The 267500-nt window shown below is 40.4% G+C and overlaps 9 protein-coding genes, 1 long non-coding RNA gene and 5 other non-coding genes across 45 annotated transcripts in view; 14 read left to right on the forward strand and 1 right to left on the reverse strand.

Annotated features, from left to right (window-relative positions):
* Positions 1 to 3785: 3785 nt before the first annotated feature.
* On the reverse strand, positions 3786 to 34042 carry cep350 (centrosomal protein 350). 3 transcript variants are annotated; one of them, XM_051376096.1, is made up of 38 exons: positions 33668 to 34042; positions 31246 to 31334; positions 30996 to 31039; positions 30715 to 30823; positions 30464 to 30629; positions 28629 to 29290; positions 28354 to 28467; positions 27693 to 27821; positions 26043 to 26159; positions 23958 to 24700; positions 23739 to 23857; positions 22052 to 23088; positions 21632 to 21773; positions 21194 to 21357; positions 20432 to 20609; positions 18467 to 18657; positions 18090 to 18253; positions 17545 to 17655; positions 17231 to 17371; positions 16923 to 17044; positions 16645 to 16752; positions 16325 to 16536; positions 15925 to 16139; positions 15361 to 15639; positions 15077 to 15226; positions 14723 to 14883; positions 13071 to 13193; positions 11173 to 11417; positions 10817 to 11010; positions 10313 to 10454; positions 9590 to 9750; positions 9335 to 9468; positions 9168 to 9229; positions 7147 to 9053; positions 6118 to 6648; positions 4516 to 4662; positions 4063 to 4185; positions 3786 to 3983 (listed from the first exon to the last, which is right to left on the reverse strand). In XM_051376096.1, the coding sequence occupies exons 2-38, from the start codon at positions 31319 to 31321 to the stop codon at positions 3816 to 3818; spliced, it is 9591 nt and encodes a 3196-aa protein (XP_051232056.1). In that variant the 5' UTR covers positions 31322 to 31334; positions 33668 to 34042; the 3' UTR covers positions 3786 to 3815. The 3 variants fall into 3 exon arrangements, with proteins under 3 accessions (XP_051232056.1, XP_051232057.1, XP_051232058.1); XM_051376097.1 differs by lacking the exon at positions 33668 to 34042 and adding an exon at positions 32608 to 32746; XM_051376098.1 differs by lacking the exon at positions 13071 to 13193.
* Positions 34043 to 35632: 1590 nt separating this feature from the next.
* On the forward strand, positions 35633 to 136971 carry LOC127350277 (voltage-dependent R-type calcium channel subunit alpha-1E). 6 transcript variants are annotated; one of them, XM_051376724.1, is made up of 48 exons: positions 35633 to 35729; positions 47740 to 48302; positions 72894 to 73159; positions 81883 to 81989; positions 82204 to 82343; positions 97474 to 97577; positions 98337 to 98495; positions 99785 to 99975; positions 102791 to 102894; positions 104228 to 104343; positions 104598 to 104651; positions 107438 to 107533; positions 107750 to 107959; positions 108081 to 108193; positions 108427 to 108539; positions 109223 to 109354; positions 109977 to 110046; positions 110213 to 110330; positions 111035 to 111102; positions 111313 to 111404; positions 114239 to 115147; positions 115912 to 116156; positions 116764 to 116875; positions 117160 to 117289; positions 117832 to 117891; positions 119016 to 119122; positions 119346 to 119357; positions 119560 to 119656; positions 121780 to 121940; positions 122431 to 122568; positions 123490 to 123691; positions 123985 to 124149; positions 124910 to 125020; positions 125107 to 125187; positions 126033 to 126218; positions 126417 to 126508; positions 127191 to 127353; positions 127633 to 127760; positions 128206 to 128302; positions 130582 to 130687; positions 130831 to 130938; positions 131116 to 131216; positions 132214 to 132320; positions 132499 to 132667; positions 132998 to 133126; positions 133409 to 133556; positions 133809 to 133993; positions 134178 to 136971. In XM_051376724.1, exons 2-48 carry the CDS (start codon positions 47773 to 47775, stop codon positions 134730 to 134732), a joined length of 7587 nt encoding a protein of 2528 aa, XP_051232684.1. In that variant the 5' UTR covers positions 35633 to 35729; positions 47740 to 47772; the 3' UTR covers positions 134733 to 136971. The 6 variants fall into 6 exon arrangements, with proteins under 6 accessions (XP_051232684.1, XP_051232686.1, XP_051232683.1 ...); XM_051376726.1 differs by having other exon boundaries at positions 132574 to 132667; XM_051376723.1 differs by lacking the exon at positions 128206 to 128302 and adding an exon at positions 129087 to 129183.
* Positions 136972 to 137766: 795 nt separating this feature from the next.
* On the forward strand, positions 137767 to 168592 carry si:dkey-21p1.3 (collagen alpha-2(I) chain). Of its 8 annotated transcripts, none has more exons than XM_051377533.1 (67): positions 137767 to 137968; positions 139023 to 139167; positions 140666 to 140830; positions 141399 to 141594; positions 143764 to 143865; positions 145616 to 146884; positions 147587 to 147640; positions 150408 to 150527; positions 150855 to 150893; positions 151094 to 151147; positions 151532 to 151585; positions 152263 to 152370; positions 152502 to 152555; positions 152727 to 152780; positions 152870 to 152914; positions 153150 to 153203; positions 153310 to 153354; positions 153434 to 153487; positions 153573 to 153617; positions 153713 to 153766; positions 153842 to 153886; positions 154301 to 154354; positions 154480 to 154524; positions 154806 to 154859; positions 154960 to 155067; positions 155167 to 155220; positions 155322 to 155375; positions 156253 to 156297; positions 156384 to 156437; positions 156725 to 156769; positions 156973 to 157026; positions 157247 to 157300; positions 157400 to 157453; positions 157675 to 157728; positions 157941 to 157994; positions 158172 to 158216; positions 158356 to 158400; positions 159292 to 159399; positions 160358 to 160411; positions 160605 to 160658; positions 160840 to 160893; positions 161045 to 161152; positions 161319 to 161372; positions 161495 to 161602; positions 161881 to 161931; positions 162560 to 162613; positions 162741 to 162794; positions 162919 to 162972; positions 163133 to 163240; positions 163340 to 163393; positions 163551 to 163604; positions 163721 to 163774; positions 163869 to 163922; positions 164048 to 164101; positions 164694 to 164747; positions 164841 to 164894; positions 165236 to 165289; positions 165381 to 165434; positions 165514 to 165567; positions 165651 to 165668; positions 165905 to 165967; positions 166123 to 166275; positions 166414 to 166549; positions 166662 to 166768; positions 167162 to 167242; positions 167344 to 167553; positions 167766 to 168592. In XM_051377533.1, exons 1-67 carry the CDS (start codon positions 137800 to 137802, stop codon positions 167916 to 167918), a joined length of 6120 nt encoding a protein of 2039 aa, XP_051233493.1. In that variant the 5' UTR covers positions 137767 to 137799; the 3' UTR covers positions 167919 to 168592. The 8 variants fall into 8 exon arrangements, with proteins under 8 accessions (XP_051233493.1, XP_051233496.1, XP_051233494.1 ...); XM_051377536.1 differs by having other exon boundaries at positions 145616 to 146497; XM_051377534.1 differs by having other exon boundaries at positions 139026 to 139167.
* A 3088-nt stretch (positions 168593 to 171680) lies between these two features.
* On the forward strand, positions 171681 to 179617 carry soat1 (sterol O-acyltransferase 1). Of its 2 annotated transcripts, none has more exons than XM_051377916.1 (16): positions 171681 to 171844; positions 172300 to 172451; positions 173616 to 173674; positions 174564 to 174712; positions 174814 to 174873; positions 175015 to 175122; positions 175304 to 175589; positions 175777 to 175855; positions 175974 to 176058; positions 176158 to 176203; positions 176298 to 176427; positions 176551 to 176648; positions 176746 to 176844; positions 177052 to 177187; positions 177386 to 177531; positions 177634 to 179617. In XM_051377916.1, the coding sequence occupies exons 2-16, from the start codon at positions 172301 to 172303 to the stop codon at positions 177709 to 177711; spliced, it is 1710 nt and encodes a 569-aa protein (XP_051233876.1). In that variant the 5' UTR covers positions 171681 to 171844; position 172300; the 3' UTR covers positions 177712 to 179617. The 2 variants fall into 2 exon arrangements, with proteins under 2 accessions (XP_051233876.1, XP_051233877.1); XM_051377917.1 differs by having other exon boundaries at positions 171683 to 171822.
* Positions 179618 to 180114: 497 nt separating this feature from the next.
* On the forward strand, positions 180115 to 205464 carry abl2 (c-abl oncogene 2, non-receptor tyrosine kinase). 4 transcript variants are annotated; one of them, XM_051377912.1, is made up of 11 exons: positions 180115 to 180881; positions 192446 to 192610; positions 195429 to 195724; positions 195856 to 196128; positions 196603 to 196687; positions 196829 to 197006; positions 197140 to 197324; positions 197428 to 197580; positions 197752 to 197841; positions 198112 to 198294; positions 200329 to 205464. In XM_051377912.1, exons 1-11 carry the CDS (start codon positions 180665 to 180667, stop codon positions 202140 to 202142), a joined length of 3639 nt encoding a protein of 1212 aa, XP_051233872.1. In that variant the 5' UTR covers positions 180115 to 180664; the 3' UTR covers positions 202143 to 205464. The 4 variants fall into 4 exon arrangements, with proteins under 4 accessions (XP_051233872.1, XP_051233873.1, XP_051233874.1 ...); XM_051377913.1 differs by having other exon boundaries at positions 192449 to 192610; XM_051377914.1 differs by lacking the exon at positions 180115 to 180881 and adding an exon at positions 191927 to 192138.
* Positions 205465 to 207182: 1718 nt separating this feature from the next.
* On the forward strand, positions 207183 to 239027 carry osbpl9 (oxysterol binding protein-like 9). Of its 6 annotated transcripts, XM_051377918.1 has the most exons (24): positions 207183 to 207333; positions 209465 to 209515; positions 213022 to 213100; positions 220578 to 220654; positions 224596 to 224691; positions 225234 to 225281; positions 226505 to 226534; positions 226632 to 226682; positions 227257 to 227295; positions 231558 to 231651; positions 232555 to 232659; positions 233705 to 233864; positions 234107 to 234219; positions 234451 to 234569; positions 234767 to 234852; positions 234968 to 235148; positions 235627 to 235711; positions 235920 to 236030; positions 236131 to 236194; positions 236285 to 236425; positions 236556 to 236634; positions 236777 to 236868; positions 236959 to 237094; positions 237398 to 239027. In XM_051377918.1, exons 1-24 carry the CDS (start codon positions 207223 to 207225, stop codon positions 237470 to 237472), a joined length of 2223 nt encoding a protein of 740 aa, XP_051233878.1. In that variant the 5' UTR covers positions 207183 to 207222; the 3' UTR covers positions 237473 to 239027. The 6 variants fall into 6 exon arrangements, with proteins under 6 accessions (XP_051233878.1, XP_051233880.1, XP_051233879.1 ...); XM_051377920.1 differs by lacking the exon at positions 227257 to 227295; XM_051377919.1 differs by lacking the exon at positions 226505 to 226534.
* Positions 239028 to 241735: 2708 nt separating this feature from the next.
* Positions 241736 to 245156, forward strand: LOC127350880 (uncharacterized). Of its 2 annotated transcripts, none has more exons than XR_007880665.1 (9): positions 241736 to 242267; positions 242673 to 242720; positions 242910 to 242956; positions 243381 to 243421; positions 243609 to 243881; positions 244063 to 244105; positions 244471 to 244525; positions 244698 to 244727; positions 245006 to 245156. It is a non-coding gene; the product is annotated as an uncharacterized LOC127350880 (long non-coding RNA). The 2 variants fall into 2 exon arrangements; XR_007880664.1 differs by having other exon boundaries at positions 241751 to 242267; positions 244058 to 244105.
* Positions 241965 to 242047, forward strand: LOC127350973 (small nucleolar RNA SNORD74). Its single transcript, XR_007880680.1, has one exon. It is a non-coding gene; the product is annotated as a small nucleolar RNA SNORD74 (small nucleolar RNA).
* LOC127350976 (small nucleolar RNA SNORD75) lies at positions 242775 to 242842 on the forward strand. Its single transcript, XR_007880683.1, has one exon. It is a non-coding gene; the product is annotated as a small nucleolar RNA SNORD75 (small nucleolar RNA).
* LOC127350970 (small nucleolar RNA SNORD79) lies at positions 243461 to 243542 on the forward strand. Its single transcript, XR_007880677.1, has one exon. It is a non-coding gene; the product is annotated as a small nucleolar RNA SNORD79 (small nucleolar RNA).
* Positions 243697 to 243779, forward strand: LOC127350974 (small nucleolar RNA snR60/Z15/Z230/Z193/J17). The gene has a single exon (XR_007880681.1). It is a non-coding gene; the product is annotated as a small nucleolar RNA snR60/Z15/Z230/Z193/J17 (small nucleolar RNA).
* On the forward strand, positions 244848 to 244921 carry LOC127350972 (small nucleolar RNA SNORD47). Its single transcript, XR_007880679.1, has one exon. It is a non-coding gene; the product is annotated as a small nucleolar RNA SNORD47 (small nucleolar RNA).
* Positions 245157 to 245482: 326 nt separating the features above from the next.
* tor3a (torsin family 3, member A) lies at positions 245483 to 250606 on the forward strand. The gene is made up of 6 exons (XM_051377926.1): positions 245483 to 245918; positions 246113 to 246235; positions 247149 to 247414; positions 248082 to 248257; positions 249130 to 249254; positions 249349 to 250606. Exons 1-6 carry the CDS (start codon positions 245753 to 245755, stop codon positions 249594 to 249596), a joined length of 1104 nt encoding a protein of 367 aa, XP_051233886.1. The 5' UTR covers positions 245483 to 245752; the 3' UTR covers positions 249597 to 250606.
* A 1019-nt stretch (positions 250607 to 251625) lies between these two features.
* calr (calreticulin) lies at positions 251626 to 257394 on the forward strand. The gene is made up of 9 exons (XM_051377924.1): positions 251626 to 251897; positions 252464 to 252565; positions 253514 to 253717; positions 253871 to 253965; positions 254194 to 254403; positions 254507 to 254620; positions 255350 to 255493; positions 255792 to 255884; positions 255996 to 257394. Exons 1-9 carry the CDS (start codon positions 251804 to 251806, stop codon positions 256218 to 256220), a joined length of 1281 nt encoding a protein of 426 aa, XP_051233884.1. The 5' UTR covers positions 251626 to 251803; the 3' UTR covers positions 256221 to 257394.
* Positions 257395 to 258658: 1264 nt separating this feature from the next.
* Positions 258659 to 267500, forward strand: part of eps15 (epidermal growth factor receptor pathway substrate 15) — a 25678-nt gene continuing 16836 nt past the window's right edge. For 5 of the 7 annotated variants that reach the window (XM_051376194.1, XM_051376196.1, XM_051376197.1 and 2 more), the window contains exons 1-12: positions 258660 to 258727; positions 261761 to 261805; positions 262541 to 262630; positions 262709 to 262756; positions 262850 to 262945; positions 263150 to 263211; positions 263617 to 263743; positions 264029 to 264088; positions 264525 to 264755; positions 265004 to 265149; positions 265702 to 265858; positions 267122 to 267204. In XM_051376194.1, coding sequence (XP_051232154.1) covers positions 258674 to 258727; positions 261761 to 261805; positions 262541 to 262630; positions 262709 to 262756; positions 262850 to 262945; positions 263150 to 263211; positions 263617 to 263743; positions 264029 to 264088; positions 264525 to 264755; positions 265004 to 265149; positions 265702 to 265858; positions 267122 to 267204 — 1199 coding nt within the window. In that variant the 5' untranslated portion in view covers positions 258660 to 258673. Of the gene's footprint in view, positions 258728 to 261760; positions 261806 to 262540; positions 262631 to 262708; positions 262757 to 262849; positions 262946 to 263149; positions 263212 to 263616; positions 263744 to 264028; positions 264089 to 264524; positions 264756 to 265003; positions 265150 to 265701; positions 265859 to 267121; positions 267205 to 267500 lie in introns of all 7 variants that reach the window. The other 2 variants (XM_051376200.1, XM_051376195.1) reach the window with 2 other exon arrangements.

Raw genomic sequence — 267500 nt, forward strand, 5'->3', positions numbered from 1 at the left:
AGATGATGAGTTCAAATTCCTCCAGCACATCACCCACCTGACACATACAGAGGTATTCCTGTGTATTAAACCCCCCACAAATTCCACGTTATTTATCATTTTGAACATAGTATTTTGTTATGTGTAAAAGCATTTTAAGGTTTATTAATAATTACCAGCCATAAAAATCCAACCATGTGCAGTATGTGTGTATTCAGTGTCCTCAGTAGTTGCCTACAACCCTGCAGTCAGTCAGTTTAAGAGTAATAACCTTCAATCCTACTGCATTTTAAAATTGTATCCTACCGTTTTCTTTTTACAAACATTTGTATACATCAAGTACAGTGCTGTTAATGTGAGCTGACACACTGTTAAACTCTCACACAACCACATCCAAACACAGAATCCTAGATTTATAAACCTGCCTTCAGTCACAAACCTAAACATCAGAGATTTGTTGAGCGTGCTGCAACAACATTGTCAGGTAGCTTCTGCAGACCTAAACCAAGAACACACTCACAGTCAGCATTCCTTTACAAACAATGAAAGCTTTATTTACAATTTCATTTAGTTAACAAATATATAGTATGCACATATTTGCAAAGTAAACCGTGTTTATTTTACAACAATCATTCAGGTTACAGTAACAGTGGGTCAGATTGGCTAGACAGTATATTTACACCCATAAAAGAATTGTACAAGTCCTCGAGTGCACTCGGCGCGCACCCACAGCACATTATTATAAATATTCATAAACATTTGAAAAGATGGAACGGGAAATCTAGTCTGACTGGGTTCATTTGATAATCAAATCTTCTGTGCCAATTCAGTAATTCAGATCAACTCCACCCTTCACCAAACAGCTCCGAGCTTCCTGAAGGTTCATTTACTCCACAGACGACAGCCGAAGTCGAAGCCGTTTGGTCCACACATATAAAACAATGCTTAAGACCAAGTACTGCATAGTTACAGAGGGGAACTTCCTCCCACATACAATCAATTCAAGAGACAATCCTTAAGAGTTCGCAATAAAGCCTTGCAGAAAGTGTTTTTAAGGTTACTAATCGTGTCACCATTACAGTTACATATGCCTACAGTCCAGACATACAAGTCATACAGCATTAGAGAGGGTGGTGTCAAATATATTTGGTCTTTTTCTACATTATATAATTTACAGTTTGAACATACATACACCTTTAGCAACTCCTAAAACAATGAAGGTAGAAAAAAAAAAGACCAAGTACTCAGTTTAAGGTCACTTTAGCTCCAAACAGTTAACAAGCTCTGTCACACGTGTCACAATGACTTTGTACACTGTTTTTCAGATCAAAGCAGCGCTGACAGTGAGGACCAAAGTAAGCCCTTGGATACAGTCCTACGTGCTCAGTCACATCAGCACTATGACTGCCACTGTGTCTGTGGGAGTGTGTGTGGAGTGTCCACAAACTGGTTCCTGATACAGTTTATCAATAAAATGACTCAACTGTGTCTATATGCATGGATGCAAGGGTGACGTGGACAAGAAGCAGGTGACATTTTAAACTCACTCAACAATTATTACCAACATTTTCTCAGGCGGAGGCACAGGAAAGTGTGAAGGTTTATAAAAAAAAAAAAAAACTTTTTCAACTATACTTAGATACAGAAAGATTGATAAGGCAGAAACTGAAGTACCGCCAAACCAGTAAGAAGGAAGAGCAGTCATTTAAGGGTCATTTACAAAATGGTAGTATACAGCAGTTGAAAGAGACATTCAAAGAAAATAGGTCCAAAGGATGTTGAGACATCAACAAAGTGAAAGACAACTCAACATAAAGAGGCACTTGAACTGAATGTTGAGAAAGACCTCTGTTGTCTAAACACATCACCAAGCTACATTCTGATGGCTGGTTTGAACTTGCTGATTGCTGTAAAGCCAAATGTTTCACAGGAGCAAGTGGAGCATATAACCATGCTGCTACAAGACTATATGGTTGTTTTTTGTTTTCCTTTTGGGGCAAATGTTCAGCGAGCAACCTTTACCAGGGAAACTGATAAAGACACAAGACAACCACAGGCGTTTTCTCAGGTCATTGAAAGTAAACAAACTGTAGGGTAAGTAAGGCTCGAATCCAGCATTTCAGTACTGTCCTATGATGTGATTTAAGTCAGGCCTACTGCTAGTCTTCTGTGTCCCACTTGTATACTATATACTCTATAGTCTCTGTTTTTAGTATGTAGTGTATTAACACTCAAATTACCTAATGAAATAATAATTTTTTTTAAAATGCTAGCATGGATACTAAAAGTACTTGCATTTTAAACATGGTGTTGTTTGTTTGTCCTCCAAAGCTAACAAAGTTAAATGGGATGCAAAAACCTCAGTTACAGCACAGAAAAAAGTAATAAACTGCAAATTGTTGGAGAAACATTTTCTCTCCTTGTTGTGTGAGAAGTTTTCAAACAAAATATTAACATATAGTACAAAAGTGGGTCACAGTGATTGTGTTAACCAGCTGGACAGTTGTGGCCACAATCAAAGTCACTTTTAATTAACTAGCAACACTAAAACATTTAAATATAAAAGCCCCCCCCCCATGTTCTTTTTCTTGTTTCAATAGCATTCTTTAAAATTCCTACATAATATATTGCCATGTTCAAATTAATTCTGGTGCTTTTTACAATTTCATTAGATGTTAAAAATCTGTTCTCTTTATGTTGACAAGATCATTTACAATTCAAAATGTTCCTTACTCCTCGAATCCATTTTCACACAATAAATAATATAATTATGGAGGCAAAATGTTTCATAAAATATCTGATCTCAGCAACAGTGCAGTCTTACTATATTTGATCAGTGACAAATGTAAATTGTTTTAGCTCTCCTCCAGCACATTGGATTTGAAATCCAACAATAATTATAGAGTTGAAGTGTGCTTCAGGGTGTTCATATCCATATTGAGCGAACATTAATGGATTTTTCCCCCTAAACATAAGTCCCCCAATTTTAAGATAACGCAGCAAGAAGAAAATGATCAAATAATTGAGCGTGTCTTGTGCTTTCTAAAGACCAAAGTGCAGGCAAAAGGTCCTGGAAACGAGTAAGAAGTGAAGGTGGCCGCACTGTCGGCTGTTTCTGTGGGTCAGACTTCAACTAGGTTTTAATTTAAGGCAGGCTTACAGACCCCTACAATATAAGGGGTGATCACCCTCAAATTAAAGCTAAAAGTTTAACCACATAGTCATTGTTTAATTTCAATGTGCTGGATTACAAAAGCCAACACAATGATGTGTCACTGTCAAATCACTTATGGACAACACTGTGTATTCTTTATCTGCTACTCTATTACAATTTGTGAATCCATATATATTTACTTTGAGATTCAGTACAAAATATAACAACCTGCTTTTGTTCCAGGTGGATTTTATATTACCGTCCCGTGTGGAACAATCAACTTAGCAGCATTAATGGACTTTAAATGCACAGTCCATCCTATCAAAACATCTACTCATTCTCCAACTGGCATTTACAAAAGGACCAGTCCAGGAGGTGAGAACTGAGACTAGATGGTGTTACCGTTTAAGAAGGCTGGATTGATGAAGAGGCGTTGTGTGTGTAGAACAAATTATATAACCACTATAGTTAGCTGACGCAAATTCAGCAAATGAATGTCACAGAAATAAGTAGGAGTTGTTAAACTGAGAGGTAATGCTGGGACCGAAGGCATCTGAGGGTTGCTGTTGGCACATCAGCTGGTGGAAGACTGAGCGGCGGTAGGTTGGCTGGAGTTCACTGGGGTGAGGAAAGGCTAGGATTGAGCTAGAGGTTGTACTTTAAAATCTAAGCAGGAAAGCTGTCAGGAGAGGGTGTCTCTTTTGGCCCTCTTATCATAGATTAGTGTCAGTACGTTTGCTGTGTCCTTCAGTAAAGCATCAAAGATGCTGTCTGCCAGCTGCATCTTGACAAACAGCTCATCCTCGTCATAGTTGACCCACTGGGCCTCCTCCTCATGGAGTTCCTGAACCTGAGAGATAAACAGGGTCAAACTGATGTCCTTTAAAATCAAGTACAAAACCCCCCCAAACATTTAATTTGTGGCCTACCAGTATGTGATCCACTCTGTCCCGCTTCTTTCTGCCAAATTTGAGCATCTTCTGCCAGTCAGTCTTCTGGCTCTGATCTTTTGTCAGACCGTACAGTTTCAGTACTTCTCCGGTGATGTATTCCTGGTGCACAGTGTAAAAAAAACATGTCATCAAATGGGTAAAAAGCATGGCACTATATTTGAATTTGTGTAACTGTATAAAAAAACTTTATGACTGCACTCCATAAAAATTGCTGATAACCAAGTTTAATTAACAAAGTTACATTGTAAAGTTTGTTTATTCTAACTGCTATAACTGCTGAAGGTCCAACTATATACTAAAACCCTGGCTGTCTCTAGGGTAAAGCAGTTAGAATTTTAAAATATAAATATAGTAGCAATCCGCCAACAGTAAGGGTAAGGTTGGTGTGTTTCAGACATTAATGTAGCATTTCTTTCTGTAGTACTGTACCTGGATTTTGGTGATGTCTCCTGGTGTCTTTACTCTATGAAAGAAGGAGGACTTAACTCGATGTGGTTTGACCCACTGAGGCTGATCGGTGTTGGGGTCCTCAGCATAGATCTCCTGAAGCATCTCCCATGTCAGGTCATACACAGCCTAGGGAATGACAGAGTAATAAGATACTTAAATATGTAATATTAAATAAAACTGAGCTCAAAGCTGCAGTAGATGAGTCTCTCAGGCTGAGTAATCCCACGTTAGATGAACATAAATGAGTAAGATAAGCGAAGCAACTGACCAACTGAGGGAATATCTGGAGCAAGAGCTTGAAGTCTGAACTGAAATAGCTGTGTGTAGTCTTTAAAATGTTGAGAGGAATCTGCTGAATGATGGAAATTCACCTTGCATTTAACCTCAGTGAACACACCCTGAGTAAGTGCCGTCTTCAAGACAACAGCTGCTGTTTGCTTAGTACAACTGAAACAGGACAGCTGTGTGCTGCATGACTGGTAGGGGGATGAAAAGTAGAGTTGGGTATCAAACTGTACTTTCAAGGGTACCGACTGAATTACGTTGGTATCACCAAGCACAGATTTGCGTTAAATCAAATGGTGCCAAATTTCAGTACCTGAGAGTGCATCTGGGTGAAAGAGTAAGGGAGAGTAAATAGATAGATAGATAGATAGATAGATAGATAGATAGAGAGAGAGAGAGAGAGAGAGAGAGAGAGAGAGAGAGAGAGAGAGCCTACAGCTGGTTCAAGTCACAGTGAGTCAGGACAGACTGTGAAATGCAAAATGCAAAATGCAAAGCTGGCCCAGGTACACATCTAACCTGAGGACACACCTGGTCAAACCTGAAATATATCTAAAAGCTGAAGAGTATAACGTTAGCAGCCACACAGCACCGAAGTTGAACCCTACACGTACGATGAAACTTTAAGTCAGACATCAACGTTTGTGCTTGAGATAACGGGGCATTTATGACTGTCTTGGTTGACAGACAGACCAGAGTCAGTGCCTCCCTCTCCTCTCACACAGTGTGCAGGCAGGAGTGAGTGAGTTACTATGGTTACGGGGACACTCTGCGTCTGTGTCGTTCTAAAACTTTCTCATGATTTCCAGTAAGAGGTTAATATTAGGTTAGTATGCCAGTTTAAAATCACAAATGTAATTGGAAAGGTACCCTGGTTAGATTTGCTCTTCAGGTTATGATGGTTGGAGGTGTGTTGATCAACTCGACATGATTATTGTGATTATTATGTAGGGTTGTGTGATATTTTTTAGTAAGTCCGAAACCTTAATGTGAAACCAACAGTACGCAAGTTGCACGTTTTCCTGGGAAATATTACAGCACGCAAGCACTGCAACAGCAACAGCAACAGGAGTTTGGACTTATTTTTTACCACTTTAAATACTTTTTTGTACAGAAAAAGGTACCGTTGGGTACCGTTACTGGTTCCAGTGTGAATGGTACCCGACCCTAATGAAAAGGATGCTTGTCTTCCTTCTTTTCGATTTTACAGATTGGGGTTTTAAAGTTCTTGCATTCAGTTTCTGTACGGCTATCTTTATTATACAGACTAGATGTTTTGAAAGTTGTCACATTCACCTTTCTGTAGCTGCAGATGGAGAGGGCCTCCTGGTCCTGGCTGCTGGCCTCTTTACCCAGATACTCTTGGGAAGGTTTGGGGTTTGGCAGTTGTGCAAGGGTCAGTGCTCCCTCCTTCCCCAGGCCACAGCTCTCCCAGATCTCCTGAGTGGCAGCATGGACCATCTTTTCCACCTCTATGGCTGAGTGGGGCACCACCATGGCAGGCTGCTCAGGGAGTTTGGGGGGCAAGGGCAGGGGCAACTCAGGTCTAGGTGGAGTCTTCACCTGCTGTTCCCCACCTGGTGATGAGACTAGCCCCCCCAGGGCAGCTCCAGCTGATGAGCCAGACCTGCCCAACCTCGCCTCTTCCTCTTCTTCTCTCTGTTTCTGTTTGAGTCTCTGCTGTTCTCTACGGGAGCTGAGGCCAAAGTCCTCATCAAACCAGTCCTCATCGTCACCAAGCTCATCTAGCAGTTCACGGCTCAGTTCCAGCTCTGCTAGTCGCTTGGCGAGCTCCTCTTGACCGCTGGCCCCCAACACTGGACTCTCCTGTAGTGAAAGAAATACAGGCAGAAGTTAATTTCATGCTGACTTCCAGTTTTAGATTAGAACATTCCATAAACGCGTCTATCCAGAAAAACAACAGAACAAGTCTGATTATAAACCATGGATTTACATTGATACATGGATTTAGTATTTTTCTTTCCGATGTTTTAGACACCAGAGGTTTTCAGTACAGAGAAGAAAATTCCAAAGTCAACATAAAGTTGGACTTTGGTTGAACACACACCAACAACAAAGGTTCTCCAGGTCAAATCAACAAGTACTGTTTGTCAGTAACTTTATGTCACATCTGATTTCCCAACAATGAAAATTCCACAGTTCAATCATGTACAGCACATTTTGTTGTTTTTGTTCACTTATAGTGATAAATCTACTCATGTCTTTGATATAAAATACATAGATATAAAATATAGTTATCTTTAGCTTGACTTTAGCTTTGATTTTTATTAACAGGTTACTAAAGAATCAGAAATACACACTCACCGGTCGGTTACACAGCTCTGGAGAAGACAGCTCCTCTTTTTCTGCAGGCAGGAAGAAGGGGAGACCATCTTTTTGATCCACTGAAGAGAACCACTCTTCATTTTCACCAAACAGGTCTCCATTCATCTGGTTGGCAGCTTCTATCTTCTGCTCTTTAGCCTTTTTAATTTCAGAAAACTGCTTCACAGTGTCTTTCATAAAGTTGTTTAGGAGCTTGTCTGCAAATGTGTCCAGTATGTCTTTGTCTTTCTGCTCTCCCTTATCGTCCCCGATATCTGTGAGATCTGCAGGAGTAAACTGGTGTTGTGAGTCCATGTCTTCTCTCTCTTCAATGGTAGTTATCTCCTTCTGACTCTGCTTCCCCAGGCAGATCTTGTCTATGTCGGAGATGAGGAGGGTGGTTGGTGCATCTTCAAAATCCAAAATGATGTCTCTAGAGTTGCCATTAGAGATGGGATGCTTGGATTCGTTGTAATTATGTGAATTGAGATTAGATTCAGCCTTGTGAACAGACTCATCTGTAACCTTTTTATCTCCAGACCCATATACCTTATGAGTTGTTTGTTCATTTTCACTCTTCAGATTTCCTTCTTTTTGGGATCTGTCCTCATCTGTTTTACGTTTATCCCCACCTTTATCTGACAGATCATCAAAGAATGAGTCCTCATCCTCTGTGGTGTCAGTGTAGATCTCAAACTTGTCTGGCAGGTGTGTGATCTTGTCTGGGGGAGCAAAGATACCGTGGCTATCATCACATTCAAAGTACACCACCCCATCGTAAGTGCCGTTGTTGCTCCCCTCAGACTTATCCAACTCTACACCAGCCCAGAAACCATTGGCAAAGCTGGTAGGACCTTTGAATCTCAGAGTGCCGGGCTGAACGCCACCAACAAGAACCCGATCTCCAATGTTAAAAGTTGACATTTCATCTATGACAGGAGAGAGCGGGGTCTGCATAGGAGAGATGGGTGGTGAGTGGCTGGAAATAGCAATGTCCTTGCTGTCATGTTTAGAGTCTTCTGTTTGGTTATGAAGATCTAGCAGTCGCTCAGATTGGTGGCTAGCTCCACTAATCCCTGAATGGTGACTCAGTTCTTCATCTATTTCTTCCTCTACCTCCTCATCTTGGCTGTCATAGAGAGGGGGAGAGGAGTCCTTACTCAAGCCCTTGATCTCAGTAGGTGAAACTGAGATTTGAGAGGCAGGCTTGGAACTATGATGCTCCTCCCTGGGTGAAGAATATACTGATGACTCGAAGTCATCATTATAACCCTCCACTATGGGAGAAGATACCTCCACATCCTTTATGGGTGCCTCCTTCTTAGAAGAGAAGGCAACCGAGTCAGGGGAGTAGGAATGGTCACTAAATGAGGAGATGTAGCTTGGATGTGGTGAGGGTTTGAGGTCCACTGCAAGTGAAAGTAACCCATTAGAGGCATTCGATTTTACAGCTTCCTCTGCTTCAGATGTTTCCCTGGTCTTTATTTGTTTATCTTGTTCCAGGCTTACAGATGGAGAATGTCGATGTTCTTCACTCATGGAAGAGGAAACATGTTTAGATGTAGGCAGCTTCTCCTGGGAGTCAAGTCTGTCTTCTTTTTCTAATTTGAGAAGATATTGAGAATGTTGATCCTCAGATTTGGAGCTTACTTCGACCTCCAGCTCTTCCTGAACGTAAGATCTTTGATAAGACTCAATGTTCTCATCCCCAGACTCAATAATCTGTGCCTGGTCTTCCTTAGAGGAAGGTCGTATAAGCCCCTCTGTGAACAGGTGGCTCCTCAGTCCTGAAGTCTGACACTCTGGGCTGCCATACACTGGGGTTGGAGTGACTGTTGGTGGGTCTTCATCAGACAATTCTTCAGGCACTGAGGTAGATCTACTATGATCAGGTTGAGGAAGGGCATCTGTCATAATAGGAAAGGGTTACATTATTATTGGAACATCTATGTCAAAACACATTTTTTAAAATAAATACAGCAAGAAATGTATGTAATGGTTATGATGAGTACATAACTCACTGTGGTCTAATGAAGTATCAGTTCGCATCCTTTCAGAGCCAGAGATTTTGCTGGTTTCAGACCTGAAAAAGAGGGATTTGATTTTAATTAAACACTAATCTTTTCTAACTTATATTACAGTAGATATGTTGGCACAAGAGTGTCATGTTTACAGGCATTTTTGATACCTGTGAGTAGGTAGTTTAATACTGGACTGCTCCGCAACTGAGGTGGAATCTTTGATCACGGACTTTGTATCAGGTGTTGAATCTGGCCCCTTGTTCAGTTCTGCCTTAGTTTTCTCAATGAAGTTATCATAGCTCTGACAGGAAAACAGGTGAATAACAGTTAAGATATGAAGAAATCTGCTTTAACGGTACATGGATAAACACACACACACAGACACACGCAGACACACACACACACACAGCACACACACTTACCTCCAGCTGCTTCAGTAGACTGGCCTCTTGTGCCTTCAGGCGCTCCTTGTGCCTCTTCTTCTGCTCTTTCTTCAGCTGGTAGGCCATAAACTTTCGTTTTCTGAGTTCTTCCTTCAGGGCCTTGATACGGCTCTCTATGTCACTCTGGTCTGAAATGGGTTCTGAAGGCAAATTTAGATGATAAACCACAGTTAGAATGTGAAACCAGTGCCAGACCTCTGATTAGCAAAGAGTAATCCAACTTTGTGCCCACTTGAACTCAAACCCAATTCTTTGGAGATTAGTGTACATTTTCTTTACCAAGAATGTGTTAAAGTGTTATATTTTGTGCATGTTGCTTTGGATTGTATGCAATGAACAAACGGCATTAGAAAGATTAAAAGGTTTAAACAGTGGCCTCAAACTGAATAAAACACATTCAGCTACAATACTAAGCCAGCAAAACTGTCTTTGCTTATGTGATAACTAAGTGCAATGCAAAGTGTTCTCTCCTCCTATCACACAGCTAAGCAGGTTAGGTATCAGGGAAGTGCTTGCATAATGTATTCCTGGCAGCATCACATTATGCCTGACTACACAGTGCCAGCAATATAGCTGCATTATGTCCACTATCTCTGCCTTCCCCTTTCTATCTTCTCTGAGAACTATCAAGAACTATTACACTATACACTCCAAAAATGTTAAATATTCAGTGTCTGTGTGTTGACTCATTGGGTAACTCACCAGTCTGCGTAGCCATTGGGGAGTCAGTTGGCTGAGCGTGGGCCAGGTTGGCGGTCCGGGAGGAAGAGCGAAGCTGCATCTTGGTTTTGCTGCTTCCGTCTGAAGGAGAGGCAGCAGGGCTGTGGCTGCCTTTAAATGGAGACTGGAGAGAGTGAACAGAAGGAGGAGGAGGGGAAGAGAAAGGAATATTACTTGAGGATATAACAACACAGTCATCATAGGACTCATAGAGGTATATCTGTATTAATATTTTACATGTACAGTAAACTAACAATGGTGTAGTTACCCCCTTTCACGTCCCGCACAATATAAAGTTTAATTACAAATAACCCAACAGCTTCAAAAGAGAATTTTTTTGAATGAAGTTGAAGTTGACTGAAACCTGTTCATGACAGCAAACTTCAGGTCAGTTTTCGACCAGCACTATCTATGCTCAAAATTAACTAAAGAGATGGGACTAAATGCTAAAATACAACAAGGAAAGAAAACCACATTTAAGCGTACTTGTCTGCTAGGTGACTGGGAAGCTGAAGAGAAGTCCTGGGTGTAATTTGCGGGGCTACTCTGGACGGAGGTCAAAGGTGTTTCAGGGATTGATGCAGGTTGTACTGAGGATGGGCTTCCTGGTTGCTGGGACCCCAGTCCCTCTGTGTGTATACTGGACTCGGGTGTTGCCGAGTCGCCCTCACTCACATACTCTGAAAACATGTAAAACAGATTAAAATGAAGTCATCGTAATTTTCATCCACATTGATTGACCTTATTCCCAAACCGTAATATATTTCCTACATTCCACTATTCTTTTATTTTGCTTTTGACTTTAAACTTGGCAAAAACCACCAAGGATCCTGTTGCTTCACCTTTTTCACTGTCAGTTCTTGGCTCTGAGCTCAGATGGTGACTGGGGCTGATGTCAGAGATCTCCTTTTTCTGACTCTCTGCCACGTCCTTGTCCTGAGGTGTTTGTCTATCCCATACAGCCAGGGCCTCCTTTTCCATCCTACGGACCTCTGCTTCCTCTTGGTCCAGCCGCTGTTTCCACTGCAGCAGCTCCTCGGCATGGTGACGTCTTTGCATTAGCTGCTGCTCCCGCTTTGTCAGGAACCTGGGGAAGGGGGTGTTAAGAATGAAGAGAGAAGAGAATAAAGAGAGATCAGGAAGCAGTGGAAAGAGGAGAGATTGAAAAGGGAGATTGGAGAAGATGGGGACAAGAAAGGTAAGGGAATGAGGGAAGATACAGGAAGAAGATGATTGGAGAAAGAAAAGAAGTAGGAGAAAGACATTTAGCATCAGGAATGACATAGCAGAAGCAAGTAGACCCGCATCACCTGGACATCCAGTTATCACTGCAAACTCACCTCAAACCTCTGTCCAACACTCAGAGAAGCAAACATACACACATACGTACCCAGTACATGCTTTACTTATTTCTTTCCCTGGAATAATCATCCAAATAAAGAAGTGTACAAGCACCCATCGAATAAACAAACATAAAGTGATGACATGTCAGTCAGGAGAAAAGAGGAGCAGGAAAATAACAGTGAAGATGTCAGATTCATGCATCAGACTGAAACCCAGGGGTTGAACACTGATTGGGTGCAGTCACACACACACCTCAATTACCCGTACACCCCTGACCAATGAGGCTAACGAGACATAAACACAAGGCTTCTGTTGTCTTGCAAAGCCAACACAATTTTTAATTCTAAAATCTAACCTACACTGGGCCTCTTATATATACATATCTCTGCAGATGCTTATAAAGTCAGGTATAGCTGTTGTGTAATGTGGTCTCCCACAGCTTTGGGTGCCATTACAGTGCAGTATTATTTAGCCTTGATCTAATTTAGAGGCCTTTCTCTTGACCTAATGTATACTGATGACAGGCAAGATACCGAAGACCCAGGCTGGGGGGTTCTTTTAGTGCCTTCCCAAACCCTATTATAAGCCAATGGCCATCTGTACTTATTATCCCATCCTATGCAACAGTTACCTAATAAAGAGGGCTAGTTAAGATTTACTGGTCTCATTAAAGAGATAGACCACTCGATCTCCGGTCTGTTCTCTGCAAAAGTATTTTACTTCCATGTCATAGTGCGGTTTAATCTCAAAACATTTTGTATCGATGACTCGGCAGGAGCTGACCAGCCAGAAGCAACAATATTAGAGACACTGAAGAAAGATGCACTGTGTCGTTCATTCAGGAGGCAAGAAAGAACAAAAGGAAAAGTCACAAATCAAACACCTCCGAAATCACAGCACTGAGTCTGAGATTCCGATTCCCAACAAGGAAGGTGCCTATTAAAATAAACATAACCTTTAACTTTCACAAAAATGAATTTATCACATCTCTCATATTCTCAATGTAAGCACTTTTGTGTTTAAAATTCGTCCACAACCAGTGTGCTTTAATGCACACACTAGTAGCAATATATTCAGTGGTATTAAAATGTAATTATATTAAAAGTGAAGTTGTCAATAGGTTAGCTTATTTCAATGAGGCAGCTTTCCTTGGGCACTCCCTGAGCTTTCAATCAAACTCCTCCCCCCACATATTCCATCCTGGAAATTCAAAATAGACAAAAAAATCGAGAACCCAAACACATTCAATCACTCATCATTCACCATCCCACCCCTACAAGGGCCCAGTGCCAGTGGATGAACACAAGCATGTTCCATGGGGTGGGGTGGGGTGGGGTGGGGTGAGGCAGGGCTAGGTGGAGGTGCTGGGGAAGAGGTAGAGAGCACTGTACAGTACCTGACCAACTGGTTGTAGATAAAGAGCTGGAATTTAGGGTGGAGGTTGGGAAGACAGACACTGAGGGAGGCCCAGTGGTGGGCCGTGAACACAGAGAAGAAGTAGTGGACAGGAGAACAGTGTCTACAACACACAAGCACGCAACAAAGTCAAAAGAGTCACACAAACATGGGTATGGAAACACACACACACACACACACACACACACACACACACACACACACACACACACAACACAGACACAGACACAGACACAGACACAGACACAGACACACACAATGTAAGAGGGGGGAACACATTAAAACACAGAGGGAAACGACACGTAGAGAGAAAGGGAGAGAGAAGAGAGATATGAGCAAATGTGGTTTTATTGCACCCAATGTGTCAGTCTGTCAGGTGTTTTGTTAGAAAATGGATACTTTTAAAAATGTTTTGGAAAAACATGAACATTTAAACGAGCGTGAGGGGGGGCTGGTTGGGAGTATGATCAATGCAAAACCTGTGTATGAAGGGGGTTAATTTATAGATTTAAGATTCAATAGTTCTTAAAAGAGATTACAAACAGTTACAGCCTTAGATGAAGCTATAACACATTTGTTAGTGTGTTAGCATGTGAAGCTGAATATGTAGTATTAATTTGCTTTGGCTATGATTAAAAGCAGGACAGCAGTGACAGCCGAGAGAAGGGAAGAGACAACTGATAGTCATGGCAAGCAAGCAAGCCAATAAATGTATGATCAGACACAAATATGTAAACAACAGATTTTGAACTACATAATGCATTAAAATTAATATGAACACAAACAATTCACAACTGGGCTGCTTGTATAAATTTAAACAAATCTAGAACTACTGTATAAGTTGTTGAAAGGCTACCATAGAAGATTGGCCTGTGATTTATAACCAAGTTATAAATCCTAAAACCCAGAACAATTAACCCACTTGTTGGAGCTACCCGGTCATGTGAGGCTCTACAATCATCTGACCACAGCTCTTAGCCAAGTCTAAAACCTTGGGGGACCTACAGTTACTCCAAGCACATGTAGTTAGTAGCCAACACACAAGGAAGTGGGTGTACTATAAATGATAGAATACACAACCTACAGTTTGTCTTATGTAGAAAATAATTATGCCTCTGTAATTGAAAGTTGCAGTATTAAAATTACATAGTGTTACAAATATTTACAGTATTTACAGTTTAATATTGTCTGATGTTCTCTTACTACGGATTCTCCTACAATGTTTTGTTATAGTTTGTACAAAAATGAAGTTAAGAGGGATACTGTTGCAGAGGATACTTGTCTAGTTTAGAGGAAGAATAACATGGAGCATGCTTATCTTCACATCCACATCCACACACACTCACACATCCACAGTATTTTAGACAGCAAAAGAAAGATGGCAAGCACTGATTAGTTTTAATTAGGTTAGTTGCTAGTTCAGGTAAAGACCAGAAGTATTGAATTATAACATCTCTGACTTTTATACGCTGTCAAAGTCTGTATCAACACATTAAGGACTCAGATTGTGATAAGGGGCCAAAATGCAGCAAAAAATGAGTAAGAAAAAATTTTTAAAAAAATAACTGAAAACCTGATCAGGGAGCGGAAAGAACCAGATAAATACATAAAAAATTAAATGAAAGTCTTTACTTCTCGTCCATGTGAGAGCGCATCTTCTTGAGCTTCTGCATGATGCTGCTAGTCTCACTTCCAGAGATGGAGAGTGAGGGGGAGGGGCTGCGGATATCCTCAGCATGTCTCATGTTGGAGGAGGCTGCCTCAGACATAGGGGTTTCTGACACAGGAGTCTCCTTGAGGATGGGTGAATGGACATGCACACAGGCCAATTATTAGTATAGCCAATAAATGTTATACAGTTATAAGTATATTTCTTTGATACTGTTAAGATTCTACTTCTGTAGAACAAATAGTACCGAAATGAAACTGCTTAAAACTATCTGTTCCTATGTATAGGGTGTGATTAGTGACTGTTGCACTACTTACAGGTGGTGCTTCACCCCCAGCACTCTTGAGACGCTCCTTTAGTCTCAGCGTTGAGTTTCTCATCCGCTCTATCTCCTCCTGCTGCTTCAGCAACAGCTGCCTTTCCTTCCTGGCTGCTTTGTTGGCCTCTTGAAGTCGCTTGATCTCAGCCTGGAAACAGTGAGGGAGAAAGTTGGTAAGTTAATAATAATAATAATAATAATAATAATAATAATAATTAGGATTACAGTATAGCCCAAAGGTTAATTGTTACTTCATGTCATTATGTTTCCACCGACATGTACCTGCTCCTGCTGTAGTTTCAACAGAAGCCCCCTCTGCTTCTTCCTAATAGGTGGCATTTTGTCATCCTCTCCCTTGTCCCTCAGCCGCTTCTTCTGGTGCTCTAGCCAGGCCAGCTCAGTTCTTGTCTTCTCTTTGAGAGCTTTCTGGCGAAGACGCAGCAAAGAGCTCTGATGCTGCAGTCTTACCTCTTCATCTTTCATGTACTGACGCACCATGTCCATAGTGAACTGGGAAAAGCTGTCCTGTCCACCAGAAAAGGCCATGTTTGCATCCTGAGACTGCAGGAGAACAAAGGTGAAACAATTGAGTTAGACTGGGGTGACAGTAAAGATCCACAGGAAGGGCGAGTTAAAAAAGGAAAGGAGATTGAAAGGGGATCAAAGGAAAACAAGAAACAAGTAAAGAGGGACACAAACCACATGCCGGAACATGGAACATCCAGGCAAAAAAATCAAGTAGTCACACTTTTTAGGGAACAAATCACAGCATCAGTGGTCCCACCCTCCTTCCATTATCAACCACTAACTCATAAGGCTATGTGTTGGCAAACACTGCCTTCTCACCTTTAAGATATTGTGTGCCCCTGAAACCAATGTTGTGTTGTAATTGGATCCATCGTCCTCTGATTCCTCGTGGTGGCGGGATTTCTTCTCCTTAGTTCCACGACGGTGCGCTTCAGATGGCAGCAGAGAGCGGAAGGAGCGCTCTTCTATCTCATCCTCTGTCATGGACTCATCAAATTTAAGAGAGTACTCTGTTGCCACTGAAGTACTGTCCCCTAGAGGGACAAAAATAAGAGAAACTCAGTGTACACTGCAAATCTTTAACTGTATCCACTTTATTGTGTAGACCTGTATGTACACACAGTTTTGGGTGAGTACAGATTAAATGATGGCAATAAGGTTTCCACATTTTCCCTAACAGTTGTGGTGACACAAAAACTAAGCGCTTGCCATACAATACCTTTCTCATCCACTACAGAGGGGAAGCTGTCACTGCAGAGGGAGTCATTTGCTGCTGTAAGAACTTCGTCTTCGATGGAGCTGCTGACTGCTTCCTTCTCCGTCCTCTGTCCTCCCTTGCTCCATTTCCCCTCAACTGCTTCTTTTTTCGTCCGTTCTCTGAGGTCCGAGGAGACATGCGACGGGCTGTGGTGGCTATTAGAGTCTACTCCACTGAGGAAGTGGACGAAGGACAGATATAATGTCTCTTTAGAATTCTCTTTTCCCCAAATGTAATGGAAAACAGTGAAAGTAGTGCTACATTAGAGCTATGACTGGTACCTGAGGTTGGGTCTTCTGAAAGATAGAGAGTCAGAGTGACTAAGGCTGTTCAGCGAAGACAGGGGTTCCTCTTTCCTGATCCTTCTGCTTGACAACTCACTCTGGAAGCTGTAAGAGATCATGCAGAAGAGGCATAAACAGTTAGAGCAGTGGAGAATGCTGATACATACACACACATATACATCTCTACAAAGAAACCTTCCAAATCTCCAAGTGGGGTTTAGAGATTTGTAAATTTATTCACAATGAAATGCAGTATGCAAGTGTTTTTAGTTTACCTGTCAGAGTCTATTTTTTCCTGTTGCTGCTGTTCTTCCCGCTTGTCCAACATGGAGGAATCGGTGGCAACGGGGGGGACAACCAAAGCTCCTGCTATTTGTGACCGAGCCAGTTCTGTCATCTGACAGACAAGAACACAATACACAGATGAAATGATTGATTTGATGTTTCTTACACTGGATGTTACGCTTTCCTCCTCTGCATTTATTGTTATATCTTTACTGAAACTCAACAGTCAATCAGCTTTTGTTACAAAATGAACACACGGGACGTTTTCCAGGCAGAGTTAAAGGCAGTGATTACTAACCTCCATGATGTGTCGGGCAGTGTCGGCTGTGTACCGTGCTGCCTCAGCCTGTTGACTCATCATCTTTGTAGTTGCTTCCTGGAGCCCCTCCAAAGTCTCTTTTTGAGTTCCAGCCAAGCTTTCCTGCAGTTCAATATGAGCCTGGAAAAATCAAGCATTGACATCATAAGCTCAGAAAAATAAAAGTACTCATACCTTGGAATTCAAAAGGCGGGGAAGCAAACACTAAATCTATCATCTACAAACGAACATATATAGCATTGGTGAGAGTAAACTGATGAACTGTGTGTGTATGTGTGCATGTGTCGTTTTACCCTGGCCACTCTCTGCCTGTTTTCCTCCAGCTGTAGCTGTGTCTCCAGGGCTTCCCTTTCAGCCTTGATCTTCAGCTCGTAGAGGTCACGCTCATGGCGCTGCTGCTTGACCTGCAGGGTCAAAGATCAGAGAGCAGGTCAATACAGTGTATCAATACAGACATTAGTGAGGTAGTAAGTCACTGAAATTTATGGAGGCCAAAAAGCTCTTAAAGTATTTATCATGTAAATGCTATGCAGCATCAATAATAATTTGGGAAATACTTAACAATGCGTAATTCACATTTGTAAGGAACATTATGTCAAGTGCAGATGTTCACCATATTTATACATAAAAGCACACAGAGTATGTGCTGTCTGACAATTATCAAAATATTAAGCTATGTGCAAAATGTGAATTCATCACTTTGTGGCATCAGAATATGGCATAATACATAATACAACTCCTGCTATGAAAGCATGTTAGACAGAGCTAGACACAGAGCCCCTTCATAGTCCTTATCTACACATTTTTGTTGCTCGCAGCGACAAAAATCGTTCTTCACCTTGAGCATCTGGGCCAATGATGCGCTCTCTTGCTGAGCCATAGACACACCCATCAGCCTCTCCACATCCCCCAGCTGTCGGACTGACTCTTCAATGGACTCCAAGTACTGGAGCTCTGCTGCCATGCGCTGCTGCAAGACAGCAGGGGAATACTGTAGCTCACCTGGGAGAAAGGGCGAGAGAGAGAGGGATTAATAAACGGGGCTGTTGGTGAAATGTGGACCCCTTGAGAATAACAAGATTCACACGTAAAGAGTACAAAAGTACACAGTAAAGTTTACAACTTTTAAACATAGTTACATCTGTTCTGTCGTTATCTTTGCAGTTGTGACTTATGCTTCATGTTGTTTATTATATTAAAATTAGATTTATTTACCTGTGGCCTTGGTGTCTGCTCTACCGTTGCGAGCTATGGTGCCTGTGCTTGGGTTAATTGTTGCAAGAGAGCCACTTCTCAAAGGCTCACTGAGAGAATCTGCTCCTGGAGGAGAACCAGGGTCTGGAGAGCCAGAAGGAGAGGCCTGTTTGGTCCTGACTGCTGAAGACTTCCTACTGTCAATTCCCAAACTAGAAACATATTTAGAAAGAGAAAGAAAGAAGAAAGAAAAGTTAAGTAATTAAACATCTCCTCTAAAGTGCATACATTTGTAGCATTCAGGTTGCCTTGGTGCATAGGTATCCCTTTTTAATATGTTAAACCATATATTAAGACATTTAGTATAACACATTTCTTTAATTGTTTTTTTTTATTAAATTCTATATTAGACTTTTAAATTGTACACAGGAAAGTGGCATGTTACAAAGTTTTACAGAGTGGGTTGACTATTCTGAAAAGAGGAGTAGGTTGACCAAATGATAAAAAAAAAAGAGGGGGCCCCTGCTCCTGCAAACCCTAAAACTAACTGAAGCAGCATAACCTGGCTGTGAGAGGCCCAGACTATGAATGGCTTTATTGTGCTGCTCAGAGATGATCAGAGGCCAAGGGCAAAGTCTAAAGAGATCAGGATACACTCTACATTCCCATTAAGGATAGTAGACATTGGCACCTTTTTTATCCCATGACAACGATCAGACTCAATAAATATATCATAATACAACAATATGACCATGATCTTGCTTAGTCGGTTGTAATATGAACAGAAACAGATATGAATGCAGTTTGCCAAAAGACTACAGAGACCTCTATGCACTGTCTATAAAAGAAACTGTTTTTGAGACAGTGTGTCACAGAAACAAAGTCACCACAACCTACTTTGTAAAAGGGGCTAAGGAGGACACAATCCAGTCTGCATGTTTTACCTTTATCATGCAAGACACACAGGCTCCACAGAGTGGCAGGAATCTGCTACCTGGGCTTTAGAGTACCATTAGAAGGCTCATATGTCACTACTGGGCACTGAGATTAAAAGAAAAAAGAACTCTCTCCTTTCCTTTGGCAGCAGGCCAAAGCTGTGGTGAAACTGGCTGACCCAACCAACCACCCTGCAGGCCCCCAAAACAAAACAACCAGTGTTTTCTGTCTTGGGTTGAACTGCAGCTGCCTCCTGTTGCTGGGCACTACACGGCTGCTTAAACCCTTAGGCCTTCAACAGAACAGCAAGCCACAAGACTGTTTAGACTGGCAGCCTGAACTAGGGTTCTCTAAGTGTAGGTTAGTAATTGGTCATGCCCAGATAAATTAACCTTTGGGTAATTATAGTATATACCAAGTGGAGGTTTCTGAGTGGTTGTAACTGTAACAACTGAAACAACCCACTGCTGAAAAGATCCCATTCATCCCAGAGCACATAGATATTTAAATTCCATTTTAGTTTAGTTTGGAAATACTTATGGAAGGAAATGGTGTGGCCTCATGGGCTAATTTCAATATTACTTTAATTATAGTTAATTACTTTATCTGTATACAGTCACAACAAAAGTTCCAATTTATAAATCAAATAAGCACCGGGAAATAAAGAAATACAATCTGTGACCCTAAAACAAACATACTATATAACTACTATATCTATATACAGCATAAGAAAATATCTCTATGTAAGCCAACAGCACCACCACTTACACAAAGCACTGTTGAACTTAAGGTTACTGAAAACCAGGAAGGAAGGAAATACCAGAGACAACTGGATTTATGGGTAACTTAAACTTGTGGGAACACCATGCACCATTGATCCAACTCTCTGATAACACTGCAGTATCTTCAATTTGATATCTGAGAGATGCTGAAAACAATCACAGTGAAACCTTACAGGTGGAAAGTTTTTTTTTTTTTTTTACTTTTACCGCACTTCACTAAACCAATACAAATAAAGTGCCCCTTTAAAGCTTTCAGAACAATTATTACCTTTGGTGACAAATTTCTCCTGAAGTGTCATTAGAGTGGACACTTGTGGCCTGGCTGTGGGCAGAGCTTTTGTCTGAGCCCCTTTTCCTGGAGTCAGATGATAATGCCACTGAGGGAGGTGAGCAGGAGCTCCTCTGTTCTTCCACCAGAGTGGCATCACTCTGGTCTGATGCTGTGCCTGTAGAGAAATTGAGTAGTTCAATTATATCTTGCCATTCAATAACAATGGAGTGTTAACATTACACGTTGTAGGCGAGCATGAGAAACACTGTTCACAGACTACTAGTGAACTTTGTGCTGTTTGTTAGCTAGCCAGTGCAGCTAACTTGTATCTGCTTGTTGGTGAGTTAGTTCAACTAATCGTTCACTGGGATGAAAACTGCGGCATATCCTCCTCTCCTATTGTGCCATACTGTTTGTTAATAATGTTCCTTAGACATTTATAGTTTATATATAGTCCCATACTATACAGATTCAGTTTTATTTCATCATTTTAGTCCAGTTATCCAGGCTGAGTAAAGTGCACAGAGTAAAAACAGTTTTGCCAACTGCTCCCAGGTCTTGGAACAGCTTCCTCTTTTGAAGTGAGTAAGTGATTTGTACCATAATGTATAATGTTGAAATTAAATTTATAAAATTGGTATCCAATAGAGTTCAGGAACCAGTATCGAAGTCAAGGAGGAAAGATACCCAGCCCATACCATATGGAAAACAAAGAATATCTTGAAAGTTCAGGAAATTATGTAAAATTTTAGTTCTCACCTCTTTTTCTGGCAGAGTGCTTGGGTGAGGAGCCAGATGGTGAACCAGAGGAAAGATGCGGTGAGTGAATAGATGAGTGAAAGGATGAATGGTGTGAATTGACACCTCCTATGCTTTTCTCATAAGGAGACCTCCTCATGAGCTCCTCAAAATGATTGTTCACGCTGACAAACGGGAGAAAAAAAGAAACATATCATCAAATCACTTTTAAATAAAATTTTTAATTTGACTACACAAAAAAATCAAAAGCAGGAAACCTTATGTCTTATGAACGTGGACTAAACAGCAGGGTTAATCTATCTGGAAGTTTTTATATCAGTTACTCCTCATTCTAAGCCTGCAAACAGAGGGGAGTTGCCATCTGAAAGCTGAAGCTGTGTGACATGGATGCCATCCAGTGGTCACTTTAAAAACTAATGTTCACTTTATTTCTCTTACCTGCGTGAATTGGAAGCTCTCTTTAACTGCCCACTGGCTCCGCTGCTATGGGATGAAACAAAGTCATCTTCATAGACTGCTGCGTCTACGGGCCCACTTTCAGAGTGCAAAGAATGGGCAGGGGGAGAGTTCCTCTCACTCACTGTAGGATAAGTTGGGAGATAGAACAGACAGAGGATGACTATTTAGGAACTTGCCGTAGACTGTCTCTACGTTGTATGTGTTTGTAGTTTAACCACTACAGTTTAAAATGACAAACATTCTGTGCATGGTTTCATTTTTCAGTTTACACATAGATAAGCTACAAAGTAACAACAGCATTTCTTTTTTTTGCTGTATTAACCACAAATACAAAAATTTGTGTTCAAAACCTGACTGACATATTTTCCTTAGTGGAAAGGTAGACAAATGTGAACTAACCTCTAACATGGCCATGAAGGTTCTTAGTGAAAATGTTGATAACACTTAGAGGGCTTCCTCTGTTCAGCTCCTCCCATGCTGCTTTGCTGCCATCATGCTGTGCAAAGGGTGAGCTGAGGGCCGAGCACCTCACTGCCTCCCTCTGGAACTCTGACAAACGGTGGTAATCCCTTCTCTGACCAGCACAGTAGTCCACTGCCTCCAGGCAGTCTGCTGCTCTAGTTACACGATTGCTGGAGGGGTGAGGAGGGCTTGTCTCATCCTCAGAAAAACTTCCTTCACTCAGAAGAGGACCCTCACTGATGGAACCGGCACTTGAGTCATGGAGATCTGTCTGATTCTTATCCTCTGTTAATCCAAATCCTCTCCTTTGTGCCATTTTATCCATTCTCTCTACCTTTTCCAAGCCATTGACTAGCTTCCTCCTTTCATGTGTGTAACTGTTAAGAATAGTGCCTGTTAGATCAGCAGGGGGTGTTTGTGGATCAGTCAAACTGGTGTGTGTACCCTTCGTTTCTTTCTGTCCCCTGAGGGCATGCAGATTGCCTGCTCCTGGAAGAGATGTGCCATTGTATGAACTATGACCTGTGCTAGTCAAAATCCTATGGACCCTCTGGAATGCCATGTCATTATTTTCTGTGGCAGCCATTTCTGCCCAGCGTCCATCATCAGGATTTGCTTGAGAGGGTCTAGGTGCCAAAATAGTATCCACGTCCATTGAAGTTGCTGTACCATAGTTGATCCCCTCCCCAGCAAGCTTCCGTGCCTCACTTTCTATGCGGTTGGAGAGGGATGCGGCTGTGGCCTTGAGGGCCTCAATGCGGGACATCTTGGACCTGTTGGTAGGTACTGTGACTGACCGCTGGGTGTGCTGGACGTCACAAGCTGCCACTGCAGTTTCCAGCCTGAGAAGCCGAGAGAGGAGATGGTCACCAAAAGGGGCTAGTGCACTGCTGCTGGGACCAGTCATAGGTCGAACAGCTGGGCTCAGATGGTCAGGCTGAAGCAAAGAGGCAACTCCAGCATCCAAATCATTCCTGCAATAGGGAGAGCAAATAAAGCATGGATAAGTTAAAAGGAGAGGGAAAAAGATGTATACAGCTTGCTTTGACACAATGATCAAACTACATGTAGGTAGGTGTATTCATCATGCATGCTACTTAAGAAAGTAACAACTTTCATTTTGAATACAGCAAATAACCGCAGACAAGATGCAAAACCACATTTATGTATTGCAACATAATGTTTTTTACAGCTACAGTTTTTGAATGAATGCATTCACCAGAATAACACTGAAAACACAGAGAAAGATTATTAATTAAGATTATGATTATTTTTATTATTATTATTATATGTTTCACAAATAAAATCATGATACACACACATTTATTTCCAGTCAATTATCTGAGATGTTCTTTCATGTATCTAAACTAGGATCAGTGACTGTAAAAGTATTTTTCTTTAATCGTGTACTAAAACGCAGAGCAATAAGGCTTCTGGGGCATAAAAACCAACCATCTGGGAACAAACAGTCTCTCTGTTTTGTGCAGTCAGGTGATTCGCTAGAATTTATCACCCAGGAGAAACCAGATTATGTGTGCTGAGTTGTTAGTTGTTTATCTATGTCAATAAATCTGAGTATATGGGGTTTGTTATTCTGGCAGTTTATGTGTGTGCATGTGTGTACCTGGATAATGAAGGAGGTGGCTGGTCATTCAAAGATCTATCACTGCTTGAGGGGCTCTGTGGTGCTTCTAGTCTTTTGTTTTCTTTGTCCGACTCTCCTGAGGGCTGGTACATCGGTCTCTGTGGCAGAACACATGTTAACACACACGTTAGAAATGTATCATTTCTACAGCTTTGACATACAAATAAGATAACTATGTTTCGTGCAAATGTACAATACCATTTGACTGGAAGGAGCAGCAGGTTGCATCTGTGTGGCCTCGTCGCCCAGTTGGGCCTCCTCCAGTAGCAGTTTATTGTAGGTCTCCTGTAGTCGCTTTTGCACAGGGGCCACAGGTGCCTCACTGGGAAGGGCCACTGTCTTAGCCACTACTTTTTGCTTCCTGTAGAGCTCCTGCAATCTCTGGTTTCTTCTCTCTGCCTCTTCCCTCAGTGCCCTCTTCTCTTCTGCTTGACGCCTCTTTCTCTCTTCTTGTTGCTTGGAAATGTACTGGCGAACAGTATCGGCATCATAGTGACGCTTTTTGTGCCCTGTGTCAGCTATGTTAGCAGTCTCTGGTCGGCGTGTACTGGGGCTGGCACTACGGCACCCTCTTGAGGAGCTACCCATTGCAAACGTAGTTCCCCAAGCAGAGACTGGAGTCCTTGTTTGCGACCCTGATCCCCCTCTACCTCTCCTACCACTCCTCCCACCCCGGGACCTTTGACGAACCCTCTCCTCCTTCTCAGCTGCTTTGCACTCCAGCTGAAGGTCATCAAGTATCCCTTGGATGTCTGCTGACAACAGGTCCGCGCTTATACCCACTGGGGCCCTTTCACGATCTGCAGGTGAAGGGGTAGATGTATTTGTAGAAAGGCTTTTGGAGTGCCCTCGGAATCCACTATGAGGCCTTTCTGTGCTGTTAGGTTGAGACCGTGGTTTTGATTCTGAGCGCGGGTCTGAACTGGAACGGCGATGGGAAGCTGGTGGACAGAAAGTTAAAATGTTAAGTTGATAACTGGTAATCAACTTATTAATGGAAAAAAACGTACACACAAACTAACATAGGGTATGCTGCTAAATAGCTCCGATGCTTAGATAAGAGTTTTAGGTAGAAGCTAAGAATAAAGATAAAATTTCAAATTCGGTTTCATTATTTATACAGTCATTGGTATAACCGTGTGACTAGTCTTTAAATTCTTAACTAGTAGTACTCTTAAAAAAAAACTGCTTTCCTGTTTCGATCAGAACTTGGAATAAACAGGTTTTTCACAGCTCAAAATGCCTGGATGCTCCACCAACAAATGACTACACCAGTTTTAAAATAACTTCAAAGCTAAAGCATTAGATCCAGACCAAATACACATACTAAATGAGGCTTGTGGGGCAGGCTTGCCATGGCAACTCTAATCTGGGCTAAATTGAAAATTCCCATCTAGACTTACAGTATCTAATCCAGACAGTGTTTTTTTCAGAGCATGGCTGCAGTGAGCCTCACTGCACTTCCCTGCCCCACTCTGCCATTCCCCAGTGTATGTACTGACTGCACTGGGGCAACATCTGGAAATCAGGCCATGTCTAATTGTGAATCCAACCAGAACAGCCAGTCAATCTCTATTCCTTACGGTCAGTGGTACCCAGCACAGATGCAGCTAGCACAGACAGAGGTGGATGCAGATAGTGTGTGGTTATGAGAAAGTGTGAGACAGAGTGAGAGACTGCTGCTGTACACACACAGTCTGTGTGTGTACAGCAGCAGTCACAGACTCTTTATTTATTGATATTCTTTGGCTGGCTCTGTTGTCAGTCTTGCTGTTTAACTGTGGGTCCCAGAAATGCAAAACTTCTACCATAAATATCTATCATCCCATAACACGAATAATCTCAGTCACAGGTAATAGCAGCGAGTGAAGAAATCTATGTTTAATTGAAAGTTCAATCGCAACATTGGAAAATAGATTTAAAAAATGAGGACTCAGAGAAAGGGGAGGAGGTGGGTAGAAAGTCAAGAATAAACCCTAATTCATCCATTGGTGATTAAGCAGAGAAGACACTGACAGCTGAGCTTAACTGATACATTCTGAGTGCCTCTTTAAAGTCTAGTAGACGGCTAATCACCTCTTCTGTCTATGTCCTTTACACTTTCTTTTAACCGCTCGACACATTGGTTAATGACAGTATGTCTAGAGTTGCAAGAGGACCATTGGAGAAACAGAGATGACTGAATTATAGGCTGTTTGTATTATAAATGGGGTCACAGAGTTATATAAGACAGGGGTGTAGTTGCATGTATAGAAGAGTTTACAGTAGGTCTCTGGGTCCCACCTGTTCTGCTCAGTCCATCAGCTGTCTGGGGCCTGTCCTCCCTGGGCAGCTTGGGAACTGGACCCAGTACCATCTTTACCAGCTTTTGGCCCTCTCGCCACGATGCAGGACTTATCACTGCAGAGAAAGAAAAGTGCAGAGATGCAAAGAAAATTAACACCTCAGATGCTGCCAGAGAAAAGCATTGTAATTCAATATAGCTCATATTGACCTCATGGAACAGAACTGAATGTGTTAGCATTTATATGTAGACATGCCACCACTGGAGCAGACTCACATAAATACAAAGATAGATTAGAGAACAGAAGTGAAGAAAAACAATTGTTTGAGGACCAGCAAATTAAAAACAGTCACTAATTAATTTTTTTTTTCCTCACAGCTTTCTGCCACCAGCCCAGTACAACGTGTGTAGAACAATTTCATTTGTGGTGCTCAGAGCATGGGGAGATAACATTTCAAAAACAGCAATGCCTCTTTACTTGGAATAACCTCTAACATATTTTTCACTATGACTGCCTTCTGCCGAAGAGCAGTTCCTGGTAATGAAGTTGTACATCCACTACCCAAGCAGCTGTTTGTACTGGGTGGATGAGCCAACTGAACCTGGCCACAGATTTCAGAGGGCTATTTATAGTACTGTGCCAGCATGAAACAGAGACCAGCCAGACTTGAGAGACAACACAAACTTACACACCAGGTACAGAGTGAATGGGGAAATACATCACAGTCAACTTTCAGGGTATCCAGAGTTCATCTTTTTTGCCCTGTACTGTATATAACTGTTTTGGCATAATAGTGACTCATTCATTGGTATGATATGTCAAAGAGACATCATTATTTAATATCTAACAAGTGCCTGTTCTTGAGTCCAGGTCTACATATACACAGAGATGAAGATAGCTAGCAATTATGTTTATACATGTGCAATTTGGAAGCATCTTTGTGCGTGAGGAAGGGGAGAGTTTTCTCAGCTGTCAGATTTCTGGTATGCCCAGGTTACAGCAGCATGTGGTTATTATTCTTTTATGTAGGTGTTTATATGCTCCATGTCACACATACTTGACATTTCTTTGGGGATTTAAGTCTTAACACAGCCTCAGAAGCCGGCAATATCTCTGGGTCATGTACTACTGGAACACACACAGGTCCGTTATGGAAAAACTAAGAGGAAAAATACACCCAATACTGTAGTCTGAACACTGGTTTCAGCAGTTTGTTTGAAGCATTTCTGAGATTAACTAATTTGGACTCAAATGAAAAAAATCATATTTGGATCATTCTGTTTTGTCATGTTTAGGTTATATGTCAACACTTGAAAGACTAAGAAATGATAGCAGCCAAATAATTATTGAACTGACATCAGTGAGAGCATGTGTGCAGGATAACAAAATGTGCACAGAAATAAACAAGGGAATGAACATAGATCGGAAATACAGCTGACTTAAAAAGGCACAGACACTAAAGTGACAAAGCCAGTTGAGAAAAACCTTCTAGGCACACACATAGTTCAACATTTGAGGCTCTTGGTGTGCACTGACCCTTCAGAAAATCCTGCCAGGCTGTTCCATATGCTTAGCTTTTCTACTGTCACTAATTAAAAATAGATCAGAGGGTGGGTTGGCTCTCTCACATAAAAGAGGATTATTATACCTGGTTTTGCATTTAGGTCAGAGGAAGGAGCAGCTCTGTGGACCTTCCTGACTGGTTTGGTAGGCCTCCTCTCTTTGGACCTGTCTGGTCTCTGTTCCCTCTGCTGCTGATGCCTGGATCTGGTGCTCTCTGTACACAGAAGAAACATGCAGAGAATAAGCCACAATGCAACACATAATAATAAAAAAATAGTAAAGGTTAGAAACCAAAGACATCTTTGCTTATGCAACACTTAATTTGGAAAAGAAAAAAACAATATTGGTTTGTGATTCTGACAGATCCATACAACTGTGTTTCCCAATATAGAATTTATTTAAGCAGCCCATTAAAATTGATTTTCTCAAATCCAACAGTAAACTGTCTTCCTGGCAGATGATGGTCAGAATGTCGTTCATTCATGTGCAATTAGTTCTTCAGAGAGCGCTCTATGCCATAGGGTCTTAAAACCTGGACCAAAGCCAAGAAACATACAAGGGCCCAAGCATGTCAGAGATCACCAATAACCACCATTTACCACAAAAAAACTGGGTTAAGAATCACAACTACAAGCCCAGGTCAAAACAGTAATTTTAAAAACATCTGTGACATCCTGATCATAAAACAAAATGTCAGAAATAAGGAATGTTAGCAATGAGAGGAAATGTTTGTGTCTAATGCTTACCAGCAAACTGTCTTGACAGGTCTCTGTATATTTCTCTGCTGAGGTTATGAAACTCATCCTCCTTCCAAACTTTCCCATCAGGAGTCTGGATCTTTGTCTCAGCACTGTTGAAACCTAAAAAGAAAGGGATTGAAGATGGAAACTGTAGCAACCCGTTTTCTATTTTATGGCTAAAATATGTATTTGAGGAACAAGCCATCACTTCACATATCATTATGTTTTTATTTAACTAAAGAGAAAGTTGAAGTTTGGGATACATCCTACACTGATGGTACCTTTGTATATAGGTGCAGGTGGTGCAGCTGCTACTTTCCGTATTTTGGCTTTGGGCATGTTGCTGGTACCAGCATTGTTACTCCCCACAGCTTCCATAATGGGCTGTTCCAGATAACCCAGCAGCTTCTCCCTCTCTGCAGCCTCCTCCAGATGTTGCCTCTGCCTCCGAATACGTTCTTTAAGCTTCTCCAGCTTATCATCAGGCTGATGTCGCCTTAGGTTCTCCAGCCGCTGGGAAGCTGAGCCAGGGCTGGTGGAGGGAGTGCTCTCCCCTCGGCGTATAGAGCCTGGGGCTGGAGCTAAACACGGGCTTGACTCTTGGCTATCCATGCCAAATTGTGCTTTGGGAGTGCTTTCCTCTTCAGCCCCCTCCCTTGCTCGGACTCGTCCACCTGTGAGATGTGACTGGTTTCCAGAAGTCCTCAGGGTGACCAGGGCTGGCTGGTCATTGAGGTAGCGGACCTCAGTGCTTTCCAGAGCCGAGGAGTGTGTGCTGTCCAGGTCCCTGTCTGTTTGTTTGTCCCTGGTGTCTCTCTGGTAGACCAGTTGGCTGAGAAGAGGGTCTGAAGGAGGCGTAGAGGATGGGCATGCAGACCCTGGCACTGACTGCAGACTGTAGGCCTCTAGCTGAGAGGAGGGATGTGGTGGAGGGGTGGCCTCTCTGGAGACAAACCAGATTACATGGGATCAGGAAGGGGATTTAGGATGATTTACTCTTAATTTACCACTCACTGAGTGTACGGAAGAGCACATTTGTGAACTTTTAAATGTGGTACTGCCCTCACTGACTACAGAATAAGATTACTGGTGGCTCTCTAAGTATAATAACATCAGAAGGTAATTGGAATATCATGTATTATTGTCTATATTTGCCAAAACATAAACAAAAAACTTCTGAACAAATACATTGTTATTGTAAAAACATCACTAAAAACAACAACATACAGCCACTTTATTAATTAAATTTCTAATATTCATATTGTTAGTCATAAAACATTAGAAATGTATATAATTTACTGTAAATGTGCAACATATTCATGTCTGAAATCCAGTAATTCTGTTACATTCAGTGACAACACTAGAAACAAATCTTAAGGTTCTCAGTCTCACTGCAAACACTGGAGCCTTGAGCTACTGAAGTATCTGTGAGCTATTGAGCTACAAGCTGTTCAGAGGAGATGTCAAGAACATATGGTCTCTGAATAGAAATCTTGACGAGAGCATTGGGGTCTATCTATTATTTAGGTTAAAGAGATCCCTCTGATGTATCAAGTTAAAACAATGAGGTGTTGCAATAATTACCATGAAAATATCTTGGCCTTGATGGGGGGGAAAAGCATTATTTTATTCTGTTGTCACTCTACAGAATTCACAACACTATTTAGAAGGAAGGGGTTGCTCCTGCTATCACACACACAGAGTTTAACAGAATGGAGGAAAAAAAGACACCCGAGAAAGTTGCCGATAAAGCTCTGAGGGTAAAAACAGCTGTGCGACAGCTGACGTAAAACAAAAGTTCAGATTGGGTCAATAAAGTCCAATATAGCAGAGACAGATCAGTTCAAAAATGATGACTTGATCAGCGCCGATACCGATCATTGAGCTCGGATCGGGACATCCCATGAATTTATAATTATAACATTGTTTTGGTATGCATATAAAATAACAGCTAAGGGTATAGTTTTAGGTAGATTTTTGTATAAGATTTGGAAAAACAGAATATTACTAAGTAATACAGATATCCAGTCCTGAGTATGACCAATAATACTGCAATGTACCTAGTGAAAGGTGTTTGAGGATGTTTCATGAATGTGTATTAGTGCAGTATTTATACCTGTAGGAGGCCAGCGGTTCCCTGAACTCAACGCTGTTGTTTCTGCGGACATTGCTGTCCTGGGTGGTATTTCTCAGGGGGCTGCGTGAGCTGCTCTTTTCTGGACTCTGCTGACTACGCCCCCTGTGCTTTGATGACCCTCCACTGTCATCAGCTTGTTGTCCATCTGTGATTGAGAGAGCAGTGTTAAAATGGTTGTTGTGTAAGTGCAGAATTTAACTAATGTAGGTTTACGTTTTGAAATAACTCACCCCTGCAACGGACCGTCCTGGAGGACTTCTTCTTGGGGGGGTCCATGACAGATTCCAGGAGAACCCCTGTCCCTGGAGCTGCCTCTAGACGGTTTTCTATATGCCGTAACTACAGAGACAGGATACATGTCAGTCTCCTTAGGTTTTTTTTTGTCTCAGTCTAAGTTTTGTGAAGATGAAAGGGAGTAATCTTCATCATCATTAGATTATAGCACACTGAATTTCATTACTTTTACAAAACAAATTTAATTCTATCCAAGAACTATTCCAGGTGTACTCACAGCAGCTTTGGACTGAGCCAAACTTTTCCATGCAGTTGTCAGCTCTGACAGAGAAAATAAAACTCATTATAACATATGATACAGAAACTCTTGCTATGTAGACAATCCATAATAACATGAAGCAAAGGGCTGCAAGTTGAAATCGACCCTGGGCTGCTGTGGTAAGGACTCAGCCTACATAGGAAGCAAATTCTACCAGGTAAGTTACCAAGCACCCCTTTTGTTGTTGGTGGGTTTTTTTTTAACACACCTGTGCCAATATTGTGATCTGTGAGCTGCTGAGCAGAGCTTTTAAGAGACACCTCCGTTCTCCTGCTGCTCCTCATCTCTCCCGTTCACCTGCAGCCAAGATTAGACACAAGCAAATAATGAAAACTCAATACTGAGCAAAGTTAAAAGTGACATAAATGAGATCAACAAAGAAACTTAATTAAAAGTATTCACTCTTTTAATCTACTGTATACCATATACACAATCTGGAGAAAAGTGCAGTAACAGCTCAGCAAACTGGCAGCTAAAATGCCAACCAAAAATGTTAACTGAAACCAAAACAAGGAACAACATACTGGGGGAAAATGTATACTATGACAGTTTGTTGACAACAGACTGTCACCATGCCATTTAAAACAGGTTCTACAACAGCACATTCCTCAAGAGATTTCCATGAGGGAAGATAAGCAGAACTGAAGTTTGTCACATGTGAGCCATGTGATGTTTACCTCAAACACCTGTAATGCTAGAGAGCATGTGGCTGGTCCAACCTACTGTAGGTACAACTCTCTCTGAGACAGTAGCAGCCACTTTGATAAGTTTATTCTACCATGGATCTAAGAGCAAGTCTAGCTTAGTTATTTTGTTCATGATGGGTGTTTTGCACCCCTTGAGTCATAAGAAGTTCTTCAGATGTCATGCCTTTTACTCATAACAATCACGTGACACCACCCTGAGGCAATCACATCAGGCTGAGAGAGCAAACAGGAAGAAAACTGAGTTAATCTTTGCTTCTACATCAACAGAATTTCTTAGTAACCGTCCTCGCCATTAACATATAGTCATACACTGATGACCGTGCAGCCAGACAGTGTGAATTAAATTTTGTTTACAAGAGCAGGCTACAGACAGTTGTCTGTGTCTTTCCCGTTATTTGAATCAGGATGGGACTGAATCCAAAACTTATGGTAGGAGAGCGAAGAGTGGCTAATCTGATATTCTGTTCAACTGTATGTAAAGTTGGCAAATGTATACTTGGAACTAACTTTTTTGGGTTGTCACCATGACTGTCAAGATGAGCTGGCGTCAATTACTAGTTGGGACTTGAACTGAAAAGTGCACACGCCAGCATTTACAAAACGCACTTCTCTGTACGAACAAAGCTAACTTAATGCTCGTATTTAACATTAGTAACAAACAATCGATATATAGTAAGTTTGTAAGATAGTAAGTTGGTGTCAGCTGATTCCTTCAAATGAACAACCCAAGAGTCTACAAACGCAGGCTTGGTCCAAGATAGTACTGTTTACTGGTCCTGTATTGCTGTCAGAGATGAATACACCCAACACATGTAGTTATAACTCACTAAGTTCATTAACGAAAGTATATTAAAATTACATACTCGCAGGATTGAAAGTGAGCCCATCCGCGACCTTTTAGGACCATTAAAAACAATGTGAGGCGAGTCTTAAGTGATATAAACAAACTTCTCCCGATGGAGTTGTGGGTGATTTCCGTGAAGGCGAAAACCCGTGTAAAATCCAAGATGGCGCATAATTTCTTCTTCGCCCACCGACTGCAGCGTTGCTCGGCTGTAGTCGCTCGGTGCTGTCACCTATGGCTGGATCTTTACACTACAAAAACACTCATGTAAAGCCCTAAGACTGTTGCTATATAGCTTCCGACCGCTAGTCACTACTGTGCACAAGGTTGCGCAGCAGGACCTCCGAGCCGCCGGGAGAGGAAGAAGTCATTTGCCATCTTTGACTTTAACTTTAATCTCCCCAACTCCACCGTAGTAAGTGGTGTTTGATGGGCTTTACATCCACCTGACATCCAGTTTTTGTCTCCGGATATTTTACTGGGAAGATTACCTTCCATTCTGTGATTTAATTTTTTCTTTACATTATTTTGTAAAACATCAAGAACCTGAAATAGGTTGATATCCCGTAACGTTACACGGGCTGTTAAAAAGCTAGCTGTCGTTGGTGTTATTAAATATAATCAATCATAACAATACCAAATAAAACAGCAAGCAATGGCCACATAACTGCCCAGGTCACAGTCGAGAAATTACCGGCACATCACCGGTGTCACGTCCACGACCGGAGCACCCCGTCCGGGAATTAAACCCCCGGGCAATCGGACAACACAACCCTGATCCACTTTCAACAGAGAGTTAACAACCGGAGTGATAATGTTTCTTTAAACGAACTCAGATATTGTTAAAACGACCACAACTTTTACACAACAGTGTTTAGTTTCCCAGTAGTTTCACACTAAAAGCACCATGTCCGTAATTAACTCATTCTAACATCGGACTTCAAAAGCACTTATTTTGAAAAGTCTTCGGTCCAGGTAATAGTCGGGGCCGCCAGTTCCCGAGAGTTAATGTTGACGCTAGCTGACCGGAAAGTCATGAATTAACTTAAAACACGTCTTCTGAGAGACTGAACATATACCTTCTGGGGAAACGATCCGATGGGTCTAGATGTCCACATACATGCCGACGTCCCCGTGATAAGAAAATCCAAACTTCTCCGGACTTCTTCAGTTTCGCTCCGCTGTCTGTTTGCTAACGTTAGCCAGCTAACTGTTAGCAAACCAATGTTAGCTAACAGTTGTGCCAACTAAGCTAGCAACTTTTTCCAGCGACATGCGCCCATTGTTGTTGTTGTTGTTGTTGTTGTCTCAGCGTTTGTCCCGGTAACAAAGTATCCAGGTCGGCGGTGAGATTCTTGGAAAGAAACGTCGCTACCCGCCTCTACGGTTGCCTTTCCCGGGTTACTATGTTGATGTTTCTCTACGGTGAAACTCGGGTATCCAAGACGGGTGGGTAACGGAGATACCCGAAATATCGCGAGAGTTGGACACGTCAAACGCTGGGAAAGCCCCACCCCCCCACCGCGAAACACACACACACACACACACACACACACACACACACACACACACACACACACACACACACAACGAACGATAATAAAAAAAGAATAAATAATTATAATAATAAATAATTTTATGCCAATCAAAAGGAAATTGTACCTTTCGTTTGTTGTGTGGTTATATTGATGTGCAAGTGTATATTGACCATCAGTAACCTGCATAAACTTATAATTGATCATTCCATTTTAAAATATACAGTTATACCTTTTATTTGATTTAGTTGTTATCGGACATGTATTGCATTGTCTGAGGGACTTACTATATTGAATTTACTGTAAAAAGTACTGTACAGCAGTGTCCCACTTTCAGATGTTTTCTATGATGCGCATTTGCCAAGTTTAACTGAGCCAGTCCTACATCACTTATTGGCATATTTGCTTTAGGGGTACATAAGTTTTACATAAGGTTGATGTAAAGTAGCCATTTTTATGTCTCAATAGTTTTTCTGTTATGGAGGAATGTAATAGAGACAGACGGTGATAAACAGTCAAATAATTAGGCAAATTACACAACAAATTAAGAAGTAAGAAAAAATAAATAAATAACAATACCCTATATATTGATAGAGTAAAACAAAATAATTCATAAAATAAAATTTGAATGTACTACATAGTTTTGTAAGTTTAAGTGGTCTCGCATTGTCTGAAGTAAGCATATATCGTAGAGTTCATTTTTTTTTAAACATTAAAGTAGAGATTAAATGAAAAATCATTGATTAGTCCGAGCCATAGACTGTAAATACAGGCAGTCTACATAAAGTACTTTACTTTATCAGTACAATTTATATGCATTTACTGCCACCCAGCGGCGTAAATGTGTATCACACACAGACACACACACTCATGGATGCATACAGCCAAACTGTGCTGCATCGCATCACCTTGAACACTCCACTCATTCAAAAAATAAAAATCCCCCTAGCACACAGACCTCTAGTCCAGTCCATTTGAGTCCCTTTTTATCTCAACATATTGCCTCTTTTTCTTCTTTTTCACTGCCCTGATTTTATTATTGTGGGTCGAGTTAGGATTCTCATTTATTGGTCCCTATGGCAACAAATGGAGTGCACGTTGTAAAAAAAAATGGGCGAAGTAGTTTGATGATAGGATGTGTGCTCACTGTTAACAGGTGAGTCATAAATATATAAACTGTGGTGGAGCCAGAATCCAGAGATCCATGTTTCCAGATTATCTCTGCTTGTTTGACCATGCAGAAGGCAACAAGTCGGTTACCTGTACACTGTGCTGTTTGTGAACACCCTGTAGCGCTTTACTCATGTGGAACTAAACTCACATGAAATCTCATTAAGATTTCAAATATGTCACATAAGAGCGACTCTAGTTGAATTTTTGGGTCCTGTCAGTAAAAGGTGTTGTAACTCGCAACTGCTCCAATTCCCCCGATTCTCCCTGGCTAATAACCTGGCACAGCTCTCTCTCTCTCTCTCTCTCTCTCTCTCTCTCTCTCTGTGTGTGTGCTGGCAGGGGGATAGTACGTCGGACGTGGTCGTATCTGCTGCCACATTTTCCATTTTCTGTGGAAAGGTGAACGAAATGGAAAGGAGTTCTCCCTTTGTAGGTAAGCGATCCTGCGCATTTAATATCTTCTAACAGGTGTTAGTTTAAAAACACTGCATTGACTGAACTGAACTGTTCGCCTATCCGACAACTAAAGATTTTTTGGCAGAGGTTATGTATGTGTGCCACCCAGAGGGAACAGGGTGCAGAGATTCATAACGGGGAGTCTTCCTTCAGTCTTGATCAGAGAGATAGAGACAGGGTTGTGGAGCTTTTATGTGACTTGAAATATATTTTAAAAAGAAACATGTTTTTGATCCTACAATTCGACAGCAATTATTTTTTTCTGTTTTTGAATGTTACTTTGTGCCCTTAAGACAACCCTCCTCTGTGTCTAACAGACTGTGGAGGGCAGGTGGATGTTTGTTTGTATTTTCCAAATGTTAGATCCAGACAGGAAGCTGTTTTTAACTTCACTCACCATGGCTTGTTGTATGTTTATTAATTAGCCCAAAAACAGGATCAAATTAGCAATGTGCAAAGACTGTGACAGAGCACTAATCTCTCCTCACTTTGGTTTTTACCAGTGCAACAGGGTAAGACAGAAGCCATTAGAAGAAGACTCAAATCTTCATATTCAGAGGGTTGCTCCTTTAGAGTGACAGAGCAGGTGTCAGTATAAGGGCCACATGGAGGCAGACTTGAATTAGGTTATGCTAATTAACAAGTGGGCCTAGACCAGATAATGATAAAATTGGTGTAGGGAAAGAAATCTCCCCAGTTCAATCTCCGAGACAGCGATCATTACCTCAAGGAGGGGGGGATTAATTAAAGATGAGAAAATTGAGACTACATTTGCTGCAGTGAATAGAAAGGAAGTGTGTGTCTGACAAGTTGTTGATTTGGTTTTAGATACTGAAATGCCACGATTCGGTTGTTTCATCCATCTGTAATCTTGGCTGTATGTCCTTGTATGTCTGTGACCTGGGACTTTATTAAATGTTATGTGCATTATCTTCTTGAAAAATGGTTAAAATTGTTAAGGCCTGTAGTGATGCATTTAGATAAACAGATCCATCAGAAGTAGCATAACAGCCGGTTTTCTCAAGTCATGGGAGTTTGACAATAAAGGAAGAGGCAGTTTGAATAATCAGTGTTTGTGTTATAGATGACAGGCTGCTGGAGGCAAACACTGTGTTGCCAGTCGACTTCATCACTTCACATCTCTCTTTTTCCTGAAGTGGAACCTTAAATGTGCAGACATGCAGTCTCCTATACCCACTTACCGTACAGGGCTTCAGTAGGTGATCAGCTCTGTGCTAGAATTGATCAAATTACCTTTTTTGAAAGAGGGCAAATTGACCGTAGCCTGGATCAATCCTGCTTCTCTGAAGTGTCTTGTTAATTATTTCATCACATTAACATTTGTCACTTACCACCCCCAATCTAGTTTGGCTATATTTTCCTGTTATTGCCTTTTGTTAATCTTGTCTTGTCAAGTGCTCTGATTGTGTCGATTGAATAACACCACTCTCCTTGGAATGGGTGCAAATGGGTTTTCATGGTGTATAAATTAGTGCCTCTATTCAGCATAAAACTGAACCTGCCTGTACCTTTTGAACTGAAACAAGCTGCGTGTTCCTTGGACCATCTACAATACATATAAATAATGAATAATTGTGATTCATCGCTTGCAAAGATGATTAATCATATATTTTCCAGCCTCAAGATGCAGACTAAATTTATGTTTAGTCGCCACATACTGTTAGTCAGTCTGAAACTGAAATAAATATGCAGGTAAAAAATGTTCACAATCAAATGCATTGAAAAGTGAAATAATAACACTAGAGCTGAGGGCCCTCTAAAATGTGTAGTCACTGGTTGAAGTGCAACTACTACTGAATGATAACAATTCATAGAAGACAAAAGCAGTGAAAAATTAACTGTTAGAAATGAGACACATACTCCTTTTATTAACCTGTGATATAGCCTCTGCTTACAGTCTGCCAGGCTGATGGTGACTGTAAACTAGTTGGTTTCAGATACTTGTTTATTTTCACTCATAACCCGGTGTGGTGTAGCTACCATGAGTATCTTAACAATGGCATGTTTCTAATAGATATGACCAAATCTGGGTCAGACAGTATTAGAAAATGCATTTATTTCATGTATCGGAATAAAATATATATATATTTATTTTTTTGCTATTCAATTGCTGCTGCTGTCTAGATGAAGTGAGCAGACCTTGCTCTAAGGTCTCGTTCAATGCTACTTTAACAGAATACATGACAGAAGCTGGATCAAACGTTCCAAATCTCTGGTAGTTTTTCTTCTTCAACCACTCGTACATTTTGCTGCATTTTTTGCTTCAGTTTGTTCTATGTCGTTTCAGTACAAACTGTTTCAGACAATGAAGCAGTTTACGAATCAAGATTTCATTGCAGGGATTTAATGTCATCACACTGCACAATAGTGTAGCAGCTGATTGAGCTTGACATTGGGTCTGAGCAAATAATGCAACAAATACTTATATACAGCTGTTTTTCACAGTTAGAAACAACTGATTAACATATATATACTAAAATATTTATTTGATCTCAGAGAAGGGAAAATCAATGTTCATTCATTCATGTTTTGTACAGGCTGGGTCCATTTTGTTTCACTTCAACCATGTGGATAAATTTGGCAAGGATTTAAATGTCAGTGGACTTACTGGTATGGGCTCTTTGTGGAAAACTTCCTAATATATATGAGGATGGAATGCTGTAATGTAATTGTACAGACATTATGGACTGAAAGGTTGTTTTTTTTTTACGATTTTATGCTGTGACAATTCCTTTCAACAGAATTCAGTTACTTCTGTGGTAGGATCCCTTTAAATGTAATCATTTGATATTTATATAAATATGTTATTCAGTTTATCCTGCACAGAAGCAAGACTGAAAGACATGAAAGCAACAAAAATCATCAAAATGTAGAGTGAAGCATGGTTTTGATCTCTCCCACATTTTAGAGCTAACTCAGAACAGAAGCAGTTATTCTTTACTTTGGATAGTAACAAACTACTAATTTAAGTCGCAATGCCAGCTACAAGCTGTAAAATAAATCACTAATGGTACAGGCAGCCATCTTGTTCAACTCATTATGCGGTTCAATGGCCCTGCATTATTGTATTGCTGCCATAGTTTATATACCAGATCATTTTACAAGACTAGGGGACTGGGTTTTCTCGTAGTCACAAAGATGTTGATATAAAAGCCTCCTTCTTCACCAAACATCTTTATTTTATGAGACATTCACATATGGGACATCAGAGTGTACAGTACATTTTCACCTCAATGCTTCCTGAAAGCACTGGAGACTTCTTTGAAAAATAGTCCACTATTTTAACACAGAGTTCAGGAACTGAAAAACAAACAAAAACGAATGACTGATGCTTTTTTGATAGCAGTGGTTTTGCCCTGCTCTGTACTGGTTACTAGATATTTCGGTAGGTATTAGTTCTACACATTTTCAAATATGTTTAGGTATCCGATTGAAATGTTAAAACTTGATATATCTCAGCACAGGGCTTGGGAAATGCAACATATAGCGGTTCCTTACTTACAGCCTGTTTCCCATGAGCCTACTTCACCTTCCAATGATTGGACCATAACAGTGTGGTGGTCCTATTAGTAGTGTTGATCATTACTGATGTGGTGTGTCAGTGTTGTTATGTAATGATCTTTCTCAGAAGGTCATCACAGCAGTAGGATCCCTTTGAGAAGTATCTTTTTATCGTCTGAAGGCTACATGTCATGGTATACCTGGCTGCAGTGATAGACAAAAAATGTCTTTATAAATTATTCAAGAAAATTAGCACAATGAAGAAAAATTAAGAGTCAGTGATAGTTTTTCTGATAAAGTGGGCGTGTCTTGCAAACTCATTAATACAATGAATTCAAAATTATACCATTTTGTTTGATAATGTTACTTATTAGGTTTAGTTGAGCTCGCACATGTGTTCTACAAAGCAAAATGTAAGCGATAACAACAAAAATGTCACTGTCAAATATCTGTTCCCAGGCTTTTAACTAACTTCATTTAGTGTATGGCATGATACTTTCATAATGATAATATGAAACTTTAATAAACACTGCAGGAAATTGGGTTGTACAGAAAAACGTACAAGTAATGAAGGGATAAAGCAAAGAATCATAGCAGAAAAATAAGATTAAAGTACCAGTGTGTAGGATTAAGTGGAATCTAGTGATGAAATTGCAGATTGAAACCAACTGAACACCACTCACGTCTGTATTTGACGAACATGAAATGAGAACAGTTTGTGAAGTGTGCAGGAGAAAGTACAGAGGCCTGGAAACTACAGCCAGTGTTTGGTCTGTCTGTTATGGGCTGCTGTAGAGACATGGCTAAAAACTGTTCATTCTAAGGTAATGAAAACTCAACAGTTCCTATATTGAGATGATTATACATTAATGAAAACATACCTATGAATATTATATTTCATTCCTGCCAACAGATCCTCCAAAATGTTACACACTGGACCTTTAAATGAAATAGATGTATGAAATTAATAAGTCCAGCACCACACTTTATTAAAGTATTAGGTAGAGATATATTAATGAAAAAACTGGAAAGGTATGTACCATATATAGAGGATGTGCAAAATAATATGACACAATATGAAAATAGAATGTAAATAATGATAAATGGAAAATTATATGAAAACGTGTATATAGCATAAATCCATACAGAACACGTATGCTTTACAGTTTACAGAAAATAAACTAAATGAGAAGAAGAAAGGAACAAAAGGGAATTGACAGGAAACATACCACGTGTGTTTATTTGCATTAACACGCTTACAGAAGGTGTTTTCTGCAAAGAAAATGTGTAGAAGAAACTGTCAATGTCATTGAATACATTAAATCTTTTACACATATGGGGGAGATGAAGTAGCCTAATATAGAGACAACAATAAAAGTGATGTTGCTGTGGGTGGATAGACTGTGCTGATAAGGCGCAGTGGAAAAGTTTTACTAGTTCAGTTAATATCATTTTATCCTTCATTAGTTATCATTGTCTTGGTGGGGGGTGCCCCCTTGCAAATGCTTAAGTTTTGCATATGAAGTAGAGTTGCTAGATGTGATTGTATTTGATACAGGATAATTCAAATAAGTATAACACAGGTTAACATTGTGCTAATTCTTTGTTGCCTGTAATTGTTTGTGTTAGTGGCATGGCTCTAATGATAGCAATGTCAGGCTGTCAGTTGGTCCAACACTTTGGTCCAGACTGAAATAACAATTGTTGGAAGAATTTCAATGTTGTACAGATATACCTCATTCAGTCATGGTTCTCAAACTATGTATCATAATGACTTTGGTGATCCCACGTAGGATTAACTGTAATAACTTTACTAACTGAACACTGCTCGTGTCTGTATTTGATAACCTGGGAAGGAGAAGGGGCTGTGAAGTGTGTAGGAGAAACTAGCATCAAAACTCGTGAAATATGTGAAAGTCCCTATCTACAGCCAGTGTTTGGTTTGTCTATTCTGGGCTACTGTAGAAACATGGTATTTCAACATGGTGGACTACATATAAGGTAACCTGTGGCATCTGTAGATAAAAATGGCTCATTCTAAGGCAACAAAAATGATTCCTATATTCAGATGATTACACACTAATAAAAACGTACCTATAAATATTATATTCATTTCTGCCAACATAGTGCCATCATCAGGTCAACATTTATAATATATATATATATATATATATATATATATATAATACTTTTTTATAAGCAAATACCTTCAAAATTTAACTCAAAGCACCACTGTGCTAGTATATCCCACTTTTCACTCTAGTCTTTTTAGTCTGGTGTGTTGAAATCATAGATGTATTATAGAACTAGATACAGCGCTGCAGACCAGCCTGTTTTGCCCAGCAGCCATTGCAGAGCTCTGCAGCCCAAAAAGCCTTTGCCCCAATAGACAACCATACTAAAAGAGACATTTGTAAAACTGTTGACAGGACACCTAGAAACACGAAAAGGCCAATTATGACTCTCTCTATTATGAATTCTTGACCCATGGAGTTAAAACCCTCCTCAAGCCGAAGAAAGAAAAATGTAAAGTTTATGGGCGGAGTGGGAACCCATGGACAATGCCAGTGGGAGAAACACTACTGCACATATTCATTAGGCTGCATACTCAGAAAGTCAACCTAGACACTATGAAAATGTTATGCTGATGTGCCAGGTGAGCAATTACCATTAGATACTTATATAAACTATGGTAGAGATGTCATCAGTGTTTTCTTGTCTCTTTGTTTCCTGAACCTTGATGCTACATCCAGAAATGTTTAATATACATTTTGCCTATCACACTGTATACATTTACATATTTGTTGCTCCCATTTGGTCATTGAAATGCACCACAGTGTGTAATAGAAAGTTGTAAATTTAATATGTAGATGCTGGCACTGCCTAATGCACTCTGTATAATACAGAACAGTAATATGCAGCTGCTGTACTTCGAGAGAGTCACTGCTCAAACTTAGACACTAGCTGAGCGAGAGAAAATTAGACTTCTCATTGAGAGGATACTTACACATTCATACACGTCTCAGTGCTACTACAGTATTTAAGAGTCAGTGTTCCTTACTCTTCAATGAACTATCTATTCAGCTCGGTTGATCTTTGTTCCTCTGTTTGTACAAGGCAAACAAAGGTGCAAGATAACCCACAGCATACAGTGTGACCAATAATCATTGAATACTATGACTTTAACTCACTTGAGTCAAATGTGTGTACAGAATATTGTTCTGTGCCCTTTGTTCCCACTGTATTGAATTGGATAACTCCTAAAGGTGTTTGTCTTACATTGAAATTCAAAATGAATTACACTAGATGGATACACTGGATAGGTTTTTTATGCAGTCGAAGAAAACCTTTCTTTGTAATAACCGTTTTAACCTGCCATCTCATTGCCATATTCTTCAGTTTTGCCTGATTAAGAAGCATATTTAGAAAAACTTAAATATTATGAAACATTATTGGTAACTAGAAAAAAGAACACTACTTGATCTTTTCATCAGGCCAGATATTTGGGACTGAAGGTAATTGAATTCATCAGATTTATGGCAAGAAGTGTATTTCCTTGGTTCCCCCTTTAGACCCTCTAAGCTGCTGAGGGTTATTTTCAGCTGGCTCAAATTTTACGCCTGATTTCCTTTCAAACACATCGCCCATTAGAGTAGGTTCAGGTGACATAACACTTCCTGACACATGTTTGGCCATTCACCAGGTTGACATCCAGGTTGGGGGGGGATGTGTAATCAGGCAGTTGTGTGGGCCGTTGGGGGCAGCAGGTGTGAGAAGGTTCCTCGCCTGTCTGAGCCTCTGTTTCACTCCTCATTAGAAGCCTTGCAGACACCTGGCTGTCCAACAAAGAGTCCAAAAACAACATGGCCCCTCTAATATTGTGATTCAGATTTAATCAAAGACTCACATTCTTTTGTCGGCTTTTATCTGACCTAAGTAACTGGAAAGTCACCACACAGCTCTGAGTAACACATTAGATGTTTGTGAACATTTTCAGATAATGGCAGTATGAAAGCTCAGTGACCGAGGCTAATCAACAACCAACCTCTTAAAAGCTAATTAGGAGAATTACATCAAACCACAGTCAACTTTCTTGGCAGTGTACGGTTTTGATCATCGTGTTCAGCAACCACCGTGGAGTGCAGGGGACACAGCTGAGCCTTGATGTTTTAGTCTGTGCATTGAGTGTGGGTGTTTTTTAGAGCTCTGTGGTGAAGGTTTGTCTGTGGACTGGTGGTATGGGTCTGGTTGTACTAATGGTTCTGATAATGGTTGCATAAGAAAGTAGAATAAAACAAAAAGGTTTTATAAAATGTCATCTTTGGCTAATCGAGCAATACTTCCTCCTCATTCCTTGTTATGAAACATTTCTTTCAATTTGTTACTTTCTCGCAACAATATTAAAGGAACAGTTGGACGTTTGGGTGAATGTGCTTTCTTTCTGAGAGCTAAATAAGAAAATGGACACCACTCTCATGTCTGTAGGATAAATATGAAGCTACCACCAGCAGCCAGTTAGCATAGCTTAGCATAAAGACTGAAAACAGGGGGAAACAGATAAGCAAAAGCCTGTCCAAAGGTAAAAAAAATCCATCCTACCAGGACCTCTAAAGCTCACTAAACACAAAACAGATACTTTAGGGATACTGTTAGGTAAATCTTGTTACCTTTGGAAAGCCAGGCTAGTTTCCAGTTTATATGCTAAGTTAAGCTAACTGGTTGCTGGATGTATATATATATATATATATATGATAATATTCAAGGGAGAGACATGAGATATTGGTTTGAATTAGTCGTTGTGTGTGTGACTCAAACAGAACATAGACAAAATACATCACACAAGGGATTGTTGTATTTGTATCTCTATATTTTTATCTCACTGTATCAGTCTCACTAGCAGATGGTAGATGACCATAAACAAGTCAGCTAAGTGCCTTAGTACTGAATACTGGCTATATATGTGTATATATATACAGTCTAAATGGCACCGTAGATGAACCAAGTGCACTCGTTGCTGATAAGAACTGGATTGATTTAGAGAGAAGCCTCGTGCTTGTGGCAATATACAGTTAATGTTTATTGTCAAACACTTTCGTGCCGACATCAGTGTCTGTGTTCATTTTAGTAGCTTTCATCTTCTCATAGAGGCCTATTTGTCATTCAACCCTTTGCTAAATTTGTCTAAAAAAAATTACTTCTGCTACCTTTCAAGTCTGGCAAATAGGTTTTGGTGTTTAAATAGGCTATTTATACCAGCCTATCTTATTTCTGTTGATCATGAATATGACATCTTTCTGAGTCAATTTTAGGCCTGTTTATGTGGCTGGTGTTTTTCTGGCAGTGTCATACATAGATACAACTGTCTGTACTTAAATACCCCTATATATCAGCTAATTGTGTTGGCATTCCTGTTCAGCCAGAACATAATTTGCAAAATGGATTCAGTAAGCACTGGATCAATGAAGGCTGCCTTGCCATTTCTATAATAGAGTTCCCGCTGCCAGGAACCACACAATGGACAAATGTATGGACAAATACATATATATTTATATATATTCTGATTGGGTTCTCTATGGACCTAATTTTGGAGCATGCGGTAAAGCTGGGGAGAGAAGGAAAAGGACAGGACTGGTGTTTTCCAGGTGTCTTCTGTCTCTCTTTGAAGCCTGGTTTATATTCATTAAGCAGCTACAATTAAAGCCACTTTACCTATATAGTCCCATAGCCTTCTGGTTTGTCATTATATAGCATTAACCCCCCAGAGAGCAGGACACTTAAGGTGTCAGAGGTAATGGGCATGGTCAATCAGGAACTATAGGAACATCACTGATTGTTTGCCTTAAAAATAAAACCTGTAAAATTGCTTCAAGAATTGATTTATAATTCATTGATTTCTTGCTGCATAGTAAGCCATTCCATTTAGTAAGGACCCTGAGTGCAGTAATAAAACATTAAATTAAAAACAACCACCACTGTCTGACTGTCTCATTGTTTGCCTCTAATTATTATGCCTATTATAAATGAGATTAGCTCAGAAAATAGTTGGGAAAGCAATGAAGTATGATATTTCCTTGATTATCAAGTACATACTTCATTGCTTTCCCAACTATTTTCTGAGCTAATTGCATCTCTGGAAATGGTGGCTTTTCCAGTTTTTTATATTAATTATAATGTGTGACTGCATTTTGAGACAATCACAAATTTGCAAATGAAACAAATTATTTAAATATTAGTAAATTAATTAGTAAATTAGGTTTTTTCTTCTTCTTCTGCTCACTTTTTATTTATTTTATTTCGACCACTTGGGGGCAGCACAACAACCTGTAGACATAACACTTGCCTTATAAAGTTGTTGAGGTCAGTATTCTTGCTAATAGTGCCTTACTTTCACATACGGCATTAGTATTCATTTGGTGTCTTTGGCTACCTGACAAACGTAAGTCCAATATTCACTTTACTTTAAGCTCCTGAGGGAAATATGTGGCTCTTTAGCTAGTTTCTAAATGCTCCACTGTGTTCACCAGCTAGATGCTAACTCTGTTAGTCTGCTGTTTGTTGCTGAGTTGCTAGCATACAGTAGGTTTATCTGCAGTTTTTAAAACAAGACTGTGATAAGAGGTCAAACAACAGCAAAGTTGTGGGCTGTAAAAGTAGCTGTGTTAAAAGAGAGTCTATAAAGTGAGAGCTGGTAAAGCAGACTTCAAATGAACAACACTTAAACCAGCACTGTTGCCACATGGCCCACATCTATTAGCTCTAATGAGCCGAGCCAGGAAAGCCTCAGGAAAAGTTTGAAATTGCTGTATTTTTTATTTTTTTACCACATTTGTTTTATCTTAACACTTTCTGCCACATGAATTTAATAAATCAAATTGTGATGGTTTATTTATGTTCTTGTAAACAGACCAAAGGAAAAAAAAAAACCCTCCCAAAGCAACTTTTGTTCTGCCCTCTCTCACCCTAAGGCTTCTAGTTATTCCTATCCTCCTCACTCACAAGATATGAGCAAATCAAGCTCACGTATTTCAGTTTGTTCAAAAAGGTTCGATGTGGAGGTAGTGGAGACCTCTTGAAATCAAGGAGGTGCAGCTTTCTTGTGCAAGTGATATTATCAGCATCATCAACTCAAGAGGGTTTTTGATCATTAGTACCTCATTTATAGCAGTGCGGCCACTTATTGACAGCAGTCTTATTAATGGCTCTCAGGGTGCTTAAGCAGTCTGATGGATTTTAAGCCCAAGACAGTTGAATAGCTTTCATCATTTCATCTTATCTGTTCTATACAACTGCACAACATCCTCTTTTTTACGGCTCAGTATCTTCACCGCCCGAGTTATTTGCCGTAGTACCATTTCTCTCTGAGGGACTGTAAAACCAGAAACCTGTCATTCGGCTAACTAAAATGATGAGGGCTCCATAAAGCTGGAGCAGGAGCAATGCAGAGGCTTTTTGCAGCACGTTAGGCAATAAGACATATTGTGTGCGTTTTGCTTAGCATGTACCCGAAATCAGACCATTCCTCAATTTTCCTACCAGATAAAGGAGAAGGTGGGTTGATAAAATGACTCCCTCTTTTTCTTCCCTCTTCCTAATTGCACCATTAAGCACAGCACTGGTAGTATTATACGATTATTTGTTTTGAGGGCTGCGTTGCAGCTTATCTAATTGGTTCTGATACTCTGAGGTAATATTTTGAACTAACTGAAGACAGTGAGAACTATTGGGCCATTGGCAAATTGCCTCGGGGGGTTAGCTGAACAAATTCATACTTACACAGAAGCTGGATCTCTTCAGGCTTTTTGACTGAAGTAGCTATAATCCAACACCCAAGCACAAACTGGCTAATGCCTGCACCTGTGAGTGTGAATGATGTTGCCCCATCAAGTCTGCACTTGTGTGTAACGCAAAGCTTACCATCTGTGTCTGTATCTGTGAATATCACAAAAATATCTGTATTTGTATCTGTATATATACGAGTAGTGAGTGTTAGAAATGACCTACTACTGCATTTTCTGTGTTCAGTTGTTTTCTACTGTCATTTACACCCCTTACTGGGAATCCATATTAAGAGCGGCATGTTAGCGGCATCTAAGTGCTATTGAAGCGTTTGGTCCATTCAGTCCACACCAGCCCCGACCTCTGTTGGGCCGTCTCTGTCCTCAGAACCAGCTGTCCTGTCAGCTGCAGCTCTGGAGGAGCCGACCAGACGGTCTTCACCAGGCTGACTGACAGCAGAAATCTACTGGACAAAAATAGTGTTTGTGTGAAGAAAACAGCAATGGTTTTATTTACTGATTCACTGATTTCATTCTATAATGAAACCAGGAAGCTTATAACAACACTGGTTATGAATTATTATAGAGACTGTTCACAGCATATAAACAGCAGGGGATTTGTCTGACCAGCTGTCTTAATATTATGTGTCACCCTTTCTTTTTCTTCTCTACTCTCTTTCCTTACTGCAGCACTATGCTGAGATCCTGGGCAGCCTTCCCACCATGCTGGAACTGGGCTCCTGTTCGGTCAGCTCTCAGTCTCTGACAGGGGACGACAATGCTTTGGGGATACCTAGAGCCCCAACAGGGCCGGAGTGTCCAGTGGTTGGTCTGGGCATGGGGACGATGTGTGGTAGCAGCACCCCCAGACACCACATCCTTCCCTCGTCTCCAGCGGACTGTGAGAACTGGCAGAAGCATCGCACAGGACTGGCTGCAGGGTCAAGCCTGTTTTCTGAGTCCCACTCCCTCCTGCAGCCCCAAAGTATGTCAACCAGCTATGACACCCTCTACCTCCCACACATGTCTGGCCATGCTCCCCCTGTGCATCCAAACCGTCTCGGCTTGTCTCTCGATGTGGCCTCGACTTTTGAAGTTGGAGGGGGAATGCTGGGGGTGGATGGAGATCTGGCGGTTAGTCCCAATGTGATCAAGAGACGACGGGGCGGCCTGATCGAACAGAGGGACATTGTCAAAGCCCACCAGGCTCATAAGATTCAAAGCACACCACAGGCACGACGCAAGGAGTGGGAGTGAGTATGATGCTAATATAAATACAGAACCCTGGCTCTCTCTTTGTTCTACCTGCTAAATTATCCTGAACTTTATCCTAAATATTGTCTGTTTCACCAAAGTTTCCTTCAGGGCTGTTTTTATGTAATCAGGTGCTTTGAAAAGTATAGAGTCTAGATAGTATAGATATCTACTTCAGATCTCACAGCATAAAGAAACAGACAAAAGCAACACAGCTGCACACAATAATGTCTTGGCCATATGTAAATATGGTAACAGCGTTTGCTTTTTATTAAAATAGTACCGAACAAACATCACTTTGTTGTACATTCATAGAGATGTGTTAGAATCTCAGCGTATAATTCATTCCTGTTGCGCTGTTTCAGTTGTTTTATTTAACTTTAATTTTAACATACCCAGCATGTTAGTGCTATAAATAAATCTATTGTACTTTTTGTTGAAAACTCCATTCCCTTTCCCCTGTGGCACATAAAGTTTCTATTCATCACTTCCTGTAAGCAGAGATGTGAGTGTACCTGGGACTAGTGGTGGGCGGTATGACCAAAATCTTTTATCACAGTTTTTGTTAAGATTCTAGCGGTTTTACGGTATATCATGTTGTCACAATGCCATCATGTAATATATATGAAGGCTTTGATTACTATAAAGCTTTTCTTGGCACCACAAAATGATAGCAATTTTTATGGCAACAACATTGCTTCCTTTTACAAAAATAAAATATTAAAATAGTTATATCAACACCATAAACTCAGATAAAATACCCAACATTTTCAAGTATTCAAATAGATATTTCTTGTTCTATGACTTGTTGTTGTTTCAGTGATGCACTAGTATGGCAGTATATGAAAAATTCGGTTCAGCCGGTTTATCACTAAGCACTAATAGGAACCAACTTTTATTCTGACAAACTGAGCAAATCTATGGGGAAGCAACTAAAGTTGATAAAATGTTCAGCTTCGTTGCAGCCAGACTGTAACACTTAATTTGTGTAATCCAGTGATAGTATTCATCCAGCTGTCAGGTAGGGCTGGGTGATACTGACAAAATCTCTTATCACAGTAACTTTATGTTGATGTAGTACATTTTCTATACAGTCAATTGAGAATATAGAAAAAGTCTCACCAAGAAATTCAAATTTTGTGTTCACACCTGCCTTCACATTTCTCTCTTTAGGGTAGAATTAGACAAACATTTTCACACTTTTTTTCATTAGTAGTGTCAAACAAACATACGGTATGTGTTGACAGTAGTTACACATGAATATTTAATTAAGGGGTTTGTATATGTTCACAGTGCTGTTTAGTGTGTATGATTGCAGGTTTAAATGAATAGTTTCACATTTTGCGAAATACCCTTATTCACTTTCTGACTGAGAGTAAGATTAGATGAAGAGACCATTCTGCTAAATTTGCATTAACATTGGAAATGAGGAAACTGCTTGTATGGCCCTGTTAAACAGTAACATAATCCACCTAACAGCATCTTTAAACATCACTAACATATCTTGTTTTTAAAATCTGTTTTTCTGTTTTATGAGACTTCTTTAACATATAATTTAATTCTTTATTGGATTTTTACATTACAAAATACCAGCAGATACAAATGCGATTCACATTGGTTATATGCATCCAAATTACTATATACTGTCCGCTCTAGACATTATGTTATTTCCCTTCCCTCCCGCAAACCCACCTTCAGTGCGTCAGCTATCCCTTTGATATCTTTGTCTAATCTAATTGCGTCCATTGTATCCAACTCTGCATGTAGAACTGCTTATATTGTTTACATTCAAACATACTTATTTTCATACTTATGATAAAAAATATCACACCAGGAAAACAAAACAAAATATATATTACAAAGCGGAGAAACTGGGTGGGGGTAGAGGTAAGGGTTGAAGGGGAATGGGGTGTGGGTTGGATTAGGGAGGGATTATAGGACTATTTCTTGGCTGCGAGCCATTGAAAGGCAGCCAGCAGAGATTCAAGGAAATGTACACACCCAGCCAGGACATAGCCGGGTACATAAAGCCCCATAAAACAGCAAATAATTTTTTGTATGGATTAAACAAACATGATATAATGTATTAATTAGTGAACTAAAGACGTGCTGGTGGGTAGATTTCGTTCGCTGTTTCCCCTGCTCCCTGTTGTCTTGCTAAGCTAAGCTAACCAGCTGCTGGCTGTAGCTTCATATTTACTGGTAAGAACATTAGAGTGGTATCAGTCTTTTCATCACAACTATTCACCAGAAATACAAATTCCCCAGCAAAATAACAATTTCACAAAAACTAATCATTTAAATATGACACAAATCTTTGCTTTACGTGTTGCATCCTGCTGTGGAATGGAGAAATGGCGTCTCACACTAAGTGATCACTATAAAAGTCTTATTGCAGCACTATAAACTAATGATCATTCAGTCATTATCAGCATATTGTGTTTTGTTTTTTTTAATTTTTGGGGCTTTTTATTGCCTTTATGATAGAGACAGCTGAAGATAGACAGGAAAGGGGGGCAGAGAGAGGGGATGACACGCAGCAAAGGGCTGCAGGTCGGATTCAAACCCTGGGCCGCTGCAGCAAGGACTGAGCCTCAGTACATGGGTCGCCAGCTCTACCCACTGAGCTAACCGGGCGCCCAGCATATTGTGTTTTTGTGTGTATTGTGTGTGTGTGTGTGTGTGTGTGTGTGTGTTTATTGTATGCTCATTCACATGCTCATGCCACGTGCATGCATGTATGTGAATGTGCCTGTGTGGGTATGTATTTACTGGTTTCCTGCCCCGTGGCGCTGTGGAAGTTCTAGCTGATTATAGTGGTGATGCCCCCCCTCTGTCTCCCTGCTGAAGCTGGGGCTTCACCTCTAGTGGCGTTGGCACCCTCTGTGCCCCCCACCCTCTTTCCTCACCACAGGTACAGGATGCCACATCCCATGCTGAGCTATGTCTATAGCTAAAGAGACAGAGGGGAGCGTCACAGCGGAGAGAAAGTGGTTGGGGGGGTGCGAGGTGGAGAGGAGATGGATGACGTACAATGAATGTACTTGAAGAGATGAGGAGGGAAGGGATAAAATGTGAATTAGAAATAATAGGAGTAATTTTAGGTATGAGAACTCCTGCCTTAATTTGCATTTGATATTTAAGTCCATGTGACAGTAGTATTGATGTGGTTGAATACCAGATCACCAGGCCTGTAGAGATGCTCAGTCATGGACCAGATAACTATTCTCTGCCCTGCCTAGTATAATTATTACCATACTACATGACAGATCTCCACTTCTGTTGCTGAGAGGACAATGACCAGAGTGAGTCAGGATGCGTTACAACCATGAACATCCACCTCTCAGGACCACTTAGCAGCAAACCCACAGCCATCTGACGGGAGGATGGAAAATATGATGTTGCACCTGAGCCGAAGTGTGCACCTGGTTTTTTTATTCAAAGGAAACGTATGTGATTTCAGTAAAAAAAAAAAAAGAAAGTTTATGTGAGTTTTTGCTGCTGCTATCAACAGAGCTCATCATAATATAATTCAGTCCATCACTCAGTTCATACCTTGGTACAGTTTAGTCAGTAGCAGGATATCTGCTGCTAAAAGCTGCTTGCTGGATTGCCATGACATTTTGGATGGAAATTCGTAGTCAGTGAACTATTTCTATTAGTCCAAATTTCCCAGAAGATCATAAGAAAATGCTTTCTCCCAAGAGAACCTTCCCTTTGGCCTGTTTGTTAGTGTTTTACACAAGATAACAACTGGCTAATGTTCTATGAAATTTGCTGCAGATTTTCATATTATAGATATATCTACACTAACTTACTGATTGATCGCCGCCACCTTGGCTGAGTGTACTCATACTCCCCAGAGGAAGAACCCATTTGAGTCGGGTGTTGCCATGACCTGGTCTGAGGTCAGCCTGCACATTTTTAGCCCCCCCTGATGGATGGCTGTAAGTATAACAAAACCATCTGTGTACTGTTCCTTCTGAACCCTTTGTATTGTGGATGGTAATGAGCAATGAATGCAACTTCAATAAGCCACTGACTTTGTCTTTAGTCTTTTTTTATGTGCTTGCAACGGGGATCTTCTGAAACATTCACGTCACAGACAGAGCTCCACTTGAAAGGCATGTTGAAACAGCAAACGCTGCTTTGTAAATGAAGCAATTAAAGCCTCCAATTCTGGTATCTTGTTCTGCTTTTAGCAGCTTTGTGTCTGTACGTACGTACGTACGTACGTACGTATGTGTGTGTGTGTGTGTGTGTGTGTGTGTGTGTGTGTGTGTTTGTGTATGTGTGAGAGAGAGAGAGGGAGAGAGAGAGAGAATATGCGTGTATGGCACATGGCAATCTGGATAAAGACATCCATTCGGAAGTGCTAGATTAAATAATGGTACTTAGAGTTGGCGTTAACGTGGCCCTAATGACAGTAATCAGGCTGAATCAATCAGGCATTTCAACGGTATCAGGAATCGACATGGGTCACAAATAGAGGAGAGCTCCAAACATGTTTTGGTCTCTATTTGTCCTTGGTGCTGTGTGTGTTTTTGTGTGTGTGTTTCCATTTCTGAGGGAGAGAGAATGCGATGCCAAAATGCCATAATTTTTAGAGTTGTGGCGATGCATCAACTGGAAATGTTTTTGTTATTGACATTTCACAAACATGTAGCCCGACTAACAGAATTTGCCAGTAGAATTTAAAATAAAGTTCTGCAGATTTAATTATTTTAAACGATTTTTCTGTACAACACAAAACTGGTCCGCCTGGTTGTGATGTATCAGCAGCTCCATTTCCAGAAGGTCTCACTGAAGTAAAGAGAAAATCAGTGAAAGGAGAATTGCTCTGGGAGTAAGTTCCAAGGCAGAGATTCAAGGCAGTTAGAGTAGTTAAAGTAATGGCAGCATATGCTAAATCCATGAGTCATTAAACTGAACTTGGAAATTGAGCCAGTTTGCCACTTTGAACACCTTAGGATGACTTTTAATGGATTCTGTGTGTGTGTGTGTGTGTGTGTGTGTGTGTGTGTGTGTGTGTGTGTGTGTGTGTGTGTGTGTGTGTGTGTGTGTGTGTGTGTGTGTGTGTGTGTATGTGTGTGCTGGGTGTAGACCTACTGTGTAATCTTGAATTAGTTCCTTGATTTGTTTTGATTTCCATTGTTCTGGGTCCAGTGTCACACCAGTATGTGTGTGTTTGTCATCTTCTGAGGTTGAAAGGGCTGAGCAGTGATGATACACTAGCGGCGCTCCACTGTCTCTTCTATTGGACAGTAATTACTAAAGCATCATCATGGTATTGTAAAAAGAGGTTTCCAAAAAGAGTGAATGACACTTCCCTTCACGGACACAAAGGTAAACATATACTTAACAGATGATTACAGATGATTAAAGACATATTGATTGCTTAGCTTTGCCAACTTCTTACCAAGTTCTTGATGTGAGGTGGAACCAGGTGCAGGAGCATCAATAAAACATTTTAAATATAGATCCCCAAAGAAACCACTACAACTGCAAACCTCTGATTTCTACCAGATAAAGCAGGAAGTAACAGCAATAAATAGCAACAAAGAGTAAAGTATTTCGGAAACTTAACCTGCCTTTGAAAAACGACCCATTTAATCAGCCTTGCTCTCAAACATAGTTGGAGTTTGGCCCATATCCTCTAACACCACCCAACTAAACTCCTGTTTCCAGGATAATAGAAATGCTCGCTTGCACTTCAGCTGATAAACTTTGTCTTTACCCACTCACATTTTCTCGGCAGTGCCCAATTGGTACTGCACATGTGCAGCTCTCAGCAGAGATCAGAAGGAAGTGAAATGGCTGACTGTATCTTCTTCCATCATCAGCTCTAGAAATAACAATGTGAGCAAGTGAATTTCTAGAGTTACTAGCCCGACGTAGCATTTTACTTGCCCTGAGGAACCAGGCAATCCTTACTGTAGACTCCTCATTTTAGTTTTAAACATTCATACTTTCACAAACTGATTACTTTTAACACCCATTACAGGAATTTAAAATGTTTTCATGGCCTGACATACTGTCCACGCTGACTGACAACACAAATATTTAAATCTGCTCACTGAAGACATATAGGGGGATGTCAAGTCAACAATTCATGTAATACTTCACAGGTGATGTATTCTGTAAATGCTACAGGCCTCAGTGGTTACAGATGAAAGATGGAGACACCAGCACATCCTCACTGCTGTAGCTTCTCTATGTTTGTGTGTGTGTGTGGGTGTATACCTCTGTGTGTGCATTGTGTTATCAGCGGTTATCTGTAAAGGGTTGTGTGTCCCATCCGTGTTGGTTCTATTCTCGGCAGGGGTGTTTACAGACTTGGACACACTGTGTGTGATCTTCATTTCTTCTGATCACAACCTGATTGCAGCACACTGTCTGTGCAGCTGACCATCCATAAAGTGTCCATTGCTCACAGCTGCAGTTGGAAAATTGCCTGTTTACAGTAGCGTCAGGGTTTTCATTCTTTACACACCAAGCACAAGCCTCATTATTTATCCACCAGTACAAAATACAAGGAGATTCTTAGATTTTTTGGTTCAGTGTTCTTGTTTTAGTTGAAGTCTGCTTGAGGCACCACATCAAGCAAGGCCACAACTAAATGGTTTTGCTGTTAGCCATACTAGTGCCATAGCTTTGTGAATAGCAATGTTGGTCCACCACTTTACTCCAGATTGAAGTATCTTAACAACTATTGAATGGATTGGCATGAAATGATTTATATGGGTATTCATGGTGCCCAGAAGATGAATCCTATAGACTTTGGTGATCCCCTAACTTTTCCCTCAGCTCCACCATGAAGTTGTCATTTAGTGGTTTTGAGTGAAATGTCTTGTTTTTGGCATTAGATGTTTTAATTTTAATACTTTAGGTTATGACAAATACTAAGTACTAAATGTAAATGCCCCACTGTGTCTTAAGTACAGCCTCACAGACTGTTAGACTCTTCATCTCATGAAAACACTTGGGTCATTTTGTTGTAAACTGGGTAAGACATTTGCTAATATGAGCATACACATTGATTTGGCTAAATGTATGTACTGTGTTAATTTGCATTATTATCATAGTGAGTTTGTAAATGATTGAAGATGATTAATCATTTACAAACATGATGATTAAAGATGCATTTAAACCATGTTGATAATCCTCAGAATACACAGTTTGCAGCACTTTTCTGTCTGTATTTGCTTTTTCTTTGTTTTATTTTGTTGAAGCAATTTCTTTAATCATTACATACTCAACTGTTGTTGAAAGGCTGTCACTTTGAGTCTTCTTCCTCAGGCAGAGTAGTTATTTTCAAAATAACATTCAAAGAAAAAATGTCTGCACAATTCAATCCATGCAATTTGTTGCTTTCATATCTGTCTATCTTTGATATAACTCTAGTGTTTTGTGAAGCTGCTCTACGGAGTGGAGAACTGGTGATCTTGTAAAGAAGAAGTGACACCACCTCTGGTTTCAATCTGTCTGCTTCTCTCAGTGTTTGTCTGCCCACAAAGCATTAGCTTTGCACTCTGCTGCCCTCAGAGGGCCTCACACATCGGTTTATTCTCAACCTGTTGAGCTGCGAGTCAGACGGATATTCAGGAGAGAGGACAGGGAATTACAAAGCCCGTCACTTAGTCAGCCGGCAAGTCTGCCAGCAGCTCATTCACACATTTTTTATTCACATTTGTCTCTGGAAAACTGAGGGAGTGTGTGATTAATGTTTCAAACAGAGACATAATTGGACAGCAAGGCATGCAATCTAAATGTCATGTGAACCTGTTTGCTCATTCATACCAATTTCGCAAGATTTGCTTAAGGGGCTCGACTGCACTCTTAGGTTATTCTTCATTGTTCTCTGAGCTACAGTTACTCACTTAAACTCAATTTGAGGTCATTGGGCGATTTCTTAAAAGGTCACCACAGGCAGCTTTGCTTCTTCCACCAATGTTTTACTACTGAAGGTTTGACACTTTATTAGGCCTGACCCTTTCTAATTTCATCAGTACACAATTGAGAGAAAATCTGTCTCTCCCTGTATCGGTCTCCTTCTCCTTCATTATTGTCTCCCTGTCAGTGTCAGACAGACACCCAGTGCAGTGTAAATGTCAAAGCTGTTTGTCATAAGTGAATTATTAATGATGACACGCTGAAAAGCCATTTTCCGAGCCACAAAACCATGTGTCTGTCAAACAATATGCAGAATGGAGAGGGCAGCGTTATTGAGAAAGAATGGGTGTCAAGGGGAATGTGTAGAAATGTTTGTTTACTGCCACACTCTAGAATAATGTTTTCATGTAATTCAAGCTAGCATATTTGTTTTATGACAAGGATGTATTTGTTTGTACTGTGTTTAGAGCGGAGACCTTCTCATTAAGTGATAAAATGGTATACTGCTGCATTCATTCTCACACTCACCCTCCCTGTTTTGTATCTCTCTCTCTCTCTTTCTCTCTCTCTCTCTCTCTCTCTCTCTCTCTCTCTCTCTCTCTCTCTCTCTCTCTCTCTCTCTCGATGGCAAAATGTTGCAGACTGACACTGCTGATGACCATCACAGAGATGGAGAGAGATTATGAGTTACCAAGATGTGAGATCTGTCAGTAGATGATGGTGTCCGTGTTTGATTAAATGTTGCTCTGGGGTGTAAAATGAAGACAGTGAATGGATGGGAAAGAGTTACTTACTGCAGAAAGGAGTGGACAGACAGATACAGAGGGACTGTTGTGAACTTTTTCCTGAATTTTGTGTTTGTGTGTGAGTGAGTGACCTCATATTGCTCTTTCATTTCTTTCATTTGTATAAAGTCCCTGATTAATACAATTAATATTTTATTGCTCTAATTACTGCAGTCATTGTTCTCTTTGGTTTTGATGATTAAAGGCACTTCAAAGATTGATTAAATTAGTTTGTGTTTAAAACTTGCTTTTGGGATTTATATTATATTATTGTATATGTCCCTGATTCGATTCTGGCTAGGGACCTTTGTTGCTTGCCATTCCTCCCTCTTTCTGTCCCCATGTACCTGTCAATCTCTATTATCACTATCAGCAAAGAGAAATATAATTTATTTTTTTTAAAATGATGAGTCTACAGCCACATTTTTAAGTGCAGTTCTTTTAGGCTTCACTTACAGCAGTGGTCACCCAATATGGATTTTTCACTGGCCGATGCCGACATTTAGAGAGCAAGGCAGTATATGACTAACTTGAAACTGGAATGTAGGGGCATCAAGCAGATTGCAACCAACTGAATACCACTCGCCCTGGAGAAGAACCTACAGTGGCTGCCTTATTTAGAGCTGTGTGTTTGAGGTTAAGCAGGTATGATGTTTACCATATTCCCCATTTTGGTTTTGCGTGTTAGCATGCTAACATTTGCTAATTAGCACAAAAAACTAACTAAGTATAGCTGAGGCTGATAGGAATGGCATTCGTTTCATAGGTCTTTACCACAAATGTTAACCTCATGGTGGTTCTAGAGTCGTTCTAGAGTCAGTGGATCACCAAAGTGTAAATGATTCATCCTCTGGAAATCATGAATGTGGCAAGAATGTAATGATAATCCTCTATTCTATAATATATATTTCAGAACGAAAGTGGACCAACGAACCAATATTGCCATTTTGTGATGTGAGTTCCGTGCTCAACACCCGCACGTGGCCTATATTTTTACTCTGCATCTGCATGCCCCCATTCCCTGCTCCCCGTTCTTCAGTATTACAGCCTGAAATGTTACTACCATGCATCTCTGGGCTCATGCTCTGCTTCCCTGACACCAGCTACGTCTCCTGGGGAGCTCTCTATGAAATATGGCCTCTAGTCCTCCCATTCAACACCACATGACTGCAGCATGCTGTCTCATTTACTATTGCACATTCACATTCACATGTGCACGCACCAAACACTCACACACATTGTGCAACTGTGAGTCCCAATGCATATGGTCTGCAGGCACTTGCATAGATCAACATTTATTATCTGTTTAATAATTAAAGACCATAGATGTGCTGATAACTCCATTCGTACAAGCAATATCTTGTATCAATGTTTCAGGCTCTGTGCATAATGAAATTTTATGTCATTTTATATCTACTTTTAATTAAGTGAGTGCACTCAGAGAAGTGTAGCTGTCTTAACTGTAATTCTGGAAACTAAAACAGGAAGCTGCTGAGGAGCGCTAGATCCAAGTTACTCAGAATTTGTGAAGATTTGATTAAGAAACCCACCATTTATGGACCTTGAAGCATCTTTCTGTCAAAACAAAACAAAATTCATGTTAGATTATTATTTTAAAGTCACTAGAAACCCAAATCCTCAATGGCCTTCTAACTATGTAATTCAGTGTTGTATGTACATAATAGTAATTATCTAAACACTAAATGGAGAGACTATTGGGTTGGAATTGGGCGCGGTTTTGCTCGGGTTATGAAAATTACACAAACCAATAAAGAAATCCATGTAAGTGGTCCCACCAAAATGTGTGCATCAAAACCTCTCTGCTCCGGCTCAATCCGCCTCTGAGTCTGACCCGACTCCAGTATTGCCAACTTGGTGAATGTTTAGCTAGGTTAGGCGTCTTTTCAGACCCACCTTAGTGACTATATTTCCAAAAATTGACTAGCAACAAATGTATAAAAAAAACCAAACATATTATATTGTAATTCCCATGCATGCTGCCAACAGTGCCAGGGTCTGTCCCTCTTCCTTTCCATGCTCAAAAGCAATTGCTTTGTTAACTGATCACGAAACAGACATTCAAACTCGGACAGAAACAAAATAAAGTCACCATCTTGCTTAGTTTCCCCACTGTTCCAACAATCTCCAACTCTGGCTTGGTCAAAATAAATCTTTAAATCCCTGAGTTACATGTGAAAATATATTTGCTCTACATTTGTTTTCCTCGCTGCCTCTCCCTGCCTTCTGGCCTTGTGATGCTACAGCTCACTGAACAGTTGCTGGTCTACAGGTGCCTCAATCCACAGCAAGTAGCAGCTCTAGTTTCCTGTCAGAAACGCTGTCTGACTGCAAAGTAAAGCGGTGAAAGTATACTCTTAAATTGATGTTGATTTTTCTTTTTCAGGTGGCTAAAATATGTTTTGCTGCTGCCCCATCTACAGCAGGATTACTGAGGGAGATTTTCTAATAGTTATCAACATTTATTTTCACTCTGATTTTTTGTGGATGCTTAACCAGACACTCTCATTCATGCATTTGGAGTATTTCAAGCCACATTTCCAGAGGCTTTAACTTGATTTACATGCTCTCTGTCTCTCTTATTTGCTGAGCAGCTGGTTTGCTGTGCAGGTTCAGCTAGAAAAAGCAGCACTTTGTGTTGACCTCCCACACTCTCCTTTGATATGAAACCATTTAACACAGGAAGCAATGTGACCCGTCCACCTGTTCCATCAGTGTGTACGCATGCAACAGACAAATAAAACGCTCTTGTATAATGATGTTTGGCTAGAGAAGTTACCCCTTTAACCCCCCTTATTATCAAAATAGAAACAGGCTATCAGCTAACATGAGGAAGGAAGTGAGTTGAAGGCTCCAGGTGGCAAAATATCAAGTTATAAATAAGAAAACCAATAGAATCATCTATTTGAAAGGCAGGATTTAGTTGAAATATATATCTACTGAAATGTCATAACAATCATGCGAATTTTTTTAACACAAAGCTTTAATACTTACTGTACTGTAATAGGTGTATGCATGGGAAGGCGGTGTGCTTATGCTGAACGTAGCTTGTATGCACACAACACATGTATGTCACGTGCTTGTTTGGACATTAAAGTCCTGACACGCTGAAGAGGATGAATGTGCGCCCCGTCATAGACCTTGAATTCAGTCGTGTATTCAAAGCTTCAGATTTAAATATCAAAGATGATTGTGCTGTGCTCTGAGAGTTCAATGCTGTTAGCTTATTGGAGCAAATAATACCTTTGTAGTGCAACAGGATTTCTTTCAGCCACTGATGCTTTCAAGCCAAATGGGCTTAGCAGGGAACCTTAGCTATATCTAAATTACCTTTTTTTTGGTCACTATTTCAGTGATGGGTTGTTTAGTATGTGGCCAGCATTGAGATCCAACATCAGCTGTTGTTTTGAGACCAATATGCAGGGAAACAAGCCAGAGACACGTCTGAAGTGTGTGTGTGAGGTATTCATCACATCCATTTCCACCCAAAACCAGAGGGAGCCTAAATGTTGCAGCTGCGTGACTTATTTTGCTCCAGGAGGGAGTCGTTCTGACAAATGGGAAGAAGGATGCTGGGTAAGCAAACTGAGCCATCATCAATATCCAACATAGCAGCAAACTGCGACTTCAGTGGCATGTCTGTGACCCCTAGTGGAGCTGCTGAGAACTGCCCGCTGCACAGACTCAGGCCCATGCATGCATTCATAAGACAAACGGATGGTGTTTAGCCTGTGAAGTAATCATTTGTTTATATCATGATGTCATTTGAAAATAATGGGTAAATATGCTGAATGAGGCATCAGAATCCAACTGGAGGGATTCACAGGAGAAGATGAATAATTAAAATAGATTTTCTTGAGAATTATTCATGCAGAGGAACAATGAGAAAAATAAAGTGAGACCTCACATATTGAAAGTTTTAATGCCCTTTTTAGGTTTAATTTGGCACACCGGCACCTCCTCGGCATGCTGAAACACTGATAAAGAGAAGCACTGCAAACACACAGAGAACTGATGAATCATTCTTCCCTCTTATTCATCTAAAGCCAAAGTTTGATTTGATCTTCTCTGTGTTAATGTGTGTGTTCAGCACACCAGAGGACATTGATAATCCACAGTCTTAGTGATTCACTGCAGCTTCAGTCGAGCTTGTCTGCACAGTATGTTTTCCAGATCAGAGCAGCTGCCACTTACGAAGCCATTAAGCAATGATGTGGGGGAATACTGTCATGTGGAGTGAAAAATCAAGCATACCCAATCTGCAGCTGCTGGGACAGTCTTAGTAATAACCTTGGATTGAGTGTTTGAGAGATGATTTTATTATTGTTGAGAGTTTTGGGACCATTTTTCCAATGTCTGAGAAAGATATAAACACAATCACTGAGTTACCTGATGTTCATTCAGGTCTTTGGTTGGATCAGAGGTGTGAGGGGGTCAGGATGGAGATTTTGACTCTCTCCCTTCCTTTCATGCACACCATCCACTGCTTTTACTTTTCCTGGTTCCCCACCGTCCAGCAGCCTACCAGCATTCCGCTCATGACTATCAGGCCCTTTCACACCTTTCTGGTAAATTTACAGCCGCACGTTGACAATATTGATCTGTCAGGCTGCCAGTTTGATTATTAACACTCTTATCATTCACTCTAATTTTGAGCCAGATAGATATATGGACTAATGGATGGTTTAATTTAAAAAGTAAATGGCTGCAGTGCCAAGCAGTCACTGATAAATCCTTTTTCATGGATTTATTTATTTTTTATTAGCCTTCCTGCTTCCCTTTCATTATATATTATGATGGATTTACATCATCAGGATTTAATGTTTTTTTTGATTATGTTTTTGAATGTGAATGTGAAGAACATGTTTGGACTAAGAAAGCCTCTAAACCCCTGCACATTAATGCTGTGTAATAGAAACATTCCCTGAAACACCTAAATATGTTTTAAATTTGACAATTCAGAGAAAATGCTTGCATTGCCTGAAGGTGGCTGAAAAAGTAAATTCCTTTCACTTGGGTCATGAAAACCAAATATATATTCTTGTCTAATGTTGTTGATTGATGATCAGGCCTTCTACCTAAACACAGACACGTGCTAAGCTAATATAGGTATACAATAGAACTGTTAGATATTCCCATGTTCTTTAACTCTCAATATTTGTGAAATCAGTGACAATGGAAGGAATTATATCTTTGAAATTTTATGAATAGAACATTGTAATTAAATTTCTGGCCCATTAAATGCTGTAGTACCTCTAGTTGTCACTAGGTGGAGATAAATGCTCAGCAGTCGTATTTCCCACAGCTCATACCTTTTTTTCAAAGGTGGTGCAGGATCAGATTTTGGATGCATGAATTTAATTTTAATGTTAGTACACATATATTAGTGTTAGACTGATATATTAAGCTAATATTGGCCTTTTGTTGAATGTAGGTATCATCCACAGATACACAGCCCGATAAACTTGACATCCAATTTTCTTTGCACAACTGATTCTCCCATTAACTGTTTATGACTGATTATGTCTCTCATTAATTTATTTAAAGACATAATGTTTCCCATTACTAGCTGAGTTTTCTGTATAATTAGTGTGATGTATCACTTAGCCTCAAGAAACAGGTGATAAAAGATACAATCCAAATGTAAACTTAAGTATACATTAAGCAAAGTATTGCCCCAATAATATTTCAAATCTCAGCCTTAATTTACAGTGTTTTTACTACAAAGACCTTAGACAACATCTAAGGTAAAGTTGTTAATGTATTCTGATGCCATAGAAGGTTTGTTTTCATCAGTAATATCTGTAAACACTGTAGTAAAACATGCCTATATTATCAGTTAAGATTACACTTATTTTTCATCTTAAAGTCAAACTCTTTAGTTATATTTGGGCATAAAAGTTCAGTGGAACTTAATTATATGTGTGAGTATAGTTGTAATTTAAATTATGAAATATCAAAGATTGGGTTTTTATAAGCTGTAATTGCTCTTGCTGATAATTTCCACCCCAGAGTTATTATTAGGGCATCGCTACGCTCATTTTAAGATGGACAACATGATGCCAAAGACTGCATTGCAGTGTTTTTATCTGCTGCTCAACTTACTTGGGCCTCAAAATCCGTATAATGAATGAATTTCTCAGAATTATTTGGTCAGTGTTTCGGCCAAATCCTCTTTCAAGTCAATAAGTTTACCACAGCAGAGTCAGTACATGAAGAGAGGAAGAAGACACAGCAACTAATTTGGCAAAACCCCCTAAAACACTCCTCTATATCTTACTAAATTAGGTCAGTTAACTTAATCGAGCATCACAGACAGCTGTATAAATGTCAGCATTTATGTTGGTTTTGTTATCTGGTTGATGATTGCAGCGCACCATTCACTGCCCAACTGTTGCTTTGACCACTTTAAATATGTCGGAAACCAGGTTAACAACATGCTTGTGGACGGGGTCATTTGTCTTGAGACAACAACCATAACTCAGGTCCCCGTGGGGAATGGTGATTTATATAGGTTATTCCATGAAATCTAGGGTTACGGCGACAGATTCACGGGGCTGAGAATAGGGGGCATGTCAGTTCAGTTGCTAGGAAACAAGTAGGAGGAAGACAACAGTGTAAGGCAGAAATCTGGGTTGGGTAGAGAGGGGGGGGTAAGACAGCTGGAGAGATAGAAGAGGGTGAGAGAGAGTAAGACAGAGAGAGAGTGAGAGAGACAGGCAGAGGAATCGTGCCGCAGGGTAAATGTGTTTCATCATATTTCCTTCGGGCACCGATCAAGGCCAGGAAAGAAAGCAACAGTGCTGCTATTTCCAAGATGTGTTATTACAGAGAGATGACTATTGATTCTGCCAAACCCACTTGTAATTATTCCTGTTTCTATGATCAAAAACACTTTCCCAATGTAAAGCCCCAGCTCATCATTAACACACACCCAGACACATGCAAAAACCACACACTCACACACATGCACAAAAGTCCTCTCATGTTCCAACCATTACCATCTCAATGAAGCTAAATATAGTCCAATCCCCAGGCCCCTTCATCTCGCCACATCAATAGGTCTGGCTTTGTCGTCTGTCTGTCCTTCTGTGTTTGCCTTGAGCTTTTCTGTGTCATGTTGAATTCTGGGGTCTGGCCGATGGCACACTGACCCAGCACGGTGGTTATTTTTGGGGAACTTAATGTGTGTTTTTGGAGATTTGAGCATCACCTGATATACAAGCTAATTAATGAGACCACGACACTAGACACATACTGACACTATGTTAAGTATGTGTTGTTATAGGTGAATAATGTCCAAAATAATACATTTTGAAAATGAAAGTGTGTATCTATATAATATTCTGTTTTTACATTTGCCAACATGGTTTTATTTTCACTCATATTAGTTTGTTTGTCAGCATGCATCAGCTGTGAGGACAGACTGTAGGAACAGATTGTTTTTGTGCTGATTCAGTTCTACATTTTCCACCAGTCCATAATTATTGTGCTTTATGCCATATCTATGAAATAATGTGCAAAAGCAGACTTGTTTTCAGCTGAGCCTGATGGTAGTTCAAGAAATCAAATTAGATTTTATTTAAAATTGAACCATATCTATAAAGTGAGGTGGACAGCAGCTCAACATTTGCCAATGTTTTCACACCTTTTTATTTATGGTGCATTTTGTGGCCCGGGAACAAACACACACCGCCCTGTAAATACATTTTCAGAGATTCCTTACATCTAACTACTGTAACACTGTCTGCCCCTCCGATTATTGCAAAGGCATTTTAGGGAACATTATGCAAATAACAGGAGGAAATATAAGAGACGATAATTTCTCATTCTGTTGGTTTTTGTGTGTTAAAATCTCTGCCACTGAAGAGCAGGTGCAAATTTACACAGGTGTAAGGGAAGGTTGTGGTGGGGAAGAAAAAAATTTAATCAACCAGTATTCTTCGGGGACGTGCACTGAGACAGGGAGAGACAGAGCAGCAGCTCATAATAAATTAACACAGCATCTGACTGTGTTAGAACACCAAACAAAGAGCAAACAGGGAGTTATGGCTCTGTGGTCATTTATCCTCGACATGAAGTTGAATTTGATGTTCATTGAGCTGCTGCCTCACTATAGCGACGGTGAATGTACTCTGAGGACGTATAAGATGTATTTTCCGAAGCTCAAAACCTAGTGAATGTCAGCTTGAAATTTTACTTAAAAAAAAAAAAAAAAAAAACAACCCTTTTTGTTTAGTGATTGGTTTGGTAAAATAGATTATAAGTGAAAGTTTTTCTTCCCCACCACAACCTTCCTTGCCGATACACCTGCTGGATTTGTGTAAAAGTGCAGTTTGAAAATCCAGCAGAATGCGTGCGCTGTCATCCTGTCCAGTTATTTGTGCAATCCTCCTCAAAATGTATGACAGATATGACCGATTACTCACTGCTTTAGATAATGGACTGGTTGCACAGCAGATATTTTAAATTGCCAAAGCTGGAAAAATATAGGTGGACTTATAATAACAGTAACCATGGGTCAGTACCATGAAGTCTCCCAGTAACAGTTAACCAGCAAACACAAATAGCAGGACCTCCCTTAAGTGGAATGCACCTATCATTAATATACCTGTGGGTTACCTGCTATGACATGTCAAAATGTCTGCTGTCCAACCAGTCCATAGTCAAACTGAGCTTCCAGTCTGGTGTCTGAAATGAGACACCCTTTGTGTTAAGGTTGTCCTGTTATGTTCATCGTGAATGACAAACGACTGTGAAAGTTGGGATTAATCCAAAATGAAAGTTAATTGAATCTTTGGCACTTTGAAAACTTGCTCAAATAAATGTCTCTGTGACCGAAATAATACACGTCGCTTCAATGATAAGTGTGCAGATGTTTTAACATCCAGCACCTTCTTGTCTTGTGGTAATGTGCAACAGTTTTGGGAGGTTTTGCACTTTGAAAACTGCCACGTTTTTAAATTTTCAGCCATGCCGAAAACATAGATGTGTTAATTGCCTATTCGACACCATTTATAGTGTTGTATCCTCTTCAGTGCATGCGTGTTAATGAATTTCGTCTTGAAATTGATATGCTGTATAACAAACTGCAGAATATAAAAGTTTTGACAGTGCTGGAAAGTTATAAAGGTCCAGTGTGTAACATTTAGGAGGATCTATTGGCAGAAATGCAATATAATAGCCATAAGTATGTTTTCATTAGTGTATAATCACCTGAAAATGAGTTACCTTTGTTACCTTTGAATGAGCCGTTTTTATCTACAGAGGGAGCGGGTCCTCTTCGATGGAGTCCACTATGTTTTTACAGTAGCCCAGAACAGACAAAACAAACACTAGCTGTAGATAGGGATGTAAAACTTTAGTTCCTCCTTCGTATTTGGAAGGGGCGGATGAAGCGAGAGAGTTGCAATCTGAGACTACACTGCTAGATGCCACAAAATCCTACACTGGACCTTTAAGTTGCTGCAATAACTGTGATTAAAACTTTGTTGCTCATATTTCAGGCATTATGTGGAAGCTAGACACCATCATCTCTTCATAGATGTCTTGTTGCTATAGAGACTAATCTGATTGTGACAGAAAACAATTTTATGTTAGGTTAGTCTGACAAAAGTAGAAAAAAAATAAAAAACTTTCAAACTTACTGTTGCTCCTCAAATGCAGCTTAAATCAAGCCAATAAATAAGATTCTTCACACTTCTGGATTGAGAACCATACAACACACTACCCTACCAAGGGTCCTTTGGTGCAAGGATTTTTACTTGACATGTGTCAACTAAATGAAACTAAATGAAATGTAGACTGAGAATTTGAAATGATACAGCTAATTACAACAGAGGTATAGTGGTTGAAGGAGCTGGCGTGAACTATAAAACAATTATGATCCTCTCCCGATTGGCAGGCCAGCACCGTGCATGGCAGCTCTGTCTGCTTCTGTGTGTGTGTGTGTGTGTGAATGAATGAGAGGCCAATTGTAATGCACTTTAAGGTACAAAAGCACTATATAAGTGCAGTCCATTTACCAGTTAAAGGGCTTGTTTGCATGTTTTGATCTGCTCTTTTATACCTGCACATTTAAAGCCCCTCCCACGACTGTCAACAAGCGCGTTCTCCACACTGATGAAAATGTGTTGACACATCTTACTCAGACAGACACACAGATTCCTTATCTGACGTCTCTGTCTGTCTGTCTGTCTGTCTGTCTGTCTGTCTGTCTCACAGCACTGGGTAAATAATGTGTCTTCTGCTGGATGTGTTACTCACCGCACTAGCTGCCAGCACTTACACTCCTCCAGTTGCGCTACTCGTCATTTAGTTTCCTTCCTTTTTCTTTCCCCATTACTGTCCACCTACCTGACTCGGTATCAGACTTAAGTGCGCCACAAAGGAACACAAATTAGAAACAGCCAGAGGTGTGTGCGAATACAAGTCCATCATTTATATTTGTTCTATTCAGACTTGATTAATAGGATCCGGACTGTACAAGCTAAGAGTAGGTGTATCCTAGATTGGATGTCTTTTTTATTGTTATGTTTTTTAAATTTTCTGCTCCAAATATATTATGTCCTGCGCTGCTCTTTTACATTATAAATGTGGTCCAGATGTCCTTGCTGAGTTGGCACATGTATGGAAACTAAAGTAGTAGTAATAATAATGTTTCTGACTGATATTTTTAGCAGACCACATAGCACTGAGCTGTCCAATGCCGTAGTAATGTTTCATCTTCTTACGCCTTTATGTTGGACTGGGTTGCAAAAATCAAGACTAATCAAATGTAAAATCACCAACCGGTAAACTTTTTAATAACAGAAACATGCACAAACAATGAATTTTCCATCCTGGCTGTTGTGGATTTAATGTATTTTCTGTGTTTGTGTGGACAGAAATGGGGTAAACTCTACTCTGTAGCATGAAAATAGTTCAAGTTCTCACAGAAAAAGCGGGATGAGCCACGTGAAAAGCCATGTGAATTCAAAGCGTGGGACCTTGGTGGAAAGATGTTGGCAGGAGAAGATGGAAACTGTTCAAATGGTCACTGTATGACAAACAAAGTAAACATAAGTGCGCTGTGAATTCACATGTGGTCTTTCACATGATTAGTTTTCGTCTGAGGGTCATACGTGTAAGTAGCTAATTTAGTTACAAGACAATTAAGTGGAAAGTGTGATAATGACCAGGTTGCAGAAACAAGCCTGCCAGGTATCTCCATTCACACGTTCTATTTTTGAATTGAAATCTTTGTTCATACCTCAGTCCTGTGGCACTAAGTCCCATTACCAGAGCAAGTACTGTCAACCTGCTGTCATGACAGCAGGTAACCTTGGTAACCCGGTGTTCCTCGGCTAGATTTTTGCAAGCTAGACATCTCTAGCAGCCTGGGGAAGACTTTCGAACATTGACAACATGTCTACATTGTCAAATTAAATGTCAGTTTTCCACCTATATTTACGTTGTATAACTGATTGTGGTTAAGTGTATATTGTTTTTTTCCACTGTTTTTAATACAGTCAGCCCACAAGTCAAAAAGTTTTATTGGATTTTCGATATATATTTTAGGGTACCAATAAATATTCAAAAAACCTACAAGACTTTCTGTTACCTCTATGAGAAAAATGTTTTTATTTATTTTTGTGTTATATAAAAAATATGAATTTTTTCTGTAGAATCTCTATTTGTGTGACTCGATTTATTGGAAATCTAAACTGATTGGAAAACAAATGTGTGTTATTTTAAGTCTATTAGCAGTATAGTTTAGTTATAGTATTTAACATTTAATATTAATAGTTTATAACACACTGTAAGGTAGTTGTATGCAGATATAAGAACATCGCATTTATTAATATACAGTATCTGTCAACAATTATACCTTCTCTTATGAATACTGGAGTTTTTATTATTTAATATTTAGGGTTATTACAACTGTATTTTACTATATCTGTCCACAGGAGGATTTACAATTAAAAAATACATTAATGAACACTTCTGCTTACAGCTACATTATATGTGTTATATGTTTTGTATTTAATGTTTTTATTTTCACACAAACTTTCTAATACACCACCTTTTGTAAAGGGTTTATAAGCTCACCTTATTATTGGTTAATAAATCACCTGCTAATGCTTTATTGATTAGTTATAAGCACTGGATAGGAAACAACTTTTGTGTTGCCAGGATGTGAAAAATCCTCCTCTGGCCCCTCCTTTCTTTATCTTTCAGATAACTCCTTAATTAACCAGTAAGATGCCTCCAATGGACTTTCTTGAAAAAATCTGACTTTTTTATAACTGCAGACTTGATCGCTTATTAGAAATAAATGAACCTTATTTATTACCAAACAAAAGGATTTGTATGCTATTCTTGTTAATGGCTAATAATTGATCTATAAAGCATTATTAAATAGTTAATTAACCTCACTGATCAAAGCTGGACTGTTTGGTTGATCTAAGCCTTTGAGCAAATTCACTGAAGTCATGTTTCAGTTGTGTTCAGTCGCAGTCCTTCAATAAAATAACTAGTTTGATTCCAAAAGGTGTTTTTTTAATTAGAGAAAAAACTACCGAGTCAAAGCCTCATCTACAACAAAGAGGCTGTACCCGCTCGCTCTCTGCTCTTTTCCAGGAAAGAACCATCATCCTTCCACCCTAATCATCCCTGTTGCTAACACCTAATTACCATAATTCACCCCTCACCTCTCAGCCATGAAAGCTGTGGCTGCCGCACGCTCTCGTCCTGGCAGAAAACAATGTAATGATATCACCCACTTGCTGCTGCACAGCAGAAGTGGCAAAAGTAACATTTCTATCACGCTCAGCTGAGACTGAATTCACAAAAAAAAAAGCAAGTAAAATGTGATTCTTCTGTCTTATGACTGGAGGAAACTGTTATAGGAAAATTTGTACGTCTCTTCTCGCCATTTATAATGAGGAGATGTCAGAAATCTGTCTGTTATGTGTTCTATTTTTAATACCCATAATGTGTTGGAGCACTAATGAGTTGGAGGCCACACACCATTGATCACTGCCTTCGTCATACCACCATCACTAAATACCCATCAGTGTCAGCATCGCGGTTAACTCTCTCCTGTGGTTCATCTTTTGTTGTACTTCAGTTTCCCATCGCCATCAGTTTACAGTTTAAAAGAGGATATGACAGTGGCTGGTGGATTTTACTTTACACTGACTATCCAAACTTTATCCTCTTTGAAAATAAAGGCTTTTCTTTCAGGCATTTAATGTCTCATTTAAAGGATAAACATTTTTCTTACTGTCAACAAATCCCAAAACCAACAATGCATTAGTCTTTGCGATGTACCTACCCTGTCTGTGGCACTCCTCCTCAAACCCACGTATATCTACTGAAAATGTAAATCTTTAAAAATCGCTCACAAATTTGTAGTTTTATTTCTAAAAAGGCTCAGTAATTTCTTAAAACAGCCGGGCACTGTTAGTTTTGAGCAAACATTACTCAAACAAACTAAATAGTAAATTTGCTGGACTATTTTCAGCACATTTGTTTCAGTATTTGCGTCAGCAGGACAGCGGGCAGAATATGTGACTGACTCAAAATAAACAGAGATGATAAAGGAACATGTTATCCACTGGTTCACTGATGTGTTTTTAATAGTTAGCAGATGTCAGTGTTGGTCTGTCGGCCTGTCAGAGACTGAAATATCTTCAGCAGCTACTGGATAGAAAGCCATTCAATTTCAACATCATCAACATTAATACTTACTTTGGTTTATGATCTGACATCTGCAAGGCTATGACATTCACCTTCCAGTTATATTTTGTGTTTAGTGCTACTTTACTGCAGCTAACATGGCTGTTGTCAGAGCTGACACCTATGTTGTCAAATCCTGTCAAATGTAACACAGTTATTAATTTTAAGTATATTGCATATAATTTGATGATCTGTTGGCTGCATTTTAGACAAAGTTCAATGAAAAAAGACATGTTTGTAAAATTGTCTGAAGATTTGAAATAAATAAAATGATTGATTTCTAATGCCACCTTTTGATATATCTATTGAATACTTTACTAATGTGCCTCAATAATGTGATGTGAGTTAAAATTGCTGAGTTTGAGGGCTTTTCCAAGCAAACATTGACATTGTGATTAAATCATCATTTATTATTATTATGTTAAAGTCTCCATGTCACCCTCTTGCCACCCCATGGATATTTCTCTAGATCCACCCCTCACTGTAGTCTTTGAGCCTTGTTAGATAATAATAGAGGACATTCGCAGAAAGAACAAAGCGATATCATATAAAACTTGTTAGGTCATTGGTTTTGCTGTTTTCAAGGAATTTGTTAAAGCCAATTATCTTAATGATTGCTTGATCTAAAGTCATGTTTCTAATATCTGCCAGATACGATAATACTAACAATATTAATTTTTAATAATATTTCCAACCCAACATGGATGAGTCCCTGCTCTCCTGATTCCCCTCCTTCATTGTGAAAACCCTACATCCTCTTGAGAGTAGATACGATCACTTCCAGCCAGCACAGAGCAGCACGACTCCCCCCTCACTACCATGCCTTGCAATAGTAGGTTCTGAACCCTGTAATTAGCCGAAGATGCTTGCTGCTGTCCTCCAGAGTGTCTTGCTGGCGCTGGGTATATTTCACAACAGGTGTTTACTCCCTCCCGGTCTGAGGCGTGACTAGCATTCAGTTTGCTCGCCCTGAGGCGTGACCACGGAGGTCGAACAACATAAGTCAAAGCCAATATCACAGCATGCCCCCCCCAAATGGTAGTTGACCAGTCACATAAAAAAGTGATCCTACAGAAAACCTTTAGTATTTGACAAGACTTTTCAGTAATAGCTTGAAGTCAGTCTTTAATATTTGCAGGCTGTCAAATGTTCAATATAATTGATTTACATAATCTCTACTCGTCAAGATGGAGGCAGGAGCCTCTAATGTTTGTTTTCATGACATTGTGACTCTATCAGTTGAATGCACCAGTGTTTGTCCTCGTCTTTATGTTCTGTTAGAGTTTTATTAACCAGATCTGCGCATAGTAAACCGCATGTGTGGGGTTGGACAGAGGTTAGGAGAGGTGTTGTTGATCCTGTCGCATTAGGAGACACTGTTGTCTCCTCTCCTCCTGCTCTTACAGTGCGGGGGAAAGGCAGATACTTCCTCCACCATCCCACTGCAGACCAGACGGATTGAGGATTTGCTTTCCCTCCCCGTGACATGTAGTTGACAGCTTGTTTTGTTCGCGTTGTTTCGGGGAAAAATGTCGTGGAAAATGCCAAAGTTTTTTTTTCCGGTCGTCCTCTTACGCACGCAATAGGATAGTGCTCTTGTGGTAGGTGGTCAACAGAGAGAAGCAGAGCAGACAGGAGTGATGTGCTCTGAATTACTCAGTGGACTAGTTTATTTTAAAAATCCATGGCTCAACCTGCTCTTCTGCTTCTCGCTCAGGGGACTGAGGATGGCTGAAGACGTGACCTGTTGCAGCTTTTCTTGAAGCTATTAGTGTTTGGATGGATAAAACGCTGCAGAATGAATCCGTTTGTACAGCTTCAGTTAAGACGACGGATTGTTAACTGAGGCGGAATTGAATTACTTTTTGGATTTGTGTTCTTTTTGGGTTTTTTTTTTACGCAGAGCGCACTTGAAAGAGGGGTGCGTCTTTATCCGGACTCCTCAGTGGACCGACTGGAGAAAAATCCGTGAATGTTTTGAACATATTTTGAAGTTGAAGTACACTGAGGGCGGTGTTTTTTTTGCGAATAAAACTGACGATGGACTAAAACTGGTCAGGATCTCGCCACTCTACCGAGCGCAGCACCGCGCCCTGCTTTCTAGGAGACTATAACCTCCTTTTGTGTCTCCTGTCTCACTGTCTTCCCTCCCGTGTGGTTTGCTTTTGACAGAATGGCCCGGTTTGGAGACGACGTCCCGGGCTTGTTGAGCTCAGGGGATGGAGGGTCCGAGCGCAACCGGAACCGCGATGGGGCCGCCGTGTCCACAGGTGGCATCTCCCCAGCCTTCAAGCAGACCAAAGCGCAGCGTGCCCGCACCATGGCCTTGTACAACCCCATCCCGGTCAGGGAAAACTGCTTCACCGTCAACAGGTCCCTGTTCATCTTTGGCGAGGACAACGTGGTCAGGAAGTACGCCAAGAAAATCATTGAGTGGCCATATCCTTTTTCTGCTTCATGGTGCAAATGAAGCGGGTAAGGTGTGAAATATACAAATACATTCAGCCGAGATGTGCAAGCAAGTCGTGTAGGAGTGAATTAAAGGTGGGTAAACTGTGTTCCGAAATGTGTTTAACAAATGAAAATATATATATTCATAATCCATTTGTGGCCCCCAACACGAATACAATTTAATCATAATCCACAAGTGTGCACAGAAGGATAAAGTCCATAAACAGCCAAATTCTCTTTAGTGTTTGTCTTTGTGCAGTAGAGTCTTTGGAGAATTTCAGCACCATGGACAGCACACACAGTACAATATATGACACACACACACACACACACACACACACAGAGAGAGAGAGAGAGAGAGAGAGAGAGAGAAACAGATCTGAGTTCAGTCTGGGGGAATTGTTTCAGTGATAAATTACTTTTTTGGGTCACTAATTGATTAATTTAAATGCAATCCAATACTACACAACAGGAAATTAGGAATTAAGAAAGTAGAGTAAAACAAGCACTAAAAGCATTATTTTACTATTTTATAGAACAATATATCACATGAGTTTGACTCAGGTTGTGACAGTAGCTATATCTAGACAAAAACTGCTGCAGAGGGGGAGGAGGTGTCAGTGGAAAGTGGATTAGAAGAGCACACAAGAGTTTCTCTGTTTATGGCTGTGAATCTTCTCTGTCAACAAAAGGCTATGAAGACCCGCTGTCCCTCATGATGAGTTATGGACAGTAAATATATCAAACTCACCTAGAGCTGCAACAATTGGTCGCTTGATTGATTAGTTGATTGACAGAAAATTCACCTGCGCTATTTTTATAATTCATTAATAGTTTTGGTAGTTTTTTAAAGCAAAAATACCGTTAAGCAAAATATTCTGTGGGAGGATCTGCTTCTTTTCTCTGCTTTATGACTGTAAACTGAAAACCTTTGGTTGGTTTTGGACTGTTTATTGGACAAGACAAGACATTTAAAGACTTCTCTTTGACTTTGGGAAGCTGTAATATGCTTTTTTTTTTTTACTGTTTTACATTGTGTCGCAGGGAGTTGCAGCCCTGTACTATTTGCCTAAATACTGCTATTAAATGAGCGAGTGCCATTATAGATAGATGTTCCCAAAGGGGAAATCTCTTTTGTTCAGGTCAGTATTATATTAACAGACCAACAATAAATAATACATTGAAATAAAATAAACATCACAGTACAGCTGGAGATATGATAATTATCCAAATCTGTATTACATAACACTTATATTAATTAGTGCTGTTACATTATTGGTTACTTTCTCCAACCTAATGACTCGCTCCTCTATTACTGAAAAGGGAGAGACTGTTATTTCCTCTGCCTGTTGCTGAGGAGGACGGCCACACGCAAATGTCCATTGGTGGCGTGTTTGTGCTGCTGCTGTGCAGCTCACCAGGTGTCCAGGCCAGGTGTGGCCTCTTCACTGCTATTGTTCTGCTCCATTCAACAGCTTCCTGACTGACTGACTGGCCCACTGCGTATTTAAAAAAACCCAGAAAATAGAATGAGTGTGCTTCTATTGTTGATCGCTGTCTATTGTTGTTTTCTCTGGGTTTGCCCATCCATTGAGGTGATTAAAAATAGAAACAGGATGAATTTCAATCAACAACTGAGGAAAAAGGGTGTGTGTTGGTTATCGTATTACAGATATTTCATCCCTCCAGCAGTTGGGTCATTACCATTAACAATACAGTAACTACACTCACAGGCTCATCTTGTGCTCTGTGTCAAGAACACAGTTGGCTTTAAATCAAAATACTGTGTCTGCTGGAGTGACCAGAAGGAAAGCAGCCAGACTGAATAACCTCCAGGTTAATGTGTTGTTGTGGAGGGAGTGTCTCATTACATCTAATGAGCTCTACTGTATCTGATTAACAGACATTAACAGGAATTATATGTAATGATGTCTGATCGCTGTGTCATATGCTATTACAACAACTCATTACTCACCGAGTCATACTATATTATATTGTTTGCTAATATGGTTTTGAAGGGAGTGTTTCTAAGCTGAGTGTTTCTGTGTTCTGGTCAATATCCATTGTGGCTGTGATGAGTGGCTCTCTCCACCATACAGTATGTGGATAGATTCATGCACAGTAAAGACGCATACTGTACATATAAATATGTAAGTAATGATACACACATGTTTGTATTTCTTGTGAGGACACTCACACACACACTCTTACCTTAATGCCCAGTGGTTATACTACAGAGTACCCTATATGGAGTCATGCAATTACTATTTTTTTGGGCCACTTGTGGGCAGCAGAAACAAGCTGTGGATACAAAACTGACATATCATCACCTATTAAGTTACTATAAGTGAACTTGTTAGCACACAGTTGTGTTTTTACACATTTAGCAGGAGTAACATTAACATTAATTTGGAGTCATGTTTCTGGCCATGTAGCAAATCCACATTTCATTCATTTCTGGGGCGTTTTTGGTCTCTACAGAATATCTGGCTCTTTAGCTGCTAAATGCTCCACTATGTTCACCAGCCGGTCACTAATTCTCTATTTTGTGTGTTTCATGCTGAAGAGGTAGCGTACGGTGGGTTTTTTAGAGCTTTTTAACTAAAAGCAGCTGCCTGGTGCGTCTGAAAACACCACCATGAGAGCAGTGAGAGAGAATCAAAGCATATGTTGTGGAATTGAAAACAAAAACAATGAGCTAAAAGATTCTAAAGAGCCCTGTAAAGAAACTCACTTCATATATACAATTTACAATTTATAATTTACAATTTATCGTGAAATCGACACATTAGGATTTTACAAGTTATTCAGTGTCCTTATCTGTGCCCTTTTTTCATCCTGAAATGGAGAACTGAATTTTGATATATGTGTATGTGTGAACCATTTTTTTGTACTTTTTTAACCTCAACCCTAAATTTAATATAAACCTAATTCTAACTCGTTAAAGTCTTACCTCTTAAACAGTCCTCTGAAGAAGTGAATACCACCTTTAAACATCCTCACTTCCCACAGATGTCCTTGTTCTCATTGTCTAAAACTCAAATTGGTCCTCATAGAAATAGAAATGCAAGAGTGCACACACACACACACACACACACACACACACACACACACACACACACACACACACACACACAATCTCTGTAGGACATCTAGTAAAAGGTCAGCCTTGTGTTTGGAGCACAACTTGCCGCTGTCACCTTGCTGTTCGCTTTTTTCTCTAAGTGCTCAATTAACAGCAGATGATCAATTCAGGAATCGTCCAGAGGTTTCCGTGGTTGATCACTGTGAGTGCTGTGTGCGGGCTTACAAGAGCGTATAACACTATGTTCTCTAACACTACTAGTCTCTTTTATATGCCTCTGTGCAAACTCACAGGAGTAAGCAGTTATATGTACATGTATAGGTGAGTCTGACTGTCAGCCTACCTGCCTGAGGTTGCAGTCAATGGAAGGCTGATCGAGGCCTGGCAGGGAAGAGGCAGGGCTAATTAAGCACACGGCCTGAGTTTAGTGTTGTAGGCCTGGGGAGGACTGGCAGCTGCTCCTCCTGTCTGATCCCCACTGGGATCCCCCGCAGCGGGAAGTTTCCCATTGAGAAGGTACACCTCTAAATAATTGATTGATGGATTTAATAGAGTTGGTTTCATCAGGACGCACAGAAATAACTACAAGCTTGCTGGTTGGCAGACTTTTGGTTTTTAAATATGAAACAGTTAGGACAGGGCGACATTTAAAGTATTGTACAGGGAATGTCACAGCTCTTTTTGTAAACTGTTTTATACACATTAACCAGGATTTAAAATACACAGTTGGTAATTTAATTAAGGGCTCATTGTAGGTTTTAAATTCATTTCATATGCCCCTAGGGTCAGCTTATACTTAAAAAACACCATTAATTTCCCTCTAACCAAATTGCATCCTTGCATGAAAAATGGAAATGGAAAATTACCAAGGAAATGACCCTGGTGTCTCCAGTGTAGCTATGGTCCTACTCTCATTTATTTCCAATTACGAAAACATTTTTCCACTTATTGCTTCCTTTTTTACTTTTAGAGATTTAGAGTGAATGTAGCTGAAGAACATGACTATGATAAGTATGCTAAGTTAATATAAACAATCCACAAAACATCACACATGAGGAATGTTTCACCCTCCTTCCCTGGCTATGACTGTATATCCACCTACCTCTATATTTCCTGACAGAGCGATGTATATAAGAGCGGGCTGTGCGGTTTACTCGCAGGGCTGACTTAACTATGGTCACGTTTATCCTCAGGATTGATTGGCTGGCTCAAGCAGGCCACTGAGGTGTGGAGGTGATGTGGAATTAAAGAAATATTGAACCATGTTTGGACCAGCAGTCCATTAAATCCATTCAGTTGACAACATATTTTATCTTACACATATCTTAATAACAGCACAGTTTGAATTCTCAATACAAACTGAAGTTGTAATGTATCAGTGTTCGTTCATTTTACTCCAAATGGTGATTACGCTCCTGGCTTTCCCCTGTGTTTGTATATTTAATGTTGCTCTCTGCCTTTAACACACAGTCATTTACACACAGGCAGCTGATAATTCACATATTTTCAATAAGCCGGGCTCAGATGTCCGTGATTTATTTTGATTTTCACCTCTATGTAATAGTAATCACTGGGGCTTGGATCCAATCTGGGCTTGAGCGTATTCACAGATGCACAGGGCATCACACTCCGTCTCCATGTCTATTTTTACACACATGTTTGAGGAATCGAGGCAGAGTGCCAGCGTCACTGTGACTCACAGGATTGCTCACGAGACGCCTCGCTGCTAAAGCTGGTAGACGATCCGTGATTAACGTCACACACCAGAACAGTACAGAGGAGGGGAGGCTGGTTTTGGTTAAAGACACTTGTTGAGTGTGTAACTTATGGTGAACTCAGCATATGAATGAATTTCACTGTGTTCTCTGGAGAGCCTTTATTGAAATGTCTGTTGAAGGGAGGTAGCATTTGTTATATCAGGTATAAACCCTCCGTTCTTTGGAGGCTCTTGGGCAACATCTTCTTCTGTGATTACACAATCTATAAATGCATCAAACAGGCCGCAGTGGCCAAATCAGTAATAACAATGGATAAAATGTGTGTATGAAGGGAGTTGCTCATGAACCAGAGAATAATCACCAGCTCTATGGAGCTTTTTAGTGTCTTTCAGCTCATTATTTTGGTTTTCCAGCCTGCGACTTTCAGTTTTTTCAGTGGAAAAAGCTTTAAATCCCACTGTACACTACCTACCCTGCCCCAAACAGTAGACAGACACAAGCGAGGCAAAAAAAAAAATGAATGCGTGTTACTTTATGGTATTATTAGGACTTGGTTCATTAAACTATGTCAGAAGAAGAGGGCGCAGCAAGATGAAAAGTAAACAAGTGCTAGGCAAACCTCAAATATAAAAAACTATGTAGAACAATGTAGAAATGCAAACATGTTGTGGACGTCACATGCTTCATGCACGTCATGATTTATTTAAGTCTGCACTTTGTGGCATTTTGTTTTTATTGATAAACCAAATTTTCCATCAAAAGCAAGAATGAAAAACTATTTTCAGGATATGACATGAGATTTTTTTCTAAGCACAAATTTTTATCAGAAATTGGCATAATCCATAAAGAGTGAAAGACGAAAGTGAATATGTGACCAGAAACATGACAATGTTGCTCCTTATCTGCTGGATGTGTAATACACTTACACATTCACCCTATCAACTTAAAGGACAAATGTGTCAGATTTAGTGGCAAATAGCGGTGTAGTTGCAGATTACAACGCCCTCGCCTCCTATTCCAAGAGTGTAAGAGAAAAAAGTGGGCTACTGTAGAAACATGGTGGTTCAACATGGTGGACTCCATAGAAGAGGACCTGCTCCCCCTGTATGAAAACGGCTCATTCTAAGGGTCAAACCTTCTTGTTTTTATTAGACACTGATTATACACCAATTACCCATCAATATTACACACCATTTCTGCTAATGGATCCTCCTAAAAAACACTGGACCTAACTGATAGTAAAGATTTTCTCACACTTAGATCCATGCAATATATCACTTAATTTAGCAAGCTTTCAGTCTATCAGAGACAGAGTACAGAATACAACAATAAACAGGGAGGTACAAATAACCTCTTAATCTTTGATGCAAAACACCTGTGTTCACCCTCGTGGCAGAAGCTCCACGTTGTGGGAAATTTGGTTTCTAAGTACTGTACAGTACACACTGGACCTTTTAAAAGGTGATTATATGTCTGTGTTTTGCCGTCAAGTGGCCAAAACATTATTGCAGCTTTTTAAGACTGGTCACAGAGAAGTCCTTCTCTTGGCACTTTAAGGTAGAACAAGGAGAAAAGTTATGTTAAGTCAAGTTACTATCTTAAGTTGTGCGTAACGGTTTGAAACATTGTATGTAAGTGAATGTATCACCTTTACTTCTTTAAATACTGCTTCAAGAAAGGACCACACATTCAAATCTAGGACGAAGCCAATTACGTTTTTCATGAGTTGCCTTTGACAACAATGATAAAGTCTTTTATTAGACTGATACTAATCAGTTCATGCGCTTCCGTCATGTAGTGGTTAAAATTAATCTGATATACAGCACAAAGCTGTAGCCTCAGTGTGTGTGTGTGTGTGTGTGTGTGTGTGTGTGTGTGTGTGTGTGTGTGTGTGTGTGTGTGTGTGTGTGTGTGTGTGTGTGTGACAGAGATAGTTCAGCTGCCCAGTAACCGTCTTGTAGCATTGACTTTTGGCTAGAAGAGAAGCCTGTTGCCGTGGATACCTCTGTCTTTCTATCTTCATTTTCTCTCTTTCCTCCCTTTTATTACCTCTCTCTCTCTCTCTCTCTCTCTCTCCCCCCGTCTCTCCCTTCATCTCTTCTCCCCCCTCCTCCTGTTTGTTGTGTTTGTTTGTGGGAATGCAGGGTGTGGTGACTGGCTGCTGCTGAGAGCTCTCAGTGAGACTAAAGTGATGGGTTTTTTAGGGAAGTGAATCAAAAGATACAAGCAAAAAACAAGCTAAAAAACAACCCCAGACAGATATTATGCAACTGGAATTTTTGCTATTTGTTTTCATGCTTGTCATTCATTGGTTGCTGATGGCTGCTATCATTTTGTTTTTCCAATACCTGTCAGTGATTAACTTGAAATCACAGAGTCAATCTGTGGCACAGCCAAGGTTTAAGTTAGAATCCCTGCGGGCTGGTGGGAGTAAGATTGTATTTGCTCTGTTTATTTAGCTTCTCATTGCTCACATGTCCCTGAGTAACCCTGCTGGGTACAGCTGCCAGCGCAACATCGATCTGTCCGGTGTCAATCTTATTTGGCCTCATTGCCTCCTCTTCACCCACTGGTTTCTCAAGCTTCTGACTCTCTATGTAACCATCATCTTCTCTTCCACTGATCACCCTTCATCCTCCTTATCACTTTCTCCTGTGGCATTCTTCCCTGTTATCTCCGCCTCCTTCTTCCTGCCGCTCTCCCTCCCTGTCACCACTCTGCAGATTTAAGCTTCCTTCCTTCCTACCTCTTCTCTACATAACCAGGAGAAAGGGGGACTGCCCACGCAGAGCATTAGATAAAGAGCACATTGCTGGCTTAGCTCAACCCCAGAGCGGCTGGAGTTGAACCAACAACCAATACAGGTCCCATTGAACAGGCAGTAAAGCTTGTAGTAAGAGTGACCCTGTTTATAGGATCACGTCTCAGGCCCACCCACTCATCCCTCCTCGATAAGCCTTCTGTTGCCTCTGTGTGTGTGCGTGTGTGTGTGTCACTGTCTGTTGCAGCTGACCTCAGATAAGGTACAGCCTGTGTCTGTTTGTGTTCATGGCCCCGGGGCTTATAACATGCCAGGTTAATTCTGTTTCATACAGAGGAATCAATGTTGGTCTGTCTATCTATGCTTACATGACACTGTAATTGCAGTGCTGCTGGGACTCATTTACTGTAATTAACTCAATTATTTTTCCCAATCGTGTATGTGAATCTTTTCTATTCTAAGTGCATAGACTTTCTGTGTTCGGTATAGACCATGCTGTTTATTATACTAAACACATTTCCTGAACTAATATTGTGTTCTGATTAATAGACCTCATTGCACATGTGTTTGACTGTGACCTAGAAACCTGTTTAGGGCTTTCTCTGTTTCTGTCCATTTGCTTTTCTGTGAACAATTCATGTATCACTTAAAGGACCAGTGTGCAGGATTTAGCGGCATCTAGCGGCAAAGTTGCAGATTGCAACTAACTGAATACCTCTCGCATCTGTATTTGACAACCTAGGAATGAGAACAGTTTGTGAAGTGAACTTATAAAAAACATGACTGTAGGCTCTATCTACAGCCAGTGTTTGGTTTGTCAATGCTGGGCTACTGTAGAAACATGACGGTTCAACATGGCGGCGTCTACAGAAGGCGACCCACAGCGTCTGTAGATAAAAACGTCTCACTTTAAGGTAACGAAAACACAGCGGTTCCTATATTCATGTGATTGTACACCAAACATACCTATAAATATTATATTTCTGCCAATAGAGCCTCCTAAATGTTACACACTGGACCTTTAATATATATGTTCATGAACTGTTTTTACATATTCATCTTTTTTTGTCTCATCCTTTAAATTAACATATTTTACCAGACACTCAACATTAGGTCAGTCAAAAGTTCCTTAACTTCAGCCTTCTACTCCATTTGAGTACATGATCCTCACCACCATCATTGCCAACTGTATCGTCTTGGCCCTGGAGCAGCACCTTCCTGGAGAGGACAAAACACCCATGTCTAAAAGACTGGTGAGATATTCACAAACATAATCATCTGCACGCACAACAACACTTCTCACTTTCCTTTCGAGTTGCTGAAATTGAAAAAAAGTCTAAACTGCCTCTGATGGAGCCTATAGATCTTCAGAAAACCCAGACATGACACCTGCATGCACAGTGCTTCCATTTCCAGTTCAGTGTAAGTTAATTATCACTCTGATCATCTCTTGCTTTGCATTTACAGGAGAAGACAGAGCCATACTTCATTGGGATGTTCTGTTTTGAGGCTGGGATAAAGATCATTGCCCTGGGCTTTGTATTTCATAAAGGCTCCTACCTCAGGAACGGTTGGAACGTCATGGACTTCATTGTGGTCCTCAGTGGGTGAGTCGAACAGTGTGTGTGAATATATTTGGATGCAGATCTGTGAAACAGGATTAGCGTGAATGAATAGAATGGGATGGTGATCCTGTGAGATTTACTGTGTTACCCAGCGTTCTTGTGTTCTTGTTTAAGGTTGCCAATTATCTCTGCTGGTCTTCTTGCTCAGCTTTAACAAACAGTTCTTTGTTGCTTGTTGGTCTTTGCTGAATATGAATAGCTACTCACTTGAGACTTTTCCTAAATTTTTCATTCGCAACTGCCAAATTAAAAGCAATCCAAGGCCTGTGAAGAAAAGTGACACGAGGAGGTTGTTTAATACAGCTTTGTTAACCCTTGACCCTGCAATATTTGAAGTCTGGTGTTGGTGAATCTGATTATCTTCATATTAACATATTGTTTTTTAAAAATTTGTAAAAATGTGTTTTGTTACACTGAAGATCTGCTATCTTAACTTGCCAACACCAATATCCATATACACATAAACACTTTTCACTGGATGCCGTTTCTAGATTTTGGACACAAATGACTGACTATCATATTATGACGCATCTATCAAAGGTAAGGCATTGCATTGTGGAACTTGCAAAAACTAGTGTACATCTTATTGGCACTACATTGTAGACATTACCAAGTGTACATACTATAGAAATAGTTGTTTCTCAATCATAGATGTGGAAAGACAGAACCCTAGCAAACAAATAGACAGAAACAACCTGTTCCTACCTGAGCACCATGTTGGATTAATGTGAAGCTGTTGTTGAGCTTCAGTCAAACCACAAGCAGCTGTGGACTGAAATCATCACCTCACTCTGTGTACTTACAATACATCAATTACATGGCAGTTAAAGGCCCAGGGGGGCTTACGTTCACCAGCTAGTCTGTTCTATGGGGGAAAGGTGTTACATTAAAGACCATTTTACAGTAGGTATCTTCTGAGTGGAGGTAGGTGCCTCACTGTCAGGGAGAGGAAATGTTTATGATTTCAAAGGAGGAACTTGTTGAGACAGCAGATTAACCTCAACACCTCTCTTTCTCTTTCACACACACACATGCACTAACACACACACAAATGAAATATTAATCAATTCACAGTACAGAAGTACAAAGGGCGACAGACCGGGTTCTTAGAGAATTCTACATGATTCTGGCTGTTCAATTATTGATGAGCCGAGCTCAGGCTTCTTAACTATACTCCACTCGCGGTTGGAGAGAGGAAGGGTGCGAGGTTGGAGGAAAAAAGAGGAGGAGAGAGGAGGGATGGCATAAAGAGAAGTGTTTTAGAAGCATGTAGGGAAAGGTATGGTCGGAGAGCTTCCTGCCCCTCCAGCCTGTTGATCAGTTGACGTGTGACGGTGGTTGAGGACACTCAAACCCACGGCATGGTACTATACGACCAAAATTAGAAGCTTAATTAAAACACAGTGAGACAGACACATGCTAATGGATCGTTCTAATCTCACCTGCCTGAATGGGACAGAGAAAAAGAGACCAAGGCCTGTCTAGGCTGACAGATGCTGTAATCAGACTTTACCTTTCTGTGAGCTCTGTGTATACAGACAGTCAGTACTGATGTGTTGGCTTCTCCTGTACAGATGTCAGTGTGTGCTGAGGCTGAAGTCATTTGACTCGCCCAAAATAATGCAATTTAAATATATCTGCATATTTTCCAGAACAGTTTTTTAACTGCTACGCAGATGCTCAAAATGTCCTCTCTAATTTACTGAACCATTATTTGTCAGTAAGATGATGGCATCTTTCTATAATCCCCAAAAAACCAGACAACAACAATGGCATTTGTTCTTCCTTTGTGTTCTGTGGGTTAAATTTCAGCTACTGGCTGTGATTTCAGGAGGAGATGTGCTCGGTGTGGATGAAATAGCCTTCCAGGTCTCATTTTATTAATATTCAGCATGATGAAGTGAGCTGCAGATAGACCCCTTTCTAAATTATCATTCTGGCCACTGCAAAGATAAATTAATGAAAATGTTCTCGTTTTCTCGCTCCCTCTCTCTTTCTCTGAAACACACGCAGACCATCCACCGCACACACACTCACACTCACATGGACACATTCATTCACCTATAGGCCATCACTCGAGCTTTGCAACCTTATTAAAGAGTGAATGAAGATTATGAGAACTGCTGATAATATTAGATGAGTCACCAGTGCTGTCTATCAGTTAGTAATTAGGAGGCTTCTGCAGACAGGAGGTCACAGACAAGGTTACTCAACAGACACAGACCCCCAACCCACTGCGCACACAGTATGCATGCAAACATTATCATAAGCATAAGGTACAGTATATCATTATTAAAAATAAATGTATTTGTATCTGTATTTCTATTTCTACTAGTCATTTGTTCCTCTATTTTCCTTTTTACTTGCAAAACACTTTATAACCATTTTTTAATCTGTAAAGCGCTGTCAAAATAAATTTGTATTAAAATTAGAATTCAATATATTTTTCATTCATGTAACCGCAAATAAACATAAACATAAAATTGCTAAAGTGGGGAATTTAGGCCTGAGACCTAAACTCAAGGACTGAACTAAAGTGGCAGAGGATAGAAAAAATCCTATTGGAGACATAATATGCAAGTTAATGACAGATGGTTCACGGTTGGATTCAAATTAGTGACGTTGTGGTTCATGGTCATTCCCAGGTTGTCAAATACGGATGCCAGCGGTGTTCATTTAGTTGCAATCTGAAACTTCACTGCTAGATGCCACTAAATCCTACACACAAGGGTGATTATTTACTGGAGGGATTTGGGTTTCATACACAGGTGACACTTCAGGTTCTCACCAGTTTATTATTTGCACCTGTATAATCTAATGTAATCCAGGGCAATTGATCCTCAGTAAATCCCACCATCTGTGAATCTCATAAAGTTCCGTTTTGTTGACGTTGTGTCAGAGAGGTGGAGACTGCACTGGAGGTTTACAGGCAGGAACTCTTAATGGCATTGTAGAAATTTTTTCCTATGGAGGCAGAACACACAACTGTTAGCTCAGACTACAAAGCATGTGAACCTTTCCACAGTGGATACCCCTGAGTCACTCAACATTATGTGTGAACATGTGTAATTATGGAACCATTTGCTAACAGTGTCGATGCTGGAGGCCATGATTACCTCAGCAAGCTGCCTTGGTGTTTCAAGATGGCCTGTATTACATAGAGAGAGTGAGTGGGAGGGAGGTATGAAAAACCAGATGGCACTTGCTGTTTCCTTAAAGGCTGTTATCGCGTAGCCGAGAGCTGTTGTGATTGAAATTCGAATAGAGGGGCTGTGGGTTTTCTCAGGCCATCACACATGCTTCATCAGCCAGTAACCCCCGCTAAAAGTTGTGAAGGAAAGTCCGAGACCAGAATAACCAGGAAAACATGACAGGAGAGAAACAAAGTAAAGAATAGGGACGAGTGAAGAGAGAAGAGATAAAGCTGGAGGAAATAAGAAGGATGCCTCTATGTGTAATCGTACGTACTAATTGGCACCATGGCAGTCTCATTCGCTGGCAAGCCCTCCATTAGACTGGCAACAGTTGGCAGAGGGTGACGCCCACCAAGGGATTGTGTCACCACTATGTGCCAGACACTTCGTGGGGGATGGGAGAGAGTGGAGGAGAGATGGAGTTAGCTCAGAGGGAGTTAATGAGAGTAAAGATGAGAAGACTGGAAAAAGAGCATTTCAACCTTTTCTCCATTCTGTTATCTACAGGGTAGTTGTAGAAAGACATACATGTCTGCTAAATCAAGATGGTTCAACCTTTGTCCTCTTTACTTTGGAAATTGAAACTTATTCCACTGTTCATATCAGCTGAATACCAGAGAAATTCAATTACAGATCAGAAGAGAACATGAGAAGCAATGGAGGATGGGAGGGGGAGAGGAAAACAAGGGTCTATTTAAGGTTTCCTTCAGAGAAGACTGTTAGGGCTGAAGGCGAGAGTGAGAGAAATGGACGCTGAGAAGAATCACAATAAGGCTTTGTTCTTGCAGACACACATTGCAAGATACCGTATCTCCAGGACTTTGAAACATTTGAGAGATTTGTTTGACATGACATCAGCAAAGTAAGCTAAAGACAAGATCTGAAAAATGTCTCAAGAGTTAGCTGTCTCCTCATTGCATTGCTCTGAAGAGAAAGATATGGGAGATGACACGCAGCAGTTGGACTCAAACCAGAGACACTTCGATTACATGTTCACCATCTTAAACCAGTAGACCATGAGGACACACTAAATACCTCATTTTACTCAATGAAATAGTAAAAATCTGTTTAGTTGTCAAAGGAAACTCCTTTAAATCTGTTGGAATCAATCAACAGCAGTACCTTGTCATGTGGCTAAAATAAGATGGAGTTGGTGGAGTTGTCTCCAATCTTCTAGGTGTCTAGTGTTAATTAACAGAGAGGCAGTGTCCTCTTTGCTGTGTGAACACATAGATGCTGCAGCCATCAGTCTTTATTCCTCACTTGGTGTCAAACCTGGACTATTTCTACTCTATTACCACTACCAGGCAGGCGGGAGAGCTTCACATCGATCGCACCACCCTTAATATCAGCAAGACAAATGCGAGAATATTATGAGTTTTACAGCCTTTGCGTATTTACTTTATTTTTCTCTTAATACTCTTATCAACTCCTTCCCTGTCCATTATTTTTCCTTTTTCCTTTTTCTTGTATTCCCTTGTGTTACTTTTCTTTTTAATTCCTTTTCCTTTCCTTATCTTTTCTTCAGCTACGTTCTGCCCGTGTTGCTAAAGTTGAGCTGCACTATTTGCGTGATACTGTTGCTGTACCTGACTCAGTGAAAGCGGAAACCACAATCTGTCTGATGTATGTGTCTGCCTGTCTACGTGTGTGTGTGTGTGTGTGTGTGTGTGTGTGTGTGTGTGTGTGTGTGTGTGTGTGTGTGTGTGTGTGTGTGTGTGTGTGTGTGTGTGTGTGTGTCTGCATTCATGTGTGTGAACGATATGTGCCACTACTGCATGTCTTTTAGCCAACAACACCTTCTGTCTGTTTGGCAGTCATACACCTGTTAGAACTGACACACACACACACACACACACACACACACACACACACACACACACGGATACTTTCAACCACACATACAGATACACAGACAGACCTGTCCTCTCCAATCTTATTTCCCATCTGTTGTCTGATCGATTGATGAGTTCAGACACAGCAGGGGTGGATATGTCCCTCTGAGCTGTTACCGTGGTGACTGAGGACCCCGCCCCAGGTCAGGCTGTCACTGGCTCCAGTCCTGCTGCTTCTCTGGTCAATGTCTCTACAATTAGACCGGACCAGGATAGATTTTCTTATAGTCTGATGGGGCATTGTGCGTTTATACCTGATTTTTGAGCACGTGTGTGAGTGTGACAGGAAAAAGGCAACACTTTTCTTTCACTTTTCAACACGCCTTTGTTCCACAAATCAAACCAAATGTAACATGAATATGTACGTGAATAAGACGAAGAAAGAAAGTGTGTAACTAGTGACAGTCAGATGACATCCTCAGAGTAAAACTGGTGTTTAAGCTGTGATCCTGAATTAAGTCAGTGAATAATCATGATGCCGTTGAGGAAATTGACAGTCTAACAAGCTCACTCTCTGTTCACCCCCCCTCTCTCTCTCTCCGTCTTTCTAGCCATTAAAAAGAGGATAAGTGGGCCGTGAAACAAAGACTATGTCGAGGGCCTCTATGCAGTCTAGTCTGTTATCTGATCACAGAAGATGAGGTGCTGCACTGAGATGAAAGCGGTGCCGAAGTTAGCTGGAACTCATGTCAAATTAAATTCAGTTGAGTCACAAGTGCAAGTTACCCAAACTGAAAAGAGGGTTGAGCTGAAAATCACCAGAACATTTCTCAATTATAAACTGGCAATTTCTTTTTGCAAATTGAATTTGAGACAGACAGCCCTGTTGTGAGAATTTAATTTATACATGCTGCATATCAGTTTTTGTTCCTGAACTTGCTTAACAAAATACACAGGAACGCATTCCCACAACTTAAATTACTGTTGAATTTGTTCATACAGAGTCCAGAATGAAATTACGTGTTTCAGAGACAGACAGAGATGGAGGCGCAGCAGGTGTTAGTGGTGGGCTGGTTGTACTCTGCACAAGTTGTAAAGACCTTGTTCACAGTGATAGTGACAGTGGACAAGATGACATACACACACTGCGCTGGATTCATGACGACTTATATTACATGATGTGTGCTATGTAAATGGCCGCCGGTGGGCCAACTCTGGCCACTCAACAAAAATTTTGTCTCCAGATAGAAGTGAAAGTCTCCCTACATCAAATCTTTAAAGCAGCTGTGTGACATTTTGGGAAATATAGCCGCAGTTGCCAAGCAACAAGAGGAGACTCCAGGAAGTTACTGGCCCCCGGCCAAGAAATGGTCCAGCACATAACCCCCTCTAAATTGACAAATTGACTTTTTTACTCTTTGGTTTTTGTACGGATAAACAAGCAAGATATAACATCTCAATTAGTGAGCTTTACAGGTGCTGGTAGGTGGATTTTTGTTACGTTTGCGCAGAGCCAGACTAGCTGTTGTTCTAAGCTAACCGACGGCTGGCTCCAGCTGGCTCATCCAATGAATAACATATAGGTTTCATTTAATTTAACAGAAATCAATACATACATGATTAAAACATGTATTTAAGAATACCTGCCTTTTCCCAATTGCATTTCCACTTTACAATGCCTTTTTGGTTCCTCATTTACCATTTATGTAACACGTTGATGCTTGTTCTGGTAAAACAAATTAAAACAATGAATGCAAATCAGTTTTCACCAGACCCACCCTTTGTAAAAAACTCTTATTAATTCTGTTTTTGTCCAATTACATATAAATTAATTTGATCCTTTATTACCATTTACAATACACCTGCGGTCTTACGCCAATGAACAATGCTGAGAAAAATGGCCCATGATTGAACCTAAGCGCTGACTCTTGCCAAAAAAAGGTGGAAATAAATGTGTGACGTATGGGTTGAACCTTGCTGCTACAAAAAAACATCTTGAAACATCTTGTTACTGGTTACTGGTGCGGTATTTACAGGTTGGTCAGTTAGTTTTTGTATTGACCAACATCAGAGGTGTCAGAATCAACCATCGGTGTTGCTGGCAAGATAAAAGTGTGTGCTCTGTTACAGCCACAGTTTCTCTGCAAATGCTGAGTTATTATTTTTTTAAACAGTCCATACGGGAGTCTATAGCAGAGCTAATTTGGAGAAATTGTTTTTGGAATTCCATGATAGCAGCTAATACCCGTGTCTCCTCTCTTTACGACCAAGGACGTTGAGAATTATTAGTGCTTCTGACAAGCAGCTAGAGTGAATGGATGAGTGTCCAGAGGGGAGGAGAGTTTAGTGTACCAAAGCAAAAAAATCAAGAGACTGCAGGTAGTTTGAAGTATCTCCAGTGTTCGGTGCATTGTGGTCAAGTGCGTTGAATTATCAGTGGCAGAAAATTAAGCAAAATTAAAATCAAAAATAAAATATTCTGGATTTTTAATTTGGAATTAGTGCAGTAACAAGATCACGAATGTAGCGAAACAACAAATCTCATTTAGCTTTAGTCTCACTCACACTCTATATTGGGTTAAACAGACACTGACAGAGATTAAATCATGCTTCATCAACTACTGTATGGTTGATGATGAATACACAGACACAATATGTTTTCTTGTAGAGGCCCTGACCTGTAGAAAATCCCTTTTGAGCTCTGCAAGAGTCTGGCTGGGATGGAAATTACATAATCAAAGGAGCTTCCCATCAATCAACCAGAAATTGGCACAAGAAACTTGAGAACGTGATCAGTGATCATCCTGATTTTTGAAGCAGTATGAGTGCTTCCATCATTTGCACCAGTTGTCTGAAATGTGTAGATAATGAAGATGAATATATATAGCACAATAATATGTGACAGACATTATATAAAGCACAGGGTTTTCTGTGGATGACATGTTTTCGCTGGTGCCACTACAGAGTCAGCGCTGAAGCATCTTCTTGAGCAGTGCTGCTGTCAGAGTTGTATCTTTGCCAACAAGCAGCATGTTGCATTTGGCTTTCATTGTCTGCAAGAGAAAAAGCAGGGATCCCAGCCAAAATGCATTCACTTTTATTTCTGTATATTTAAAGAATATACTGTAATTAAATGTGATAATATAATAATATAATAATTTGCAGTAGTATCTCATATAGAAAACCTGAGAAAGTCCCCTACATTTCAGATGTATTTCCATACAGAACATGATTGCCAGTTGCTCCAGTATTATTTATGAAATATGATACATTGGTATGGATTAAACTACTCAACAGTAAAAACAAGTAATTAAAATTCTGCTTACATGTTGTGGCAATAACCAGTAACAATAATCCAATAATATCACTGTGTGGAGCAGTACTGCTGCATAATGACTTTCACCTTTGATACTAAAATACATTTTGTTGATAATACTAGAACATTTGAATGCAGGACTTCTACCTGTAATGGATTATTCTCATAGTGTTACTTTTTACATTTTTAGAAAAGAATCTGGATACTTCTGCTGGGATTCCAAATCCTCCTCTCAAGACCCAAAACAAAAATAACTGAATTTGAATTGGACTCAGTAAATCAGCAGTGTTTTTGCTTTGCTTATGAATTTTAATATAAACATACCGTATGTGGTAGTTTAGTTATGGTATTACGCAACATTGTGATTACCAGTTTTATTTGGTTTCGCATGCTGTATGTGAACTTTTGTGACCTAGAACGAGTTGGTACGCCAACACTCATCTCTGCACTAAATTAACATTTCTCACTCACTCTCTATCTTTATCTCTCTCACTTCCTCTCTGTTCCAACAGATGGCTAATAAATCATTTACCCAAATAAATTATTCATTCTGGCCAAAGAGCAAACATTTAGCTAACCGACACATAAACCAATATACATGCTGATACTCAAATGATAACTGATTCACATAAAGCCAGGCCAGTGTCTCAGGTTGTTGATACGAGGAGCAGTAACATTTGATCTTGCGTAACAACTTCAGTTTCTTGTGTGTGAATGTAGGGGGGGTTCAGTGTGTGTTTCAGAGAGAAAGAGAGAGAGAGAGAGTAAAAGGGATGAGGGGGGAGTTAAAAATGAGAGAGCACACTGTGGGAGGCAGAGAGGCTTATATTAACTAAACCATCCAGAGCAGAACTGTAGGAGTTGCTCCACACAATTCCTTATTCTGTCAAGACAATCCACGGTACACACACCACCCACTGTACTGTGGGCCACCAGAGCAGTTATATTAATTCATCGTCCTGCAGAATCACAGGTCTTCATAAGGTGGGAATGTATGATATCATTGTTTCTGAACACCGACTGTTCCTGCTACCGAGAGGTCAGATTAAGGCGTAGTTGCGAAACCTCGGAGGACGTATTGACCACTCACTGTGTGGCACGGTCATTTGCTTCTTGTGCCTCAACAAACTTTATCAATGCTCAAAACTGAAATTTAGTTTTTCTGCATATTTCAGAAAAAATCTACAGTCACAGTATTTAATGTTCACTTGAGCAATTCTGTCAAAATATTGTATCATGGACTAACATGCACAGTTGGTAAGTTATTGTACGACTAGATATTATCAGTCAGAAATGGTTGTTGCCCTGGGGCTAAAATGCTCTGAAATGAGCAACGGAGTCACTACTGGGAGTGTGTGGTAGCCTGTGACGAGCAGATTCTTCAGTCCATTCTGGGTGAGGAGAGCGATTTATAATCAAAATAACTGAATCCAGCCTGAAGCTTTAGACGACATCAGCAACACAACGAACAGTAAAGGAATATTCCAACAAATCACTGTGTAACAAAAAATTGAAAACAATATTGTAAAAACTGGATGGAAAGTTTACGCCTGAGGACAGAGAAGGATAAACTGCATCATCCATTACTGTAAAATCCTCTGCCAGTTTCCCGTAGTTTTACCATTGTGCTTTATAAATGTATTCTTTAATAATATTGCACCAAAATGCCACTAAAAAGCAAAACATCGGGGGAAAAATACCCTCTGCATTAAAGTTTACCTTTACCTTTGCTTTAGCCTTGTGCTTGAGTTGCCGCGCAGTGTTCTACTGTAGTAGTTAATATCCACATGCTTCTTTGTACACTGCCATAAAGACTCGGTCCACACTCAACAACACAGACCTTTCTGTATGTATCCAGCTCAGCATCTCATGGCGTGTGTTAGTGCTCAGTGCTGCTGGATCTTCTGTGCCTGATGTAATCAACTGCAAGTAATCCCACTGGATTATACACACTGAAACATTAATTACTATATACTGTATTAAATATTGTTTTTGAGAAGTCAGTTTTCCAAGAACTAAGTACAATATCATTTAGCTTATATAGACGTCCTCCACCTGACCTTAAGACATAGAAATCACCAGAATGGACCAGCTTAAATTGATAACATTGAGAACGACTCCATTTCATTTAAATGTGCTCGTTCCAGGGCCCTAAAACTGTGCATGCTGGCTCACTGGGGCACTTCAAGGGCCTGCATACCCACACAGATGTTTTCAGAAGTGCAAACACCTGTGTCGGTGGACCACAGGTGTGAAGGGGCTTGATTGGAAGAAAACCATCATTAATGTTTTAACACAGCTGATTTTCAAGCTGTGATAAATTAAAATGTCGGCTGTGACAACCGTTTATTGGGGTTTTCAGCCATCAGTGTGTGTGCTGTACATCCAGCTGATGCTTCTGGCCTCTGGTACTACATGTGATATGCTATTGTCCATATCGCATACTGTATGTCATGTCAACACATTTTTCATAATTTTCACATTGTAAAGCAATTCAGGGAAAGAGTTTCTCTTTAGAGGTTATTTGATTTGATTTCATCCTTAAAAATTTTGGAGAAGCTGAAAAAAAAGTTATTTCACAAGATAAAAGTAAAGATTTGAGAACAATTAAAACATGTCTTGCAGAAATATGCTTTTGTATTAGACAACATCTTGTGATACACCAAAATTATCCTGCAACCATCTGAGCTGAGAACCATTGGTGTAAATTACACATGCGGTGCAATTAATATCATTACAATAGTCAGGTGCGCTCATATCGTATTAGTTAGCAGCTTGACAGTGACATGGAGCATAAGTCACAACGTTATCAGTATCACGGCATGACGGTTGTCATGACAGATTTGTCACGCAGTGGGAAGCTGTCAGTTCTGCAGGGTATGTCATTGTTACTTACTTATCATGGCTGACAACTCTGACCAGGGCATCAGCTCGGTTCACCACAGTGTGTTTCTCACACAACGCCTGCAGATACGTGCAGGGTGAACAAAGAGGTTTTTCTGTGTGACAGCTCCTAGTGACTAAAAGTGACTTTATTAACTTGTAGATACACCAGGCACCTGTCAGATGTGTGTTCTCTCTCTCTGGGATCAGTGAAGGAAGTGACCACCAGGGTTAAACCCCCAAAGACCCTCTCATCCCAATGAGGCACCCACTGTAACAAAAATCCTTTGTTGACAATCTAGTTTAGTTGAAAGAGACAAAAAACATAAAGAAACTGTGAGAGGGCTATTAAATCCATTTTATAGTGAATTTTAGGGTTGTTTCTAAAATGTATTTAAATTAAGACTCTATTAAAAGCAATCAAAGATACAGGTTTTAGCAGCATGTAAAATGATTTACAATACCGCACAAGTGATTTCATTCAAATCATAAAATAGACACAAACTGTAAACAGATAAACAAATGAATGAATAACCCTACATTAGGGAGAAAAGAAACTACAGAGAGGAAATAAACTGTTTGCCAAATTTTTCATTTGCGCCAAATCAGCCATGTGTTGTGTTTCCTTCAGCTTTTTTACATCTGCCAATTTCTGTGGCCAACCTTCACCTTCCTCATCTCTGTCATACGTGCCAATCTCCAGACGGCAATAGTGTGCAGCATAGCTGTCATGATGATGATTGCAAAGCACTGAGATGGAGGGAGGTTGTATAACTGTGTGTTTTGGTAATATCTCCCTTATAAATTCATCAGATGTTTCTCATTTTTATCTGGACTGTGTAGGTGAACTAGTAATTTCTCTTCTTTGATAAAGAATGTTCCCATTCTCGACAATAACAGCCTACGAGAGGCTTGTTTAACCAAGAGGTCGATAAAAAATCTGCCAGGATGTATCAGGTAAAGACTTGAGAGATACAAATACCAACTGAAAGAGGAGAGAGAGCAAAGAGGGTTTTTGTTTCATTAAAGCTTTGTATTTTATGCCTTTTCAAATATATAACATAAGGTGGCTTACAGGCAGTTCAAGCACAAGAGACAAGTAGATGAAGAAAGGATCATATTTATTTTGGCAGATGATATGAAAATGAAGCAGGACAGAAAGACTTTGGCACTTAGACTCTACAAGGAGTTGCAGTTGTGGAGTGTCTGTCCTGAACAGCAGTTAGATAAATCCCCCCATGGAGTCCAGACATGGGTGGTGGTGGTGGTGGCTGAGGACTCTGTGAAGACTGGGCAGTGATGGGGAGGTGGAGGGGCGCGCAGAGCAGCAGCATGAATGAACTGAAGGCAGAAAGAGTAGGATAAGAGAATCATATTTAAAAAGATGATGATAGGCCAACAATGACAGCGTATCGCTGTGCTATTGGATAGATGAGAGTAGATTATGAACACAGCTGATATCAATTGACAGCCCCAGATAATGACAGCAAAGAAAGAGCGAGCACGCGTGAGAAGAGTGAATGGCAGAATGAAAAGAACAATAATCTACAGGCCAATATTCAAAAGAACAGGCTTTCTGACCTTTTGAGCTTCATTAAAGTTTACGGTCATATGAATCACCATGGTCAGGTCTTAACAGCTGTGCGGATGTACTTGTGCTTCAATGCAGTTTTGGGAAAGTTTATGCATAATTTACACACAACATGTAAACACTTTGTCCAACTGACACATTATACACATCAGTGTCTTCTTTAAAGTAAAAATAACCCTATGTAACACAGAGAGATTTGACGTTTGATATTTTTCTCCTGGAGGTGCCCCCTATATAGAGAATGTCTTTGCATTTAGCCAATCAAAACAATGTATTTCTAATCTATATTTGTAGGCTTCAGCAGTGGCTGCCTCTGTTTTATTACTGTGACGGTGATACTGACCTCCAGACAGCAGCCCAAGACACAAAAGAGCCACAGACTGGAAACCAGCAGCAAACATTTTCTTTTTGTAGCTTTAATGGTTTTTTCTTGTCTGCGAGCATTAACATATACGGTATCTTGTATTGCACCTCGGCTTAATAAAACTAAAATTGAAACAAAAAAATCCCATTTACATGATTTCTGTCCGCAAAAAGGTTTTGTAAATTAGGTTGGACATTAAGAGCATCCCTCTCTTCAAAAACACTCAACAAACGGTCATAATTATGAAAACAGGGTCCAGGACATCCACTGAATAACAGTGGGCTAAATGAGGAAGCCATTTTTAGCCCCTCTATCCCCTTGTCTCCATAACAACTAAAGAGCAGCCAGGACTGACTAATGGTCTGAGGAAAGATTGAGAGATGGAGGAAGTGGGGGATGAAATGACAAAGGTGGCAGGAGGCACCAGAAGGAGTGATTGGAGTAAAAGGAGGGAAGGAGAAAAGAAACAGTGGGAAGAGTGTTGGGACTGAAAGGGAGAGAAAATCCACTGGAGAATAGTTACAGGTGTGAAAGGATAATTCTATTTCTGTATTTGTGTGGATGATGGTGAGCTATTTTAGTCCTTCTCCCTCTTCTCTCACTCTCTCTCTTCCTTCTCTTAATTAAATCAGATGACGCTCTGTGTCTCCGAACACTATAGACTAATTCTGTATCACAGGACTGTAATTGGGTCTGTGTTGCTGTGACAATTAAGTATGCTATCATTTTAAAGCAAATGACTGCACATAAAGCTGGTTCTTTAACATTACTGCACAGAAATGTGTTTACAGGGTCTATCAATTACCTTAAACATTTTTCTTTTATATGCTGTTGCTTCATATTTGTCTTCTCTTTATGACCAAAGTGAATTAATGAGTATAATTATTTAGCAATCATTGATTTTACACGGCCAGGAGAGCAGTTTGGACCTAAGATTGAGTTTTAGAGTTGGGAGAGGGTCTTAAAATAAAATGCTGCTCTATTCTCTCCTTGGTAAACTCAACTCCCCATTCGCTATTTTTCTTTTGTTTTTACCTCCCTTGTCCATCTATCTCTGTCTTTCACCCAATAGGCATCCAGGTGAAAGGGGAATAAATGTGTTTTCAGGTCAGTGAAAAACAGAAAAACGAAGAAGTCAGAGGTGCGAGTATAATTGGGAAGGAGGTTGAAAAGGAAGAGGTAGATGAGAGGAGAGAGGTTTATGGATGAAGAGCAAGATATGAAAGTATAGAGACGAGAGAGAGAAAAGAGACTAATGAGGAAGTGTGTGTTGGGGGGGGGGTCACCAGACACTGCTTTCCTTTTTCTCATCAGTCTGAGGGCTGAAGGCCACAGAGGTGTATTTAGAGAGGTAGAGGAGACAAAACAAGACAAACAAAGTAAAAGTGGAACTTTTTGAAGGACTCTGGCTTTGTATAGCAGATAAAAGGTCGATGTGATTGCGACGTGTGTGTCCACGTGAGCTTCATGTCTCTCCAGCCTCAGGGTGTCCTGCCTTCCCCTGATGGAGCCGCTTTCTTTGTTCTCCTCTTAAATAGCAGTTGTCACAGCCATCCTCCCACACACAGGGAAACAGCCAAAAGCCCCCAGAAGCATTCCTGTTGTTCTCTCTGTTTTCCCTGCCTGCTGGAGACCCTCACGTCCTTACACTCCGTATCTAAGCACTGCAGCCACCCTCAAACACTGTGTGTGATGGCCTTAATGTATTTATATGTCTGTGTGTGTGTGTGTGTGTGTGTGTGTGTGTGTGTGTGTGTGTGTGTGTGTGTGTGTGTGTGTGTGTGTGTGTGAATCCCCTTTTTGACACACAGCTTATAAAGCGTAAAATTGCAGTATTCATATGCACCTGCAAGACAGTGACAATTTTGCTCTGTGTCTTTGGTTTGCGTGGGTTTGCATATGCATGTTTGTTTGTGTTTACTTCTCTAGGATCCTGGCTGCAGCAGGGACACATTTGAACATCTCAGTGGACCTGAGGACCCTGAGAGCGGTGCGAGTGCTCCGACCCCTCAAACTAGTCTCTGGCATCCCCAGTGAGTACCACATATGGTTACATCAATATCTTTTTATTGCAATTGTGACTGTAGTTTTCTCTTTCAGTTTTATGTTACATATTACAAAAAAAGAAAAGAAAACATGATTCTCTCGCTCCCCTAGTGGTATCTTGCCATGAAGATATCGTCACTGAAATTTAAGGCTTCATCCTAATGAGTGTTTGTGGCCCTAACACTATATTTTAAATAAATTTAAACAATCTAATTCTGAAACAGTGTCCCTGTTTCTTCACAGCACGCATTGCCAACTTTTAGTAGAAAGCAGTTCCAAAGAAATAAAATCAAAACTGTTTGAATAGCTAGATACACTTTAGAGTGAAAATATGCTTTTTGATTTTGTCTCTTTCTGCTGTGCCCCACCTTCTGTTGCTGCTCTATAGAAGTACAATCCAACCCATTCTCCTCTATTGTTCTCCCTATTTCTTTACCATGCTAACCACCTCCAAAAGAAATAAACTCAAACACATCGCTCACACACGCCTCGAAAATTATTGGTCTCCCCATCCCAAAAATCTCAGACCTCAACAGCAAAGCTATTACATGCAGAGCACACACCTCAACTCATGACCCCAAGCACCCCGTCAACCCTTTCTTCATACTGCTTCCATCTAGTTGCACATACAGATCCCTGGCCAGGAGATGGGCCTACTGTGGCCAACTTTGCCAACATTTTATGACATGCATGTTTCCCAAGAAGCGCATTTTAACCTTGCTGGTCACTGTGTGCTTTACTTTCAGGTCTGCAGATAGTCCTGAAGTCTATCATGAAGGCCATGGTTCCTCTGCTGCAGATTGGCCTGCTGCTCTTTTTTGCAATCCTCATGTTCGCCATCATCGGCCTGGAGTTTTACAGCGGCAGACTGCACCGAACCTGCGAGCCACAGTCTGGAATACTCGGTACACATTCATTGTCTTTGTCTCTATAGCACACAGCTATAGAGATTATTACAATTATTACTATTACTATTATTACATGTGGCGTATGCAAATGTGTACTTGTACAGGATGTGTACAATTTGTCTTTTGGGGAGATCAAGTCTCCAATATTTGTAGATGTATCATTACAATTTAAAAAAAGCTTCCAGCCCATTATGTTATACATAGAACGTAACCACATGCACAGATATTTCCGTTCAACATTTCACAGACAGGAAGTATATATAAATATATATAAGTGTGTGTCGGTGTGTCCATTAGTTGTGAACCAAGTCAGTGTTCCAGTTTAAATACACACACGCACACAGTACATATGTAATTATTCATACTCCATTTGTGTTGGTATCCGATAGTGACATCGATGACTATGATTACCGTTATTCAAATATTTTATTCATCTTAAGCCAAGATCTAATTTGAATCTCACTGAAAAAACAGGAAATTGTCTCAACACCTCTGCCACACACTGATGGCATGGATGGAACAAAAGAGAGCAATTTGTAGAAAGGGCCTGAAATGGTAGTGAATAATTCATAAATGTGAACAGATAAAAGACTAATTTTAGAACTATTTTTGACAGAAAACTGCATCACAGAGCATAAATCAGGACTCAGTTCATTCTTTTGCTGTTGTGTCTGTTTGTGGTGTGTGTGTGTGTGTGTGTGTGTGTGTGTGTGTGTGTGTGTGTGTGTGTGTGTGTGTGTGTGTGTCGCGTACGTGGCGCCTAATGAAGCCGCTCCGTTGTCATAATCACAAATGCATACACACATACACAAAATGGCATGCCAGGCTGCACCTGGAGACTTGATCAAACCAAACTGGCGGTTTTGTCCGGTATAATTAAAACCAACAATGCAGTGCGCTACAATGGGTCATTGTACATTCACAGCTGTCATTAACCTCCAAGCTGTTCCCATCACACTGAAGTTGAATGGACAGTTAGATAACACAGACAGACTGAAGTGAGTATTTTCTGTCAAGTTACTGTTCAGTCAGGCACTCTGCAGTAGGGCGTCATTGCTCTCTGGGTACATAGATTGGTTTAAACTTGATGAGCTGAAGCTTAAAGACCAGTAGACATGAAAATAAAATATTTATACTCTAAGTTGTTATATGCATGATAGCTTTCAAATTTCAATTCAATTCAATGAACAAGAAAAGTCTGTTTTCTGTTGTTGGAACTTCTGTCTAATGTAAGACACATATCCTATTTGCCTTTTGTCTCTCTATCTTTGCACCTTTCTGTTCAGAAAACGAGACAGTGGACTCTTCCGAGTTGGAGTTCCCGTGTGGCGAGCGCCGGTGTCCGGCCAAATACAACTGCATCGATAACTGGATTGGCCCTAATGACGGCATCACTCAGTTTGACAACATCCTGTTTGCTGTTCTCACTGTCTTCCAGTGCATCACTATGGAGGGATGGACCACTGTACTCTACAATGTAAGACAACACAAACACACACACGTGTCAATCGTAATATTTTTCTGGATTGCTGCAAATGATAGAGGTGTAGCAGTGTTTTGTCACAATTTAGACTCTATTAACTCTAATGAACAGAAGCGGCTTTGGCTCCAGCACACTGATGGCTGCTGAGTGGAGGTCTGGAGGGTTACTGGGTTGTAGTGTTGAAACTGCAGCGTGCTGTGTTGATTCCTGTTTTGCTTTCAGCCTGCCATTTTTATTCCATCTATCCTGACAAATGGATAACCTGCTACACTTTGCTGCAAGAGCTGAATAGAAATGAGACTCCCCACCTACTAGTTATGACACATGGCACGCTTCTCTTAGAAATGTAATTGAGTGTTATTCACAGTATAAACCTCTGCAATGTACCGTATGAATATGAAGAGTTGATTGAAAATTAGCTTTTTTGCTTCTGTTTACCCATCATTCAATACACGTATTATTGTCTTTATCAGGAGAAATTTAGCAGAAAAGTGTCTGCCATGTCTCTAATAGTGTTTTTATTCTTCAATGTTTGTGTGATATATTGTATATTCATATATATAGTGTTAACTTTTGTGATCCTGCTTGACTGATATCTGGTCCACACCACAAAGCAGTGATTGTTCTAAGATTCATTCAGAATAAGAGCTTGCTGAGTCAGAAATGTTGTTGCTCAGTGGGACTGACTGGAAGGACAGATTGACACAAGTCAAGTAAACTGAAGGTATTTATGCTCAAGGACTCTTGGACTAAGAGTCCTTCCTTCCTCCACTGGAATAATTTTATAACAAGTGTTTTTGAAATACCTTAAAGTTATGCAAAAGAAAACAGCAAAACACTGTGTCATGTTCCATCTCGTAGAGTGTGTTCAAATAATGAGTGTTGAGACCAGAAACAATGTCATAGAGTAACTGTCAGATGGGGATGAAATGCTGCACTGTGCTTCATGAGTGTCAGAGCGAAAGGAACAGGCAGGCAGACACACACAGACAGTACGTAGACAGAAAGGCAAGCAGTGGCAGGCAGTGGCACCATTTTCTAATTTGATATATCTGTTGCCTTCATGACCAACAAATCAAGTCAAATCATAATTTCACACTGGCTACAGCCGAATTACAAGATCCTGTTCAGATAGGAACACTGTACAAAATCCTGCCCATGTAAAATAAAATATATATGTTTCACATTGCAAGAAAGATTTACTCATATGGGCAAATTTATAAAGTTACAGTATGCATGGACACATTATTAATTTATGTTTTTTTACTTTTTCATTTACTGTAACACTGAACAGTCCACAACAAAACAGTCTGTTTTCCCCAGTGTTGATCATGGGTCCCTGCTTTAGTCCTTAGACACTGAGTCAGTTTTTCCATGGAATATATTTCATGTTCAGCCACTGTTTTGGACGTGGAGTGTCACATTTCTACCAGCTTCTTGTTGATGGCCTTTTTACATGTATCAGGATTTGGTCATCGGGTATCAATCCAAGGTGCACAATCTGGGGGTCCCTGGGGATCTTGTAGCTGAAAATCTCCTCAAGAATCTCCATAACTCTGTGATACATTGTTTAATTTTAAATTTTAGATGCCTCGTGCAGTACTGCCATTAGAAAAGCTCTCTCAATTTAGTTCGTATTCTGAGAGAGACTGCACCATTTTGTTAACTTTTATTCTTTTCTCTATAATTTATTTTTTGGCAAAATAAATGTAAAAATTAGATTTGGTACTGTTATTGCCTCAGATATGAAGGAAACGTTTCCAAAAGCTTTTGCAGCCAGACATTTCTGAGTGTTTCAGGGTCAGTTTTGGTCAATTTTCAAACACAGTATTTTCCAGATCCAAGGTGTTTTTGGTGAAATCTAATCTAATAAGATGAAAAAAACAGTTGAAAAAAACTCTTCTTCAAGGCCAAAAACTGAAAATGAATTGATCAAAAACTCCAACGCATGAAGTTTGGGAACAGTGACGTTCACAAGTTAGCAGATAACAAGAAAAAAGTTTTACAGATTTTTTCACTCGGCTGTAAAATACTTCCATGACTTTGGCCAGTTTTAATCAGAAGAAAGGAAGGAAACATAGATAATAGATGCAGAACATTTACTGTATGCTTTTATGCATTTATTTAAAAAAAAATGTTTTTACCTCAGATTGTCACAGTGAAGCACAAACTGCTGTGCAAGGGTGTAATTTGTGGTTAGCTGCCTGCTCTTTCAGTTTTTATTGAGATAGATGAAGGCAGATGATTTGCCAGAGTGATTGTATTATGTTGTCTAAAGTGATGCTGAATGAGCTTTGCTGATGAAGAAAGAGGGAGGGAGGAAACAGAGGGACGACATGCTGCTGAAAAAAAGGACTGCTGACCATACGGTACAGACTGATGTTTACGGTAGTCAATTTAATCAACATTAAATACACAGAGGTCCACGCCCATATGAACAGTCACTGTACCGAAGAATCACACTAGGCGTGAATATGTGTACATAAACACACATTCAAATGCTCATCATGAAACTTTCTCAGGTCCAGGTGCTGTAAAATAAAGTAGAGGTGCAATACTTTGTTTCTATATTGGCTTCATACAGTATACAGAATACCTTCACTCTCCTCCGCATTCTTTGTGTGAGGCCAGAGCAGATCAATACACATGATGTCTCTGTTCGGTGCCCCGCCTGGACTCCGACTGGAACCTTCAGCAGCCACCCAAACACCTACACTTGTGTATTTTTATCTCATATTCCAATGGCAGCATGAGTCTCCTCCAGCCTGACTTCATTTTACTGAATTTAGAATTTATTTTGATGTTTCAGACCGACGATGCCTTGGGCCCCAACTGGAACTGGCTCTACTTCATCCCTCTCATCATCATCGGCTCTTTCTTTGTCCTGAACCTGGTGCTGGGAGTCCTCTCTGGGTAGGCTCACATTTCAGTTCAAGTTCATTTTAAACTCATCAAGGTTTCAGCCTTTTGTGATGGATATTCTATTATCATCAAGTATAATACTTTGATTATCACTGGCTTTTTATGGAGTCATGACATAATGCAAATTTCTGTGAGCTGTCTGTGTGTCACACATAAGGGGCTGCCTATTTGATGCCTTCTTCCTGCTAAACACAAATGGTGTTACATATCCTTAGTGGCCCTTTCAACACATTGTTGCTCCTTGTCAAAGCCCAGGCATACAATCCACTGTTTGTTCTTATCAGCAGCACATCACACAACTCTTCTCCAGTGCACAATGCTTTATTCACTGACTTGTCTTTATATAAAGAATTGGGAAACAACTTCAGACGCCACCCTAATGAAGGCAAGATGGCTGAAAACGTTTTGGTAAATAAAGCACAGGAGAAGAGTTGTGCGGTGTGTTTATAAGTTTGATAGGCTTGCATTGAAGCTCACACTGGTCTGCACCTTGCTGTGTGGGGATTAGAAATTGTCTTATAAGCAGCCTGCACATGTTGTATATCACTACCCAGGGTGGATTTCAAACTGTTGAAAAGGGTTCTTGAGTGGCTTGTAGGGGGCCCCAGCAAGAAAATGAAGAGAATATTTTAACTTTTATCCCATTTTTTGAAAGTTGGAACAACAAGGTAATAAATAGGGATGGCCATATGTCCTACACAGGAAAAGGGGATTCACTTAACTAACTAATGACCACTCAAAATGCACCATTAGTTTTGGTCTGTCAAGATAGACTGAATCTTTTGTAAAGTAGGGCACAGGTTCAGCGTAGTTTCCAGGTCCCTCCAAGGCTACATGTACAGTATAGGCCACATCCTTCAAAGTAGACGGCCCCCGAAATGGGCTACAAGCATACACTCAGCTGGTTTTGTTGTCCTGTTGAATTAGAATCTAGCAGGCTCGGCTGGAGGACAGACGACACAGTGTAACTTGCTTTTTCACTGACTGGTTGAGTGGCTGGCAAACTAGCTACTGTCAAACCAAACTGTGCTGTTTCAGTACATGGTGTCAAAGTCTATACAAGTTAATTAGTTTTACAGAAAGGTTAATGAGGGATCCATTGTCATTATCTCCACAGTGAGAGAGAACAGACCTCCTTTTTCCTTGCTGTCTCTCTCTCTCTCCTCTCCTCTTGTGGTTGAATCAACAATGAGAAGAGCTTTGTTCAAGACAGCAATAGCTTTTCCCCCGGTGATTGTCTCCAAGAGGAATTATTTATCCGTGTGACTATAAATCCCTGTACCCTCAAAGAGTAAATAAATGAGTCTGTGGTTTGTTTCTGCAGGGAATTTGCCAAGGAGAGGGAGAGGGTGGAAAACCGCAGGGCCTTCATGAAACTGAGACGCCAACAGCAGATTGAGAGAGAGCTCAACGGCTACCGGGCCTGGATCGACAGAGCAGGTGGCTTTAGTCTCAGTCACAGCTCAGTGAGACCAAGGATTTGGCTCTTGATGAGAAAAGGAAAATCGATATTTCACTTTAAGCTTTAAGACTAATCCTGTAAATTGTGGAACATAGGACTATCTGATGTTTTCTTTTAGCCGTTTATTCCACCACAATTGAGATATAAATATAGTTACAAAAGATGCCAGTATATCTCTTTCCATCTGAGCCCTCTGGTGCTCTTTTCTGATTGTGTTTTTTTTGCTTTCCAGAGGAAGTGATGCTTGCCGAGGAGAATAAGAATGCAGGACCTTCTGCCCTCGATGGTAAGTCAGCAGAGATCTTTGTCTTTTCCTGGTTTCACAGTGCACATTGTCTTTCTGCTATCCTCACATTGCTTTACATTCTGTCTCTCTTCAACTGTTTAATGCTGGCATGTACACTTGATGCAGATGTGCTTTATAAAGGCTATCCAGGCATATGTTATTAAAGTCTCTATTGTGTATTTGTCTTATTTTAGATTGACACACTAGTTTTAAGATATGGATATAGGAGCCTTTCCAATTAAGTTGGACCTCTTTGGTCCAGACTGAAATATCTTAACAACTATAGCTGGATTGGCATGAAATGTTATTCACAAATTCCTGGGTCCCTTGAGGATGAATCCTGCAGACTTTGGTGTTCCCCTAATCTGTCCTCGCCACCAGCAAGTCAAAATTCACGTATTTAGTGAAATATCTCAATATCTACATGTACTAGATGATTTGGCACAAAAAGTTGAACAGAGATTCTTGGTTCCCCAGACAATGAATCCTAATAACTTGGGTGATCTTGATTTTAGTTGTGTGCCACCACAACGTTCACATTTGTGGTTTTGAGTAAAAAGTATTAGAAGCTCTGAAATTTGGTACAGATATTAATGTCGCCAGCAGGATCAATCCTAATAACTCTGGCGATCCCCTGACCTTTTATCTAACACCACCATCAGATCAAAATTTTTATTTGTGCAATACTTCAGTTCATGACCAAACTAATTCAGCAAATGTTAGCATGCAAACATGCTAAACTAAGATGGTGTACATGGTAAACAAGCATGTTAGCATCAAAAGAATCTCAAAGCACCACAGCAACAACTTTGATGATCCCCTGACTTTTCTTTTAGCGCCATCGTCAGGTTAAAATTATAGTTTGTTCATCACCAAATATCTGCAATACTATCCTCAGCTGTCAGCTGATAAGTGCAGATTAGCAGAGTCTAAAATGCTAAACTAAGATGATTAACATGGTAAACATTATCCCTGCATGTAGGTTTCAGTCATAGTGAAATGTGCCAAAAGGTAGGGGAGCATTCCTATGGAAGTAAACTATCAAAGTTAAATGATGTTGCGATCTCAGTTGGCCCCACAGTGGCTATCAGGCTGACAGTACCGTCATGAATCTTAGCATTGTCATTGTGAGCTTCTTAGCATTTAGCTCAAAGCACCGTTCTGCCTAGAGCCTCAAAGGTCTGCTCACGTGGCTCTTGCAGCAAGAAAACCAGTAAACTGTGTCAAGATGTATCGTACTGCCAAGGTTTGGTTGCTGCTGTGGCGCGCAGATCACTTACACCATTACTTTGCTCTCAGTGCCACATAGAGAGAATTAGCATTGATAGTGCTAAACCTGCCACTAGACACTGTGCCCCACAGACAGCTAAGTGCCTGCTCTGACCCTCTCAACTCTACTTTGACCTTTCCTCCTCACTAAACCAGCAGAGCTTTTATTAAATGTTGATTGATTGGCAGCTCTCAGGAGTCTCCCAGAGTGGAGTACAGGTGGTGCCTATGGTGAGAACCGTCCTCTGTTCTGCTCTCTCCCTCAACAATTTCACCACCCCATTTTCCACACACACACACACACACACACACACACACACACACACACACACACACACACACACACAGAGACACTCAAATGCACGCATACTAACACTTTAACATAGAAAAAGGAAAGCAAATCTTTGCTCAAATATGATTCTTGTTCAGTATGTTGCTGTCAGTACAAAGACACTCTGATGAGGTAAAAATAAATTGAATGATGCACATCTGTAGTAAAAACAGATAGTGGCTCCAGCTGTTGTGATGGAAATAAATGCAGAAGCTCTGATAGCTTTGATTAAAAAGAAAGGCGGCGCACTGCCGTTGCCTCAGCAACCACTGGTCTGAAAAGGCAGCAGCATGTGCTTGTATATGTGTGTATGTGTGTGTTGACAGGACTCAGTGTTCCTGCCTTAAGCAAACACTCTTGTGTGTGTGTAAAATGGCAGCAATATTTCTGTGTATTTGTGTGTTTCTGTGTGTGTTTGATCAGTGGCTTATTAAAAAAAAAGTCCCGAAGCAAATATTGACTGCAAGTAGATCCAGAAATCACGAAGGTAGTGGGAAAGTGGATAGGATAGAATGAAAGGTAATCATAAACACACCAGTCAATGAAAAGGTCAAAACATACTCATCACACTCACTCAAGCATGTGTGCACTGCACGGCGTGTCCCCCTGATACTGTATAGCAGCACTAGAACACAGCTCAAATAAGAAAAATGCATGGACCGTCAAGACGCCTCAGAGCATGGTTTGCCATGACGGAGCTCATAAAACAGTAACAGAAGGTTTCCATTCAGTTGTTTGGATCGTTACACTAACATTAAATGATCATTTTTATCTCATTCAACTGCAGTGTTAATGAGCTCAACTTTCCCTCTCAGCTAAAACTTCACACACATTAGCTTTTTGGGCAGATGAGCTTCACTTTCTTCTTATCATTTGCTTCATCATTATCTTTTCATTGCATTAAACGTTTCCGCACTTGCATACTCTCTGACTCTACCTTGGAGTGTCTGAAAAATGTAAGGGTTTTCATACACAAGGCTAGTTTTGGGCCATGTTAGCCAGCAATAAAGTCAAAAATATGTTTAGTGATTCAGCATAATGTCATCAAAGCAAAAAGAGTTTTGTGGTCACATTGCCCAAAAGTCATCCTCGCAGTATGTTCCCTCTAATGTCACAAAATGTGTTGGTTGTACAGTTTGAACAGCTTGTTCTGGGACTTCTTATGTACAACCTGCTCTGTCCGCAGTGTTAAAGAGAGCCACCACCATCAAGAGGAGAGGGATGGATGGGGTGCATCGAGGGCATCCAGGGGAGGAACAATATGGTGACATCTCCTCTGTGGGTAAGTGCGAGTGTGGACAGGCTCATAAATATGTTCACATAAAGTGTAAGGCATACTCCAGGAGGACACACTGTGCTCTGCTGCAGCCTTTAGAAATGCATACTTGATACTGTTATAAACATCACACTGTTGGGAGTTCAAGATTGAGAATGGGACATGCTCTACAAGCACTGTTAGTTAGACCTCAGTTTCTACTTTTCCCTCTCTATCCACAAGGCATACCCATGGCCAGAGCAAGTATCAGGAGTGCCAAGCGAGGTCCAACAGCGTATTTTCGCCGCAAGGAGCGTCTCCTGCGCATCTCCATCCGCCGTGTGGTGAAGACACACACTTTCTACTGGACAGTGCTGGGCCTAGTGGCTCTCAACACGCTGTGTGTGGCCATTGTTCACCACAACCAGCCCCTCTGGCTGTCCAACTTCCTGTGTGAGTTACACTTTCAGTGACACCTTGTATTAGGAGTTGCTCCTGAAGTTGTTCCTTTATCGTATAATTGCAATGGTCTATGTATGTTTCAAGATCTAAATGCCTGTTTTTATTGTTCCAGACTATGCAGAGTTCCTGTTCCTCGCTCTGTTTCTGACTGAGATGTTTCTGAAGATGTACAGCTTGGGACCACGTCTCTACTTCCACTCCTCCTTCAACTGCTTCGACTGCAGTGTCAGTGCTCCGTCTCCTTCTCTACATATTTGTTTTTCCCAAAATCCAACTGCTTGTGCTCTTAAAATATGCAGCATCAGACCTTTCCTCCTCTATCTCTCATCTGTCTGTGTTGCATCATCTTTGCCTCTCTCTCCCTTTCTTCTTTATGTCTGATGTTAGTATACACACATTTGTTTCTGTGTATTTGTATTAAAGACATCATTCCTTTTCTTTAATGTATGTCTCTGTAGGTAATTGTTGGCAGCATCTTTGAAGTGCTGTGGGGTTTCTTCAGGCCTGGCACTTCCTTTGGCATCAGTGTCCTGCGTGCTCTCCGTCTGCTGAGGATCTTCAAGATCACCAAGTTTGTGGCGCAGCCTTCCCCACTCTTTGCCATCTGTTGAGATGTTTCATATTATTTACAAAGAACATTTTACTGCTGACTGAAAGTTAGCAGTAGTGTTACGTTTGTCATGTTGCTGTGGTATTCACTTTTCTATATTTTACATTCATATAGGATTCTGTGTTGCATTTGGGATTCTTATTTTAGGATTAGTAAACAACTGTCTTGTCAACAAGACAATATTAACAAACAAACACAAAAAAGATTGACAGGAAACTATATTATATGTTTAAATATATGGCCATGATTATTGTCTGTGTTTTAAAAGACTACTTCACTATTTTAGCACTCCTATAACATTGTCGGACTCAAGAAGAGATCAAAATTGATTCAACAGAACCAGAGATATCTTCCTTTTATTCCATGAATCCTACTTCCATATGAAAACGGTGCCTACATTACCCACAGCGGGGAAAAAAGCATAAATGTGGGCAGTACGGTTGGAGACTCAATTGTATCCTGCTAGTAGCCTCAGGATGCTAGCCTCAAGCAGAGATGAGGAGCGGGCCACAGCAGCCCTCTTCTTTTTAACTTGCAGTAGCAACAAATGCAGTAGTACACACGTTCCCTTTTGAGTCTTCATAAAAAATCTAAGTAAAGTATCACATTTCTCATGTTATATGTGATATTTTTGTGACTGTTAGGTATTGGGCGTCTCTGAGAAACCTGGTCGTCTCTCTGATGAACTCCATGAAGTCCATCATCTCCCTCATCTTCCTCCTCTTCCTCTTCATCGTTGTCTTTGCGCTCCTTGGCATGCAGCTCTTCGGTGGCAGGTAACATTTGATTGTCATGTACAGTCTTCTGAATAAAATTACTAATGGTTATAGTTCTGTGCATCAATCCATATAGGTCCATTAAGAAACTGAGTAAAGGCGTGAGACCACCCAGGCAGAGAGACATATCTACTCAATCTGGCAGCAATTTTAAACAGTTTTTCGTTCCCTCTCAGCTCGGTGCACATTTGCTGTGATTCCAGTAAAGACACATTCACAAACATAAAAACAAGGCCAAAGTAGACTTCATGGTTCAGTAGATTCCTCTTTATTGAATACACGCAGTTGAGGGGAGAATAGATTGTCCTTTCGCCTGTTCACTGCTGTTTTCATTATATTATAGAGAGAGACTGTGAGCTCGATCGAGATTTAAGACTCTGCCTTTGTCACACACACAGCTAGTGTTGCTTGGTTTTCCCCCCGAGTGGAAGGCTGTTTCCCTGAAGCTGTCACTTCAGTAAAGGCTGGCTGAGGTACACAACCACTGCCTTGTGTATGAACTGGCCTCTAGAATACAGAGCACATGGAGAGGAGGAGAATTGATTTCTTTCTGACCAAAAAAATAAAAACTAGACCCAACTCTGCTTTTTCAAGGGCCGTATGTGTCACTTCTTTCTCACAGGTTCATCTTTGAAGACTATACTCCGACAAACTTTGACACCTTTCCTGCAGCCATCATGACTGTCTTTCAGGTCTGAAAATAAACCTGACAATTTATTGCTCCCTACTTCTAAAGTGTTTTACAGCAACATGCAGGAAATGTAATTTTGAGATAGCAACATTTTAGCAAATGTGAAGTGAACAGTCATGTTTTGTGGATGATATTGTTTGTGTGTTGTTGTGGGTGTGTTTTCTCAGATCCTGACTGGAGAGGACTGGAACGAGGTGATGTACAACGGTATTCGCTCTCAAGGAGGAGTGAAGTCTGGCATGTGGTCCTCTATCTACTTTATAGTGCTCACATTGTTTGGAAACTGTATCCTTCATTACATTTCTTTCTTTCTATGAAAAATGGAAGGTTGCCATATACAGTACTCTTTTTAGTTTAGTTTTAGTTTAGTTAAGCTAACTGACTGCCATTATTACTCAAGTAAAGGTATCCAATTTGGTTTTGTTTTGGATCTGTCATTATCTGTGTATGGTTATTCATATTATTGTATGTTGGTTCATAATATGTTTATAATATGTTTGACAACAGGAAGCGTTATGTATTATCATGGACCAATAGGAACCAGGCTGGGATATGCGGTGTATCATAGGATGGGTGCATCAGGCTATAATGTATCGGTAACAGAGCTGCTAAGCTTAGCTAATAAACAAGGTTGGGAGATTTACTTTAAAAATGTAATCCGATAAAATTACTAAATACCTGTAGTCAGTAACTTAATCCAAGTATCACAATATTAAAGTAACGCAACCTGATTACTTTCCGTTAGTTTTGGATTACCTCAACACCAAATTTGTAAATAAAAACAAGAGATAGGAAATGTCAATAAGAAGTTTCGTAGTGTATTCAATAAGACAACAGAACAATGTAACCTTTGAAAAGAAAATGAAAAAATGTGTCCTTCAAAACAAACAACTCCTATCTGTCTCTTATCGAGGAGTCAGGGTTGTGTCAGTAGTAGTCAGGGTTGCTGGGTTGCACTTTGACCACGTCCTTAACTCAGCTGTGACCAGACACTCTGCTGAATGTCTTCTTGGCCATCGCTGTGGACAACCTTGCCAATGCACAAGAACTTACCAAGGTAATAAAAAAGTGAATAACAAAAGAGAGACAAGTGAAGGAATAAGCCTGGTCTGCTTTTATTATTGTTACATAGTTTAAATAATCTCTCCACTCTGCTATGTCCAGTTATGCTCTTCTGTCGTCATCACTTTGAATCTGTTTAATTATTTAAACTCACGGACACCACCGTTGTTCAGACGCCTTTTGCTCTTTTTCCTCTTTTGATCAGGATGAAGAGGAAGCAGAGGCAGCATTCAACCAGAAGCACGCTCTCCAGAAGGCGAAGGAGGTCGGACCGTTGTCCTCCTTCATGTCTTCAGAGTAAGTGCTGTTTGCAACTGCTCCCCCTGCCTGACCTCCTCCTCTCCTCCCCCTGTCTCTCTCTTCCTCTCCCTCCCTCTCTCCCTCGTTCCTTCCTCCAGGGAGTGTCTATATAGGACTAACCCACAGTGCCAACACTTAGCACGAGTTGCTAAGTCATGTGGTGCAATAGATTTAGCTTACCAACGAAGACGGCATGCAGAACAGTTATAGATGGTGGCCAAGGGTCATCAATACAGAGCTTCAAGTTGTGCACTTAAATGTCACTTAGGGCCTGTTGAAAAAAATCAGTATTTGGTGCTGTCCCTACTATCTAGCCTCTGCCTGCTCCCAACACTGTAATTTGCTGCCAAATTGAAGTCTAATGTATGTCTCCATGGTTACTGGTTCCACTCCGGGGTGGGAGGTCCTTATATTGTTGTCATGGAGACAGGGTTACTTATTGTCCGAATTAACATGGAGTGTCCGTTACAGTAATATACTTCCGTATTAAGCAAAGTGGAAATTGTTCGATTGAAAGAGCGGAAGGGTCAAATAAAGTGTGTGCAGGCTTTGATCTGTTGATCTTACTTGTGGAAAATTTGATTCATAAAGTAACGCGACCTTGTTTTCTCAATGCTCAGGTTTCCAGCTTGCAGAATAGATTGTCTTTTTTCTCAGGGATTGATTGCACAGTGTCTTGTCGTAGGTGGTGGAAGTGCATGTGCATGCACAAGAGTGGGGCAACTCTGGCTCTGTGTGCACGCTGTGTATTGAAAAACAAGCAGTTTGTTGCATGGGCATGTGGAAGATTTTACAAGATAACATTTTATTAATATGACAATATGCACCTTCTTCTTTCTTGCTTCCTGTCCTCCTTTCTATCTTTCTTTCTGTCTCGAGGCCTTGCCATTTTCCTAAAAGGTACTCAATGCATATGAAATTGGAGCAGAAAGAAAACTAGAGATGTGCATTAGTTTCAGTTTAGCCAGCTGAGGGTCAGGCTCTTGTCAGAGCCCATAGTGAAGACTGGAATACCACGGGGTCGTCTGGGCCGGCATCTGTATTCAGAGAGGACACTCTGAACTTTAAGGGTTTCTGGCCTCATCTCCGATGTCAGCTCTGAAACCCCAGCGGTACCTGCCCCTGCTGACCTTGCAGAAACTTGCATGACAGCATTTGCTAATAAAAAAAAAAAGAGAGATGCAGCATGTTGGAGGCTGATGATAATTTCACCCTATAAACGCATGCATCTGGTCAGCATGATCAAAGGAAGAAAAACAGAAATTACACACACACACCCTCTGTGAGAATGCTTTTTTATGTACAGTATCACAAGTGATACTGAAACTGGAATATTTGGATAGTGTTTTCAGTGTGTGTACAGTTTTTCTTCCATTGTGAAGTCTTTAATCCCTCCCCGAAATGCTCTTGAGTATTCTGAATATTTTAAGCTAACATTTTGAAGCTCAGCACATGAATTTCCTCATTTAGCTCGACTAGCATGTCCTAAAAGAATGCTAATGTGTGAGTGCTCTGAGGTGGCGTTGGTGTTCAGAGCTGCATCCCAATGTGGTGGTTTTGTTCAAAGGGTTATCTAAATATGTTCTCTTTTCCTGTGTTTGCTGATGGAGCCCATCTCTGTGTTTTCTACCTCTACCCATACTGTAGCTCAGACTGTCTAACATCTCAATCTTACTTACGATGTCTTCTTATCTATGTTACGCTTACTGTTGATGTTTATGAATGTTGTTTAATTGTTTCTAATACTGCTACCATCTTGTTTGTCAATGTGCCGCTTGGCTCCAGTGGAGACACACACCAAAGCATCAAGAGTCTAGTCAGTTTTTGACTTCCAAATTGATCCTTTATTCATCACAAACATTTAAAGAAGGGATGTGCGCAGTGGAAATATTCTATTGCAAACAGAATACATGATGTAGCTATTACATATGAAATGAATAATTAATCTGAATGTGTAGTCTTCTGAAAGAGCTGTTTTACCCTTAAGCAATGTTTAACAAATTCAGAGCAGCTGGCAAATGGCATTAACAGTCTATATACAGATGGTTTGGTCTTTGTGTGAAAGGTCAATTTATTTTATTTTTTTTTGAGGATCATTTGCTGTGTGTCTCCTGGCCTGTTTTGTCTCTGCTCACAAAAGCACTAATGTCTTGTTTTCAACCAATCGCTCATTGATAACACGGACCACACAAGAGTCCACGCCCCAGTAAGTAACACTGCCTGTTCAGCTCTCTGAATCTCTCACTAACGCCTGTCTGATTTTCTTAAATGGGTAAATGTCCCAGACTCCATCCTGTATAGTATTCTGTTCATGCTCTGTCCTGTTCCTCCCAACTCTCCAACCTTATTTGATTCCACATTTTTATATCTATTCCACTGATTTCATTCTGCATCTTACTCTTTTTGTTAGTAAAGTCACACAACTATTCCTGGCTTGGTTAATTTATCACCTAACATCTTCATTGATCCAGTAAATGGCTTCATATTGAAATTAAATCTCCCTTTGTTGTTGATAAACCACTCACAGATTAGACAAAAGGACTTTCTGTACTGTGATATTCATTTTTTTGGCACAAATATTTTGATTGCTAATTTACATATCATTAAACAAATAGAACTTTGAGTCCAAAAAAAATACACAGCATGCAAAAAACGAAAATGGTTTCAGACCTGGATCAATAACAATAAAGCTAAAATTAAATGCCTTAACAAATGCTAACACTAAGAATAGCCTTAATTTACACCTTCTGTATGTTAAATGTGGCGCTGAATAGAATTAAACCGTGTCTGCTTCTATATACTGAAATTTTTTCTTCTCTTTCTTTTCTCAGGGGAAGCCGGAGGAGGCGGCCCTACCTGTACAGGAAAAGAGCCATCCACCGCAGCCGGCCTACCTACTCCTGCTCCCTGAAGGAGGCACAGGGCAGCATCAGGGAGGGCCGTCCACCCCCACCACTCAACCCCTCTAACTCTTTCATGTCCAGGAGAGAGAGAAGAAAAAGGATGACCATGTCAGTGTGGGAGCAGAGGACCAGCCAGCTGCGGAGACACCGCCAGATGTCCAGCCGAGAGATCCTGTTCAGCAGCCCCAGCGAGGAGAAGGATGGGCCTCCCGCTTCAGCCCAGCTTGGACATCCTCTGTCACTGCACCGCAAGGCCATGGAGCACACGCCATCCGGGAGTTTGAAGCACCTGACAGACCCCTTAGCCTCCCCAGGGAAGAACCAGCCTTCAAGTTCCTCAATGTCTGTGGATAAGCCTCTAGATGCCCCCTTATCCGGTGACATACCTGAACCGCCAGTGACTGTGCTGGTGCCAGAGTCGCTGGATCCTACGAACGCGCCCCTCTCTGATGCTTCTGTGGCTGTGGTCGTACCAGAGCCCATTACAGAGAGTGGAAAACTGGGTGCTAATCAGAGTCGCAACACCATCAGCGAGCGCCGGAGCCCCAGATTGAATGGCGAGCGCCAACACAGGGCGGTAAAGAAGTTCAGACCACCAGATAACCTTGACACACTAACTCCCGATATAGGAGGTCATGGTGGGATCAGGGGCAGGAGGGCACTGCATCACTGTGACCATCAGAGCGGGACCAGAAGTCAAGGGTCATCACCCGGGAATGGGAGCAACTTGGCGAGTCGCTCGGTCAGCAGGGAGAGGAAGAGAAATCCAGGGAAAGTAGGAGAAAATGAAGCAGAGGCCAAAAAAGGGGAAGAGGTGTCCAAACCTGATGACAGCAGGTGAGACAGACCAACTGCTGCTCATCCAACATGTTTTTTATGTTCGCTCTGTAAATCAAAGTCAAGAGAGTCAGGAATGATTTGGTAAATGGGAATACGATGCAACAAAGGTCCCCAGTCAGATTCACATTCATATGCTTAATGCCAGTGATTTTCAATGACCTGGACCTGTTATGGAACAAAATACTGACATTACTTTTTATGTACTCAGTAGATCTAAGATAGACAGATCTAAGCGGAGGACTGTGTTACAACCCCAGATCAAGCTATATGTTTTGTCATTTTCAGCACAATCTAGATTCAACTGTGCTGTGAATATTTATTCATTTTGAATAACGAAATGTGTTTGGATTCCAGAAATGATTCTGGAAATTACCAACTTCTATTGCTTTTAGGGCTACATGTTTTTTTCCATTATGAGCATTGTATGTCTTAATTGGATAGTCAACAGTAGAAAAATGAAATGAGGAAAAAGAGATGAGGAACGACATGTAACTGACTGGATGCAAATGGGGGATGTTGCGGTTCCTGGTCGGTTGGTGCCTTAACACCAACGCCACTAGAGGGGCCCCTTTGTTTAATCTATGTTTCCTACCTCTCTACATTTGTCATTAATGAAGATAGTTTCCCTATTAACAACCAAATAAGCAAAACTTCAGAGTAAATTGAATATAAGAGAAAATCTCTCACTGAGTTTGTGTGCTATAGCAACCAATCACTGTCCTCCTGTCCATCCAGTAAAGTCCGTGCCTCTGCATTTTCAGACAAGGTGACAGGAGCGAAGGAGGAGACACTGACCCACCAGGAAACCAGAGCCACACTGGAGACCAGCGTCCTCAGAAGCAGGAAGAACCTCCTCAGCGATCAGACTCGTCTCCACCTGCCATCCCAGAGAGTAACAAAGAAGAGAATGAGACAGAGCAGGACCAGGATAAATCTCAGCTCAGCTCCAGTGTGATCATCGAGGTTCCCAATGTTCAGTCGTCTCTGGAGCTCTCTACGATCACAGGTACAACTGTTGGTGCTGATAATGTGACTTTTTCATCCTGTAGTTGGTAACATTGGTAGATGCCTTTATTTGTTTTGTCGTGACTTGTGATATTACTGCCTTTATTCTAACTCAGTGCGGTCTGGCAGGGGTGAATAGGCTTTTACTTAGGACATGATTCATTTCAAGTAGCTGGTGTAGCTGATCCGCAAGTACTCATCAACGTAAGCCCTTCTTACAGCTGAAATTGGAAAAGCATGGCTTTTCTGGAAATGTTACATTTCTCCTACGTTCTCCAGCAAATTCAGTTTCTGAATAAATTGGAGATGAAAAATAGGCTGTGCAGTTGCGGAGTCGTGCTTCAGGGTAAATTGATGCCTCCTCAGTTCTTTCTGAGAAGGTCTGAGTCATGTCACCGTTTAAGGTAGTCCCCATAGATCACTGATTCGGCTCACCACTGCTGGGCTCGACCTATTCTCAGTGGATATTTTCTACATTATAATCCCATTTTGTTTGTGAGTTTCTAAGGTGGCTTTGTGAAGCCTCCATCTTCTCATCCCACCCTACTCTTCTCCTCCTCACACCTGTCCTTACCTAGTCTTCTTCTTCTCATCCTGACCTCCTCCAGTCAACAGTAAAGACCCAGAAACCTGTAAGTCAGAGAAGGAGGAGGAAGAGGAGACAAAGCCTGTCAACGCTGTGACTCCAGACAGCATGTTCATCTTCAAACCCGATAACCCGTAAGCTGCTACCACCTCTCACAGGACACTAGAGTGGATGTATGTACAAGTTTGCAGTACCATATATATATATATATATATATATATATATATATGGTACTGCAAACATTACATGTACTGCCACCATTTTCAACATTTTTAATCTTTTTAGTTAAGATTTCTTGCACAACGTTGATGTTGTTTAACCCAGGTGCCATTCAATTTCAGACAGCTTAAGCCTGCACAGTCTTACAGTCTTAGCACCTCTGCATCATATCTTCACCCTGCCATCTGCTCTCCCTCAGGGTGCGTCGAGCGTGTCACTACGTGGTGAACCTCAGGTACTTCGAAATGTCCATCCTGCTGGTCATTGCTGCTAGTAGTATAGCACTGGCTGCTGAGGACCCTGTAGCCACCTCCTCTGACTGGAATAAGGTTTGTGTGTTCACACTGTATATCATTGGTCTGACAGGGGCGGCTGTAAAATTAATGACTTGATAGAAGCCAGAATATTTCTGCTGTTTCTACCATCTCCTGAATCACTCTGTTAACTCCTGAGATACAATTTCAATCAGTCTTTATCTCTGCCTTGGGTCTAATAGCTCCTTTAATTTACGCTAAGCAGCAAAAGTACCATGAAGAAAAAAGAAAACATTTCCCAAAAAAAAGGTTTCCTTAAATTGTTTTACAAAAGGCTGTTAATGTGACTTGATGGGGGGGGGCAGTTAAATCGCTGATGAGTGAGGAGATTAAAGCCTTGAGACACACTGAGCCTGGTTGTTCATTGGAGGAATTAGGTGAACAATCTTGTGTTATATTACCATCATTTGAGTGGACTGTTTTGCATTAAACCACACAATGAGTCTATGAAGTAAAATAGGCCTTAATGTCACGAAACCATCAAGTTATCATAAGTAATCTGTGTAATATATCTGATCTTTCTCTTTGACGGTCCTTCTGTCTCACACTCACTGCAGGTTCTGCGGTATTTTGATTATGTGTTCACTGGAGTCTTCACATTTGAAATGATTATAAAGGTGAGTTACTGCGTAAAGATTGTCTAATAATGATATGTCACTGTGTGGTGACTGATTACAAGAAATGGTGGTAGAACACCTCTTTCAACCAAAGAATTTCAGGAACTAAACTAAGCATCTAAACCAGAAACTAAACTTTTTGGGCATTTCCTGTTTGCTTTTCTACCATCTATCTCAAGAACCGTGAAGATTAGACCTGTTAGGGATAGACCAGTGAACCCATGTGCAAGCACTCAAGGCGAGGAGACAGTAGTAAGTATTTATTGTGATGGCCAGGGGAAAGGAATGCAGTCCTGGGGAAGCTTGGGCTGGAACGTGGAAAAACCCGGGATCAGAGGCAGGGAAGAAGGGCTGACAAGACGAGGGGCTGGAGTCAGGGGCTGGAACCAGAGCAGATAGGACTGTGGGGTAACTGTAGACAGGGTTAGACAAAGGAAAAAGCTAGCAACAGAAATGCAAGACATTTATTTATTTGTAAATATTTTTATGTAAAAAAAACTATTTAAAATGGTTCAAAGCGTGGGCTAAAGTCTCACTGAGTTTAAGTGGCGAGGCTGGGTATTTGTATTTGTAGAGGTATTGATTATTGAAATGATGTCCAGCTGCTATGACTCCAGCACACCTGTCTCCACTCACTCACACACACACACACACACACACACACACAGAGAGTGGCATCAGATTAGGGAGACATAAGAAAATGTAATCTGATAACGAATCAAAAACAAACAGCAGTGCTTTTACAGTTTCCTTTTTCCATTTGAATAAGTCGAAAAGAAGCAAAATTAACCAACAATTAAAAAAAAAAAAAACTGTAAAGATTCAAGGAATGTCTGAAAATATAAACCTCTGCAGCAGGAATATGTCTTTTTCCACTTTCCTGTGCTGTTAATCATCTCCCGACTGCTCAGATTTATCTTCTGCCTCGCTGTGGGGGTCCCTATGTTAAACTTGGAGAAGCTTTGTCAGACCTCATTTAATTCAACTTGTTCAGTAGCTCTTTAAAATTTAAACACCAAAACTTAAAATACCTAAAAAGGATATGAATTCAAAGTTGACTCCAACCCTGGAAACCATCCAGGTGATGGACAATGTTTCACTGCACACCTTTGTCTTGTCCTTAGATGATTGACCAGGGTCTGATCCTCCATGATGGCTCCTACTTCAGAGATCTATGGAATATCCTTGATTTCATCGTTGTGGTGGGAGCACTGGTGGCCTTCGCCCTCTCGTCAGTCACATGATATTTTTGAATTAATCACACGCACTAATCATATGTCTAAACATCAAAGTGTCTTTAAATCAGCTGCAAATGAGCTTTATTGCTGTAAATGTTTCACTTCATGCAGTCATCTCTTTCATTTTGTTTATAACATTATAACTGTGGATATACATGTTCCTTTTTCCTGTTGGTGTCCGTCTGTGGATGATGCCTCTGTGGGATTGACCACCAGCAATGTGATGGGGTAAAAAATTAAAATGTCTTCCTCTTTTAGAACAAATACCATCTTTAAATGTACAAACTTCAGACAATAATTCAACAGCAGTAGAATATTTCAGATTAAACTGTAACGATGGATGAATAAGGTGGGAAAAACAGTTCTGCAAACAAAGTGATAATTACTATAAGGCAATGGTGTGATGCTCTCTCTGTCTGTCTCTGTACAGAAATAACAAAGGACGGGACATTAAGACCATCAAATCGCTGAGAGTGTTGCGTGTCCTCAGACCATTGAAGACCATCAAGAGGCTTCCTAAACTCAAGGTCAGAGATGCTCGGCCTTTGATATCACAGCTGTGTTTCTATATTTGTATTATTTGTATATTTCTGTCAATTTCTGTTATAAATAGGACCAACCAATCTAAATGTTAAAAATGACAAAGAGATAATATCAGTTGTCCAATATGCTGTATGTGTAGTTTTGGTTAAAAGTTGAAAGGACATATTGGGTGCGATTTTGACCAAAGCATCCATCATGTCTGCTATGATGGTGTATGGTAGGGGAGCTCTCCAGCTGGACTTGCATACTTGGCCCTCAAGTATAGTACACTCATTAGTCTTTCCATCCTTTCTTTTCTTTTCTAATCATGTATTTAGTAAACCCTGCAGTTTTATTGTATATGTTCCTGAATTAGCAGGTTTACAAGTGTGTGACTTTTACTTATTTGAACACACTCAGACACACTGATAGAAACCCTATAAAACCCATACCCTATACCCTTGCTTGGAGCAATAATGTGTGTTTGATGTGTTTTTTCCACAATTTTTTAAAATAATTTCCACATTCAAATCCTCCTTGTACCTTATTAAAAAGTCCACAATCTATTTATACCATAAAACTGCAATTAATTGCCCAGGCTTTTATTTGCTTCAGTCACTGAACTCAATCTGATTATATCTGGGACAGGTGTTTTTGTACAAAACTCTTGCTCAGAAAAGATGGAAAATACTATCAAATTGTTTATTTAAACCAGTATGAATCAAATAACATATCAATTACAGATCATTCAATTAAACGATATGTAACATGTGCATATTGACAAAACATTTATATTTGTACAATCTAAGCAGCAAGCTGGCTATAATAGGTTTTATGAATCCAAATAGCTTCTATTTGTCAGAACGTATTGCCACACCAGGCTAGTAAACGGGACACATGTGTAATTAGGACTTTGCTTTTGACTGAAGTTTTCCTGCTGGACAACATGTCTCCTACTTCACTGTAAAACACGATCTTAGTGTATGTGCACTGGTGGCCTCAAATTTCTACATCACACTTTTGCGATATATATATAATCTTGGAGAAGGGTGGACGTCATAACTATTTGTAATGTCACAAATCATGCTCGACCCCGCTCCTTAAAATTTGATTTTCAATGAGCGCAGAGAAACTTTCCACTTTCAGCAGATAAGTGTGAAAACATCCTTCTAGTGTCAAACTCTGCACATACATCATTCTGCACAGTGAAGCTCAAAAATCTGACTGTAGGAACAAGAAGAAAATTATGTTTTCGAGTGGAGCGGGACTTTAAAGATACCTCCTCTTTCCTCTCTCATAACTGTATGTCGCAGACCTGAGAGCAGAGAAATAACAAGTAGACAGATGAGGTGATAAACCGTGAGGTGACAAACTGTAAGCACCGGGGCATGAAGACTCGTTGTCAGGGCTGGGATCCCCAAACCTCACACGTAGTGTGTCTACAGGGAGAAAACCAGGAGGAGAGGAGGATATATCAAAGCATAAAAGTTAATTCATACACAGATGGATATCCCTTGAACAAAATGTAAGCCATCAAAAACACTCCTCAGTGGAAAGAGAAACTAATTGGAAAGTGCGGAGGAGAAAAGAAGAAAAGGAATACATACAATAAGAGAGGAGAGGGGAGGGTTAGAAGTGGGGAAAGGGAATTAGTCAGCCTGAGCAGCTGTGTGCTAACAGGTAGTCATTTTGGGTTTGCGACTAATAAAACACACTTCTCATTCTACTCACTGGGAGACGGACTTAAGATCTGTAGGAAACTTCAGCCAAAGGGTCAACAATGTTTTTAGCTACAAATTTCATATAATATATTATCTCTGAACACTTTCCAAAGCCTATCACACGTCTTCATGCCATTGTCTGTGTCTTCAAGTGCAGTTGTGAAACTTCAATATTTGACACATTAAAACCTGAAAGTCATTCCATTCATGAGCTATGTTGTCAGGAAACCAAAACAAACAACAAACAATAAGCAAATACTGGTAGTGTAAAAAAGATGATTTTGGTGTTTGCTTGCAAGAAAGATTTCAGCTACCAGATATACTGAAAATGAAATGTCACACACTTTACAGACCCCGTTCTTTGATCTCACCACACGTGTTTCATCTCATGTGTCTCTGTCTTCCAGGCGGTGTTTGACTGTGTGGTGACGTCTCTGAAAAACGTCTTCAACATCCTGATCGTCTATAAGCTTTTTATGTTCATCTTTGCCGTCATCGCCGTGCAGCTCTTCAAGGGGAAGTTTTTCTACTGCACCGACAGCTCCAAGGACACAGAGAAGGACTGCCAGTAATGCTCCTTTTTTTCTGTTCTTCCTTCTTTTTTTCCTTCCTCTGTTCAAGGGTTTAGATTTATAATAATCTCTTATATCAGTGTCTCCTTCCTCCCTTCTTTCCTCCCCTATTTCTTTCATCTTTCTTTCCTTCTTTTCCTTCTTTGCTTCCTTTCTTAGTTCCTTCTTTTTCACCTCATCTCTCTTTCCTTCTTCCTTTCCCTCCTCCTTCTTCCTTCTTTCTTTTCTTATTTCCTTCTTTCTTTTCCCTCCATCTTTCTTTCCTTCCTTCTTTTCTTGCATCCTTTATTCAGTCTTTTATTCCTTTTTGGGTTTGTTATTTGTTTAAAGCACCACATCCTCCTAAACTTAAGTTAATAAAGTTGTTGAAAATATTACAAAATCCTCTCAGGTTCATTATGATTCTTACATTTCTTCATTATTTTTTTTTTAGTAGATGCATCTTTGTTACAACTTGTTGTGCGTGGTCTCCTCCCTCTCTTCCAGGGGTTACTACATTGACTACGGGAAGGACAAGAAAGAGATGAAGAGAAGAGACTGGAAGAGACATGAGTTTCACTACGACAACGTCATCTGGGCTCTACTCACTCTTTTCACTGTTTCCACTGGAGAGGGTTGGCCTCAGTGAGTGTCTGACTGGAATCAGCAGATGAGCGCTAATTCTCATGCTGGATGAGGAAGTTCAGCAGAATCTTTCATATAATTTTCCATTCGTAGAGGGCTCATTAGCTTTTATGAGCATTATAACCTTTTAACATCTGGTTTGTTCTTTGGTAATGGTCAAATCTGACCTTTGATGAAGGAAATATAATAGATGTGATTAACTTAACAAAGATTTTGCCATTTATTATCTCACAATAAGGTTACACCAATATTTCAGTGACAGTGCTTGTGGGTTTGTACTGTTCCAACCCTTGTTAATTGACTGCTGCTGTAGAAATAAATTGATATCCTCTTCTAAATGGCAAATAGGCATTTGATCCCCACCCCAGTGAACAAATACTTCCTAAAAGTTTCTGGTAAATCTAATAGCTGCTTTAGCACATAACATCATTTCAAAATTAAAAAAGGGTACATCTTCTTGCACACAGTGTGTCATTAAAGAATACTTGTCTTCTTGCAAGAGTCTTGATTTTGTGAATGATGGCTGTTTGGTACATTTTCAGCGGGTTTAATTATTCCTGTTCTTGTGCCGTTTCTGTCTTGCCAAAAGTTTTTTTAAGTTTCACATAATTAAGGAAATGTATTTATCGTTATACAACACAAGGCTGTACAACAAATTGAAAGCCTGTGGTCCAGTCATGTTATTCACATAGGAAAAGATAAAGTAAAATAAGACAGTTATTTTTATACATATATACATACACATATACACCCAGAAAATAATTCTGCAGTGCACTTTTTTAATTTGTGTCTGGGGGATCATAAAAATGATTAAAATATTGTTTTATAAAGAGTGATAATAGTTATATAAGAGTTATAGTATATAGATATACAACAATAGCATTAGTGTTAGCATTAGTTAGCATCGTGTCTCTCTTCCAGGGTTCTGCAGCACTCAGTGGATGTGACAGAGGAGGACAGAGGTCCAAGCCACGGCAACCGGATGGAGATGTCTATCTTCTACGTTATCTACTTTGTCGTCTTTCCCTTCTTCTTCGTCAACATCTTTGTGGCTCTCATCATCATCACCTTCCAGGAACAGGGGGATAAGATGATGGAGGAGTGCAGCCTGGAAAAGAATGAGGTGAGGGAAACACTTTTCTTATGTGTGGCTCAGTGAGACTGTATGATTCATTACTTCATTCAAAATATAGATTTACAGTCTAGTCTGTGAAGCCAAAATAGATAAAATGTACCCTGATTGTCTTTTTAAATCCATAAATGTTCTTGTAGGAAATGTCTATTTCTTCCTGTAGGGTTTAAATCAAACAGAAAAGAAGTAAAAAAACAACTGTGTCATTAAAACAAGGTGGATAGTCTTTTTTTTACTGTTTCATGCTTCTTTCTTTCCTTTTTCTCCCGTTCTCTGTATTTCAGAGGGCATGCATAGACTTTGCCATCAGTGCCAAACCCCTGACCCGTTACATGCCCCAGAACCGGCACACGTTCCAGTACCGTCTGTGGCATTTTGTGGTGTCACCCTCTTTTGAGTACACCGTCCTGGCCATGATCGCTCTCAACACCATTGTACTGATGATGAAGGTGAGGAAAATCAAAGACAAAAACAGTACAGTACATTTTAGTAGGAGCAGAATGAGAGGATGACAAGCTCTTCCATTATCTACATCTGTTTCCTCTCTCCTAAAATATGACGTGCCGTTTTCCAAATATCCTGGTTTGCTAATAGGAAAAACACACCTTGTGGTGCTTCTCAGCAACATATTCTGTCATGAACCTGTGACTGTTAACACTTTGGTTTTAAAATAAACCAAGATGTGTCACTCCTAACTAGAAACATCGGTGTGTAGAAGCTGATGTGTCGGTTTTAGGTACCACCTCAACACACTGTGATGTTTTCATTTAGATCTGCTGATGTTTTAGTTTCTCACCACTATTTATTTCCTGAACTGGCCTTCTCTTGGGCTGTGCTGGATATCCTGAGAGACAGACAGTCAGACAGAAAGACGTGGGGTGACTCAGCCTGTATTAAATATTGATCTATAATGTCCAGGGGCTGCTATTTAGCATGACCTCATTAACTGTGGCTGCCGCCCCCAGAGGAATGACTCCTTTTATAGTGCGACAGATGAGAGGTGCAGAGACTGAGGGACTATTTATGGGTCTGGAGGAATCTTCCATCAACCTGTAGATCTGCAGGGTGCAGGGCTGAAGTTCACACTGATATCAGACTGGTATCATGAGGTTACACTGCAGTGAACTGGTTAGGGAATAGTCTACCTTTTTATCCCACTCATACCGCATATGTCTTATAGTTTAACCCCTGCTGCCTTTCTGTTTTCAGTATTACTCTGCCCCGCCAGCATATGACGCCGTACTGAAGCACCTGAACACAGCTTTCACTGTTCTCTTCTCTGTTGAGTGTGTGCTCAAGATCATGGCCTTCGGCTTTCTGGTGAGAGAAAAGAGGAGCACACAGCCTGAATGTGAATTCAAGATCGCCTTTAAAAATGTCTCAAAGCATCTTTCCTGTTTCTACAGAACTACTTTCGAGATACATGGAACATTTTTGACTTCATCACTGTTTTGGGCAGCATCACAGAGATTGTGGTAGACTTGCGGGTAATGAAAACATGATCAAGTATCAACAGACTCTAAAAGAAAAAGTGTACCTTTTCCTTTTTTTGTAACAATTTTTTATTGGTTTTCAACAGAAACACAAGTTATACATTTTGCCATCATGTCAGTAACAGAGATAGATAAAAGAAAAAAAAAAATATATATATATATATCACATATATAATATAAAATATATATATATATATACATATATATTGCCATCCATCTATTCTTAGCAGGAAAATGTCCCAGTCTACTGTCCCCCCTTCATCTTCACAGAACATATGGAGCCTCTCTCCATATTGCTCTGCATACACACACATTGTCCATTAGTGTAGCCATAGCCACAACAGCGCCAATATTCTACAAAAGTAAGCAGTGATACATCAGGCGGAGTTGAAACATAAAAAAAAATGACAGTATTTAAGAACCACAGTACAAGAGAAGACACTTATGGATTTATACCAGGTGGGCGTGGCCATTTTAGGGAAAACTGGCCCCTCATCACTAGCCGAGTCAAATCCTCAGGTAGGTGGTTAAGCAGAGGAGCCCACATTTCATTGAAAGACCTCTCGTTACCCTTCACAACTGCACTATGTCTTTCATGGGGGAGGACTCTGAATATTTCCCTATACCATAATGTGACAGTAGGTGGTTTATCATTGATCCAATTAATTAAAATAAATGTTCTAGCCAATAATAGCAATTTGTCGCATAGTTTAAGTGTACCTTGTACCGAGTTTCCCCTCAATTTTAAGTATTCATGTGAATATTAATACTTTATTTTTGCGTATGACAAGCTAACATCACTCAACCCCACTGGTAAACAGTTTCCCTCCCCTCTCCAGTTCGTGGATACGTTCAACATGAGTTTCCTGAAGCTTTTCCGAGCAGCTCGTCTGATCAAACTGCTGAGACAAGGTTACACCATCCGGATTCTTCTGTGGACCTTTGTCCAGTCCTTCAAGGCTTTGCCCTACGTCTGCCTGCTCATCGCCATGCTCTTCTTCATCTACGCCATCATTGGCATGCAGGTTAGGAAGACACTTGACCAGTCTCTGTCTTTCTCTGGAGATGATGTTCAGTATGCAACATTTACCATTTTTATCCAGCGTCCCACAGCACCAGAAGTATATTTGTTTGATGCTGAAATGAAATAGTTTATGTCATGCTCTACCAGTTATGGATGTGTTTTAATGTGTTGCCTATGTGTGTATATCTGTGTGAATCAGGTGTTTGGGAACATCAAGCTGAATGACAAGACTCACATTAACCAGCACAACAACTTCAAGAGTTTCTCTGGTGCTTTGATGCTGCTATTCAGGTAGGACACCTTGAGATCTTCAGTCCTGTTCTTCAGGGTAACTCTGGACTTTATCACTTTGCTAAATCCAGTGGCTTAGCTTCAGTAATCTACAGTAGTTACCATGTTTGTGTCTCATTTAAATTGAGATCCAAACAAAATAACATAGAAGCTGCAGTATACCACTTACCTCCTTAGCAAATAGCTTTGCAGACACTTTGAGAGTTTTACATCTGGTGATGAAAAGCAGAGTGGGTCAAATAATAAAATGGCTAAAATCGAGACCAAAGTGTTATTATATTGTGTTTACTGTACATTTAAATGTGATAAAAGAATAGTCTAAGTTTAAAATTTTGTTTTCACCTATGAAAAAAAAAATCATTTGACTTTCATATTTAACAGTTGCTAAAAAAACGTTTTAAAAAAGCAACTGTTTAAAACATTGATATTATATATAAAGGCAATAAAAGGTCAACACTATTACATGCAGAACATACTGTAAACGTATGGATTAGACTACTCAACTGTAGGTCTCACACTTGGACCATCTACAAGCTGTCTCTGAAGTGAGTGGTGCGCATCTCGATGCTTTGATCGCACTTTCCAAATGGCAGACGCAACTGTGAATAAACTGTGAGCTGGACCGCTCGAGTCCTAACCAACCCCTCCTCCTTCTGGTGTTGTGTAATGTATGTGTGTCCAGGAGTGCCACGGGGGAGTCATGGCAGGAGATCATGTTGTCGTGTCTGGGGGGGCAGAAGTGTGAGACGGACCCTGCAGTACAGACGTCCGACCCAGAGGGGGGCTGTGGCTCTGACTTCGCCTATTTCTACTTTGTCTCATTCATCTTCTTCAGCTCCTTCCTGGTATGACAAGGAAACTGTGTGAATGATTACTCTAAACTACAACAACAATACATCTCTTAATGTTTCAGCCTTATTTCTGTGTCAAGGGGATAAACTTGACATTTTATTATTATTATCATATTATTATCATATTTAGCTTATTCACTGTCTCATGTTAATTTTCTTAGGAAGAGCAGCTGTTCTTTATGTTTTGAGCACTAAGCTGATATCAAGCACCTTCCATCTCATAATAATAAATGTCACGGCTTCTCCTTTCTCTGCTCTTTGTCTTCTGTCCAGATGCTGAACCTGTTCGTGGCCGTGATCATGGATAACTTTGAGTATCTGACCAGAGACTCGTCAATCTTGGGTCCACACCACCTGGATGAGTTTGTCCGGATCTGGGGAGAGTATGATCGTGCTGCCTGGTCAGTGTCCCTTTGTCTTTATGCTACACCTACATAGTGCTGCTGTGCACATACAAATTCTAACAATTTTCAGTGATGTTAAATGATGTGTTCTACAGTCATGCTGTCAAATATAAACAGACTTAATCAACTTCATAATACAGTTACAACTATGGATGGAAGTAAGAGGTGCTCTTCTTAATCCACATTTATTTAAATTGATACTGTGTCTGATATCTATCATCTGAATAAGCTGCAACACAAATAAATGACAGACAAAAAGTGTTATTCAAGTATTTTTATACGTCTTCATTACAGATTAAAAGAAATCTTTGATTTTATGCTGTTAAGATGTCTTAAAACTGCTCTTTCCAGGACAAGAGCCTCCATTTAGGCCTCATTCACCCTTCTTGTGGAGTACAAGGCTATAATGACACACAACTAAATACATGTATGTTCTTTCCAGTGGTAGGATCCACTATAAGGAGATGTACAAAGTTGTACGCACTATCTCACCACCACTGGGCTTTGGAAAGAACTGCCCACACAGGGTGGCATGCAAGGTTTGGTTCCCCCATGTCAACAAACCCCCCCACACTGCCTCTTTTGTGTGGGATCTTTCCTGACTTCCTCCTATCCCTCCTTTCCGTCCCTTCACCGGCTGTCACCGCCCTGCTTGACCTTTAGGGGTGTGTTACTCAGGTCAAAGAATGACGACACTCCAGTCTCAGGGTACTAAGGCACAGGACATCCCTCATTCAGGATTATAAGTGAACATACATCATTTTAATTTTAATTTTAATTTAATTTTAAAATGCTTCAATCTTGCTTTTGATGCAGTTGTGGAGCAATTTGGGGGAAGCCTGTCTCTTTCTACCTTTTGGATCTGGTTTTAAGATGTTTTTAGTACTCTCTCAAACACACATACAGCGCTACACAACGTAAGTATTTGACATTTGTACCAGATCCAGCGAGGCTGTCATTCCTTTGCTCATCCTGTCCAAGGGTTTTTCTCCTTTCCCAGATTTCTATGCCCTGATGGCAGCATAGAAAGAATACAACCTGTTTTATTTCTCCTACTTTACTCTTTCCTCCTGCGTGATGCCTTGGAATAATCCTTTCTTTTGTATCTCCTCCATTTTTGTTCCTCTCTATCACCCTTCACCCCCTCCTGCGCTCTTTTCCTCCTCCATCCCTCGGGAACGCACTCCCCGACACCTCCACCATTATTAAATTTTTCCTCACCTCCGACATCATCACTCCACCCCCCTTCCTTGCCCTCTTCTTCTCCCTCTCTCTTTTTCCCTCTTTCTCATCCCCATCTTCATGGCTACCTATCGCCCCCAGTGGTCGTATCCATTACACTGACATGTATGAGATGTTGACCAACATGTCACCACCTCTAGGCCTGGGCAAGAAATGCCCCTCCAAGTTGGCATATAAGGTAGACTAAACACCAGAGATGAAACAGGCACTGCCTTCATATTTTGATCAACGAGGACAAGCACTGTCAAAGCTCATTTTGTGTGTCATACATTGGAAAAGCGAAGCATTTTTTTCTGTTGATTATATGATGCAGTATTGCTTGTTGAAACAGTTTTAAGTTTCTGTATTTTGTCATTGGCAGATAATAAGCGCTACAATAATGATTTGCCTGTTTTGCTTTGCATCTTGGCAGAAAGAATAAGACGTCGTTATCTGTTTGCTGTTATCTGATGAAAGAGTCTTGGTGGAGTTTGTTTTTCGAAGCCAGTCACAGAACATTACCCAGAAAGTCGTCAAACATCTACATGCTAAATCTTGTCATTTGTAGAAGTCTGCTGTTAAAATGTTCTCATGTCTTTCATACTTATTTCTCTGTTTCTCACCTATACCTGTCTGCATGTGCCTCCTGACACAGCCCAATGTGATCTGTGTGTAATATGTAGTGTACTGGGTGTTTGTTTTTGTGTGTGTGAGTTTGTGAGTCTGCATGCATGCTCCATCTCAGATGATGTGTTGTATTGAGTTTTATCTTCTTTCATGAAACTAGATAAACAGCACATGCTGTTTAGATCTTCCTACACAAAAGAACAGTAGAGGGCAAGAATGAAATTGATTTTTGTTTTGTTTTTGACCTTAGATTGTATCATTGATATTCCAAATTGTTATTTCCACATTCCCAAAAGACAGATTACTTATTACTATCTTCTTCCTTTTTGGTCTTGACTTACAGTAATAAATTAAAACTGTTTTCTTGTGATCATCAAAACAAGATTTGGTAAATCATTACATGGTTGTCCTCTCTGTCCCATTGTATCTACGAGTGTAGTAGTGTAGTTTTATTTAAACATAGCAAAGTATGCAATATAAAGTAAACTATAAACTAAAGTGGAAACTTACTGTTTCTTTTGTTCTGGTGCCCAGAAAGGCCATGGTTGCTCATCATTTTTTCAAGCTAATTTCCCTAAAATCATAATTGAATTATATAATTATGTCCCAAACAGATTTATGGATGAGTCTGCAAACTGAGCATACTCTTTCAAACGGAAACTTATTCAAATATTGTTTATAATAAAGTAACACAATCACATTCCTGCCTATCAACCTTGATAATGTCAAATATAAACTGTTCATTGTCAAGCCTGTTGGCTAAATGAATTGTCATCTTGGGATGGATTAAGTACCACAAAACTGTAATTTGTTATCCTGAGATAATGAGGATAATAAGTCATTATGACCACAAGATAATAGGACTGTAAGACATTATGATCAACCACAGCCGCTCTGGGCTTCCACTTTTGCATTGTGATATGTGTTGTTGGTGCGCTGGGTTGTGACTGACTCTCTCTGTTGCCATCAGAGACTAGTCCTGATGAACATGCCTGTGGACGAGGACATGTCCGTTCACTTCACCTCCACCCTCATGGCCCTCATCCGCACCGCCCTGGAGGTCAAGATAGCCAGAGGTTAGACCGGATATAAAACACAGACAGACCCACATTTACTGTAATGTAAAACACTTAATATGTGTGTGTGTGTGGGTGTGTGTGTGTGTGTGTGTGTGTGTGTGTGTGTGTGTGTGTGTGTGTTTGCTTTTTTTTATCTCCAGGAGGGGAGGATAGAAATCAGATGGACCTGGACCTGCAGAAGGAGATTAGTGTCATCTGGCCTCATCTCTCTCAGAAGTCATTGGACCTGCTGGTTCCCATTCACAAAGGTGACATCAGCAACAACGCCTGCAACTTAACACTGCAATAATTTATATATCATAGAAAAGAAAGATTTATATATTTGCTGTCATAGTAGTTGTCATAGTAAATGTTATTTCATTTGATAATGTGATCTTGAAGGGTCATATCTATGATGTAAATGTTTCTGCTGTCTCATTTTTCAGCCAGTGATATGACCATTGGGAAGATCTATGCTGCCATGATGATAATGGACTACTACAAGCAGAGCAAGGCCAAGAAGCTCCGACAGCAACTGGAGGAACAGGTACATGTCATATTATAATATGTATGACATGGTATAAAATGGCATATAAATATGCTGCCCCCTTTTTCTGGAATAACATACAGAAGGACCTGAAGTTGTCCGAGCTGATTACTACGGGGGACTTTTAAAGAATCAAGAATTATAGAATTTTTTTTTGTTCCTAACCTTATATTTCATGTTAACTGGATATTGTGTTCACTCACCTGTAGTGTATGACAGCTGTATCTGCTTGTATTGTTTACTGTTGTAACAATGTTTATGCTGCCCTCTTGGCCAGGTCACTCTTGAGATTTTACTCTCAATGAGTGTTTTACGTGGTTAAATAAAGAAAAAAATATATAGGGTGTGTTAAAACAAAATCCTGGTTAAAAGTTCAGAGTGTAGGATTTAGTGGCATCTATCTGTAGTTGCAGATTACGACCCCCTTGCTTCACCCTCCCATTCCAAGCATGTAGGAGAAGCTATTGTGGCCACAAAAAACACAAAAGGCCCTTCCTACAGCCGGTGTTTGGTTTATCCATTCTGGGCTCCTGTAGAAACATGACGGTTCAACATGGCGGACTCTGTAGATAAAAACGACTCATTCTAAAGTAACGAAAACACAGCAATTATTATTTTCAGGGGATTATATACTAATGAAAACATAATTATGGATATTATGTCCCATTTCTGCCAGTAGATCCTCCTAAATGTTACACACTGGAGTTTTAAATTTGTTCCCTTGATGCACCCAACAGCCATTGATGTACTAGTAGTTATTTTCATCATTTAGCTATTCAAATTTAGCATGTTTAATCTGTTTGGTTTAACATTTAGCCTGAGATCTGTGTGTACTAAAGCCCAGTGAGTTTTAAATGATTTATTTTATAAACAGACTGGAGAGATGGCACTTTCCAAAAATGACATTTTGCTGGTAATGTGCATGTTGTAATTATAGGGGCGTATTTGTAGCCTGTTTTAATTTCCCATCTCCCACTGTGTGTTTCTCTCCCCATAGAAAAATGCTCCAATGTTCCAGCGTATGGATGCCTCCTCTCTGCCTCAAGAAATCCTATGCAATGCCAAATCCCTTTCATTTCTCAGGCATAGTGCCGGATCTGCTCTGTAAATATTCAACCTTAATTTTCCTCTCATTATATTGGTTTGTGGTTATTTATGCTGATAGGAAGAGAAAAATCTTTTGTATTTTGTAGAATATGTTCACTGACTTTTCAGTTGCATTTTGTCCCTTCTTCCGTGCCAACAATAATTTGTGATGGTATGATGGTGTGTGCTCCTTCAGCACCAGAGGAGGTTTTGTGGCACTCAGCCCAATTTCTCCACAAGAGATGTTCCTTAAGCCGCTGTCTCGCTCCAGGGAGGAGAAGGAGGATGAAGATGATGACGATTACCGTTCACCCTACCACCCCTATCACCACCCACACCACCACCACCATCATTTACACACACTGGTAACCACCTACATGTAGTGTTGAGAACAGTTGAATATCTCCACATCCTATCTGCATAATCACTGTGTTGTCAAAGAAAAGTTAGCTGAAGGTGAACTTTAGGTCAACTAAACCCATCAGCAGTCCATTATGCCTTAGCCTTGTGGAAAGTAGTGTAGATCTGTGATTCCCAAGCCTTGTGTTGTTTGCTAGTTTTCTACTGCAAGGGAATAATAAAATAATATGATTTAAGTGAACACAGAGACTCAGTAAAATGTTCTCAGTTTGATTCTTGAGACTTGGAAGGAGAAATAAAACAACCAGCCCTCTTTTTTTGTGGTATTTGCGTAGGTGCCAGACGTAGTGGAGTATAACCAAGTGATGCAGCAGGCCAGGCAAGACCCAACAGTTATTAAATCACCTCAGCGGACAGCATCTATCAGAGCGTCCTCCATGCCCAGGCTGGCTGTTGATCCACAGGTAATAAAGATTAATAACCTTCATTCAAACTGATATATTTAGTCATAAACAAATCTTGTATTAGAATGTGCTTTAAACTATTCAAATTAATATGCGGTATATTAGGTATACTCACATTTGTCTACACATGTTAAAAGAGCCATTATAATCATTGTTTGTAGACTTTGCTCAGCACATAATGTGTTCTACAGTTTATATGTCTGTATGTATGTGTGTTTGGTTATGAGAGAGAGAAAGAGTTATTTAAGTGATTCCTCCCTTGGTTGTTTGATGTGTCTGTAGCCTGGGATGTCAGCAGACAGTAAGCTGATGAAGCGCTCCTTCTCCACCATCGGAGACCAGTGTGTGAACGGCCTCTGGCAGGAACAACACTCTCTGGAGAGAATCAGTCCTGACGGCACATACAGGCCTCGTCAAAGGAGCTACAGAGGTCACTGATACATATGCATCTGATACAACTCTTAAGATATTGTGCATGAATTCAGCTGCTTTTGAATCACAATTGACTTTAATATCAAACTTGACAGATTTTAGTTGCAAAAACCTTAAGGGTTAGGGTTAGGGGTTAGGCTTATATATATATATATATATATATATATATATATATATATATATTACACTGGGGATTTATGAGGATGTTTTTCTTTTCTCTGACCTGAAACTGACTCTACTTACCTCTTAGGTCCTAGAATCAACCTCAAAGAAACAAGCAGTCACGAGCGAGGGCGATCTAAGGAACGGCGCCACCTACTGTCCCCTGATGTGTCCCGCTGTAATTCTGAGGAGCGCAGCCGAGATCCATCATGTGAAAGGAGACGGTCCCCTTCACCTAGTGAAGGACACGCACAACACACTTTACAGAGACAGGTAGGAGTACAACAGTAAAAACACCAGTTTTTATTCTATATGACCCAAGTCTTGCTGGTTTGTACAAATTTAAAAGGGACCAGAGAACCAGCAGTACTCCGTCTCTCCTACAGGAGGAGGATATCAGCTGAAACTGCAGTAGAAGGAGTCTGTAACTGTACTATTGTGCTTGTGTTATTTGCAGGTGAACACATCAGGCAGCCCTGCCCATTCGGCCTCAGAGTCCAGCACTCCTCGTAATCGGCGCCAGCTGCCACAGACACCCTCTCGTCCGCGGCCATACATCTCCTACTCCCCTCTGGTCTGCCGAGCCACCACCTCTCCCACACCAGCAACCTCCTCCGAGGGACAGACCCAGCCTCAGGATGGCCCTGATGGCTCCATGGAGACCTCGTGGAGGGCTGACAAGGAGGGTGGCCCCCTCACTGCAGGTCAGGGGTCGTCCGGAGGTCAGGTTTCAGGACCGAGCAACCCATCTCCTCACCGCTACATCTCAGAGCCCTACCTCCCATTCCATGAGGACGTCAGCGGTGGAGAGGCAAGCGAGGGGCAGGACACGCTTACTTTTGAGACTGCCATGGCAACCAGCCTAGGAAGGGCCAACGCCATAAGCTCCGCCCCGCAGCTCAGACACTCCTGGCAGGTTCCTAACGGGCATTTCCGGAAGCACTTGGGCCAGGCGAATCCGACCGGAGCCAGTGAGCTGCTAAGTGACACAGATGAAGATGACCGCTGCTAAAAACCAGAGATGAAGAGGATGCACAGAGCGACTGGGCACCTCAGAGAAGCTCCACATGGCACCACAAGGCTTTGGCTCCTCTGTGGCTCTGAGAACTTGTATTCTCAGTACCAGTAGCATAACAGGCAGGACTGAACTCCACTGCTATTTATCTGGATACTTGGGTGTCTGTCTGCAATGTGTTCTTGGGTGTGTGTCTGTAGCTGGAGGGAGGCTACGTGTGTGGACATGGGTGTGTTTATGTGTGCGTGTGTGTGCTCTCAATAGAGAAAATTTGCCAAATCAAGAAAACAGCAGAGACTGACTGTTCTATAAGTAGATCACTGCAGGCAAACCTGGGTTTTGCCAAGCCTTCCCACACAAGTTAGTGTTTTGATTGTTATTTGAACAAAATATGGTGAGACATCGATCCAAACCTCTTGTTGAATCCAAGAAACTGATCTAAGTGCGTTTTGTGTAGGTGAACATAGAGGTAGCATGTAAAACTATAATACGATGAATGTATTTTAGCTTTTGGTTCTTATGTTAAGGTCATTTGAGAGGGTTTCTGTTAGTCTTTACTGTGCATAGTTGTAAGAGTAGCAATGAAACGGGTTGATCCAGATTTCCAGATTTTGCCAGTTTATAACTGGCAACCAGCCATTCCACCCAGTTCCTGTTTACAACAAGAGTATCCACGTGGTTCATGGGCATTATACAGTCACTAATCAATAAATAGTCAATACAGGAAATCAAGTTCCAAACCTTCAAGTGAAATCAAGTTATTTTTCTGTCCTCATGTGAAAACAATGACAGTGTACCTTCAACTGGAGCAGCACAGTACAGTTTTATTTTGGCTCTGCAGTGTGAAAAAGATGCTGATGTTCTTGAACAGATTACAGAATAAGAGATGTTTTGTCTCAGGATACTGGACCATTGTATTTGTAAAATATTATCTTCACAAAATCTTCTGAAAAAATGTTTATCTGGGACCCAAAATGAAGACTTGTGAAAACCAGAAGACTAGACTATAAGTGTCTCTTAATCCTACAGGTCAGTCAGTATAACGTGACAAGACCGTCAAAAGAACTGAACCAGAGCTCTGTTCATGGGCGACCATCTGTAGGACAGACAGCCTGAGTGAAGGCAAATGGATGTTCATTCTTCACGTTTCTGTGCTGGATAACCACTGTCGATGTTGTGTCAGAGAGGTGACTAAAGCCATTTTCTTCCGGCCCATAGAGCCAGGGACTTGTCTTCTTCAGGATGTGTTGCCTCTGATGAGAAATTAATGTCCTTTTTACATGTGATGCAGTGTGGATGCTTTTCAAAAGAGGAATCACAGGCACAGTATGGTTTGTCTATATGTTAACTGCCACATTGTTTCCATCACATTGAAGCATATGTTTTTGGTCAGTAGAAACAAGCATTATGGTATTTTCTGTGCTCCAGAGTTATAGTAATTTTCCACATGCATGATCATGGTGACAATGATAATGAGAGATATGTGAGAGAAATGTGTCTTAGAGCTGCCTGATTATTCTTATTTTAATGTATCCATGATATTAAATGGGATTTAAAACCACTTCACCAACAGAGTCAATATGAAACAGCAGGCAGAGTTAATGCTTTTTCAGTCCTAGCATTCACTGTCCATATCTTTGAACAACTTTTGACCATTTGTTGTTCCCCCCCTTAAATAAGATGTATATTTATATCATGTGCTGTTGTGTTAATGTAATATGTTGAGTTTGACATGTTTCTGAAATGTGAAAACAGGACATATCTGGACTGAGGATCCACAGGCCAGAAGAGGTCACACTCACCTGCCGAAGTCCCAAACAGAAAGTCCTGAACTGAAAAAGATGTATTTTAGCTCAGAAACCTCCTTTGAAGTGTATCGACTGCAAGGCTGGATTTATACAGTATACAGGTTAGGTTAAGGCTTCAGCCTGTAGTTTATAGGACCGTGCTTAACGTGTACAGTGCAGCCTAGGACTTAACCTTGATGTCCGTCTCTGTACAGAACAGCCTAATCTGTGCCTGGGGAAACTCGCCTCAAAGAGTTCCCTATCAAGCCTGGATTTCATAGATAGAGAAGCTTTCTGGTAAATATGTAGTATAAACTGTACAAAATAAATCCATGTTAAATTTATTGCACCGTTTATATTTTATTTGTATCATGATGCCTGTCTATGATTTTAACAAAAGAAGTGTTTACATATCTGTTCAAAGGACCATTAAAGAGAGATCACTTCTCTTTTCTGTACTGGCTGATTTTACTACTTTTAAATTCTCTTTTTTTGTGTGTGTGTGTGTGGGGGGGGGGAATTTCTTGCCTTTTGGATGGGGAAATCTTCATGGTCAGCTAAACTCCTAGGCCACTAGAATTGTATCATTTTGAAATTTGTCATCATAAACATTACATATACTTAATGACATCCTCAAGGGCGTAATGGCCTTTAGAAAATGGATACCAACACATTTGTACTGTCTACAAAAATCCCTTGACCTTGGTCCTCGTAAAAATAATGAAATATATACAGAATATATATTTAAAAGCTATCAATAAAATATAACTGCACTTGATCTGCAACAATTACCTCTAGTGTCTGTTCCTTTTGAGTTTGGATGCACTTTTGTAGCTTCAAACAAATTAATATGATGTAATGTTTAAAATGTGTCTTTCATCAGAGAGATTATTGGAAGTACAAAATAATAATCTTAACATCAGCACCAAAGCAATCGGGAAGCCATGAGTCCATGACACAGGTTGATGCTTGTGCACAGATTTTTATGATATGTGATACTGAACCCACTGACTCCTCCGGGAACGCGTGTTTTTGCATGTTTCTGTGTGTATGTTCACATATTCCCTAAATAACCAGGTGCGAAGCTTTTCAGTGCACTGGAAACAGAGCAGAGACGTAGGTGAGATATCTGGTTTGTTGTTGAGAGATCAGAACATAAGCTGAGTGTGTTTGTGAGAAGACAGATATGCCAGTTAGGCCCAACCCTCTGGTCCATGTGTAACAGCTGAGATGTTCCTCCAACATCAGTTCTTTCTCTGCTGTCTACTGACGACGTGATGCTGAGCTCATCTGTGCTCTCGCTGCTCTGGGTTCAGGCCTTTTTGTTTGTAGTTAAACCAGACGGTCTGTCTCAGAAAGTGAGCACACCACAGCAGTGTTATCTCCCTCCTATAGCAAAGGATCATGGGAGGGCCGGAGGAAATGTGACACTTGGAGGCGTGAAAGGTAAGGAAACCTTAGGATGATACATTCCTGATGGCTGTGTGTGGGGAAAAAATGGTGCTGACATTGATTTTTCTTTTCTTTTTTTGTGAATTCAGTGTTTCCACAGCAGTCTAAAAGCAGTGATACACAAAGGAACGTTTTGGGAAACTCTGACAAGAAACTGTTCCTCAGCGTTATTTTAACCACAGGAACAAGTTGTTCCCTGTTACTGAGAGCATTACTCATCCACTTCAGTCAAAAATGTCAATTTCCAGTATTCTGCTGAGTGAACGAGGAGTCAGAAATTTCATCTGGCTGTTAATGTCAATGTTATATTTACTTTTTAACCACATATAATTTCTGAGGTCAGAAAGCAGTTACAACTTCATTCATCAGTCATTACCATCAGGTTGATATCAAGAGTGCTGCTTTTTGTTTTGATTACTGCAGAGAAAAATTGTTGCCTTCGAATTTACAACTTACACATCCAAAGTTAATAAGCCCATGCCAAAAAAATTTATATCTCATTGTGATTTGTCCATATGAGGTGTAAAGCCTCCACCAAAACTTCCACATTCTCCAAAGACAGTGAACTTCTGCTAAAAACAACAGTACTGACCATTTTTAACGTATATCAGTATTATTTGCTGCTCAGGTGGGAATGTTTTCTGGGTTCCTCTGACAGAGGCCTGAATGTCTTTGAAAAAATTGAATGTTTGGGAACGTCACCTTGGGCTTTGGGAAGCAGTGGTCAACATTCTTTTACCATTACATACCAAGAGACCAAACAACTGATCGATTAATGAAGAAAATTACAGACAGACTGACTAATGGTTGAGATAATCATCGTTGCAGCCCTAATTCTATTTATATATATTTTTCTGTAACCTCTGGTGTTGTTTCTTGTGTTGTTGCTTGTATTTGGTCTTTATCTTTCTTTTTGTGTAATCAAAATATAATTAAAAAAAATATGCTTGCTGCTGGTGTTTATTAGTCAAGAGAAATTTGAATTGAAATTGTTATTTTCCTCAACAAAACACATTAATAATCTATAATCTATGTCTTCTGTTTGGAGAAGTGGATCTATTGCAGCTCTTGGACATGCAGTCAGCCACTCACTACAATGTCTCAACTACAGAAGATGACCGAGGTTGTCCAGCATATCAGATTGGACAATATGCCACCCTGTTCCTACCAACAGCTGCAGTATTCGGCACTCTGTGAGTATTACACAGCATCTTATGTAACCTACTACTGCATTACTTCTCAGGTAAAATTTGCAGTTAGTAAATAGGGTTTGGTAAAAATAACAAAAAAAAATTGACACTGAGCTTATTTAGCAAACATGTCCCAATAGGGATGTTTCTTTGAGTCACGTCCACAACACAACCAGAGCTCTCAGCAGGAAGTTCCACTTAAAACTGACACAAATTATACTTCTCTACTGTACTATACTAATTAAGATAAGATAAGATTTTTATAAGTTTCTATCAACATGTATTTCTAACAAAGACAATGATGATAGGGCCCTCACAGTCCATGCACGTTGTGGCGTGCTGCGGTCAGATTATGTGCCAGCGTATCACATGTAGATCACACCATGAAAATTTTACATAAATCAGTACACAGAAATTTTAACAACTTCTTGTTTCTTGACGTAACATTGATTTTTGACGCCACACCACGGGCAAGCCCTTTAAAGTTGACCTGTTTAATTCCCTAGGAGGAGTTCATTAAAATACAACAGAAAATGATCACAAAATTAAAAAAGGGCAACTTCCTGTTGGGTTTCGGGTATGGGCTTTGTTTGTCTGGTCATGATACACGTTACCTATTTTCGTACATGGCGATCGTATGTGTCTTGGGGGCTGATTTTGGGGGGCGTGGTTAAGCCATTTTGCAATGCCCATGTGCAGCAACAATATAACACATACATTTCTTGTACAGTTGAATTTTGTGCCAAGTTTCATGTTGCGGCCGCCAAAAAAACAGTACCTTTGGAAGAAAAATAATTAACTTACTTGCCTTTAACTAAGAAAAAAATGTGTTTACTAGTATTAGTTTACTATGTGTTATGGTTTCAAGGCAGCATATCGTAACACTCAATTTGTAAAGTCTTTCCAATTTACACACAAACTCTGCCAAGTTTGGAATGCAAAGCAAGCTGAGTGGGTGTATTTTTCTTTTGCCTCTAACACATTCATTAAAATAAAATAAAAACACAAATGAGCATACACAAACAATTAGGTAGTGACTGTTGTCCTGTTGTAGGCGAGTTAAACAGATTGTTGCATCTTTTACCACAAGAGATCATTTTTCATTTTCAGAGGGTTGACAGGGTCACACGTGACTGCAGAGAACTTGTTTGTCTAGGACGGTTTTTTCTTTCCATGATGTTTAGGTTGAAAGGATTTAGCTCAAGGCTTTGGTGTTAAACTTGACCTTGAATGTTTACACACGGAGTACTAATGCCGTCTGAATCTGTCAGCTTTGTGATACAGTTTACATTCACTTGTGAAGCGGCTCTCTATGAGAAAAGTCTTTAGTCTCTCTGTGACACCACGGCCCTGAGTTTAAAATCTATACTGTCCTGTATAGTCATCTCACAGCTGTCCATGTCCAGACTGATTAAATAAAAATGTGCAAGTTAGATGGAGTATGTGTGTGGGAGAGTCCTCTGTACATTTATTTGTGAATGTGTTAACGTTTACTTGACAGTTTTCCGGATGAGCTGAGTGTGCTGATGCGTCTGCGTCTGGGTCAGCGGTGGGCAGATGAGACGACGCTATTGGCTATTTTAGGGCAAGAAGGGGAGGAGCTCTTTCAGCTGAAGGTGGGGCCAAGACTTTTCACTGTCGTCAGTGCCTGGGAACAACACTATGAGTGAGGAAACACACGCACACACACGTAGACAACCACAGATAATGATCCATACCTGGATTTGTAACAGATAGTATGATAGGAAAAATATATTTTATAATAATTATATAAGTACCTTTTTTGTGTATTCAGTTGTCTATAACATTATCATTATCATTACTGTAGGGAAACAGAAGGAACACAGCAATGTGTGGCACATTTTCCTCCAAGATACCAAATACTTAAGTGATGGAACCAAATGTCCCAGTGAGGGAAAAATGGTGCAGGGTCAAAACTAATCATCTTTTGATACTACCACTAATCAACTTAACACCCTCTGAAAATCTTGTGACTCTGACCTCCAGTGGTTTGACCTCTCACCTTGCTGCCACAATGTACAACTGTACTCAAGGGTGTTTCAGTACCATGTGACATCACTGCTGGGTGTGGTCAGACTTTCAATCAGAGAGGACAGTGACACACAGCGTTTCAGCCCGGTGTTAAATTACTCGAGATAACTTCGAGAAGGTCAAGATTCAACAGAAACATTTTCAATATGTGACAATAAAATTCTCACAGGTCTGTCTGACAGGTTTCCTGCTGCTCCTCTGTGGGATGGATCGTGGCACAGCCTCTTCCTGTCCGTCTCTCTGTCCAGACTGGAGTTGTATCTGGACTGTTGTCTACAGGAGAGCACCCCCTGGCGCCGGGGCCTGGGACGGCATATCGACACTTTAGGCCTGACGCTGTTGGGAGGAGCTTCACGTCCTCACCACACACCCTTTACCGTAAGGCCCCAACCTCACCCGACACAACCCTCCTCAGGCAGCAGCCCCTCGCTCTTCTGATCCTCATGTCACATTCCTCACCTGGGCCACAGTCCTCCCCTCCTGACCCTCAACAAAAAAAGATGGAGGACGGAGGGCTCAATTTGAAGTTCAATGGCAAATTAAGAGCAACGCAGTCATCAGTGATTGAGGAATTAAGGGGAAAGTCTATTGTAGTGGGGATATCGTTTAAAAAAACGGAGCATGTAAACCTTTAAGATGTGTAAATCTGTAAACAACTCTGTAAGTTTAGGTCTTTTGAGTGGACTGATGAAGTGAGAGTGAAGCTCTCAGGGTAGACTCATCCTTAATCCGACATTAGTGACAAATGTGTTTTCTATCACCTTTGCCATCAATCTGCCATGATTTAACAGTCTGGGAAACAAATGACGTACAACTACTGTACAGCAACAGACTCAGTAGATAACCCACCTAAGTGTGTTGTTGTTGACACACTGCAGCGTAATAACTTGCTGAGTATTAAGAGATGGACACTAACCTGTCTGGCACTGTGTTGCCACAGGAAGCAGATGTGATATGTATATATGTGTGTTTGTATGAGACTTTGGGCGTCTGGCTTGGTCTGCTGATTTCATCATCTCTCTGGGATGTAAATGTGTGGTCAGCCCGGCCAGCTCTGGGATCAGTCCTCCAGGGAGGGGTGTGTGTTTTTAAGTGCAGCGCCTGGAAGAGTGTGTAAGGCAGCAACAGTCAGAGGAGTCCAGAAGTTACTTTTATCAGAAGCCATGCAGGGTGCTGTGGCGGTGCTACTGCTACTGAGCTGCGTAAGTCTGATTGTCTGTATCATGTTGCCGATGGATTCAGGTTCAATTTTAACTTTCTCTCAGGCTGTGGTAAAGAGTAACTGTGTCTGTTTAGATTTTGAATGTTTATGTAATGAATGTAAAGGGCTCAGAAAAACTTGAATTATCAAAAAATGTCCTGCAAATTCAAACAATTTAAGGAGTTCCAGACAAAAAAAATAATTATTCAGAGCATTTTATTACATCAAGATGATTTGGAATTGTTATCTAAGTTTTATTTTTCTGAACGAAATATGTTGTTAGAAGATGTAGCACATCATCTGACAACCTCTTGAATCACACTAGCTCTTCTCTTGCATTTAATGGGGTTTAGGTAGTGTACTGTAAATTAAGGCATTACTATTGGCTGTGAACCAGTTTCTTTGCGTGTAATTCTTTTGCATTAAGTATCACCTGTAGTTCAAATATTTTGCATCAGGTTTGCGGGTTTCTTACATGTGCATGTGAGAGGATGAGAGGCAGGGGAATATTTTCACATCAGCGAGTAAATCTCATAAAATGTGTAGAAGATGTCACCTCCTATGTCTCAATGGGAAATGGTGGAGCTGCATAAATAAGTATAAGGCCTGACAGTGAAACAAACATCACTTAAAGGATTGATGAATGTATTTACAAATCAGTGGATAAACTAATCTAGCATATTACATGCTATTGACTGCTTGTTGTTATGACTTCCACAGTTCCCTTAATATCTGCATTTGTCCTTGTTTCAATTGAGAGATCATAAATCTTTTTTTCATGAGTTAGTCATTAGCAAAAATATTTAGTTTGCTATTTAGTCAATCTAGAGTGTTCCTCTCATACATCAACAATGAGTCAGTGAAAACAAATTTTAAAAATGGTACTTACACAATTGAGCCAGAATTTCCTCCTTTTCTCTGGGGTGAAAAGGGCTAAAAACAGCAGTAGTGTGTGATCCATAGGACAGTCAGACCAATGGGAGTGGAGGTCACGGAGGACTCCAACTTCAATTATATTAAAGTCTTTCTATAAGTTCTAATTTATGGTTATTTACATTATTGCATAAATGCATCTGCTGCACCACAGTTGTAAGGTTATAAAAGTTTAGTATAACTTTGTATAAATGATATGCAACCTTTAAAGCCCTACGTGTATGATTTTAATGGTTCTGATCTTGGCGCCCCCTAGTGATAGTGTAAAAAAAAAAAAAGGTACTGTAGCAGACAGCACACACTGACTGCTATCATTAAATAAAATTCCCTTCACTGAAGCTACAAGACAATGTTTGGAATGAAACTCTTTAAACTGGTCACTTCTGTCTCTTGTGTGTTTTTGGTGTGTTTAGGGCGCCATCCAGCAGATGATCTTCGTCTTAGGAGATCCTACAGCAGCAGAGCAGCACTGTCGGGATCACAGCAGCACCTGCTCAGCTCTGACACACACACAGGTACAAACAACACACCACTGTCAGCTACCAAACACTTGATAACATCTGTTTTGTTGCTCTTTTTTATATTTTATATTCATAACAGACAGTAAGTAACGGACAGTAAGTAACAGACTAGTAAATTAGGAATGGATTGATTGTTGTGCTCATCCAAAAATATATCCTTTTGTGTTTTTATGTGTAATATTAAATCTGATGAGACCTCTGAATGATGAGACATTTGGGGCCAGTTTCACAAAGGTATTTTAGAATGATCTATACTGTAAGGCCATATTATTTTTGTTCTAAGGTTAGACAGTTTCACAAAAGACAGACTTATCTAAAGGATAAAATGTTAGTTGTTAGCTAATAGCCACCCTACCCAGAGGCAAACTCACTTTGCACTGCAGTGAGACATTTTGAAGCTGACGTTTTTTGTATTTTTTACATGCTTCGCTGAATTCTCCCAGTGAAATATCTTTAAAACTGTTATTCCACATGGCAAACATTTTCTGCTGGAGTGAACAGAGCTGAGTGGTTTCACATCGTTGCTACTAGGTCAGCCATGTTTTTTAGTATGAAAAAAGTCTTAATTTACCCAGAATTAATGGCAAATTAGTTCTAATTAAGTTAGTCAAGAACTAGACAGATTAATTTAGACACCTGTCTGAAGTCTGACTATAAATTTGATCTGAGATTCGGTGAGATCTGAGTGATCTCACCAAACTCCACTCAACAAAACTAACAGGCAGTTCTGAGAGATATTATTAAGCTTTATATGTACACACACCATGTAATCAGAAGAGCAATAATTAGGTTAAAAAAGTGAAAACATCTGTGTTGGGTATGTAGGGCCATTAATAATCTCTCCCAGCCCCACTCCCTCCATCCTTTGTTTGCAGTTCTGAAATGTAAGTCTGCACTCGATGAGATGGTAGCAGTACTTTTTATTTATTGATGACATGTTAGTGTGAATATGGTCTTTCATAATATTCATCCACAGTGATCTGCTGTTTAAAGCGTCTATGGTGGCACCATTCCTGTCCGTCTGTGGAAGCCACACAGGGAGTGTTTGTCTCATAAAAAAGTGATTTGTTTTGGACACTAACTGCATGTTATATTTGTGTGTGATCCCACCAAAAGGATTTTTTCTATGAGAGTGTTTACATTTCTGAACAGACGTTTCTCCCTCAAAGATGGTCTAATACTGAACTGTTACTTCTGCCTCATAGTATGTCTCGTCAGATGAGATGAGACTTTATTGATCCCACACTGGGGAAATTCACTCGCTGCAGCAGCTCCAGATACAACACAACAGATACACATTAAATAAAAAATAGAATAGAAAAATACAAGATATAATGAAAATATAAGAGTAATAAGAGTTATATGTTCACTATATTCAGCTTTTTATATACAGATGTGATTGATATGGAACATTGCACAGGTGACAGCAGGAGGTAGTGGCATGGTGTAAAAAATAAAGTATAGTGTGCAGATTGTTTGAATTGTATCCACTGGGCATTAGTTATTCTTATTATTTAATTTCTGTTGTTTAGTAATTTACCTTGTGCCCTAGAATAGACAAATCCATTATTGCTTTAGACATATTCAATAATGCAATTACAAAACTGTAGAATACTGATAAATCTTGAAAGAATTTACTGCTCTCGGTTCTCCAGGAAAAAACGGAGACTAATGAAGGAGTTCAGCACACATAATGAATGTTGGGAACACTGTAATTAATTTTTCTAATGTAAACCTTTCCCAGGCAGTTGGAGCTATACACGAGGTGACCATTCAGTCTGCGATCAGAGTATCATCTGCACCAGGAAATCCCCCCCAAGACTCAACTCTACAGGCAGGTCCCACTGAGCTGACACCAAGACTGGATCCAGAGAGCAGTATTTCCCCTCTGAAGTCATATCCTGATCCAGAGGATATTAAAGGTGTAGTGACAACCCAGGCTGACACAGACACTCAGACTGTAGGCTCAACCCACAGAGAAAAGGAAAAACCAACAACTGTGAGTAAGGAAGTAAATCAAAGTGGCGATACTGCACCACAGCCTCTCTCTTTGACTGGAAATGAGCAGCTTTCTAATTTGCACCCTGACATTTTATGGACTCCTTCTGTCCACACACTTCAAACTGCAAAGAATGGCTCCAGAACAAGTAACACATCTGTCTTGGAAAGTGTTGAGACAGCCATTTCAACCCCCAACATTCAGCCTGAGAACCCCACAGCTCCAGGTGTCTCATCAGGAGGGGCAGGGGGAGATGCAGAAAATACAAGTACACAGAGTTCTTTCTCTAATGGACCACAGGACCATGCTACTAGAGCTACTCTTATCTCAGGCCCCATAACAGAATCAGGGTTTGTTGCTTCCAGCATCTACCCTTTATCTGACGGAGGAGTAAAGGAGGCGAGACAGGAGGCGAGACAGGAGGCATCACCACTAGTCATTATACCTCCAGTTTCAGTAGACCCACCAGTTAAACTCTTAAGACAGAGAGAGGAAACTGTATCACTCGACAGAGCAGTAACTGACTTTGCCGCACCTCAGACAGATGCAGCAGCCCCAAACCTGACTGTTTTAACTCCCACACTACAAAGCGGTGAGGCACTAAGTACCAGGAACATGGAGGCTGAGGTGAGTAATGTTTCAGCAAGTGAGATAAAAGAAAATGAGGAAATAGAAGACAGGTTGGAAACCGTTTCCCCCAAAACAGAAACACCACCACAACAACGATTTCCTGGTGGAGAGCAGGGGAATGGGACAGAGGCAGATTTAGGGGTGGATGAGGAAGTTCAAAGACAAGCAGAGATGGAAAAAGAAACTTATGATAATAACACTGACATATTTGGGGATTCTAATCAGTCGTCACCTGATTGGACCTCCCAGTTCAGCACTGAAGACTCCTTTATCCAATCAGAGACTGAATCCACACAGCAGACTGTTACAGCAGCCAATGAGCCGCCTACATACACGGTCACACGTCACAGGGCAGGATTAAGACCTGGGATCAGAAGTCAAAGTGTAAGACATTGTTTACATTTTACATGTTCATCATCAATGCTGGATTTCACATTTGAAGTTATTTCTGTTGTTACAGGTCTTGGTATACTTTATTCACAGTGACATTGAGTACAGAGTGTTAATTTTGTTACAAATGCAGATACAAACCACATAGGATATTTTAATCACATTTGTGTGATATTCTCATCTCATTTTCCATCACGACCTTGACTGAAATTGAGTTTGCGTGGAGCAGATTTGATGACTGAGATGGCAACATACATCTGTGTCAATTCTACCACCTAGAAAGCCATGCAAGTGTGTGTGTGTGTGTGTGTGTGTGTGTGTGTGTGTGTGTGTGTGTGTGTGTGTGTGTGTGTGTGTGTGTGTGTGTGTGTGTGTGTGTGTGGGCCATTGTGTCCCTCCTCTGGCTAAACTGTGGTACTGTAATCCTGAACTGTGAAATCCAGCTTCTGGTTTCTCAGACTGAATATTCTGTGACAGAATATAGTGTTTATATACAGTTTTATAGTTTACAAACTCTCCTAACCCTTACACAGTATCACAGACGAACAGATTAATCAGATTTCAGACATAATAACCTAGGATATCTGCATTTCTACTCTAGTTTTCTGTCAGTTTACTTTTTTTTTGTCCCATCCTGCTTCTATCAATAAATCTTGGTTTTATGACACTGATCCAGATCTATCACTCTTTCATCAGGGGTTGCAGGGTCCACCCGGGCTACCAGGACCACCAGGGCCTAAAGGAGACAAAGTATGTATTAATTTAAATCAGGAAATCTTTTTTGTGTCAACATTGAATCAAATGACTCATAGCAGGATGTACTTTTACCCCAGGGGGTATTTCTGCTGTTGCTTTGGGATATATGATAAAAAAATATCAGTCTCAGTCTCAGTAAACTTCAGATATCTGCCAGGTGTGTCTGGATCATGTGGGTGGGGAACAAGGAGTGCAGGGCCAGCTGTGTGTCCAGCGTATATGAATGAGAATGAAAACACAAGTGATGTAAAATGTCAATTTCAAAGGGAAAATGCCGGACAAAATAATCCACCAACACTAAAACTTGACTGGCACATATGTTGTCCCTTGCAGAAACAAGATTTCAAACTGAAGCAGTTGTGGATCACTTGCAGTCTACTGATGGGCAAAGCAGATGATCCCACACTGATCTGACCAGTTCAAAATGAACATTCAGTTCAGCTCGCTAACTGGTCAACTGAGAACAGTTGTTCGAGAAGGATAAGCCAGTAAGATGAGAATTTAGTTGAATAAAGATACCGTTTGCAAAGCTGCTATAACAAGTTCTACCCTATTATGTAGGCTACAGCATATATATTTTCACAACACCTAATTATAAGACTGAGTGAGAGGGACGGGCTCGAGCAAATCCGTGACTGTCTATCACTCTCAGTGAGTGAATCTCTGGATGTTCACAAGCAACTGGCTGAGAGCTCTACGAAAAAAGAAATGACTAAGAAATGAACAGATTGTTTCAGGAAGTGATTCAGTTCAGTTTGTTCACCCAAAAGATTCAATCTTTTGAACTAATCGTTCGCAAATGACACAACGCTGCTGCGTCCCCTACTGGCCAGTTAAGAGAAGTGAGGAGTCAGCAGTCAATGATGGTATAAATCAGAGCAGTTAATATAATACGTTTTTCAAAAATTGTGAACCACTGCAGCCACGAGAGGTCCAAAACATGAGGCTGATGGGTCCAGTGGTATGCGAGAATAGCTGTGGACAGATACACCTGACCAAAGTCACCAATAATTAATTCAATACTCCATCTTGACGTTTCCAGACTTATGCCTGATGGAGATGAAACATATAGCTTCATACAGAGTAAACAGACATGTTTTATGTGTGTAAAAAGAAGTTGAAACAGTTAGCTAAAAGTGATAAATGGTTGAAAGGGCTAAAATGATAATAGTTAAAAGTGATAAATGCCTGAAATAGTTGGCTAAAAGAGATGGATAACACTAAACTAAAATGCACTAAACTTGCATTGCAAGAAGTACATCATTTTTTACATTAATAGCCTATTCATTCAATACATATCAAGATGGTAACCTTTATTTCCACAAATATAAAATACCATACATAACTGTATATTCTCTCTCACCATAAATGTTTCAAACTAAAAAGAAATATGATATCCAGTGACTAATAAATGAAATATATATGAGCCCTCATAAAACTGTGGAATGTGAAGTGACTTCAGCTTGACAAAGACACCGCAGTCAGATTTAAGATTTGTTTTCAAATTTAAACCTTAAGAGTTCCTTTAAAAAATGTACACATTTTTTCCTAAGGCAGAAAAATGCCACCTTCCCAAAAACTGCTGTAAAAATCTTATAAATCAATATTTATTCCTACTTTAAATGAGTCAGTCTTTTAGAACTACTTCTGCTTGAAATATACATATCAAATATGTATCATATTTGGGGGATTTTAATCCTTTAAAGGCCAATATGTTTACACAACTCCACTGTTGTGGAAAGTCTCAGAGTTTGTTTGAGACCAATTTTTTTTTTCATTTTTTGAAGTCCATTTTGCTGCTGCTTCATCAATTTCATCTTCAGATGAGTCTTCAGATGAGTCAGGGCTAGACACCAGATCGTCTGTCTCTACCTCTGAGGCCTCCTCTGTGGAGGAATCAGAGTCCTCGGAGGAGGATGAGGAGCCATCCAGCCCCCCATGATTATTTCAAGCACCAGTGTGCTGTAATGCCTTGCCATCTCTAAAATGACTACTCCCTCACTACTGCTCATACTTATAACCATGGCTGCAGTGCATCTGGATCAATAGCCTGAACAAGAGCCTGAACGAGAACCAAAACAAAGTCACATCATCATCAATAGCAATACACACTTATTTCAGTAGCAAGGCACCCTTGCAGAAAACGTGTGAAATTTTGCTGCATGCCTTGAATGGGAAAAAGTAATGCCATGTGGTGGACTAATATAAAAATTAAAAACTGAAAGCTTGTAGACCAAAATGAAATTTTAACATAAAGGAATGCATTAGTTTACGTTAAGATAAACGGGAGATCAAAAATGGCGTTTTGAATGGTTTTCAATGCGGCATTTTTCTACCTTAGGAACAAATGTGTGAGTTTGTACGTAGCCTAGCCATTTTAGGCTAATTTAATAACTAAGACCAGAATTCTAAACAAAATGCAAAATGAATAACCTTTGGCAAGTTTGAGCTTCATTCATTGAAAACCAAAATAGCATGAAAATAAAAAACGGAATGGTACGAAAATGTACCAAGGAACTCTTAAGGGTTAATATAGTCTCCAGCTATAGTGAAGCTAAATGACACAACAACAGCCCCAAAAGCTTGGTAGGCTGTTTACATGTCAAGGCTGCTTTGATCAGCAGAGTTCTTCTGCACCCTAGTGGTCAAAAATGGCTTAATGCAGTCTGGAATGAAAGAGCCAGATTTGTGTTTCTGTCGATGTTGTTGTTATCTGAACTCCTTCCACATCAAAGAGACATATTGCTTTCTGTCCTCTCAGGGCTATCAAGGCGTTATGGGCAGGACTGGGCGGACAGGATATAGAGGCCCCATTGGTCCTCCTGGGATGCCTGCCATTGTTGTATTTAAAACCTCTGAAGAAGAGTGGGAGGCTTTCAAGGTAAGCTGCTGGATCTAGTGAAAGTACTGCGTATACAGCATAAAGAAACAGCATATAAATATCAGTTACACACAATAACTAACATAATCAACTATTATCACCTCTTTATATTTCACTGTAAAGGTGTGAATAGCCTATACCACAAACCAGATAAATTTGCTACAATTAGAAACTGAATTGTCTTTTTTTGCTGATAATTGCATTTTTGATGACAGGATTATTGTTCTTAAAGTTTGTCGCATTCTATGCAAGTCAGTGTGAAGATCATTTGTGAGTGAAATAGGTTTACAATATAAGATAAATATTTTCTCTGTCATTTCCTTACAGAAAGAGGACATCTATAAAAAGCTGATTTCTTCCTGGCCGGTAGGTGTAAAAAAAAAAAATGAATGCACTTAAAATCCTTTTGTAGTTAGTAGTTAGTTGTTGAAATCCAGTTATTCCAAAAACCAACTCCAACAACGTACTGCATAATTACTTTATTTACAGTGTGACTAGTGTTAAAAATACCCATGTATACCCTAAGGACATGTTGCGAGTGAGACATTGTGTTTTTTTATCTTCAGAAACTGAAGGGACCTCCGGGGCCTCCTGGACCTCCTGGAGATGATGGGCCAATTGTAAGTAGACAAGTGTTGAGGATTACTTGAAAAGACAACATTTACTACAAGGAGTTCTTAACTGGTTATGAAACAGTCTCATTTTATTACTGATGCCTCTTTATAACCTACATTAACAGACAAGACCATCCGCAAGACGGTATTTCTATGTAGTTATTCTTAATGCCTGCCACCAGGTTGGATTCAGTGAGATTCCCCACAAAATCAGTGGAAACGGTGGTAGAAACACTACCACTCTTGTCCACAGGGGGCGCCAGAATCAGCACACACAGTGAAAGTTCACTGTAACTGCTTTAAAGAGCTATCTAGGGTTAAAATGTGTCATACTATAACAATACCAATCATATTTTTATCACATTGCATTTTAAAAATGTTGTATTTCAGGGGCCACCTGGAATTACTGGGAAGCAAGGACAAAAAGGAGTTCAAGGGAAAATCGTAGGTATCTCTACTTTATTTGCATCTTATCGGTGGAAGGCTGTGCTTGATAGCTTATGGGCTCATCTCACAGCACTTTAATTATTATCATTATTTTATTTAATCTTCTTTATGTGTCAGTCAATCAGAGATACAATGCTCAGCCTGTCTGCACAGTACACTATTATAGTCTACACTCTCCTTGTGACACAAACACCATATTGAACTCATCACTACAATATTACTTTGACTGATAACACATTGAGTTGACTGATATATGAAGAACAACATGGAGTAATCGAAAATAAGGCGTATAATTAAGTGGTTGCTCGGGATGGTTGCTGGATATATTAGGTGGTAATTGTGGGGTTTCTGGGTGGTAGCTAGGGTGTACTTACTGAATTTGAGGGTTTACTGTGTAAGTGAGTATGCACAACAACGTATCCCAAAATAAAAAAATAACTCATCTAATAACAGATGAAGTGGAGGAAAAGAATGTCATGATGCAAAGTCATCAAGTCCAATGATCCAACACACACACTACTACTCATTATGTTTTTCAACAGCAAGCACACTAACAATATTATAAACTACTAAATAAAGTAAATAATACATATGTCAAAATATTGTCTGCTCTTCTGCAATGAAAGTTCTCATGAGAATTGAAAAACTGAATCACATGTTGTGTTGTACTTCAGGGCAGTCCTGGACCACAGGGTTTGCCGGGTCCACAGGGCCGACCTGGAAGAGAAGGGACCCTAGGACAGCATGCTAATACAGGCCCTCCAGGCTTACCTGGAGAACAGGTAAATCTGCTGAGAGACAAAATATGTGTATTCTTTATTGTCTTTAATATGTTGGTACATGTAATCTCCACCCATACATGTAAGTCCAATACTGATACAGTTTGAATTTGAACTTGTGCTTGTCCCACTAGGGTCCCAAAGGATACAGAGGAGAGAAGGGCAACAAAGGGGAGCTGGGTGAGTGGGTAAGAGTGGCCTGGATTTTTAATGCTATGGGGATTTAACTTATAGAGGCCCCGTATATATATGTGTGTCTTGTATCTAGCGTTGAGTCTCTGCAAAAATCCCCAAAAGTTGTCACTGTTTTGTCAGACTGGAGCATTTTATTTGTCAAACCATGTTTTCTCTGTCTTCAGGGTTATCAAGGAGAGGTTGGACCACAGGGAAACAGAGGACAAAAAGGAGACAAGGTCAGACTCAGCATCCACACACAGACATCTTTTTCAGGAGTAAAGCTGGTACATGGGATTCTAATTTTCCAGTTTTTTGCTGTAACCAGGGGAACAAAGGAGTGAGAGGTGTTGTTGGTGTCCCAGGCTACATAGTAAGTACAGATTACTTTATTATTAACTTAACACCCCCTTTGTGCCCTTGTTATTATATAGTCATTATAAAATGCAGTTTCAAATACACAAGAACTTTTTACTCTGCTTGAAAACCATAACTGATTGTTTATTGGTGGTTGTTAATATGATCAGTGAGTTCATAACTTATTAGTCACCACATTTATATAAAACGAATTTCTGCATTGCAACATTTGAACTATCCTATGTTTACAGGGACTTCCTGGACCCAGGGGTCCTTCTGGTTTTCCAGGACCATCAGGACCCCCGGTCAGTGTCAGAACAACAATGATTATATAAGTTGACTCCATCTTGTTCATCAGGTGCAGCCCTCATTGTTTTTAATGACAGTAATAGTCTTGCTGATTGTTTTCAGGGAGAGATTGGAGCTCTAGGCTTTAGTGGACCACCAGGCCCTCCTGTAAGTTTTCTAACACTAACTACAAAGTCGTCATAAAATTGATAGAAAATGTGTATTTATTAATCTGACTTCTGCTCAGGGCAAAATGGGTCCCAGAGGAATAAAAGGTGTCTTAGGAGTTAAAGGACCTCCGGTAAGTAAACAGCTAGTCAGTCAAGTTGAAATCCAAATTCTCTAATTAAAATATATATTTGTGAAACAATATTTTACACTATCAGGGTCATCAAGGTGAAATGGGTGCCAGAGGAGCAGCTGGACCACAGGTGACAAGACACTTAAAAACCAAATATTGATTAGCTAATGACGTTATGAGCTAATACCTTAATATATACCTCTGTATATACACGTATTGCTTCAGGCAGAGCCTGGTCCTGATGGAGTGGTTGGGTTACCTGGTGTCCGTGGACCTCAGGTATAACAAAACTCATGCTTATCAGTTTTATTACATGAAGACAAAGAAATATGAATAAAATGTTTTTCCTTATAGGGAAACCCAGGACCAGATGGACCTCCTGGTCCTAAAGGGGACCCTGTGAGTACACTTTAAAGGTCGTATATAATCACCTGAATATAAGAATGGTTGTGCTTTTGTTACCTTAGAATGAGACGTTTTTATCTACAGATGCTGCAGGTCACCATGTTTCTACAGTAGTAGAAATAGTAGTAGTGACGGACAAGCTGCAGATAGGGCCATTCACATTTTTTGTGGCCACCATAGTTTCTCCTACATGCTTTACAGCTCGTTTGCATTCCCAGGTCGTCAAATACAAACACGGCTGGTGTTCAGTTAGTTTCAATGTGCAACTACACCACTAGATGCCACTTAATCCTACACACTGGTCCTTTAAGGAAAAACAGCCAGAAGCTAAAGTTGTAAATGCAGAAGCGGATTGAAGCTCATATTTTAGGGTGACTCTTGTCAGCAACCGTCTCTGTGTTTCACCAGGGTGATCCAGGAGATGAAGGGGAAATAGGGGAACCTGGACCACCTGGACTCAATGTAAGATAACAAGGATGAACCCTCTGCACAAGCAACATTAATTACCAGGGAAGATATGAACTCAGATGTGCTGTATGAGTTTGTCATGTTGGAGCTTGAGTATATGGGTTTTTTTCTCCTTTCAGGGAGCCAATGGGAATCCAGGCAAGCCTGGACCCTCAGGTGATCCCGTAAGATTACTTAAAGCAATTTCATTATTGACTGCAGGCAAAATGTTTACAACCTTTGTAATGTATGGCAATATTTAAAATTACTAATTATCATAAATAAAGCCATCATACTGTAACAGTCATTTTGGTTCCTTCGTACTCAACTAAATGTGTTTTCTTCTTGCTTGTATTTGTGTGTGTGTGTGTGTGTGTGTGTGTGTGTGTGTGTGTGTGTGTGTGTGTGTGCGTGCATGCGTGCGTGTGTGTGTGTGTGCGCGCGTGCACACACTTTTCTCTTCCAGGGGGCTAAAGCCAAAAGGGGTGATAGGGGTGATCCAGGATTTAAGGGAGACCTTGTGAGTTTGATCCTTCCTGTCTATCTGTTCAGTTTATTGTTGATCGGTTTATTGATCAGATCAGTTAATCAGTTGAATGACTTGTTGGTTATGTGTACAGGGACCTCCAGGGCCTCCAGGTAAACAAGGATTGAAGGGGCGTCGAGGCCCTTCAGGATTTGAGGGACTTGGAGGGCCAACAGGGCCACCAGGACCTCCTGGATCCAGTGTGAGTGAAATAAACCTGATGAATGAAGACGTTCACTAACAATGCTATAACAACTGTAATTGTAACTGTCTTGTTTTATACCTGCCTTCATTGTTTTAGGGATTTGATGGCATCCTGGGGGAGCAAGGGAAGCAGGGAAAAGATGGACTGAAGGTGTGTTTTCATAAAGTTAAAAGAATCATGACTTTTATGTTTTTTCTATTGAAAAATAAGTGTTTGTGAAATGTGTGTAAGTACGTGTGTGTTTTTCATAGGGAGATCGAGGGCCAAATGGTATTCACGGAGTTCCTGGGCCTCGGGGAGACAAGGTAGGACAAAGAAGGATGCTGAAGAATTCAGTTCATGTGGAATAAGCATAAACTGTATAAAATAAGTCACTTTAGCCACTGTGACGTCACCCACTGGCTTGTGGACTACTGTTATGAAGTCCTGAGTTTGGCATTTTGGCCATCTTGGGTTTTTTGGACAAGAGTTGGGAATTATCAACTTGTTTAGCAAGGTGCATCTGTAAATTATATTAACAGTGATAATAACTGGGATGCTAATTTTGCCTAGCAAAAAAACATTTTTAAAACAAAATGTATACTGTCTTAAAATGTCTGAATGAATGAAACATTTTTAGGCAACCAAAATGTTACGGTTAACTTTCATGAACTGAAAACACACTGAAAGGTTCAAAGTTCTAAGACGAAAACACGAATAACACACAGAAACAAGTTCACAAGTATTTAAATGTATACAGTGCCATGGATACACATTGTTACGCCTCTATCCTGGCAGGTTGCTGTGGTAGCGACCTGTCAATCACAAGGTAGCCACACCCTAAAGCATACCCTGGTTTATTGTCTATTTTACTCTAAATGGGACCATAGACCACAAAATGAACATCATGGAAAATAGATGAAGGGCTAATATTTTCCCTTCTTTTAATATTTGTGTTGAATCGCACTAGCTTCATTGGTCATTGATGGTAATGAGAGAGAGGAAATTATTGGTAAAGTAGCTGCAACTTGCCACCAAAAATAAAATATACTGATACGAACATACATCAATATATAAAATGCTGATAATACACTCAAGTCACCACAGGTGTCTGATACTATATGTCACTTTTATTATTTCAATTTGGGAACATTTCCAGTGGATATTATATTCTAATCAGTTATGGTCACTTTCCTGTCAAAGGGTCGAGAAGGTCGAGCAGGATTTTCTGGACTGCCAGGTCCAATTGTGAGTATGAGTGAGTAGAGATTAAGTTTATTACAGATGCTGGCCTAAATCTATACTACTGATGTGGTTTCGTTTTCTGCTTGCAGGGAGAGACGGGAAAATCTGGAGAGAAAGGACATGAAGGAGAACCTGGTATTAAGGTTCCTATGTCGCTACACTTCTTACTCTGTCCTTATGTGGCTACAGTGTTCACTCCAATTATAAAATCACTACTAGTTTTTACTAATACTTATGATTTAATGGATTTTATCATAACTTTAACATATATTTTAAACTGTCTATTTAGAATAATTTTCTTTTTCATTATTTATAATCCTATATCATTTTATTCTGTCCAAAGTGTTATTTCGGATTGTATCTGTCAAATTGCTGCTAATATAGATGTTAATAAGGCCATGTGTTTTATATGTGTACATCTTTTGTGTAGGGGAGGCCTGGAGTCCAAGGAGTGACAGGACCTAAAGGCCTGAAGGTGATCAAATTGATGATTGAAATAATTGGAGGATGATACTTTGTTTGTAATTTCAGTATTGTTCAATAAATGTCATGTAACTTTTCTCTCCAATATAGCTGAAGAGAATTTTGTAATTTAATCAATCAGATATCTCATACACTTCATCCACAAGAACAACACCCACTGAAAAAAGGTTTCACATTATCTGTGTCCCATCTTAGGGGTTTCAAGGTCATTCAGGTAACAGGGGACTGGATGGACCTCGTGGAGCCCTGGTAAGAAACAATCCACAATTTAAAATTGGTACTCATGGATATACACAAACTGTATAAAACCATTAATGAATATACTAAAATTAGGGAGCTCAATCTGCCAGCTACAATATATATATCCTATAGCTTTATATTTGGTGCTCTCTTTTTTAAGCTAATGATGGTAAGGGGGTAACCAGGATAGGGAAAAATATGTGATAAACTAATATCATCTTTCTATCAGGGACATATTGGTACAAATGGAATTCCTGGAGACACTGGACCTCCAGGACCAAAAGTGAGTTCACCCCTTTCTAATAAACACTGAACAACTACATTTGCTTGTCTTACAGGGTCACAAATGGATAACTGATACTCTACTAAATATTTTCCACAGGGATTGCCTGGGAAGACAGGAGCTTCTGGCCTCCAGGGACCCGTAGGGAAGAGTGTGAGTTGTTTCAGATTTTTTAAAACTCAGATTACAGATTCTGTAAAAAAGTTAATAGGAGGAGTTGCAGTATGGAAAGAAGCTTACAATTATTAATGCATTCACATGTAGCCGTATCACATTACTGTAGGTTACTCAGCATTAGCATTGCAAATTATACCAGTGTGTGTTGCTGATGGAATATGTTAATTTATATTCTGTACACTTGTGTCAATCAACAGGGAGAAGCTGGCAGCAGAGGAATGAAAGGGACACCAGGAAAACCAGGAGTGTTGGTGAGTTACAACATCACCATCTGGCCTTTTAGGAATTTACAAAACTCTTTTGTGATGCTACAACAATAAAGCTCTGATAATATAACAGAATCTGTTGAGATTGCTGAGAAGAGATGAGATACTAGATGAGAATGGATTGCAAAGACAGAGTTTTTATATTTTGAATGTAACAATGATTATGTTGACATTAAAGGACTGTTGGTTTCCTTTAGGGGGTTAAAGGTAAAAAAGGCCCAGGAGGGCTTCCAGGAAGCGAAGGCCTAAAGGTATCTGTTAATTCAATTTTGTCAGTACTTGCATTTTAATCAGAATATACTTCAGTCAATATTATAAGCTGCATCAGTCTGTCATGACAAATGTGTTGCTCGTGGTTATTCATTCATATTATACATTGTGTTTAATGTGGTGTTGTGTTCACCTACCTTGTTATATTTGTTGTGAAGGGTAAGAGAGGTGAGGAGGGATCAAGGGGGAAACAAGGCCGCCCGGTAAGTGAAGTATATTCTGTTATTAGTTTCACTGCTGCAGTTTATATAGTACCACTGTTACTTTGTATCATTATATTAATTTTATGTTAAGTTTTAAGTTTTTCTGAGGTCTGTCACATCATGCCTTACTGTCCTTCAGGGTGAGATGGGCATGGCTGGACCACAGGGATACAGAGGATCTCCTGTAAGATGATTTCATTCATTCCAAACGCATCCATTAATCCAGTGCTTAACATCCTCATTCATTGAGTCAGTGTCTGTTTATTATTGAAATATTGTCCAACAGTTAAAATACATTTTATGCAGACAGAGTGTGTTTCTCCTATTCACCCGTCTTACAGGTAAACTTTAGATTATATACAGTTTGAATAATCTTAAAGGTCCAGTATGTAACATTTAGGAGGACCTATTGTCAGAAATTGAATATAATATTCATTGGTATGTTTTCATTAGTGTATAATCACCTGAAAAAAAGAATCACTGTGTTTTCATTACCTAAAAATAAGATGTGAGTGGTGTTCAGTTAGTTGCAATTTGCAACCTCATTACTTGATGTCACTAAATCCTACACACTGGACCTTGAACGGTAAACATAGATGTGCTTCCCTTCCTGTCACTTTGTTATTTTGTTTATTTCATCATAAAATACAAACAAATTTGGGAGATGTTACATAAATGTATAAATTTTCAATCTGTGATGGTGTCCTTTATAGCATAGCATTTAGTTTATGTAATGAGTTGATCATTGACTGATTACTTCACAATGCTCCTAATAGCCTTTTTGTAATAACTGCTACATTCCAGTACATTTTTATGCAGATGACACTCAGCTCTCTGTAAATTAACAACCTTAATTTAGAAGACTATTTTTCTTATGTGTTAAGGTTTTTGTATAGTTTTTCTTTGTCCTCCCAGAAAGCTTTGATTTGGTTGGAAACTATAGCTACTGTGAGTCTGTAAAGCTAAATGAGACATTGTAAATAATAAGCAAATAAACCTGACTTGACCTGAAATTTGTCTTGATACACAAAAGGTTTTTATCATGTTTTTCTGAATACATATTTTTTTCCTTCAGGGTATCCAGGGTAACATTGGACCATGGGGTGAGATTGGGCCACGTGGCCCTCCAGGTGATCAGGGGCCAAAAGGTCCAGTTGGCCCCCTTGGAGTTACAGGTTACCCAGTAAGTTTGTTTTTATGCTTTTAGTGTCAAGTATAATTTTCCAGGCTAAACTGCTGATGAAAAATAAAAGCAAACTATATATATAACTGTCATTGATTAGGCACTGATTTTCAGCATGCATTCTTGTGTGTGTGCTGCTGGGTTAATTAATCTGTTAATGTCAGTAAATTTTGCCAGTGAGTCAGCTTGCTGTAGCACTGGTCCTGGTTTGATATTCTTAGTCACACTTTTGTTTGAGAAATCAAAATGTTAGCCATGAAAAAGGTCAGACATTTTTTAGCCAAATTACATCAAAGGGTTATTATTTCGTATGACAACTGCTGACTGAAGTGTGATCTGATAAATGAACAGAACATTTCTTTCTCTCCAGTTTGGCAAGAGTTTGTTGTTTTCTTTTTTGGGTTAGTCATCAGATCAGCTCAGGTCTGGTGTCAGGGTGACGATTCACGGTGTCATACAGTACTCAGTGTCATCCTAATTGCAAAGTTAGTGCTTTGTCGAGTTTGCCAGGAGCCTTATCAGAACCACCCAGACACCATTAGGATTTTTGAGGGATTTTTGATGACATTGGTTTTATAGGCAAATTAATAGTTGTCTTTTTTATTGTATTTCAGTACCTATCTTAGGGGATACATTAGATATTTCAAATTCTGTTGCAAAAAACCTTAAGAAAGAAGATTTGAAAATATTTTGGATATATTTACACAAGTAATTCCCTGCACATCAAATGATAGAACAGTTAATTATACAGTATTTTTCATAAATGAAATAAACATTAAATATTGAAATGAAAGTAAAAACACACCCATTACATTAGTAAGCATTTGTAAAAGGTACACAAAACTTACTGTTCCAAGCACCGAGCTCACCAAGATGAAGTGAAGATAAGGATGAAGCAGGAATATGAAGTGAATCAGTCTTTTTTGAGCAATTGTTGCTTTATTCCCTCCACATTTAGGGTAAAGATGGACCTCAAGGACCAACTGGATCAGCTGGTGTCAAAGGAAATAAGGTAAAGCTTATCTTTTACTGAATTACTGTGAACATGCTTCAGGTATCTGCACTTTTATGTCCGTTTAAATGTGCCAGAAAGTGCTGTACACAAAAGTATTGATGGAGTGGTCTATGCAACCATTTCAGAAACAATCAGTTCAATGATTCTTCACGCAGATGTTTCTGTTTGTATCTACATGTTGTCTGTTCAGGGATCCAAAGGAGCTTTGGGGCAGGAGGGAGTCGCTGGTCTCGATGGTGAGGAGGTAGATTGATTAGACTGTGTTTGTCACAGATTTGATTTCTATCCTTTTTCATTTAACTGAATGCAAAGGTCTGATTTTAACACAGATTTAGAGGCCTATGCAGTCTATAGGTTCAACTGTATGAAAAGACAGTCCTATGTTAAATGTTCATTTATGGGTAACCCATTGCTTTTGTCTCCAGGGTCTAGTTGGACTAAGGGGATCTGAGGGGCCAGCTGGACAAAAAGGCAAATCTGTGAGTTAATGTATAAATGTGTCATTTTATTTTCCAAACTGTGGATAAATGTTTCATGTTCTATTATACATGATTTAATGGCCTAGCATGTAGATGGAGTATAAAATTATCAATCAAACTATGAAAAAGGTTTGTTTTACTTACCTTTCAGGGTGACAAGGGGAACACTGGGCCTCCTGGAAATAAAGGGTCAAAGGGAGCTGAGGGCAGCAGAGGCAACCAAGGGCCACAGGGATCAAAGGGCCCTCCAGGGAAACAGGTGGACAGGAGTTGTGTCTAAAGTATAGTTTACTATAACATTGCAGCCCATCTCACTTCTGTACAGTGTGACACAAAACAATGCCATCTGCATCCTTTGAAACGTGAATTAAAACAGGACAATGTGTCTCCTCTGCCCTGTCCTCACCATCAACCCTATTTTGCAGGGATACAGGGGTGCACCAGGGGACAGAGGGAAAGTAGGAGTTCTAGGCCTCAAGGTCAGTCATTGTGGTCAGTCAGAAGCAATATTGGACATGAGTTGAGGAATGATCTGCAAAGTGAATGCTGAAAGTTTGGTTTACACTCTGAAATGTATGATACTGATAATAACATTTTTCAGGGTGAGCCAGGTACCAAAGGTTCATCAGGCAGGCCTGGACAGTTCGGACAAGGGGGCAACACTGGGGCAGTAGGGGACAAAGGCCAAAAGGGGCTCCGGGGACACACTGTTAGTATTACAGTCGGATTCTTTCGTTGTCACTGATGTCCAAAATGCTATGATTAAAAGTTATGATGAGCTTCATGTTATATAAATGTATCATATGCTTGGAGCAAGTGTTGTGTGGTTACTAGTATATACAAAGTATATTTATATTCTATATTTGGTTGTGATTCAGAGACTTTCTTTTAAGAGATGCTGTATATGCTATTTTATTTAAATTGTAATATGACACAGTTGGAAATAAACAGTTTGCTTGTATAAGGTTTTATGCTTTCTCTTTTCAGGGCCCTCCTGGCAGTATAGGTCCCCCTGGACAAATTGGACCATCAACGCCAGTATGTGTTATTAGACTTTTTAAAAATATATTTTTGGGTGCTTTTTTTCCATTATGAGATAGGACAGCTCAAGATAGACAGCAAAAGAGGAGCAAGAGGGTTCGACACGCAGTAAAGGGCTACAGGTCAGACTTGAACTCATAGAGCTACCAGAGGTCCCCATGTGTTATTATTGTGGCATTAACACAATATTTAAAACATTATACAGAGATTGTGTTGACTTTTATTTTAAGTTTCAATCTACTTACATCCAGGCCACCCTGATCTGTAATGTAACGTTTTACTAGTGCAGCACACACCATGTTCAACCACCAGATGGCAGCAAAAGCACTTTCTCAGCTTGTACTACATTCCAATGTCAAATACAGGAAGCTGCACATTAGGTTTGTATACAGTGTGGGCTGTCCAGGTAGCTCACCTGGTAGAGCTGGCTAATAACCACCACAATATGTAAATTATTACAAAATGTAGGAACATTGATTACATATTGTGTTCAGGCTGTTTGTTACAAAATGCAGCTATTATTACAAAATGTGGTGTTATTGCATAATGTGTTGGTATGGCCTGTAAGGCCTGATCTTGTTTTATGGTTTAACTAATGCTAAAATATTTTCTTATGATTTTTCAGGGTTTGCCAGGCAAGAAGGGTGTTGAGGGGAAAACTGGAATCCCTGGACCAAAGGTGTAATATACTGTTTATTCATTCAGATGCAGTGAAATGCTTCGGTGCTGCAAATGTGATCCTTACAGCTGTAGTGGTTCACTTAATAAATGTAATGCTGTCTCTGTTGTGTGTTTGTGTAACTCAGGGCAGTCACGGTGAGGAGGGAAAGTTTGGTCTTCGCGGAATAAAAGGAGACATGGTGCGATTTTATTATGTGTTGCACCCTGTGGGCATCATTATTCTGGTCAAGCATATTTAATGGTGTGTATAAAGATGTAACCACAGTGACGCAGTGTCTGTGTGCAACCTTTTGTAATCCCCAGGGCATGAGAGGTCAAAAGGGTGCAAAAGGAGAGCCTGGGACAAGAGGCACAATGGTAAAATAGCATATTTGGACTCAAAGAGTGGGTTTGCAATTTTCAGCGTTTGTAATTTAGTGTTGCTGAATATTCTGGTATTTTATCAGTTCCAAAAATCTATTTCTTCAGTAAATATAGGTCATATTATAGTATCGTGTGTGTGTGAATGTATTTTTAGGGGACAGTGGGGAAGGTGGGCTTCATTGGCACTCCAGGGTCTAAAGGTCGACCTGGACCTGCTGGTCAACCCGGTCTTCCAGGAACTAAAGGAATTCAGGGGTCAAAGGTAAGAGGACACCATTGCTCAGCTCAGATTAAAATCTAAAATGGAAAAGAAGAAAACAAAGTTGTCACTTCTCATAATGGAGATAATGTCTTTATAAAGGGAAAAGGAGCCCAGCCTGGAAGGAAAGGAAACAAAGGAGCTCTCGGAAAACCTGTGAGTTCACTTAATTGAAACAATCTGGATCACTCTCTGTGATTTCTGATGATGTTTAATTAGAATTAAAGGTAGGATTAAATCACCCAATCCAGATTTACCTTACTCACAGTCTTACTCTGGGCGTTGGGCTCATCTAATGAAGTCTCCTTTGTAGGGAGATGAAGGACCACTGGGTCGACCAGGACCTCCTGGACGGCCTGGAAAATCTGCAAGTATCCCTTTTGACAGATAAAATAGATAAATAAAATAGATAATATTAAAATAATATGCAAACCAAAAATTTAAGTTGACGATTGGTTTCTGGCCTTGTGATCTTGTTCTCAGGGTCTAAGTGGTTTGGATGGGTTGCTAGGGGTAGAGGGAAACGAAGGAGATCCGGTAGGAAAAATTGACCATACTGCAATTTAGTCTGTTGTTCAAGCTTTTTTTTTTTTTTTTACTGAATTCAGTCCCTCTTCTTCTCATCCCAAAGGGTGATATTGGTTTCATAGGTGCCCCTGGAGCACCTGGGAGGCCTGGTCAAGTGGTAAGCTTCAAAACGAACATGGATAATATGCAACCCTATTACACCATAAAATCAGGGGAATTTTCCTTTATTCATAAATATAATCAATAAATCAATTCATAAATATTATACATGTAATGCTCTAGGGAAAACCTGGACCCCCTGGAATCAGAGGAAACACTGGAGCACCAGGCTTCAAGGTACAATATTCTGTCATTTATTTACCTGTAAATGAATAATATTCATGACTGTATGTACAGAACTGGATCCCGGTCCCACAACAAATTCAATTCAAAATCCTCCTCCTCACACACAAAGCCCTCCATAACCAGGCCCCTTCCTACCTCACTGACCTGCTCCATCGCTACAATCCATCCCGTAGCCTCCGCGCATCTGAAGCAAACTTCCTGACTCCATCACCCAGGACCAAGCACCGAACCTGGGGCGACAGAGCCTTCTCTGTAGTTGCCCCCTCCCTCTGGAACTCTCTCCCCAAACAAATCCGTGACTGCACCGACCTTCCAGCGTTCAAATCAATGACAAAAACTCTCCTTTTTAAAATTGCTTTTAATGTTTAGCTTAGTCCGATTTGTTTTTTAGTGTTTTACTATTTTATGTTGTTTTCCTGTTTTTATGTTATCTTTATGTAAAGTGTCTTTGAGTATCCAGAAAAGTGCTTATAAATAAAATGTATTATTATTATTGTTATTATTATAAAATTATCTCTTTTCATCTATGTAACACACTGTGCCAGGTAAACTGGTATTTAACATGTCCTATTGTGTCTCTCAGGGTAAAGCTGGACCAGAAGGAAAACAAGAGCCCCCTGGACCTTTGGGTCCCAAGGTATACAAGTTTGTTCAGCAGCATTAATAATAAGATCCCTAAACATAATATCTTTTCCGGTAAACATCTGCAACGTCGCTTGTCTCGATACAGGGTATTCCTGGACTGAGAGGAGAGAAAGGCGAGTCTGGAATTACTGGTCCAAAGGTAAAAGACACACATTTACCAATGTCCTTTACTCTTATATTGTAACTATTTACTTATTTCCTGTAACATGTAATGTACTTTCTGTAAGGAATGCTTCTGCTATGCTGCAGTCTCTCATATTCCTTTAATCAATACTCTGTCCTATCGTGTTTCTGTACTGTATACACTCCAGCTGCTGATGTTGAAACTATCAATTTAATGGACTAAAGAAGATTTATAATAAACATTATTTAGTCCTTTAAAAGTAGTCACCTGCACAGCTTCAGGGATTTACAGTAAGCCCTGAGAATCCTGTAACTGTTTTCTAAACCAATTCTCATCCTTAATTTGTTCACCTACAGGGTCTCCCAGGTGTCACAGGAATATTGGGACCAATCGGGCTACCTGGGTTGAAGGTTGCTTGAAATGATTTGGAATATGAAATAATTTAAATGCAAAAAATAAAATAATTTCTGTTGATCTACCAAATTTCTACTTTTGTCTTAGGGGAATCCTGGTTTGCAGGGGCTGAAAGGTTATAGAGGTCATAAAGGAAAGCAGGCACGTTGTGTTTTACTTTTCTTTTTTAATTAGTTTAAGCAGGTAACAAGTTATTAATCAATCCACTTGATTTTCACAGGGGGTTTCTGGTCCTCGTGGTCCACATGGGCGAAAAGGCTTCCTTGGACTCCCTGTACGTTGCTTTGATATTCTTCTATATCAAATAGCTTATTGAAACATTTTACTGAAGTTATTTCTGTTCTGTCTTTGTTACAGGGCCAGCTTGGAAAGAAGGTGAGAGACTGTGCTTTTTTGATTTTTGTTGTTTTTTGTTTATGACTTACAGGTTTGTAGGTCTACCTGGACCTGATCCTGGTCACAGATTCAGCATCCTGAAAGCACATTTATAGTTTTTAGCTTGTGTTTATAAAGAAAGCATTTTGGTAGAGAACTTAAGTAGCCAACAAGAAATTATTTCAGTCTTCCATCACTTTTAGTTGGCTCTATCTTCACCTTGGTTTCCTTCATAGGGAATGAAAGGTTACCAAGGCAGGAAAGGACCGAAGGGGGTGAAGGGCAAGCGTGGACCTCCAGTAAGACATTTTGCTCACACAGACAAGACAAGTAAACAAGAAAAAAAACATGTTTGACCTGATCAACAAACTTAACTGTAACATACCAAGATTAATTTGAACCTTGATCGCAGGGAGTGTACCATGCTCTTAAAGCAAAATAATTTGTTTTACAGGGAAAACCGGGTGCTCCAGGCAACCGCAGCAAACCAGGTCAAAGAAATATTCTAAGGCCCAAAACAAGACCCAGTGCTATATCTAAACTGAAAAATGTGCCAAGACCCGGACAAAAACTCAGCCTCCTGAAGCGAAGGAAAGGACAACAAAAAGTTGGTACAAGCTATCTTCTCATATACACTTTATTTACACAATGTTCCCATTTTGTTTAGTGTTCATTTAAGCTTCATATAAGGGGAGCTGTATTATGATTGAATGTTTGGTTGACTGAATGATGGATTCCTCTGTAGCGGCCCAGGCAAGTGTCCAGGAGATGGTCTCAAGAAGATGAAGCTGAGGAATCCTTCAGCTGGCCTCAGGGAACCAAAGATGACCCGGCCACCACCTGCTACGAGCTGGGACTCATACACCCTCATCTGAATGATGGTGAGGGTCTGAATACGCTCATAACCATGACTTTATATTAATCTGTTTTGGGCAATACACTGGATACCAAATTAGTCTGAGTGATCAGGCACTCAAGTCGATTATTTTTCAGGTTACTTTTACATGGACCCCAACCAGGGCTGTCCCTATGATGCTGTGAAGGTATTCTGTAACTTCACAGCAGGAGGAACAACTTGCATCAACCCTTTACAGTCGCAGGTACGTTCATTTTCACCTACAGTACAAGGGCTAACATTAGCAGGCTGAGTGCTGTGTGAGGAAAGCAAACATTCAATCTCTTTTTTTCAACTGCATTAACATGATATGATCTAATGGTTTTACATTATAATATACTTATAAAACCCTATAACATTGCTGTCAGTTGAGATTACCCCACAGCAATGATTTGAAATCTCTTAAAGAGACCAATGTTTGCATTTTTAATTGATTTTTTCAAGTGTATGAAGCCGCATACTGTACATAAAGCTGTTTCACCCAAGGCAGTGAAAGCCTATTAATAAAAAGAACTATTGGGAAAGTACTTTTCACATGTTTATGTAAATACACAAATACAATGGTCTTTAAAAATATTAGCAATATTCTTTTCTTTAGATTAAGTTAAGTTGGGAACCAGAAAAGAAGAAATTGAAAAAGTCTGTCCAGTGGTTTAGTCAGCAACATGGTGGAAAGAAGGTAATACTGTAACACATTTGTGTATCGTTAATATTTAGTACATCTAACATCAGTAAGATATTTCCTCTGACTTAAAATTAAATGATTTCTGTCTCTGATAGTTTGAGTACACTGGTGCAGATGTTGTCCAGCTGAGGTTTCTGCGGTTACACAGCCACAGATCTTTCCAGCACATGACTGTCAGCTGTACAGCAAACCACTCCAGTACTGCTGGCACAACTAATTCAGCCAATAGGATTATTCACTTCCTGGGAGACTCTGGCAAAGAAATTATTTCACACCTTACAACAGTGCCCAAGAGAGGCTGTGAGGTAAAAGATTATGTTGTTGTCGAAAAATTATTGTCAGTTGAGCAGCATTTTTTGAACTGTACTTCAAATACAACACATTGTTTTTAGAAATAAATAAATTCCCACTGCTATAACCTGCCGTGTAAAGCTTCATTCACAGGATTAAGTTTTAAATCCAGGAAGAACAGAGTACACATGTTCTCTTGATGTCTTTCTGCCTCATCATCTTGCAGGTGGAGGTGGTTGTGATGGTTCAGGGCAGCACGGAGCTACATCGAGGTGATATGGAGTTACTTCCTGTCAGAGATCTGGGTATAGAAATGACGTCACTATATCCCCTTGTCCCTGAGATCACTGTTGCTTTGGGACCCCTCTGCTTCTTGTGACCTCTGAAGAGTGTGTGTGTGTGTGTGTGTGTGTGTGTGTGTGTGAGTGTGTGTGTGTGCCTGTGCATGATGAAATTCTGTAAATATCTCTTTTATATACAAAGCAGGGATAGGTGGTGTCTAGACGTTTTACATGAAATATTATGTTAGAATTAATTTGCTCAGTACTATATGTTGTGTGTATTTATTGAATTGTCACAAGCTGAATGAATTGTTAGATTTTATCATATGAAGCATTTTATGAAATTAAACTGTTTATATTACATCTCAGTGTATTCAGTGTCCCGTCATCCTCACAGAGGAATAATGTGCAGCACTATCAAAATAAAATGATGACTTTGAACGTGTGGATTAAAACTGAGACATCTGTTATGTTTTCACTGCCTGTACTGTACAGTTGATGCCAACCTTTAAATATTTTATAATGTAGGTTATAATGTAGATTTTCTTTTTCCATAAACAAGATTTTTAATGTAACTACAGAATGTGTAGGTTGAGACTTTACACCAATCAAATAAAAGTTTACCACTGATGACACAGGACCTCCTAATAAGCCAATGTCAGGTTAGAAAACTCACAGGATTTATAGTGATAGTTGAATGTTTTTATGTTTCCTTCATCTGTTGAGTTTTGTTACACAGTAGGAAATTAAAAGCATATGTTCATGTAAAACAGCTACTAGTACTGTACTATTTGAGCCCTGCTGTGACTTTCCCAAGTTTCCAAGTTCAGGGATGTCCAGAAGTCAAAATATTGTTGGGCGGCAGTTTCCATACAATGTGGTGAGCATGAGAACATTTGAAACATTTCTTATGGCTATTTTGATTGTGCACCAGCACCGCTGTCAGAACACATCACAAAGTGGCCTTGTTGTGACAGAAAAGACCTGCAGGCAGTTGAGAAAAAGGTCTTAGTCACAGAGTCTCTTCAAACAGACTATACAAAATCATCCAAGTATGATATCACTGCCTGTTACCAAATGCATGTTGAGACCTCCCACCCCTTCCTCACCAATACACTCATGATCCTTTTTTTGCCCTTTAATCATGAAAAACCCAGTCCAGAAGCAAATCTGTGGTTATGTGTATAATGTAGTCGTTCATGATTTTCATAAATGTTCCCCTGTGTCTTTGCAGTTAATTGTATTTGCCACACTCATCTCATAAGACCAGCTCAATTTGAGATTTATGACCCATCATGCTTTGGGAAATGCCAGCAATTACCCAGAGATCAGTGACACCTTCTCAATGTTTGTTTTGTTCAACCAATTGTCCAAAATTCTAAATGATTAAAAAAACATAAAAAATATTTAAAAGGAAAAGCAGCATTTTTTTTATTAATTAATTGCAAACTGTTTCAGCTTATAAGAAAACGTCATATTTTATGAGCTATTTGTGTGTTTTCTCTGTAAAAATCATAATTTGTAAGTAAATAGTAACTAAAGCTGTCAAATTATTAAAAAGTATTTCCCTGTGAAATGTATTGGAGTATATGAATTAAGTTAAAAGTACCTAAGAATTTGGAATCAAGTACAGTACTTGAGTAAATGTTCTTAGATACAGTTCACTATTTCCCTAAATATAATTATTTGTTTCTGCTGATCAATAAGTATTTGAACCAGTCAAATAAATCAATAAAATAAAATACTGTCATAGTCCAACATACAGAGGGAATCCTGCACACAATGCAAAGGAAGTGGGAGTAAATGCTCCTCTTCTTTTATTTCATATTGTGTTTATGGAGACATTTAATTCAATTCAATTTTATTTGTATAGCGCCAATTCATAACAGAAGTTATCTCAGGACACACTGCACTCAAATAGAGCAGGTCTAGACTGAACTCCTTATAACATTATTTACAGAGACCCAACAGTACCACCATGAGCAAGCACTTGGCGACGGGGGCAAGGAAAAACTGACGTCTTAAGCTTACTCTTAAATGTGGAGAGGGTGTCTGCCTCCCGAACCACACCTGGAAGCTGGTTCCATAGGAGAGGAGCTTGGTAACTGAAGGCTCTGGCTCCTGTTCTACTTTCAGAGACTATAGGAACCACAAGTAGTGCAGCATTCAGAGAACGTAGTGTTCTAGAGGGGTAATAGGGTACTATGAGCTCTTTAAGATATGAAGGGGCCTGACCATGAAGAGCTTTGTAGGTGAGGAGGAGGATTTTAAATTCTATTCTACATTTTACAGGGAGCCAGTGCAGAGAAGCTAGTACAGGAGAGATGTGATCTCTTTTCCTAGTTCCTGTCAGTATTCGTGCTGCAGCGTTTTGAATTAATTGGAGCATCTTAATGGACTTATTGGGGCAACCTGATAATAAAGAGTTGCAGTAATCCAGCCTTGAAGTAACAAATGCATGCATTAGTTTTTCTGCATCTGTCTGTGATAGGATGTGTCTAATTTTTGTAATATTACGTAAATGAAAGAAGGCAGTCCTAGAGGTCTGCTTCATGTGGGAATTAAATGACAAATCCTGATCAAAGATAATTCCAAGATTCCTGACAGTGGTGCTAGAGGCCAAGGTAATGCCATCTAGAGTAACTATATCTTTAGACAGTGAGTCTCTAAGGTTTTTGGGGCCAAGTACAAGAATTTCGTTTTTTTCTGAGTTGAACATCAGAAAATTGCAGCTCATCCAGGATTTTATGTCCTTAAGACATGTTTGTAATTTAGATAATTGATTAAATTCATCGGGCTTGATCGATAGATATAACTGCGTATCATCTTACATTTATGTTTTCTTACATCTGTTAATTGTTACATGCTATTAAGTCTCGTATATATATCATAAAAAAATCTCTTAAAAGCAGCGTCCCAATTAGAAGAAGGTCTCCTTTACTAGCCTGGTGTGGGTGTGGCTACAGGTCTCAATTAGAATCAGAATCACTTTTATTGGCCAGGTATGTGCGCACATACAAGAAATTTGACTCCGGTTTTCCGTTGCTCTCAATGTACAAACACAGACTGACAGCATAAATAAACAGAACAAGTTTAACAAAAAACACATGGACTTTATATGTACAGTTATACATATATAAACAAACATTTGTAGACAGTAAACAATAGTGCAATGGTGCTGAAATAAATATTTGTCTTGCAGGTATCTTTATGTACATGGGGTAGGTGGCTATGACAGAATCTACTGTAGATACAGTACATACAGTATGCAGTTAGAGGCCTGGTCTGGTTTTATAGAAGTTATTTGAATGTATAAAACCTCTTAAAAGCCCACCGGGTTGCCTGCTTGAGTGAGTTCTGAGTTTAAATATAATTGTTTTATCAATGAGCACATGCTCCACATTATGAGATTCTCCACAGTTCAATCCTTCGGATCATTTTACAGAAACCATGAGCAGCAAAGAGTCAAATAAATAATTGTATAGTGTTTCCCATCTTTGCTGAGCAAGGGTTTTGCGTAAAAAAAAAAAAAAAAATTAAATGCCTGTCACATATAAAGGACTGTTCCAAATAAAGGCAGGTTGAGCTCAATGATAGAAGAAAATAAAAGCCCAGGCTTTACGGTAGTCCTATTTAGAGACTTGTAACTGTTCAGTATTTTGGGGTGTAATTAGGATTTTACCTAACTCTCAAAGCAAGTAAACATTTTATTAAATTTTGCATGTTGCAGCAAGTTTCATTTAATTAGTCACAAAGCAGCCCGATGAGCTGGAGTCTGATGACAGCTATGGTCAACATTGTGGGCGCTGGTGACGTCGAAAGGAGGAGAGACTTTCAACCAATCAGCGTCGACTGCCCTGTTCCTCATCTCCTGTGTTAATACAATGGGGAAGGTGAGCAGCAGCACAGACTGTTGTGATCTAAAGCAGTCTCACATCTGAGTTTGTACTCGAAAACGTCGGAGATTGACTTTACAAGACAGCACGACGGCGGCTGAAGCGAGTAGGTGTCCAGGAAGTATCCGGTAGGCGGCATTTTTATATTTCCTTCGATGTCTGTCAACCTGGTCTCTAGCCAACGATGGACGTCAACAAGTTGGCTAGTTTGACCAATAGATGTCACCCAGGGCTAGCAGCCGTGAGGCGGACGCTTTACAGTGAGAGGCAGCCTTAAACCAGGTGGCTGTTTAGCTTTAATATGTGCAGTTAGCTCATGAATTCACACTGAGTCTTAATAACAGCTAACTGAAGTGTTAGCTGTCTGTCTGTCTGTCTGTCTGTCTGTCTGCTGCGTGTCATGTGAGAGTGATCTGATTGTCAGCTGTGTTTGCTTTATTTGTCAGTCTAAAATCCTTAGCATTCTTACCCATGCTACCATGAGCTCGCTCCTGTGTGAGTCCTCAAGACTTGCTGCCTTTTACTTTGGTGATGCTGCTGGTCACTGGTTTGTTTTTAACTGAAGTTACCTGTTTTTCTTCAGGATGGAGACTGGGGATGACTGTGTCCTCCGGTCCCGCTCCCGAGCCATCCCTAAGATGCCCACCTTCCCTGATTTGGACAGCTCTTTGGATGGGGAGTGCAACCAGGGAGAGCATCAGCAAAGCAATGGAGACAACCACATCACCAGCAATGGTGAGAAAATCTCCACTTCCTCATCAGCAGGGCCAAGGGAGAGGACATTGACCTCTTGTTATCGTAATATTGGAGAAGCAATGTGCAACCTCTCCTCTTTTTTTAATTTTTTATTTCAGTGAATTTCCTTGGATGTGTTACTCACTGACGCCATGTCAGAGGATGAAGTGTTCCTCTTAAGCAATAGGTTGTGACCTGTGGCACAGTTTGTGTGTTTAACCAGAAAAGAGAATGATAGAGTAGAGACCGCTGGACTGATTCCCATGCTAGCCCAGATAGTGACACAGACAAGTGATGGTCAGTGAAGTGATCATGGGAAATTCTGACTATGGACTTTGGGCAACATGAACTTAATGTATATTTAGAATAAAAATACTGACCACAAAAACGTTTGGTAAGGTGAAAAACTACCAAAATATTCGAATGAAATGTAATTTATTGGCTCCCTGTCTTTGTTACAATGTCAAGTTAATCCGTTTTTGTCATTGCCGTACTGTTTGTTGACATTTTCCATATAGGGTGGGGTGCTACTGCTGCTGGTCTCCGTTTGTGTGATTGACCTCAATAACTGATCAAACTTGTTCATCAGACAGCTGTCAAGACTAATGACCTATAGTTACCTTTACCACAAGCAGTCCAATAGCATATCTTGGTGGACACTACATTGTACTTGCTACCCACTGTCTTATAGGCGTGTCACCTTTTGGATGTTGCTACATTCGATCTAAAGACTGTTGTAATTTGACTTCTTCTATTTATCCAGACACAATAACCTAAATCTACAGTACTCAACCATTGGCACCCTGTGAAGTTTTTCAATCCCTGTCAAAAGATTTAGAAGGTTTTGTATTGGCCTACATGTGGTGTTAAAAGCAGATTTTAACTCTCTGTGAACAATAAAACCGGAACCATCTCCTCAGATGCCCCACCGTTAGTTGTAAGTCATTTATTGAAATATTTGACATGGTGTGAATTGATGTTGACATTTCCCAGGTTGAAGTTCTGTTGAGACAAGGTAACCTGGCAACTAATTTGGCTCTGTTGTTAATTTGGGTGTGTCCAAAGTGTTTGCTTTATAATAATATTGGAAGATTACAAAGCAGCATGTTGAAGATTTGTATTTTATCATATGCTCAGACTTATGTGTTGTCTTTCTAATTTCAGGAAAAATTGAAGTGGAACATGTGATCAGCAAAAAGCTACAACTGAAAAGGAAAGCGGAGGTTAGTAATTCAGTAATTTTGATGTAGAAAAGGCTCAACTTGCATGTCGGAATGAGCCATTTCAAACACCCTCCAAGAGGAAAAACTTTTAGAGAGTGGAGTAATCTTGGGTTTCCTCCAATTGATATATGTGTATTGTCATCCTGCTGACAATTAATAATTGTTGATATAAAATGAATGAACACGCTGAAATCAAAGTGATCATGTATTCTGCTTGTGGATCATTTTAAAAGTTTGTTCAGTGACTTTACAGTGTTTTACAAAAGATACAGACTTCCTGAATGAGTACATTATACATTTGAGCAGTTGCACAATACTGTGAGCAATGCATTGATTCTACTGTCTGTCACACCTACGGGAAGTGTTAAAATTACACAGTTAAAGTGTCATTATAATATTAACACAGAGCTGCCTCTGGCAGAAAAGAGCTCTGGCTTGGTGTCAACAGATAAACAGTTTCATAATGCAATTAACAAATTTACTCTCCGTTACAAGGGGTTATATGCAAGGTGTGAAATAAGGGGAATTGTTATGGCAATCGTTTATATTTCTTCAAAACTAAAAGAAAATCCGCCTCGGAGAAATGTTCTCAACATTTCTACATTCACATTTTACTTATTTAGCTAATGCTCTTATCCAGAAGAGATGCTGCTCATCAATAATTTGTTTCAGTCCATTTCTCTTCTCTCTTGAGCAGCGTCATAAAATGAAAACCAAAGTCTATGAAAAGTAACTATGAGTCTTCTCACTTTTTAACACCAAAACTTTGCTACAAACCTCTTTGCATATTCAGAAGGAATCATTATTGCCACATAAATACACCACATTTGTTCAAGTATTTACAGACTATGAATGATAACTCCTGCTGCTTTCTTTTGCTATCGCTCAGTACCTGAAGAGTGACCTGATGCGTCAGTTTGACAGTCAGGTGAATGACTTCATGGACAGTCTTATTGAGGAGTCGGCCAGCCTGGAGCCTGCACCCATACCTGCCGTCTTCTCACCTCCGCTGTCAGACAAGGAGAGGAGCAAACTCAGGTGGCGCCTTTCAACTTTCTCCTTTTTTTATTTTTTCTTGTTTTTCTCCAACAAAAAATGTATTTGCTGGTCACTGATGTCACCCTTTTGTTTTCCTTTAGGCATTTTCGGCCTCCCCATGGCCAGGGCAAGCACTTTGTCAGTCGCAGGTCCCTCCTAGAGTAAGTTGACACATTGATGTAACAGAACTGTAAATATTTTATATCTGAAGACTGAAGTGCATTGCAGCATCTGTTTATTCGAGTGTTTGACATCAGTGTAGCTGTGCAGATTCTAATCACCTGCTGTCTGTTTTCCTGCAGTGAGCTGTTTGAGGTGAACCACATCAGGACTATCTACCACATGTTTATTGCCGTGCTCATTCTCTTTATCCTCAGTACACTGGTGGTAGATTTCATTGATGAAGGCAGGTAATGTAGAAGACTGCTATGTATAATACCTTAATGATTTTGTCACCATGTCTATTAAGTCACTTAACTTGACAAATCACCATCTTGTTTGTTTTGTTCAGCTTTTGTTGAAGTAATGAATTGCTGTCACGTTTGAACTTACTTCAAGTTTCTCATCTCTGCTTTGTCTCTGTTGCTTCAGACTGGTGCTGGACTTTGACCTACTGGTCTATGCGTTTGGACAGTTCCCTCTGGTGGTGTGCACATGGATCTGCATGTTCCTGTCTGTGTTGCTGGTTCCCTTCACCCTGTTCCACCTCTGGTCACAGACCCAGTCTGGGTCTTATAGTCATCCCAGGTTGTTCAGTTTGCTTTTTGGCTGTGTGTTCCTGCTCTTCCAGGCTCTGTGTGTGGGTTTCCTGCCTACATATGTGGTGGTGACCAACAGTTTGCCACCTGCATCCTGCTTCATCATCATCCTGGAACAGGTAGATGATCAGTGAATGCTCACTTTGATCATTGGGACCACACCCACAGTTTGTGTGTTGTATGTAAAATGCTTTCAAAGGCCTTTTTAAAATGTGCTATATAAACTTGTCTTCACTTCTCAAATTGACTGGGGGGTGGAAAGTTTTAATAACTGCTGTGTCTGTTCTATTATTTGTCTAACTCCAGGTGCGTCTCATGATGAAAGCCCACTCCTTTGTCAGGGAGAATGTACCAATAGTCCTCAACTGGGCTAAAGACAACAGCAGTATGTATCTATCCATCTACATGTCTTTTTCCTTCTTTTTTTCCTCTCTCTCATAGCTACTGTGTTCCCTTTTCATTCAGTCTTATTGTTGATAAGCAGTCTCTCCTGTCATCTATAGGCCCCAGTCCAGTGGTCCCTCAGGTTTCTCAGTATCTCTACTTTCTGTTTGCACCCACACTCATCTACAGAGACAAGTACCCCAGGTAAACTGACCCTCTCATTGTTTTGTGGGGTTCCTTCCCCCCCTCCCCCCCATGCAGTAGCTCATGTGTGTGGTAAAACCTTGTTTCTCATTCATGCAGGAACCCCGTGATCAGGTGGGGTTATGTGGCCACAAAGTTACTTCAGGTACCAACCTCTTTGACATTTTAATCCTGACCTTACTAAAGACTGCAAACAAAAGCCCATTTTTCTGACAGTTTCAACCGATCCCACCCCGCAGGTACTAGGCAGTCTGTTTTATGCCTATTACGTGTTTGTGCGGCTGTGCATCCCTCAGTTCCACAGCATCAGTCTGCAGCTGTTTGACCTGAGGGCCATGGTCCTCTGTGTCTTTAACTCCATCTTGCCAGGTGAGATTGGCCACTAGTTTATGGAGCCTTATCAACAAGTACCCTTTCATACCCCACCTGGTTTCTCTCAGTGTCGACTAGGGATGCGGTAGTAATACATTTTCTGTGTTTTTTCATTTGCAGGAGTGTTGGTTCTCTTCCTGGCATTCTTTGCTTTCCTCCACTGTTGGCTTAATGCTTTCGCTGAGATGCTCCGCTTTGCTGACAGGATGTTTTACAAGGTACTTCTACTGTTACTGCCAACTACAGCAGCATTTAAATTAACTTCTTATGTTCTACTTTAGACTTGACTTAATTCATTTTGATTACACATCACAGGATTGGTGGAATTCGACCTCTTTTGCCAATTACTACCGCACTTGGAACGTCGTGGTCCATGACTGGCTGTACTACTATGTGTACCGGGACTTCCTGTGGGTTAGTGGTTTTGCTGTTGGTACAGTTATTTTTAAGCAGCTGCATTGTGTGTTAGGTCAGGTACGATTTTATTGACTATTTCTGACGACAGAAGAACATTAAACAAATTTTCCAGCTTATTGCTATTATAAAATTGTATGGATCAGATTAAACCTTTACACCACTGTCGTTTTGATTTGTCTGTTCTCCCTGCTGTTGTCTTTCCAGATGTCTCAGAAGCGTTGCAGACCAGCAGCCATGCTGTTTGTGTTTACAGTATCTGCTGTAGTCCACGAGTACATTCTTGCTATCTGCTTTGGCTTCTTCTATCCCGTGCTCTTCTGCCTCTTCATGTGCTTTGGAAGTAAGAGAAAAGAGCTTAGTCCTCACTATTTTCACACCACTCTGCTTTTATTGTATGTTTACAATGAGTCACCCAGACTGGCTTGAAAATCCAGCTAAACCTAATAAACAGTATTATTCGGTCTGTGTTATGACACACACTAAATCAAGATATGTCTCTCTGCATTGACCTTTTCATTATGCTTCCACCCTGTCACAGTGATGTTCAACTTCATTCTGCATGACCAAAGGAAAGGTCCCATCTGGAACATAATCATGTGGACATCCCTCTTCCTGGGTCAGGGAGTCATTATCTGTCTGTACTCCCAGGAGTGGTATGCTCAGCGCTACTGCCCCCTGCAGGAGGTAACACCTGCAACATTGCTTTGTGCAGCCTGGTGAAATGTTGTTCTCCCTTAAGCACAGACACAAATCTAGCTTCATGTGATGTTGTTTTTTTTTTCTCAGCCTTCATTCTTTGAGTTACTGAAGCCTCGCTCCTGGAGCTGTCAGAGAGGCCCGATGGCGGACTTTGACAGACTGTGATCTACGTTTGGACCGCTGCAGAGGACTATCACCGATCAGTTTAAATTTGACCGGCCTTTCTGTTACTGTCTTAACTTCTGGTCTTTCACTTTTTATTTTATTGCACTAAGGTCTTGACTGAGTCTGCCAAAATGTTCTTTACTCTAACAGCAAAGTCAAAGTGTTGCCTTACTTATCCATTTTATGTTTTCAAAAACAAACCCAACAAAATTACAAGTTCACATAAAACCACATGGGAACTCTTTTATTTTGCATTCCCATTACGTTTTGCCTTGATCAACTGTGAAACCACTCCTTGTGCCAATGTGATAGTGGCAATCATGATATGGCAGCTGAATACAAACATCATTCACATATGCACTAATAGTTAATATTTAACAAAGTTTGCAATTACTATTCTATTATAAATAACATTCACTATGTTGTTTGGAAAGACTTTAAATTTTATTTATGTTCACTGCCAATAAGATTTATTTTGAAAAATGGCTACTGTTTGGTGTTTTGTATAAATCTATGAAGAACGGTGGCCTCTGTATTATAACTTAAAGATTGCAGTCAACTCCTCTGAAGAGGAAAATGAAGGTGGCTTTTGACATGCTGATATAGTTGGGAAATTATATTATAGTAAATCTGAAACTGTGTGTTACATATGTACAATGTTTCCCGAACACTTTTCTGTTGGTCTCCAGCTGTCAATCCACAAGGATGTTGGGCACTCTTTAAAAATAATGACACTGAACTCCATCAAACAAAGCTAAACAAATTAGAGGTGCGATCCTGCTGTAAGGAGTTAATGTATTCTGTGACTGCTGAATGTATTCTTGATGGTTTGAATATTTTCAGTTATGGAGAATATTTCTTGTGAACCTAAATTATGTTTTATTTTGTTCCTGACCAATGTTGAGAGTTGTGTAAAGGTGAAATTACTACAGAATAACTACTACTGTAACTGTTGCAGCTGGCTGCTTGAATGTTATAACATTGAATTAGTGATGATACTTGATTAGTACTAAGGGCTACACTTTGCTTTGTCAGACACTGGGTAGATTAAATGAGACAGTGTTTTGTTGTTGAAAGCACACAAGTATACATTTTACAGTACAGTGATTTTCCGTGTCAAACTAATAGAATAAGGAATTTATATGCAGTGTGCTTATAGTTCTTGTGGTCTTGACATGTGTTTACATATTTGTATTTTTTTTGTTGTTGCTGTTGAGGAAATCACAAAGTTAATGCACAGTAAATGTTGCCAATTCTGACATATTCCAATGCAGGGAGACTATGTGAATAATGAGATGCACAATACAAAGTAAAAAATCAGCAATGGAAAATTCTGCACTTCCAAAACCTGTATGACCACAAGGTGGCACTGTATTAACAGCTTTTACTTTGGATCCTTCCTCTGCTCAATTTGGCTGTGAATTGTGGTCAGGAGCTGGAGAGTACATGCAACCAGAGTCCCATACGAATTTTATATTAACAAACACAAGTACCAGCAACTTATTTTTATAATATGTACAGATAATAGAGAAATATTGGGATTCCCTGTAGTATAATAAGTAACTCTTGAGAACTCTACATTTGGCTGAAGCTTTAATTGTGCTTTATGCCTCAGAGATTTTGTTATTAAGGATAATATGTATGGTAGTGAAAAGAGCCAAGCTGCAGAAATGCTGTTTATTTAGATTAAATATTTATTTTTGGGAGCCGAGCATTGCCTACTTACTTACAGTCATATTTGTGTTGATTGTGATCTCTTTTTTTTTCTTGCCTTGCATAGCTCATTGTGTCTGGTGATCATTTTATGAATCAGTATGTTCTATTTTTGGATGTAGACAAATATATTCTTTAAAGACACATCAAAGTATAATAGCTATTACGATTAAAAAATGATGTATGCTCTTTACCTCTGTCATTCATCTTTATTTATTTATGAATGTGTTGTATGTAATGGTGTAAGTGCCAGTTAAATAGTATTGAAGTAGTCTTTATTTAGAGTTGATTTGCACATAATCAGATAATATATATGAGTTAAATACTGATAAGGAAGTTTATACAGTCTACTGGAATATGTAGAGATTGTATAAAATTTACAAATCAATAGAATTTTAATTATTAATTGCACTTAATAGTCATTTTACCATACATTGATTCATCAGCTACTGAAGCCTGTCTGACATCTGCAGAGTTGGTATAGTTTTAAAAATAACTTTATCGTTTTATATTATTTAAATAATCATACCTATACAGGTCATACCATATTAGTTTTATAGTACAGTGAATTACTACTGAAGCACTCATTCTATATGACCACACTGCATTGGCTTGATAAAACAATAGCTGATGGTGGTGTTTTAAGATTTTCTGTGATTTTTTTTTTCCCCCCCTAAGGACTGTGAGGGGGATCAACCCACATCAGCCCCCCGCCTGCTGGAACCGATGCTCGGGAACTGTTGGGACCCGGTTAGTGTTGGTGCTGGAGAGGTGGAGGATCACGGTGACAGGGGATCGCGGCGAACCCCCCGCCTTGTGCAACACATCTTCTATTCTGCGGTAAAGATGGCGGCGTCAGAGGGGGCGCGTAGCGGCCGGACAACGGCAAAACGATCCTGAAAAGCTCCAGATTTGACCGAATTTCGCTCGTCGGGTACCGTCAATATCTGCTCGGACACCATCTGGATCACCGGAATAGAGACAATCGCTGTCACACGCCGGGGTTGTGATTTTATTTGTTAAAGGTAGGGTGGGTGGGTTTCACTGATAACTGCTAACGTTAGCTAACAGGCTAGCCAAGCGAGCTAATACGGGCTAGTTAGCTCGTTGAAGAAGAGCGGGGAGGGGATTGAGGAAGACTATTCGGGCCAGGCCGCTCCAGCTTTGGGGGAATGTGAACCAGAGGTGCGCAGGGGGTTTGCTCGCTTCGTCCCAAACGTCCTTACGCCAAACTACCGGGATGGGACAGCAGGTAGGCCGCGTCGGTGAGAGCACATCGACCGGACTCCAGCCACCACAGCCCCACGCGTCCCAACCGCACCAAGGGAAGGGGAACCGGGGGAGCGGCGCCGGGAGGAGACCCCGAGAACCCGGCAGTAGCACCGGGACACCGCCAGGCAGGGCTGCTGCAGTCAACGTGCCCGACCCAGGGATCAACATATTCACGCAGCATTCAGGTAACAAGAGAACCACGTTAATTAACGGAGGTGTGGGTGACCGTGGAGCGGTCCGTGTGTACTGGGATATTTGTTTGCTGCTGATTAGCGTTTGCTAGCAGAGTCCATGCTAGTTTGACAACGACGCGTTAGCGGAAATAGCCATGCCAACCAACCTTAGCTTTCCATGTCTCATCCATTTTACTGTGTGCGATAATTTGTCCATTGTCTCGTGTATGCAGACAGGAGGCTGTTAATTCAGGAGGCGAATGAGTAAATTGCTCAGATTTGACACCGATGAAGCAGCATGTTGGAGCAATATGTATGTGCTGCATGTGACCTAACGATCCCCCAAAGGAAAGACATATGTTTTTGGGAAGAGGAAGGGGTCTGCTCAGCCTGTGCTCTCAGCCTAAGGGGGGTCATGACTGGAGATTACCTAGTTGTGTCTTCCTCTAAAGCCCCCACAGTGTGATACTTGGTTTGGTAAACAGTGATTCTTGCCTCCGGAGGTTGAGCAGCAATTCCACCCCATTAACTCACTATGGCAGCCACCACAGGGCTCACATTACAATACCTAGTGGCTTTCACATGCTCACTTACATCCTCTGTCTGATGATGTCTACTGTTACAACACACTCAGCAAGCTGACTGCACAGTTTGATCCGGTGGGAAATCTGTGTGAATTATTTAAGCCACCTTCTGTCATCATGCAAACATGAAGTTTAAAGCTTCTCTTGCGTGATTATATTTTAATACCCTGACGTCTATCCTCTCATAGGATCAGGGAATGCATTAGGTAACTTATGTATTACAGGAATACTTTGGGTTAACAGGCATATATAAATAAATAAATAAAAAGACGCCCACAAGGCAGAGGTGTGGCAGTACCTCCCATCACCCATGTTCCTGCCTCAGAGCATTAGCTATTCATTGATATTGTTATCTGCTCTGTGAGTCATGGAGAAGTAGCCCAGAGGTAACCCCTCCGTGCCCTACATAGCCTGCCTCCTTCCTCCCAGCCTTCCCCTCTTAGGCTGGGTCTCTCAGTGGCAGATCAGGGCTTATAAGTAATGGTGATGACATGATGTCTGCTAGGTGGCGTGCATAATATCATCATCATTGCTGTTATAATGAATTTTACTCATGCAGAGCTTTTCTTAATACTCCAGTGTGTTTTACGTGGTCATCAAGGAAACCCTCACACATGATTTTCCCTTCTTTTCTTCCTGTGTGTTTGGGACATCCTTAGCTTGACTCGATGGTTGATGTCTGTCTGTTGGCTTTGTTGTCACCCGTGTCCTTTTACATGTGATGCATAGAAGTAAAACTGCTGGCGTAACCTTCGTAGTTTCCGCTGATGTCCCAGAGCTAACTTCCTCACGCCATCGTAGTGAGCTACGACACATAGAAGGTGCAAGCTTTTGGGAATGGAACATATTTTCAATTCCTGGCTGGCACATGTTAAAAGCAACCCTCCCTTGCTTGAAGTACATACACAGACAGACAGACTTACTAAGTGCAGCACCACTCAGTGTCTGCACTATTCTGTTCTCTTCGATGTCTGTGCAGGAGTGGCCTTTTTATAGCAGCCAGGATGCAGTCACACAGCCACTCTGCAGAGAGACTGCTACTCTTCAAAGCACACAATAATAGGACAAAGACTCTTAAGTGAGGAAGCTTGGGACTGTGCTTTCAGTCTTCTACTGACTATCAAAGTGCCTTTTTTCTGGTAGTCTATTTATGTGATAATGATCTGAATAATTATCTTACACATCTTTGTGGGTGTAGTTTGTTCTTTTAATGAGACTATTTTGATTGTTTGGAAGTCGGTGTTCATTACTATATTTTCATCATTTGTCAATCAGTTATTTTTCTATAAACTACAAAGTTTGTAAAATGTAAATAAATCACACATACTCACAAGTTACACCAGTATGACCAGTAGCCATAAAACAAATATGAGATTTTTGTATCCTATATAGTATGAAACTAAATGTATAAGCAAGCAGCTCCTTGAATTTATAATCATGTATCCACAGTCGTGTGTGGGATAAATGACCAAATAGAATCAACACATTTTCTGTTGTTGCTGTTGTTGTTGTTGTTGTTAATTTGTTCAGAAATAATGTTGTGTGAACTGATGAAGTGGTTAGATGATCTGTTAATTTGACTGGGACATCACGTGTGTCTTGTCAAGAGGAAGTTAAGATAAGATAAACTTTATTGATCCCATGCAGGGAAACTGAAGTGCTGCAGCAGCAAAAGGAAGTACAAGAATAGATGCGTAGTATAGTTGTGAGCCAACCGGTGGGACAAGGTGTTGGTTTGACAGCAGAATTCAATGTGTGCTATAGTATCTTTTAATAGTGTTTGCGTTTCATAGACGGATTGGCTTCAGAGTCTTTCCTCCTTAAAGCAATCAGAGATCAACATGTCGAAGTGGTTTTATTAATGCAGCTTCATAACCACTTTATAACAGACTACCATATGTCTGAGGCTAAGTGATGCCTTCTTGGTGTGTAATTGAAAGGTGCCAGTCTATGAAGAATGCATTTTTCTCTGTTGAAGTCATGCCTGTATGTCCCTGCCTGTCTTTCCAGTGAGTATCAGTGGGTATCATATGTGCACATGCTTCCACTAGAGTTTCTATCAGTATGCTTGAAACCACTGAGTCATTTTAGGGGGGGGCTAAAAAGTGCCCGGAGGCCATTGGTGTAAATTGGCTGTTAATATTCCTGGCCCAGTGGCCTCTACTTCCCCCTTTCCCTTCATGTCTCTCTCTTCAGTTGTAGTGAATTTTTCAGCATCAGTAGATTCCATCTTTGGGCCGTCTTTCTCTTTTCCCACTTTAGAACAATGTGAATCAGCTCCTGTCCCCTCCTCAGGTGTGCAGCAGTTCTCCGAGATCATCACTAATTTAGCATCCCTGTCTCTCAACAAGACGCTTCTTACCCCCCTGAACAGACAGGGCAGCTTGAAAACACTGAGCTACACAAGGGCAGATAGGGAGCAGGCCGCCTCTGTGCTGATTCAAAGGGAGACAGCCACATGGATGAAGTATTGGTGAATCAGTGGCTGCCACATATCGATGGTTCCACCCGTTTAGCCTTGTCAGGGGTTCAGAGATCTCCATCTCTGCAGTGGGGTCATCTGATACACACACTGCAGTGGGGGAGAGTCCTTTGGACTGACACTGTGAGGTGAATCTGCTGGAAAATTGGCTGTGTTAATGAGGCCATTGCAAGGTTGCACTACAGTTCACTGCTCTTTCACTATTTCTTATGTCTTGTTATAGCTTGTCTTTCTTAAATGAGACCTATAGCTTCTAAAAAAAATATTGTTATGAACTGGTAACAGTGCTTCTGAAGGTTCTTTTTATAAAATCAACAAAGGCTAATCTGTTTTTGCTCTAAACAGATCATAGAAATTGGGGCAGATGAGTGGATTTGAATATTTAATATAATAAGCAGCAGTACTAATGGTGAATGTAGAGCCAGCTGTACCTAAAGTGCAGCACTGTTAAAGCTGCCCAGAGGAGAAGAGAGATGCCTGGATCCAGGGACCTAAGCTGATTTGCATCACGGGTGAAATTAGATTAGAGACAAATCCACTTTTCTGTGGACTCCACTGCAGCCACTGTAATATCTGGGGGAAATCAAGTTTCTGATGCTTCAGCAGCTATGGGTGAGATTTTAATAGGCTTTAAAAGATAATATCCTGGAGTAAAGATGATTTGTTGACACAAACTACTTAGTCAGTCCTAGTGACTGCCATTAACCACTAGGAGGAGCCATGGCCACACCTCCTCTGGGTGAAACTGGCTAGAAATTAGGGCAGACCTGATGAGTCTGACTTATTGTCTCCAGAGTTGGGACTAAGTGTGATTCAAATTGATGTGCTGGAAGCATTGACTGTTTCTGTGCAGATAATTTTAACACAATCAAACAGGGTTTATGTCTGGAGACTGCGTGTACCCTTGTGCACTCTGTAATGGCTGTGTATTAAATAATATATGTCTCTCTGTGCATTCGTCCTCAGCCCATGCTTGCCCTCTGCTACAACTGACTGCCAAGTCTCTCTATCAGCATGAGCCTCTGCTATTAGTCCTTGCAGCTAAGCAGCTCTGCCCATCTAGAACCCTTGTCTCTGTTGAACCTTGGCTATTGCGATGGGCCTCAATCAATATTTAAAAAGACATGTGCCATTAAAAATCTATAGTACTATCATAATCTAATGTTACGGCACTGAAAACACAAGTCAGAGATGTATCTAACTTGCATGTAATCATAATTTAAGAGAGTGATCAAAGATTTAAAAAAGTTTAACAGAGCAGAAGTTTTGTTTTTCTCAAAGCTTTTGTGTCATTGTGACTGCGTGTTCCTGTACCCAAACTCCCAGTTGCAGCCATGAACCTTTGCATCTGCTACCAGTAAACCTTCTGTAGTTCCCAAAACCACAGTCCTAGTTTTTATTCCTTGGCCTCAGCTCTCTGCAGCTTATATCATTAAAGAGTGAGGATTAATCAGAACAGTGAGCGATTGACTGTGCAGATGGTGAAACCATCCCTTGCATCTGTCAGCTTAAAAAATACCAAATGTTTTCAACTTTGTGGAGAGGTCTAGCCAAATTGTTTTTAGTGGCTCCTGGTTAAATCGCAGTTTCTCTTAAGCTGCAATGGTGCAGCAGGGGAAAAAAATTAGATATGGGGTAGGAAAGGCGGGGGGGGCAGTCCCTGTGCCAAGCCTGTTAAGCATTGATTTGCTTCCAGGATCAGTCCTCTGTTGCTGGCATTATCACTGCAGCTTATCTTCTGGGTTGCAGGCTGGAGACTTGGCTAGAAACACACACTTGCACACACTTACTGTAAACACCCACACATACATTCTCATGCTTTGTTGTTGTCAGTGACGTTACGTGGTGTAGCTTTTTCTGAGGATTATCCAGCACGTCCTACTCCTTCAGTGTAATCGCCCACCAGCTGACCAGTCAGTCAGAAAACATTAATCTGGGCGCCCTGTGGGACTGCTGTCCTCAAGTATCCCTTCTGATGCATGTGATTATTCTAAAAAGAGTCATGACTTTTAGTGATTACTCAATGGAGGATTTCAGGTTACTATTCAGCTTATTTTATGTGCTACCATTACATTAGGTAAAAAAGTATATGTGCAAGACAAGTAGAGAAACTATTTCAATGAGTAATGGCATGGCATGGCATGGCACATGTATTGAATGTGGATGCTCCTCTGCGCTGGTTTGGAAGCCAAAGGCTTCTTAGCTATCTTACTAAGAGCACAGTGGAAGTAAAATCTTTTGGGCTCCAGTCAGTTCTTCAAACTGAGTCATTGTAAAGCAGCTTAAACGTATATCCTAGCACAGCTTAATCACACCACACACAGATTAGCTGTTCAGACATCAAGATTAGTGTACGGATTCTTTCTGTAAACCCTCACTACAAAGAGAGAAGAAAAGCAACGAGAGTGTCTTTTTTTAGGCTGTGGTGAGCACTCATTTTTACCTGTGGGGAGTTGGCAACAATAACACACACCTCAGTCAGACATTTTACATCATCCATACACATTTCATGATGTGTTGGACAAGAGCGGGCAGATCTGACAATGCTCTGACATCTACACGTGTACGCTTTAAATTTCCACTCAGCGTGCTTTTGTGTGAATTTAGAGCTTTTGCTGGACAGAAAAACATGCTTTCTTTTTGACTAGGGGATCGAGCAAGGCTTAAGTAGAAATACTCATTAACAATTCAAAGACATGGTTTTGTTTTTTTTTATTTTACATCTCAAGGACTGAATGATATTTTTAAGCGAGAAACAGGTCAGAGAGCCTTGATGACTTCAGGTTAACTCTGTATTTTGTATGTATCAAAGTATAATTAGTCTATTAAATTATATAATTGGTCCTAGTTTGTCAAGCCAGATTTATCCTATGTGTGAAGCAGACCACTCTAGTGTGGATGAGGAGTTTGTTTCAAGTCATCATATGCCACTCAGCCATGCTGCTGTCGCATAAAGAAGCACTTAGCTTTGTTTCCAGCACACCTAAAGGGAAGCACTTAGAGCCCATTATTAACCCATAACAAGCCCTGAGAGGGGCAGGGCAGGGCAGGGCAGGGCGAGCTGTGGGTTAGGGCTTCATTCTTCTTCATTCCAGGATGATCCACTGGCCCTTAGGCCCAGACTGGTGTTTGTCCACTCCCTAATTGGCGTATTTCCATGTACACAGCAGACATGATGGCCAATAGACTGAGCAGAATAGAGAACATTCACAGGCCGTCCCGGCAGCGGCCTCTATGTGAGTGTGTAATGACTTTACTACTCAGAGGTTTGCAACACCAGGATGTGTTAAAGGTGTCTGACAGAGGCAAACGTCAGTCTACCAGTGTGGACATGCAACTGTGGACACAAGACAAGTGTATTTGTGCATGGACGAGCGTATGTATAATACTTTATACAATAGCTCCAGTGGTGATTAACTTATTGCATGTTTCAGACTGATATCAGCAAGAAGAAGTGCTGCGTTTTCACACTTCCGTAGCTAGTCCACACACACACACACACACACACACACACACACACACACACACACACACACACACACACACACACACACACACACACACACACACTTGTGATGTGGCATTAATCAGTCTATTGTCCTTTGTCCAGTCCTCATGAACAACAACTGACTCCTCTCCTTCTCTATTGACTGCCTCTCAAACGGGAGAATAATTGCTCAGAAATCCTGTTTGTGACATGTTAGAAACAAGCATGTTAAGTGTGCAGTTCAACTTATAGTTGTTTCCAGTACTGATATATTCTTTTTTAATCTATTAAATATTTACTGTATAAACTGTCTAAAATTACTAAAACAAAGTGATCCTTTGCCAAAAACCAACAATTTTGTTACAGAAATACGACATTAAAAGCTTTCAGAAAAGTGTTGCATAGGGTGCGTGTATTTGATTTACAGGTGACTTAGCCTTTGTGTTGTATATAGTAACTCTGTTTCAAGCTCTATTACTTGTTCTTCGTTGTATTCTGTATACTGTACTGTACTACATTGAGACTTTGTCTCCTGGTTGTACTATAGGGCCTTTCCCTAATTTTGATATTTCTGGCAGTAACTGGTCATATCTGAAAATGGTTGTGATATCACTAACGGTATGCCAGTTCAAACAGAAATAGAGCTGATATATCAGTAGCCATTTTTTCATATTTACTCTGGACAATGTCTAAAAAAATTTGGTCCCAAGAGTTGCCTTTTCATACAGGTACCCCACAACAGGAGATGGTCTTTGTGTCACTGTGAATCCTCTAAATGATGACCTGCTCAGCTTTGTACTATGGACCTGGCAGGGTAAAGTTTGTATAATGTCCGGTACAACTGATTTGAGCATTTGTAATCACACATACAGCTCACCTAGGTAAAAGCCTGAAAAGCTCAGGGTAGCAGTGCCCCTGTGAATACGGCTCTAGTGAGGAACAGTCTGATCTTCAGTGAATATTTAAAGACAAATAAATCCTGGTACTGTATTACGACATACAGTAGATCACTGTAAACTAGTCTCTCAGGCTCCAGTCCTGCTTTTTTTGAATATATCTATGACTCTCCCTGCCACAGGATCTGATCCAGCTTGTGATATAGTCTTATGTAATGCCTTGTCTTGTGTACATGTGTCTCATCCGTGGCATTGTCTCGGGTTTTTGTTAGTGCTTCCTGCAAGCAGCCGGCCGTCTATCTCCGCACCACCATCACTATGTGCTCTGCAGAGTTATTTCTGGATGTCATGCTGCTATGTTTTGTTCTCCAACAGCTAAAAATACACCCTTACCTCGCTGGTCATGGGCTTCAGCTACAATCCGTATTGTTTTTGATCAGGGTGTGTAACTGATGTTATTGTGTTTAATACTTTGGCACAAAGTGGTGGGGTTGGTGAAGTGAACGCTTTATAGACACATGGAGGCACAAAATCTCATACAAACAGCTGCAGGGGAAGCAGCAGGGTTGTGGGACAGCCAAGGAGATAGTCCCACCATTGATGTGTGTCTACACGTTATGGGTGTGCATGTGTGCCTCAGGGCCAGGGTCACCTCTGTCCCAGCTGTCTTAGGGGGTGGAGGCTTGGCGTGCCCCTAAGACTTGCAAATACCCTCTCTGCTCCGCTCAATACAAAGCCGTAGTTTTCTTCAGAATGCACATGTGCTGCACTTCACAGCACACTCGCACTGAGGCACCCGGACAGGCACACGTTATACCCCATGCAGACCAACTGCTCCCTCAATCAAACAATTCAGCACATGAGGTTTGAGCCTGGCCAAGTGGAACAGCATCTTGCTTTTTGTCTGGCATAAGAAGGATTTAGAAGCAATTCAAGAAATATGATCAACTTAATGAAACTGGATCGTGCTATGAAAACAATTTGATGTAATTAGTTTATTTGATTTGAGCCTTGAAATACTTGACTAATCAGTGATTGAGTTTCTTTTTGTGTCTTAGTATTTGTCTGGGATGACTGGATTGAGATTCCTTTGACAAATGTGTAAGCGTAATATCACTATTTCATTAAAAACATTCCTGGGAAGAGTGATGTGCTATGTAGCTGTGTAAGCGGAGCAGCTCTGACAGTTGGCTCAGCCTGGCTACAGCAGTTGCATTCATGCACACATCACACAAACACACACAGAAGAAAAGTGTGGGTCAATAGCCCCCCCCCCAAGGAGAACAAGACCAGCCATCTGTTGTTGGCCACAGTGCTGGTCCATGCCTCACACACTCCCACACCGCACACATACACACACATCACATTCAGCTCAACTTTCCTCCATACCATACACCCTGCCCTACCCCCCCAACCTCTGTATGCAATAACCGCCGCCCCCTTACCACACGCCTTTCTCGCTGCCTCTCTCTGCCACGTTTTGCCATCCCTTACAGTGCATTAAACCGCAGAGAACATCAGTCATGGATGTCTGTGCTCTCCAGATGGACCTTGGAAATCTTGACTCCCTTAGGCCACATCAAAGCTAGTAGGGAGTTCCCAGCAGGAGGCTGCGAGTCAATACTGTAACTTCAGAAGTTTAGGTGGTTTGATTCAAGGACAGCGTGGGTAAATACTTTGTCTGGGGGGTCTCCGTCTCTCCAATTGCTTTGCGTATGGCATTTGTATTCCCACAGTGAAGGAGATGGTTTAGCAAAGTAGCTCGTGCGCCTTAGTCTTTTTTGTTTCTTTGCCAGGAGAATGAACACTTGTGCTTTTCAGTCTCCATCATCGGAGGCTACGTAGACAGACAGTCAATCTTTTAAACAACTGTTTGGAGTCAGCACAGCGGATCAGGAAAACCACAACGTTTTTCTTTGGATACTGGGGCTGGTAGCTGACCACACCTGGGTTGAAGATGTACTGGGAACTGTGGCTGAGCCAGGTCACGGCCAGTGCCGCGCTGCAGTGCATGCTGGTCCAGAACAAAGGTGGGCAAGCCTTGTGTGTAAATGTGGAAGCGTAGTGGACAGACAATGTGAAGCTAAAATGTTTAGCAAAAGACAAGGATGTTGAGAGTGCGGATTTGAACATAAGTTGCTGTTCAAATCTCTCTGCTATACTAACAATGGGAATGCTTAACTATTTGATGAATTTTTAGAGCAATGACACACAGTTTTCACTCAATACTTTGAATTTGGATGGAACATTTAAAGTATTTAACATAGTGTCTCCCAGTGTCTCAGAATCTTAGTGAGAAAAGTCTGCACCATTCTCACTCACTCAAAAAAGTTGTCTGGCATCTAACAATAATCTAACAATTCTCAAATTAAAAAGCAAATGTTAACTTCTTTGCTACATGAGTCCAATTTTCACAGTCAGCTGCTGAGTTTGTGTCAGTCACAGTTGTGGTTTATACTAGTTTCCTTTTAGCTCAGTAGCATTGTTCTTGAATTTGTTAGTTTGGTTGGCTGTTTTATTACTAGACCGAGGACATATATCTGCCTCTGACCTTGTTGGCAATAGTGAAACCAGTGTTATTACAGAGTATTACATTCAATGTTTCCCTGCCAACTGTAATTGCAACCACAGAAGCAGTCTGTGATGGTTCAAGGTGAGAAGACAATATGACAAAATTGTTATTGAAAGCACAAGTAATATTGAGCTTTTAATAACAAGTGGGAGTAATTGTCAGACAGTGAACAGAATACAGTACTGAAGCTGCAGAAGGAAGAACATTTTATGAATCAACTGTTTCCTTGTTAAACTGCTGCCTGAATGTGTAGGTGTTAACTGTTAACCATTTTATTTTGGGCTATAAGTACACAAGTCATACAGACACTGTTTTTAAATGATACAGCCAGAACACCTCCGTTTCTGGTCTGGCCATCATTTTGGGGTTTGTATTGCCTTCCCTGTTGTTTCTCAATATAGTTCTTACATGGACAAAATATAAACACAGCTTGGTATAATGCAGCTCTATACAATTATACCATAGTTTATGGCTCCCAAAACAACCATACAGTTAAATGAACATTGCAAGGCTGTTGTTTTGGATTACACTAAATTGTGTGTACATTTGAAGCAAGTGAAAATACATTTAAACTTAAAACCCTGTAATTTCTTTCAGTGAGTTGTAAGATAGGTTAGGCCTTCTTGCATATATGCTAACAACATTGTTTATGTAGTTAATCTATAAACAAACATAGGATAACTCAGCTAAGGTTTATGTTAGTGCAATTTCTTTCATCCCATTTTGAAGCAGGAAAAATGCTTGATAATAGCTTTTCTGTTTTAAACTGTCTTACGGTACTTATTCTCCATTCTCTGTCCGTCTGTTCCGCCACCCTCCTCTCCCACACGCTCAGCAGCTGTCCAGACATGCAGTGACTTTGGCAGCTGTTGAGTGTAGTACATGTTAGCTACGCATGTGCTAGTTTACCATTGAGTGTCTGTGGGTGTATACAATGTAGCTATGGTAATCACTGCATCCTGTGTAGGGAGAGAACCTCTCCCAGTGTTGTAGCTCCTCCCTCTTGCTCCCTCTCTATATACACACATACGAAAACACTCCTACCTCAGATCTTACCTGGTTTAGGCTAGACACAGCAGGACTCTGTGTGTAGCTAGTGATAACGGTGTTCTTCAGATAGTGGATTGAATAAAGTAATGCTTTTGAGGTGCCTGCAGCCAAGCAGCAGTTTTGAGGAAGAGTGGGCGGCTCTGGGTGGCCGTCATCTCCACACAGGACTAAGGCAGGGGAAACCACCTGGACAGACAGGTAGACCATCTGCGAAATCGACTCTTAGGATTAGGGAGAATTCAATCTGGTTAGAGGACATCAGTCTTACTGCTTGTCTGCCCAAGTGCCTTTTTGCCTCGCCCGTATTGGACTCGCGCTTCTTATGATCAGTTTGTGCTGTGGGTCATTATTAAGCATGAAATAATGTATTGTTGTGGGTTTCAATGTATTCTACTGTGTTGTTCACCTTTGCAAGTGTGATGTTGCATTCTCAGTCACATTTTGTTTTCTAGTCTAATAGTGTATCTTCTTTCACCCCTGACCCTTGCCCCTTGTCTTTCTCCAGAAGCTCTCCACCGGCCGTTCGGCCTGGACTCGGCGGCGCTGACGGAGGCGGTGCGCTGGAGCTCTAAGGAGAACCTACTGGGGGCGGCCGAGAGTGACCCTAACCTCTTCGTTGCACTTTATGACTTTGTTGCCAGCGGAGACAACACGCTCAGCATCACTAAAGGTAAACAATGGCATGAAACTGTGATTTTTATTTTCTCTGACTCACTCAAAATGAATTGCTAGAACCAGTTATGTTCTGAAACTTGAACCTCCAGGAAACTCATTCCATGCATCATTACTTAGTTACGTCAGGTTACTTGACCACGCCTTCCTAAGATACACTGTTGCTATTTGTTGCAACAGAACAGAGTGATTTTCTTACATGTAGCAAAGACTCATCAGAAAAATCCTCAAGGCAATGCCAGTGATTGGCAGGTCAGAAACTTCTAGGAAGAATGTTTTATGAGGACAAGTGTAGTTATGCCACAGGAATGTGGTGTGTCAATAGAGTTTGAACAACCTAGTCATTGTAATCTCACCCTGTTGTGACATCAACGGCAATCTGACCCAGCCTATAGCTTTTTTTGTCACCCGCCCACACACCCTACGTCCTCTCTTTTACACTATACTTTAATCCTTCTACACCACCTGTGAGCTGAATATTTTTATACTTACGACTAAATTACCATTGATGGTTATACTATGTCTTAATCGTTTCACTATTTACTTATTTCTTACTGATTTCTCCATTACACACAGAGTCCAGATTTCCCCTCCCTCAACCAGCAGCAGTTAACCAGTCAACCAGCTCTCCCCTGAGTAATAAGCTAAAAATATCCTCATAATATTATCCAGAGACGGCCAGGCTTGTGTCCCAGACCAATCTAAAGCATTAAACGTGGCAGAGTGTGTTAATTATCCATCGTTTTAGGACTTCCACGGCAGCTGCCTGGGATGGAAATGATGTTTAGACCCTGACTCATGGAGTGAATCTGACATTCTTGCCCACATGCATGCAAGCACATGTACACTCCCAGGCTCAACTGCACTTTTCCTATCTGTCCCACTCTTTGCTCTGTCTCATGGAAACACCCCAGCATGCCTCTAATGCTGCGGTAACATGGAATACATTCAACTGTAATAATAACAGGTGGATGAGCGCTGCAGGCCGGAGGCTGATCACAGAGAGGGACTTAGCAGGCTTGTGTCTGGAGCTAAGCTTTGTCTCTTCTCCGTGCCAGGCCGAACCAGGCCAGGCCCGACCATAGCCCTGATTCAGGCACACATTGCTGTTAGTGCAAGGCATGGAAGCAGTCAGTGTTTCCACGTCCAACAAAACTTACAGACACAAAAGGGAGACAAAAAGGAGACTAATAGATTGGTGGGCTGGATGTGGATAACCATCTCTGTTTAATGTTGTTCTGCGGATTGCAAGCATGGAGTGTTTTGCTTTAAGAGCTAGACCTACAGCTCTGGTTAGTGGTGATATGTTAATCGGTTGTCCAAGTGACTAGACTTACTGTAATTAAATGTCTATTTCTCACAGTTTAAGGCTTTATGTAACAGAGTCGGGATAGTCAGTCATTCAGATAGATGCTAGCTTCCTGTGTGAAAGATTGCGCAATATGGTAAAATCATATTGTGATTATTTTGACAAATATTGTGATTTTGTTGTTGTTCACGTTGACTGGGAATAATCATTTTTCAAGAAGAAAAACAATTAATATCATGATGATAGACACACATTTACATTTTACAAGTTGTAGCTTCTGCGATTTGGTTATTTCAATTAATTTCGCAGCCTTATGTAAAAAAAGAACAAGCGATCACAATCACCAAATACATTTCAATGAGGCCTGGCCAGCAGCACAATTTGGTAAAGAACACAGGGTCACCTGGCAAAAAGAAAATTGGAATCTGGCATCAAATTGTGCTGTAGCACGTCATCATTGGGCATAATGCTGCTGTAACCAGCCAAATACATGCAGGCTCATGTTCCTGGTGGATAATTTTGTCATTTGAACAGTGTATTTCCACCTTTTACCTAACTACAAAAGATCAAACATTTGCCACCATGATAACTTTCCAGTTGTGTAATCCTGTCTGTGAGGGTGCTACTGATTTGCAGTGTTTTGGCATCTGATAATCCTTTAAATGCATTAATCCGTTACTCCACCTGGATAAAATGTAATTGTCTCACCGGTATTTGAAGCAACACGCCCACACCAACGCAGCCCTTTGCGTTGTTGTTTTTTTTTTTTCAGTCTGGGCGCCCACTAAAGGGAAACATACCACATTGACATCAGAGTTGCAGAAAGAAGTGGTTATGGGATGTTTTGTGTGCAAAACTTTGAGTCTGAGTGGAGGGAGAGATGAAGAAAATGGGTGGTGGAAGTGCAGAGGTCGATAGACTGACACTTCTGCCTCCCTCCCTGGGCTGACTGAGCGTCACTGCCCTCTTCCCTCTCTTTCATCTTCCCCTTTTCTATGTCCAATCCTCCATCAGACTTGCAGGAATGACCACTTCTTCATTCAGTGTTTGTTGTACTGGTAGCTACCTCCCTCCTCCAGCCTCCAGCAAATCACCCGCTCTGCTCCATCAACTCTCCTGCAATTGCGTCAGAAACAGACAGAGGCAACAGACCAAGTCACTACATGCCTGGCTTTGCCTAGCCCTGTATGACAGATATGCAGTTTACCCAACCCTATCATTGTTCCATAGCTTTTGATGTAGTTTCAGTGAGAGGCACGTCTTATTCATGACTCCTCTCTCCTGTATGTGACCTGTTATTAAGGCGTTATGGCCAAAGCAGTGACCTGATGAGAAATTTCTTTCTACGTCGGTGAGGTTTTGAATAAGTACTGATGAGCTGTAGTCTCTTTTTTTTTTAAGGACACTTAAGCATTACACTCATTCATCTTTCTAACCACCAGGCCATTCTGCCACTGATTATATCACCATTAGATCAAGTCTTACAAGCTGCCCCTCCTATGTCCAGGTGAGAAGCTGCGTGTGCTGGGCTACAACCAGAATGGAGAGTGGAGTGAAGTGCGCTCAAAGAACGGCCAGGGTTGGGTGCCCTCCAACTACATCACACCAGTCAACAGTCTGGAGAAGCATAGCTGGTACCATGGACCCGTGTCACGCAGCGCCGCAGAGTACCTGCTCTCATCCCTCATTAATGGCAGTTTCCTGGTCCGGGAAAGTGAGAGCAGTCCCGGACAGCTGTCAATTTCTCTCCGCTATGAGGGCAGAGTCTACCACTACAGGATCAACACAGCCTCTGATGGAAAGGTAGAGTTTAGTAGAGTGAAGTAAGAGTCCAGCTGTGTAGCTTTTGTGCTGTAGTTGGTGTTAGGACTTTGACAGCATTTACTAACTCTGTTCCTCTATCTCTTCATCCTCACCCACCTCCCCGTCCTCAGGTGTATGTGACGTCTGAGAGCCGTTTTGCCACTCTCGCTGAGCTGGTCCACCACCACTCCACCGTAGCTGATGGACTGGTCACCACCCTGCACTACCCAGCACCCAAATGCAACAAACCCACAGTGTACGGAGTGTCACCCATCCATGACAAGTGGGAGATGGAGCGCACAGACATCACCATGAAGCACAAGCTGGGAGGAGGCCAGTATGGGGAGGTGTACGTGGGGGTGGTGGAAAAGTACAACCTCACGGTAGCTGTCAAGACACTCAAGGTAAGAAGGTCCTCTTGTCGTTATTTAATTCACTGAACTTTATTAACAGCTGAATTGTAAAAATATCCTGTAAACTTTTTCTTAACTCAGAACCTTTGTAATATTGTGTTTTTTACTATTCTATTATTGGGTAATTTTGTGTTTCTATTGGGTGATATTGTGTTTTTTTGTTACTTATTGTACTTGCGTCGGTATCAGGGTGGACAGCACAGCAAAGAAAGAATTTCATTGCACAGAGGAAAACTTGCTTTCTTTTGTTTCATATGACAATAAACATCTTGAATCTTGAATTGAATCTGAATCTTTGTATCTGTAGTGTTGGGGCATGGGCAAAACAATGGTTTTAGATCACCACCTGCAGGTGGACTTTGGTATTACATGTGGTTCTTAGGATACTGTATGTTACATGTTCCCCGCTGCTATGTCTGTCCAACCCACTGACTTTTTTCCTTTTTCCTTTTTCTGTATTGACAGGAGGACACCATGGAAGTTGAAGAATTTCTGAAAGAAGCAGCAGTTATGAAGGAGGTTAAACACCCAAACCTAGTTCAGCTACTAGGTCAGTATTTATGAACCCGATTATTTTGTTGATGAACCTTTAGTTTTTTTTATGTAAAAATGTACAATATTTATACCAATACATTCTGACCGAGATTTTTGTTTGCATCCACGTGTAGTCTAACCACTGCCTCTCTCACAGGTGTGTGTACGCTGGAGCCTCCGTTCTACATTGTGACAGAGTACATGCCACACGGCAACCTGCTGGACTACTTGAGAGATTGTGACAAGGAGGAAGTGAACGCTGTGGTGCTGCTGTACATGGCCACACAGATCTCCTCTGCCATGGAATACCTAGAGAAAAAGAACTTCATACACAGGTAAAGAGATGGTCTAGTTTTGTTTGTCCGTACGTTTGTCCACCCAATATCTCAAAGTAGTCTAATCGCTCTCTTTCCCACCTCTTCCTCTCTATCTCCCTCCCATGTGCTTGGTTCGCTATCCCTCTCTCAGGGATCTTGCAGCAAGGAACTGCCTGGTTGGGGAGAATCACGTCGTCAAGGTTGCAGACTTCGGCCTGAGCAGGTTGATGACTGGGGACACCTACACTGCCCATGCTGGGGCGAAGTTCCCCATCAAATGGACCGCACCAGAGAGTCTTGCATACAACACCTTCTCCATCAAGTCTGATGTCTGGGGTGAGCAATACATGTGCATACATTCATACTAAGTGTTGATTTTTGTCTCGTAGCTTATTTCCAAGGTCCAATCTCTGTGCCTCTAAAAATGCCTTTCTTACAGCATTTGGGGTGCTGCTTTGGGAAATTGCTACCTATGGCATGTCTCCATATCCTGGAATCGATCTGTCTCAGGTCTATGACCTCCTTGAGAAAGGTTACCGGATGGAACAGCCCGAGGGATGCCCACCTAAAGTCTATGAACTCATGAGAGCATGTGAGTTGTAGCTGTCTTACCTACCTCTTACCTATTCACCAAGTGGTTGCACTCCAGTGGGAAGACAACAGCATTAGTTTTAAAACGTGTACAAACAATTTAAAGTCCTATATAGTTGTCAAATACAGTACTTTCTTGTATTAACATACCTTTTTCTCATCTCTCTACCAGGTTGGCAGTGGAGCCCATTAGACCGGCCTTCATTTGCAGAGATCCACCAAGCCTTTGAAACAATGTTTCATGACTCCAGCATCTCTGAAGGTACAGCAACATGTAGCTTAATCTCAGCTGGCATAGAGTTCAACTGTCTGCCTTTTGTACCGCTCAAAACCTGATTTCATAAAGCTTCTAAAATCGCTGCAATGATTAAGCTGAACATGCAAACTGGAATCTCGTTTTAGCTGTTCAATCTGGCTTCTTTGAGAGACAGCTCTTATATTAGTCTTAGTCTTATATTAGATGATGTATGTATGTTGGTTTGAATGTGGATTATGACATCCTTCTAATAGATAACTTTCATGTACATTGCAGAGGTAGCAGAGGAGCTCTGTAAGACGGCCTCCTCTGGTCACTGTGGACCACTGCACTCTTTCAGTCACGACATGCCCCTGTTGCCTTCCAAATCTCGCACACTCCACAAGCACACAGAAAACAAGGAAAACATTGAGGGTGGACTCGACGGACGATCTGACCACAGCACGCACAGTCACTCAGGTACAGCCAGACATGCCTCCCTTACTACCGACCAGTCAGATGCACCACATTATGATTCTGCAGGTATGCCAGCGGACCCTGATTCACAGAGTCAACTGCAGCGCCGCCAAGCCCGCCGCCTGAAAAGAAGGGCCGTCATTTTCCTTCCCGACTAGCCATCTTGCATCCGGTCGATCATCCAGTGCTGTCTGCACAGCCTAACATAGTCCCTATACATTGGCCCAGAATTATAACTGCATCAGCACTTGTGAAAAGTGAAAAGTATTAGTATATTTTATTTTATTTATGTTTAAGTATATGAACCATATAGAACCATAAACCATAAAGTATAAACACACATAAAATAGAAAAAACTAAAATAATGATTGTACAACAACAACAAAAAATATAAAACAAAACTGTAGAAATACTGAAATGTCCGCCATCTTTACCAACATCATGTAGTACTGAGGGATTAATGTGAGACTTTACATTCAATAGAACAGTCCTCCACTGTCTCAAAGAACATGTAACCACAGTAGACTGAGTCTACATCTATTATATTGATTGAATACTTTATCATGTCTAGTTTTAATGACTTCTCCCTATCCCAGAATACACTAGCCCCATGCACAGTACATAACAATAAACATTTAAGTATTAACCTTCCATTAACCTTTTTAGCATTAACCATGGAGTCACTTTAAGTCAACCAGAAGTATACTAAATATCTAAATCTATAACTGAACCATTGTTCTGTTGCTTCTCACACACATATATATATATATATATATATATATATATATATATATATATATATATATATATAGGAAACTATTTGTTATCTGTGATGAATGAAGATCCTGCTCATATTCTGTCTTGTCCTATTTGTTGCATTGCTATTCCCACATCCCAATCAATACTTGGTAACACATCATGTATTCATATTTGCCAACCCTAATATTAAATCTCCACAACATTGTCTGTCGTTTGTCTTGTCTTGTTTAAGTTATTGCTTTTTTATTTGTTTTATATTGAAAATAAAAATTTGTTCCATTTGTGTGTTTACCTGATGTGTAAAGAAGACAGTCTGTCCTTGTCTGCATTATTTTCCACCTCGTTCTGCCACTGTGGCCATTTTTATTTTTATTTTACTTTAATGTTTCTGTCCATGAACACAAGTATTTTCCAATAAAGTGAACAACAGCTTATTTAAGTCAGAAATCCAATAAAGGTTGTGTAAACAGGCAGAATGTTTCACAATATCATAAAGCACAAAACAAAATTCTTATGACACATCACCGAGTTTACATTTGATAGTAATGAAACTGCAAGGTCTGAAACCACAGTCAGCATCTTTATGTTCACATCTAAGTTGGGTTAATATTTCTTGTTTGTATGCATTTATATTTGCGTGCAAATGCTATTGATGAAGAGAGAACCATGCCATTAAGAAATACTGTGGAAGTGAACTATTGGTGCCATTATTCACCACACATAACTTTTATAGTCACAATGGATTAGTCCGAATTCATTTCCTAGTTAGAAAAAATTGTGCACCATTCTCTATTGATTTAAAAGCCAGCAGAACTATGAAAAATGTATGTACCTCTTTGAGCAACATCCCTCCTAGTAACACAGGTTGGGGAGTTTCCATTTGGCATGTGTTATCAGCAGGTCCCAGAAGTGTATTTATTATCCTGTCTTTTACAAGAGCAACTTGTAAATCATTGAATTAGTGTGTGCATGCTCAAGGCCTCCAAATGTTCCATTCCTTTTTTTCTGAAGTGCTTCTTCCTTCTTCTTACTCCCCAAGGAGGAAAGAACAGCTTTAAGAGAGAGAGAGGGAATCGTCCATCTTACCACAACAGCACTCTGTTACAATGAGTGACATTAATGTATAGGCAAGCATAATGAAGGATTAGAACAATTCAGAGCTGTATTTTTATTACCTGTTTCTTGCGAGATATTAAGCAACCTTTAAACAAATATAGATGTGTTGCTGCTGTGTTCAGCCCAGCTTTGTGGTAATAAACTCCTCTCTTCTCTTTCTAGGCTGGGCTTCTTCTTTGTTTGGAGGGGACGGCCGATCAGGCAGCTCCCCGGCTTTGCCTAGAAAACAGCAGTCACGAGATAAATCTCCGGCCAGCCTTTTAGAGGATGCACAGGATATGGGCACATTTACACGAGACCGCAAGACTGGCTTCTTTAGCTCCTTCATAAAGAAGAAATCTTCCTCCTCTTCCTCCTCCTCACCATCCTCTCAGCTCCAACAGAACCTCCCGACGCCACCCAAGAGGAGCAGTTCTTTCCGAGAGATGGAAACGCAGCCTCACAAGAAATACGAGCCTACCGCTGATTTCAGCGCTCCTCCTCCCCTACCCCAGTCAGACAGTCTTAGTGGGTTCTCTGCCTCTCCCTCTCACTCCCATGGGGAACCCACCCAGGGTCAGTCACGCTGCTGTGGGGCTGCTTTTGGACAGAAACCCTCTAGTGGGGGCATCGGTTCACAGGTGACGAGCGGCAGCAGTTGGGGTGGGTTGGCTGGTTTTTTCACCCCTAGACTCATAAAAAAGACCCTGGGACTACGGACAGGAAAGACAACCTCTTCAGAGGATGGTGGAAGTATAGCTAGTGGGTCTAAACCCTTCCCTAGGTCCAATTCTACCTCCTCGATGTCTGCTGGGCTGCCAGACCTGGAGCGCATGGCTCTGACTTTACCCAGGAACCGTAGTGCTAAACCCCCTCTAGAGAGGACTGCCTCCACAACGTCGCAGCCAGAGAACGGGGCTGCTCGGCCCTCAGAAACTCTGCTGAGGCGGATGGATGAGGGGACTGCACAGATCAGGGAAAGGCCCAAAGCCAAGCTACTACCCCGGGGCTCTGCTGCAGGGGTGAGGGCACCAGGAGTTGGGGGGAGGTGGGGGGAATCGGCCAGGGAGGGTAGAGAGGAGAGTGGGGGAGGACTGGACAGGCAGCAGAGTTGGTCATCTCCCTCTAAGACTTGTAGTTTGAGTGCTCCAACAGCTGCAACAGGTGCACCAACTCACAACCACAAAGTCCCAGTCCTGATCTCCCCCACGCTGAAGCACAGCCCAGCTGACGTGCACCTGGTCGGGCTTGACTCTCAGGGGAACCGCTTCAAACTGCTGTCTGAGCACCAAGCAGACCGGGACAGGCCGCGGCTTGTAAAACCCAAGTGTGCTCCTCCTCCCCCTCCCACTCTGCGCAGCCTACAGCACTCCTACAGCGGCGACGGAGAGGAGCAGGTAGGAGGAGCACCTGTGGAAGTAAACGGAGACACATTGAAAGGCCACAGGTCAGGGCGAATGTCAGGAGGAGCGACGACGGGCAGACCGTCAGTGCCACCACCACAAGTGCCTCCTGCATCTTCCTCCTTTTCCTCGTCTTGCTCTGCCACCACCAACACAACTCCCACAAAAATGGCCAATGGAGCCACCACCACTGCCTCCTCCTCCTCACACGCAGCTGGTTCCAAAGTGGCACTTCGGCGGACCAGGCAACAAGCAGAGAGGGTGCCCCTGGAGCGGGTGAGTCGCGAAGCCCTGCTGGAGAGCGCTGAGTGCCTGAGCAGCGCCCTCCATGCCAGCTCCGAAAGCCCCGCCAGCAGCCAGGTGCTGGATGCTGGCCACCAGCTGCTAGACTACTGCTCAGGTTATGTGGACTGCATCCCTCAGATGAGGAACAAATTTGCCTTCCGAGAGGCAGTGGGGAAGCTGGAGCTCAGCCTGCAGGAACTGAGGGCCTCGTCCTCGGGAGGTGGAGGGCTGAGCAGTGTCGGACCCAACACTGTACTGGACAACCTGCACAGCTGTATTAAAGAGATTAGGGACGTAGTACAGAGGTAGCCACTGTGACACCAACTGTCTCCTCTGACTACCTGACAGATCGCTTATATTCCCTTTTTTTTATGTTTCTGGTTCTATTGACACCTTTTTGGGGGACAAAATGAGAAGAATCTCTTAAGTACCTCAGAGAAATCACTACAAAAAATTTAATCTTTTTATTGTTTACAAACAACCGTTTCATAAAATGCCAGTGTGGACACTAATTTTGCTCTGACCTGTACATATTGAGAAATGTTTATACCAAACAAAATGTGGTTTGAGTCACACCATGAAATGTTTAGCCCCATGTCTCAACCCGGCCTCAATAAAGGCCTCTTTGTTAAATGAATGTCGAGTGTATCAGCTGTGTGTAGCCAGCCCAGAGAGTAGGTCTCACTGTGCTTATCTGTCAGTGTGTCACATACTGAGCGAGAATGGTGATGGTTGTGCCCAGCCTTACTGAGAATACTAGACAACTGTTTTCACTGACTAAGCTCCAACGGTGTTTCACAAATGCGTGAATCATCAGTTGGGTGTGCTGTTTCACAGTAGAGAATTTTGCTCAGTGTCTGGGGAACTGAGTGTGACCGTAAGCCATTTTTTAAGCCATTGTATTCTAAAGTATCGGAAATTACATCAACATCAGGATTCAATATAATTCAAGGTTTCGGGGTCTCAATTTAACACTTGTTCATAGATTGCTACAGACATTTTTAGGGTAGGTGGACAAATGCGATAAAATTATAACTTCTTCTTTTGTTGCTATCGGATTAAAGCCTTTTTGTTGAGCGTAATCTTTAAAGAATAATCAACTGTTGATGCTGACATTCCCACGTGTCCACACCAGGTGAGACCGTTAAGAAAAGACTGAAGGGATCACTTACATCATTAAAAGTTGTGTGCATTTGACAAGCGTGTAAATAAGCTCAAGTGAACAGTAAAGGTTTACGTTTCAGTAATACCAAATAGGCTTATCAAATCTAAAAGAAAGATTTATATGAATCTATTTTGTTTATTTCCCACAACACTAAAACATAATAAATGAATGTGGGGTGTCTTTATCATATGCACAGCAATTGTGTCGCTTCAGTGACGTGACTGATGTTCACACCTTAACACAGTGCCACATAAATGGGGGGGGGGGTCCCCTAAAGCATTTCAATATTTATGTCCAGTTATTCTTGCACACTTACATTTCTTCCTTGTTTGATGGAGTGTAAAAGAGTGGAGCGAGGAGAGGGAGGGCACAGGGTAGCGCATGAGGAGGTGAATTGGGACAGTATTTCTATAAGTGTCCTTCTGAGTATGGACAGTGCTGGATTCCCTGTAGCCTTGTCGTGGCCTCAGTGCCTCAAATTCTTCAATGTATGAACACTGCGAAATGCAGAGACCTACTTTACACTAATCACACAGTACTGATCTCTCAACAAACAAACTGCAGTATGTCTTCAGCACATGAGCGATTTGTACATTATTTGGTTCAAAGAAAAATGCTTTTAGAATGTCTATGTATGAACTTGAATTTTAAATTATTCCTGTTTTTTTTTTTATTAAAAGCACAGACCTATTTTGAGAGAAAAGTTATGTAAATATTTGATTTATTTCATATCCAGGAAACAAAAGATTTATGTGTGGTTACAGCATAAAGAGCAATGTTTTTGACTGAAGAGATGTATTGCAAGACTGAGGCTCATCCACCCAGATCTGAATATCTGCTTTATGAATGTATTATTCTTCCGTTCTGAACCCGGTCGAATGTTCATCTGCATGACTCTTTAAACTCTTAAGGTGCCATTCTTTTTTTATTTATTGTCATTTTTATTTGCCCATACTTAAAATTTTGGTCACTCTAAAGAATTAAGTCCAGAAACAGCTGCTCTGTTTATTTTATTTTTTTTAGCACAAACAAAAACTGTGTACAGTGCACACACAACTCAGATATTTTTTTTTATTTTCTTTATTTTGGCTCACATCTTAATGTACACTGGATAAGGCCTCAGACACATCAGCTCATTGACACATGTTGGATACGAATACTACAAAATCTAATCTGTAAACACTGCAGGTCCATAACACTTTCAACATGTCTGTTATTGACACTTGATGGATTGCCAAGTAAAAGTTTTTGTCAACTTGTTTTGTGGTGCATTCATATCATTTCATGCTATTATGTGTCAGTATAAATGTCCAATTTCTTGCCAAACAGGATCCTTTGAGACAAACTGATGATTAATTTATAATTCACTGTGAGTTTCAAATAACATGGATGAAAAATAGCCATCTTTTTTTTTTTTTATGATTCTTGGTGCCTTTTTGTGAACAAATAATTTATGTACAGTACACTATCACTGCAACAGGCATGGCAACGTCAAAGTCCATCATTAACACATTCACGTGTCTTCTTTACTTTGCCATGAGATTGCGATAAATAAAAGTGAAAATATTACTACAGCATGCATTTCTGTCATTCGGAGGTTTAATGGTCAGATGCAAACTTGAAACCGAAACGGTGCACTTTGTCTATTAAGATTATGTATCTAGATGCTCAGTTACTAATGCCATTTATTAGTGGCCATTAACACTGTTAGTGCAGCCACACCTGGTTAAATGACACATACGAGTCTGCTGCACTAAACCCAAGCTGCTCTGTTGTCTCATACTCTGACCACATCAATAGTTTTGTCTAAAAATGTTTCTTTATATTTGCCAAGCACCAGTCTGGCCTCTTTGCCTGTTAATTTTCTGTTGATTTTTAGTGTATCTCTATGGAGCAGGTTTCACTAAAAGCCTTATCAAAGAGTGATATATAACCTTCCAGAGTCAAACACATTTCCAGTCTGGACTATTATTGTTATTTTTTTTAAGAAATAAATCATGTAGAAATTCAATAAATGATTACAATGTTAGTAAATTCACTTGGTACCGCTGTTTTTCCCTCGAATCTGATGCGATGCTGTTGGACACAAATTTCTGCTTATTCTCATTATCAGTCTTCTGCGTTGTCTTTCTTTATGTTGTCTGCATTTATCCTGTATATCTGTTTTTTTTCCTTTCTGTCTCCCTGTTTTGGAGAACAGCTCTGGAGAACGTGTGTACACATCATTATACCAAAGGCCACTTCTTCAGTTGTACGAGTGCAATGTAAACCAACACACACAATAATGGAATATGTGAATCTAAACAGGGATGAAAAAATGGCAGAGATGTTAACATTAACTTTTTTATTGTACAAAATATATATTTTGTGTTTTTTTTTTTATTTAAAGCTCACGTTATATTACTGTGAAGTTTTGCTTATCAGTGTTAAGCCTATTGTAAATAATAAAGATATTGATGAATACTGTTTCATTTTAGTTTGTTTGTCTTCCTCTAATTTAAAAACAATTATAAAAGCATCCATGTGTTCAGTTAACTTATTATAAATTCTAGTCTACACCCCAAAAAGATGAAATACCCCACACTGCATTACAGTGTATTCATGATGTATAAGACATCCAGATTGTTTTCATCAGAAACATCTTGATTTTTAATCCACCCTATAAGTACAGGAGCTATAGTGCAGCACCGGAATAAGCAGACAGAATATTTGTGGTGATGTTCACCTTAAGAAAAAATGTCTTAACGATTATTTCCTTACCAATTTATCTGCTGATTATTTTCTTGATTAATCAATAAAGTAATAACAAATGTGCATAACAATTTCCCAAAGCCCAAACTGACATATTCAAATATGACAACAAATATAAAATGTTGCTATAAATATAAAGCAATAAATCAATCAATCAATCCTGTAAAAATTACTGAATGAGTACAGTGGGAGGAAAAAAGTTGACTGTAGCTAATATATCTAGTGTTAGAAAGAAACTAAGTCTGGCTGCCTGGGAGTACCAGGTGCTGTAAACTTTGGCCTCATCTTGCTGAACGCGCCTGATCTCATCCGATAAGCCGGGTTGGGCCTGGTGAGTACTTGGATGAGAGAAAGTAACTAAGTCCATTTCCTCAAGTACTGTACTTAATTATAATTTTGTGGTACTTTTACTTGAATATTTCCAATCTGATGCTCCTTTATACTTTTTAACTCCACTACATTTGTTTCACAGTTGTAGTCACTAATTTACATGTAAAACATGATCAGGTAATAAAATATGATTATTACAGATTCTACAACTTTACAACTTTAAAGTATATAGTATAAGTATTTTGCTTACGTGTTTATGCTTTAATATATAATAATGTCTGACGGGGGCCATTCTGCACACAAAGTATTTTTAGTTTTGATACTTCATGTACATTTTATTGCTAATACTTCTGCACTTAGTAAGATACTGAATGCAGGAGTCATCTTGTAAGTATTTTAGTGGGACATTGATACTTTTACTTAAAAATGTGACTACTTCTTACAACATTTAACACGACCATGGTGCAGTGGTGGAATGTAATGTGAATTTACTCAAGGACTGTACTTAAGTACACATTTAATGTACTTTACGTGAGTCTTTTCTCTTCATTACACTTTCTACTGCTACTGCACTTTTTAATAATTTGGGGACTATTGGTTGAACAAAACAAAACATTGTGAGTATGTCACTCTGGAGAAGTTGTGACAGCATTGTTCACTATCTGCTGAAGCTTTACAAACCAAACAATCAGTCTGTTCATTGATAAAATAATCATCAGATGAATCCATAATGAAAATAATATTAGTTGCACCCTTAATATTAAAAAAAAATAGCTCACTACAACAGTAAAATCCTACTTTTATATTAACGCACGAGTAATAATAATCTCATGCTATAACATATAACAGTATAACAATCATTTTTGGGGGGGACATTTCCCCACATTTAGTATACTTTAAGGACATTTCCCTGATCATACATTCACACTTTTACTAAAGTAACATTTTCAGTGCAGGGCTTTTACTTGCAACAGTAGTATTTACAGTAAAGGATCTGAATACTCCTCATCATCCTCCTCCTCCTCCTCCTCAGCAGCAGCAGCAGCAGCAGCATCGTCCTACGGTCCTACGGTCCTACGGTCCTACCCGTGACGCCGGCCCACACCTTATCCGACTCCTCCCCAACCGTAGCCTATTGTAAAGATGGCGTCCATCATGGAGGGGCCGCTAAGCAAGTGGACTAACGTTATGAAAGGTTGGCAGTATCGCTGGTTCGTTTTGGACTACAATGCCGGCTTACTGTCATACTACACGGTACGTTAATTTTCTTGGTTTGTAAATGCCAGACTGACCCCCCACCCCAGGGTTAGAGTGTAGAAGTTGTCGCTGGTTGTCCAACCTTAGTGGGATAAAGGCCTTGTGTTTGTCAGGAGTTGGGAGTCTCAGCTGGCACAAAGAGGCGAGTCTCCTTGGTGACAGATCCTGACGTTGGCCAATAGCAACGGCCCTTGGAGACCAATTGACCAATGGGATGGCAGTATTTTTTCCACACTTCCGCTAATGTTGCTAGTTAGCTAGCTAGGCAAAAAGCCGAAATACACAGACTCGTCGAAAACATTGTTGTAAAAAAGTTCGTCGCTTTGGGTGAGAGAGAGAGAGAGACAGATTTATGTGTGTTGTCGAGACGACATGTGTCCCCGGTAGTTAAATAGGAGTCCGGCATTCGCTGGTTTGCTAGCCAAATAGCTAACAAGACACCGCGGCAGGAGACAGTGGCTGCTTGGTTTCACGTTATTTACACTTCTGATAAATCCTACGGCAGTCGATTCACTGTAATCTCATTACTAACTAATGCCAAGACTAAACCAGACAAGAAAGTGTCAGTGTTACTGTTAGTGAAACAAGCTGTAGGGAAGATACCAACTAAAGGCTGTCCAATCCTCTCAGAAAGTTGACTGAGTCGTCAAAGCCCTTAATTTATCTTAGCTTACTTAGTTACTTGTGCAATAGTCAGTAGCTGCAGGACTAGTTTTTCAATAACTAACGTTACATGGTCTTAAATGAATCCAGGAACTCAGTGGCAGACACTAACCTGAGTCCGGACTGAGGCATTGTTTAGATAACCGCATGAAGGTGACTGTGATGGTCGAGATGTGGTGTCCTGGTAAAGTGTGAGAATAAACCTGCAGTTATTGTACATTTCATTACATTACAAGGCAAAGCCCCACTGATCAAGAGGTGGCAACAAGTCCGTTTACTTGTGTCCGACTGTAGTCTGGAGAGAAAGTGCTGAATCTGGATATCAAATCGATGCAGAACAAGAGCCAAGAAGCAGTGTCGGTTTTAGAGCTAAAACAATTTTGATGATGATTAGTGGATTGACAACCATGTGCTGGTTTCAGATTCTCAAATGTGAAGTTTTGCTGTTTTTTTAAAATATCTTTATGCTTATGATTGTATATTCAATATCTTTGATTTTTGCACTGTCGATCTGACAAAACAGACAATTTGTATGCCATGTCCAGCTTGAGATATTGTGTTAGGCTATATATAATATATATTTATAACATATTTAAAAACTGTATTATATATGTATAATATATATATATATATATACACATATTTACATTTAATAGACAAAAGGATTCATCAAGAAAAAAATCAGCAAATTAATTGACAATAAAAACAATGTTAGTTACAGCCCTAATCTGATGTGCAACAAAATGTATCAAACTGTTTAAGTGAAAAGGGGTTTTACATCATAAAGTTTGCATTATAAAGCATTCATTAACAGTAAATTAAATTGTAGTTTGAGTCAGATTTGAGTTCAAGTGATACGACTCCGCTGCCTTCATCCAGTGCTGGATTTTAGTCCCAATTTTACTCAATTTGTCTCTCTGAAGTTTCATTAAGAGCAGGGACTCTGGGACTATAGCTGGATCAAATTGCTCATAGATATTAATAGACTGACGACATACAGGACAGCCTGAATATGTAGTTTATGCAGTTAGCCTTGTATATAATATGGAGCTGGTTGGTTATAATCTCCTCATAATGACTTGTGTTAAATGTTCCCAACTTAACCAAAACAACTTCAGGCTACTGGTGTGTGTGCTATCTGTATAGGACTTTTCGTAACAGAAAAAGCACAAGTGTTACTAATAACATTAATGATTGCTCCGTCCTACTCAAGTGTCCTAGAAAGCCAAGTGAGAGTGAGCCAGTATTAATGAGGTCAAGATCCTGAAACCAAAGCAGCCCATCGTTCATTTGAACACCTCTCCTTTTTCTACTGTGACATTTCAAAATATCTTCAGTGAAACAGTGCTATTATCATTTCCTCTTGCACCATATAACGCAGGTTGAATCATACATTTTAAAAATATCAAGCCTACCCTGTCCTGCATACTGACTGTATTAATCCCTGATTTGTTGTGGTTTACAGTCAAAGGACAAGATGATGCGAGGATCCAGAAGAGGCTGTGTGCGACTCAGGGTAAGATTCTCAGGATCAAGGCCACCCTGTTCCTGAACGCTGTTTCTCTAAATGCTCATTACTCTGCATGCTTAGCTGAGTAGCTGGCCCCGCTTTTACCAGGTATTTGGAAGAGTTTCCACATGTTCAGGGCATTGAGCGCAGTGCAACACAACCCATGTATGTATGTACAATAGCAGTATTGTGCTGTTGTCATGTGATTTATGAAGTGCCTGATTTGATGACCTAGTTCATAAGGTGTCATTAGTTTCCTCCACAGCTCTATAGCTCCACCTTTTTAATCCTTCCCAATAGAGGTGTTTGCCCTTATAATGTGTTTTCAGTAATGAGTAATGTCCACTAGATGGCAGCAGTTGTCCTACTTTGGCATCTATTTTAGTACTTAAAAGGAAAGGAAATATAGGGTGTTGTATTTATTCTGAGAGAAACCAACTGCTGTACAATTGGGGTACAAAAAAGGTACAATTACATACATTGGCTTAAATTGACAAATTATAAATAATGTATATATATTTCTTTCTCTTTTCCGTATTGAGGCAGTTGAAAGGTGAATCCTTTTGAATGAAATGTCATTATAGTGCCCCATTTAGGTCTGCTTACGTGACCTTTTTATTCTATCCTCAACTTTTTGGAAAATACAAAGAAGGCCTGGGCTCTTCTTTGTGAATATAAATATAATATATATAATAATATAAAATCAGGGAGGTAAAGTTTCTCATGAGTTTTTATAGAGTCAGTGGTGAAAGATTATTTTATGCCACCACACCTTTTTCAGGACAAAAGGCATTGGCGAGCACCATGAAAAATACCCATAGATCTCACTGAACGGAGGAAGTATCTCCTGAAACTACCTGAAAAGAGGATCCGATGTCATTTGTGGACACATAGTTATGTTTCATTTAGGGCACAGTTAGATGACAAAACGTTTTGCTATATTTGATGTTATGCATCATGTAGCAGAAAAAATATCAATTAAATCCAGTCAATTACAATGGTTATTGAATATATTCTCTTCCCTTGAACTTGTATTTTGTTGTTTAACAACTTTTTTTTTACACTGATCAATGCGAGAAAAAACGTGTTTAACTTTATAACAGCACTTGTATCATATTTGATTTGAGTTTCTGAGAGAGTTTCATCACCATGATGAATTTTCTTGAAAAACCTGTTGTATCCAATCTGACCTGTGTCTTGTGCCCTGTGGTGGATTATCCGAGCGCTGCAGGCAGTAACGGGCCTTTGATAGCCAAATCCAAAATGGCTGCCGTCATGTAGTGATTTTTAACTTTTCTTGAAATCTTTGCTAAATTTGAAAAAGTTGCAGTAAGAATAACATTTATATTGTTACTCATTTCAATATGAGTATTTACTGTATTACATTGTTAATTGTGTTAAAAATGTGTAAAAATATGACGCAGCGAGTATAAAAGGTAATTTATCTGTAAATCCCTCGATTGTCATTGTATCACGTTTCATGAGGCTATCTGCCGTTATGCCTACCACAATGCCATTTGCACTATGTGATTATTTAATTAAACTAAAGATTCAAATGTAAAAGATGTAGAGTAGAAATTGGGGTTTTTTGTGTGTGTAAGCAATCTGTTCCCCTGATCACTTGGATGTTTAAATGACTCTCTTAATGAATAGTGGACTTTTTATTATCAATTCTAACTAAAACAGTTCCTTGGCTTTCATAATCTGTATGTTATATTGACCAAATGACCCTAAATACCTGATGTATCATATATGATACATGATATGATGATGATTATATGTAAAGTACATTTTCTTTTTTTTGTCAATGGGTACATGAAGCTCTTCAATTAAATAACAACATATTTTTTGGCTATATGTGTCCGGCTTTGCAGGATTGATGAAAACATTATAGATTCAAATTAATAAATTTTAGACTTCTAAGCCCTGATTTTATGAATAAATAATATATTTTTTAAATGTGCTTTTAATCAAATCTTATAGTATTGTGTATGTATCGAAATCCTGAGCTGACTGTGTCAATGTTTTGAAAAGTATTTTTCCCACAGATTCCAAGCATGCCTAGTCTTGTTTGAAATAACGATGCAGCCATAACCTGTAATGTCTGATCCTGGTTGTTGGATTATTTTCAAGTTCAGTGTCTTTAGAGTAACAGTTGTCCCACGTCAATTGAAAAAAGAAAGATCTGTAGAAAATAGTGTAGTCCACTACAATAGTCTTCAGTAAACATTACCTTTGTGTGTCACTGAAACACTTGATGGTAACTTATGAGTCTATACTTGTGGTCAGCACAAAGAAACTCCAGGACTCTTAGACAGAGCAAAGAAAACAGTTTAGCACTTTAAAATATTGTCTGGTTTCAAGCGGACAGGGTGAGAGATCAGGGCAGGTTTATGGAGAGGGGTTTGTAATCGGATTCCTCATTCAGATCCGGATATGCATTAAGTGTTAAAATCCAATAGGTTTCCATTTCCCTCTGCAACAATCACCACCTGTGAAGGACCGCTCAGTGTATTTTACTCCTTCCACAATCAAATGCCTTCATATCTGACAAATACTGAAAATATATATTAGAGCAATGTATGGTTTCCCAATCATACAACCATTAATTTCCCCTCAACTAACTATACAACTTGTCTCTGATATCAGGGGCTTTCCTACGAGATATGTTAGAAGGTTTTTCCGAAAAAAACTAAGCATGGGATCACTTCTGAGAATATCCCCATTAGAGCTTGTGTTATTAATTTGTTGAGTCTCATTACTGTAAGACATAACAAGGCACTGTACATACAAGACCGCATGTTCTTTGAGTTGTTTAAGTAACTGACTACACTCTGTGGGCTTTAAGAACGGCCAAGAACCTCTTCTTGTTTGTTATCAGTGAGTCATATGGAATTGACTTGCTGAGTGTCTGAAATTAAATATGAATGAACTTGGGAGTCATGGAGTGCTTTTGTACTAGACTGCAAAATATTATACAGCTGTTTATATGATTCCATCCATCCCCTGCAGTTGTTGTTGTTTTTATTATTTGCAGGTTTGCTATATGAGTCACACACCCTGTTTCTGTTGCTAGGAGCTAACGTCCCAGCTAGCCAGCGGGTTGTTCCTCTGCAGTACTTGTTCTCCTGTTGGCTGCTAGCTGCTGGTCCCTGTAGTCTTTTTCTCTCCACCCTTCACTGCCTTTCTCCTCCTTCGCTCTCCCAAATCCCACCCCACCCCCCAGCCCCCTCCCTTCTTCTCTCCCATGTTCCAAAAAGCTGCACTCGGATGTGTTTGTTAGGGAGAAACGCAGAGTGATTGTAAGAGGAAGATGATAAGGCAAGAGGAGCTTTTGAATGGGAGAGAGTGAGGTGCTGAAATGAACCATGGGTAATTTAAAATAGAGAGCCAGTCAGAGGCTGCTGGAACATGTGGAGGGCATGAGGATAGAAATGGAAAGTAGAGTATGACGTGTCCCGCTGTCTGACTGCCTCCTTTTTCCCTCTCTCTCTCTCTCTCTGTTTGCCCAGGGAGCTGTGATCGGCATCGATGACGAGGACGACAGCACATTCACCATTACTGTGGACCAGAAGACTTTCCATTTCCAAGGTAAGCTGTCCCACTTTTCATTTTGTCCTCTTTATGCCCCCAGTTCTATGTGCTGCCATCACTGGCTTCCTTTCTCTGTGATCTCTTTAGCATCCATCCCTGCTGTTCATTCGCTCTCTCCCTCTCTCTCTCACTCTCCCTCTGTCACTCCTCTTTCCCTCCCCGCCTTTTAAAGACTTGGATTGGTCTGCACTAATGCCAGGAAACGTATGCACACAGGCATCTACACAATGTCAAAGCGTACAGTGTGATCCTGAGCTTATTCTCCCTTCCCCGTGGAACCTCTCCAAGCTCTAAGAAGTTGGACTGACACATTTCTCTGTAGATAAACACAGTTTGTTCCACTGCAAGGTAGACAGATTCCTCTGGAACAGAACAGGCACGTAAGGCTTTTTTTTTTGTCTCCCCTCGGTCCTCCCGACTGTGGCTGAGGAGGAAGGTTGCTGCTTGTGTGTGTCTGCAGTTGAGCCTCTGGGAATAATAAGGGAATACTGCTGAGCTGGAAGCTGAGCTCAGGTCTCTTCTGGTTGCTGCCGCTGTTCGCCCTTTGCTACACTGCTGCCGCCGTTTGCTGTCTTCCAACCAGTCACTTCATAGGGACAGGATTGGCTCCCAGCTACAGCATCGCCCCCTCCCGTTCTGCCAACTCTTTCCTCTTTTTTTGACAAGGAGCTGTCCAGTCCAGTACACCGCAGACACCCTTTTTTTATTCTATCTTTTCACCAGGTCTTTAACTAACCTCTTCTACCTTTCCTTCATCTCTGTCCTTCCATCTGTCCGTTTGTACCCCCCCCCCTCCAACACCAAACCCCCTCACACTTCACCACCAGCACCCCCATTCACCTCCTCCTTGAGGGTCACCAGCCACAGTCCATGGGCCCCCCGCCCCTCTCACCTCCTCCATGCCCTCTCCCATGTCTGTGTTCCGAAGCTGTATGCTGTGGTTCTACAAACGGAAGGGTAAGGAGAAAACCGTGCACGTCTCATGGTCCGCATGCATGCCAGTCCCGGGCAAAAGGATCTTAAGGAGGCGTTGTTTGTTTGTCTTCTGGGATGTGCAGCCAGGGTGGAGCAGTACGTTATGTAGTGCTCGGTTGTATTGGTTTGTTATCGAGGTTCAAGGACAGTTCATAGCAGTGTGAAGTAGTTTTTTTTCAGTGGTTGGTGGCAGTGAGGAATTATTAAGGAGAGTGTGTGCAGCGTCCTGAATGTGCCAATGTTTGCACCGACTAGGTGTGTTATTTAGAAAAGGATGTTTGTTGTTACTGGTGTTTATCCTGTTCTTCACTGGTTTGGCTAGACAATGATGTAATCGCCCCTAGGGTGGTAATTATGTTACATAGAGATGTGTTTGTCAATTAATTAGCATTGCTTAAATGTCATGGTTTTAATTTATTCTGGAACTTTCTGTGCCACAGTCTTTGGCATCAGCTGTAATGTCTCAGTGAGTTCAGTTGTTGGTGGATATTATCTGAATTACCTGAGTCTGAGAGACTTGTACAAGAAGAAATCGGCACACAGCAGCAATGTATGCAAATGTAAGTCTAATTTAATGGGTCTACATTTAAGAGCATTACTCAAAAACCTTCATTAATGCAGTCAAAGAGGGGAATTAAATTCTGGCAGCGTGTATCATTCTCATTAAAAAGCAACACAGACTAAAAAGGTGTGTTTTGACAATCCAATACTGCAAGAGATTACAATTTGTAAAGATCATATTAGGTTTAAACATTTCTTGACCTATGGCAATTAAAATTCTACTTTTTTAGCTAATCTAAATCAGTAGTGTGGGTATAAGGTATCTTTGAAAGCACCATATCCTGGCACAGGACAATCTGAATCTCTGCAGCACATTGTGACCCCCATTATCTTGTTTTTGGTCCAAGAGAAAAAAAATAAAATGTCACTAAGACAAATCTGCTCTCCAGATACCTTTTCATGTGTCACCACTGAAGGAACAGGAAGAAAATCTGTACTATATGTGTGCTGAACGTGAGATTCTGGATACATCAGCTGTTCTGGACATCAAGAGATTCACAGGATGCTGGGCAGGAGGAGATTTCTCTGTTGCTGTAAAATGATCCTGGTCTGAGCTTGTTATGCAGTCAGTCTCCCATGATTCACAGCAGCGTGTGTGTGTGAGAGAGTGTGAGAGAGTGTGAGAGAGTGTGAGAGAGTGTGAGAGAGTGTGAGAGAGTGTGAAGTGTGTGTGTGTGTGTGTGTGTGTGTGTGTGTGTCTCCACACATGCCATTATGTATAGGTGGGTGCATGTCTAAGGTAGGGACTGTGTGATGGGTAGCAAATTGCTGCTAAGATTAAGAGGGGTTATAGAAAGGCACTAGACCAATACTAAAATTCTAATTACCAATACACCTGCTGATACACAGCTAATTATCAGTGCGTTTTTCATGTTACAGTGTAAAAAATTGATAATTTTCCAGGATGTAGCCACGGTACACTTTACAGGACAGTCCAGCTCACAGGTTGAAGTGTAGTTCTAAGCCGGCCGGCCACTGTGCTAGCCTGGAGTGCAGCTCTGTACTGTGTTTCTATTTAGAGAAGCATCCATTATTCATCGGCCCCTCTCCCCCGGCGGTGCATCAGAGTTGCCTGAGAGCCCTTTAGCTTCCCGTTTTCCTCTTTCCCCCTCTCTGCTCTCACTCGCCTCCTGTTATCTACAGTAGCTATCAATCTCTCGTCTCCTCCTCACTCTTTGCCAGGCCACCCTCACTGCCCGGAGCATCAGTCTAGGGTGAGAGACCAGCTCATGCTCTCTCCCTTGTCTCCAGGGTCCTCCCTCACCTCAGTATCACCAACACTGTCTGCTCTCATCCCTCTTTAAGATTTCATTCATTTTTTTACCATTTTTTTCTTTCAGGACTGCATCTGCACTTGTGTATTTAGTTAGAAAGAGGTTCCCATTAGGTGCTTTTGGGAACATCATTCTAACTAAATCAGTCACATATGACTCAGTCAATCCAAAGCAAGAGAATGATGTGTTAATTTTACATTTTTGCTTCACAGTGAATCATTGATTTAGCAAAGTACTGAACAGATGCATACTAGTTTTACCACCAAGACAACATTACTTAACGGCGTGCACATTTGCACGGCTACCACTTTATCGACATGCTGCAGTCCTGAGCATCAGACCCTCCGTCATCCCCGCTGGAGCATGTGCTGAAATATTTCATCAGCTTGGGGGTGAATAATTCAGTGTCCCTTTTTGGAGAAAGGAGAGGCTGAGCATTGTAAAGGGAAATCTTTGCAGTGAGATACCCTGACCACTGAGATGGGAGGAGAATCCTTGGGTTAGGAATACACCTCTGGTGAATGTACTACTAGTAACTTCATTTATATACATATAATTCCTAAATTAGAGCTGATTAATAGAGTCTGCCAGATGGAAGTTAGAGATGGAAGTGTCTGGAGTATCATCAGGCCACAGTGGAGGAGAAGATAGTTGTTTGGTTCATAACCTGTAAAGGAAACCAATAGGTTGGGTCTCCATGGTTGCTCACCTGGTGGAGTCGGTGCCCCATGTACCTTACTGTAGTCCTTACAGCGGCCATGGGTTTGAATCCGACCTGTGGTCCTTTGCTCATGTCATTCCCTCACAATAGAGACATTGCTATTATTTTCTGACACAACATTATTGCAGTGTCCTTGGTTCAAGTCTGGCCAGGGCCTTGCATGTTCATTCTAACTCCACTTATTTCCATCTTGGCAAAATTAGGAAAACAATACCTCAAACATGAGAAAAATCAGGTAGACAGAATAGAGGACATTCACATGACATCACTGTACGTGGAAGTTGGTCACTTCCTCCTGAGTGGCAAACACGCAAAATTCATGCATAGGTTTTTACTGACTTCCGAAGGCTAAAGAGAAGAGGAGCAAATGGATCAATACAATTCAGTGAGACGAACCTGGTTGCAAAACGTGTATTACGTGAGTGTAATTGAGGCTTTGTGTAAGGTATGTCACATTGTTTTGTGAATTATTAGCTTAGTTGGATTATTTTTGGGGTAAGTGACTCTAGATTACCTTTCAAATATTCTCAGTAAAAATGGATGTATGATTCTGATGACCTTTGCAGTATATTTTAATGTATTTGTTGGTTTTCCTCCTACATATGGCAACTCTACTCATCAGTATCAGGTTTGTTTTGCCATTTAGTGATGGTGAAAGCGGTTGTATCATGTGAAAAAAACATCAATACACACTCTATTGCAGATGTATGGTATTAGTTCCCCATGCTGGATAGGAGGTGACTTCCAAAGTGCAGTTGGATTGCTGCTCTGTATTGGCTCTTTATGTGGAACCTCAATGTTTAATTTGCCATCAGTATTCAAGTATCTGATTTTCATGCATTTCAGTTTGCAACTATTTGGTTATTTGTGCTCTGTATGTTGAATGGATCTTGATCCAATATCTGCCAGGGTCTGTCTGTAATTATTAGGAAGGTGTGTATGTCTCGGTGGAGGTTGTAGTTTATTGGTGTGAGGTACAGCATCTCCTCTTTCTGCTTGTTCTCCTAATAGTCTTGCTGTGCTTCTCTGCTCTAGCAGACAACAGAGCCTGCAGTAATACGGTTTCACCAGCACACCTTCCTCTGTTATGACACTGTTTAGTTGCTAGGCTGCAAGACTGTTACACTCTTACAGTGTTGAAACAGCAACATAAAGCTAAAAAGTGTCTTGTTAATGTCAGGCGTGTTCAATTATAGGAGAAAAATGCACTTTGTGATTTTTAGACGTTTGCCCCTTTTGTTCCACAATTAAATTTGATAATTGCTGGAAAACGGCACATAACAAGCCCTTTAAACCCGTTTCGCTGTAAAGGACTAGAAAGTATTTTCACTGTGTGAACTCAGAAACCAGTAAAATCTCCTGATTTCTTTTCTCCCAATAGAGAAAATGAAAAGATATCCTAGATATCTTCTTCCTGAGTCTGTTTTATATGGGCACCTTGTGATTACAAGTCTTAGCACCACTAACTGACTTTGGCTTGTCCTCCTCTCCTTTTTCTGTATGTACAAGTATGTAAATATTTAAAGGACAAACAACTTGCTGGTTGTTTGAATATGTATGTCTGCAGATAAAGATACAAACGAGGTTCATGATGACAGCCACTGTCATGACTTGTGGCGTGTTGCCTCATGTGACTGGCTAACTTACTGGCTGACAGGCTAACATTGTTGATTTGTTGAGCTGAGCTGACTGACTGCTTGTACGTACTTGGGAATTTAAGTCATGGTGATGTGAACCGCAGACTAGGACGAAGATTGGCCTTCCAGTTCATACAGTTAAAGTATTTGTTTTGGTTGAGTGGCCCTGCTGCTACCTCTCCTGTGTCATGAATAGAGCTAAACAACATTAGCCGCAGTAATCTGTTCCTCTGGAGAGTCTGTTTGGCTGAGGGGATAGTAAGAGGGCAGCAAGGCGCTGTCTGAGTGGATTGGCCTGAGCTTCGGCTGCCTTTTAATGTCTTTAAAAGCTTTTCTGCTGTAGCACTGTTCAGCCTCTGTGCTAGCACAGCTATTCATCTGCTGTGCTGTCTTGTTTCCAGCTCAATGAAAAATGACTCTTACACAGGATATAGTTTGCCAGGTAATTCAGTGGCATATATCTTATTAAGTTCTTCTTTCACAACTTTTAGAGTTATAGTTTTGTTGACTGTGGTGTCCATCGTCCACATATACAGTAAAGCAGAAGTAAAGCTACTTTCCATTCAATAACCTAAATGCTTTAATACTTGACACTACAGTCTGTGAATACATACAACACTTGCATCTATGGTACAACCTGACTGGATGGATTCAATCCTAGTTGTGTGTTAGCAGAGGAGAAATGTGTGTGTGTGTGTGTGTGTGTGTGTGTGTGTGTGTGTGTGTGTGTGTGTGTGTGTGTGTGTGTGTGTGTGTGTGTGTGTGTGTGTGTGTGTGTGTGTGTGTGTGTGTGTGTGTGTGTGTGTGTGTGTGTGTGTGTGTGTGTGTGTGTGTGTGTGTGTTGCACGCATCAGGGCCTGTATTAGGTCACTGTTTAATGTCACTGGCAGTCTGTTTGTTCTCTGTCTTTGCTCTGAGGGTGCAGCCTCACCCAGCTCCATTTCACACACAAACCCCAAACCCTCAAAAAAACTAAATGGTTAGAAAGTTTCTATGTACATGATCAGATACGGCTTGACTTAAATCATTTAAATACATGTTACAGCCTTATCTCTGATTGAAGTTTACACTTATAAAACATTTAATTATTAAATCTTATCATATGAAAGCCAACTGTTTTTAGATGTGTTTAGTACAGCTAAATAGCTGCTAAATCTTTAGAGTTGGATGAGAAGATCAATATCACTCTCATGTCTGTGTGGTAAATATGAAGCTACAGTCAGGACGTGGTTAGCTTAAGGTGAAAACTGAAAGCAGGGGATTTTATTACCTGTTGAATTTCCCAAATTCTACTTTCAACTGTCCCAGACTTAACAATCATTGTCACAAACAGAAGTTCTTTGTTTCATTTTACATAATGAATATAGTTTTAATAACTTTGTTTCAGTAACTCGCATCACTTCATTGACTTATTCTGGTCCACCGTAGAAGTTCTGCTAGTTGTTACCTGCACTTATATCTGAACAACAGACATTGAAAGCACCACAGGTGTTTGGCCACAGTGAGTTTTCATTCTTCTTTCCGTCATGGTTGAGTCCTTTTTATTTCCAACTGCAATGCAAGTGCAAACCTGTTTCTGATTAATATACAGCAATGCAAATGTACTTACACTTTGAACATTATTATTATTATTACCGTATTATTATTATTATAATTATTATTATTATTATTTAGCCAAATAATTACAGACTCTCTCCAGGGACGTAGTATCTTTGAAGTGAAAAAGTAAAACTACAAGGGAGGGAGAAGATCAAATGAGCTATTTTAAATATTTGCAAGCTCAAACTAACTATTTACATATGAGCTATGGGACATCCTAATCCAGAGATCTGGAGACAAAGAGAGAGAGAGAGAGAGAGAAAGAAGGTCATAACTGACCCACCTGCCATACCTGCTGACTGCCTGAGGAGAGAGAGAGACCCTGACAAAAGAGACATGCAACATGCATGGGAATGAATTACAATAAAACATGTTTAAATATACTCCTTGCCTTTTCCCTGAAGGTCTGAATAAGCAACTAAATTTGTAGCTAGCCACTTTTTAGAAATACAGTCGCTAAGAGGGTCGGAAAAGTCACTAAATCTATCGAGAAAGTCGCCAAGTTGGCAACACTGTTCTCTATAATTGGATTTTGTGTGTATCATTTCTTGATGAATACACAGCTTCATCACTGCGTCACCAGTACTCATGTCATTTCAGTGTTGTGTCTTGGTGCCATTAGTGTGTAACACGAGTGTAATGACTACTGATGGTGTCTGTATGGAAAACGTGGCTCACTGGGTGTGTCTGTGTCCTTCTGCCCTCAGCCCGAGATGCAGACGAGCGGGAGAAGTGGATCCACGCCTTAGAGGGAACTATCCTCCGCCACACCCTCCAACTCCGGGTATGTAAACTGATGTAATGCACTTGTTAGGTTGTAAGTGTGTGTCTTGTTATACATCTTTGTCTCTAATTCAATCAATTATAGTTACAAGAATTTTGTTTTGTTGTGGGGCTCCTTGATCTTGGTTTGCCTGTTTATGCTAATTCCTGTGTCTGTGTATGTAGTAATTCACCATCTGTTTTCCTAAGTAAACATGCTGTTGTTTGTAATACCTGAAGAGTATACTGGTATTGATATAGTCTAAAAGAGGAGTGGTGAGTTATTTTGGAAACCCTGAAGTAAGAGATAAATATGTTACCTAGACTTTTGATTGTGGGATTTTTATTGGACCTCAGATTGCATACGTTTGCATACTCTGTAAATCATCTACCTCTTCTACCTTGAAAGGGACTTTGCATCTCAGATCTGGTCAACTTTGTGACTGGCTCGTACCTGATTTAGTTTTTTGCTCGACAGAGTAGTTGAGAGTCAATGATGAGTCTTGGAAGTATTGGTGACATTTATGTCATCATAAATGGAGAATGTTATGCAATATGTGGCTGCTTTGGACTAGAATCGGTACCAAGCTAAGTTTTATGGAAAGACTTTGATTTACTGCTGACCAGCTGGCAGCCTGTTACATCCCTTTATTTTGTGTCTGTTTTTTATGATTGTTGAGACTGAGTGTCTCTCAGTCTGTTCTTTTTCCTGCTTGTCTTGCCCTCTAGTTCTTTTCCTGGCCAACCTTATTTCCTGCTCCCCTTCCCTAAACCAAACCTTCCTCCTTGTTCCCCTCTCATCATCATCTACGTCCAGCTCTTTCCACCCATCTCCTCTTCCTTTTCACCCTCATGACCAACCTTTTCATTTGCTCTCCCTCCCTCCTTCCTTTTTTCTGCCTTCCCTCCCTCTGTGGCAAATCCTTCTGATGTGCTACGTGTGCCTGCTTGCTCGGTGCACACACACATACACACACTTATGCAGTGTTAGCGCGCTGCTGTCATAGCATCATGTGACCCAGCAGCATCCAATCCAGTACCTGCTTGCTTGATCAACCAAACATCTGCCTCTGCTGCCTCAGCCAATCAGAGTGGCTGTTAATGCTTGTCGCTGTCAGCACTTGCTGCTGCTTTGTGTGTTTTCTCTTCTGCCTGCGTGAGAGGAAGTGTGCCTTTCCTGCCAGGGGAGGGTCCTGGATTAACTCAGCTCTGTCTGCCTTCATACCAAACGCTCAGCTGATAACTGCTGTCGAAGGATATACTGTAGCCAGACAGGCTGCACAGCTAACTCACAGTCTGAAGGCTGCTGTAGCTTATATTGACAGACTGCAGTGAAGAGCAAGCGTCAAGAGGAGATTGTTTTCTGTTTCTGTGTGGAGGAGGGAGGAGGGTGAAAGAACGCTAACTTCACTAGAGCTGGTGGTTTGTTGCTGTAGGGAGAGAAAAACAGAATAACGGAGGCAGAGAAAGAGAAAGAGAAAGAGAAAACGATCTTGTGTCAGGCTAAATGTCCTGATAGGAGAGATGTACAAGGTTTAACGCAGCATGTCCATTGGAGCAAGGCACCCAGTAAGTAAACACACACACAAATGCAGGCGCCACTGCACCATAGCAAGGAGAACTTTAACGGCTGCAGTGCGCTGCTGGGGCAGCAGCATTTTAAAGTGGGTCACACTGCGTGGAAAGACAAATAGAAACGGGAGGGAGGGGGGAGGATGGTGTGTTGTTTTGGGGCTGGGTGAGTTTGTAAGTGTTAATGTGTGAGACTTTGCAGGCTGCTCTAAAATATTGCCACAGTCACACACACACACAGAGACAGACACAGAGATGCTCGGCCTGTGTGGTGGGAATGAGTGGGAGTGGAGGTGCAGACGTCTGGGAATATTTCAGGAACGGTGACGAAGTGAGCACCATGACGTGGTGGTGTAGTGGCTGTTTTAAGAAAACCAACCACCTGCGTCTGACTTTCCGCTTCCAAACTTATCGGCTCTGTCTGTAAAAAACACTTCCCTCCATTATGTGTGTTGACAAAACATAAGTTATTGTTCACTACGTAATGATAGGGGCTCTGTCTTTTTTTTTTTTTCTGTCCTTTCCTCTTCATTTTCCTGTTCACATGTATTTAGGCCCTATGCAAACATAGACAGTTGTAATTCATTGTATAACAACTGTACAAGTGAATGTAGTTGAAAATATAAGCCCTGTAGCAAATACTAATTGTTAGTTGCATATAAGGTTTTAAATAAAATCTTTCAGGTTTTTTACACTTATTTTTTGTTGTATTTAGTTGCATTATGTTGTAAGGTGTTATTTTGTAAATAGTATAACGCAAGTGCAGATTAATTTAATCCCCACTATATCTAGAGGTGGAATGCCAAACAAATTTGGAAGATTACAAGATTCATAAAGGTAGTCCACACCCTGTATTTACATAAGCACCCGTAGGTGTTTTGGTATTGCTTTGAAAACAGTGTTTAGTTGGCAACCTCAAGTATAACTAAAACATAGCATCTCTTTTCTCTATAAACTGGAGTGATTTTCCAGTGTAATGTAAGTAAGCATGCAGTGCAAGTTGCTCGCACTGGAATGACATTCACATCTGCATCAAAATTGTTTTTTGCTCAGGCCCTCGTGTGGCCAGCTATAGCAGTTGTTCACAGTGAAATCACCTTTGATCCTTTTGAGGAAGTTTAGCCATTTAACTGCAGGCTTCATGGCTGCTGAGTTAACCCAGACTTTGTTCTCTATAAAGCTAGTATGTTTTTGCAGTTTAAACTTTAGCAGCTCTCAGACAGGGGAAGCTGCGAACAGTGTTTAGTGTTTAGCTGTTAATGGCTTTTCTTCACATTCCTGTGAGATCGTCTTTAGCAGGAAGAAAAGCCCCCACAAACTCAGGACACACCAGGACTATGCGACGCAGCAAATTCAAAGCAGCAGTAGCACTCAGCACGGTTTGATAAGATTGATTTACTAACCAAGGTTTTTTGTTTGAGTCTAACAGTCATTATCAGTTTTACTATAACTCTTTTTCATGAAAGACGTGCTGTTCTGTGTTTTTCCATGTCAGACTAACTGCTGTTGAGCAGTAAGTTGCACTGACACACGCTGTGTTAGTCATCTAACTGATTCGTTTGGCCTGACGTAGAGGGGTTATTGTGTTGCCATTGGTGCTGAGTATCCTTGGCATTGAGAAGCTCCAGCATTAAATATGTAGTTTTTTTTTTTTGTTTTGTTTTTTCAAGGAAGTCTCGCCTGTGGGAGATTTATCTACTAATTTTCCTGTTTTTGGTTCTGTGTCACAGCCAACCGGATGGTTCTTGCTTGGTTGAGCTCAGACAGATAGAGACAGATGCCCTGTCACGTCTGTCCTGCCAATAGTCTAGTAATTACCTTTTAATGGATATTATGTAATGAAATTGTCTGTGCCCGAGTTCCTATGTGTTTGTGTGGAGTCTGTGTTTCTGTGATTCTGATGGGGCTATTAAGGCAAGCTAATTAACAAACAATGAATTTAAGTGCACCTCAGCCTTTTTACACACATGCTTTTCTGTCAGTAGTTAAATTCTCTCCAGCCTTGAGTTCCTTGATTCAGTTTTGTTGAAGCCTGAAATTTGCTGGCCTCCAGTCAGGCAGGCGGGCAGACAGACCTGCTGGCCTTTTATGTAGGCTAGCCTTTAAACAATAGTATTCATATCTCCCCCAGTACAGTACGCTGCTGGAAGATTCTCCTGAACTGTTGATGTTTCTGTCCACCATTTTGTGTAACAGTTTACAAAGCTCACCTGGCCAAGAGGTGACAGAGACAAGCTATTTTTAATGAATGGATAATATGTGTATATGTGGCTTATTTTATTGGTAGTGGCTGTGTATTTTATTTTGAATATGCAAATACTTGCATTGGGTTTGATATGGATTTGGTTAGAGCTGCACTGATGCTCAGGTTTGTGTGTTTCTCATCATCAGGAGGCTGAGACAGGATTTGTTCCGAGTGTTCAAGACTTTGATAAGAAGCTAGCTGAAGCGGACGCCTACCTACAGATTCTGATCGACCAGTTAAAGGTAGGACTCAACAAATTAACACCTAACCGGCATTTTATCTGGAATATTTTACACTTGTAGATCTGAGAAATGTAGGTGGCATATTTGGCTAAAGATCCAGAGGTAATATGTTCCATTTGAAAGAATTTCCATACAAATTATTTAGTCGAAATTGCAACCTACTAATCTATAGATTAATCTTATACATGGCAAGGCTTGCATTTGAATCTGTGTCGTGACCTTTCACTTATTGTGTCTGTTGATATCACTGTTTCGTTTAACAAAGCAGAAGTTATTAAAAATAAGATCTGCGGTAGCATGATGATAAAGCAGAAAACAGTGTATTTAAAGAAGCAGCAGCATATTTTCTTAGGCAGAAAGCCTCATTGAAAGCACTGCAAATGTCCTTCCTCTGTGAGAAGAGCTAGCCACATTATCTCAAGCGACATCATCTGTACATATCTGATCATTTTAATACTAATCTGACTGTGTACGCATCTTTGCTCATATTCCACCTCTCTTTTTTTCCTTTTCATCTCTTGTTCTCTGTCACTCTCACACAGCTGTTTGATGAGAAGATCAAGGACTGCAAAGAGGATGAATCACGCAGAGTGAGTACCAGCAGTGCCGCTCTGTCCTTGTGTGTCAGCTCTCCGGTCGGCTGTTCTCGCTGTCATTAGAGCCGAGGCTAACAGCAGGGGAAGCAGGCTGACACACAGAGCTCAGGAACGATAAAATGATAGCTGTCACTTGTCAGTTTTAAAATGTCAGAATGTTTTTAAAGGTTATTGCATTGATTCACTGTAATTATGACCTGTTTCTCATATTTGTATGGAGAAAGTAATTTAATTTTAAATGCTAGCAAAGCGGTACTTTGAGACCAAATTACATTGCCATACATGAAATAATGATTAACAGTTTTAACAGGTCCTAAGACACTTTATTTGGCTATATCATGGTTTTCACACAATGGCAGTTAACGTTCTATGCTTTTTTGAGTTATGTTTTTTTCAATGTGTGTGTATTGCTTTGGGTTTGAGTGGAGTCACATGGTGCTAGAGGGGAGTGCTGTTGTAAAGTGTTTATTAAAAATGTGTCTTAGACTTGCTGTTACTCCCGCAATTTTCACTCTACATAGATTATTATACAATCAATACTTAGGAAAACTTGTCCCCATCCCATTATTACAAATTCGACACTAATTTCTTTTAATTATAGCACGTAGATCTCGGTTATCTGAAATTACACGATTTCAGTACGCAGCCATGCACGCTGCCAGGACACAATTTCCTAGTTATAATTGTAGCAGCTCCAAAGGACGGACAGTAGTAAAGCAGTAGAGACCTATGTAACTGAGGGACTGTAGTTAGAACCAATAAACTATTATTATAGATCATAATTGGTTTGGAGTCAACTGTACAATTACATTTATTTTTAAGACCATTCACTTCACAAGGGCAGATTTTGTTTTTATTTATTTAAAATATTATCTTGTGAAGGAGTGTTTTGTATTATTGGAGGATCCAGTTCAGTTTCAGGTTGTCTCAGTTGTTTACCAGCAGCTGTGTGATTCACTTCCTCCCTAAGCTTTATACAGGCTTCTGGTCACTTTGACTTTATTGTCATTCTGACTTCATCAGTCTCTTCAGTATGGGAAGTAGTCTTGTAGATTTCCAAAGAACAAAAGGCTGCTGCAGTTAGTATGACATCATTACATTGATGTTTCTCCCTAGTTGTGCTTTATTTGCCGTTAAACCAGCTGCATCTGCGCGTTTGCTTCGGACTTTGTATTTGCTGTTGGATTTTACAGGTTGATTTCTTTTCCTTTTTACAGAAAATTGAAAATTTGAAAGAGACTACTTGTGTAAGTCAGAACTTAACACATTTTCCTTCCTGTCTTTAAGTTTCAAGTCAGTTCCTAGTTATTGAATTCCTTTTCTGTCTTTTTTTTTTCCTTTCAGAGCATGGTAGAGTCCATCAAGCACTGTATTGTACTGCTGCAAATTGCCAAGGTAAACACAACATCACATCATCACAGTTTCTGTCGTTTGGTCTGCAACTTCACCATAGTCCTTGTTCTTGTGAGATCACATCAGTGTGTGCACTGTGTGTTACCCCCTGTGTGTCTCTGGGGTAGTTCCCTGCTTACAGTTGCTATCTGGGTCGGTGGTTGATGAGGGTGTAGCCCAGTACTTGTTTCATCACATGTTCCATTCAGCCCTTTGAAAAGGAAGTGGAGCAATCATTTCAGTTTCATGTGATTGTTAGGTTAATCTTTTAGCTTTTTCTTTTTCCCCAACTATCACCCATGAATAAGATTTCCTAGAATCTTATTCGTGGCTGAAGTGATTATGTAGATTACTTTACAGATTGAGCAATCCTGTACTTAATGATACTGACAGAAATCAGGGTTTTACCATGTGATGAAAGGATTACTGCATGTGGCAAGTTGGTGAATATTATGAAGCTCCATGTGATGAGAGGGATGGATCTCTCTCTACATCCCAGATGCTCAGGATGCTTTATGAAATGACTCTTCAACCTTCCTACACAACTAGTCTAACATTGTCTTCTCAAAATTTTAAGGACCAAAGTAACGAACAGCAACACGCAAACGGACTTATAGTAAGTTTGACATTCTCCGTCCATGACAAAAATTGAAATCAATCAAACTGCTAACTTTCTTTTCTTGCTTAATTTACTCTCCACTGTAGAAAATCAGATAAATCAGATCTCTGTAGTGCATGCCGTCTAATGTGGAGATAAGCTCTATCTCTAGCTCTTTCCCTCATGTCTGCCACCACTATCCTGTTGATTAAGTTTGTAATTTCCTGATTTCATCTGAGATTTAAATTCTTTTAGCAGTGGTGGGGAACTATTCTTTTCTTCATCAAGATACAAAATGTGTACGTGTGTCCTTTTTTAACACTGAATATGCACATTGTTGCAGAATATGTATGTGTACGTACACTATACATGGGTTTGCATGCCTGTATATGAGAGAATGTTGCACTTCACTTCACCCACTAATTACAGTCAACTGATTCACCATTGATTTACCGTGTACACACTGCCTGCTTATTGAACCATCAAGCACTAAAGCCATCCAGAGAGCACTGTGCTGGCTCTGCAGGTGTCCCGTCTTCATGTCATACAGGGAGTTTTGTGTGTTTTAACTACAAATCACATGTACTTACAATTATTTTCCAAAGCATTTGCTCTCAGTTTTTAGATTGATTTCTTATCTTCGAGGGAGTCGGGGGTTTTCCATTCCTTTTAGTATGTTGTGAATATGAACTTGAAGAATTAAACCATGCATTAGACTGATAATCCATTGACCACTTTTAGCCTATATGTGAGCTTCTCCATCACTAGGATATCCTCTATAATGGTCAGCCATCTGTGTAATCGCTTCAGTCTCGAACCAGTTATTTGGTCTCCTACTTGCACACTTCCTTCCATGTGTCCCAGTCTTATTCATTTTAAATAACATTTTAGTCTCATGGCAGGGACTCTTGCTTAAGGAAGCTCTGACCTCTGTGATTTAAGAGTGGGCGTCGACCAATAAACCTTTAAATGGAACAAACAGTCACTAAACATACATTATCCTTTTCACACATGTCCATGAGTGTGTGTTACTTGACTTTGAAACAGCAGGGCTTGTGAATGCAGTGCTTTCAGCCACCAATTCTCAATCAGATGTTGGCGCATCCTCGAACACAACCAAGGAAACTTTTCCTAACATTCCTGGCTCACAATCACCTATGCAGTCTGGTACCACCACTTAAAAGTGGACTAGGATTGTGCGATATGATTAAAATGTTATATCCCGATATATAACGTTAGGTAATTTCATATCCAGATAAAGATACATATCACAACACAGCACAGTTTCTGTAAATTCAATGAATAAATAGTTTATATAAAATTAGCACATGGAAAGGCCTATTTCTTGTTACATTTTAAATTATATACTCAGTAAATAAAATGTACTCATTAAACAAGACATACATTTAAAAAAAAAAATTCGTTGCCATGGTAACCGACGTCCACATCGGTATCGGGCTAAAGGTATATTAACGTCCGGAAACACATTGAGAGAGAGAGAAAGGTTATGTGGTAGGTGGACACGGTTCATATGTTACCAGCACGGATCAGGTAAAGCATTCAGTACCGACTCATTAACAACAGACACCAGACGAGGCTCACCCGCTGTTGTGAAAACGGAATCGCGGGTGATAACTCCAAAACGCGAGTCGTATTTATTTGGGCGACTTCATAAAAACATAATGTTACCGCTGGAGAGACAGAGACACACACACACAGGCGTTACAAGCCGGTGTGTGTGTGGATGGGGGGGCTGGTGAAAACGGTCGTTTTAGAGTAACTTTATATATTGTTCTCATATGTACTCCGGACTAAACGAGGGTGATTAGTGACACACATTTAGAGCATAATATGAAACGATATACGTTTTTCTATAGTCAAATGATATAGATATCATATCACACAACCCTAAAGTGGACTATATTCTGGGTTTCATATCTCTATAAAGTTTTTTTTTTTTTTTTTACCACAGTAAAGGCTGAGGGGGTGTTTGGGAAGAGAGGAAAGAAAGGGAAGGGGGAGATAGATGGACTAAGTGAGGACTGAAAGGCAAATTAAACATGTGTGCTGAGACCTGAGACCACCCTACAGTGAACAAAATGAAGTGGGTACCTGGAAGCTAAAAAAAAATCAAAAACCTTCAATTTGCTTTGGAAAATGTTAGGTAAAGTAATGTGAGCGGTTTGTAGGTAATGGACTAACACAGAAAACCTCCAGTGTGGTCCTCGAAGCAAGAACCTCATAGGGGGCCGTACAGCTTATAAGGCCTGCATTACTCTTATATCTGACTTAATCTCACAGTCATTAAGTACAGTATTATGTTGTATAAATAGCACCGTATAAGCTCTGTCTACACATCTAACTGCACGTTTTTTATAAGCTATGTGCTAAACATATCTTTACAGCTTTAGAAGGTCTAAAAGTCTGTCACGTTGCCTGTATGCCAGTAATGTGGAGCAAATGATAAATACACTGACTGACCTCAGATTAGAATAGTTGAAACACAAGCAGTATGTTTGATTGACCTTGTCGAGCTTTGCACCTCCCCGGGGGAATTGTCGTAAAGTGCAGGAACCATTAAAACCGAGCACACAAGAAGCCTGTTCAGTATTTATCTGTCAAAATAATGTATGTGCTGTGATTGGTTTACGTTTGCTCTGCTACCAGAGCTACCTGCTCCATTAATATTACATTCACTGGGAAAAAAAGAAAAAGAAAAAATCAATCACACAGTGCTTACAGCCGTTTTTAGCTGTAGCTTGTTGCTTTAGCTTCCGCTTGCAAGGCCACAGGCTGGTCCCACCATGACAGACCAATATTTGTGTAATTTGCTATAATTAGTAGCTCTCGCCTTACTTTCATGGAGGCACGTAGACTAGGCAAGCATTGGGTAGTGCGAAGGGGAGGTAGAAAGGAAGGAACAGAGGCAGCATGCTGGAGGGTAAGGTAGAGATGTGTGAACAGGAGGCCAAACGAAGCTCAGATCAGACCAAGCTTCTCTCTGGGACATTTCTACCTCTGATCATAACATGTTTTTTGTTGGTGGCACACATCTGGACACAAAAAAAATGGGGTGAAAAAAATTTGAGAGTAATTTCTATTTAGAGGAAAATTCAGAGATTTTTACATCGCAGCTCTTCTTCCTCTGTTGTCATTATCTTTTATGTAACAAGTGCAACTTTGGTGTGTTTGCCAGTTACTGTATTTTCACCCTTACAGCCTTGTGTCGGGTCATGTTCTGACTCACCATGCCTGTTCCTGTTGATCTCAAATGACTTAATCAAAACCAAGAGGAAAAAAAGCTGTAAAGTTCACAGGCTACAGGTCAGGTTTGAGTAATAGGATATTACACACATCACATTGGCTGGATCTAATGTCCGTGCCACCACGAGCCCTGAGGGTAAGTTGTTGGGGGAATAAGGGTCGATATGGTTTTGCTTTAGCTCGTGTTGTTGTCGGTGTTCTTCCCAGTCGGGTCATCGGCGCCAGTGACCCCATTACGCAGAGCTGACAGGCTGCTTTTTATGTGCGCGCGGGCCCGTGTGTGTTTATGCCTGTATTCAAATGCATGGACACATGATGTTAAGGTGGCACTGATGAGGGCAGGTCACCGCAAATAAGAATGTCCCCGCAGGTTTTTGTTTTTTTTTACCACGGGGGAAATCACGAGCCGGAGAGTTTAAACATGTTACAGATTTAGTTTGCAGCCCAGTGGAGTTAATTAACTCCTTTTAAGACTTCAGAGTTCAAGAGTCGCTGTTAGTTATTGTGTAAAGCCACTGTTGGAGTTTGGATTTCAAGCAGTGTCAGTGGTTTCATATTGATTGCGTTAATGAAACCTGGAATTGGTATTCTTTACAGGAAATGGAGTGAAAAGAAATTGATCTTCCCGGGTTCGGTGGTGCATATTTTATTTCTTGTTGTGGAGCACGTATACCATTAAGCTCATCTATAACCAATACAAAGGCTGTGAAGTTGGTGCCCTGTTGAGGGTGAGAGCTGACCTGGATGTTTAAGGAAATTGTGTTTCATTGTGGTTCGCATGTCTGCACGTTTGGTTATAGATGTTGTTCAAATCGGCTTGTCTGGTTGTATGTGGATATTCAAAAACAAATTGATGTTTTCCTGTCATTTATAGGCTAAAACTGGAATTAAACAGTATTGTCTGTTAAAGAACATTTTAGATTAGTAAGCAGGCAGTGGCGTGGGTGTGCTATTGTTGCAGCAAGTGTCTGTTTTTGTTGTTGATGGCAATGTTGTTTTTGTTTATTCTCCTCCAGAGCACCATCAACCCAGTGGATGGGATCTACCAGCCCCCTCTGGACACTCCTGTAGACAACACCACGATGCCAACACAGACCACACTACCCACAGGTTCTAGACATCTGCCTTCTCACCATTTCTTATACACATTTAGACCCATGTGCTTGGTGTGGCAACAAGTCTGTGTAGAGACCTCACAGATCCAACATTGTCCAGAGAGCCTGACAACAGCGCCCCCTGCTGTTTAAACCAGCTGATGGATCCCGTATCTGCAACACAGTTAATGTTGTCACTGACTTGTCTGAAGTTCTTGCAGACAAATGCCTTTTCTTTGGAGATTTTATCAACAAGCACCCTAATGTAATATTGTCCCTGAACAACATTTATATTCTAATATTTCAGTGTGGTATTGAACAGTGGCAGTTACAGTTAGCAAGTTCTAGTATGACAATATTGATATCATTCAGGGTTTTGATGAATGTACTCAATGTTTTTTCAGTGTTTGAAGGTAAATTGATACATGTTAGGTTCCTGTTGAAGATCTACTGCAGGGTCCAGTGGCATAATATCAGCTATAGTTATTATTACATGTATTTATGTGATTCATATTTCATTATTGAGACATAATTCTCTCTGAAAATGAATTCATTAATGATGTTCTGTGTTGAAGCAGAGTCCAGTCCTTCAGTGCAATTATGTTTTAAGTCATTTTAGTTAGTAAATAATTAACTAAATGTATTTGTACAACTAAGATCTGACAAAAAAAAGTGTCTATTTTGGTCAGCTGACTATGACTAGACCATGCTGTGGAAATCAGCCATGCAAAGTAGGCCATTCTAATTTCGGTCTCTTAATAGACTGTGTAATCCCCCTCACAGCCGAAGCCTCTGTCTGCAGCGTCTCAGCTCATTTTCTCAGCCTTCTCGATTTCGGGCTGCAACGCTGTTTTAATGTGATTTGGCTTCATTTTGAGGCTTCACTGCTAACTCATCTACTGTCTCTTGCTTTCTAAAGACGCTTCTCAGGTGTGTAAATCAGACCAACGACCCTCCACGTTAGCCGTTGGTCCCGTCGTCACGGTGATGGGCAGTCTGCAGACCCCAACTCCCAACAGCACAGGTGAAAAGTTCACTACGGTCTGCAGCCAATGACAGCACAGCACTGGGGAGCTATGTCATGACAAGGAAGAAAGAGTTTTTTGTTTTAGGGATTGATTTTGAGTTACACATCCCTCTATTGATTACCAGAAGAGTTATTTTCCTGGTTTGGTGCTTTGGTACAGTTCCCCAGAAGCATACTCAATATATTTTACAAACATACAAAACATATTTTGTCCCAACTCAAGATTAATTTAGTAGCTGTTCTGGTGCTTTCAATCATATCACATGATCTTCATTAGCAGATGGAATTAAATTAATGGAATTCTCAAATTTCTGGGTTTTTTTTTTTACCAAGCACATCAAGGATTTCTCTCCATGGTGGCTTAAATATATAAGGTTCAGAGTTCATTATTGGGACTGTGGAATCAGCAGCTCGCAAAAAAATCACCACGGTCCATTTAGTACCTGTTCTGGAGCCTTTAAATGTATCATATGAGGAGGAAGTGAGATTGTTTTAACTGCTATTTTGTCTTGACTTTTTGTAGGTACTCAAAAATGTTCCTATTTATATTAGAAGTTTTAATAGAGCCTGTTAGCTCCTTTAATTTGCAAGCCGCATGAAGCAAATTTAAGAAGAACTCAACCACAAGAGCAACAGTAATAATTACATTAGTTCTTACTGTACCTCTCCAACCCAGGGTGCTGTGTCCATGAACACTGCGTAAATAAAAACACCAAGCACAAAAACAAGGGAAAGCAGAGGTTCATGCCTGTTTGTCTTCAGTGCTGAGGCAGCAGGATTAAAATGCTGCGCTGTGCAATAAGGAGAAAGGCTGCATTCTCGAGAGCACTGTCAATATCCTCTGCAGAGGAAGCCATCACTATGTTAAAGACCGCTTAATGTTACTTCACACGCCCTGCTGGACCAGGGTCAGAAATGAGTGCTCCAGTTGAACAACATCATGTAGATTTGACTGTGGCCGGTATACTGTATAAATATTATTATTTAGATCCATAACATGAAAAGTAAAATTAGATTTTCTTTTTTTTCCCCCTCTTGTCAGGGAGTGGCCCATCAGGCCCCAGCAGCGGCGTCGCCTCCCCAGCTCACATCCCCATCCCCTCGCACTCTGTGCCAGACTTCTCCTATTCCTCCAGCGAGGATGAGTTCTACGATGCTGACGAGTTCTACCAGAGCAGCACCTCCCCCAAACACTGCATAGAGTGAGTATAGTAGCACCCTGCCTTCCTGTGACCAACACTGCATACAGTGAATCTGTTGCTTCACAGCTTGAGAGCAACACTGTAGTTATAGCGTTTATCAGGTCAGGTGGGAAAATGCTGGGAAAAGTCAGAGAAGTTTGCAGCAACACTGTCTGTGAAATCCTACTCATTCTTTATCTCCTTATCTCTCCTGCTTCCTGCTTCCTGCCTCCACGCCCTCCATCTCCTCCTCTTTCCCTCAGTCCCTCAGGGCCTCCAGCTGCCTTGCCTCTCACTAATGAAGAAACAGCGTTAAAACGACCAGACACCACCGAGTCCCTCAACTCGTCCATGTCCAATGGCACCACAGATGCAGGTAAAAAGGGAAATCATGTTAGACACACAAATGTGTCATGTCCCCCAACTGTTTTTGTACTTTTTCATGCGTTAACACAAAGCTGGACATCTTGTCTGCTGGAGTAGGAGATCGTTAATAACAGTTGATTTAATCAGATGGTAAAAGATGGGTAATGTTGTACACACGAACAGGCGGGGAACTGAATGTTATTACAGCCGTGTGAGACCTGTCCTCTGCTGTTGTCTTCAGACCCATTTGATAGCCATGACGACCGTGATGATGACGGTGAGGGAGAGTCTGTGGAGGAGCACAAGAGCGTCATCATGCATCTTCTCTCTCAAGTTCGTTTGGGCATGGACCTCACGAAGGTAAAGACCCCTGACCAGCAGGCTTAGTTATGAGCCTGGCTGCCTCCATGCTGGAAGTGTTTCTCTTTGTTCCGTCTGAATTTCCCCCACTGCGGTGGTCCTTTTTTACTCACTAACATCATCTGTGCAAGCTGTTTCTTTTGAACAACCCGCTCTGCTACAGTTTTACAGTTTGTCTCCTTCATTATTTTTCACAGGTGGTGCTGCCTACCTTCATCTTAGAAAGGAGATCTTTGTTAGAAATGTACGCAGACTTCTTTGCACATCCCGACTTATTTGTAAGGTAATGGTCATCTCTTTCATTGATGCAAGCTATTGTATCACACAGCTATTTAAATATATACCACAGAAATGATCAAACATAAAGTAGTTTAACTCATTTATTTGACTTCCACTAGTATCGCTGAGCAGCCAGAGCCCCGGGAGCGCATGGTGCACGTGGTGAAGTGGTACCTGTCAGCTTTCCATGCAGGGCGGAAGGGTTCAGTGGCCAAGAAACCATATAATCCAATCCTGGGAGAAGTCTTCTACTGCCACTGGGATCTGCCCTGTGAAATAGAGGAGCCTCCCCCACACACGGTGAGACCACATTCTTCTGCAGCCCTAGCTGGTTCTTGACTACTAGGGACCATGTACACAAGCTTTTAGTGTTACACATAGCGCAAGTTTTACACATCTGTACTAAAGGTCATATTTAGTTAATTAGGAAGAAGGTACCACTTCAACTGTCACTGGCTGAAATTCTGTTGTGGCCCTGTGAAAGATTGGTTCAGTCATTCTGGACAAAGATATTAAGTTATTTTACATCTCTCTACAGAAGGACTGACCCCACCTTTAACAGGCCCACAACAGCATTTGGTTATACAAATAAACTTAATTGAACAAACTTGAACTGGTTGCCCAATATGTATATTTCTATTTTGTTTTTCCAACACGTGACACACACCACACCTTTCGTTGTAATATTGTTTATATAGTCACTATTTTGTATGTTTGTAACATGGAGGAACTCCAGCCCTCGTCTATTCTGACCCTTCTTCTCTCCTCCACCCTGCAGGAGACGGTATCAGATGGTCCAGTTCCGTGGTCTTCAGCCAGCAGTGTGCGTTTTGTGGCAGAGCAGGTCTCTCACCACCCACCCAGTGAGTGTCAAACCTTCTTCTTCTGAGAGATTCCACAGCATTGTGAAAACCTTTTGACACATAGGATTAAGACACGGATCATTTTTGGAAAGTTACCAGCAGCCACTCATCATTTAGATCATTTGTCATTGTATTTTAGTGGAGACGTTATTGCTTGTTCGCTTCATTTTATGGATCACTGAGATGTTTCCCTCTCCTCTCTCTGTAGTTTCTGCATTCTACGCAGAGTGTTTAAGTAAGAAGATCCAGTTCAACGCTCATATCTGGACTAAGTCGAAGTTTCTAGGCATGTCCATAGGGGTCCACAATATTGGCCAAGGTACTCAAGAGTGCTGCTTCATACACTCCACAATCAGACTTTTTACACACTTTAATGTCACAACTTCATGTAATAGACTTATTGTAATAATTACTTTTAGGTTGTGTGTCGTGTTTGGAGCACGATGAACATTACATCCTCACCTTCCCCAATGGATATGGCAGGTGTGTGTTACTGCATTCTTGTGTCATCATTGAATTGCATCTCTCTGCTCATTAATATGTGCGTCACTGACCCTGAGCCCGTCTGTCCAGGTCGATTCTTACTGTGCCGTGGGTGGAGCTGGGTGGGGAGTGTAACATCTCCTGCTCCAAGTCGGGCTACAGTGCTAACATCGTGTTCCACACCAAACCCTTCTACGGAGGAAAGAAGCACAGGATCACCGCTGAGATTTTGTAAGAGGAAAATGGTTGCACAGTACAATTTAAATCACAGTTCAAAGACTGATTATGGATAAAAGACCCTGGCCTTTATTTTGTTTTTTTTAATGAAATGTACCACAATTCTTGTCTATTTCTCTTTCAGTCCACCTAATGATAAGAAGTCCTTCTGCTCCATTGAAGGAGAATGGAACGGAGTGATGTATGCTAAGTGGACAACTGGAGTGAGTCTTTCTCATTTCTTATTTATTAGGGATCAAAATTTTAATATAGACCCTCATTGCACTGGGAAATAACTACTAAAATAAATAGTTGATCAATAAACAAATACATTAATACATAAATGTATGTTTTTTGTGTTTCAAGGAGAACACAGTGTTCATAGACACTAAGAAGATGGGCCTCATTAAGAAGAAAGTGAGAAAGCTGGAAGACCAGCTCGACTACGAGTCCCGAAGGTAAGAAATTAAAGTGGTCTCCAAGCCCTGACCTTCGCTAAGAAACAAACTCTGTCTGTGTATTTAACTCTCGCCCCTTCAATTCACCAGACTGTGGAGAGATGTGACATTGAACCTTAAGCTGAAAGACATTGATTCAGCAACAGACGCCAAACACCGGCTGGAGGAGAAACAGAGAGCTGAAGCCAGAGAGAGGAAGGAGAATGAGCAACAGTGGGAGACCAGGGTGAGACTATCTGCAAAATGCTGAGACATTAAGATGCATCTTTTGCCCTATAAAGCACTATGTATTTGTGTTTTTGTGTGAAATTACTGAATACAACAGAATGGTGTAACATGATTTAAAAAAAAAAAAAAAAAAGGTTTACTCCATACTTGAAATGCAACAGATCCAACCTTTTTATTTCACCGGAAGACAAAGAGATTAGAAATGTCAGGTACATTTGCAGATTCATTTTAGATTCAGCTCTAATATAGTCATTTCAAATATTTGAGTGTAATCATTTTTATTGCCTGTGTGTTTCTGCAGCTATTCCACGAGGACGGGGAGTGCTGGGTCTATGATGAGCCTCTATTAAAGAGATTAGTCTCTCAGAGGCACTGAGAAGACTACGCACACTCTGATACACACACATATGCATAAAGAAATGCACACACAACAGAGTCTTCATAAGAACTCTTTTGCAAAACCACTTCTTTTCCAAGCCTTGGAATGACTGATGATTGAATATGTACACAGCTTTGCATTTGACTGTAAAATAACAATATGGAAATGAATGAAATCAAATGGAAAAGCATCTAAGATGTAACATGAAAATTAGTAATGCTCCTCTCATTATTTGGGCAACCTCACTTCCACCGCCACCGATACCCACCACCCGCCAACACGAGACTCGGCAGCGCAGAGTGGAGACGCGAGGGGTCGTCGCGTCTCACAACTCTGTCCATCAGCTTCACGGCCACACCCTTCGTCAGCTCCACAGGACGAGCCAGAGCAGCACTCGTTTCCCTACACAAAGGTTGTTTTTTTTTTTGGACGGGGGGCGGGCAAGGGGTGTGTGGTTGATGGTGTTAGAATCAAATAAACCTTGACAAGTAAAACGGCGCTCTACATCTCAGGGAATCTGGTGACTGAGGAAAGAAAGCTGCTGCCCCCTCTGAGAGTCTGACAGCCTTATAACGGTGGAACGGATTAATCTTAAAGGGGCGGGGGAGAAATTCTCCGCTTGCCTGCAACTAGTTGTAACTGTTGTTTATATATAGATATACATATGATGGATATATAAATATATATTCTTTTTTTATTTTCAATGCTCTTTTTGTTTATTTTTTTTTCTTTCTGGCAATAGTGTAAAATATTTGAGGATATGAACTTGATGGCTTTACATCTTCATTCCATTTACCCTTTTGATGTTTTGTTCCCATTTCAAGTTATCGTTGCCACCTATTTTGCTCCTTCACACTGTTCTGTGTCTCAAGTGTTATCCAGAAGCAAAGCCCTACATAAGCCATAGTATCTGAACACATTGATTTGGAGAGTTGTGACAGATTTATGGAACATATGCAATATAGAGATCATTGACATTGCCTGTCAGAGGACACATCTGGATGTCCATTATGCCAAAAAGGTTCAGATAAAAGGCTGAAGGGGCTTTCAACTGGACAGAGAACAAACAATCCTGAAAATGTTTCCATGTTGAAGGCATTTTATGAACAAATGATTGTTTACATATTTTTGTCTTTATGGATCGCTGGTCCATGATGAGGACTGTGGCTAGGACTGAGTTTGTGAAGTCTCCCCTTTTGTTCCACACATCACCCATCCTTGTTTCTGCTCCAAACCCACAGATGTCAGGGTGGATCAGAGGGTGAGGAGAGTGAAAACAAGGAACCAGAGTAGACTTGTGAAACACTGCTGCTGTTTCATAGTGCTGCTAGAGTCCAGACTGTGTTCTACCAGTTCAGTTTTCTTGTAAACCTTTTTTTTTTTTGTCCAATGTTTTTCAAGATAACAACCATATTGAGGGCAATATTTATCCTACTGTACACCTCTGCTTCTTTGAACCATCATTCATTCTCTTATTTACAGCTACATAGTTTGGATCTAAATGCAATGATATTTGGATGAAATGCAGAAATAAACAATTTTCACCTGAAAATGCCCAAGAATATCTCTCAATGCTCTAGAGAGCTCACAACAGAGTCCCTCGTTATCTTTGTGGTCAAGATGTGATTATTGTCTGTTCAAGATATTTGGCCTGTGTGGAAAGTAACCTGGTTCATTTAAATGCATATTAAAACTAATCAATCTGATGAAGACAAACATTTGTGGTGCCGTATGCACATCAAGTGAAAACCTTTATCTTGATGGTTGCAGTTGTAGAATTTAATCCTCCTCTGAAGCACATAAATATGTCTTCAGAAACAAACCAAATGAAAGCTAAATTTGATGCTGTTACTGTCTCTGCCCCTCCATGTTGTGTCTTTGTACGTTATATTGAACAGAGGCCTTGCCATACATTTCAGTATCACTCAGTATCGCCTAATGGAGAGCAATCGAAATGTATTTTTTATTTCATTTTGATCATAACCATTGATTGTATCAGATTTTCCTGTTTATTGATTGCCTGGGACAGGACCTTCAAATATGCCCAATGGAGTGTAACGAGTTGATAATTCTGTCTGATATCAGGTGGCAAGTACTTTGCCACATTTCAACTCGCATCCGTTACAGAATAAAAACAACAAAAGTTACATGAAAAAGTCATAAACTGTGAAAATGGAACAAAGTACGAATGTTAAATCAGCAACTACAGCAGAGAAGAGGCTGCTGGTGTGTCTGCAGCTGCAGGAGGACGGCACTCCAACAGTCTTTGTTGTTGTTTTTACCAATAAAAATAAATACATGAATGAAAAAAAGAAGCTCAGCTCTTGGATCAGTGTTAGAAAAGTTTCTTTCTTTCCATTTTGATTATTTATTTTAAAGTGGAAGAATAATAAACAGACATCAACACTGAACTGTTTTGAAGCATCCTAGAAAGAAGTTAAAGTCAGTGAGTAAGCTGAGGGTGTGTGTGGTTTCAGCTCAGCTATATTTGTTAAATGGACAGGATATTACTAAAACCAACAGTTCATCTTTAAACTGGGGCACTGAGTTGAAACCACTGCTCTTTGAGTTGTCAGGTCTGAAGATTAGGCCAAAGGGCCTGGAGCGGACTGAGTGCATGGTTCCGGGTCAGCTGGGATGGGCACATACTTCACACCTGCACAGACACACAAATACAACATGTCAGCAGAACCAAACTGTACAGTACATTTCAACATGTTGTGAACATCTCATTCAGTTGCTGTTAGAAATAATGCCAAAAGAAATGAACCACGTGTGCTACAGAGTGTCTAAACTCCATAAACTAGCCATTTAATGATGTAAGATTAAATATATTATTAAGGGTTATTTAACTAATATTCAGTATTGTCTAATCACCACTGTCCACTTTTTAGCTGCTGAGTAAACCTGCAACATTTGGCTGCTCGTACTGATTTATCACAACTGTCGGACCCTCTGATGCCCTAATCTGTGCATTTTTGATGTGTAGGAATAAAACATGCATTCCCCCTATCTTTGCTGTTTCATTCCTTCAGTTAGGCAGCTGCCAAACCATCTGGGAGCCAATGATGTGCAGTTTCAGCTGAAGATGAAAAAAAACTTTGTTAAAAACAAATGGCATCTGAGGTATTTTTATTCCTCCTTAGATCATAAATTAGAGACATGGTTTATTGATTTGTTATATCAGGAAGACGTTCTTCAACACTCTATAAGTGACTTAGTCAGTGGCTTTAATGCGTGCTACTATAGCAGCCGAGCACTGGTGCAAGAAGTGCTCAAAGTTTTACTTAAGTAGCAAAACCAAGGTGTAGAAACACTCTAGTACAAGTAAAAGTCCTGCAATATTTCAAAATAATAAATATCATATCATTATAATTATCAGTGCATGCATATGTAAGCATCACCTTAATGTTGCAGCTGGGAAAGGCAATTTATATCCTGCCGGGTAACTTCATTTATTATAATCAACATAATAGATCATTATTTGTTGATGATCTTCCCCAGCCCTTTACGGTGCTGCTGTCCAAGATCCTGATATTTTTTGTCTCAGCCACTGCCATCAACTTAAATTGTTTTCTTGGCAGAAGTCTTCATTTTCCCATTTGCTATTAAGAAAATACTTTCTCTGACCTTCATACTTTTCAGGGCCAAACATAAAGAAATATATCATAAAATAACACAGTGATACAGTTGCTTTCCACAAATGTGCAGACTGCAATAATATATTTGCACTACATCACACCTCATTTACACAGTACTGTACTCCATCAAGAGAAGCTGTTTTCTGTTCTTCAGATCCATCAGAACTGAGGTGTGACAATGTGAAGCACTTGACTGGACCTCTAACAGCTGGTTCTGTAGAACTGATCCACACAGAAGATCAACACATGTTTGAAACATTTATAAAACAAATTTAACACCTCAAACTGCTCATTTTGTAAAAGAATAAGGAAGAAACTTCTCTAAACACCCCCATACTGCCCCCTGCTGGAGAGAACTGCCTCCTGCTCTTCACTGCCCTCTGTAGACTGAATGCTGCCCCCTGCTGGGGCAAATCAATATTTCTCTAGATATGATGCAGGATTTCAGGACACTGACCAGCAGGGGCGCTATGTCGCGGCATTATTTTTCCCATCACCCTTTGCGACATTGCGTATAAAAGGGCGCTGCACCCTCTGCTAGTCCTCACTCCTCGGCTGTACAGCAGGTAAATATGTCCTCTCTTCTTCAAGCTGTTTGTTCTTATTCACTTTGGCAAGATTATTGGTCCTTAGCTGTAAGACTCTAGTGTTTACTGTCGGCTTTATGTCTTTCCTTAAGAATCTAAATGCATTTTGTTGGATTAAATGTGTTTTGATGGGATTAATGTGAGCTGGCAGCAGCAGGCCTCCACCACGTGTCTCATTGCGCATGTAGAAAATGCTAATTAGCCAACGAGCTAATCTTAACTATTACTTTTGAGTGAGCTTTACCATCTCACTGCAGCTCTTCCCCATGACTGTGATGAAGTAAATGTTGGTAGGGACATCTGAATACTGTGAAGAAACGCCAACTCCTCTGATTTCATGGGGAAACTGCTTTAAAGTTATTAGCGTTTAAGTTATCTGCACAGCTCCAGTGCTGTTAGCTGCTGGGTGTGTGCGCCATTTAATGTGATTCAATAGTTCAAACTAACTAAAGAGAAGTTGCATCCTTTTAAAACTAGTTTGCTCAAGTTTAAAATTTATATTTCTGATTGTTGTTTGCAGGCCCGAGGACTGGATCTCAGCAAAATGGAGGCTGACATTAGATGGTAAGGAACCAAAAGGCTTCCTGATTACAGTAAATCCTTCTATAAGCAATGATTCACTGAGGTTGGATTAAGGATCGGGCTGCACAACTAACTGAAATAAAAATAAAATTGTTTCATGTGCAATATCCAAATCACAGAAGATAAAATGTTTGGTACAAACTCCCAATGGCTCCACATCTTGATTTAATCCTCATTCAGCAAGAATGTAATATATATTTAACTATATATATATATAATAATGGGGATGCAAAATAGTATTTCCAGCACTAATGAATCCTACAGTATTATCTGTAGGAAGCCTAAATGGATTCTGCCATATTGTGCAGCCCTAGTGAGTTTGCTTTAGTTTCAATAAAAAAACCGCATGTGAGAGCTGTGTAGCTAATGTGCTTTCCTCTTCCTCAGGTTGGAAAGGATGACTCGATGTTTTGAACATCATCAAATACTACACTGGTGAGTACATTGCTTTCTATATAGATCCATTTAATTATGTTTATCATTCCTGGAAGTCAGTGATGATTTATGTATAAGAGTAGTGGACAGATGTGATTTCTGAGACATTTAACACTGAGGCTTCCCAGTTAAAGCTATATTTGCTGTTGAACCAGTATGGTAATGTTACTAAAAGATGACTCTCCACAGGTCTGGAAAAAATCCAGAGACATGAGGCAGTCGGATGGCGCTGAGAGGTGAGGCTCAGATTTACCTCATGGCAGTTCAGATTTGAATTATGCTTCTCTGAGATGTCCTTGATTAGTTTAAGTTTTTAACTGGCTTTATATAGCTTTTCAACCCAGTCATTTATTTTACTATGTGGCTTTAAGACTGCCCATAAAATGACCTTTACTGTCAATGGAAAGTAATGTATAAAATGCCAAGCAGACATGTCGCCTTTTACCATTTGCGGTGCACATGGTGAACATCCAGAGAAGCATCAGTCTTTATCCTGCACATTGTCCTGTGCTGCTATGATGACTCTTATTTGCTACTCTTGACAAGATGGATGACGATACAGACAACCCACCAGTTGACCCGTCTGAGGCACAGAACTTTATGCTTTGCAAGTGTAAGATTATTGTGTTTGATTTCTCATTTTATATTGTGTTCCTGCAGGTGCACTTCAGTTGCCAGACTTTTGAACAACACTAGAGCAGGTAATGGCCCACTTTAATTCAACTTTACCTAGTTTCTCAAACTGTCAATGATGAGCTTGTTTAAAACACAATGGGAATCTCTCTGAAAAAGAATGAAAGAGGACTTTAAACTGATGCAGTGCAAATTAAGAAACGCCTGCATATATCTTTAGTTTGTAGTTTCTAATGTGTACTGTTTGACTTGTAGATGGTGCTCACGTTCGTTGATCTGGTTCAGATGATTGGATCAGTTACAGGTGAGTTGACTTTTGTGCTTTAAACATCTTTAACATGGTCTGATACAATGATGATCCCATAGTTCAGCGGATTAAACCATGAAGAATATTTGCTTGTCTTTCGCTCCTAGCTGATGTGTCAACTATAACTATCTTTTAGCCTTCAAGTGTTTAAAGCGGTATGATGACAAATGTCTTCTCATCCACAGACATGAAACCTTGCTGTCAAGAACTATCACATTGTGGTAAGTAATGTCTAATATTGGGTCTGTGCAGTTAATATCATTCAGAAATGATGCATTTGAATCAGGTCACTGATCCAGTTGAAGAAATTAGTCATTTATTCTGATCTGGATGGTTTATAAGAAATAACTGCAACCCTGTTTAGCTTAATTCACATTCAACTATTCCATCTTTGCAGAGCAGCTGGGATTGTGGTGGTCAGAGCACAAGATGTCACACTAGCATGGTGAGTATTTAAATGATATTTAAAGCACTTCAGGCCCAGATGACTAGTTTGCTGCCTTGTTGAGATCTAAGCCCTCAAAATGGGGAATCTTTCATTGAAGGATTAATCTCTAAACTCACAGCATTTGTCCCCAAACTCTACTTCATCTGGGCCTGAAGCGCTGCACATGTACATTAGTTGGATCGGGGTTGCTGTTGTAGTAAACCCTTTGATCCCTGTAGACTGACCTGTGTGATGACATAGTACAGACTGACAATAAACCATGGAGTCATGTGTATATTAGCTCTAACTGAACCTGGTCAGTGACTAACTGTTCATCCTGCAGTTTGTTTTCATATTAAACTTATGCTGTCCTGTCTCTTCAGGTGATGCCTGTTCACTTGGCTGCTGGTTTAGAAGGAAGATACAAGATCAACTGAGGTGAGCATGCAAATACTCTATTCAAAATGGCTGTCATGGGTTCAGTGATGTACTTAACAAATGTCTGACCTGAATTTCAATGTGGAAAACATGTTACTGAGAAACCCAGTGAGTTCAGTCTCAATGAACCAGTCACTGATGTGTAATAAGATTGTTTCTTTCCAATCTCCAGGAAGGAGCCTGATCTCACACACTGATCTTGGTAAGCATTATAAAGTCTTTAACGAGCCACAAGTGCCCATGTTCAGTTCTATTGGTTGGCATTAATAGTTCTGATAGAAATAGTTCTGTGGGTGCCAGAAAACAAGATTACATTGGCCACTTTCTGTGATGAAAAGATTCTGCCAAATGATTTCCATTGATTATAACCCTTACCGTTCCATATTTTCTGAGATCGTGGTCAGTAAACACTCGTGTCCTGATATGTTCCCCCCCTCTTGAGTTTTTGGTTTTTTTAATGAGAAATGTTTTTCCTTTAAGGATGCAGCTGTGAAGCCCTCTGGCCCTGAGAGGAAGCCTGACCTTAAAGTCAAGTGATGTGCTGTTTGGAAGCAGACCTGAGAGCCTGTGGACAACCCAAGAAGAACAGTGTCAATATTGTACAACATTGTCAATAAATACTGAAAAGAAATATTGTGCCTGATGTGTCTTTGGAGGGGAATTATGCAACCAGTAAATATTTGCTGTCTTTGTCAATCAGCTGGCAGTGAAACTATTTGCCAGTAATAAACATGTTGGAATGAGAACATGATAGAAGTAAATTAAAATGAATCTTAAAGTATAAATGTATACTAAAGTCCTCACCGGAAGCTACGTAGTTACCACACTTCCAGCTCGACATCTCGCGATAGAAGCGAAAGGTGGCTTTGTTTTATATCCCTGGTCTCGTCAGACGGGCGGCTACAGTGCTCAATAAACCTTCCTGTTGTGGGCCAGTACTTAAATATTCTTCCATTCAATAAGTGTACTGTAGCTCAATGGATACAGGAACGCGGGTGGAAGTATTAACCCTGTTTAGGGACGGGCGGAGCTAAGTGACTGCAACCCGCCCGTCTGCTCATTAAACAAAAGCAAGCGCCTCTCCTCGGCTACGATGGGGGAGATGGGTAAATATCCCACACTGAGCGGGCCGCCAGCACACGGCCAGGTTTAAATAAATGGGAGAGAGAGAGATCTGGACGCGGTGTTCAGTCTCGTTTCGACGGCCTCGGACCAGCCCGTTCACCGATGTCTGTGCGGTGGTTGCTGCCCGTCCTCTGGGCTCTGTCCGCGGAGGCAAACTTCTTCCAGTTCGACAGCATCTCCAATGTCTCCACTTACTATTTTAATTACATTTATTGCAATATATGGGAGGGGGATTGTCAGCCCAACCAAGACGATGCTACACAGCAAGGTAAGAGACCGAGAGGGAAGCTATTGTTATGTAATACTTAGATTTACCTCAACGTGTAGGCTGTCCATTATGGCTGTCACACTTCCTCCATTTCCTCCTTATTGACTATCTTGACCCAGTGGTGTGTTAAATTACTCAGTGGTTACAGCGGTGTTGTAGAAGCTGACTGCTTGTGTTCCTGTTCATGTGAGCAGTTCCTACCAGGGACCTTTGGGCAGGTTTTCCTCAGGACTACGTTAGCCTGCTGCATCAGTGGTACTGTAGTCTGGGCCAGTGCTGTGAATCTGGAGACTGCAGGATAACCAACAACATCACAGGTAATCACACTACAGCTGTCTGCTTATACGGCCCATGTGCCTGTGTGATGAGTGTCACTGTAACACATTATTCTCCTTTAATTCAGTGTGTGTGTGTGTGTGTGTGTGTGTGTTGCCTGATGGTCTGTTTTTATTCTAGTTATACATTCACAGCTCGCCATCTGTGTTCAGTCAAACAGAGGCAGCTTAAGAAAGTGGTTATAACAATGAAATCAGTCATAAAAGTTCCTTTAACAGTCTTACTTTTGCTCTGCATGCACTAGAGAGGGCAGATAGCAGCAGGTTTACTGCGTTCAATGGCAATAAACAATTATAAAATGTTCCTTCTGACGTGAATACGTGTCACATCATACAGAAAAGTATTTTAATATTGTACACAAGGTCAGACTGATACTGACGTGTAGTTCAGGGTTTCTCTACACTTTATTATGTACTTATTTTAGCATTAAAATGCACCGGCCTGTGGTAGTTGCACCTATAAAGAGTCAGCTAGCTTTATTTCCATTTGTTAACCTTTCATTAGGTGCACAGTTAAACACTCTTTCTTTATTTCCCTTTGCTATTTAATATCAGACCTAGTCACAAAACATTGAATATCTCTGCTTGACTGCAGTAACATGCCAAGAGATGTTAGGAGCCTTGTAGAGCTTCTCAACTTAAATATCATTTCAGGAGCTCCTGCAACAAACTACTGCATGTGATAAGGATTGCAAGATTGTGCAAATGACACCAGGTTTATATCATAGGTAAATCCTCTACATCTGTCCACCTGAGACCTAAAGGGCCTGCATTAATAGCTGGTGCATCACATACACATAGACTCATTCATATATACTGTAAAAGATTATGGGTATTCAGGGATTATTCTGTATCTGATGCTGCCGTTGTTGAGCATGCTCTCTGTTCTGTGCAGGTCTGTCGACGGACCTTCAGACCAAGCTCCACGGGCAGCACCTGGTTCAGTCTGTGGTTCTGAAAGCCATCCAGGGTTTTATCAACAACCCAGAGTCCAACAAGCCACTGACACTCTCCTTCCACGGCTGGTCCGGCACCGGAAAGAACTTTGTGGCCCGGATCATCGCTGATAACCTGTATCGTGACGGGGTGAAGAGTGAGTGTGTCCGACTGTTCATCGCCCCGTTCCACTTCCCCCACGCCAGACTGGTGGACACGTACAAGGTAAGACGTGCAGGGGCCCTCTCGGCACAGAGTTGGACGCTCTGTGCCAGAAACATCTTGGCAGTGTTGCTGGGACCCCCGCTGGCTTAGTCAGTTGTTTAGTGTGTTGTAATTCAGCGTATGAATGATAACGATCACGGTTTGGACAGATGGTTCAAATCAAATATTGATCCGACGAGTACTGACATCCACGTCTTTTTGGAACCTGGCATTTGTCCAACCAGGTGACAGGTGCCAATGTGGGCCCATCTAAACAACATTTTTACACAATCATTGCATTAGATTTCAAAATAATGTTGACACAGCATTATTACACAAATGGATCCAGATGTAACAGGATATAGCACACAAGATAACCTTTAAACTAATTTTGCAGAATCTGGACTGAATTCTGAATGTTTCTGCTCCAGACGTTGATAAGTTCTTCCCTTTAAATGAGATTTAGTTTAAGTCAGTTCAAGAAGTAGCAGAATTAAAATACATGAAGGTTTTCGAGCACATTCTTTTCTACAGAAGCTATAAATGACTTTAATATCTTTCTGAAACTTTAATTTCACTTGACATTGTTAAACCAGACTCAAAACCTTAACAGAGTCAATTTTGTTTTCATTTTCCTTTGTGGCTCTTAGAGATTTTAGTCATTTTTGGTCTTTCTCTCTGCATGCAGGGCCAGCTGAGAGAGGCGATCCGGGACATGGTGTTGCGCTGCCCGCAGACTCTGTTCATCTTTGACGAGGCTGAGAAGCTTCACCCAGGCCTCATCGATGCCATCAAACCCTTCATGGATCACTATGACAACGTAGATGGCGTCAGCTACCGCAGAGCCATCTTCCTCTTCCTCAGGTTGGTTTTATATATCGGGCACGTCCTGTCTGCTGAAGCTGGGTCGGACAGACTCAGAGTGTATTGCCCCTCTGGCCCAGGTATTCTGACAGCTCATCTGTAATGAAGGATGTTTCTCCTTCTGTCTCCATTAGTCCTCTTTATGGATTTTTCATGTTTTCAGTTACTCATGCCTCATTTCTGTAGACAGATAATCTGTTCAGTCAAATATAGAGACGCATTTTTCACCCTTATGTTGAAATTATATGATGTAGGAGACACTACTATAAGAAACTATGGTAACATTTTTTATTTTTTATTTTTTTAACAGAAAGTCCAATTGAGATCAAAATCTCTTTTACAAGAGAGACCTGGCCAAGCTAGCAGCCATACACATTCACAACATATTAAAATACAACATAATATACAAAAATCTACAATAAAACATAAGAACAACTCTTCTGACACTTAAGAAAAACAACCACATGCCTCCATCACCACCTTCTTTATGATGCCCTGAAATTCATAAATTGGTATAAATTTGTTTTTATATTATAGATCTTTTTGAAGATTATACCATGCCCAAGATGCATAGTAAGAAATTAAAGTTTTCCCCAGATCTAACAAAACCAGGAGTACATTTAAAGCTACTTGGAGGAACATAGCTGTTAACTACCAGAGCTCAGACAGAGAATGGTACAAAGACATACAAAACCACATGCTGAATAATCATGTTAAAATAGATTTATAAATAGATATATAGATTTTTAAATAAAGTTCTCTAATTTGTTCAGATCACTAATCTGTGAACATTTGTCCCAAGCACAATCTATGTTTAACAAAATACATTAACTTTCCTTCCACTACTTTGGACTGACGTGTTGTCTCTGCAGTAATATTGGTGGAGCAACAATCAATGATGTAGCGCTGGACTTCTGGCACTCTGGTCAAAATCGAGAGGACATCGGTATGGAAGACCTGGAGCATCGGCTAAGAGCTGAAACTATGGAGTCTCAAGGTATGCTGCAGTGCTTGCTCTCACATTAAAGCCAGTCTTTTCTATCATAATTCAAAACATTGATTGGAGTGTTTTGCGTTGTTCTCTTCTTCAGGTGGGTTTGCTCAGAGTGAGCTGATGTCAGGTCACTTGATCGACTTCTTTGTGCCGTTCCTGCCTCTGGAGTACCGCCATGTCAAGCTGTGTGCACGGGACGCCTATGCAGCACGAGGTCTGGAGACGGATGAAGCTACGCTGGATGAGGTGGCCAAGGCGATGCTGTACGTCCCAAAAGAGGAGAGACTGTTCTCAGCCCAGGGATGCAAGTCCATACCCCAGCGGATCAACTTCTTTCTCCCCTAGAAGGAGAGACGGACGGACAGAGAGACCTGGAGGAGGAGGTGTGAGATTGCTTTACCAGCCCATCTGCGTACAGAGCCATAGAGGAGATCTTCTCTGCTCTGCACTGCTCTATGTACTCCCAACCCCACCCACCCCCGCAGATACAACACGTATCTGTCCAGGTCCCTCAGAGAAGGCCAGGCAGCAGGGCAGATCCAGTGTGAGAGAGGAAAGCGGCACGACCCACCCTGCAGACATGAGTAGAGACAGACAGTCATCATGTGCAGTGTGGCTGCTCTTCCTCACCTGCCTGCTTTGAATCCTCACAGCGTGAAGAAGATGGTATTAGTGGTTGTGCAGTGTATGTCATAGAGGAATACTGATTTTTTTTTGTCAGACTATTTATGTCTGTTCATCTTGGTCTAAGTCTGTTTTTTATGTCAATATTTGCATGTCAGACATATATTAGCACTGATTATTTACTTGTGCCATATTTGAACATCTTACTGTGCCCGATTGTTTTTGTGGAGTTGTATGAATGCACATTTGGTGGTACTGTAAGCCATGAGTAAATATTAAATGGCGCTGTGGTGTGAACGGTAGGGAGTGTGTAACAGCTAACATACATGGTGCTGTGATGCAAATGTTACTTGAAATAGTTACTGGAAACGTGTCAGAAGCAATGAATCTATTTGAAAGTTAGCTTTTATGTGTAAATATGTTTAATGACAGTGCTTTTATAATTTATTTTTTATTGTTTGATTTGATTCTTTCATATGAACCTGATAAATGTCTATCACCATCATTACATAATATACTGCTTTTAATTTGGGGCATAACAAATGCATTTCATCTATTCACTGACTTGCTTTGATCTCTATCATTCAAGCATTCCTGTTCACATACTCTCACACAGGTCTGAGTTGGTCTGCTTTAGTGATTGTGTTCTCTAAAGCTCAGGGTTTCATCACAAGAAGAAAGTGAGAAGAAATGGTTTTAAGAAAATAAACATCCACAATAAACCAACAAAAGTTGTTTTTATTTAATGCAATCATTTGTCAAAAAATTCAAGTAATATCAATTTGGTGTTGCATGAGAGATGCCTGTTATTTCTTTAAATAGTGGAGGCACAGCAGAATCAGAAACACTTTTATTGGCCAGGTATGTGTACACATACAAGCTATTTGACTCCAATGTACATACACAGAATAGCGTAAATAAACAGCACAAATAGCTCAACTAAAGAGACATAAACTATATATAAAACACATACATAAACATAAACAATAACATTTGTAGTAAACCTTTAGACTTTGAAGTGTTGGTTGGACAATACAAAAAAATCTAAACACGGCCACTTGAGACAATGTTGTAGGCATTTTACATTTTGCCTTTTGTTACCTCACTTATGTTTGAGCTCCAGTGCACAGAATGGTGTATGTGCAGAGTTGAAATGGAAGGCTGTTTTCACATTCATCTATACTGACTTAAAATCTGAGTTTAACAGGAGAACAAAAACACAATTTTTGACATCACAACTAGCCCCACAACAAGCCAGCCCTGGTCCAATATGCAACTTACAGAATGCATCTAGTTAAACTTTTGAAATGAACAATATTTGCATATTCATAGATTCTGAATTTTTCAGAAACCAATAGGTTTTATTTTAAGACATTAAGTATTTAGTTGAATTGTTCGTAGAAAAAAGACAAATTGTAATTTAAAAAAAATTGACGTCAAAACAATCTAAAAATTAACAAATTAGTTTTTCATTTATCAAATTATTTCATTTGGTTTGTCTTCAGTTACATTAAACAAACCTAATATTCCGGAGTTTACAATGATCTGTCCATCCTTATTGTGATTTTGTTCTTTCCCTGTATATGATTCACCACGGCGCATCTCCCTTCCTTGGGCGTGTATCAAGCAAACGCGTGGTCTGCTCCCATTGGCTACAGCAATTATTCGTCCAGATTTGCTCCCCTGCGATTGGTCGAGAGGGATAACGCTTCCTTATTGAGGATCGAAACTGACGTCCAATCAGATTCAGACATCTGTTCCGAGGCGAGAGGAGAGCCGCGGCAGCGTTTTTCCACTGTAACATTACTGTATGAGAGACTGCACCGACAAACAACGCCTCCTGCACGGCGTAGATAGATTATTTTGATTTATTTGTAATCCTAGTTGGTTGATTTTTTTTATTTGGCAGGGTGCTCCAGCTCGTCACCATGACAGCCCTGTCGCTGCTTTTGATGGCCGTGTCGGTCGCATCTGTACTGGCTGAGTCCACTGTGTATTTCCGAGAACAATTTGAAGATGGGGGTGAGGTCTTTTACACAAAATTATGCCTTTTTATAATTTAAGTGTGTTTGCTGTGAGTTGTTGAAACTGTAAATGTATCAGATAGCACTGAATCAGTCACCGGGGGCTGGTCTTCATGTTGGGTGGTTGGAATGATTATAAATATATATATATTTTTGGACTTGACAGCTTATAATTTTACCTCCACTCCTGTGGTGCATTGTCTACTTACTGCTATTTGAGATGCATTTATTCTACATGGGGACCATTCATCTTTTGACCCCCTCCTCTCCCCTCCCTTCCTCTCCTCCCCCCCCAGCTATCATCAAACCCTGTCTGTCTCCCCATCCCCCTACTGCACATCTCTCCCCTGGCCATTCACTGTTCACCCCTCTTTACCTTCAGCTGTCTCGTTCCGTCACCACCGGCCTCTTAACAAACACCATGTAGTTAGTGCAGGCAGCCACATAAAGCGTGCCCCTGCAGCGTAACTCACCCCCAGTGCACCTGCACTGATGCATCATAAGTGGTGGATTAGCAGCTTGTGAGTGACTGCTGTGCAGCTGAACCTATACTTGTTTGTGCAGATGCCTGGAAGAGTCGCTGGGTGGAATCCAAGCACAAGTCGGACTACGGCATGTTTGTCCTGACTGCAGGGAAGTTCTATGGAGATGCAGAGAAAGACAAAGGTGAGTGGAAAGGTTAAATTGTACCCACCCACTGTGGATCTGTGGTCAACGCCCACATTGTTTTGGGTGTTAAACTGTGTTTTAAGAGTATGGGTGTGTATCCTCTGTTTGTCTGTGGCCTGTTTTGAGGAGGTTTAGTGGGAGATTTGACTGAGACTTTATTATATGGTTCTTTGGGATTAACTTAAGTTTTGATTGTGTTCTTTAGCATTCAGACGACCATTTGTCTTAATCGGTTAATTCATGTGACTTTTGCTAGTGGCACAATACAGAGGTGAGATCCATCAGACAGAAGTTACACTGAATGTAAAGATATTTACAGACGGTTAAATCGCAATATAAAAATGTGAAGATTTAAATTGGTGAGATGAAAAATGAATTGCGATATCAATCGTGGTAACAAGGCGCAAAGAAATCAGTTTCACATCGCAACACAAATACAACACAAAATGAAATGTGCTTTATTCTGCAGTTTATACCCAAACTCCAGGATTCTATAATTTGATAAATAAAATATGTTGATTTTTGTCTAAGAAAAACTTTTTTAGTCATAATGTCTTGTCTCTCTCGCTTGATGTGGAGATTAGTGTGACACTTTTTAAAGTTCCACTGGAATTCAGATGAAAGTGGTGACTGAGTCTGTGGGCTCATATATCGTTATTGTTTGAGATATTCTACCTAAATAACATTACTCTGATTGTAGGGCTGCTAGCTATGAATCTGAAAACGCGCCCAGTGAAATCACCATGGGTGTTGTCAGAGTCTCAGAGTTTTTCCATTATTAACTCTGGAGCAGCTCCAGTGTTTGCCTCCACATAACATCGCCACACCAGGGCGTCTCTCTGCTGTACAACTTAAGAAGAGTTTACACATTTTAAATTATACTTAATGTTAGATCTTCCCTTAATACAGATACATGGCAGTAACTTTTTTTGCTTTTCTCCCCAGGTCTTCAGACAAGCCAGGACGCCCGCTTCTACGCCATGTCATCCCGTTTTGATGACTTCAACAACCAGGGCGAGCCTCTAATCATCCAGTTCACTGTGAAACACGAGCAGAGCATTGACTGTGGTGGAGGCTACATTAAACTGTTCCCCTCCAGCCTCAACCAGGAGGACATGCATGGAGACTCCGTCTACAACATCATGTTTGGTGAGTGTGGACAGTTTCAGGACTCTGTCTCTGATATTCGATATCTGTAAGACCAGAGTCACTTTGAGTGATTCACCACCCAAATTTTGTCTGGTTGTATTTATTTATTTTTTTCCGGATTCCACATTTTTACTCATTTGTTTGCTTGTTCAGGTCCTGATATTTGTGGGCCCGGCACAAAGAAGGTTCATGTCATCTTTAACTACAAAGGCAAGAACCATCTGATTAACAAGGACATCAGATGCAAGGTGAGACATCAGTAAATGGTTCTTGTTTTTATATTTACTCAGGGAAATGGTGGAAGTGTTTTCTAATTCTATATTGATTTTATTAGCATTTTGTAACATTGCTCTTGTCCTCCTGAGCATAAAACCAAATTAGCAAGGACATGTTGAAAGTGTTTTGCATTATAAACAGATTACATGTAAATCAGTTGTGAGTCGAACGACTGCCAACAATCCTTTTATACCTTGCAGGATGATGAGTACACTCACCTGTACACACTGATTGTCAACCCTGACAACACTTACGAGGTCAAGATCGACAATAAGAAGGTTGAGTCTGGCAGTCTGGAGGATGACTGGGACTTCCTGCCTCCCAAAAAAATTAAGGACCCCGAAGCCAAAAAGCCAGAAGACTGGGATGACAGGGAGAAGATTCCTGACCCCGACGATAAGAAACCAGAGGTCAGTCTGCTTGACCCAATATAGAAATCTGTTTGTCCGTAGTTTTAATTTTCCCTTTAGTTAAGTTTAGCTTATTTTGTCTTTTGCTGTATCTCTTTGGTAGGACTGGGACAAGTCCGAGAACATCCCAGATCCTGATGCTAAGAAGCCTGATGACTGGGATGACGAGATGGACGGAGAGTGGGAGCCGCCTATGGTCACTAACCCTGATTACAAGGTAAACGTCAAATAATTACAGCACTTAATGTACAATTTTGAGACAATAGCTTCCACTATTGCCATGTCTGAACTAACTCCCTACTCACTACCTGGTAAATAGGGATGAATACGTTCAACTTACGATTTGATTTTACAACACGTAATAAAGATTTGTTTATTTATCAGACATAAAATCTACAAAATGTATTTTCTTAATCAAAATCCTTCTATATTTCTGAGGTAGGGTATAAACTGTGCAGAGCAATGACATGAATGACACAGGACGTCAAACAAGCAAAGTCAAAAGTAGATGGCGCACTCTGCTGTTTAAAAAGAGTATCACGATTCATTTTTCATCTTAACGATTTGAATCTTCACGTTTGTGTTATGATTTCACTGGCTCGCAGTATGTCTTGACATTACTTCTAGCAAAGCTATATTAACACTATTTTATTTGAGTTTCTAATATCTCAGTATAAGATGTATGTCCCATATAGTCCCCTCAAAGATTTCCACATAGTGCACACTGAAAATTACATTTAAGCAACAATATATCTGTCAAAGTTAAAGGGTGACGAAGGGAGTCTGTTCTCAAGTAAAGGTTGAAGCATAGTTGTTCTAAAAATATATACTGTGTCATCATAAAATACAATTGGGGAGCATGTTTCTGTCATTTTTATTAACTTTGACACATTCTTCTGACAATAACCACACTGCCTGACTTTCTGTGTTTGTTTGCTGTCAATAGGGTGAGTGGAAGCCCAGAGAGATCAACAATCCTGCCTACAAAGGCAAGTGGATCCACCCTGAGATTGACAACCCGGAGTACACAGCCGATTCTGAGATCTATAAATACGACAGCATTGGTGTGATTGGACTCGACTTGTGGCAGGTAAGAGTCTCACTGACTGATTAATAGAGACTGACAAACTAGCATATGACTTGCACTTTAATTATATCCATTCAGGGAGAGGAACATTTTACTTGCAGTCTTTCAGTTAGAGCCACTAGAGTTTTATATTTATGTGTGTTTCTAGTTGATGCACAGCTTAGTTTTTTCAGTTGGTCCAAAATTTCAAATGAAAAGAAACTGAGTGTGTCTTTTTTTTTTGGATTGATGGATGGATGCCTGGATTTGTTTCCATGAAGCACCTGAGAGTTAAATGACTGTTAACTTCTTTTTGATGTAGGTCAAGTCTGGCACTGTCTTCGATAACTTCCTGATCACCAATGACCCAAACCTGGCAGAGGAAGTGGGCAACGACACATGGGGTAAAACTAAGGTCAGCCCCAAACTTTTATCTTTACTGTTTGAGTATTTTTGGGGGGTTTACATGAGGAATTATACATTTATCACTTTTTAATTTGTGGTCTACCGTGCGCACCCACTCTAGGATGCAGAGAAGAAGATGAAGGAAAGCCAAGAGGAGGAGGAGAGAAAGAAACGCGAGGAGGAGGACAAGCAGAGGAGAGAAGAGGCAAAGGAGGAAGATGAGGAGGAAGAGAAGGATGAGGAGGAGGAGGAGGAGGAAGATGAAGAAGAGGATGAGGGGGAAGAGCAGGAGGAGGAAGAAGAGGACGATGAAGGCACAGACTCTAAACTCAAGGATGAGTTATAAACTCCTTGCAGGAACTGCTCAGAAAATAACCAGACTGTCTGTGTCAATGAGCCATTGGAACGAGGCTGGAGACTGAGATGATAGACCCTCATAACTGACACCCTGGGTTGGGGGTTGGGTGGGATGGGGGTTTTCGTTTCTTTGTTTGTTTACAAAGCAAGGGAGTAGGTGAAAAGGGGCAATTATTGGTCTGTTTCCATGTGCTACTACTACTACTACTACTACTACAACTATTATTATTATTATTATTAAATGAGGAATAGTAATAGGAAAAAAATGAAGATGTCATAACGAATGTCAAGACAGGAGAAAATCAAATTAAATCGTTTCGCAGTTTATACCCAACAGAAATATATAAATTGTCATTTGCGTTCAGCAAAAATCTGGGTTTTTATGAAGTATAATGTTGTGGTGACATGAAAAAAAAAAGCTATGTTTGGTTTGTGGATGATACAATGAAAATGTTTTGTTTACCTCATGTTTGTCTTATTAATCTGTGTCACATTTTTGTTATTTGAGGTTTTTTTTTTGTTAATCTTTTGCAGTCAAGTCATATCACTTTGTCTCAAGATCCCCTCGCGGTCCCATTATAAAGCTACGTCAATCTCAAAGGATTTGACAGGGTCGGGCATCATCATGCAGGTTATCTCGCCTGCTCTTAATTAAACCGCTGATTCAAACGAGGGTCAACAGCATGGGGACAAGAGTGCATCAGGATTGACTATATTTGACAATAAAGCCGTCGTCCATAGGATGGTATTTTGGGGTGCTCTAAGATTAAATCCCTTGCATAGTTTTGTACTGTATAGTTAACACTTTTTCACTTCAATGCACATACTGTAGTCTTTCTGTGTCTAAATAAACTGTGCTCAAATTCAGATGTACATTAAAGAGCACTCCAGTAGCAGGAAAGCTTCCTTTCATTTGGTACGTGTTCACTTTAGGTTTACTCGTAGTTGGCGTACACAACCAGTTTCCTCATTTATGATGCTAATATCTCTGCACTGCTGTAACCCAACACACTGTCCCCAACAGTCTGAGAGATGATCCTTTTGTAAAAGACACATTTTGTACTAATGGTAGTAATTGAAGCGGGACGATTTTCATGTTGCTGTGTAAAAAAACAAAACAAAGACAGGTGATCTGTCCAATAAAACAACCAGAAGAAAACAAACACACGTTCTCTTCAGTTTTGTGTTGTTATATTTAAAGTTATTTAATTTAATGGATTACACAGACCTGTAGAGTGTTTTTCTAGAAGCATTACTTGTTTTCTTGTTCATTCATCTGATTTAATTGTTAGTTTATAGCCGTGCTGGACTTGGACATGGACTTATACTTGTGTATTTTAATGTTATGATACTTTATACTTATATCCATAATATTTCTGAGGGATATGTTGTAGTTTTTTACTTCACTGCATTTATCTATGCAGATGACTATTAGTTACTAGTTACTTTCAGATTTCACATACAACACATGATCTGATGAAATTGTGTATATGTGATATAAACAATCAAACAGTATGTGAGAAGTTAAAATTAGCTCTACCAAATGGTAGTAATAATCGTATAATAGTAAACGTTGTGAAAAGGACCTTTAGCGTACTTGTGTACTGTTTAGTAAGTATTTGAATACAGGACTTTTGCTTATTATCGAGTATTTTTCCTTTTTTGTAGGCCATTGGTGTTATTAATGATAGTTTTTTTGGACTTTGGGTCAACCTGGGAGAACCTACTTCCTACAATTAAAGACATACACATGGTAGATATTGTTCACTATCTCTGCACTCATATTTAAATTAAATTTGACAACTGTGTGTCCAATAGTTAGATATACAGATAGATTGTGGTAACTTTATTAAGCTTCTTCAAGTAACAAACAGGCATCATCAGTGGATGTTTAATTAATGAATCCATCCAAGCAGCATATATTAACAGAAAATACAGGAAAACAGAATATAGATTAAATAAAATCAACTTAAAGGGGGTTTATGTCTCTCTTTTCCACTTGTCTTAAGGATTTAAACAAAATCTTCAAGTAATTTATAAATAAAGTATTTAAGCTTTGAGCAACTTGTGAGTGTAAAAGTTACCTATAATGAAAACATATCTTTGATTTGCACAAACCTTCATGTTGTGAAAATAAAACATGATAAATATAAATGATTAATAAAAGGAAGGACTGGTGGGAGGATACACTGCCCCCCAGCGTACCCTCCCACCCACTCCTGGGCTCATAACCTCGGTCTTTTCTTAAACTCTTTGCTCAAACCACTCTGTTTCTTTATAAACACATGTTATTTCTGGCCCCGGTGTTGTTCCCGGCTGACGGGACAGCAGATGATAATGTGTATGAATAAAGTCTGCAGTGGTGTGTTTGATCTGATTTGTCTCTGAGGTCCAGTGCCAGGTTTTCCAGCGGCCTCTGTCTGTGTCTGGCAGCAGCGCAGAATGAAAGCAGTGGGAAACAGAAACACTATGGCTGCCACTCTGTCTCTTACTCAGGTAACACTGTCTTACAACTCAAATATAACGACAGCAAACGTCTCACGGCCTCTGTCTGTGCTGCTCGGAGACATTTCGGCAGTGTTAGTGAAACCGGGCAGACAGAAAGACGAGCTTACCTCGACCCTCGTCCCTCTTTTTGGAAGTTTAGCCCTGCTGTGACTGGGAAAAGTTTCTGCCTAATCTCTTTGGGGACTGCGTAAGGGCGTAGCTAGCTAGCTAGCCTGTTAGCTAAGAGCTAGTTAGTGTGTTTAGTGTCGGGTCTGTTTCTAATTACAGCCGCTTTATTAAAACTTAATCCGTGTAACGTTACCAAGCTTCGTTTCGGTGTTGGGAGGGTATATATTATTATATCACGTTTTGCTGCAGGCTAGTTGGTCCTGGCCAAAGAGATGTTAATGCGAGATACTCATGTGTGGCTCTGTTGTGGCTTTACTGTCATGTTTTTGCTAACTAGTAGAGCTTCTGCTGACATTGTTTTCCGCTACAAATGAAGCAAGTTACGGACATTATAATGTTATGTTGGGATTTCCCCTTTGCTGCTGATGTAGCTTGCTATATGGTCAGACTGAATAACCAACCTGTTTCTTATTGCTATCACTAGTAAACATGCTTTCACTGAGTGGGTTAGTTGTTTTGTGACCTTTCTAAAGAGTGGGCAGTGTTAGCCTGTTAGCTTTTCTGGTTGTTTTGTGTCCATAATGTTAAAAGAAAAACTCAAAATAGTGTTGTCAGTTGTTTTGTAACCAGTAAGAGGAAGTGAGCTCAAGCAGACACCAGCCAGCACTGCTGTCACACAATGTCAGTCTGCTGCTCGCTAAATTTAAACACTGCAATATGTGTGGAAATGTATTTGTTTGCATACTAAATAAGTTATTTAGCAGGTAGCAGCCATGTCTGATAATACAGTCCTAGACTTGTTACCTGAGCCACTGTTGCCACTAACAACAGACAGGAGCTGTCTGTGACCATCATTAACCCTCACAGATTAGTTTTAAAAACCTGTGTTGATCTCTTTGTGTTGTGAGACTTCATTGATCTGTCTGTCGGTGACATGTGTTTAGTTTTACCACTCATTAATCCTAAAACTGACTTTCTCCTCAGTGTTGTTGGTGACATTAACGTGCGTTATTGCCATGGGTGCATCAGGGGATTTGAAATGACTAGAACAAACTAGACTGGCCCGTCGACTCCAGCACTGTAATGTATCTTGCTATCTGCTGCAGTTTTGTATGGGCTGGCTGGGGAATGATTGAGTGGTGTTTTTTCAGTGTTCAATTAAAATGTCACCAGTACAATGACCACAGTGTTACAGCCACCATCAGTTCCAGGCACACTATTGTGTTTCACAGAAATAAGTTGCATTGGCCAGAGACAGATAAGTGTGTATGAACAGCTATCTCGCTGTAAATTGGCAGTTGAAAAAGCTGACAGATAACTATGCTGATCGCAGGCTGTGGTTTACTTGTGAGTCTTCCTCTGTGTCCGAGCTACGTGTGCAACTCTGTAACAAGACATTTTAACAGGTCTCTGCTGTACTCTTGCTTTTGTTTCACGTTATGGATTGATATTGCTTGAGCATTACGACAGCTTTACCCACTGGTTGAATAGCCACTCCCTAGTTGATTCACACAGTTCAGACAATTACTGTTCACTCCTTTCCTCCTGCACTGCACCTGTCGAGTTAAAAGCACACGCAACCAATTGTCAGTTTCAGCTATATGGAGAAGGGAATGCTGATTCTTTTCCTGTTCAGCCCAGCAGCGGACAATTGTATTAACAGAGGAAAGGAGGGTGTTTAGGGAGGATATGACAGAAGGTTAAATTAGTTGTTGTCTGTGGAGTGACGCCCTGCTTTAACTATCTAAAGCTGACTATCAGTAGCCTTAAGAAGTGCGGCCTATATCCTGAGGTCAGACAGCTCACAAGTCACGACTGTCGCTGCGTGCAATTCAGCAGAAACCTTATGTTTCATTGTGACTCATAGAATTTCAATGTATGGCCTAAGACACATACTGTGTTTCTCTAAAATATCCACGGTTTGCCAGGAAGCACACAGAAGAAGTGCTTCTCAAATTGAAATTACTTAGCTAGTGCTGAGACGATTAATTGAGAGAATTAATTGCAGACAACTTTGGTAATCAATGGTTTAAGTTATTTATCAAGCAAAAATACCAACATTTACTGGTGTCATTGTAAACTAAATATATCTGGGTTTTGGAATGTTTTGCAGTGTTGGACACCTCAACATGAACGTGGAAACTTTTCACAACAATTATGAACAAAATTATTAGTCTGTTAATCAAAAAAATAATAGAAGTTTATTTGAAAAAAGAAAATAATTATTAGTTGCAGCCCAAATCTGACGTGTAGCATACTGTGATGTCTGGAGTTGTCACGTTGCCTCATGCTACTTTTAGTTAAGCCATCTTAAACAATATATGTTGACGACCACCGTGTCGTCTTTCATGGTAAAACAGGTCTTATGGAGTAGTTCTTCGGCACAGTGAACTAAATTACATGCGTTTGTTCCTTTTGTCTGAGCAGTGATCAAAGTCACTGTGTTCATTGTTTCCCTGTCAGATGTTTTGAGCCATCGACAAACAGTTCAGCCATTTTGGTGACAGAAATGTGTATGGGCATGATGATGAAAACTAATGCTGAATTTGAACATATTGGTTGTAGTCTGTGTGTCTGCGTCCTCCATCTGTATTGGATCAGTCTTTTTTTGACAGCTGCCTTGGCTCAGTGGATGGCACACTTACTGTAGCCAACAAGCACTTGTTTACCACTTGAGCTTGTAAACTGAATCTGAAGAAAGCATTTTAAAGTATAAGTTTATTCTCTTTTAAAGGTAATTCTTTAGGGATTTGATAAGATCCACGCAGAAACCTAAAAGAGGCCACATGAGCAGGCACAGGTCGGGTTGTTACAGTTTTGAAAGGTCCTTATAAGTGTGGTGAAAGGTGACGCTGTTTGGATTCAGTTTGTAAACTTAAATTTGCATTTTGTAATGTTTTTTTCCTGTCTCAGCAGCTCTCCAGTGGAAATCCCATCTATGACAAATACTATCGGCAGGTATGTATATATCTTCTAAAAAATAATTACTAATATGGTTTATTCTTATTAGCCTATGGTGTCTTTTATAAAACAGTATTTATTCCACAAAGGTTAAAATGTTATCATTGAGTAGCAAGCCCATTATTATTGTTTGATATTGTAATTTTAAGATGATATAACTGTTGTATTGTGCTTTAAATTGCTATTGATTTAAAGTAGAAAAAAGGAGATGGAGAGAGAAATACTTTTTTTTTTTATAATTTTGTTGCACTGACTCTTTAAACTCTTAACTAGCTTTAGCTAAACTGTAGTGTTGCAGTAAGCAGTGATCTGCCTTATCTTCTATCTGTTCCATTCTCTTTGTCCAGTAAAGGAAGTATCTCTATGAATTAATAATGTTTCCCTTTGCCCAACATGTCAGGGGAGCTTGCTGTGGACCTCATGAAAGACTACTAACAGATCCAATATCAAGCTAATAGACTGCTGAGAAAATAGCTTTGGTTTATTATCAGTATTGATTTAAGTGATTCGGAGACTCTCTACCCCACAGGGCAATTCTAACAGTTTTTATTTGTTACTTATTTGTTTCCCTCTCCCTGCTAAGAATGTGCTCACAGCTTCCATCCAGTGTTGTGGTCTAAAGCTATTGGCTATTTGGTGTCTTTCTTAGCAGTAAAGATCTATTATTGATGCTTCTGAGATGGTATGAGCTCTAATGACAGTGTGTCCGGCTGTATGTTTTGCGTTGTGCAGGTTGATCCGACTGGTAGTGGGCGGGTGGCAGCAGCTGATGCAGCTCTGTTCCTGAAGAGGTCGGGCTTGGCTGACTTGGTCTTGGGGAAGGTGAGTAAAGACTCAGTGGAGCAGCATTACTTTTTACTTATTGTTAATGGAAATAAATGTGTAACTGTTTCTCCATAGATCTGGGATTTGGCAGACTCTGAACGTAAAGGCTCTCTTAACAAGCAGGTATGAATGCACTGCGGAATTGTTTGGTTTATGTGAATCAAGTGCATATGATCACTGGATTTATGTCACATACTGCGTCTCTGTTCCCCTCAGCAATTCTTCATAGCGTTGCGGCTGGTGGCCTGTGCTCAGAATGGCCTGGAGGTGGCGCTCAAGAGCCTTAATGTGGCTGTTCCTCCCCCCAAATTTGTAAGTCTGTTATTGTGCTCTTCAGTAGGCTCTGTCCATGCTTTAAATGCTGCTGGTGATTTGAAGTTACCCCATATATAAATACTGTATAGTCACAGGTGTTTGTATTATGACAGACAGCTTAAATTCTGCTTTTACTGCTACAGCAGTTAAACATATCATTTTATTTTCCATATTTTATAATTGAGTTATGTTTGTCTGCAGCATGACACAAGCAGCCCACTGTTAGCAGGAGGAGTGGCTGTTGACATTCCCTGGGTCGTTAAGGTGAGGCACTTACAGATTTATCTTTTTGTCTTTACAGTGATTTATGTTTATTTTGTAATTTGCATTGATGTCTTTGTCTTCCTTATACTGATGGAGAAGTATAGAATTATTCATCACAGTCTATCTTTAGTTGTGTGAACATGTCAAAAAACCTGCTCAAACATGGCAGACATTACACCATACAAGTATAGAATTATTCATAAAAAAAAAGAAAAAACCTTAAAGGAAAAGGGGCCCTTGACACCCACAATAGCAGAATCATTCATTTTCACAGCTTATATTTGTGAATTCTTGTTGAACTTTCCACAACTACGTCCTTATCAAAAAACATAGGCTTTTATGGCTTTTATTAGATTTTTACAAAGCTCCAGGACTACATCAAGCCTGTTTAATCCTAGCCTACTGCCTGAGGAAAAGTTGAAGTTTGACTCCATCTTTGACAGTCTGGGTCCAGTGGGAGGGATTCTAACAGGAGACAAAGTCAAGCCTGTCCTGCTCAACTCCAAACTGCCAGTGGACATCCTTGGCAGGGTATGATCCCCAAACAAAGCTTTAACAAAGGACAGAGTGATTAAAAATAATCATGCATGCAAGTGACTAAAGAGAGAATTTCTGTACTTTTAAAAACAACATAATAATTACTAGTTAGTGTTGTAGCTAACTAGTTTTTTAAAAAAAAGGATGTGAAATTAACAATCAGTTGGGAAGAAATTGGAGCTGAAGTGAGAACCAATAGTGAGTCAGGACTTTCAGGGACCATTATCATATAGTTTTGTAATGATGCAAGCTTAACAATAATGTCTGTGTGTGTTGAAGGTGTGGGAGCTCAGTGACATCGACAGAGATGGCATGTTGGACAGAGATGAATTTTCTGTGGTAAGAAATTAGCTACTTTCACATATAGAAAAAAACAATATAGGTTACAGTTATAGTCTGCGGTTAGTTTCAGCTTGTTATTTAACTGCTTTATTCAACTCTGTACTGTTTCCCTCAGTATATTACAGCATCTAAATCATATCAAGGTTTTCTATCACTTGCTTTCAGTAAAGTGTTTTTTCCCTAGTGTTAACTATCTGAAAATTGGTGCTCTAGTAATAGATTTGAATGTTTCCACACACAATTCTTTGTTTCTCTGTATATATGTGTGTTTATATTATACATACAATCTTGGAAGCTTTTACAGGCTTTGGAAATAATTTCTGTAGCCCTGACTGGAACAGATTCCACAGACGTGGAAGAAGTGTGAAGACTAAATGACTACTGGTTCATGGGTAATTGCCTTTTATCATTGATTTCTGTTGCCCTTTCCTAGGCGATGTATCTGGTGTACAGAGCTCTGGAGGGAGAGCCTGTTCCCATGTCCCTACCACCTCCCTTGGTTCCTCCCTCCAAGAGGAAAAAACCCTCGGTGCCTCCCGTGATGCCCCTGTTACCCTCACCCCCCTCAGTCAAAGACAGTCGCTCCTCCCACGCTGGCTCTAAGACCATGCCCCACCCCCCTAAACCTGCCCCAGCTCCTGTCCCAACACCAGCAGCTGCCCCTGTGAGTACCAGACCCATCTGTCCTGTGCATGCACTACCTTTATTTTCCAACCACATAGCTGCAACAACAAACATTTAAAATGATTTCAAACTGGATAGGTCAGTGTGTTTTTCATAAGAAAAAGACAAGAGGGAGTTTTAAGGTAAGTACGTTTTGAGTTAGTGTTACGTCATCTGCATAGGTTGTATTGAATTGTATTACAAAGCAACTCTGGTGCATGTTAAAAGTCTGTTTTGTTGCCTGTGCAGTGGGTGGTTTCGCCAGCTGACAAAGCAAAGTATGATGAGCTATTCAGCAAGACAGACGGTGACATGGATGGTCTCGTGTCTGGACCTGAAGTCAGAGATATCTTCCTCAAGACCGGGCTTCCCTCTGCCACACTCGCACGTATCTGGTAAGTAGGGACCCTTCTCCTCCGCCAGCATTAAACGCTAGTTCTGTAAAACTCAGGAAGGAACCTCAGGAAGAGCAACAGAGGAGGGATCCCCTCTTCCAGGACAGAAAGACATGTAATTGATGTCATAGGTACAGAGTAGAAGGAAATAACAGTAACACTAACAGTATGTTACACTGGAGAAAGAGAATGCATTGTTAAGTAAATACAATGCAAACAAGAATACTGCCTATGATTATGAATCTGATAATCTATGGAGGGAACAAATAATGACTGTCATTTTAACTGTAATAGGTCAGTCCGAGGTGATACTGGTGCCGGATAATAACAGCAGTCTTCATAGCAGTGCAGTGTGTGCTGACACATCGACCCAGAGAATATCACATCATATGGATTTTTATCTTCACATGGCTGATTAGTTTCCGTCCTGTTCTGACTGTCGTGTGTTTTGGCTTCCAAAACCACTGAACATGGTGATGGGTCAAAAATAGCGGTTGCCTGAGGTGTAAATCATTATTCCCTTATGTAACCTGTGTCTGTCTGTGTTCTCAGGGAACTCTGTGACATTGGAGACATCGGGAAACTGACCAGAGAGCAGTTTGCCCTGGCGCTCCATCTGATCAATCAGAAGCTGACTAAAGGCCTGGACCCTCCGCAGAGTCTCTCCTCAGAGATGATCCCCCCATCTGACAGACAAAACATCAAACAGGTGAGACACTCAGACCGCTCATGTGATCTATAAATAACAATGACACATGGATGAAATCAAGATGAGCCTATGCTACAGAAAATGAGAATACTTTTGTAACTAAAAGGTAACCTAGTTCAGAACTGATCCCTAACAAAGAGATTGATGGTGTTATTAGATCTACAGACTGTATAGTGTACAGTTGTAACCAGCAAAAGTGAGGTATAGTAAGCTGAGTAGTTGTGTGAATTACAGTATATCTTATTGCTCGTTCACATAGTAAAATATACAGGAAGACATCTGGAAGTGTTTTTTCAGTGTCTTTAATCCTATACTTCTTGCTTTATTATGTTTTGTATATTATTATTGCAGTATGCTATCATAACTGACTTATATTTATATATTTTCATTAAAGAAAAATTAAGTTTCTTGTTTCAGTATTTTGCATTATTTCTTCTCGTGCTGTTTCGATTTTTTTTCTTTTAAGCTAGCAGGTGTTTGTCTTTGTTTTCCTCCTTATCCTGTTCCTTCTGGACCTACTCTTTACATTTTTACTTTTTTTCCACTTCACGTGTGCAGCGGGATGATCCTGAGTGAGTGAGTGAGTGAGTGTGTGGTAGTTAACTCGGAGGCATCTCATTATTTTTAACAGGCTGCCCCTCTTTGTCATCTTGTCTTGCTCTATCTAAAGCTAAATTATATTTAAATCAGTATTTGTCCCTGAGTTTCTCATCATTAGCTGTCTAAAGTATTAAGGAAGTGAGCTGACAAGAGCAGAGGCTGCTGTTTTAAGTATTTTGGGATGCACCGTTGGCACCATATCCAGTCTATAGATTCAAACCAAAAGCTTGAAGTTTCTTTGATTTACCTCTGTAGAATGGAAAAGAGACGGTTGTTGGAGTCGTTTGTGACATTAGAGAGCAAAGTGAAACACAGTAGATGTAATTGAACATTACTAGTATCCTCCCAGTATTATTACTCTTGAGTCTGTTTCCCTTCCATCCCTTCCATTTTGTGTCTCCATCTGTGGTTTCGTGTGTAATTTCTGTAAAGCCATCAGTGTAGCTCTGTTGTTTATTTGTTTTTGTTGTGATGGTTGTAATATGTGCTGTAATATGTCCTAAGTATCCAGGATTTTTCATTTCATTTAGCCATTCTCTTTAGTGTTACAAAATGAATCTACCTGTGTGGTTACAGGTAATTCTTAGCCTAGAGTATAGGATGTTAAGGTGTTTTACCTTCAGAAGTGGGTTTAATCCTCTTTTATCCTAATTTCTTCTCCAGAACAACGTTGTTAACCTGGCAGCTGACTTCTCTGCGATCAAGGAGCTGGACTCTCTCAGTAACGAGATTGTCGAACTACAAAGGTGAGTTGTTGTTTTTTATATTAATTAAAAAAAAGGGTAAAAACCATAAATACTCTTACTCAAGCCATAGTGATGCAGGTTATGTCACTGGTGGGGACAAGAGGTAGCCTAAAGATGGCCTGTACTCTTTTAGACTTTTCACTAATTGATGTTTGGATGTTCATTGTCCAAAGTAGATGATAAAATAGACTTTTGACTATGATGTACATCAAATGTTATCATTCAAAAATATACATTTTAATGTGAGGCACAGCTTTTACGCATGTAAAAAGACGTTGGAAAAATTGTTCAGTATA

Source organism: Dicentrarchus labrax, unplaced genomic scaffold, assembly GCF_905237075.1.
Source record: "Dicentrarchus labrax unplaced genomic scaffold, dlabrax2021, whole genome shotgun sequence".
NCBI classification, from domain to species: domain Eukaryota; kingdom Metazoa; phylum Chordata; class Actinopteri; family Moronidae; genus Dicentrarchus; species Dicentrarchus labrax.

Excerpts from the sequence above, each read along its gene's own strand:
- calr (XM_051377924.1), top strand. The coding sequence starts at position 251,804 with ATGACAGCCCTGTCGCTGCTTTTGATGGCCGTGTCGGTCGCATCTGTA. Across the intron at positions 251,898-252,463 it reads AGAACAATTTGAAGATGGGG|ATGCCTGGAAGAGTCGCTGG; the intron begins GTGAGGTCTTTT and ends TTGTTTGTGCAG. Across the intron at positions 253,718-253,870 it reads CGTCTACAACATCATGTTTG|GTCCTGATATTTGTGGGCCC; the intron begins GTGAGTGTGGAC and ends TTGCTTGTTCAG.
- si:dkey-21p1.3 (XM_051377533.1), top strand. The coding sequence starts at position 137,800 with ATGCTGAGCTCATCTGTGCTCTCGCTGCTCTGGGTTCAGGCCTTTTTG. Across the intron at positions 152,371-152,501 it reads CAGGCTTACCTGGAGAACAG|GGTCCCAAAGGATACAGAGG; the intron begins GTAAATCTGCTG and ends TTGTCCCACTAG. Across the intron at positions 162,973-163,132 it reads CTGGGACAAGAGGCACAATG|GGGACAGTGGGGAAGGTGGG; the intron begins GTAAAATAGCAT and ends ATGTATTTTTAG.
- tor3a (XM_051377926.1), top strand. The coding sequence starts at position 245,753 with ATGTCTGTGCGGTGGTTGCTGCCCGTCCTCTGGGCTCTGTCCGCGGAG. Across the intron at positions 245,919-246,112 it reads AGACGATGCTACACAGCAAG|TTCCTACCAGGGACCTTTGG; the intron begins GTAAGAGACCGA and ends TCATGTGAGCAG. Across the intron at positions 247,415-248,081 it reads GACTGGTGGACACGTACAAG|GGCCAGCTGAGAGAGGCGAT; the intron begins GTAAGACGTGCA and ends CTCTGCATGCAG.
- LOC127350277 (XM_051376724.1), top strand. The coding sequence starts at position 47,773 with ATGCTGGAACTGGGCTCCTGTTCGGTCAGCTCTCAGTCTCTGACAGGG. Across the intron at positions 123,692-123,984 it reads GCAGCCTGGAAAAGAATGAG|AGGGCATGCATAGACTTTGC; the intron begins GTGAGGGAAACA and ends TCTGTATTTCAG. Across the intron at positions 133,557-133,808 it reads TCGTCAAAGGAGCTACAGAG|GTCCTAGAATCAACCTCAAA; the intron begins GTCACTGATACA and ends CTTACCTCTTAG.
- cep350 (XM_051376096.1), bottom strand. The coding sequence starts at position 31,321 with ATGAGGAGCAGCAGGAGAACGGAGGTGTCTCTTAAAAGCTCTGCTCAG. Across the intron at positions 30,630-30,714 it reads CAGGACGGTCCGTTGCAGGG|ATGGACAACAAGCTGATGAC; the intron begins GTGAGTTATTTC and ends TCTCAATCACAG. Across the intron at positions 21,358-21,631 it reads AGAGCTTCCAATTCACGCAG|CGTGAACAATCATTTTGAGG; the intron begins GTAAGAGAAATA and ends CCCGTTTGTCAG.
- osbpl9 (XM_051377918.1), top strand. The coding sequence starts at position 207,223 with ATGGCGTCCATCATGGAGGGGCCGCTAAGCAAGTGGACTAACGTTATG. Across the intron at positions 209,516-213,021 it reads GAGGCTGTGTGCGACTCAGG|GGAGCTGTGATCGGCATCGA; the intron begins GTAAGATTCTCA and ends CTGTTTGCCCAG. Across the intron at positions 235,149-235,626 it reads AGGAGCCTCCCCCACACACG|GAGACGGTATCAGATGGTCC; the intron begins GTGAGACCACAT and ends TCCACCCTGCAG.
- abl2 (XM_051377912.1), top strand. The coding sequence starts at position 180,665 with ATGGGACAGCAGGTAGGCCGCGTCGGTGAGAGCACATCGACCGGACTC. Across the intron at positions 195,725-195,855 it reads ACACAGCCTCTGATGGAAAG|GTGTATGTGACGTCTGAGAG; the intron begins GTAGAGTTTAGT and ends CCCCGTCCTCAG. Across the intron at positions 196,129-196,602 it reads TAGCTGTCAAGACACTCAAG|GAGGACACCATGGAAGTTGA; the intron begins GTAAGAAGGTCC and ends CTGTATTGACAG.
- soat1 (XM_051377916.1), top strand. The coding sequence starts at position 172,301 with ATGGAGACTGGGGATGACTGTGTCCTCCGGTCCCGCTCCCGAGCCATC. Across the intron at positions 177,188-177,385 it reads CCTCTTCATGTGCTTTGGAA|TGATGTTCAACTTCATTCTG; the intron begins GTAAGAGAAAAG and ends ACCCTGTCACAG. Across the intron at positions 177,532-177,633 it reads GCTACTGCCCCCTGCAGGAG|CCTTCATTCTTTGAGTTACT; the intron begins GTAACACCTGCA and ends TTTTTTTCTCAG.